Below are 288,358 nucleotides of genomic sequence, written 5' to 3'. Positions count from 1 at the left end.
TGGTTCTGGCAGAAAAATTATTCGTCTTGGAATCGCCTGGTTATACTTCATTCCAGAGGGCAGAGGTAAGTAATCAGGTGGGGCTATGTGCTCCAATTTGCCTGTTAACGCCTGCATTTTTTTTTAATTTGCTGCAGAAGGAGGTGGTAGAGCCAGTTCCAGCAGCAGAGATGATGACGGGGTTTTACCTTTTTAAAGCTCCCTTTTCCAGATGAGCAGCATTTCAATGGTAAACAGTAAGCTGTAGTGGAATCTGATGACCACTAGGGTCGGCTGTACTGTTGACATGGTTGGAGGTGTGTGGAGAGATCGGGAAGAGAATAAAAAAAGTATTTTGAATCCCTAATGGCTGTTGTTGTGTGTTGTGTGAAAATAACTAAAGACTTGAGCTACAACATCGTACATAAGTAAGTAAAGTTAATTGGTAAAGCGCTTTTCTGTGCAAAGGGAAAAGAGGATCGTTTAAAAGCTTCAACAGCCTTGAAGGTTTTCTGAACCATTTCGGAACCATCAGCAGATTCTGATCCACAGACCTAAGAGCCCAAGCTGGGGTGTAGGGCTGGATCAGATCACTGATGTAAAGTGGAGCCTGACCATGAAAAGCTCTGAAGGTAAGAAATAGAATTTCAAAATTCATCCAGAAAGAAACTGGCAGCCAAGAGTTTTACTGGATAAGGGAAATGTGAGTTCTTCTACTAGAGAAGGTCAGAATTCTTGTGGCAGAGAATAGTCTAATATCTAAATGAGAAGACACAAACTCATGGATTAAAAGCTCCAGATCGTATTGTGTGAAAGAAGCTAGAAACAAAAACGAGAAGATAAAAAAATGCCATTACTACAACTCTTGGAATGTTTTGTGTTATATCTATAATGGATATCTATCATTGATATACTGATGGTTCAAGTTATTTTTTGCCGTCTGTTGCTATGGAAAATTAACTTGACTTATTATATTCCATTATGATTGATTTGGTGCAACAACTGCTTATCCATGGGTGTGTGTGACCAATTATGTTACTTCGTATTTGCTTAATTAATACTATTATTATGTAACTGCGCTCATAATGTATTATTTTTGTTGTTGTAGGAAACTGCTGCAATTGCCAACCATAATAGAAACCTAATTATTAGGGATTTTCCTGACTTCCCTTCAAGACCTTTTTTTTTCATTTCACAGTAAATAATGAAAGATAATTTCACCTGAAATATAGAGTACACTTAGATTTAAAAAAACAAAAAAAAATTATATACATCCCTGACTTCACTCTTAATGAAATAAAGTATCTATTGTTAATGTATATAGATCATGTAATAGGATATTTACTTTAATTTATTAATACAATTTTTATTTTTATTTTAATTATTAAAAAAGCACATTATGGCTAGCACAACATGGTTAAACAACTGTCTACTGCATGTCCCAGAATGCAATGTACAATCCCTTAATATATTCATGTGCTCTATTAATATTATTTTCGTTGGCAAGAAAAGTAATAGCATCACATTTTTGAATTTCTAATCTTAATCTTAATCATTGTATGTGATGGATGACAGGATTCTGTGGGTTCATTTTGTGTTATCACATTAAAAAAAAACATTGATGTTCAACAGTTTGAAACATGTTTAATGTTGCCTGAACAAACAGATTGAAGAAATAAGGGATTAAGACCAATGTTTGTTTGTTTTTATATTTTATTTAAAAGTACTTCTTGACAACTTGACAAACTGTTATATACCAGAAAGTAAAAATAACAAAACTCTCCTCTAAAATAATACAAAATAAATCAAATCAACAAAAGAATTTCCCTGAATCACAGTATTTAAGTTTTCTACCTCTGCCAGCATCATTTGTAACTTAGATCTAACTAAGATCGAACATTCCATTTGATGTCATAACTTGTGTCATATAAGTTAGCTAAGTATTTGATTTGCTCTGACTTGCAGAAACTCTATCAATTGTCAAAGGGCAAAACTTATCCTTAGACATGTTTTGCCCTTCTTTATGAAAAAAAATGACAGGATTATATTCTTGAATTCTTAATGAATCAATACAAGATATAAAAAGTAGTCATGGCCAATAATTCACGTTAACTCTTACTATTATGCATTTACATTAGTAATAATAATTTTTATATATATATATATATATATATATAATTGTATTTATTAGATTAAATTGCAGTCTGTGTTAAGTAAAAAAAGAAGAAAGAAAAGTGCTAATTTCTATATGGACTGTAATAGAATTCGTATTGTTAGATAGATTGGACTCACTGATCTACAATATCTTCCATAAACAGCTTTTGAATTACTATTTCATGTCATTTTTAAACCTAGTAAGCTCTAATATCTTGTAAACTGACTCCCAAAGCTTCAATCTGATTAATGTAAAGACAATAAGACTAGTAAGAATTGTTCCTCGATGTGCATTACCTGCATGATGATGGATTTATCTGCATTAAAAACCCTTATAAATCCATATACCATTGTAATTTAGAAACATACAGTATAGGCAGGTGTCAAAACTTGGTGCTCCTCAGCACCTTGGCAGATCGGTTCTCTGTAAAATAGACACATTCTTTTGTGTCCATCGTGGTTGGGACTGGCTCTAGTGAACCAGTATTTTTTATTCTGAAGACATCAAATTTGTTGGGTAACACACCCTTGTGGAAAAGAAAGTGGGTCAAAGATGAGAACAAGACGATGTTACTAAAACCAATGATCATGGAAATGGACTTCACTGGAGCATACTGTACATAGACTCCATCTTCCAGAGCGTATCCTGGGAAGAGCAGGATTGGTGGAATCCCTAGTAAAGTTTCACCACTCAACAGTCTTATCAGTAGTCCTGACGCCAATCCCATTATTGCACCATAACCATTGGTTACTTTAATGAATAGGATGCAGACGAGTTGAGGGACGATTAGAACGTAGGCCATGTCTGCACTCAAGAACCAAAACAATAAAGGGCTGTTTTTAAAGTGGGTTAAGGCAGTTCCAACAACACCCACAACTACTACAGAGATCCGAATCACCCAATGGATCTCTCTGTCTGAGGCCTGAACAGAAGAGCAGAGGAGGATAAACATAAGAATCTCTGTAAGAGCATAAATTATTAATTATCTGGTTAAAAAACGTACCTGTGGCCTTAGGATGTTCTTGTAGATGTTCGTTGAGAAGAGCGATGATGAAGAAAGCAACACAGAGTCCGCTGATGACATCACAGCTGCGGCAATACAAGCCGTACATATGATTGAGACATAGTTTGGAGTGAGGTGGAGCAGAATGATCGGCAGTGCCATAGCTGCTTCCCCACGTTCATAAGGAGACGGTGAGCCATAAGATGTCTGGTTCCAATCTGAAAAAAGGAGCCGGTTAAATTCTCAATTTGGATTACAGAGGCTGTATTCTATTTTTTTTTTTACTGTTTTGTTTAACAAAAAAGTGAAAAAGAAAAAATGGAAACAAGAAGAAAAACATCATCACATACTCACATGGAGGCAATAAAGTGACATCATAAAGAATTGGAAAAAATGTATAAAAGTGTTGTTTTTGTGTGATGTAATGTATTATAACTTGTATCTTCCCAAATGGTGTTCTTAAACTGGTTATTGAGGATGTATTGACTGCCCATAGCTGATGACATTGCTAACAAACTGTGGCAGCACTTGAGTGTGTAATGAAGGATTAATGTGAGAACTGAAGAATTGAGTCTTCAATCATTGTTGGTGGGTTGTCGACTTTTCACAGGCCAAAAAAGGGGAGAGCAAAGTAGATCACTGACCAATATGGTATCTGTGAAAAACCAAGTTGACCTGTCACAGACAACACTGCTAATACGAAGTGTAGTTATGCAATAACAGCAGTAATATGACAGTGAGGGTGATGAGGAGAGGAAGGTTTTTGTTTCAACCAATAGCGCTCTCAGTTAAAAAAAATGACGTTCAAGCTGAAACTAGCAATACCAGTGCGACAGTCAACTGAGTACACTCCTTAGATTCCTAAATGATACCAATTTGTCCTCTTGATCAGTTAGAACACAGACCTGAACTCACTGTGTCCCTTTTTGGAACACTATGCCGACCCCTGATAGATAATGAGTATCCTTTGTGAATGTTTTGAGAATTAATTAGTTTTGAGAATTGAAAGAAGTATTTTTTGTTATTAGGATTATAAAAGACAAAGTCCAATCTAGTGGTCTTCCAAAGTTAAGGCGCCGTATCTACATCTACAATGTTCCCTAATGAATTCCCGTTTATTGATAAAGATTGAACTGTTGCTTACCTGTTGACGCGGCCACAGCTCCAAACAGCATAGAAGGGATAGTAAATATTGGTAAAGTAATGGCTGCAAGCAAGCATAAACGCCTTGCTGAGGAAATGGTTGGGGATGACAGAGTCCTCTGGTGTAAGAACTGATTTCCCAAACTGCCCAGGCTCTGCAACATAATGTAACGTTTGTCAAAGTTCAGAGTTACAATTCTTTAAATCGAAAATAAACTGTTAATGTGTAATACACAAAATATTCTGCATAATTTAAGACATGTTAACAGTACAACAACAGTAAGACAAGGAAAATAAGTTACATTTTAGGGTTACTTCACTGATTTGTATAGTCTAGAAATTTGTGGTCAAACTAAAAAAAAAAGTTTTTTTTTTTTAAATATACACCTACTTCAATTTGTTTGCTATCTAAGTCAAATCAAATTTGATTTCATAAAAACTGTTATCATTTATTTCCTGACTTTCTTTCTGTGAGGAACCTGGAAAGGGTTTGTTATGTGTGGCTTTCTGGAAAACAATACATTTTTACGTTTAGGCACCTCGGCGATCGTCACAATTTTTGTTATAAATTGACCCCCTACCAAAGGACAAATTTACGTGGGAGGTTTGGGGACCTTTGCTGTCTGCTCTTCCACTCTCTAGAGGTTGTTTGTTTCTTTGGCAGATGATAACATGCTCATCATCACATTCAGTTAGACAATAAAATGAGTGTTTCAACGTACCAAGAAAAGGAATTGATCAGTCATCAAACCAATGTTTTTGACTTTCATTTCACCAATCCATGGAGCGTGGAGGGAGTTGTTGAACAAAGTCTCACTGATATCCAAACTATGAGGGGTCATCAGGATGAAAGGCACGCAGAACCACTATAGATTGAAACACAATTATTTTTAATAATTTATCAATGTGTGTAAAAGTGGGGTTCATGGTTTTGTGAAGTTTTAAGTATCAGGATTTTACACAGGTAAGTGAAGGTGTCATGAGACTGATCAGCTGAGTTGAAAGAACTTTTTTAAAACATTTAGCAATTTAGCAAAGGTTCTAAGAAACTCACCAAGCCAAAAAAAACAAGGGAGAGTTGAATAACGTCTGTGTATGCCACAGAGTAGAGTCCACCTAGCAGTGTGTAGGTCACTGCCACAGCTGCAGAGATCCAGACACAAACGTTGTAATCCAAATCCAGAATAACAGCCATGACTCCTCCTGTGTTGTTACATTCACAGTATTTCTTTATACACATGTTTAGAGAGCAAGGAATCAAGGTCAATCAGGGAATGTTCACTTAAAAGGGGAAAATACACTTTACCTAGACTGATCAATGTTGGTGGAATATTCAGCATTTCAAGCAACACTGAGAGCATGCTGATGACTGATGTCAGGACTGGCCCATACCTCAAATGGAAAGGATCCAACATTGTCGTGTAGCGACTTTCTCTCATTCGCTTTGCAAAAATGAGACCAACTTTGAAAGAGAAGTTAAAAGATTAAATCGAGAGCTCTACAAATGATTGTGTCCATGACTGCAACCATGTTTAACCTAATGATACAAAACAAGTGACCATATTAAAAACCACTTACAGGGAATCATGAAAAAGTGAATCTAAAAATAAAAGTAAAATTAACCAATAAATAACATGAGTGCACTTACTATGTAGTAGAAAAATCTCTATACAGGATGTTATATCTCCTAGAACAGTGATTCCCAACCTGTGGGTATTGCAAGTGGGCCGCAAAATCGTTTCCAAAATGGTATCATTTTTTGTGGGAGGGTGGAAGTAATTATATAAAAAATGTCATTCAGGTATTTTACATGTGACAAGGAAATGAGAGATAGGAACTTTTGTTATTATCGGCCGGACCTAATTGCAGTGGACCGCAATGCACTTGACTCGTTTACGCTTGACGTTGATAGCAAAAACTGGAGTAGAAAAAATGGATATCTGGCTATCAACAGGGATAATTAAAAGGACAGATAGACAAGAGACTGATGGTAAATCAACCGGTGATCTCCCTGCTGTCAACAAAAAAGAAGAGGTTGGAATAAGTACAGTGCTGAGTACTTTTCGCTGACAATTGATGTAAGTGTGCGTGTGTGAGTGTGACTTTATGTGTATGCATGCTTCTAATACTGAAGGTGTTGCAACAAGTTACATATGAAATAGAATAGGGTGGGGACCACTGTCCTCGTAGTTTCAAATTCAGAGGGTACATTTTGCATGTATGAACACAAACTTACCTAATGCATACGTTGTCATATAAGCCACCAACATCAATATAGCCGACAACAGTCCCATGGATGGGGTATAGACCATCTCTGTGGTTCCGACTATGAAGCCTCCACCAACCCATGTAGCTAAAACCAAGAGAAGAAAGATTGTATTTGAAGTGAAACAGTAAAAAGAAATAAAAAGCACTTAATTATATATTTTTTTGATTATTTGTCATCGAACCAGTTTTGTTTTACAACCAAATTATTTTCATTACAATCCATCAAGTTGTAGCTTGTCCATCCTCTCACCTGCAGGGGCTCAAATGACAACATGTAGTAAACATGATAATAAAACCTTGGTTATGAAGGTAACCAGGAGATTTTATTTTTGATGACGTGCAAGTTTGTATATACAAATTATCTCAGAAAATTGATATCTGATTTCTATTCTAGTTAGCAAGAAGGAAAATCCATGTCCCTTCAGTTTTTATAAATATTATTATATTTGTTCAAATGTAACTACATGTAAAGAGACAAATAATTTAGCATCCAAGGTATTATTACTCTATGTCATGCCTTAACATCTTTTAAGAATTATGAACTAGTTTAGAATTTGCTCTGTTACCTGTCATACTGAAGACTCCAACCACCCAGTTGATGTTGCGGTTCCCTAGCATTGTCATATTCATGCTAGTGGCTCCACTTTTTTTCTGCTCCCTTCGGGCCTTAAAAGAAGCCCAGATGCCACAGCCAAAGACTAAAAGGTAGAAAATTGCCAAAACCACAACTCCTGGGATGTTGACCGCCATAGTCCTGGATCACAAGTGCTCAAGGGCTCAGAGTGGGAGGGCTGATGCCTTTTTTTTTAATTCTTTAAACCTGCTTTTCCACATTCCCTTGGTTCACTGAGACACAAAAGCAAAAACTTAATTTGTTAACATCAGTGACTGCCTCCAGGACCTCTTTTAATCATTGCTGAAGATGACTGAACTCTTGTTACTGTAAGATATTACGATAACAACTTTAACAGACTAGATAAACTTTCTGCAGACACAGCAAAGTTCAGCCCACCATATACATAGTATCAATGTGGCGTTGGTGAAAGTGTAACTACAGTTGATCAGATTCACAAGTCTGTTCTTCACCAGGCTCTTGTCGACCGATTGCATGCTCGTCACTGAATTTCTCTTTCACATGGAAGGCATTTTGGCATGGTCTTAAAGAGGGATGGCTGTTTTTGATCTATAATAGTTGTGTAAAATGTGTTTATATTCAATGATTTTTGTACATTACTGAGACCAACATTAAAAACTAAGACCCAGCCCGGGTCTTCTGTGCGTAGGGCGTGTTGGCAGATCCATTAACCTGTTCGCGGGCTTTATGTACTCTGACGATGTCTTTTCCCTGAAGAAGGATGATGGGCGCCTGGGAGTAAATGTCAGGGATAAAGTGTGCGATTGACCTTGAAAGAGCATGATGAAGAGAAACTTCTGGTGTTGGTATCACTTCTCTATTGTTTGGGATATCATTGCACCCATCATATCACTCTCATCCTCCAGCACCTTCACTGGCTCCCATTCAATCAACGAATCCCCACAAACTCCTCCACAACTTCACACCACCGGTTTGACCTCATACTCGCATACATTCCGACTCGATATCTCTGCTCCCCCTCTTTCATTCACCTCTCTGCCATCTGCCTGCCTCAGCACAATTGGAGGCAAAGCCATCAGTCGCTGGAACTCTCTACCACCTGAACTCTATACCACTTTTCAAGAGCCGCTTTATTCGTCAGTACATATTGGTATACATGCGTGGAATTTTTCGTGGTCGAGAAAAAATAAAAATACTAATAAACACAGTGCAGAAACTTGAATGAGAATAAACCCCAAAAAATGTGTTCTGCCTTGCATACTCCTTAATTTCATGTTGAACTGTTGATTCAAAGATAAAATATAAATTTCATGTATATTTGAGTTAAAGTACAGAATATATTTCCCTTCAGATGTATAAAAATGTATGTAATCTAACCGTTTTGTGTGGGTCATAGTCGAAAGAAAATTTTTTACATGGATAAAAAATAATTAATTTGCCTTATTAATTAATTATGAAACACAAGTTTAAATCAATCTCTTTAACTTAAGTCACTACTTGTTGTGGTGATTTTCTTTACTGAAAAAGAGGCTCCTAAATTGATTATAAAAAAATCTGAACATTTGTAAAGGCAACTAACTCTCTAGAGGTTCTTTGTTTCTTTGGCAGATGATAAATGCTCATCATCACATTCAGTTAGACAATAAAAATGAGTGTTTCAACGTAACAAGAAAAGGAATTGATCAATCATCAAACCAATGTTTTTGACTTTCATTTCACCAATCCATGGAGCGTGGAGGTAGTTGTTACAGGATTTATTGAAAAGCAACAAAGGGAAAAGGGAGAACAGTTAAGGAAAATGTAATGGAATGATGATGCTTGCTTTGATATCATGTAAGGAACAATATTTATTAATCAGGAAGTAACTGACTATATAGGTTTTGATGATTGTCAACTTCTGGGAAAGCTTTACAACTTATTTTAAGCTTATCTTGCTACCTCTGATTAATTTGAAAAATCCCAAAACATCAGTCAATGCAAAAGTGACAATGTTACAGTTTCTTACGTCGTCCAGAGGAGAGAGGAAGGCTGTTGAGGTGAGGAGGATGATGAAGAGGTGAGCAGCAGCAGGCGCACAAAGCCAAGTCCCTGGATCCAGTGGCGTTGTGGCGTGAATGAGCAGCGACCACGGTGAAGACGGCTTGGTTGCGGAAAACGCAGACGGTCTTCTTGGGTAAAGATCTTTCTCTACCAAGTTGGAGTAACCGACCAGAGACATAGCCTTAGACACATGGATCTTCTCTGGAAGGGCAGTTTGGTTGCTTGGTGGAGCCGGCTCTTTCTAACGATCAGAATGATATCAAACATTACATGTTATGAAAACACAATATTGACACGTATGTTCAAACAGCATATAGACATCAAACACTTTTATGTTTTGTTATATAGTTCATTTGACATTCTTCTTTGGCTTGTCTGTATCTGAAAATATTTTATTGAACAAGAAAATGACATTTAATACTCTGAAAGTCATCTGGTTCTCTGTGGTAATTTTGGCTCACCGGCCACGTGTGGAGGATGGTCGGCCTTTTTGATGCCAGAAGATTGATGGGGGAAGGTCTGCATTTAAAAGTAGTAAAATGAGGGCTTTGGTGTTTTAGTGATAGCTAAAACAAACATGAAGGATTTCACTACATAGTCATCCTTTAAAAAAAAAAAAAACTATTATAATACACTAGGAAAACCGACTTGTCTCAGATTCACAGTGGATAAGGTCGCTGGTGCCTACTTACATCATTGTTTAAGACGATGTGTGGGGTAGAGGCCAACTTAAAAGACAGACCATCTTTTTTTTAACTTTTAGATGTAAATTATGTCTTCATAGTGCAAGGTTTTATTCTGTATTGAATATCTTTCCAAAAAACATTCTAATCTTACTACTAAGACGAATATGTCTGGCTAGCTGTTCTTAAATACATAACTTTCGGTTAACTTATTGTAGGAGCTTCCTTAGCAAGTAGCAAATTCATAACATTACTGACACTAGTGTTGACGATATACCGTCTTTGATAAACATGAACTACAAAAAAACAGCCAAAAATATGCATGCAAGCAGCATGTTATATGTGAAAAAATCATGGAGTGCATATGTAGTTTAGCTGGATCTAAGGGAAGTTGGTTTCGGAATTTATCTAAAATTTCTCAAGTTGAATTTGACAGGTTTACACACTTGCTTTATGTGTTTTTTGATGGACAACTGGGAGTCAACAGTAAATCCTAGATATTTAAAATTTGACACATTCTAGATCTTTTCCCCTTTTACAATGATGTCTGGCTGCCTCCTATTTTTTCTAATATAACAATACATGTAGGCAGTTTTACTAATGTTTTGTGTCAGGCAAGGCTCTGGAAGCAGGGTGGAATTTTTTTCTTATAGATACTGTTAATTTCGATGCGACTTCACATCTATCTTTTCAATGCCCAAGGATAACCCTGTAATCAGCGTAAATTTGGGTTTCTACCTCAGGGCACACCAGTGGAAAATCATTGACGTAAACACTAAATAATAAAGGGCCCAAAATTGACTCTATCCATTTAATTATGTTAACAGAAAAAAAATAAAATGTGATAACTTTGAACGAAGAACATTATGGTTTACTATATTAAATGACTTTTTCAAATCCAAGAAGACTCCCACATCACACCCACTATCTAGTCTTGATTTGATTTTTTCCGATAAAATAACAAGTAGCCATCTCTGATAAGCTGCAGAAACATCTCAAGGCTACACAGTGGAAACAGTATGCACCTTCTGCTCCTGGAGCTGAATTTTAAACCTTATGGTAAAGGCTGTGAATAATTATGTATGTGATTCTCGGTTATGTTATTTTTAATACATTTGCCAAAAGTTCAAATTAACATTGTCATTATGGGGTCTTTTGTGTAGAATTTTGAGGAAAACATACATTTAATCAATTTTGAAACAACGTTGTAACATACAAATCGTGGAAAAGGTGAAGCGCTGTTAATACTTTCCGGGTTTACTGTACTTAGATACATTAGTTAGAACATTTCAGTGAAAATTGCCAAAGTGGGGCTTGGTTCAGAAAAGCCCCCCCAACCAATTTGTATACTCCTGTCACTTGTCATGATGATCACAGACTTGTTAAACAATGACTTGTTAAATGATCACAGTTTACCATGTCAATCATTGTTGGAGAGGAGTGTAGTTTATACCATTATGATAGCAAACTTTACAGACCAGATTTACTGTCTGCAGACGAAGCAAAGTGCACAATAATCCTGAGTTGAATTTTAGTAGTCATTTGTCTGCAGTTCACTTCTATCTAAACAGCAAAATTGCCAGGCACTGATGTGCCAGTGAGATTTTGGTTTCAACCAGGTTGTTAAAATACATTCATACATCATTAGTTTTCTATGGGGCTTCATCAAACTGGGGCAGATGTTAATAGTTCTAATTTTTCAAGAATGTTATGAGGGTTAAATGTGGGTCTTTTAGGAAACTTTTTTTTGGCACACAGTGCCTTAAAAAAAAACTATTCATACACCTTACATTTGTTTGTCACTTTACAACCAAAAACTTGTGAAATAAAAACAGAAAGTAGCACACAATTGTGAAGTGGAATTAAAAAAAGAGGCTTTAAAAAAAACAAGACAAATAAAAAGTCTTGTGTGCGTACATATTCAGCCCCTGTACTCTGCATTCTAAGATCTACAATCAAATGCCTTTAGTAGTCACCTAATTTTTTCCTGTGAATTCATTCTTGTTAAATCCTAACCACACCCATTCTGCTATGATTGGTCAAGCATTAAGGTTCCTCATCAATCCTGGGAGTTTCTGTGGGGCTTGTTTTATAAACAAAGTGGGGCCTGATCACAGCTGGCTGGAGGGGAGTGAAGCCATTTTAGGTCATAATGGACTCGGTTCTCGTAATATCTTCCAAACATTGTCATAATCAAGGTCTTTAGCTATTTGTTGATGAGTCCTTATGAAACAGTGTTGTAATGAAGACAGTGTATCATGATACAGTGTCTAGAAGAAAGAGACAAGCAACATCTCTTCATATGGGGAAGTAGCTCTGGGTCAGATCAAATGGATTCAGGCCCTCACAGCATGCCCCCAGGACTCCAGGACAAACATGTGGCAATAACTTGTTAGTATAATTAAGTGTTTGTTTTAAAAAAAAAAACGTAATTATTCCGTAGAGGTCTTGATGTTATTTCCTCTCTAGCTGTTGTAAAGCATTGAATATAATATATATTTTTTTCATGACTTTTTCAGGACCACTGCACCTCTTGCTCTGGTGCCACATTGTTACCTTTGACCATCACTCTTTTTGTTTTGCAGTCAGCCTTAATTTGCTCTCTCTCTGGTTTGTGGTGCATTTTGAGTTTACAAGTATATTCTGTTCTACGTCATATTGGTGCTCCGCCCTCTAACGGCTTCGCTATTGGTTTACCCCGAGGCACCGCCTCATCTCTGAGAAAGCTTAATGAACTCGCCACCAAGCAGGGGGCAGTCCACTTCCTATAAAGGCGGGAAACACCCGCCGCACTTCCTCCTTTTCAACTCAGCGAGAAAGCTCCTGGATCAGCATGGCAGACGTGAGCAAGAACATTGATGTGGACAGATCATTGTGCCTGACGTGTGACACCCCCCTGGGGAGGGAGGACACACATGTTCTCTGTTTTGTTTGCCTAGGCCCGGATCACGCGTTTGCGGATTGTGGGGCCTGCCGTACGCTTCCTGTGGAGGTCCGAAGGAGACGGGAGGCGTACGCGGCCCATCGACGCACGGCGCGTCCTCCAGCCAAGTCGTGGGCCGACTACGATGAGGAGGACGACCAGCGGTGTTTTGAGGCGGATCTGAGCACCCTGTTTGGTTCCGAGCCGGGGGATGTTGAAGCAGTCGGGGTAACCGGGCTTATTCCTCGCTACCCGCTTGACTTCCTGCCGCGCATATTCACCGCTGCGGCGAACCCGCATGGAGGTCGAGCTCCCCCCCGCACCTCCACTCGTGCCACCCCGGTTAACATGTGGAGTGAAGGTCGGGCGGAATGAGGCACGCAGGGCTACGGTTCCGGGGGTTGTCTGTCCAAAGCTGGACGAAATCTGGGACTACGCGCTGCGGGGGTCTGCCTCTCCCATAGCTTCAGGGCCTCCCGTAGGAGCCTACGGACCCTACTTCCGTGTGGACGGGGTGGAATGTCGGCGCGGTGTCCTGGAGCCCTCGGATGCGGTACGTGCTGCCCTCGACCCGGGAGCTCGGCTCTGGCCAGGCCGCCCTGTAGCTAGCTCTGCCTAGAGCTAAAAACAGGTTGACGGTGATGTTGTTCAACAGAACCTATACGGGGGAGACGCAGGTGGTCTCCCTCGCGAACAACATGGCTCTCCTGTGCGGTGCGCTCGACAGGCTCACCGTGGACCGAGACGACCTTGGACCTTCTGACAGGGAGGAAGTCAAGGACTCTATGGTTGCGCTCCTCAGGATGTCGCAAGCGTACGCAATCTTGGGAGGGAGACTCCGCCACGCTGGACAGCTGGGCCACCGGCATCTGTGGCTAATCTTGGCCACAGCGCTGCCGGAGAGAGACCGGAGGGTACTCCTGGATGGACCCATAACAGAGGATTCTCTGTTTGGTCCGGAGCTCCGGAACATCGTGGCCCGCGAGGAGGCAGCGCAGCAGGAGGCAGCGCAGCAGGAGTCAGCGCAGCTCCGCCAACACCTGCATGGGCGTGAGGACGTGGCGCGACGGGGGTTCGGTGCTCAGAGACCGAGATCCTGTTCGTCGGCCTCATCATCTGGTGCTGGGGGTAAGCGTCACCAGAGCCAGCCACCCCAGCAGCACCAGCAACAATGGCAACAGCAGCGGGAGCCGGGGAGCCAGCAGCCGAGCGGAGCCAGCGGCCGAGAAGGCAGAGGCGGCGAGGCTTCTTCTCGGGGGAGCCCTCCCCCCCCTACTCCTTTAAGGGGATTTATGTAAATAAAACGAAGAAAACGTATGACGTTTCTGTGGTTCGTTCTGAGAGAGATGTTAGTAGTGTGCATGTGTTTCCGCCTGTGAGTGTGACGTATTCACAGGCGTCATTAGAAACCTTCGCCACTAATGCTAAGCTAGCATGCTCTGCCGTTCATAGACGGCGAGAGTTTTCTCTCAGAACACAGTTCGAAGGAGGTGTTAAACACCTTCATCCGGGTCATGCCGAGACTGTAATAACGGAGTATGTCCACACGAATGAGGGGCAGACTCCAACCACATGTGTTTTGTTTACAGACGCGCAGAGGTCCGCGAGACCTGCTGAGTCAGCTGTGTTTACTTCCGCGTCGACCTATTCTGAACTCACATCAGCTCCGGCGGGCCGGAGGACAACCCAAAGTTCCCAAAGAACCCATTATTCGGCTTGGAGTCGCCTGGTTTTACTTCATTTCAGATGGCAGAGGGAAGTAATCAGGCGGGGCTATGCGCTCCAATTTGCCCGTCAGCCCCCGCGTTTTTCAGGGATTCTCTGGACTCGCGTGGCGGAGCAGGAGAAGTTATCCTGTCTGAGAAGCGAGGTGTCTACTCTGCTGCAGAAGGAGGTCGTAGAACTGGTTCCTGCAGCCGAGATGAGGACAGGGTTTTACTCCCGGTACTTCCTTGCGCCAAAGAAGACCAGGTGTAAGTCCAGGAGATTGGATGACATCTATCAACCTGACCGACGCGTACTTTCACATACCGATAGTCAAGAGACATCGAAAGTACTTGCGTTTCACCCTCGAGGATCGTGTGTTTCAATACACTTGACTTCTGTTCGGCTACTCTCTGGCACCTAGGACCTTCACCAAGTGTGTGGAGGTGGCACTGGAGCCATTAAGAGTGAGTGGGGTAAGGATCTTGACCTATCTGGACGACTGGTTGATCCTTGCCAGGTCAGAGGCAGAAAGTTACGCTCACACACAGAAGGTGTTGAGCCATATTGCCACCCTGGGGTTCACGGTGAACCTCAGCAAGAGCGCTCTGACTCCAGTTCAACAGTTAGTTTACCTGGGGGTACTGTTGAACACGGAGGAGGGATACGCGCGCCTCCCGGACGTGCGTATCCAGCCCATTCTCCGACTGACAACACAGTTACTGGAAGCTCGGCGTCATGTGATAACAGCAGGCACTGTTATGTCCCTCCTGGGGCTCATGGCAGCAGCTCACACAGTAGTTTGGCTGGGCTTGCTGCATATGAGGGAGCTTAAGAGATGGTTTGGTCGTCTCAAGCTAGACCTCAAGCGGGAACAAGGTCAAAAAGTGCGCCTTCCCACTCGGGTTTTGCAGGACATCCATTTGTGAAACTCTCTAGCCAACCTCAGACGGAGAGTTCCGTTGGGTTGCGTCCTTCATTACACTCAGGTGTTCACAGACGCTTCTCTGACAGGTTGGGGAGGCACCTCGGGTCAGGCCTATGCCAGCGGGGTCTGGAACAGACCGGTGCACAGACACATAAACTGGCTAGGGCTGAAGGAAATTTACAACGTCCTGCTTCACCTCTCTCCCCAACTGTCACGGTCCAACGTCCTAGTGCTATCCGACAGCTCCAATGCCATGGCGTACGTGAATCGCCAAGGTGGAATCAGGTCCCCAGCCCCTCTGAGTGTGGCAAAGAAGATTTGGGTGTGGGCAGACCGTCACCTGCTTTCGCTCAGAGCTCAGCATGTTCCGGGCGAGCTGAACGCAGTAGCGGACAGACTGTCGAGGGGGGCCGTCCAGGACGAATGGGGTCTGTCCGAGGCAGTGGCAAACAAGATCTGGTCTCGGTTCGGTCACCCGGTTGCAGACCTCTTCGCCAGCAAGGAGAACTTCAAATGTCCTCTCTGGTTCTCCCTCAGGGCATCGGATTGCCCCCCACTAGGCGTGGACGCTTTAGCCCATCCGAGTTGGCCGGTCGGACTGCTGTTTGCCTTCCCTCCTCCGCGTCTCCTCCTCCCCTTAGTTCGGAGGGCGAGGCGGGAGGGGCTGAGGTTGTTACTAGTAGCGCCAGACTCCCCGGGGGCACTCTGGTTCCCAGAGCTGATGCGCATCGTGGTCGGGGACCCGTGGGCCATCCCTTGGACTCTGACAGCGCCCCCTGTGCTGGGCTGGCCTCTCAAAGTGTGGCTCCTGCACGGGGCGAGCTGAGCGGGACTTTGGACGAGTGTGGAGAACGCCCGGGCCCCGTCGACACGCAGGCTTTATGCCTCAAAGTGGGGGATTTTCTCCCGCTGGTGTTTGGACAGGTCCTTGGACCCCAGCTTCTGTTTGGTCTCCGCTGTCCTGTCTTTCCTGCAACATTTGCTGGATAGCGGACGGACTGTGGCGACACTGAGAGTGTTCGCATCAGCCAAAGCGACGAGGCATGTCGGGTTTGAGGGTGCTTTGGCTCGCGCCCACCCTCTGGTGGCACGTTTCTTGCGGGGTGCCTGCAGGCTTCGACCTCCTGCAAGGCCTTCCAGCCCTCAGTGGGATCTCCAGTTGGTCCTGGACTCTCTCACAGGCCCGACCTTCGAGCCTCTTGACCAAGTCCCACTGCATATCTTGTCTTTCAAGGTATCGCTCCTTCTGCCACGAAGATAGCGAGTGAGCTTTGTGCTCTCTCTCTCCATTTGGCGTCGAGGAGTCTTTGGTGTCATTGCGTCCTAACCCAGCGTTCCGCCCGAAGATTCTGAGTTCTTTGTTCTGGGCGACGACCATCACACTGCGGGCCTTTCATCCACCACCCCATTCGGACCTGGGTCAGGAACGTTTTCACCTGTTGTGTCCAGTGAGGGCTTTGGCCTGTTACTTGCGGCTGGTGGCTGTGTTTAGGCGCTCTGATGCCCTATTCGTCTACCACGGTAGATGCCGATGGGGAGAGGCGGTTTTCTCATTGGGTGAGATCGGCCATTATCCGTTCCTACCAAGCAGCGGTCGGATCTGCTCCTAGCGGACTGAGGGCACATTCCACCCGTGGCGTGGCAGCCTCAATGGCCCTTTTGCGGGGTGTGGCAGCAGAGGATATCTGCTCAACTGCTTCTTGGGCGTCCACGTCTACCTTTGCTAGGGCCTATCTCCTCAACGTGACGGCCGGATCAGTTGCTGATACGGTTTTGAGCGCTGCAGTGCCCTAGCAATGCTGCTTCAGGAGTGGCGTCCAGCTGGGGGTACATTTATCCCGTCAGGCTTCGCCTTGGGGTAAACCAATAGGGAAGCCGTTAGAGGGCTTCGCACCAATTCGTAGAACCTGAGGTTGTGATAGATAACTCAGGGGTTTTCCACAGTGTTGAACACAAACATGATATATTATATTTCCACAATGAACATTAATAGATTACCATTATAGAACAAAACAATAAAAAGCCTTTATAAGGTTGCATTCTACATGTTTAGTTTTTAGGCAAAGCAGAAAAGTAAGGATTCCATGCCAACACCATCTCGTTCTTGGGTTTCATCATCTCACCTGACAGGGTCACCATGGATCCAATCACATTTTCTGCTTTAAGGTAGTGGCCCTTAGCCCAAGACCAGTAGCCATTACAATCAGTGCACTAACTCATCCACCAGAACCACACAAAACGATTAACAAGTTAGCAAATTAAACAATGAGCTTTAATCAACACAACTGTAGCTCAGGCTGATAGGAGTGGAAAAAAACTAAACAAAGCCAATAAAATAACTAAGAGATAAATCCAGCTGTGAAGCAGGTAAACTCAGAGGTGAAACTAAACTTGTATTTTCACTGTCTAAATGTTAACATGCATTATAACAGAACAGTGAATCGTTTATTTATTTTGAAAGACAATCTCTGCTTTATACGATTAGGCTCTAATCTATTTATTAAATTAAACATGGTAGAATTTTTCAATCTTGTAGTTCCATCTAGTGGCCTTTCATGAGGTGCATCACTACCTGACACATTACGTGCACATTATATATAAAATGCTCATATCAAGTAAATACATTTGTAGCAGTTACTAGTTTCATGATCAAATGGATTTATTCAATTATTATATGAAACATGATGATAATTTACAAGGGATTTTTAATCTCAATAACTATATTGTCTGATCCGGTAAAAACTTGTTTGATTAGACCAGTAAATCATTTAGCCACAGATGAAACCTGTTAAATAATGTTCATAATTTGGTTGATGTCAGGTGAAAATGCCTGAGTGTAATTAAAAATCCATTGTAAAGTGTATTAATTAAACAAAGTAAAAATGTATGATTGTTTCAAACCACATAGTGTTACTAAAACTGATGTAAAGGTTGAAACAAATCAATAAATATGACAACTGGCTGCCCAAAGACCTGATGGTTGTCAGAGTGCTTGAACAGATCAGGGTTATATGCCAGTTCTTCAAGATTCAGGAGTATTTAATCTTATTTGACAACATTTTTAAAAGTATGGTAACACACTTTCTTTTCGTCCGTGTACCGTTTTAATGTCTAATGTGTTCATTTATACACCCTTGTCGAAAAGAAAGCGAAAGGGAACAACTAGATGTTAATTCTGATTGAGCTTACTAGTTTATAAAACAAATTAAAGCATACGATGGTTTCATTAAATGCTCATGCATTGTTATTCATAGAGGTCACCCCAAATGATTATTAAAGAATTAGATTTAATCTGTCAGCTGGCATAGTAAAGACTCCAACCAATAGGTTGATGTTCCAATTTCCCAGCACCACAACTGTTGCCGGCCATGATGCAGGAATAAGAGGTAACATTATCATCCAAGATTTCAGGTATCAGGTATCCTTTTTTCTGTAAAGGACCAGCTTCAATATTCCAGTATACGCCTGATAGTGGTTTGACTCAACGGCCACTAGATAGCACTTTACGTGTACAAATTGAGCCATAAAACATCACAAGAACAAGAACACAAAACAAACACATAATGACTTAATCCTGCTCTCTGTGGATAGCATGTTTTGACCTAAATGTCAACTGTAACCTCTCAGGTAGCATGTAAACATGGCGTTAATGTATTGCAAGACTTCATCTCAAGTTCAAGTTTAAGTTTTTTTATTTGTCAAATATACATGTATCAAGACATACAGCATAGATGAAATTGTGGTCCTCTCAGACCCACGATGCAATACATGAAGTAGACAATGAAAGGACAATTAAAAAATAAAAAATAAAAATTAATAATCAATAAAATGAAATAATCAACAATACCTAAATAATTAATAAAACCAAACAAAATATCAACAAAAAAAGTTAATGCACAGGTAGTGCAAGGGGAGGTGAGACCAATGATCCTCTCAGCTGCTCTCACGATGCGCTGCAGGGTCTTGCGGCAGGAAACGGTACAGACGCACCACAAGGTGATGCAGCTTGACAGGATGCTCTTGATGGTGCCTCTGTAATAGGTGAGCATCATGGGTGGTGGGGCTCTTGCTCTCCTCAGTCTGCGGAGGAAGTACAGGTGCTGGTCTGATTTTTTATCCAGTGATGCTGTATTGTGGCTCCAGGACAGATCTTCAGAGATCTTAATGGATGCACGCATTAAATCCTGTGACTAGCTGCAAGGTAGTTTCCTGCCGAGACAATCCTCACATCAAAACTTTCATAATCTAAATAAGACATGTGTAGTGATTTATATGCCTTATAAAAAGGTTTATTTCCAGAACATCTAAGTTCTGGTAGATTTCTATTTAAAATTGCCTCTAGGTAAGATTTACCTGAAGAAAGGGGGCACCACCCTTGTTTTATAGTGCAAGGGAAACTATTACATTTACGTGAATAATAATTAATTAATTGGCCTAATTAATTAACTATGAAACACTAGTTTTAATCAATCTCATTTAACTGGAGTTTACTACTTTTTGTCGTGATTATCTGTTCTTTACTGAGTAAGAGACTCTTAAATTGACCGTTAATTACACCAGAATAGAGACACGTACAATGACGTGACGTTTTATAGCTTTATTTAAAAAGGGATGAATAATGAATGACAAAAATGAGTATGTTATGGTTAGTTTCGGAACCGAGAATAAAAACGGAAACGGGAAAGACGGTGATGCACAGAGGATTCTAGTTGGCTTTGAAAAAACATTGCATTACAAAGCCCATGAGATATGTTTTTATCAGGAATTTGTTAATTACAGAAGTTGAATTTATCAATGAAAGTGAAAATGGTTACTCTTACATCCTTACTGTACAATGCTTTACAATCTCATTTAGAAGACTTGTTTCTGACAGGGAAGTCTTAGCAACATAAATAAATAGTGGTGACATTCATTTGAAAATTGACTTAAAAGGTTTCATATAAAATAGATGTAGGTTTTAATTGAATGGTAAAGGAATGATTTCCAAAGTTCAGCACAGGTGAGGTCAGACAACATAACACCCCAGTTTCAATTTTGCAGAAAGAAAAGTTGTATGTTTTTCTTGTATTTAACGAATATGTCTAGTTCTCCTTTTACAGTTGAAGGAGACAAAGGAAGCCTTAAACATGACCTAACAAAGGTCATGAAGGATCCAGGTTTAAATTAGCATTCAGGTGGAGATACCTGGAATGTGACACTGCAGCGGGTGGCACCAACACCAGTGCAGAACAATCACACCACCATTTGAAGAAAACCTGGTAAAATAACATCTTAAGACTCTCACAGGTTCCACAAGAGGGACTACAGCAGAGACGGCGTAATTTAACAGGGGGAGTTGGATCAAGGTGATCTTTGAGATGATCAGACAACAGTAACCCAAAGGACAGGTAACATAAAAAGATGTTATGTGTCCTCTAGGGGAAATTGATGAATGAATGGAATGAGCAATGAATGAACAGTGAACAGTATTGATCAAAGCGAAAAAGAAAAGAAAAATGAAAAAATAAGCAAACAAAAACTAAGAATGAACCTAAAAACTTAAACTACACTAACAATAAAAATTAGCTCATTTAGATTAAAACTAAAACTGATCTAGATTTAAAATAAACTAAAGAAGAAATAAAATATATATTAAAAGTAGAAATAAAAATATATATATATATAAAAAATGTTAATAGGAACCAATATGGAAATAATAAAAATACAAAATAAAACACGAACAACAAAACAAATGGGGTAAAAGAACATGCATTGTGGTCGCTCATACTGCCAGATAACAGGCAGAGGGCAGCGGACGTGTATATTACTCTCTCCAACCAGGGTCAAAATCAGTGGACGCAGGATTTTCTGACCTGGATGAGTAAACGCACTCAGAAGTATCAACCACATTCCCCATCAGAAGAAACAAGCGGATAAGTACATGGGGAAATTACCCAATTCTATTACATTAATAAAAAAAAAAATTTTTGGTCAGAGCTACTCCTGAATGAAGGTTGTTTGTGTGTAGGTTCAAGAAGATGGACTCGGAAAAGATCGAAGAAGACGGATTTCTGGGATCGGTTTTTTCTCTGCACGCCTGGAATCGGAACATGGACGAAGAGGACTAGATGACGAAGAAGAACAGTCACACCGACTATGGAAGATGAAGAACGAACAGACCAACTGCAGAGGATGATGATAACGACAATGCTGATGGACTGGACTGCTGAGAAACATGAAAGAATGATGAAAGACCACTTCTGAATGAGGCCAAACTTTGTGTCACCGTTTAAAAATAATATTAATAGTACAGACAGATGATTATATTTTCGGTTATACATATAGCGTGTGCAGGTACATGATAATAATATGTTGTTGGGAAAATGATAATATTAGATAAAAAACTATAAAATGTTGCTGCGGAACAACCATTGATTTAGAAAATTGATTTGAACTTTTGAAGAAAGAATTGAACTTTTTGTTTATGACGTGACCTGTAAAGGCCACGTCAACAGGGGGAGTTGTTAGATTGAAAATTATTCTACACTATACGTATACGCCATAAGTTAAATTAATGCTAAAAAGATAATAAAAATATAGAGTATAAATTACTAGCCTCATCTAAGAGCTTAAACGTTTAAATACACATTCACAACCAACATTTCACTTTCATACTGATATACACTGTCTCAAGGGTAGCTTGAAACAGACTAGAGATTATTCAGCGACTTAATGAAGGACAGACTGTCTGCTCAGTTCACACCTGTGGGTGTGAAACAAAAGGGCAAAACGGAACACACCCAAAAAAGGGGGGCTGGAAGACAAAGGAACTTGCCCACACAACAGGCAAGGAAGGAAGTTACTCTCCAGACGGCAATATTCAACAGAACCTATATGGGGGGGAGGCAGGTGGTCTCCCTCGCGAACAACATGTTTCTCCTGTGTGGTGCGCTCAACAGGCTCACCTAGATCGAGACGACCTGGGACCTTCAGGTATGGAGTAGGTCAAAGATTCGATGGCTGCTCTCCTTGGCTAAGTCAGCTGTGTTTACTTCTGCGTAGACATGCGCGCGTGCCCGACAGAGCTTGACAGCTGATGTGATAAGTGAAACTAGACTAGACATATCTATGTTGACCGGAGGTTGTTCCTTCCCCTACAGCACTGTCAAGAAAGACCGGTGCCTTTACGCGCAAGTTTTCTCGCCGTTCTGAGAGCAGACGAGGGCACTGAGCTACCGACCCTGCAGGTCGGTTATCTGGAGAGGTGCGTGGCGATCGGATCTCAGGAGAGAGGAGCAGGTCAGGACCGCAAGCGGAGCTTGAGAATGTACTGGACACAGTGAGCGATGCAGTGCCGACGCGTGATCTGCCCTCAACTCACATCAGCTCTGTGTAAATTCTCCAGCACATTCCTCCACATATATTCGGGTTTCGTCAGCTCCGGTGACACTAAGGGGTTCTTGGAGAGGTGGGGAGACTTCCGGGGTGGAAGAGGGTACACACACGACACATCTGAGGTTTCTCCACAGAGCCGGATTATATGTACGGGAGTTTGGGTTCTAGTGAATCCAGCTCGCGTACATGCTCTGTTGGTTCAAGACATGGAGATGGGTCTTTTGTGATGCCCATTCGTCATCGGCCCGACCTGGGACAGTTTCGGGGGCGAGCCGGAAGACAACCCGACATACGTCAGAGCTGTGGTTCTGGCGGAACATTATTCGTCTTGGAATCGCCTGGTTATACTTCATTCCAGAGGGCAGAGGTAAGTAATCAGGTGGGGCTATGTGCTCCAATTTGCCTGTTAACGCCTGCATTTTTTTTAAATTTGCTGCAGAAGGAGGTGGTAGAGCCAGTTCCAGCCGCAGAGATGATGACGGGGTTTTACCTTTTTAAAGCTCCCTTTTCCAGATGAGCAGCATTTCAATGGTAAACAGTAAGCTGTAGTGGATTCTGATGACCACTAGGGTCGACACAAACTCATGGATTAAAAGCTCCAGATCGTATTGTGTGAAAGAAGCTAGAAACAAAAACGAGAAGATAAAAAAATGCCATTACTACAACTCTTGGAATGTTTTGTGTTATATCTATAATGGATATCTATCATTGATATACTGATGGTTCAAGTTATTTTTTGCCGTCTGTTGCTATGGAAAATTAACTTGACTTATTACATTCCATTATGATTGATTTGGTGCAACAACTGCTTATCCATGGGTGTGTGTGACCAATTATGTTACTTCGTATTTGCTTAATTAATATTATTATTATGTAACTGCGCTCATAATGTATTATTTTTGTTGTTGTAGGAAACTGCTGCAATTGCCAACCATAATAGATACCTAATTATTAGGGATTTTCCTGACTTCCCTTCAAGACCTTTTTTTTTCATTTCACAGTAAATAATGAAAGATAATTTCACCTGAAATATAGAGTACACTTAGATTAAAAAAAACAAAAAAAAAATTAAATACATCCCTGACTTCACTCTTAATGAAATAAAGTATCTATTGTTAATGTATATAGATCATGTAATAGGATATTTACTTTAATTTATTAATACAATTTTTATTTTTATTTTAATTATTAAAAAAGCACATTATGGCTAGCACAACATGGTTAAACAACTGTCTACTGCATGTCCCAGAATGCAATGTACAATCCCTTAATATATTCATGTGCTCTATTAATATTATTTTCGTTGGCAAGAAAATGAATAGCATCACATTTTTGAATTTCTATTGGTGGTGTCAAATCAAATTTAATCTTAATCATTGTATGTGATGGATGACAGGATTCTGTGGGTTCATTTTGTGTTATCACATTAAAAAAAAACATTGATGTTCAACAGTTTGAAACATGTTTAATGTTGCCTGAACAAACAGATTGAAGAAATAAGGGATTAAGACCAATGTTTGTTTGTTTTTATATTTTTATTTTTTATTTAAAAGTACTTCTTGACAACTTGACAAACTGTTATACACCAGAAAGTAAAAATAACAAAACTCTCCTCTAAAATAATACAAAATAAATCAAATCAACAAAAGAATTTCCCTGAATCACAGTATTTAAGTTTTCTACCTCTGCCAGCATCATTTGTAACTTAGATCTAACTAAGATCGAACATTCCATTTGATGTCATAACTTGTGTCATATAAGTTAGCTAAGTATTTGATTTGCTCTGACTTGCAGAAACTCTATCAATTGTCAAAGGGCAAAACTTATCCTTAGACATGTTTTGCCCTTCTTTATGAAAAAAAATGACAGGATTATATTCTTGAATTCTTAATGAATCAATACAAGATAACAAAAGGAGTCATGTCCAATAATTCACTTTAACTCTTACTATTATGCATTTACATTAGTAATAAGATTTTTTATATATATATATATATATATATATATATATATATAATTGTATTTATTAGATTAAATTACAGTCTGTGTTAAGTAAAAAAAGAAGAAAGAAAAGTGCTCATTTCTAAATGGACTGTAATAGAATTCGTATTGTTAGATAGATTGGACTCTCTGATCTACAATATCTTCCATAAACAGCTTTTGAATTACTATTTCATGTCATTTTTAAACCTAGTAAGCTCTAATATCTTGTAAACTGACTCCCAAAGCTTCAATCTGATTAATGTAAAGACAATAAGACTAGTAAGAATTGTTCCTCGATGTGCATTACCTGCATGATGATGGATTTATCTGCATTAAAAACCCTTATAAATCCATATACCATTGTAATTTAGAAAATACTTTAAAACATACAGTATAGGCAGGTGTCAAAACTTGGTGCTCCTCAGCACTTTGGCAGATCGGTTCTCTGTAAAATAGACACATTCTTTTGTGTCCATCGTGGTTGGGACTGGCTCTAGTGAACCAGTATTTTTTATTCTGAAGACATCAAATTTGTTGGGTAACACACCCTTGTGGAAAAGAAAGTGGGTCAAGGATGAGAACAAGACGATGTTACTAAAACCAATGATCATGGAAATGGACTTCACTGGAGCATACTGTACATAGACTCCATCTTCCAGAGCGTATCCTGGGAAGAGCAGGATTGGTGGAATCCCTAGTAAAGTTTCACCACTCAACAGTCTTATGAGTAGTCCTGACACCAATCCCATTATACCACCATAACCATTGGTTACTTTAATGAATAGGATGCAGACGAGTTGAGGGACGATTAGAACGTAGGCCATGTCTGCACTCAAGAACCAAAACAATAAAGGGCTGTTTTTGAATTGGGTTAAGGCAGTTCCAACAACACCCACAACGACTACAGAGATCCGAATCACCCAATGGATCTCTTTGTCCGAGGCCTGTATAGGAGAGCAGAGAAGGATGAACATAAGAATCTTTGTAAGAGCATAAATTATCTGGTTAAAAAACGTACCTGTGGCCTTAGGATGTTCTTGTAGACGTTCGTTGAGAAGAGCGATGATGAAGAAAGCAACACAGAGTCCGCTGATGACATCACAGCTGCGGCAATACAAGCCGTACATATGATTGAGACATAGTTCGGAGTGAGGTGGAGCAGAATGATCGGCAGTGCCATAGCTGCTTCCCCACGTTCATAAGGAGACGGTGAGCCATAAGATGTCTGGTTCCAATCTGAAAAAAGGAGCCGGTTAAATTCTCAATTTGGATTACAGAGGCTGTATTTGATTTTTTTATTTGATATCAGACGCTAAAAAAAGGCTAGAAAAAAGGTCTGTTTCGTTTCTCAAACTTTAAAAAATGGCCCAAAATGGAAAAAAAGGTCGGAATACTTAAGTATGATATCAGACGCACCATGTGAGCGCAAAAGATTGTTACGAAAATGCTTAAAATGTGGTTTTTTGAAGTCTCGAAAAAAGGTATATTTCGACCCATTTTTTTTCTCAAACTTTAAAAAATGTCCCGAAATCGACGTGTCCGAAAATGGAAAAAAAGGTCGGAATACTTAAGTATGATATCAGACGCTAAAAAAAGGCTAGAAAAAAGGTCTATTTCAACCCATTTTTTTTCTCAAACTTTAAAAAATGGCCCGAAATCGACGTGTCCGAAAATGGAAAAAAAGGTCGGAATACTTAAGTATGATATCAGACGCACAATGTGAGTGCAAACGATTGTTTCGAAAATGCTTGAAATGTCGTTTTTTGAAGGCTCGAAAAAGGGTCTATTTCGACCGATTTTTTTTTCTCAAACTTTAAAAAATGGCCCAAAATCGACGTGTCCGAAAATGGAAAAAAAGGTCGGAATATTGAGTATGATATCAAACGTACCATGTGAGCGCAAAAGATTGTTACGAAAATGCTTAAAATGTCGTTTTTTGAAGGCTCGAAAAAAGGTCTATTTCGACCGATTATTTTTCTCAAACTTTAAAAAATGGCCCGAAATCGACGTGTCCGAAAATGGAAAAAAAGATCGGAATACTTAAGTATGATATCAGACGCACCATGTGAGCGCAAAAGATTGTTACGAAAATGCTTAAAATGTGTTTTTTTGAAGGCTCGAAAAAAGGTCTATTCTCGACCCATTTTTTTTCTCAAACTTTAAAAAATGGCCCGAAATCGACGTGTCCGAAAATGGAAAAAAAGGTCGGAATACTTAAGTATGATATCAGACACACCATGTGAGCGCAAAAGATTGTTACGAAAATGCTTAAAATGTGGTTTTTTGAAGGCTCGAAAAAACGTCTATTTCGACCCATTTTTTTTTCTCAAACTTTAAAAAATGGCCCAAAATCGACGTGTCCGAAAATGGAAAAAAAAGGTCGGAATACTTAAGTATGATATCAGACGCATCATGTGAGCGCAAAGATTGTTACGAAAATGCTTAAAATGTCGTTTTTTGAAGGCTCGAAAAAAGGTCTATTTCGACCCAGTTTTTTTTCTCAAACTTTAAAAAATGGCCCGAAATCGACGTGTCCGAAAATGGAAAAAAAGGTCGGAATACTTAAGTATGATATCAGACGCACAATGTGAGCGCAAAAGATTGTTACGAAAATGCTTAAAATGTGGTTTTTTGAAGGCTCGAAAAAAGGTCTATTTCGACCGTTTTTTTTCACTCAAACTTTAAAAAATGGCCCAAAATCGACGTGTCCGAAAATGGAAAAAAAAGGTCGGGATACTTAAGTATGATATCAGACGCACCATGTTAGCGCAGAAAATTGTTGCCTAAATGCTTAAAATGTTGTTTTTTGAAGGCTCGAAAAAAGGTATAATTCGACCGATTTGAATCACTCAAACTTTAAAAGATGGGCAAAAATCGACGTGTCCGAAAATGGAAAAAAAATTCGGAATACTTAAGTATGATATCAGACGGACCATGTGAAGGCAAAAAAAATCATACACAGCTGAACTCACTGTGGCCCTTTGTGGAACACTATGCCCACCCCTTATAGGTATAACCGTCCTTTTTGAATGTTTTGAGAATTAATGAAGTTTTCAGACTTGTATAAAGTATTTTTTGTTATTAGGATTATAATAGAAGAAGTCCAATCTAGTGGTCTTTCAAAATGAACACACTGTATCTACATTTACTCTGTTCTCCTTATTTTGAGCAATAGTTCCACATGCTCTTCCTTCTACATACAGGCTGTCGTTCTGGGTTTTGGGAGGTTAGACACATTACTAGAATCAGATTATGACTGAAATTGGGGTGAACAAATCTCCTAAATAAGTCTCAAAGTGTGGTACGTTATAATTTGTTGTAATAATAACTAATTTGATGCAATTCTTTCATCATTTTAATGAATAAACGCTAGCGTAATTTTTGTGCCAATTGTGAAAAATTAAAATAATGCCCAAATACAAAAGAAATCACACACAGTCACAGAGCAGTTCATGGTTGCTATTTTAAGCCCAATAAGAGCTTTGTTGGACCTGGTAAAACCGTTGAGACCTTAACCTAGAACTGAATTAATTGCCCTTTATGATAGAGATTGAACTGTTGCTTACCTGTTGACGCGGCCACAGCTCCAAACAGCATAGAAGGGATAGCAAATATTGGCAAAATAATAGCTGCAACCAAGCATGAACGCCTTGCTGATGAAATGGTTGGGGATGACAGAGTCCTCTGGTGTAGGCACTGAAATCCCAAACAGCCCAGGCCCTGTAACATAATGTAAAGTTTGTCAAAATCTAAGTTACGATTCTTTAAGTTTGAAAATAAACCGTTCATATGTTATACACAAAATATTCTGCAGAATTTAAGACACGTTAACAGCATACCACGGTTTCGAAGACAAGGAAAATAAGTTACATTTTAGGGGTACTTCTTTGATGTGTAATTTTCAAATATGTGGTCAAATAAAAAAAAGACTAAATAAAAACCAAACATATAGTGTGCACCTGTGGTCCCCAAACTACATTTTTTTACCACCCATTTTTAGGGGGTTGATCATTTTTGAAGTAGCTAAATAAGGTTGTTTGTTTTTATAATCTACACTTACTTAAATGTATTAGCTCTCTAAGAAAGTCTGGTTTGAAAGATATCAACATTTTAGGGCCTCATCTATGTATTAACTGACTTTTTTCTATGAAGAACCCAGAGAGGGTCATTTTATTATTGTTAATTTCATAAATAATGCTATTATTTATTTCCTGATTTTTTTTTTCTGTGAGGAACCCGGAAAGGGTTTGTTATTTGTGTTTTTTCTGGAAAACAATACATTCTCACGTTTAGGCACCTCAGCGATCGTCACACTTTTTCTGTTATAAATTGACCCCGGCCCCATATCAAAGTACAAACTAACGTGGAAGGTTTGGGAACCTTTGCTGTCTGCTCTTCCCTTCTCTAGAGGTTGTTTTGTTCTTTGGCATGATGAAAACATGCTCATCACCACATTCAGTTAGACAATAAAATGAGTGTTTTCAACGTACCAAGAAAAGGAATTGATCAATCATCAACCCAATGTTTTTGACTTTCATTTCACCAATCCATGGAGCGTGGAGGGAGTTGTTCAACAAGGTCTCACTGATATCCAAGCTATGAGGGGTCATCAGGATGAAAGGCACGCAGAACCACTGTAGATTGAAACACAATTATTTTTAATAGTTTATCAATGTATGTAAAAGTGGGGTTCATAGTTTTGTGAAGTTGTAAGTATCAGGATTTTACACAGGTAAGTGAAGGTGTCATGAGACTGATCAGCTGAGTTGAAAGAACTGTGTTTTGGTCAAAGGGTAAAAAACGAATATTTTCTTTTTTGTGTTTTAGCTTTGGCTGAGTCCTACAGCAGTGTTCAATAAAATGTATAAAAAGTACAGACACTAGTAGCTTCATTGGTGTTAGATGTCACAACATTATTTAAATATGCAGTGATGTATGGAAAAAAAAAAGGGATAATAAACGCAATGGCAAGGGACCACTGTTTTTACGGTAACATTTTGAGCATATTAAGACTGTTTGACTATAGATCTTGGCTCATGTGCAAGTTTTGCGGGCAATTTTGATGCCATTTCTAAGTATTTCCACATGTCTTTTAAGAAAAGGGCTTGCCAATTTTGTATTGGATGAGGCTCGTTGGAAAAACAACCCTTAGTATCATGTTCCTTTTTGTGTGTTTTAAACACTTGTGTTCAGTAATAATTATAGGTTATAATGTGGAAGGTATCAAATGAGTAGGGGGAAGCTGTCATAAGGTAGATGACGCTGTGATTCACGTTCTCACAAGACACTGACATGAGTGACTAAAACATGGCGGCCCCCTGTCACTAAAAGAAAACAAATTATTCAGCTATATCATTCGAATAAAGTAATCCAGCAGCAACCACGGAATCCCTCAAGCAACTAGAGGAATTCATTGGCAACCTTGACTACTGACAGAATAACATGGGACGTAAAGGAAAGGTTGCATAGGGCGATACAGCTTCTAAACGAGCGACGAGATCACCGGACTCGCCAAAACTTATGGATTCACCGACCCAAAAGGATTTTGCCACTTCACCACCACCGTATTAAAGAGAGGTTAGTCTCGGATCGCCCTCGTTAAATTGCTCCACAAAGACTTTCAATTGATTAAAAATAGTTTGGAGTTCTTTCATGAACGGATCAAAACGCTCACAACAAAACAAAAGAGGTTAAAAGAAAACGTCACCTCTCTCATAAAGGAGATGATGGAAAGACACTGTGTTGGATCTTCAAGCGCGCTCCATGAGGGAAAACATTGTCCTTACTGGAATATCAGAAACAACGGCACAAATCGACCCCAGAAATGACTAAAAGCTTCATGACGGACAGTCTAAAGTTACCCCTGACACCGTGAATAAAGTCACATTCCACCGTGTCCACGGCCTGGGAGCACCACACTACAATAAACACCCTCGTCCTATTATTGAACTGGTAAAGAAACAGGTAGTCCAGCCTTAAAGGAACAAAATATGGGATGAACGATCAATATCCTCGTAAAATCCAGGCCCGACTCAAGATCCTGTTTCCAATAGGTAAGCAGTACCTGGAGAAACAGAAAAGGGCAGTAATAGAGGTGGATTAACTCTATATTGATGGTCAGCTGTTACGCGATACAAATTTGACCCTGTGGTTATTCAGAATTAATACAAACGCTAATGTTAAACCACAACACATAATTACACATATCTTTTCTTTTCTTCACACTATGTTATATATTATAATATTTCACCCACTAACACACTCGCACATATGCACACACATCGGGAAGAGAACCAATTATACCTACTGTTTGATGGACATGATTAGGTTTACTAGCTGGAATGTTTGTGGACATGGAAATCAGGCAAAAGTCTAACAAAAGTCTAAGTAACATTTTTAAATCAACTAACGAAACTAAACAAAGACATCTGTCTTTTACAGGAACCTCACCTGGTTGATTCAAGAAATGCTGTATTGCAATCTCCTAACTTCCTGCACAACTTTGTAGCACATTTAAACTCCAGACAAAGGTACAATGCAATCTTAAAAAATTATAAAATACACACTCAAAACTTTAATCTCAGACCCAGAAGGTAGATATGTCATAATTAATATCTCCCTAGATAACAAAAAATAAATCTGGGTCGTCCTTGTTTGGCCCATACACACTAATTATGGTCAGATCTTTTACATTTATCACTCAAACTACTAAAAATCACCAATGTTTTAAAACTCTGACCATAAATACAACCTTTAAGGCTTGGTGGAGAACCTTAAAAATCCAAAACTCACAAAAGATAGCCCCTTCAATCCGCTCACCCATCTGGCTGAACCCAGATCTCACCATCAACAAAAAAATGATTAACATCAACAGCTGTAAGGAAAAGGGTGTTACACTCCTCCACACTACACTCCGAATTTGCTCTTAATGACCAAATGTCTAATTTTGATCTAATCTGGACCCATGTCATCACAATTTTAACCACGTCAACTGCCTGGCCAGCTGGTGGCAGTGCGTGGACTGTTAGGTGTGGGGCTTGGGGTTTGCTAGTTGTTCTGGATGGCCTCCTGGCCTGGGTTGGCTTCCACCTTGTCCATGATGGGGGGCCGTGGGTGGGTTGCTCTTGGGGTGGATGCCCACTGCAGTTGTGGCTGTGACTCTCTACTACCCAAAATGGTCAGGGACATTGGCGGGGGGGCCGTGATGGACTTTTACTTGGCCGTGCTGCTCCCTGGCTCCTAGGGTGGTACTCGACCCAACTACTGGCTGTGTTATTGCGGGACATGCGTGGACCGTACTTTTGCTGCTGTGGTAACTTTCATTACCTCTGGCCTGTCCTATGGTTCTCTGTTGTGGGTAGGGTGGTGGCCGGGGGGTCTTCTGGGGCACAGGTTTGCCTTGATGCACTGTCCTTTGACTGGTTTGCTGGCTGTCCCTCGCCAGTCTGCCCTCAGTCCCGGCGCCTGCTCTTGGTGCCTCCTTTCTTTACTTCCTTTTTCCATCTCCTCACTGGTCCTTGCCTCTGTGCGCCACCGGGGGCTTTCTGGTTGTGGTCCGCTTTTTCGCAGGTGTTCGAGGTCCTGGCTGCCTCTGGTGGTCATCTTGTCTCCCGGGACCAGGACTCCAGCGGGCTCCGACCCCTACTGGAGAACTCGCCGGACTCCTTCCGGGCTAGGCATAGGACCACTGGCTTGGTTGGGGGCGGCGTGGCTTCTCTGTGTCACTGGGTCCCTCTTGCCCATCCTGCAGATGTGTACAGCTGGCGCTTCTGGGTCTCTGTGCACACTCTCACACACACTCACACATGCACACACACACTCACACCTCACCTTCTCTCCCCCCTGACTCTCTTACCTGTGTATTATATACATTTGCAATCAGCTTGATCAGTTGTGAAAGAGACTGCCTGCCAGGAGCCTGGTCCTTTAAAGGTTTCTGCCTGTTTTTCCTTGCCACAGTGATGTTGTTCATAAGCTCTTGGCAGGGAACTATAGCTGCACTGGTATCATAGAGCAAGTAAAACTTAAAATGTAAATAATAAACCATTATTCCACATTTTAAATCTTTGTAAATAATACAAAGATTACTAACTTATACACATGTAAATGTAGGCTGTGGAGCTCTGGTCCTATCATGTCCAATAATTAATGAACCACAACAACAGCTAAGCTTAAATTATGTGAAATTGTTGTTGGACAAGGGATACCTAACCACAAGATGAACACAATACAATTAAACCCTGTAATTGTTTTTTTGTTTTTTTTTCTTATATCTGTTTTTAACTGGTGAAGGTATGCTTATACAAAAAAATTATAATAATGAAAAATAATGTGGAAAGCATTTGGACACTTGTGACTTGGAAACTGGAAGGGTAAACCTTTCACCATCTATTATATTTCTGAGTCACAGACATCTTGAGAAAATAAGCACATTTACCAGAGCCCAATTCAAAAAACATGATGTGATGTCATTTAGTAAAGGTTCTAAGAAACTCACCAAGCTGAAAAATATAAGAGAGAGTTGAATAACATCAGTGTATGCCACAGAGTAGAGTCCACCTAGCAGAGTGTAGGTCACTGCCACAGCTGCAGAAATCCAGACACAAATGTTGTAATCCAAATCCAGAAGAACAGCCATGACTCCTCCTGTGTTGTTAGATTCACAATATTTCTTTATACACATGTTTAGAGAGCAAGGAATCAAGGTCAATCAGGGAATGTTCACTTAAAAGGGAAAATACACTTTACCTAGACTGATCAATGTTGGTGGAAGATACAGCATTTCAAGCAACACTGAGATCATGCTGATGACTGATGTCAGGACTGGCCCATACCTCAAATGGAAAGGATCCAACATTGTCGTGTAGCAACTTTCTCTCATTCGCTTTGCAAAAACGAGACCAACTTTGAAAGAGAAGTTAAAAGATTAAATATAGAGCTCATCATGATTTCATCTCCCTGACTGCAACCATGTTTAACTTAATGATACAAAACAAGTGATCATATTAAAAACCACGTACAGGGAATCATGAAAAAGTTGATCTAAAGATAAGAGTAAAATTAACCCAAAAATAGAAATGAGTGCACATACTATATGGTAGAATAATCTCTATATAGGATGTAATATTACCTAGATGTTTCAAATTCAGTGGGTACATTTTGCCTCCATGTAGGAACACAAACTTACCTAATGTATACGTTGTCATATAAGCCACCAACATCAATATAGTAGACAATAGTCCCATGGACGGGGTATAGACCATCTCTGTGATCCCGACTATGAAGCCTCCACCAACCCATGTAGCTAAACCAAGAGAAAGAAAGATTATGAACAAAGTTAGTAATCCAGGAGTGGATGGTGGAAGAAAGTCAGATGAGTCAGGCTAATAACATATTCTCTCCTTTTACACAATCAGCCCTGGGATCCGAATATATTCCAAGATTGTGGTAGGCTGTGTTGAGTCAGCCAAAAAACTGAAAGACTATCCAAAGTTTGCTCAAGAGTGCATTGATCTTTCTAAGCAACGAGGGCATTGAGAGTCAGACTATAAACACCTGGCAGCATGTAGTAAACACACTAATAGAACCTTGGTTATGAAGGTAACCTGGGATTTTATTTCTGAAGACGTGCACGTTTGTAAATACATATTATCTCAGAAAATTGATATCTGATTTATATTCTAGTCACCAAGAAGGCAAATCTATGTCCCTTCAGTTCTTATCTTCTTATATTATTATAGTGTTTCAAGTGTAACTACATGTAAAGAGCCAGTAGTCTCTATGTATAATATATATTTTATGTTGTCTTGCATAGACTAATGATTTAGCCTCCAAGGTAATCTTAATCTATGTCATGCCTTAACATCTTTTAAGAATTACGAATAAGTTAAGAATATTGTTACCTGTCATAGTGAAGACTCCAACCACCCAGTTGATGTTGCGGTTCCCTAGCACTGCCATATTCATGCTAGTGGCTCCACTTTTTTTCTGCTCCCTTCGGGCCTTAAAAGAAGCCCAGATGCCACAGCCAAAGACTAAAAGGTAGAAAATTGCCATAACCACAACTCCTGGGATGTTGACCGCCATGGTGCTGGATCACAAATGTTTTCATCCAAGATTTCCGGGTTCAGAGTGGGAGGGCTGATGCTTTTTTTTTATATCTTTGAATCTGCCTTTCCACTTTCCCTTAGTTCACTGAGACACCTCACCGTGAATTCATAAAAAAAAAAAATTGCAGTGTTAACGTTATGGACTGCCTCCAGGTATTCTTTTAATCATTGCTGGATGACTATGTGTTAAGATATTACGATAACAACTTTAACACACCAGATAAACGGTCTGCAGACATAGCAAAGTTAAGCATATATAACCATAAAGATAGTATGAATTTGGCATTAGTGAAAGTGTAAATACAGTTCAGGACATGTGTATGTGTAAAGATACTATTTCCCCAAATAAGTGTTTATGGTTATGGCTATACTACAGCAGCTTTATTTATTTTCCTAAAGCATAGGACAAATGTTGCTGAGAGCACAGCAAAGTTTCTTATCTGGACTGTTATGGTGAACTACATGTAATAAGACAGAATACAATAGATCACATTGTATCCATCCTCAAAAACATTGCTTCTCTTGAGAGGATACTGGCCTGAGGATACTCATGAAGACCCGTCACAACTTGAACCCATTCTTTTTTTTTCACCTCCCTGCTCATTCATTCGGTTAAATCTTTGATGTTATTATAATTTGTGCCAAGGTGGTAGCGTTATCCATATCTAGAAAACTATAGAATAAGCTATGGTCAGTTAGTTATGTGACTACATATTATTGAAGAGACGCAAATGGACAATAATTTCATGTTAAATATATAATGCATTGATTTATTTGGTTTCAACCTTTTTTTTACCACCACAAGTAGGCACGCACTTTTTTTCACCCGCTGATAGAGATTCGGATTCAAAAGCCCAACATAGTCTGTCTCACTCTCCTAAATAGAAAAGCGGATCGGGTACTTGTTCAGACAGGTGAAGTTGGCACGGGGTTTTGGCTGTTGTTCATGTTTTGTCACCGCAGAGGGGCATGTGTGTGAAGCTTATATGAAGTCAAAACGGTTGCATAAGTCCCTCATACCCGTAACATGAGATGTGTACTCATACTATTAAGTTGCAATGACGTAACTACATATTTATACTCATAGACATACAGAAGGCATGCATGCGTTATTGAAGACTTTGTCGTATAAAAACAAAAAACAACCCTTGACAAAGCCAGTGTGAGTCCCAGATTGTTTTGGACCACAATCACTGCTAAAATGGTTGCATATCTTCCACTCTCACTTATAGAATGGGATCTGTAGCCGTACCTCAAATGTGCATACACGTAGCTATATACATGTATTTTTACTCATAAAACTCAAGGCACATGTGTAATTGAGGTCTTGTAGTCCTCAAATACTTAAAATATGTAAAAATTACAAATATGTATTTTGAAGTTTACATATGCTTGAATCTGCTGTTGTTAATCACAGCGAGAAAAAAAGACAAACTGCGAGCATGCAGCTTTGCACCTCTTCGATCGCCACTCCTACTTCTTTCACCACTAACTTTCCTGAAGTGTGGCGTCAAGTGACGTCATCAGAGGCTTTAGACCTTCTTCCCTCCTTTGACTTCATCTCTATACAAACAGCTTCAGAAAAAAAACCTCTGTCACCTGACTGCCTATTTCCACCTATGTAACATAAACAGGTTCCGCACCTAGCTCACTACACACACCACTGACATCCATGTCCACAACCTTGTCACCTCCTGTTTTAAATATTGTCCCTATCTCTCTAAACTCAAACTGGTATACAATTCAGCCGCATAATCACAAAAACCCCCATATCCCATTGTGCTGTCTTACTTCTGGTCGCAGTGACAGCCAGTTTGATTACATTCCCAATACCATGACTCTGAAGGCGTTTTTGGGGTTCCACAGGTTCATTGTGATGGAGAGGTGCAAAACTAAAGAAAATGTTAACGTGTTAACATCAGTTAACGCCACTGGGACTTCAAGAGGTCTGCTCCTTCAGCGTCGCCAGCTAGGGTAACAGGATTTTCGATCTTTTTTGCATAAGGTTTCTTAGTACTTTTTTGACTATTAAAAGTGAAACATTTTCTAATTCGCCAACTCCAAGGGTGGCTTTGCACTCGTGCAGACCTTGGCAAGAACTTTCCCTTCTCTGAGCTGACTTAAATTTCAGTAACTAATGCATCACAGAAGTTCTCTTTTAACAGCTGCTAATGTTGAAATTTGTGTATAGCTTCCGGGAATGGAAATATTAGAGAGCTCAGAGAGTGAGACCCTCCATGTAGTCCAAGTTTCTTTCATGGCTTGTGGTAGAGAAGTGTCCCAGTGTTTCCCAGTTGTGAATTCCAGTAAATAGCCCTGCATTGAATTGTTATTGGTGCGACAAATCCCTGGGGGTCAAAGAGACAGTTAACTGTGAACAACACAACACGTGTGGTAAAGGGCTTTGTCTCATTGGAGATGTTTAAGCTAAAATTTAAGCTAAACTAAATTAATGTTCCAATCAAGCCCTAGACTGCTTTTAAGAGGTGCTGAATCTGCGCCAAGGTCAAGATCCTCGAGGTCACTTCTGTGGTAACTAGATGAAAATGCATCCATAAATTCCTTACTATTTGCAGCACTCTTCTTCAGTCTTTTGATCTGGCTAGAACATTTTGTGTGTTTTCCAACAAATTGATGGCAGCTTCACCGTCGACAAAGAAGTCCTGCATCAAAAAATATTTCACTTCCGGGTCAATGTGAAACCAACTGCTTTGAACAGATTTGTGTAGACCGTAAATGGCTTTTGCTGGCGAACGGCTGTTGCAAAAGAAGTGGACCCTCAAGCAGTTCTCTACAATGTGTTTGGAGATGTCATTTTCTTGAAACCGAAGAAAACTTAAGAAGTTTCTATCTTCTTCTCAGACCAAAAAGGAGTAAAACATCTGTTCAATGTTGGCTGTAAAGTTTTGTTCAGGTTTGGTCCTGTCAGCAGCACATTGTTGAGTAACACCTCACCGCCGAACAGAAAAGTAATTTTATTACGTTTTTTTTTACACACCAAAGGTTGGCAGGTACAATCTTTCTTTATCTTCTCTGAGAAGAGGAGCTGATTCAGCATGTTTGTTTTCCAGCATCTTCTCCAGAAAACCAAGACAGTTTTCTCTCAGTTCTGGCTTCATTTCAAGATTGCGTTTGAGAGGCATGAGACGTTTAAGGAACCTGTTTGGTTGTCGACTTTGGTAAACATTTTTTGAGGTAAAGTATGAAATATATTTCCCTTCAAATATGTATAAAAATGTATGTAATCGGAGTAGTGTGTTGTAGGTTCAGTTGCCACCATGTTCTAAGAGTATAGGGTCTTCTTAATCGCAGTTTGTGACGCCAACCAAATACTGTATATCTGAAGGTTGAAGAGCAGAGAAAATATCCAGCTGACACAGACCAACAGTCTATACGCCATGTTTGAGTAGTTACAGTAGATTGTACTAAATCTGTGTAAGGGTGAGCCACATTTTCGCAAGCTAAAGCAGAAGTTGTGTCGGCATCAAACAGTTTGTATCCATCCACATGCATGTAACACACACATCAACCTATAAATGAGTTTACTATTTCCGTTATGTTTTTTAAAGGTTTTAGGTACTGATGTACTGATGGGCACAAAGTACCTAAAACTTGATTTCTCTAGTATATGCGCCTACAAACATGAGCTGGCAGAGGACTATGGTGGCCCGGCGAGAAAACCTTTCTGGTTTGACATTTTAGAAATATTTAGAAGTATTTAAGGGACATGATGGAAAACTACACTTTACCTACAACCAATCACCGAATGAAAAAACAACAATTAAATAACTATAAATGCGGATCATTTCAATCAGCCAATATTGAATAGAAAATTATTGAAAATAGGGACATTGAGGGAAAAATAAGTTATAAAATATATTTAAATATATATGGATTGGATATCGGCTCCTACCATGACTTGGTGTGAGGGCCCGAATATACTAAATTCCCAGTCATGGGGCAGGTGCAACGTTCCTACTCTGTTACCTCAAATGAGTGGATGAAAATTGGGTAGTCACTAAATTGAGGATCAAACTCTGCCCTGGTCAGCTGACAAACTGACAAACTCTGAAAGTCATCTTTTTTCGGGCGTGGAATTGAGGACTGAGGTAGTACCAACGCCAAAACATAATTTTAATCCATTTTGAAACAAGATTGTAACATAATAAAATGTAGAAATGGTGAAGCGCTGTTAATACTTTTCGGCTTTACTTTACATTGCATAGATACATCAGTTGAAATTGTTAGGGCACATTGCCAAAGTGGGGCTTGGCTCAGAAAAAAAATACCCACCAGTTTGTATACTGACACTTGTCATAGTGAAGACTAACAACCTAGTTAAAAGGATGAACTAACATATTCATGGTACAATCTACGACAGCCAAAGACTAGGATATGCATTTCCAAACTACAACTCTGGGCTATTAACCAGTTTGGTGCTGGATCACTCCCAAGTATTACAGATTCTATGTTTTCCATCTCGAAGCATAAAGGGGATGTACCTCTTTTTGTCTCCAAAGGATGAGCTTATCCTCTTTCCCTGCAAACTTTAAATGGATCACAGTTTACCATGTCAATCATTGTTGGAGAGGAGTGTAGTTTATAATGTTATGATAGCAAACTTTATAAAGCAGATTTACTGTCTGCAGACAGAGCAAAGTGCACAATAATCCTGAGTTGAATTTAAATAGTCATTTGTCAGCAGGTCGCTTCGCAAAAACAGCAAAATTGTCAGGCACTGATGTGACATTGAGATTTTAGTTTCAACCAGGTTGTTAAAATACATAGATGTCTATGTATTTTGTATGGGGCTTCATTAAACTGGGGCAGATGTTAATAGTTCAATTTTTTCAAGAATGAAATGAGAGTTAAAATCTGTGTCTTTTACAAAACTATTTTTTGGCACACAGTGCCTTAAAAACATATTCATACCCCTTACATTTGTTTTGTCACTTTACAATCAAAAACTTGTGATATATCAACAGAAAGTAGCACACAATTGTGAAGTGGAATGAAAATGTGAGGCTTTAAAAAACCAGGACAAATAAAAAGTGTTTTAATTCTAAGATCTACAATCAAATGCCTTTAGTAGTCACCAAAATGGTTTCTGTAGATTAAATCTTGTTAAATCCTAACCACACCCACTCTGCTGTGATTGGTCAATTGGCCGTTAAGGTTCGTCATCAATACTGGGAGTTTCTGTGGGGCTCGTTTTATAAACAAAGCAGGGCGTGATCACAGCTGGCTGGAGGGGGAGTGAAGCCATTTTACGTCATAATGGACTATGTTCTCGGTGAAGTGAAGACAGTGCATCATGATACAGCGACTCTAGAAGAAAGAGACAGGCAACATCTCTTCATATGGGGAAGTAGCTCTGGGTTAGATCCAATGGATTCAGGCCCTCACAGCCTGCCCCCAGGACAAACATGTGGCAATAACTGGTTAGTATAATTAAGTTTTTTTTTTTTTTAAATAATCGTAATTATTTCGGTAGAGGTCTTGATATTATTTCCTCTCTCACTGTTGTAAAGCATTGAATATTATATATTTTTTCAGGACTTTTTCAGGACCACTGCACCTGTTGCTCTCCCTCAGCAGCTGCAACTGATCAACTTAATCTGTGGAGCTTAAAGCCACCTCTTACCTAGCACCTGGTGCCAAATTATTACCTTTTACCATCACTCTTATTGCTTTGCAGTCATCCCTAATCTATTTAATAAATGAAACATGGTAGGATTTTCGATCTTGTAGTTTCATCTATTGGCCTTTCATGAGGCCCATCACTACTTGACATATTATGTGCACATTTTATTCAAGAAAAAAAAAAGTTTTTGTTTAGACCAGTAAATCATTTAGCTACAGATGAAACCTGTTAAATAATGTTCATAATTTGGTTGATGTCAGGTGAAAATTAGAAATTCATTGTAAAGTGTATTAAGTAGTAGTGTAGTAAGTAAACAAAGTAAAAATGTGTGATTGTTTAAAACGACATGGTGTTACTAATACTGAAGGAGATGAGCTTAAAACAAATCAATAATTATGACAACTGGCTGCCCAAAGTCCTGGGGCCTCATGTACTAAGGGGTTTTACGCACAAGAAAAACGTGCTTAGCCACCTTTTTAAGTCAAAGTCCATATGTATCAATACTGAAAAAAGTGGTACAAAGTACATAATTCCTGCAAGGTCTGTATGCCTGGATCAGCTGCTCAGATGCATGTCAGCCTCACTAGTCACGTTGCAGAATGAAAGTAGCTGAAGCTGACCGTGTGATCACATGATCGGAGCGATCTCTTTGAAAAACACACCTATATAAATACACTGTCACATGAATTTTGCATTTGTCATTCTTACACAAAAACGTCCTTCATCACCTTCATCATCAATACTCAGCACTTTAAGTTGCTGATTTACAGTTTTATTCTTGTTACTAATTTTAAGAAGTTTCAAATAAGCCCCTGTTCGCTTTAATAACTGTATATATAATATATAAACATGTCAGAAACATTTAAATGAATGAATATAAACGGTTAATTGATGATGAAGATGATGAGTTTCATATAAATATGTGACGCAACTGCAACACATGCGAGTTCTTATTACATTTATAAAATAAAAACCTTTTGTGTACAAATGACAAATCATGCCGGCCATGATGCAGGAACCAGAGGTAATTTTTTTTCTCAGATTTCAGGTATCAGAGCAGGAGGAGGATGTCCCTTTTTTATCCTGTAAAGGACCAGCTTCTCAATATTCCAGTGAACGCCTAATGGTGGTTTGACTGAACGGCCACTAGATAGCACTGTACGTGTAAAAAATGGAGCCAGGTTTCATTGAATTAGTGGATTAGAGCATACATTTATGAAGAAGAGAGTGCCATCTAGTGGCCTATAAAAACGAAGACAACATATCATGATTCTGAACTGTCACAGACACATCAACAGAAAAAGGTGGTGGTGTTTAAGATGGAGATAACTGATTCACAAGCCTTTGATTTGTATAATCATTTGGATGTAAAGTGAGCAGTTATCTGAACAGAGTGAGAAACAACCACATCAGAATACTTTATGACATTCATTTGACATTTTTTGCGGTTGTACAAGTCTGTGTGATTAAAGACTATTGATGACGCCATGATCTTATATACAACAAATGAGAAAATACTTCTTTTTTGGAAAATGTTTTTATTAGAAATGATCATATTAAAATTATAATAACATTTTCCGAAAACAAAAAGGTTTTTTACATTTACTGTAAGTTAGAACTTGTTTGAATTCATTTTTGTTTAATGCATCTTTATTTAGGTAACAATATTTCTGGGAATTGGTGGCACTTCATTGGTAAATTGGACCTCACAAAAACTGATGAACTCCCAACACAAACATTTTTTTCAAGTCAACTTTATTACATTATATACAAGTAAATAATAAATAAATTACAGGCAACAGTTATAAAATTCTAATTGATCATGTTTACTTTTTTCTCCAAAACAAACTTCCTCTTAAACCATTACACCCTGTCATGATCATCTCACTCAAAGTTCGACCAGATATCAACAGACGATTATGGCTCTTCAAGTGAGAGATTCAATCAACCAAACATTCCATATACATTCTGCTTTCCCCAAGATTCCCATTTCTTTTCATCACACAGTTTCAAAGCCAGGTGGCTTTGAATCTGATGTTTCAAACCCCGTCATTTAACCCAACAAAGAAAATGACTTATTGCTGTGTATTGCTTTGCTATTATTTACTTACAATTTATTATGTTTAAATCCCTTCGATGGGCCAAACCGAAATATAAAAAATAATCTTAACAAAGTATAATTTGTATACACATATTTGTCCTGCTGTATGGAAAATAAAGTATAATGATTATAGATATATATTTATTTGGAAAAAAATAGGAAAACTAATCTAGTCATGAAATATGACAGCATGACAAGCAAACTACTTTGTCATGTTAATCAACAGCAATAAAAGTTTGGCTCTCACTCGACACTAAAAACAGGTAGTGCTAAAATCATGAAACAATAATCTTACAGCTACAAGTGACAGCAGCGGTGAAAGAAAATGAAAAAGGCAAAGCTGCATATATTTGTCTTAAAAGAATAAAATTGGTCGATAAATGTGTTGTCTTCTATGGTAAGACTACATCCCAACACTCAAGAAAAACTTCACCAGTTCAGTCCAGATTGTCCAGCAATACCTGGCAAGGACGTATCTCTGGAGCTATCACGACATTGACATTTACATCCAGTAACTCGGTTGTACTGTATATCAATTAAGAATTTAGTACATGTTGAACCTGGTCAGTTGTCAGCAGGATGTTTGAACTTAAAGAAAAAGTGACCCAGCACTGAAATGCCATTAAAAAGAATGTAAGAACAAGACTTGAGTCTGTTCCACAGACCTTAGAAAATACATTCTCTCTACCGTTTCTCCTTGTTTTCTGGGCAATGAATTTCTAACTGCAAGACTTCTCCTCACTTATGGTAAACAGGAGGCTCTTGGCGCCGTTCTGCCATGAATACAGGGTCTCCATGGGCGTTTTACCATCCTGCAGAAGAAACAAGTGTAATTAGATTTGTTTCATTTGTTTCTGGCACTGATTTCATATAAGGGGAAGCTGAGGGTCACTCACTGAGTTCTTCATGTTAAGACTGGCTCCGTACATCATGAGCAACTTGATCATCTTGAACCGGTTTATCCTCACAGCGTCATGCATGGGAGTGTCTCCATCCTGATATCAATACAATGCATTAGGGGTGACATTTTCACTTCTTACCATCGATTACTTCTCATTGATGAAGTGGTCATAATATTTTAGCCGATTAGTGTGAGACCTTATCAGCGTTGATGATGCTTTAGTAAAATGAACAAGTGTTTAATAATAATGGTGATGATGTTGAAGAGGATTGCGATGACGGTGATTTTCATGTGAATATTTAATGTTGTCATAGTTTGATTCTCACTCTGTCTCTGGCATTGACGTCAGCTCCGCAGTGAATCAGATGCTCTGCACACTCACAGTGACCTGTTCGTACGGCGACGTGCAGGGGCGTGCTGTTAAGCTGTGAAGACGGTGAGATAATGTGAGATAATCTGTTCAAATGAAGAACAATAGGATCAAGGTTTTAAAGCATACCTTGTCCCGGGAGGTGAACTTGGCTCCCTGGTCCAGGAGAAGCTGCAGGGCCGGAAGACTTCCTCCTCTGCAGGCCCAGTGGACTGCTGTGGCCTCGAGCTGAAAGTGGTTCATGGATACATTGAGAATGGGACATTTGCAGTCACCTGCACCAAGATCAAGTCTCAAAAGAAAAACAAGGATCAAAATGTTATTATCTTCATATTCGATTTGTATTTTATCAATAAATCATCGATCAATAATTTTAAAGGATGGGATTTGAAATTTTGTTATCGTCATAGTTTGGGGGAAAAGGTTACAGTGGAAGAGCTGTTTCTGCTGGCCTTGCTCTATTTATGATATACAGTAAGTACAGAGTCGTAGCAGGAAATCTGACTACTGTTCTACTTCATGCATGCTCTGCCCTCTACCTGCTTTCGCTATGTATTACCACTGCGATTTTTAATCTTCAAGGGAGTGATGTTGTGCTGTGTCTGAGTACTTTGGTCTACGCAACATTGTTTTAAGCTTGTCGTTGCCAACAAACTAGTTTGTGGTTTCGGAAACTTTAGCCTTGAAACCTGGACTGTTGATATCTATGTGACACATTCTAATGATAAAGGTATTTTTGATTTTCAATTAAATAACTAAAGCTGAAAAAGATGATAGTAATGTACTACTATGTACTTTTTTGATACCGATGACACTTACTAATGCACTTTATTTTTTATCACACGCTGATGTAGAAGCTGGAAATTCCAAAAACGCTGTGAATAGTTTCTTGCTGCTTAGTTACGCCAAACCTTACCTTGTCTGTCTTCTCAATCTTTGCTCCAAAATCAAGCAACCTCTTCATGATCTCCACATGACCTCTGAACGAAGCTTTGTGCAGAGCTGTTCTCTGGAACTGATCATGGATATGCATCATTACAAGGTTCCTGTAACTATGAAAAAACTTACATTGTCAGCAGCATTTGGATTCCCACCACTAGAGAGGTACTTTTCCACTACTGCCGTCTTGTTCTCCATTGCTGCTGTCAAGAAGGATTCCTCATCCACCAACTCTGGCTACCAAGGGAAATAGAACTTCATTATGCCTCAAAATATATGAAACCTTTAACACATTTGAAATCTCTGTTGGTACGAGTCATGATAACAGTAAGGGATGAAGCGCTGTCCGATTATTTTGAAGCTCAGGAGTTGGTGCCCATATTTTTAGAATTCTTTGAGAGTTTTGGAATAGCTGTTCGAAAACAATATATTAATACAGCAGGGAATGCCATCTAGTGTAGGGGTCCCCAATTTTTTTTGTACCGCGAACCAGTTTACTGTCTGCATCATATTAATTAACCAACCACCTTAATAAATCCAAAATAAATAAGGTAGAGTTTGTGTTTCATATGTTTTCACAGGTTTACACAGGTTATTTTCATAAAATTGACGGAAATTACTTTCTTATCGCGTCAAGAAGATATATTTTTTCCAAAACAAAACAAGAATGGTAACAAAAGCATCACAGATAGGGGGTTGAGGACCAATCATCACTAAAAGCATCCATACTTCTTGAATCATAGGTTACTCACCACTATTTCCATATCTGAATGCTGCTTTTTGTGGACAGGCTTCTTCCTTTGCCTCCTCCTCTTCCTCAGCTGCAGGATGTTGAAGAGGTCGTCTACTGTCTCCAGTCTTAGTCGCCCACTTTTGTCCGTCTGCAGAGACAAAATAGATATGTTGACAGTGTTGACACTATCTTTATTTAGCTTTTAAAGACCAAATAAAAGCTCCATGAAGGCATAGGAAACCTTGTTCTCTGTCTCTAAGCAATTTTAGGTTCAGCTCCTTTGTTAACTAAACCTTAAAACCCTTTTCTTTCCTTTTTTTCCTTTTTAAATATTCTTATTAACATTCCCTTTACATTTCTTATGTATTTCTCATACTGCATTTAATTAAGATGATCAAATCTCCTCCTCCTAAATCAACGTCCTTTCTTACGTTAAGTGCTGTAACGCTGACTTCATCATGATCGCTCCCGCTTTCGCTGTCCTCGGATCCACCTTCCAAGAACTCCACGCGGGAGTAGCGGTCATCCTGCTTTTCCTGGTTGACCGCCGCCTCGTACACGCCACCCGGGAAGTCCTCTGTTTCTTTGCCTTCTGGTCTCTTACCAGTGACCTGAGAAAATGGGAGGTTCAGGATATTCATTACAACTTCGCCGATCTTATTCAAAAAACCTTTGTCTGATAAATGACCTTCTTTAACAACAAATTCAAACAAATTGAATTTCAAGTCTGCAAACTAGTTTAAGACTATAAATGAACGATCAAAAACCACTTCAAAAACGGAGACAATGGCTTTTCACAAAACTGAAAAACTGTCTTCAAGTCTTGCTCAAGAGTGATGGCAAGGATGGAGCTACAGATCACAGAAAGGATCATTATTAGCTTCAGTCGTGTGTGCTGTATTGTCCAAGGTGGCAAACATAAAGAGCCAAGCCAAAAGACAAGGACTAGAAACCAGCTTTGGGTAGTGACCAAATAAAAACAAGATTGTGTGTCTGTCTCTGTGTGTATGTATGTGGTTGTGTTTTTGTCTATGTCTGGTCTCTGTGGTGTGTGTGTGTCTTAGATAAATCATCATGGTGGTTTCTGCTGCGCTTGACATTTTGTGATATGGATTTTGTATTTAGTAGAAGATAATTTCAGCTTACATTACTCTAAATATTCCTTTCATTACATTGAATCTGGATTTATTCGAATTTCCCTTTTTTGTTTTATAAATGGTTGATTTCACTACACTACTACTTCTGAGTTACATTTCCTTATTATCATTCATTATTTATTTAATATCTTTAAAAGTTGGCAGCATTGCTTCACATCAGACACCTTGTTGTGACTGAAAAAAAAAAAATGATGTCACCATCATTGAGTGTCAAAAGAGCAGAGTGATGGCACTCAGCTGCACATTAATAACCCTAAATAATGCCCACAGGGACACATAGACACACAGAAATAGACCCAAACCTGTCCCCTGGGATCTCAACAAAAGTGGCTTTAATTACAATGATCCTCATGTTTGATGTTCGCACTTGGATCAGTCATATCATTTAGGTTAAGTCAAGTATCCAGGATTAAACAGGGCAAGTGACAAAGATTGTCACTTCTTTTAGAGAATAATAGAACTTTAGAAGAGAATAAATCACATCTTATAGACAATAAATCAAGAGCAAAAGATTGTAAAACTCACAAGCTCTTCAACGCTGTGTAGTCCCATGTTCCCTTTGCTTGCAGGTTCTGGAGGTTTAATCCACTAAAGAATTCGTATGAAGCTCTCGCAGTGTTTGTGTCGACAGCCTGACTGCCTGCTTTTATATTCTCCTGCACCCCTTCAGCGGGAAAAGCATCTGTCAGTCAAGGTGATCATATTTCCTTGCTCATGTGCGAGCGACATCACCCTCCCACCAGTCACTGCTGCCCAGTTTAGCCGCTGCTGTTTATTCTGATTCATGATGACCCCGCAGAGGTGCGAGAAGAGGCGTCGCTCGGCAGCACATAAATCCTCCTGCTGACAGTGGTTCGGGTTAGTCCGGCAAACCTTTTTCATCCGATACTTCACTAGCATGACGTGATGTCAATATATTTGGGCTAACACTTTTGTACACTCAGCAATTTGTTTAAAAACTTCAGATTCCACTTTTTTTTTCTGCATCATCCATCTGTTATATATGTAATTGTTGAACAAACATTGACCTGTTTCCATCAGGATGATTTAACAGCAACATATATGAAAGACCTATGATAAAATATTATTATTAATATTGTGAAATCTGTCTTTTTTTCCCCTATTTTTACGTCAACCTAGTACAGTTCACACGATGCTGAAGTCCACACAAAGTCAACAATAATCCTGAAGTTTAAATGTAAGGTTTGTCCTGGAGTAAATCTATTACAATGTCAAGAAAGTGACATACAAGACAGAGAACAATAGTGGTGGGTCGATGATGCTTCATGATGCTTCACCCAGCTGTGTTGTGAAGACACTGTTACGCGATACAGTGTCCTCATTTTGAAAGACCACTAGATGGCATATGTTTGAAAATTATGAATAGTTTCATTGAATTAGTCGATTAAAGCCAAAGATGTAAAGTAGATGGTGCCATCTAGTAGCATTTTACAATGAAGACACTGTATCATGATACAAGAAGTGTTTTTCAGATCAGGACCAAGACTGAGAAAGACGACTGTACACATAATGTAAACACAATATTGCATCTGTTGACATGTCAAAGTTTGTGTCATGCATGTCTTTGAAGGAGCTGAAAAAAAAATCGTAGTCCATATGGCATCCATGGGACTAGACTGAGAGACTAAGAGGCCAAGAGGAGACGAAGACCATAGACAGTTCAAAAGTTTCCAAGGAAAGACTAAAGTCATGGATAAGTATTACTTAATTACTATTAGAGAAAAAAACAGGATGAAAACGCAGGAGAAACAGGCTATATAGGACAGAAGTGGAAGAATTTCTACTTCAATGGACTGCAAGACAAGAATGTTATAGTCAGACACCTCGACCACTGACCTTGAATCCAGGACTAAAGGTGTCTGAAAATGGGCAAAATATAGACAAGACAAATAGATTGTTTTGAACATGAGGTGACTGGTGATCATAATTTGACTCCTTCATTTTGAAAAAGGACACCACAAAAGTAAATTGCTACTTGCATCATTCTATTTTCTAATCTTTACAAATGCTCATCCTTTCAGATTATACAAAATATAAAGGTAATGTTCAGGTTTGTTTGTTTTTTTCACCTCCACTTTCTTTATTTTACTCTCTAATAGATGGATTTAGAAGTGGGTCTATTTCAGTGCTCAGAAGCGACAGACTTAGCGAGGTGTGCTAAAATTATACATGCTGAACACATGTAGAGATGGGAAGGGCTGCATCCTCAGATTGCCTCCTTATCTGTCATGATGTCAAAGGCAAATTAGTCAGAGATAGATCCTTGACCGTCACCCTTCTCTTGTCCAGTTTAGATCCGCAATGGACATGGCTCAGCACAAACAGCCTCATCATATTATTTTCAATTTAATTAAGTATTTATTACTTGAAAGGTGTTGAAAGCTATATTGTATTAAGAGGCCAGATGAATCTTTAAGTAGAAGTTGTTCTCACAGGATCCAGAAGTTGAATCAATTGCATTATGACCGTATGACTTTATTCTTCAGAGTGTGTGCTCCTGTTCGCAACAGCCCATCTTTGGCAGCATTTCATCACTCTGAGCATGGCGCTTCAGAAATGCAATGATATCATCAAGAGACATGTTTGGCCATAAATAGTCCAAACGTCTCGTGCTGCCAATCATCAGCGTTTGTTACGGTCCATTAGATCAGGCCTAATCTTGTCAGGTGGCTCAAAGGCAACTGGAAAATGCAGTCAAATTTCATTACCAACGTATGTTGGGACCAACTCTTCAAAGGATGAGAAATTATATGACTTCACAATGAAATGTCTTGGGGCGGCACTGGTTGGTGAAATTGTTTTGGTTCATCAAGTTATTTTAGCTTCAAGTGATTTAAACTGTGTTGACATCTGGCTTGAAGGACAACAATTTGAAATTAAAATGTCTGCCTGGACAATATGTCCATTCATGTGCACACTTTTTATGTGTTCATACCACTTGAAGAGACAATTATAAGTTCTGGTGATTTCAAGTAATATTCCTAAATGTTTATTTAGAAATAGAAATGTGGTGGCTACGAAGAGCAATACATAATTACAAACTGACTTAAAGAAATTCATAAAATCCTGAAACAAATGAACACGCTCTTCAAATATTTACAAATTCTATAAAACATGTACAATTTCTTGAAACAAATTTAGGAAATCGTGAAACTAAAAAAAATCAAAAGCTAAAGAGATTTAGGGAAAAAACACAATTACACAAAACATATTTCAAATTATGAAAACAGATTTACAAAATTGTGAATTAAATGGAAAGGAAATAACTCTTTGAATCAATCAACTGCAATTGTGATTGTGAGAGGATAACCAATGAGTGCATAGGACCAACGTAAAGCTTGGAAAGGGAAGACAAAACAGGAAGTAGTCAAACTATAAACACAATAATCCCAGAACATGACAGTCTTGTGGACAGTTGAAGTAGGTTATCTTGAATTCTACAAAGTTTCCTTAAATTATTTTGGACAGATAACTAAATATTTCCAACCATAAGATGTACTGCATTTTTGCTTTGTTTCCATTTCTTTAGCTGGACGAGAACGTAAACAAGGTGACATCCAAGCTGCTAAAACTACTAAAGGCAGATGAAGGAAAAACTGTATTTTATTAGTTATCTTTTTTAGAGCTTACATTCCTGTACAATAATACATCAAGATAAACTCTCTTTGTTGCCCATGTTTTCTTCCTTCAAGCACCTACACACCTGTAGGCAAAATAGTTGCCTCTGGTTATAAGGTAAAACAAAAGTCAAAGGAAAGTAATTGCAATAACAATCAGAGCTGATTATAAGTATAATGTACATTTGGTGTGTCATAGTATTAGAGGCTCATAAAGTTTGTAGATTATTCCATTGAGGTTTAACATCAGTCCACCTTACACAATAAGAGGCAGGGATATCAGGTTAGACAAAACAGAGTACCAATTATTTTAAATAATTTGCTCTTTCATCCAGTCCATGAACTGTGTATTTGTTCTATATGTATACACCGTAAGAGGTCAGCCATCTAATGAGATGTGTTGGGAGGGTGTGCATCTTTCCAATGTAGCAATATTCTTCTACGTGGAAGTGGTAAAAGGTATAATGTGATCATGCGATCTCCCGAGACTTGCTCAACAACAGCAAAAAATAGCCACCACTGCACAGGGTTGCAAATCAACCTGTAACGAGTGTGCTGGTGTTTTGAAAACTGTGGTCTAGTAGTAGTGTAAAGCGTAACAGGACCACACAACATTCGGCCCAAGCTGTCAGGGCCATTCCTGCAAGTCACAGGTAAAATGGACATTGTCAAATTTTGGGAGTCTTGATTTATGTGGATGGGAATGATGTACAACCATTAACTTGGCCTATGTTAAGCTTAGCACATGGCACACTTTTGTTGATATTTTAACGTGTAGCATTTCAGATGTTATCCCTTTGAGTGATAGTTTACCCAAAATTTAAATTTCACTCATTTTCTATTCACCCTTAAGAGTTGAGATTATTTTCAGAGTAATCGGTTCCTTATAAGAGTTATAGATGAGAATGTATGTCCTTTTTGAATAAGCGTCCGGAGGTCAATTGTCTTCATCTTCGTCAAAAAAAGACACTTAAAAACATCCAAATACCTCTATACTACTAGTCTGTAATGTCCATCTAGTATTTAAGCCTCGACATGAGGAATTATTAAGAAAAAAATATTAACGTTTATTTAATGCTAGTTTTGTAGCGGCAATGACATTACAACGCTTCAGATACTGCCACTATTGGAAGCATTGTATTGTCAATTATAAAAAGGAAATATTCTACTAAATGAGTGATCGACCTGTGAGATAAAGGAAAACGCCTTGTTGAGAGAAAATAGTGAATGTCACACCACTCCATTTAAATTGAAAGTGATTGTGGCCTTTCTTTAAAGGTTAGACGATTATGGGCTAGCGCAATATAATGCATAATTAATTACACAGTTTGGGTCAAAACAAAGATAATAAATCATTTATTATCCCAGTTAGAGTCATACATGTTTTCTAGAACAACATTTAATGTTTTATATTAACTGTATCAATACAAAAATGTAGTTTCTACTTTTCTTCTTTGACATTGAGGATATTTATAAATCTGCAAGATTCCTCGTCTCAGCTGTTTCACATTCTGCATCTGACTCATTGAAGAGCAGGAACTTGGTGAAAGAACGACAGGGTGGACACATGCAGACTAACTGGACACTTGTTACTGCAACTGGTCTGGTTGAAAGGATTCCTTTGCTTGTCTTGGTGCTATTTGTTTCTCCTAATTTAGATACTTAAACATGTGCAAACTTGATCTCACAGACTCAAAAATGTATGATCCAATTCATCAAGAATGCACACATGGGTTTTCTGGCTATATATGATACATATGGGCTTAGTATAGTACCATCTTAAGTTGGCATTGAAAATGTACAAATTCTGTTTAAATTTGAAATCTAATCAAAATTGGACAAATTTTCCTATTCTGGTCTACATGCTTACTTATAAGAGATATCGGATTTGGTCCGCTTGGGAGTCTATAAGTAAGTGAGTAACTAGTTTCAGCTAAGCTTGCATTGGCTCTTATCAGTATACAGGACATTTTCACGATTTATCCATATTCTTTTTTTCAACACCACATGCTTCCCATTGTCTTGTGTGGTCCGAACTTGGCAATAGCGTCACTGAGTTCTTGCAGCATGAGGTGAGGAATGTCTGGTAGCTTAACCCCATAATACTTATACTATATTAGTATTATAATATAGTAAACTACAGTACTATAATACCCAAGTTTAAATGTCATTAATCACCATTGTTCAACATCACCATCCAATAACCATTAAATAAGTTATGTATGTACAATAATGAAATTAAGCATCTGTCTATACAATAAAATATAAAATGAGTAGATATATAAGGAAATATATCGAACTTCTTATGAAGGTTTCACCAAATCAGCTATACATGACATATACATGAATGGTTTAAGTGCTTAAAAAAATGCATCCAATGTTGTTTTGTAAATGCTGATCCAAGTCTTCTGCTCTTTGTTGTTCCCCTGTGAAGGACACAGCCTATCGGCATGTCTAAACAAGGTGAAAACTAAATACCATTTAAGCTTATTTTGTGTTTTAGCACTCAAGTTTAAGAGCAGGGAATTAGGTCAGATGGGATGGCAATAGCTGACCGAGATGGGAGCCTCTGACCTCCACCCTCTACTGCTCCCACATGCTCCACCGTCCATAAATCCCCAAACCTTGACCAGATCCAAATAAACACTTCCAGTGTGACCACTAATAGAGTCATAAAGGAATAACTCATTAAGACTGTGAAGATGCAGAGATTATCACAAACGTGCTTCCATGTGTGCACGTAGATCATCTTATATGGTCGCAGTTCAAGCTGCTTAATGAAGAGATTCACCACTCAAGGTCGGCATGCTGTGGGTGTGAGTGTGTGGCAGAGCAGGTGCTGTTTTACTGCACTTGACCTTTGCTCCTAGTTTTATGAGCGGGATCACATGTATGTAAGTAAACAGAGCCATGCGACACGTGAGATACTGTCAGCCTTCGCTGCCGAGACCGATTCCACGGACGTTTTATCAAAATGAAACCTATACTACGGTCACTTTTCTTCTAGAATGTTTTTACATACATTTACAAAACCACACCTTCCAGACTTTAAATATATTAAATTCTCCCCCGTGTTCTACTCTCATTGATGATAACAACCTCGTTAATATTTGCAGTATGTTAACGCTGGCGCTTAATATGTTGGTTATGAAGCTCTGACTGGTATTATGGGTATCAGTTAGAAATGTGTGTGAAGCTCTTGCTGGGTGAGAGGGACCTACTGTGATCTGGGAAAGAGTCTTCTTAGCAAAATAAAGTAATTGTGAATTACACAATTGATAGATTTATTTTAAGGTACTTATAAACCAGAGGCACTGACATAACGTTTAATGTTCAACATTAATAAATCAAAATCATAAATAAATCAAGTTAGATGAACAATGAATAAATCTAGCTGACTTTTCTTCTTATTTTTCCTACAACGATTAGCTTTTTAATTGGGAATATGAGTTAGGGGTGTCAACATCTGCACGTGCAAACGATGACCAAATCATATCTGTTTTTTGTTTTTTTTCTCTCCTCCTACACTGTGTTCATATCTCACCATTTTTTACATACCTGCAGAGCGAAGTTGCTGTTGACCAATGAGGCGTGTGTGTTTTGGTCACGTGATATATACCGTTTTAAGACTTTATTGACCCACAAGCTTTTACAAGCTATTGTTAAACGATAGGACAAGTACATACATTGTATTCATATTTAAACATTTATTTTCCTTTAACAGTGTTTAAATTTACAAAATAAATATATATCGGCATTACTACTCTGATACACTGACAATGTAGGCTCGCAGAGAAATACTATGGAGCCCCACGCAGTGATAAAGGAGGCTCGTTGTATCATCTTATAGTTTACCAAAGTGGTACTAAAATGAGATGTTATATATGTTATATCTGTCGTTAAACTGATGGTTATTTAGGTCAGCCCTTACTAATTGAAACACATTGTAAAGTAGCTGACTGACTTATTTTATGTTTATTTTCTTACACACTTGCGATGATATTCTGTGTGATTGATGTATCAAGTTTATATGGTAAAAAAACAGAAACCTGTTCACATAAGTTCAAAAGCACAGAACCATAATGGAAATTTGTTTAGAAAAATAAACGGTGATCAGATCCTCATCAGCGATGATTTGAGGAAACTCTTGCAACATGATAAAGTTAATGTCACACGTTCGTACGTTATCATTGATTGACACACTAAAACAAGATACATGTGCTGGCTGTTATTCATCTTACTCGGGCTGACACCTGTGAGGAGACTCTGCAGTAAATCCATGGACGAGAGTAACAATCCAGGGGCATTTGGAATGAACAGGTGGAAGATTTCAGCAGCAACCGAGCAGCAGCAGCTCCAACAGTGAGAAATGATCTGACACTTCATCGTTACGGACCAAGAGTATAGCATTAAATCACCAACAAAATATGTATTTGATCAGGTAGAAGAAGAAATTCAAATAAAAATGATTAAATATTTCATCTCAATATTTTTTTTTTTAATGTTTCTGTTCTCAAATAGCTTTTTAGATGAATGGATTAGGTATAAATCACTTCAACACTTTCATTGTGCAAATAAATCCATTAATAATGGCTGATTTGTTAATTGCTCCTTTGTAACTGCATTAGCTGAAGTTATTATAGGTGATGCAAACCATTATCTAACGAGGCAGAACACACACCACAGACGATGCTTGATAAAAATGTCAACCTTTCATTGTAACATTGTTATGTTGACGTAAGCTGCATATTACTAGCCTATTATTCTCCCTGATTTACACGGTAAAATCACCCATTAATTAAATGTATAGTCATTTTCTACTCACCCTCATGTCGACTAAGGGTTGGGATTATTTTTAGAGTAATCCGTTTCCGTTTTTAGAGTTATAGGCAAAAATGTATGTTATTTTTAATGTAGTCACTGGAGCTCTGTTGTCTACATCTTTATGTTTGTCCAAAAATACACCTAAAAACATCAAAATATGTCACTTCGTTGTCTGTAAAGTCCCTCTTGTATTGAAGACTCGACATGAGCAATTGTTCTGGAAAAAGTTACGGACATTACGGACGAGCTCCATGAAGGTGTTTGGACTTGCATCATTTTGGACGAAGATGAAAACAAGTGAGGATCAGTGGCTACATTAACATTTCAGCTACAACTCTAAAAAGGAACGGATAAATTAAATTCCCCGAAAGGAGACCTTCAGAGGGATCAATAAAGTTTATCAATCTATCTAAATCTGCAAATAATCCCAACCCTTGGTCGACATGAGGGTGAGAATGTAATATAATGTTGATGTTAGTCAAATATTAAACATTATCAAATGATATTTTATCCCAAGCTCTTAAAATAAACCAGGGACAAATATAAGGGCTCTGTGAACATTAATATTATTCATATAACCCTTGTGTTATCTCTGGGTCAAGGTGAGCCGAAGGCCCAAAAAACAAATATGTTTGTGGTAGCCTTGTGTTGTCTCTGGGTCAAGGTGAACGACCTCCACCACTGCATATGAATTTGTAAAACCAAAGGATTAGGAAAGCATCCAAGCCAACTGCGACCAGTCTTTTTTGAGGTCATAAATCTAATTTTACAGATTCCATTCACTCTTTTCAAGGTCAACCTGCCATTGCCTGTATTGACCGTTAAAGTCTCCCATCACCAGTAAGAGCTTTCCAGTACTTCATCTAGTATTTCTAGAAAAATAGAATATTCTGAAAAGCTATTGTGCGCACGCAGTCAGTCCCAACATTTGTGTGGCAAAAGGCATCCCTTTCTTCTACTTAGAATTACCACAAGTCAACCCTCTAAGTTGAGGGACTATTGGAAAGCATACCCAACTTTACCACCTCTCAATGAATGTGAAAGAGAGTTCAAACCCTTTTTGAGTAGCCCAAATTGTCAAATTGTATTAATTGCTACTTAGACATATACAAACCTTCTATAGAAAGGAGGAATTTAAAACATAGCTGCGAAAACCTAAATTGGAGAAATAAATCTGACTTCAACCCGCAGGAACCAGAAACACAATTTCAATTGAAATAAATTAACATTTAATAAATGTGTTAGTGTTTGAACAAGTGGCTTCAGGACGATGATCAACCAAAAAGATTCCCTAAAGCGCACCAGTGTTTTAGCTATATTTAATGTGTGTAAAACTGTCTGTGTGTCCCCTGCCCAGAAAGCAGCTGGAGTTTTGAGGTGACTCCCTGATGCTGGTGTTAAACACGCCCTGCATATAATCCCAGTTGATGTGATATGGATGACATGGCGCTATAAATACGGCAGGCTTGTTGCAACCCTTGAAAAGTGATAAGATCAGCAGATTTAATGCACACCATGAGTAAAGGAAACGTCATAACTTTAATCGTAGTGTTTGACTGTCTTTTCAGCAAAGACATGGAGACAATAATACACACTTGACTGTTTTAAATGTTACTTATTATTGTTATTATTGTGAGTATTATGTTTGTACTATTATTATCTAATTTGTATGCTAAGTTTTTTTTGGTTTTCAGTTTTTGTTTTTGATGTGGGCTACCCAATTTTTATTTCCCCCAAGAATTTTAATTTCGCTGCATCCTTTATCTGAAAAGACACAATAATCCAATAACCCTTGTAAGGTCTCTGGGTCAAGGTGACCCAGTGGCCCCGAAAACAAACGTGTTTGTGGTATCCCTTGTGTTGTCTCTAAGTCAAGGTGAACAATCTCCTTGGCCTCCAGAAATACATATGCGAAGGTCGTTCACCTTGACCCAGATACAGCACAGGGGTTAAGAATCTTTTTTTTTTATTACTTATTGGAAGGTTTGGACCAAAAGTTGAAAAAAATGATCATCTTATAAATCTTTCGGTGTTCTATTCAAAAGTGGAAAAATCCTATCTCAGGCTATTTTTGAGTTAATTCTTAGACAATATTTACAATGACTGAATCATCTTAAGCACTTTTTTTTCATTGTAAATCAACCAGTTTTTTAATAGGATTTTTTACAACACAATTGGTGTTTGAGTTTTACAGGGGGGAATAGAGACACTTTTTCTTCACATACGCACACATGCACACACACACAAATTGGCTGGGAGAGTGAGGTAAAAATAAAATATATATTTAACCCTTGTTTCTGCGTAGATGTGGTCGCACAATAATATGACGTATGTGATTAAAATACAGAGACAAAAATACATTCTTGTTGTCGTGTTAATGAACACGCACCCTGTTTCCATTTATGTCTATTCTTGTCAACGCAGTTCTGACACTGATTTTATCTCCGTAAGATCCTACTGTCATCTCCTCTGTCTGTGTCAGATGATCCCCAACCTCACACTTTTGTTTTGACCTCTACAAGACATCACATCACATGCTGAATATCTACTTGCTTTATTTAAAGGTTAACATCCTTGTAAACATTATTGCAATAAAGCAGGCTACAATGAATGTGTTAACTTGTTTATTTAAAGACACAAATGTGAACGGGCGATACAGATAGAATGTCTCTTCCTTGCTGAAGCATCAGTAGCAGCTTTAACCCTTACATGCGGTGTCCCCGACAATTGACAACCATTATAAATGGGGTGAAGAGCATGCTTTGGCACAGGCTTCAGTAAGTTACTAAAGAGGTATCCTTTTTTTTCAAACTCAACTAGTTCCTCAAACAATAAGAAAGGTAGTTGTAAAAAAGTTGTAGTTGTAAAATTGGTGCTGATTTAGAATTATTTATACAGGTATTTTAAAATGTCTGCTGTAAGAGTAATATTGTATAGAACAAATACATTACAGGATTTAGGTAAACTATTGGTTTAAAATGCTGCTGCCCAGATAACAATTAAGACCCCCCCCCCTAACTTCAATGGCTCCCAGTAACCCATCATACCAAATACAAAAAAATAGTAAAATCCTCATCTTGACTTCTTAAGTTCTTAACAACCTTGCCCCCACCTAACCTGACAGATCTCCTCCACATTAACCTCTGGAACGTTCTCCCTCTAAACATCCATAACATCCACCCACTGACCATTTTTTAAATCTAACCTACAAAACCTACCTCTTTATATGGCTTATTCGCTGTGATTCATGTTGTATTTTTTAATATATATACAGTATCTGACATAGGTACTTTACAGTTTGAATAACACTTTATAAGAGAAGAGAAAAAACAGATCCAAGTGAATTACATATGGGACAGTGGCTACGAAAAACACCCTTTGAACAAGTTAAACTCCATCACCCTTCCTGGACTCTGTTGCCCAATCTTTACTCTCATCTCTTCTGTCACCTTATCCTTCCTCTTCCCCTTTTCTCCAACCCTATATCTACCCTCTCTCCATCCTAACGGGCAAACACTGCAGGAGGCAGTCAACACTGAGTCTGGTTCTGCTCGAGGTTTCTGCTTTCTAAAAGTTTTTCCTCACCCCTGTCATACTGTGAATTCATATTGTTGATTTCTCCAATAAAGTTAACAGTAAAGTGTGTTGAGATAACTTTTGATGTTATGACACTTAAATACAACTGAATTGAGAAATTGTGAGCAGAACCAGACTCTGTTTGAATGGTCTTTGGCTGGGAGGGAGCAAATGTTCCTAGCAAATCACACTAAAAAGGGAGAACCTCTTTGTACTCTCCCACAAGGGACCTAATAGTTAGTTAGGAAAGTATAACTGCTGTTCAGTAAAGTCCACAATTCGGCTGATGTCCAGAAACAACTTTATATCTTCACCTAAGAGACGTCATGAGGATACCATGAAAAGTAAAACAGATGACTTCCTATCTAACATGTATAAAATAAAACAAAGTTTACTGTGTTTGCCTTTGGACCAACGGTTAGGAATCTCAGGATGAGTGGAATGGGAAAGTTCTCGGTCTTGCATCGTCAAGTCTGTGCTGCTGTATGTAACACAGAAACAAGTTTTTATTAAACTTTATAGACAGAATATCAAACAAAAAGTGAGATTGTCTTACTATTATAATGTCTCTCTAATAGCGTGTCACGTAAATACAAACATATAAGCAACCACATTAAACCATTTAGGGATCAACGTACAGTATGACCTTAACCTGTGTGGTTATGACAAACATTTATGAACCAACATACAGTATGATGGCTAAATGTAAGTTAAGGACACCTTTGGTGCTTCTTTCTACAAGAACAACTAACTTGTGAATAAGTTCCACACTCATTGAGAGGTGGTGAGGTTGAGTAGGCTTTCAAATAGTCCCTCAAGGACGACAGCTGAGTCTTACTGTTGAACAGGGATGGATGAATTATTAATATTTGTGTGGAATTGGTTTCTTAACCATCACTTTGGGACCCAAAATGTAAATGCTGTTTTCGAAAAAGATGGCAGCTAACCAAAGAGCAGCTGCCTTAAAATATAAGTCATAAAAACTAGCTCAGTTTATTTTCTGTCCCAACAAGGAGGAATATTCACCGGCCTCCCAGTTCATCGCTAGTGGACAACTATTGTGGAAACCCAACAAAAACCTGACTTAATCACAGGTTTCAAATGTAGTAGTCTTCTTCTCCAAGATACAGTAAGTTCTTCATCATGACGATGTTATTACTTTATAAAGTTTTCCCCGTTTGAAATCTCGGCGAACGAGTGCATTATGACAATAATGGCCTTCACTCCTCCTCCAGTCATCTGGAATCATGCCCTGCTTTGTTTTTACAACAAGTCCATTGAAGGTGGATACTTCTGGGATTGATGACACGCACTGACAAACATCGATGTTTGACATATCACAGAAGTGTTGGAGTGGTTAAAGTTCAACTAATGTGTTGATTAAAGTGGCTCTTAAATAGATATTGGACTCAATTGTATCATCAGTATGTGTCTGTTTGTACAAAACTCTCTTTTAATTTAAATATTTACGTTAGAAAATGTGCTTAAGCCCCGCCCACTGAAACCGTATCGTTATTATTATTATGTAATAATGGGATCCGTTCTCGTAATTTCCCGTTCTGCAAGACTTTACGCTAGGAAGAACTTTATAAAGTACTAACTTTAAAACGGAGCATCGTCATGATGAGGGACTTACTGCATCTTGGAGAGGAAGACTTCGACATTTGAAACATGTGAGTGAGTCAGGAGAGTTGGGTTTTCACATACTGCCCTTTAAGGTCAACAGGATTTAATCTCCAGAAACAAAAAGTGTGCATGCGTAAGTAGCAGGGCTTAAGCACATTTTCTAATGTAAATATTTTAAGGTAAAGACTCATGCTGATGAGTAGTCATGATGAGGTCCAACATCTATTTAAGACACACTTAGTTGCCCTATAACACAATAGTAGGACGTTTTTACAAGACTGTATTTCATACATGAGGTATGCAATCCATAAAATTACATTAAACTAATATTTTTTTCTGCATCTCTATCAAGAAAGTAAATACTTACATTTGTAGCTCGGAGTTTTCCTTTAGGTGCCATTTCACTTCCTCCCCAGAAAGCGAAGAACATTGATTCAATTGGTAAGTATTGGTTGATGTTCAGCAATAAATGTTGCTTCAATGTTGAATTACTGTTGCCATTTCAACGTTGAAAATCTGTCGTTAATTAATGTATTACTTTACTTTATTTATCTTTATTTTTATTTCTATTCAAATTAGATGATGGGGACATTTTCGACGAGAATAGAGGTGAGACTCAAAGTAATCCATGCAAATGTAGTTGAATAAATGTCGACTCACTGTTAGAATAAGTTGAAAACCAAATTCACTTTCTATGTCAGGGATGGGCAATTAAAATTCTTCAAGGGCCACATTCAATTCTGTGTAAGGGGCCGTCAAGAACAAAGAAAGACGAAAAAATCCCTAAAAAAAAATGGACATGCATCATTAGGCCGTGACTTTTATTAAGCTAAATAAGCTGCAATTTTATTCTTGTATAGATACGTTTTTTTTTCCAAAACATTTCTTCAATTAACTTAAAAAAATGTTTTGAGGGATTAATATGTACTTGAATAAATGACACACGAAAAGGAGGGAAGTGTTATGTTGAAATATAAATGAATAATAAATACAAAATACATTTGTTAATGCATTAAAACCATTTATGATCATACTTTGACATTACGGGGGCTGCATAAATACAGTCAAAGGTCCCCGGGCTACACTTTGCCCAGGGCTTTTCTGTGTTGTTTTTAATATCAGATATCAACAATGACAATCTTTCAATACAGATTTTGTGTTGTTTCGCAATCTGGGTTCGGGACTAAAGGACATTTTGCTTTCTACACCAAACCTTGTAATTATGAAGTAAAGTTATTCCTTCATAACCCAAGCAATATTTTGTCAGCTTCCTTCATTCATGCATTTATTTGTTTATGACGTGTATTATTCTTGATGGTACAGAGTTGAACCCATTTATATATATATATATATATATATATATATATATATATATATATATATATATATATATATATATTGACTGGCATCTGATCAGTTTAAATATATATTTATTCATCTGTATCTGATGAGTTTAATTTATTTGTTTATGACGTGTATTATTCTTGATGGTACAGAGTTGAACCCATTTATATACAGTATATGTATTGACTGGCATCTGATCAGTTTAAATATATATTCATTTATTTGTATCTGATGAGTTTAATTTCTCTCGTGCAGCAAAAGAAATAGACGTGCGTGCGTGAGAGTGTTTCAGTTACACAAGCTATCCTTCAGTTTTGGGAGCCCTGCCCGCTGCTGCTGCTGCTGCCTCTCCGCCCACCGCTGCTCTCTCTGCCGCCGGAGTGTGTGTTGGGCGGACCGGGGCAGGAACTGAACCAGTTCCGTGTTCTCTCGTGGTCCCTCCTCGCTCATGGCGGAGCTGCTTGAGCTGCAGCGTCGACGTCCGCGAGTCCCGCAAACAAAACAGGTGACTTAATGTTTTTTATTTATAATATATATACATATTATTATCTGCGCAAGATTTTTTTGTTGGCGAATTCACCAACGCCAGTTACGCCGGAGTCAAAACTTCAACGCTTCACGCGTCTCACCCCAAGTGCGTGGCCGCGCAGGCGCCGTGCGCGGCTTTCCATCTCACGCGCATGCACCCGATGGTGGATTTTTTTTTTTTTTTTAAACGCAACTTTTGGGGGTTATTGTCGGTGTGCGTGTGGACATCTGCCGCCATTGCTGTTGTTTTGGCGTGCGTGACGTAGTTTGTGACGCGGCGGGGATAAGCAGATCGAAAACGGCGCGCATACTCGAGGCATGCGTGCGCGTCCCCGTGTACACGCACAGGGATAGTGCGCTGTTCAGATGACAGTTTATGTAATACTACGTAATGTCACTTAGAAAGAATTGGTAAGGCCAACACTCTGGTACAAATGCATACAAGCAACTAGAAAAAAAAAAAGTTTATTCTTATTTTTATTTAAAATGATTTAATAGACACGTCTCTGTGCACTCAGTGGCAGTTTTATTTACATATTATGAGCTTAATGCTACAAAAATCCTTTCAATTGATTCAGAATAAATATACATGTCAAAGACTAAATTAAAAACCTATGTTATAAATTCCCAAAATTTACGGTGAACTAAAATATTTGATTATTTTTTTCCCCCAAACTAATTTTTTATCATATTTTCGCTTTCTATTGTTATCTTTAAAGAGCAAAATACTTAATTCAAACCACAAATAAGTCGAATCATGTCAAGATTGTCAGTTAAGAAATCAAATTCAATTCAATTCAATTTTATTTAAAGTGTCTTATCATAAGTTGAAGTAAGACTATAGTTAATTAAGGAAAAATAGATCCCAGCCATTCAACAAAGAAAAATTACATTGTCTGCTTTATCTATGTTGTTCTCTGCAGGTGCAGTGGATTTGAACCCGAAGTTTTGATTTGCTCTGAGGATGAATATCGTGGGATCGTTGACATCGGCCACACTCTGATCCGCGCTGAGCAAAATGGCAGCTTTGCAGCGACAGCAAAGGCAGAAGGCCACACGTGCTTCTGGGGACTCAACAGAAGTGTTGCACCGGAATTCAAGTGGATTTTAGTATCCAATGGTGATGATATGGTGAGATCAGTTTGGAAAATATTGGTCAGCCAGCGATAAAAAAAGGACGGATATATTTGAGAAAAAGATGGAGAAGGACTTTACACAGTAGGAACAATTCTGGCTCACAGCAGCCGGTATCACCGGATTTTTTCTTCATAGATTCAAGGATTCATTTTTTTTTTTTTACTGTTCACCAACTTTTAACTTATTGTGGATCAACTGAGAACAGAATGGCAGTGATGGGACAGAAGTATTTGGTAAAAGACTTCAACCATTTCATCACTTGTTACCTGTGCCGAGGTTACTTGATCAAACCCACCACCGTCACAGAATGCCTGCACACTTGTGAGTCAACCGCACACCACTTTAAATCTTCCATGGGCATCCATGTTTATGTTCATCAGTTAAAAAAATCACATGCTTTACTCCACAGTCTGCAAGAGCTGTATCGTGCAACACTTTGAGGAAAGCAACGACTGTCCCCGGTGTGGAATCCAAGTGCACGAGACTAATCCACTGGAGATGCTCCGGTAAGAACTAAAGATGCTGCTAAGAGTCACGAAGCACATGCATTGTGGGAGATTTGAAACTGTACTGCATCCTTGGTATTACTAGTCTAAAATACTTGACTTCAGGGATGTATGGTGGGACAATTAAAGCACATTTATGTATAAATGAAGAGCATTTGTTTAGTGTAGTTACCATATTCTTTGCTTACAATCATCGAAATTACACTTAATCCACTGTGTACACATACTGCCCATTTATCTCCCTAAGCGTCATCGTCAATCATTAAAATCAATCATCAATCCAGGAATGAGGGTCATTTGGCAATGTCAAGCAGATTCATCATCATACATCGTCCATGACCCGCGTTGGAAAATGGCGTTTTACAACAACAGAACTGGCAAGAATAGAGAATGTTCATTATATTTTCTTGACTGAAGCTGTAGAGATCAGCAGTGATGCTACACTTGGGTGTAAACGGCATTGAAATTCTTTTTTTGAAATGGATAGTTATACTTGATTATAAGCATCTTTGTCTGCGTCCATTTTGTTTTTCTGCCACATTGCAAGCGTTAAGCCGAAGTTCAAGGATATTTTTCGAAGGTCAATTAAAACAGTTCGGAAAAAGGGTCAAACAAAGTAATGCTTTGATAATAAAGTAAAGATTTGGTTGTATATTGACTAGTTTGAGACCAGCGATGAAACCAATATATTGAGATGAAAGTGAAAGTTAAAACATGATTTAACAATAGTCAAATAATGGAATAGAGAGTTCAATATACAGTGTATGGTCGTTTTAATAAGGAGCTCTTTGAGGCCAATTTTAGGTCTGGAATTAATCTATAATAAGTAAGTACAATTTTTCTCCTAGCCAACAAATATCAATGTGCTTGTTTATTTTCATTTACTATACATGACTAGGTTAATTTAAAAAATATATATAATAGTAGCTTTGTCTTGTTCTTATTCATCTGATACACAGGGGAACTATGTTAATAGATAGCCATCTAAAGTTGCTGTATAAAGATGAATTATGGTTTGAAAGAGGAGTTAAAGGAGCCATCGTCACCACGCTGGAGAAACCTTCTCAGCAAATCTACACCTGCGATAATGGTTAAATGTCATATTTTAAAATGTATGTAAAATGAAAATAAGTTATTTAATCATTCAACTTGTTTTTTCCTCTCATATTAAGGTACCTTTAATCCTGCTTTTCGTCCCCAATATACTATCAGGTATACTATTCAGAATTTGCCCAAGATTGTCTTTATATTAAATAAATAATAATATACATATAAAATTGTAATGTTAGAAAAGAACCATCCATTTTAATATTGTGTTGCATTCCATCGAAGAACTGGAATACATTTTATGCATTGTAATAAGCGCTCCTTTCAAGGACGAGAAAAAAAAGAAACAGGAAGTGACAAGACAAACTAAAACCAAAGCAATGGCACTATGTTTTTTTTGTTTTTTTTGTGTGGTTAATGTTGTCTACATCTGGATTCTCCAAAGAACCGTTAGATATTTTAACACATCCTTCCTGGAGTCTGACTGGGTAATTATTAGACAGTTTTAAAAGACTTTTGACAAATGGTTTGCTCAGAGGATGTAATTTGAAACTAACATGGTGATGATATTGTAAAGATGCCCTCCCTCTCTGTATTTCCTACCAGACCAGACAACACACTGGAAGAAATTATCTTCAAGCTGGTGCCTGGACTTCGAGAACGTGAGTACACTTCCCTTATCTTTTGAAGGTCTGTTTTTTCCTTTATTTTTAAGCAATACAGCCAAGTTTACCAAATTTTGCTAAAATCTTATGAACAAATTTACGGATAGATTCATCAAGATCAGAGCAAACCACTTACTACTTTCCTTCTTTTCTGAGGCTGAAAACTGTTATAGAACCAGACTCTGAATGGTAGAATGCTATGTTTAACGTTTCACGAAGAAATGTATAACTGCTGAAATTGAGTCTCACCCTTCGATGACTCTGTGATCGTTGCCTCCCTTATGATCCAGGAGAAGAGCAGCAGGAATTGGAGTTCTGGAGGAGAAACCCGCCATGGGAGAATGAAGAAGGTAAGATTGTTAACCTTTCGACTTAAACAGAGCGGTTAAAATCTTTTTCTTTTTTTCTGGAAGATAACCTGAGGCGCCAGCAGGTGGCCTTGGCTGAAGTCTTTGGTCACGGAGGTGGCGGCAGCGTCAGTGGAGGTGACGATGACAGCGGTGAAGAAGACTACCATCGCAGTGACCCGCAGATAGCCATCTGCCTGGACTGTCTACGGAACTCTGGTCAGTCTGGGGAGACCTCGGTCACGGTGAGTTTGACCTTAAACCTGACCTTCAGAATCAGAATGCCCATTATTGCATCACGCATAGCATTCTCTCAAGTGTCACACTCTAAGGTGTAGGAGTCATAAGGGGAGGGATCTGGGGAGCAGGTCTTGGTGGTTTAAACCTCAGAAACCTCAGAAACCTAGAGGAACACAGACGATATTAGATGCCTTTCCATGTTTAAAGGTCAACTAATGTGTTGATTTAAGTGTCTCTTAAATAGATCTTGGACCTCTATTGTACTCATCAGTATGTGTCTGTTTGTACAAAACTCTTATTTCATTGAAATATTTAAATTAGAAAATGTAATTAAGCCCCGCCCACTGAATCGCCACTATCGTTTTTCTGGAGATTAACTCGTTTACCATAACCACACCCACTCTGCTTTGTATGGTTAAGCGTCAAGGTTTGTCATCAATCCTGGAAGTCTCATGGGTCTTGATGTATAAACAAAGCAGGGTGTCATTACAGCTGGCTGGAGGAGTGAAGCCCATTATTACACCATAATGGACTCCGCTCTTGTAACCTCTCATTCGCTGAGATAACTTATATTTATAAATCATAACAGGATGTTTCAAGTTGGATTATGTTTTAAGGATTCTGTCACATGGACTCAATGTGAATCATTATTTACAATCTCAAAGTGACATAAAATATGAGTCATGCTGTAACATAAAAAGAGATTTGTTATTGCTCACACAACCTTTTACTGGACAATAGTCCGGAATCTTGGTCTCTCTCTGCCCTCAGGACCTGATGAAGAGGTTTATCCGCTGCTCAAGCCGAGTCACTGTGGGAACGATTAAGAAGTTCCTCAGTCTTAAACTCAAGCTGCCCAGTTCATACGAGGTATTGACCTTCACCAGCAGAGACTTCCAATCCGACTTTCCATCTTCCTAACAAACGTTGTTTTTGCTGCAGTTGGACGTGTTATGTAACGGAGAGATCATGGGCAGAGATCACACTCTGGAGTTCATCTACATGACCCGATGGAGGCTCCATGGAGAGAATGTGAGTGTAGGTGTTAGTGAGTGTGAGCTCCATACATTTGTTTAGAATATCACATGTGCGAAACAATATTGATACAACAATGTATGTGTATCCTCATACTTTGACCTCATGTTTAATATAAATATTTAATCGCTTAATATTGATCATCTACAGTATCAACTGTATATGAATTAAAAATGTAAAAATGTTTTCCAGCTTTTTGGATTCCCAAATAAAATAAGGAATCACAAACAATGAGTTGGAAAAAGTAAATGCATTAACACAGATGCAGTAAACTCTAGAATATCGCAATATATTATGGTGAGTTATCACAATACTATTGTATTGTGTTGTGCAACCCCTAGTGTTTATTCGCTGACACATTATTTCGTGAAAGGTGACACGGACAGCTGTCTTGGGGGGCGGGGGGCTTTGATACACCGGGTCAGAGAAAGAGGAGGATGTCCAGGAAAGTGAAAGACGATGCTATGAAGAGACGTGTAGAACCAACACTTCACGGATCAATCCTAATACTGACTTAATCCAATCATTAATAATGTCAGTAATAAAATATTTATTCAACCTTGTTTTAATCTTTTGTGTTTTTTTTCTCAAGGAAAAGTGATTAAATTGGTTACTTTGGTTGAATGTGTACATTTTATCTGTATCTCAATCTGGATTCAAACGTAAAATTGCATATTTGTATCAAATATTTATTTTATTGGAAACTTCAGATGAGCTGATAATGTCACAGTTGATGCTACATATACGCCTGTTAAATGTGTGCCATAAAATGAAATGGAAAAAAAAAACAGTCAGAAATGTATGATCACAAAAACTTGCCTCTCTCTGCTTCTCTCACAGACGTATCCCATGGTCCTGGAGTACAGACCCCGGATCGACTTTGGCTAGAGCTACAGCTTCCCAATGAAGACTACACACAGTGACACGGAATAATGAAGATTTAAATGTATTTTTGTACATCTGATAATTACAAGTTGCTATGGTAAAGAGGTTTTATTCAACGTATATAGGCTAATATATATATATATATCAGAATACTTTATGAAATATTTTTCAAAGTTGTAACTGTTAAAAGGAGACTTCTGTTTACCTGTTTCATGTGTAGATTAAATGTTGATATTGTTTTCTACCGTGAATGGTTGATTTTCTTTTTTCTGATTTTTACCGAATCTGTTTTCTTTACTTTCCTTTTAACTTATTTGATATTAGAATCTACTAGCTTTTTCAAAAACCAATTGGTTGGTACATTTAATAAATGGTATATTCTGCACTGCTTAGTATTTTTACAAAATCATTTTCTGGTTAAGATTTCACCTTTTATTCTTTTTTTCATTAGTAAGCCAAAAAAACAACTACTTTCTAATCTTGCAGGATTGGTTGAATTCCTTAACACTTTAATGTATACGTCTGGTCTTTGCTGATCTTGAAAGATGGACTTTTAACTAGGACATTATCATGAAAGATGGTCATGAAGACACCTTGTTCAGACAGACTGCCGCACTAAAATGCTGAAAAGGTTTACTGTGATCAATTTAATCAGTTTCTGAAAACAAATGATTAACCTTGAAGGCAGCTAAAGAATACACAAATATAGAAATACATTTAGCAAATAGCATGCAGATGCACAGACACTGTCACCTGCAATTTGCAGTCAACCAATAAACTGCTTCACACTAAAGGTGGTAAATCAATGATGTCGTGATGATGTCACGGAGCAGGACTTTCAGCTTTGGGTCAAAGGTCAAGTCTGAGTTCTAAAATAAACTCAGAATGTTTGGGGTCAGACGCCTTGTGAAACAGTAGCAAGTGAATAATGACGTCGAGCAACACGAGGACTGGACCATAAAATACCAACAAACTTACAAAAATGCACACATGCACAATTTGGAAAATCCACTGTGGTGCATTCAAAAATTTTAAAATAATGACAACATGTGTATACCTTTAGAATATTGTATACGTATTACATTATTTAAAACAAGAACCCAACAGAAAACTAAGAAGCAAAGACACTCCTTTTTTTTCTTGTTGTCCGAGTCACAGTTATTCAGGTCAGGGGACCTTTACAGGGCTCCTGTTGGCCTACTTCTGGAACACTAAAATACAGTAAATTCCACAGTTAATAGGTGATAACTTATCTCAGTAAAGTCTGTGTTTGGCACTTGGGTTTGCGGGCACGGACCACCTTTCGAACTGTGAGTGGTTCCGTGTCTCTGCTAAAGGACACTTTGCTCTAGGGTAATTTATGGAGTGTCAAACTCAGTGGTGGTTATTCTAGGACCAAAAATCACCTCTTTACGTGCCGACAAACAGCCCCTGTTTCCCTTTTCTCATGATCGAAATTATAAATGTGACTTCTACACATTCAGTTGAGATCTGACTCAACACATTTCAGCCTAACCACTTCCCGTTTGTGAGGTGAAAGCTAAACACTCCAACTGCACTTGGCTTATCAGAATCAAACACAAAGGCAAGTAGAGCTGCATGAGAAAGGCTTTGCAACTGAGAAAGTCAGCCAATTGATTTCTCTTTAAAGGACTCTGGGCGATGAAGTTAAAAGGTTTCCATGTACTTTAAGAACACACGTTACATCCAGAATAACTAGAAAGTATACAGGTATATTGTACATGCTTTGGCCTCTATTAGATTTCACTGTAGATGTATACTGTGGTTAAAAAAAAATCTTCTTTTACTTTGATCTTGTCAGACCAAATTGGCTCATTTGATAAGGCTTGATAAGGCCTCATGTAGCAGTGGAATGACTTAATAAGGCTGTACATTGCTGTGGAGTGATGGTATCGCATCTAATTCTCCATTTATGGAACTCAATTCCTTGAGACCGCAAGCCAAATTCTTTGCATGCTAACACCAACAACATTTTTATAAGTCTGTATCACTGATACAGGAGAGGACTTCACCCCATTGCTATCCTGTGCTTCCGGTTCCAACAGTTGACACTCACATCCTCCTTTCAGAGGTTGGCTCAAGTTCATATCAGTTCAGTCTATTTTTGTCTTATTACACTTAAAATCAACAGAAAAAGAGACAACTTTCACAATTTGACTGAATAAATTCAATTCAATTCAATTTTATTTATAAAGGCAAAGCCAGAAGCAAAGCTTGTTTATGTCCACCTACTATACTATAATATATAGATACATATACACACATATGTATGCATACATATTTTCCACTTGTTTTAATTTCATATTATAACTTCGTTCACTGGCCTCTTTGAGTTTACACATATAACTGAAGTTTAATTACTGAATCAAATTTTTTTTAATTAAGTATTTTTGGCTGACATTTGAGTATTTACCTATTACTTAACATTTGTATAGGAAAGTGATTATAGTAACATACATTTGGAAAATAAATTTGAAAACCCTCATATTCCGTTTTTTCAAACTTCAAATGACAACTTTTAAGTTCTGTATTTAAAGATTCTAGTCTTCCCAGTATTCTCATCCGTTCTAACCTACAAAAAGGTCCACTATTCTAGAGTTCATTTGAGGTTGTTGTTCTATGCATGGTCATAAAAACAGGAGGGTGGTCATATCGTGTATGAGTTTGTACAGTAGCAGTAGCAAAAACATTTTCACTGGGTGTGGCAGTTTCGTTGGTTATCTTACTGGAATTTATGTAGACCAGAAGCCAAAACTGAACATTGATTTACAGAAACCCTTTGTAACTTGAACCCCTTTCAATTCAACAAGTCAATATTAAAATTATCCCCAAAAAAACATGCTTTGTGTACTTTTCTGATGAAGTAAACTCCTGAAATGAACAATAATGAATAGTGAAACAATAACTTATATTGGTCCAGATCTGTCATCTTACATATGGCAGTCTTTGCTTGCTTTGGTGTCCCATTTATTTTCAACAAAAACTGCCATTTCTTGTCCATGGTCTTCTCCTTTCTAAGTATATGGCTCTGTCTGACAATTTCTCCATTCTTATTTTTAGATTCACATTTAATTAGACTCCAGTGCCCTTCAGCATTTTGCTTATTGTATCGGAAATGTTGGTTTAAATGTATTCTTATTTAAAAGTTTGAGCAGATGTACGATTTTTCTCTATCATGGTCCTCTACTTGAATGCTAACCAACCCTGCTTAAGTCAAAAATATGGCTGACCTAAACCAAGAAGAGAAGCCATGGGAGACAGCTTCTCTCAACGCCTACTGCTCCTTTAGCAAACTGTCGGTCTGTGCATCTGCACTTACCTAAGGAGGGTGCCCTTACCGTCACAACCAGAAGAGACAAGTAGGACTCAGGTCTGTGTGAGACGGCAGGTGCAAAGCTCTGGCTGACAAGGCACTCAAGCTAAAGAGGGGGTAACTAGCTTCATAAAAAGGCAGGTTTTGGATACCTCCTCAATACAAAAAGACAGCATCTGAGCCAGTGGTGAGACACGATAACTCATCCAGCGGTGTTTTAATAACAGCCTTGAGCATTCAGTACAAGGTGAAGTTCCCACTGGTGGTCTGGTCACTTCACAGGGTATCAAAGCTGAAGAGCCACATTGCACGATGTACTGTATATGGCTCCTAGCTTGCCCATAACCTCCCTGAAATACTGCTCTATTTGCAGTTAAGCACCCCCAGAACCCAGTCCAACAGAAAAGGAGGACAGTATGGCTGGGACAGGCCAGAATGTGGGTTATCTGCACAACAAACTGCAGTACTCCTGGAACAAAGTCCTTTGAATGTTCCCCTACAGCAGCCCAACTCTAAAATGGTTCTAATGGACCCAGAAGTAGAGGAGCTGTCAGGGAAAGGGGAATTGGCCACAGGTTTCTTAATGCCATCTTAACTATGGGTGAACGATCAGCACCCTCAAATTCCAGAGCCTTTAGGGTACAAATGAGAGTAAGAGTACAAGGCATATAGCAGACCGGGCTGCCACACAATGTGGGCAAGGTTGTCCACACACATTGATGGGCGCTTGAAGTTCCCCCTGACGATGAACAGGTCTGCGTCCAAATTCTGACCAATTCTAAAATGTAACATGTGTTGACCACCGAAATTACTTCACCTGAACTACTCCTCTGGACAACCAGTAGACATTTACTGTGCCTGCGAAATGACTAGGCTTTAATGATGGGATATTTTGATGAGATTTCTGGATGAACAATCAGCAACCCCTACTGTGGAGCAAAGGGATGGATATCCTGCAACAATGTGGTGGGGAGAATTGTCTGAACTGGTTCTAGCATTATCTCAGAGTTCCAAGAAGGATATCCAGCACATCCATACAGGTTGTCCGAAAGCAAGTGCACTCTCTTCTGACATGTAACCAGTGTGCCTTTGCCAAGCCCTGAGCTTCATCTTCTGACCCGGTGAGGATTAACCAGTTGTCAAAGTAAGAATCCTCATCCCAGTCACCCTAAACAGCAGAGATGCCTCTACACCCACCCTCGGTGAAGGTCGGCTTGAGAATACCAAACAGGCTATTGAAAGGCTACATTCTCAAGATCAAAACTAAGTAACCTCCGGGTATTTAGAACATGGAAATATGTGTCAGCCCGGACTCCTTGAGTCATTCAGTCTCACAACCTTACAATTGTTTTACAGTTAACAGTTTTCAGTGGGGACCTAGCTGATTCAAAAGCACTCTTAAAAAGCTCGGAGTCGGAGGGAAAAGTAAGGAGTGTAGTTAAGTCTGATCGTTCTTATTGCCCATGTTTAGATAGCAGAGGACTCCAAAGTTGCGTAAAAGTTACAAATAAAAAGTGACAGAACAAAGTCAGAGCTTCTAGACTCACAACAGAGCAAATCCCAGAGGTCTGAATCTCATGTGTGAGATCAGATGCTGTCTATAACCAGCTTCACTTTTTCTTTTATCTCTAAATTTAAGTGCAGCTGCCTATAAACAATAAACCGCAATCACACATAAAGTTGGATATGGAGGTGATAAATACTCACAGCGGTAAGATATGTTTTGCTATTTTTATTTTAGAGATTCTGAGCGGTGGTCTCTGTGTTAATGTTGCTCGCAGCCTGTGGTTGGTCTCTAATGTTAAGAAGAGTGGAGGAGCGTAGAAAAAGGACCAGCTCATCTAAACCTTGGATCCCATGTTATTCATGAGAGTCACTATGTGTTTGACACCTGTGAAAACTCTTAAATACTATTGCTGATCTGGCAATGGCCGGTCACCCTCATATTGTCTGAGTTCAGGGGATCATTTTTTGACTTCTGAACCCTACAGTAATTTAGGATATGTTGGTCCCACAGAACACTCAGCCTTGTGGTTCTCGCTCTAAAGATTGTTGGTAAAATCGATAGAGAAATCACCCAGAGAAATGCTACAATGTGCCCAGGCACATTTGTGTAGAGCAGTAGCTAAATAAAATAATGCACATTTTGTGGCTCATCACTATTGATGATCTTTTCATTTTCACCAGTCCTTGAGAGGGACCATTTTCATTTATGGACTTTTGTATATTAAAATATAATTTTTAAAACCAAGAATGATTAATAGAGATCAACACAAACCTTAAATGGCTTATCAATTTTATCAGATATTTGTATGTCTATCTTAAAGATGTCTTCAAACTATGTATCTACAGTAATGTCCATTTTAAACAGTGATATTGGGTTCACTTTCAAGCATTTGTGGATTCAGAATTAAAGGTCAGAATGCAGGAAGATGAGAAGCTGAGATAGTATTGCCCCCCCCCTGGTCATCCATCAAAATCTCCGTCTACCTATACTGCATGTTTGGGACACTGCCAGCTATTTGAAAGACATATGTCAACAGAGGTAATGAATCTATCGTGATGATATCGTTTATGGGACACTTGACATGGATATCAGTGGGTCAGAGTCAGCACGAGACCTGAAGTCAAAACAAACACCAGAACGTGACTTTGAGATCTTTGCCAGTTGCTGTTGCACTTTAGAGAAGGAGCTGAATAAGTTACTTACCATAATCAGTGTTGAAAATATTTGTGAGCTTTCATGCAAGCCTTTTGTTACATGATATTGAAAAAAAAAAAAGACGGTAACATAAATTTCTATCTCGTTGTTTTTCTGCTAGCTTCTCAGAGGGGGAAACACCAAGTGATGTTGCAATATTAAGTGTCTCAATTGGTGTCAGTAGCAGCAGTTGTCACATAGTCATCATATTCCTTAAGTCGTAAAAAATACGGACCTAACTGGAACACTAACAAACATTGTGAAATATAACGAAAACCTATTCACTTACTTATTCACAGTGACCGTCTTTACTCTCCCTGACACCTTTTCCTGTAAATCATAACATTTGCAAGATCAAGTTGTTGTACCAACACTGGCAGCTAGGGAAAGTTTGGAAAGTGATGATCAATCACAGTGTTCAACCGTGAACATATTTCTTAAGATGGTGTGCTGATATGCTAGAGATATCATTCAGATGATCCTTACTGATGATTCCTTTATATTTCAATAAAGCTTTACCTTACCTTACTTACTGGATGGGTATTAGGTATCCTTCTGAATCCTGAATACACCACTTTGTAAACAACATTTGGGATTTGGGAAAGAATTTATAAAAAGTTTAAAGCGATTCTATGTGATTTTGAAGTCAAGCGACGCAAGTGGACTAAAGTGGCAGTGTTTAGCCCGATGGAAGACCACATTTCCCATTAGCACTCGCTAAAAGTCGCCAAAAAGTTGCCATGTCCCGGTTTGCAGCAGTTGGACGAATTTTCTGTTTTCAGACTTCCATTGCCTGAATGAAGGACGGATATCGATGAGGTAATGAATCAGATTGTGGATAATGAAATATGATTTGTGTTATGACGGCTTTGCAAATAACATAATTTAAACTTTGTTTTTGTACTGTAATACCGTATATAGCGGTAGAAGGAAATGCATAGTGTACACAATGACAGAAGATAACTAGACTGTAATGCGGATAGCAGATAGTAGATAACAAGTTTTATTCTGAGATGGAGATTGGTTTGTGTTAGAATGCATGGGTCCAAGGATGTAGGAAGTGGTTCAGAGGTCGAGATGGTTCTTGAGTCTGGGATGAGGCTATTGAGGCAGTGTTGGGAAACCTGGTGAGTAGATCGGCTAGATATGTTGAAAAGCAAGAGTAATTTGACAACAACCAGATGGAGCCTGAAGATCAGATGAGGACTGGAGGATAGCAGGTGGTTCCTTGGACCCTCAGATGATTGCAATAAGATATGGTAGAGATGCTGGCAAGATGGAGGGTGGAGTTGTGGGATCATGGCAGTAGCCCCTATCCTATTGATGCCCCTTATCATTGATCTCAGGGTTCTGCAAATAGAAATACCTACTGCAACTTTATGTTTTCCGCCTAGGGTAGGTGGGATGACTAGGAAAAAAGGTTTGATTAAGTAAGGCAGACTTGAAATTCAAATTCTTGGTCATTTCATTGTTCTTAGAATGAGTTTGAGGGTGGAACTCTGAAGATAGATTAACTTAACTTGATAACTGTCTAAAATATTCCAGATATAAATTGAGGACCACGGTTGGAAACAAGATCACAAGTTTACCCTTGATCCCTATGAACCTGATCACGAGTCTGTCTCCTTACCCAGACAGAAGTTTAGGTATGAACAGGCAGTCGGAAAATGTTAAGCATCTGTCAATGGCAGTTAAAATAAGATGGCTGAAGATGTAGGTAACTCAGTGATGAGGTCCAAAGAGTTAATGGACCAATGAAGTTGGGGGACAGGAAGAGGACATAGCAACCTTTGACAGGCTAACCAAGCTTTTTTTCTTGACACTTATATGAGAGCAAATCAAAGAAAGAAGGAAAATGAGATGATTAAGGTTATAGATTTTTCACTTCTAAGCAACTTTAATTGCAATAAATCTTTAAAAAAAGAAAGTAAGTCATTTTCCATGTCTTGCTCCAATCTTTGAACTTGTCGGAAAAAAAAATGTTTTCTTGTGGCTGACGTATTGCTGAAATGTTGGGTATGTTTTTCTGTGCTTGACATTTCACCTGCAGCCATGCAGTCACCATACATACGTGTCATACTGAGTGCCAACAGCTGTTTCCAGCATGACTCCCATAAAATGGCCACAGGAAAAAGTGGTGAGTCGCAAATCGTGAATAACTAAACCACCCATTTGATATATTTCAAATTAAAACTCCAGTCCTTATTATAGTTTTGAGAAAATGTTTATTATTTGAGTAAACAATATCGATCTGTTATTATTAATTTGGGGTCATTTTCTTTGGTCATATTTGTTTTTCACATTAATATTAAAGTGTCATCATATTCTATCTCAAATTGCTTTTACTGGAACGTTGACGCTCAGTTTCCCGTATGTCTGATGTCATCACCGAGGAGAGGTCCGATGACTCACACAGAAGTGCACCTGTCTGTCACACCGTTTCGCTCCTTAACTTGGCGTGATGATCGTGTCTTTATGTCACTTCTGATGGATGTACAAACGGATTCATGTTCTTTCCTGTAACTGCCGACCTATTCATGTTGCCACTCCTGTACAGGAAAGACTTGTTTAAATAACTTAAGATTAACAATGACAGAGAAAATGCATTGAAAATAAGACAGGCTAAAAGCTCTTTTTATGTTTTTTTAACTAGGTATATTTTTGTTTCCACAATAATCCCTAAATCAAGATCTCATTTATTTTTTATCCTTGAACAATTTTTAACAGTTTATTACCACTGAAGAAGTAAGGATGTGTTGAATTTTAGATAAGAAAAAGTCAGACATTGACTTGCAGAATTTGTCTGGTAGGAACTGATTTATTTATTATTTTTCACTAACTGTATATTTAATTTTCTTTTGATTAATATTGAAAGTATCTCAATGACTCTGTTCAGAATGAAAGAACTGTTCATAAAGACCAAGGCGCTACTGTGTCTGAAATATAAATATAGAACTGTGATATCTTAAATTCCTTTGAGTGACACCAGATGACTAATTGGTCATTCCTACATTTCTCTGATACAGAACCCAGCTAGCTTCACACTTACCATACATACCTACTCATCACTTACCTAAGAATGATCCTTCGTCTCTTAATCCCAGCGGCATACTTCAAACACACATTATTAAAGAGTGAGTTCACCCAAAATTCTAAATTCACTAATTTTCTACTCACCCTCATGTCAACTAAGAGTAATATGTTCCTTTCTGGAGTTATTGGCAAAAGTTTGTTCATTTTAACGTAGTGTCTGGAGCTCAACCAAACACAAACAGGAAGTACACCAGGTAAATATCATAAGCGTTTCCAGTCTACTGTCAACAGTGGAAGTCGGATGTTGACCTAGCAGCTAGCCTAGCATCGTCCTCTAAAAACATTCTTAAAATATAGACTTGTTTAAGTTTTTAACGGAACAATTCCTCTTGTCGAGGCTACAGACTAGTAGCATTGGATGCTTTTAAGTCTCTTTTTGGATGAAGAGGAAGAAAAAGGCAACTGAGCTACAGTTGCTATGTTATAATGGACATACATTTTTGTATACAACTTTAAAAAGGAACAGATGACTCAATCCTTAGTCGACATTAGGGCGAGTTGAAAATGCGTAAAATTTGAATTTTGGTAACTGTATCTCTTAGATCAATTGTCAATTCTGTAAATACTAGTTTCTAATGTGCCTGAAAAATAAAGTTATGAACACCTAACATTCGTGCAAATTGGACTATGGCACTAGTCACTGAATTTTATGTTGTGATTGCGACCTGTCCCTTTAAAGAAGAGAGATGAGACTGGTTTGTATTGAGTTCAGGCCACAGAAACATCGAGCTACTTCAGTTTCATGATTGAAAATCTGATGGAGACAGCAATATAAGACTATATCAATAATGTTCATTAACCCTCTTGAGAATGTATGATACATAAACATCTCTAGTTTTATATATAAATCTAAAGAGCTTGAGGTAAAGAAACTGTTCCTCTGCGTGTTCTTATATAAGTTTTTATTTGATTATTCAAATAAAAGATGGGTTGTGAGGTGCTGGATCATCATCCACGTACCTGATTCATCAGGTCAGTGAGTTATTTCGTAAACACAAACACATACATACTGTGGTGATGGATCTATATTTACTTGGCAAACTGGGCCAAGAGCGTCTCGAGCATGCGACGCCATCACGTGAGTCAGAATCTTGACGACACGAGTCTCGTGTTCAGTTCGCCGTTTCATGTCGCAGCATTCTTCTGTTTCACTCGAGGTCACCTCTGTCAGCATTCACAGAGGGAAATGGAGCAGTGGCGTACTTGAGGAGATTATATACCTCATTGAACCATGCAGGGGTTGAATAAGAAGCTTTCAATGGAACTAAAAACTGCTCCTGATGCTTGGTTGATACGTGCTCGTGCAGCAAAGGAATTAAATACTAACAATGGAGCAGGAGCCTTCAAATGTTACACGCACAGGGTGCATTTAACTAAAAATACTTGATGGGAGCTGCTGTGGCTGTGTTGGAATATGAGGCAAACATCTCCCTCTAGTGGCGAATCGAATACCTTAATGATGGTTATAATTTATTAGTTTTCTCATTTTATTGTGTCTTTGACTTTTCTTTTTTTTTTTTTTTTTTTCCTTTTTCTTAAGAGGTTTTCGATTTTACAGTATGTCTACTTTTGACGTTCAGACTTTTATATGTTTCTCATAAAGTGTTAAATTTAATAATATTTTGTCTGTGCTTATAGGACATTTTTCATCATGGAGCACTAACACATTCGCATTATTATTTTTTAACCTCTTTTTAAGCAGAGGGGTAAAATGGGTTAAGTTTAATAAACTTAAAACAAGGCTGATCCTCAGCTGGTCAAAGGTTTGAGAAGACAGTATTTACAATTCAACATATTAACCAAAATGTGATTTAATTTTCTGAGTAACCAGACAGAAAATTTAAGTAAAACCACACAATCTATATGTAACTATTTACTGTTAAATTAATGCAGAGGTGTCATCTCCCATTTTAATATCAATTTATAAGTTTTCAAACTTCTTTCAAATTTTATTTAACTTTATATAAAAGATGACATTGAAGATAACATTTCGGGTAGCAGGTTTTTTTTCTCATAATTCTACATATCTATTGTTATCCTGAATGTAATTTCCGGTGAAAGGTGGTGAGAATGTTATGTTGAATCATATGTCTTTGAATAAAAACAATAACCTTTTTGCATGGCTAGTTACTGTTTAGTTTTAGCACTATTTTTTTTAACTGATCATTTTCAGGCAGGTTTAGTTTTTAGTTTAGTATACTTCTCATGGACACTGGTTGTCAGCTCTCTTCTATACAAACTTCTCGTAGAGGAGGACTTTTCCAATCCGCAAGTTTGCTTGAGCATCTGGAAAAAAACCCTCCAAAAACAAAAACAAATTAAACAGTAAATGGCAATAGGAACACTATTAACAATACCATCAGGATGTTTCTCAATATTATTTCTTATACCTGTTGCGTAGTATAGGTTTATTAATTCAAAACTTTACTTACATTTTGTAAAGAAGATATTGAGTGACTCCTCTCTCCTCCATCCATGTACGTCCGTCTAGAAGCTGAAGTACAGTACCATTGCGACATCTTGTGGGCATTATTTCAAATTACATATTTCCGCTCCATCAATAAACCATGTGAAACGAAATAATAATAAAAGGTTAAGAATCACAATATAAACAATAATCAAAACAGAGTTTTTGTATATTAAAATAAAAATATATACTGTATATTCAACTGTTTGTACTTGTCGTTGATGTAAGTAGAGACATATTATAATATGTACAATCTACAATACACAATACTGTACATTTTTCAATCCTTAATAGACGTCTTGGTCATAATCACATATTTATCAAAAGCTATTATTTTTATTATTGTAGTGACAAAAACATGTATTTACAAATGTTTTTTTCACACATTGATTGTATATTGGCAATTAAAAGATATGTATTTTGATTCATTTGAACACTCCCATAATTTTTTATTTAATGATCCCCTACTGACTTGTAATTATATTAAAAAATAAAAGATACATTTGCTAGGACTTTTTTTTCTCTGCTTTTATATGGGGTTACTTTAACTCTAGTGTCTTGAGATAACTTGGCACTTGGCACTTAAAATCAATGTCATTTAATATATGTCTATGTAGAGCAGGGGTGTCAAACTGGTTTTCACCAGGGGCCACATCATCATAATGGCTGCCCTCAAAGGGCCGAATGTAACTTATAAATGTAACTAAATGTAAGCTAATGTAAAATAAATGTAACTACTCCTTAATGTTAAATAACTTTGAATTTATTACTTGAGAGGGGGCATAACTACTGTAAAACCAACAATTGTGAGCTGCTAACAACATGTGTGATGCAGCATTTTACAATAAAATAAAAATGGCTGCACACAGCCTTGCATGTGGTGCACTAAATACATTGCTACACATAAAAATAAGTCAAAACTTACAGACTAACAAGTTGCAACTGAAATAAGTCTGACAAGCAACTTTTCCTGTTGATGCACATGTGTCATCACACTTGTCATCTCAAGCAGAAAAAAAAAAAAAAAATTGCAGGAAAATCAGATTGGTGAGTCTTGTCATTATATGTCCCAACAAGAAAGAAAGTCTCACAACCAGTTATTGGTCACGTTTTTAGGTTCCCCAGCTTATATATTGGCTGTGTCAATTCTTGTTGATGAGTAGATGCCTGAACACACCAAGTGGATCCCCTCTCCACCATCCATTGGTCATGTTCTGCCAGTTTGCCTTTTAATTCATCGGCAATTTGTTGTTTTTCTTGATGCGTAAACATGTATTTGCCTTCCCACCTTTCTTGAAATAGCCTTCCCTCTGCATCAACTTTTCTCTTCTTGGACATTTTGCGAGGATGTATTTGTATTTCTCAATTCCACCTGTTCGCATTGATTTGGAGACGCTACAGCCTAGTGGCGGATGCGTCAATCGTGGGAAACATAATACCGTCAGGCATGCATTGTGGGTAAATGTAGGTTTCTTTACAAGCCAGCAGCCAGCAACTTGTGCGACACTTTTTCCTGCTGAAATTGGTCATGTGACAGGGAGCGATTGACAGTCCAGGGACTCTGTGTGTGTGTGTGTGTGTATATATATATATATATATATATATATAATTTATTCACCATCAATGGCATAAAATCAGATCATTGAGGACTTTTTAAAGCCATGTAAACTAGATAATATTAAGCATTTTTTAGCATAACTTTTTTTTCATGTTATGAGAATATTTAATTACATTTTTTAGGATAAAATGAAAGCAGACAAGAAAGCATCAAGAGAAAATGAACTAAAATAAACAATTTTCGTCTTCTATTTATTTGTTTTTGTTTATTTATCTCAGTTATATGATATAACCATGTTATCACAATGTTATATTATTATTTTTAAATAAGAAGCAATTTGAGCCATGTCGTTAATATTATTAATACTATTACGTTTTTATGATCAAGGTAAAACATAGTGTGTAGCTTATTCAAACCCAGAACCTTTGCAAAGAGTTTAAACAATAATAATTCATTGGCATATGAATGATACTGAATTTCTATTTGAGTAACAGAAAATACTCATTAATTAACACAAATATAAATTTAATTTGATTTATATGCCAAAGATGCGAAATAGTTAGCACTAAATTGAACAAATAAAAAAGTAGGAGAAAGTCATAGTGAGGAATATTTTTAATTTTCCATCAATAGTATTATCATGAAGACTATACTTGTAAACTTCTAATTCCCGTGATGGACGTTAAAACCTTCGCTATTATGTTGAAAATTCAAAGGCTTACTATCCCCAAACAAATATACATCCTTAAGGTTCCCTTTGAAGCCGTTTGAAAACAATCCTGATGTCACCACTGATATATTCCTACTCAGCTCAAAACCCCCGAAGTAAACCACGCCGCCATAGTTGAGGGCAACATATCTTCCGAAAGGATCCACGTCTTCAAAAGCCACCGTCTTGTTATCAAGAAGAACTTGGACTGTCGTGCCGTCGATGGCAATGGAGAGATGAAGTCGTCTTCTGCAACAGAGGGTCTCGTTTATGATGGTCAACGGTCGCTGAAGTCTTTCTCCGAGGTTGAGGTGGAGTTTCAAGTTTCCCTTTTCCAAACCCACCGCCAGGTAGTCGTCGTCTTCCTGTTCCCCGCTGCCCATCCACATGATCAACCCGTCAGGGGCGTTTGCTTGTAGATCGAAAGAAACTTGAGTGGACTTCAGATTCCTGACGTTGAACCTGGGGTCCCGATATTTGACGTAAGACCTTCCTTTAAACTCCAGCACGTCGGTGGGTATCTCTGAGTCACAGTACTTGCCTCCCCGGCCTAATGGACACAGGCACTCGTAGGACGTGGCGTCGACAGGGGCACAGATGGAGCCATGAAGGCAGCTGCTTTCAGAACACCCCACTGACCGCTCGCACGCCAGTCCGGTCCAAGATGGAGGACAAAGACATGTGAAGGAGTCGACACCTTGGGGTCGACAGCTGCCTTCGTTCTTGCACACTTTGTAACCACAAGCTGTTCCGTCCCAGTCCCCGACGTTTGCTCCGCCTGTGGCCCCAGTTTCTGTTAGCTCGAACTCATGTCCATTCAGAATCAACTCCCTCACACTGCCGGAAAACCCCACGGCTTCTCCTTCTTTGGCCTCTGAGGTCACAGAGCTGAGAGACGACACGCCCCCAACGAAAACCTCCGGGCCAACGTCAAGAGTCGTCATCCCCTCAGTAGCGTTTAGTCTGACCTCCTTTCCATCCAGACTGAGGAAGCCTTGGTTGCCAATCCGGCCCGCTTTCACAGTGTGCCAGATCCTGCCACGGGTGTCAATCTTATCAGATGACTGTAACATCTGTGTGCCGTCTCCCAAGTTGTACCTCAACTGGACGAACCCAGAGGTCAAGGAGAGACAGAAGTAGTCCCCTGCGAAGACAAAAGATAACGACAATGTTTTTCTCATGAAACATGACTTGCTAACATTAATGGAAACTCCATCTTTCCACAAAAAAAAATATTTAACTAAAATATTATTGAGCTCATTAACATTTTGCTGCTAAACTGCTTAAAATACTTCTTACATATCCAAAGACCCTAGATTCCACTTTGTGTAATGGTGAACAAATCCATTTTTTTTTTTTTTAATTGTTATAAAGAAAAAACTTCTAAATCAAGAAAAAAAATTAGAAACATTATTTATTACTTAGTAATACAAAATATTTTATAATAATAAATACAACATTGAAACAAAAAAAAAGAATCAGATAAGATTCTTTTCTTGAGGTTTTCGATACGTTTTGCTATAGATATATATCAATAATTAATGAATCATAATTTCATACTTTTTTTATTGTTGATTTTATTTATATTTATTTTATTAAGGAAATAAATCGCAAAAAAATGATTTCCAAAACAAAAAGGAAAACTAAAAAAACATTTTCATAATAAATTTCCAAAACCCAACTAAAAATATATTGTCTAATATAATGATTTATATTAAATGTTGTATTTATTAGTTTAATGTTGTTTTTTTTTACTGAGGACTTACCAGCTCTGGCACTGAGATGCTGAGCCGCGTACACAAGGATACCATCTTGTGCCAAAGATTGGAACTGCAGCTGTAAAACCGTCCTGTGTCTGACGCTCATCAGGGGGAAAGACATCCAGGACGACTGGTTTCCACTGAAAAATGGATCACTGATGCTGACGTCTACAGGAGAAAAAAAAAAAGCCGCTGTTAAATAACACAAGTCTTTTCTTATTAAAAAGAAAAGACACATAATGATCCAGATGGGAGTTCAGCTATGTGACCTTTCTCGCAGTAGACCCCTGCGCTCCCCAGGGGGCACTGGCAGGTATATCCTTCCGGAAGAGGGATGCAGGTGGAGGCATGGGCGCAGAGAGGAGGGGGTCTGTGCTCGGAGTCACACACAGATACTGTCTCGGAACAGAGGGCGCCTTTCCATCCAAATGGGCATTGACAACTGCAGGGGGGACACAGTAGGGAGCGGAGAGAAGCTTGTTATTCTTGTAGCATTTCGAACTCTGTGCAAACAATAACAAAAACAGGAAGTAGGTTTGCAGACTTACTACACGGATGAACCGGAGTCCACGCATGTTCCTCCGTTTCTGCAGTGAACATGATCGCAGGGGGTGATTCCACACTGACCCACGCTGCGCCCATAGGCGGGATTTCCTGCAGGCCCTCCAAGTGTTTGGAACTTCCTGTCTCTTCGTGTTCGAAATTGTAAGTCGAAAATGCAGCCTTGAATCAGAGATAAAAACATACAGGAACCTTCAACTGTCGTTATATGTGGCCCACAATAACTTTTCTAAATGCAAGTTGGCTCAAGATTCAATTTTATTGTAATAAAAAGAGCATCAAACATCAATGTCTTGATATCCAACGATTACTCTAGTTAAATTGGCCAATTGACCGTTTCCTAGATATTACTAGATAGTGGAGATTATATATTTACACTGATGTGCCTGGTCCGTCTTAACCCTTGTGTTATCCCTGGGTCAAGTTGAACGACCTCCGCCACTCCGACTCAAACCCATTTGTTTTCGAGCCACCGGGTCACCTTGACCCAGAGATGACACAAGAGTAATAATTATGGCCCCTTGCACCTCTCGGCAAGAAACCTCAATCTATGTCATCATTTTAACCCCTGAATCCAACATTATCAATTGGAACCAATATATTTATCTTTTGAAGTGATTGTCATTGATAGAAAATTGTTTTCCATGTTGCAATTCAACTTCCGTACGCATGAAGTCTGTTTGATTATTATTTTATTCCTACCGTATTTTCAGCACTATAAATGGCACTTAAAAGGCTTTAAATTTCTCAAAAAACGACAGTAAGCATGTAAGTAAGTGCCTTATAATCCAGAGCGTCTTATATACGAACCTTACCTGGTGGGTGACTTGTTTACAAACACTTTCGTGACTGTGCGCTGACTGAGCCGACACGCAGTGGGCGGAATAACGTCATTGAGTCATCACGGGGTAGGATTAACTACGAACGACTTCTATAGAGTACGATTACTGTCACCGTTTTGAGCGAGTGTGTCTTGGTTGTTGAACACTCAAAACTTTTTTTTTGCACAAAATCACTCTGCTGCACCCTCAACCATTCATACACGTGGGTTCAACATGTCATACACGCACGCTCTAGCTGTCATACACTCGCTCAACTTTTCTGCACACAACACCAGTCTCACGTGCTGCTGCTTGAAGCCTTTTAAACATCATTTGAACATCGTTACCATGGGAGTGAACGGAGTTTCCAGAACGCTTAATAAAGTTTGACTTTATCTGATTGTTTTGTTGACATTGCCTATAGCACAGCTTTATCTAGTGGATGCATAAAGCAACCCCAGTCGAATGTTTGACTGTACCTTTTATTTTATGCGCCTTATAATCTGGTGCACCCCATTTATGAAAACAGTTCTAAAATAGGCCATTGAAGCTGCCCCTTATAATCCGGTGCGCCTAATAGTGCGGAAAATAAGGTACTTTGATTTCCTTGTGTAGTAAAATATACAAAAACGGCCACTAGATGGCACTCTAAGTTTGAAATTGATGCCAGGTTTTGTTAGATTAGTTGATTAGAGCCAAATATTATAAAGACGAGAGTGTCATCTAGTGGTATTTAAAAATAAAGAGATGTATCATGATACGTGACTCAACTACACAGCTGTATCATGATGCCCCATCAGTACCTATATCTACACGTCTATATTATGGGTTCATATCAATACTCAGTTAGTGCATATGTCTTTTTTATTAAAAAAAAAAAGTGTTCAAAATTTAATTCGTAAAAATGAAATCTTCAGGTCAAATGAAGGGCGTTATTTCCCTCCGTCTTGCGCTCCTCATCACAATGACAGGTGGCTCTCATGATTCAATTTCTACCAGACAATATTTACTTTGGTCTCTACCTGCTCAACACAAGATCCCCTATAAATAAAAGGCTTTTTTTCACACATGCACGCACTCCATGCTGCATTAGTCACTGGCATAAACAGGATGCAGGGGAAATGTCATGCTCATCCATGAATATTCATGGGGTGATGTCGTCTAGTTGGCAGACTCAAGCAATGGTTGCGAAAGGAGGCAGAGTCTTAAGGCAAATTGCGAGTCACTTCTGTCTTATTTCCACGGAAGACTTCAAAACATATTTGAAAGAAAAGCAAGAAACTGAGCAAAGTCTGGGAAAAGTGCTGAAAATATTGTGATTCATTTTCAGGAATTGGTTTAGTATAATCAAGAGGTGTATGTGTTATGATGGTGCATCACCAGTGTGTGTACCAGCGGATCACTGAAAAAAACCAATAGAGTTTATCTTTCCCCTCCTGCGGTCACGGTTGCTTGCTCTTCTTCCACCTTCTTCCACAGGGGAGTGTGGATTTGTTGATAACTGGGAGTGAAGTGCATTATCAGTGTGTTCAGACGCAGCCATCATGATTAGAGCTCGCACAAGGTCACACAGATCTGATTAGAAGCTCATGAGTTCTTATTACAAACCAGGCAGAGGTTACAGATCCACCAGGTTATACTGACCATCTCTGCAGCGATATGACACATCCTTGTGGAGAGAAAACAGCCAGACATCGCATTTTGACAGTTTAAATATGCCCTGATAAATCTAGTTCAGATGTGCTGGACGGCCAGAACTGAAATAATGGAATAGGAACGTGGGGCTGGGAAATGATTGCTGGGTTATGGACAATCACTGCTGCATTCGAGCGTTTGGCCTTATGGCCTCAACTAACGCTCACAATAAATACTATAAAAGTTCATGCTGGTCCTGAAGGTGAAGAATCAGGTGTGGGAATCCTAGCAGACCCATGAAGCCAGAGGAAGAGTGGCATGGTTCCCCTGGTCACATTTATTTTTACGAAAGAGCAGCATACGATTTTGCAAGACTCTGGAATCTGCTCCCCGATCCTCTCTGCCTGTGTGGTCGCTATTACTTTTAGCAAATGTAAGGTTTATCTACATGTCCTTCTAATGGTAATATACAATCATATTTTTTTTTTACCTTGGGTACCTAGGAAAACAGGTACTGTGGAACGAACCAGACAAAGAGCTAGAACCCAGTTCTCCTCGCTTGGGAGGAGGTCACCAGGTCCTACACATGGAACCAAGCCAGCTTTGAGTAGCTACCCTTTTTAGACCGCTTAAAAGGTGACCCTTGTCCTGCTGGAGGCCTTCAATGCCCAAGCTAGCAACTGCAGTGAGACCAGGGGGTGTGTTTGGAATGAACTCCACTTGATCTGAGACTAAAATGTGCTTCGTTATTGGACTTCTTTGCTCATCACACAAGTCCATAGTAAACACAATGTTCAAGTTTAGGTGTGTGCACGGATGCATTTTGCACCAGGATACCTCAGGCAACAATTTGATGACCAACGTTGTAGATGTATCTCTTTGACACTCTGGGAAAATGGAGCGGAAATGTCCACCAACTTGGTGGTGGAGGATATCTGTCAGACCCGAGAGACCCAAACATGTTGTAATTGTCTGCTGTGAAAGTCTGGCTGAGCATTTCCTGAATTTAACCATTTCCTGGGAGAAGGGTTGGACATTAAGTCTAAACTGGCCATGTTTTGTGCTATAGATGTTGAGGCATCCTTTTGTAGCTGTCGCCATTAGGTGGTCAGTCCCTGTCATGATGGTAGTCTCAGAACCCTCTGGTAGACCCTAGCGATTAAGCATGATGTCAAGCTGAAGAAAGAGTTCTATTGGACCTTTTTACCCTGTGGGACTCTTGAGGCAGCTGATAGGTATTGGCAGACCAGGGGCTCTGTGGCTTTGTTAGCTTTATAGCTAAGCCAAGAACCTGTGTTCGGAAGGATTTTAGTGGGGCAGAGAAGGACCTTCATATGACCTCGTAAAGTTTCTGGACCTCACTGAAAAATAATCCAAAATGACATTTAAAAATAGTTGTTTTTTTGTTTCTATTCAAATTCAGATAAACATAAATACATCGTTTATTCCTGTTACATTAAAATTCTGTGTGCTCCCTCAAACAAATGAATAGGAAGTGAACTCATTTTCTCCAGTCACTGGGAATAAAACCTTGGTTCTCTTGAAATGGATGTGCCATGACATTTCCTAATAGCAAGCTTTAGTGAGACTGCAGAACGTGGTTAAGATATTCATCAGTGTTGTCATCATTACTGTTGTGGCAAATTCGCTCCACAGCTCAGCCTGTTCGCACAATGGATAGACTCATGAACACACACCTGAGAGGAAACACAAACGAGGCTGATGGTGGCGCGGATTATTAGCATGCGCCATCGTTCAAAAGACTTTATCATCAGTCCAATAGATGTGTAAACAAAGCACCTTACTGCTGCACTGTATGATGTGATTAAAGCGTGCAGATATCATCGACCTCAGCGCTGTGTTCTGGCCTCACTAACAGTCCGACTGGCTTTTCATTACATGCCAGACTTCTGCTGACAAACGGGCAGTGATCTGCCGAGGAACTTTGTGCTTCAGAGCTCTTAATGAAGACAGGGGTGGTGAAGGCAATGAAGCCATCTTACCTTGAAAACCTTCACGAAACCTCGAGCCAAGTGGCAGGAGTTCAGGAGTATACTCATTGTATCCTCCCACAAAGACCTGGTTGAAAACATTCAGGCCCAGCAGAGGTCCCGGAGACAATCCTGTTCTGTTGCAGAGCCCATCAACCTTGGAGTCAGAAAATGACAGGAATGAATCAGATCATATTAAAAACATCTGCGTCCCTGAAATCAACCAAAAATCCTTCACCTTGAAAAATACACCATTGGCTCACAGCAGTACCACACAAATGTATTGAAGATTTTAAAAAAGTTAAGGAATCAATATTTTTGATTCATGTTTTGACTGAAAGTAATTCAGCTTTTTAAAGATGCTGCCATGTTTTTTGAAGAGGATCAGAAAGGGATTTTAATTATCACTGTCAGACTTAACATAGGTGTTTTTACCTTGCCTCCACAAGACCCCATAGACTGTCAGTCTATTGATTCATTTATAACTTATTTTAATAATGGGCCTGTCCAGAGTATATCGCAAAAGAGGCACCCAGAAGGGATGCTTAAAATACCACCTCAATGTATTTGTATTCAAACTTTATTCATTTTTATTTCAGTTCAAAATTCGTGGCCATATTTGGTAATACTGTAGTGATGGGGAGATGATGTTTCATGATACAGGGAAGATACTGTATCTTGATACAGTTTTTTTTTTTTTTCAAAGACAACTACATAGAACTCTTTTCTTTATAATCATTCGTTCTAATCTACTAATTTAATGAAATATGGCATCATTTTCAAACTTGGAGTGCCATCTGGTAGCCTTTAAAATTAAGACACCGTATCATGATACAATAGGGAAAACACTGCATTCATGATACAGTTTATTTTAAAAGTACACTAGATAGCGATATTTTCTTTATAATCATTGGTTATAATCTACTAATTCAATGAAACCTGGCATAATTTTTATTTTATATTGAAGATGATACACTGTTTTCACTACACAGCTGCATCATGAGACTGTCAGTATGTGGCACAAACAAAAATCTGAGGTTTCAGTAGAATAGCTGTTAAAAGCAAAACATGATAAGGCAGAGGGTGCCATCTAGTGGGCAAATGAAAATAAGAACACTGCTTCATGAAGCTTTGTCAGCTCATAACTAGTATAGTAACTATATATTAACTATTAGAGTTGGAAGGTACGAATTGTCTCTTGCGTTACTCTTCCCTCTGCTACAAAACACTATACTACGAATCCCATAATGCAACAGTTGCAAACTCTTATCGAAGAGAAAAGCTGTGAAACTCACCACGAGCCAGCCAACTTTCTTCGAGCGACCAAATGTCACAGTGTGGATGTCAACGCTGTGGTTCAGTCGATCACAGATGATTGTAGCAATACCAGATCCTAAATTAAATCGATGTACAATTCTGCCGTTACGTATGCCCAACACCAGAAAGTCATCGCCATCAGAATCTGTGAATGAAAAGAAGCAAAGATAAGTTAATATTAAATCATTCACTTCAGGGTCAAGTTCTATTAAAACCCTTCCTTTGATTATATTTAATCCCTTTTATCTCTGCTCTTTTGCGTTACATGATCGCTGCTAGAAAATAATAAACTGTGCTTGCTCGAGGTGATCAAAGACTGCACTTCGTCACGTCAACCATCATGTGAATTGCGTTTTCCTGCATTTCAACATTTTTCCTTTGAGTTTGTGCCACTGCCTACATCCAAGCTCCTGGAAAGTGTTTCATTATTCATATTCCTGGTCTTGTTTTTTTTTTTTTCTTCCTCTATGTTGATGAGCACTGCTCCCAAGAGAAAACAAGCGCAAAGGATCCACCAGATCCTACATTTTTTATTGTCATTTCAACTCTCCTTCCCGTTGTTGATAAAATACTCGCAGCAGTTACCTGCTCCAGCGACTGACCCCACGGCGAGAGACTCTAATTTAAAGTGATTGATACTGACGGTGATGCCTTGGATCTATTTAATGCAATTAACTGTGATGCTTTTGAGATGATTGGCTCTTATGGTTCATGGGGAAAAAAAACCCAACATGCTCCTTTTGCTAGTCCACGATGACAAATTGTTTGCTGGAAATCAACTAATTGCTGGACTCGTTATTACTGTTGCAGAATCTGCCAAGTATGAAATCTCTCAGGAAATCCCTTTGATTAGAAGATATCAGAGGAAATTGGAAATCTATTAGGAAACATATTAACATACAAAACAAGTTCATTTTCTTTTAAACACTTGGTGAGACTTTCATCTCGCTGTTTGTAATGAGTTTGACAAGGGTGGGCTTTTTAACGGGTAAACCATTTAAATTAAATATTAGAAGCATGTGTTAAACTAAATACTTTGGGGGGGATAAATCGGTCCGCTCAGTACTTTATATGAACACTTTAAATTGTTGACACAAATGTAGTGTGCCAGTGCGTGTTATATTGGGAAGCAAAAAAGATAACTTTTGTTCAGCTTATTGTCAGGAAAAACCCAATAAAAGAGAAAATATGTGGCAGAAGATGGTGCTTTCATGTTACATGTCAAAGTTAGTAGTTAATTATTTTTGATTGAATTGACTCTGCAACAGCAAATAAGCCTGGAATTGTGATGACGCATCATAAATCAGTGTGTCCTTGTCATGAGCTCAGTAGTTGGTGCCCTCTATTAAACAAACAATGCAATATTTAAATCAAATAGCTGTTTAAAGCAATAAACATAGAGCAGAAAAGGGTAGTAAAAGAAGCATCATCAGCACCTTCAGTACCTACTACAGTGGAAAGATGATACTATTGCTAAGCGACAGAAAACTCACAAAATCATACTTAATTATCATTTAAAATTTATTTCAATTCACATATTTGTTTACCTATAAAACTATGAAGAAGTTTTGCTCTCACAGGCTAGAACTCTCCGGAAGTTTCTCTTAATCACAACTTTTTGTCTGTATAAAATACATCTGTCTTATAGAAGACACAGTCCCCAGACTCAATCCATCAGACAACACCGTCTTCATCTTGAGCAAAGCTATTCAATATCTGCTGACATCAAGGACAAAGATTCTAGACTTGAATGGCATACAAGACAACAGCAAGAAACTGGATGTAAAGAAGACAAATGTTGGTGCGATAATTAGAAAATAGAAGTAACACAGCGGTAAAACCCCTGAACTATTCAGAGTGATGTTGTCAGATGAGTTCAAGCAACAATTTGAGTAGCCATGTTATGAACAGGAGGAATTCAGACCATGATCCCAAATACAACATCTTCAATGGGGGAGTTTTTCTGCTGAGGTAAAAGGTCAACATCAAGTGTAGCATGGATGAGGTCTTGTACACAACCCTCTTCTCTCAGAAATAAAAAAAGTTGGTTGTGAATGAGTCTTCTAGCATGACTATGTCCAAGGGGCCACGCGGACAAAGTCACACAAGAAAATGTACTATAAGGTAAAGGATTGCCCCCCTGACCTTATCCTTTTCACTTAAGCTTCGCGTTTACAACCGACTATCTGTGAACCAAAAGTATTCAGAGAGGATCTGCAAAAAATAATGATTTTAAAAGAATATGTGAGAGCACCTGTTTAGTTTGTTTAAGCGCTTTGTGACCCTGGTCTGGAAAAGCGCTATATAAATAAATATTACTTACTTACATTTAAAAAAATGTCCAACCACTGTACCTTCAACCACATTTTCTCCACCAAGTGATGTTTTTATACAGGATCAAATACTTGTTTCACATGGTTAAAGTTGAAATAATTACATCTTTTAGAGTGATGGGTCGATGAGGCCTCATGATACAGCTGTTTAGTGAACTGTATCAGTGGCTGGTATAAACTTTGGCTCGCGATTCGTTTTTCTTTTCAAATGAACACACTCCAAGCCAACCATTTTTCAGTCCACTGTGCCTTCGCTTATCTTATCTTATCACCATCCTTTCTTCTCACACGTACCCTCTTCTTTCCTCAACCACATCCCTGGATCTCATTTGTCATCTTCCCCTTGTGCCCTCTCTCTTGGTACTTCCATTTACAACATTCTTTGTTCATTTCAATCATACAAACTAAGCCAATCTTCTTCAGGAATGTACTTAGTGAATAAGACAACAACTACAGAGTTAAAATATAATTAGCTTACATTGAAAAAGGTTTTTTAAGGCTTAAGATTGCAGAAATGTTTCAAGAATCTTGAAGTGCTAACTAATGTACAGACATACAGCCAAACCAATTATTGTCACTTAATCCAATGATTAAATGCAGATCCAGATCAGAAGAGAAAAACATTGGTCCAGACTTGTGTCATAACTTTTGGAATAACCTGAATCAAAAAACGGTTTAGTTTTTCTTTGCCCATTAAGCCAGTGGACATTCATAACAGAAGGTTATAAATAATTAACAGATTAGTAAAGTCACAACATGTAAAAAAACCTTCTATTGTACTTCTATTTTTATAAAAATGTTCATTCTTACCTTGCCCTTTGTTTCCTGCAAAAATGATCACATTGTCTTTTACTGCAGACACGTCGTTTAAAAGGCTGAACTTCAACTTGAACTCGTAGAAGAGACTCAGGCTCGGCATGGAGGAGTATGCCATGAAGGACGTGTAACCGAACTCGTCATTGCCACTGAATCTGGGCCGAGTTATGTTGATGGCTGCAAAAGCAAGAATGAAATCACAAGTTAGAGGAAAGATTTAAAAAGAAAAAAAAAAAAGAAAAAAAACTGCTCACCAAAAGATGGCACTGTTGCCACACAACACAAATGCAAGGAACGTGACCCCTTCTCACAACCCCATCTTTCTTCAATGCTATTAGATGATGACCTGTTTTCAAATGCTATAACCTCTTCAGTCCCATTCTATTTCCATTAATCGTTTTTTTTTTTTTTTGGTCGACCTTATATTTATTGTGTGATGGTGTAGAAGTTAAAATAACAAGCTAAGGTTTACTCATATCAACATAGATTCCTCAATGTACAATCTTGTGTTAACCCTCTTTATCCACATGATATTAAACCAAATACTCAAAGTACAGTCTACAAATCACTATCCAAAGTACACATTGCACATTGCACTTGCAACTGTCATTTTAATGATACACAACAGTAGTGACTTGAATGACGCAACCACTTCACTGTTTGAAACAACCGTGCATACTCATTTGATGCCCCAGGCATTGGCTAAAAGGGTTTTGAGCTCCCCTCTGCGACTGCCCTCAGCTCTGTTTGGCTGATGAATTATTAATAACGCTGGAAATGTTTCTCCTATCATCTCCGATCTGGTAAAACAGTCGATAGCTGTTTTCTACAGTCTGAACGGTCTAAATGTTGCAGTAGTTTGTATTCATGTTATTTTCCTGTATAAGCATTATCTTAATTTAGGATCCGCTAAGAAATAATCCAAAAAAAACCTTGCTTTTTTGGGTTGATAAGGAATAATTCCATGTATGAGTCCATGTAAAAATCTCTTTTATACTGAACACATTTTCTGTATAATATGAATAAAATATGTGTTTGAATGTACTAAAAGAATAACAAAACAAAAAAAAAGAAATGCGACTTTACTTGCTAAATATGGACCAATCCCAGAAAACTTTACGACCCATCCTGTTAAAATATGCATTAGTTATTCAGCCAATACGCTCAGCTCAGAGAGGGTCAATGAGTCAATCGACTAAGTCACAACTTTTTGCTGTCCTGGCCCTAAACGGTGACATGGCTTCCTGATGACTGCTACAAGAGAAAAAATGCTTTTCACATCTCTCTGCAAACTGCAAAGAAAGCAGTTAGAAACTGAGAGTTCCTTAAGATAAAAGATAAGTTGTATTGAATTTTTCTTAATTTTTTCAATAGAAAATCATTTGTTTTGCCAAATCTCTTGCCAAACCTGTTTGAGGTTTAGCTTTGAGTGTTGAGTCACGTTCAAGAGAAAATGTATGTGGAGGAAGAAAATATGTATTGTTCATTATTTAAATGAATATAGAAACAGTGGAAAAACACCAAAGTGAATATGGAAAAGCACGGTTTGAAAAAACGTGTATTTCAGTTTGTTCAATAAAGATGTAAATAATACCTTCCTTGCATGTGATTTGTTGTCTTGCTCAAAGGTAATCATACAGGTGAACCGTGAACTGGAATGGTCATGGTTCATTGCCACTAATAACATCTTTAGGTCTTCTTTAAGGCACCGAGCATAAGCTTTCCATGTAATGTCAGGTTGGTTTTGTCTCATAGCAACCAACTAAATTCCATGTTTATTTTGGAGTTAAAATTATGCCCAATAAATATTTTAAAAAATTGGAAAAATAAAAGATATTAAAGTCATATTGAGTAAATGATTGATGAGGTCTTGTGAAACAGTGTAGTGAAGACACTGTATCACGATACTGTGTCTTCATTATTAAAGGCCACTAGATGGCACTTTATAATGTTAGACTTTAATCCAATCTTTCATTGAAATATGGAGTCATTGTCAAACTTAGAGTTCCATCCAGTGGCCCCTAAAAAAGAAAAATGTTTCACTTGTAAGTTAAGAACCAAATCTATAAAGCAATTGTATGAAATAAAGTTACATTTTCAAATGTCTTCATTTAATACCAGAGGATAAAACGTGTCGATGACGGCAAATTCAAACTCCGGTGGATCTCTGGTCTCGGTGTCAGAGATTTTTTATTTTGTATTTCCTCTGGAAGGAGCTTATGGATTCTGCCAGTGAGAAATACGTAAAAGCATTCAGCTATGAAATAAAACAGCGCACTCTGTCAAATTATATTACATAACATTTCCACTTTGCTAGGTATTTGGGTAACGTGCTGCAAATGAACAGAAGCAGTCAAAATATGAATAAAAAGTGCCTCAGAGGGTACGACAACCCACACACGTGCACACACACACATTCACACACAAATCACTATATACAAGATGAAGGACTCTGCAACAGAACCTTATCTGTAGATGTGCTGGAATCAGGTCAGTTTAAGGTGAATCAATGGTGGGAAACTTTGACCTGTTTACATTCTGTCTGCAACCCTACAACACTTGCTTCTTCTGTGCTATTCCGATGGCAATGACTGCATTGATGAATTGCAGGATTCATGGTGGTAGCCTAGCAGTGTCAAAGAAGCTTAAAATATAGACTTGTTTAAGTTTCCCAGGAACAATTCCTCTTGTCGAAGACGTTACAGACGAGCAGCAGAAAAGGATTTTGGATGTTTTTTAGTGTGTCATTTAGATGAAGATGAAGGTGAACACCAGTGGCTACCATTAAAATAGGCATGCATTGTTGCCTATAACTCTGAATAAAAACAGATTACTCTGAAGATAATCTCAACACTTAGTCGACATGAGGGTGAGTAGAAAACTAAATATTTGGTTGAACTTACCCTTTAAACTTGTACGCTCTCAGTGGAAGCATCATTAGCTTGGGAATATTAGTCATTTTAGTAAGTGTTCTGTTCCGTAAGTATTACTCTGAGGTCAAATTGTGATGTTGTGAGAGTCTTCCTAAATTTTCAACAATAGAAAACCGGCTAGTTCTGTAGGGTTTTTCTTTAGCAATTTGTCCTGTAGACTTCACTCAACCGCCACTGACATTCACATTACATTATTGTCTTTAACTAAACACACCCCTGAACTTCATTTCCCAAATTGATTTAAAGAGTGACAACCGCAGAATAAAAGCAGTGCACTGGAAGGCATTCCAGGAAATGGGTGACACAAATGAGGTTATTTCAAGGATATGCTGAAAAACAATTATTTTAAAAGGTGTGTTTTTTTCTTTCTTCCAAGTTTAATACTTATTCTTTCCTAAAGTTTAAGACCATCCACTGGTTTTCCCAAAAATATATATAAACTTATTATAAGTTTTCCACTAACCAAACGTGGGCAATCTTTAACAACCACCAAAAGCGCACCTCAATTGTAGTTGACCCGCCCTTTTGTCCTCATTAAACATATGTTTGGGGGAAACATTGTTTAGTACACAGAAGGTAATTATAATTGAAGGTATTTGTTTGATGGAGTTGATGATAAGAGTGTATTCCACAAGCCTCCACATTGAACATGTGGGGTAACTGATAAACTATGAATAGATCCCAGAGCAACACGAGGTAGTGTTGTGTGTGCTATTGCCTCTGTATTATTCACACATGCTGCTTATTTCTGACTCTTCTCCATGTTGATTCTTGACTCCAGCAGGAAGTCAAAGCGTAGCAAAGCACGGGGGAACTCTGTATCTAGGTAGACCATTAATAATTCTCAGTGAAGTAATGTTGGATTTCCATGAAACCATGCAACTGAAACTTAATTATTCAGCGTGTGATTAGATAATATCAAGTTGAATCAAGGTGATATAATCACTTAAACGCTTCCTTATGTCTTCTTTTATGGTCGTGGTCTGAGGGTGGGGAAGAGCACAAAGAGGACCCAGGAGGCGGCGAGAATGAAGGGCTGATCACTTGTGACTTTGATCATATCTGATGTTATCAGGATTCAATTCAAAATGTCAGCCAGAGAGTTGGTGGAAGGTTAGATTGCTCTGTTTCGGTATGTGGGAGCCTGTCAGATGCTGTGGTACAGCTCAGCAACTTCGTATGCCAAGCTCCCTGCTGTTGCTTCAGCCTGGATCGTGAAGTACAACAACGACTTCTTTTTTACCTCCACAGAACTGAGATGCCTGGTGTATATATCGAACCTGAGAGTGCAGAACTTTAGGTAGGACATTAGATAGTACCAAGTATTGTACAGTATATGTTATAATAACAGGCTTTTACACTTCAAACACGGTTACTTATTCACAGTCTAAAAAAGTCCTAATATACTAATGCGTTGTGTTTAAAGGAAACGAATATGTCTCCAATGTCTGCCAATGTCAATATTTCAATTGAAAAAGAGTTTTGAACAGGCACATACTGATGAGTACAGTTCCAAGATCTATTCAAGAGACACCTAGTTAAACGAATATGTCTAACTAGGTGTCTCTTGAATAGATCTTGGAACTGTACTCATCAGTATGTGTCTGTTCAAAACTCTTTTTCAATTGAAATATTGACATTGGTAAATGTGTTTAAGCCCCGCCCAGTAAAAACATTTTTCTGGAGATGCAATCTTGTTTACCATAACCACACCCACTCCCCTATGACTTATCAAGCATCAATGCTTGTCACTGAGTGTCTTCAAACCTGGAAGTCTCCACCACCCAAGGACTCATTGTATAAACAAAGCAAGGCGTGATTAAAGCTGGGTGGAGGAGGAGTGAAGGCATTATGTCGTCATAATGTATGAAATGTGAGTTCTTCTACTAGAGCAGGTCAGAATTCTTGCAGCAGAGTTTTGTATTTACTGCAGGCGAGAAAGCTCCTTCTTTTTTAGATACAAAAATAAACAGTAGTCTAAACGAGAAGACGAGTCGTGGCTATAAAAATATAAATTAATTACTTACTAAACAGGCAAATTATCCTCAAGTTACGTTGAATAACAGCGTGTCTTCCAGTTGAATTCAAATCTAAGATCCTTCCCTTAACCTGCAAAGTTTTACATGGTCTAGAGCCAACATACATCACAGATCAAATCCAAAAACCAGCAGTTAGGATGTAACACTCCTTAAACTATGACCCATTAGTTATACCCATATCTCCAAATATAGATTTTAGTCATCACGCTCATCTGCTGTGAAACAAATTGGGGCCTCAGTCAAACACTGTCTCTAAGTTTAAGTCTCAAATTCACCTTTTTGATGAAGCCTATATTAAGGACCGACTCAGGCTCTGTCTGGACCTGCTTAGTCATGCTGCTATAGGTTCAGATTGCTGGAGGAGTTCTTAACACACCAAGCACTTTCTCTGCTTATCTTTCTTTGCTTCAAGTCTCATCACCTGTTAATTCTAATTCACCCTCTTCCTCTTCATCTCCTCCAGAGCTCTATCTTCTTTCAGTTTTGAGTTCAAGTAACTCCAGAGCATACTATGATACAGTGTGAAACTGTGTCTACTAACTTTATTATGACTTGGAACGTTAAATAAAACTGAATTAAAGGAATCTGGTCCTATTTAAGTCTTAGATCAAATATGTTTTAAAATGTCAAAGCTCTCTCTCTAAACCAAATATGGTTTCTTAGGTTTAGGAAAGGTTTGATTAGTCTTCTATGTATTATGTTATATTTGATTTTTTTTGCTCAATATTGTAGTTCATAGTAGGTTTCTAAAGAAGATTGAAAATGTCATTATGGGTTTATGGTCATTATTTGATAATTGGAACAATGGAAATGGTTCTTTCCAGGCACATGTTTCCTAAAGATCTTTGTAGCTCACCTTGGCCTTTTTGACTTTATACATGTATTAGTTAAATCATGCTAATAAACACTTTTATTTTTATTTTTTTTGTGTGTTTTTTGTAAGTATTCATTGTCTGTCAAAATAAAGCTTTGATAATAATCTTGATATTACATGTTTTGTCCGATGCTTATGTTAATAATCTTTGAAAGAAATGGTTTATAAATTAAATAGCATGGAATCATTATAGATAACATTTTTAATTTTAATCTTATGGTGTAATTACAGCATGTAAGATATTTGTGTGTATTTAATTCTTCAAGTTTAGCCATGATAGTTAAAGAATCTTAACTTTATCTAGGCTTAATAGTCTCTAATAACAGTCACAGTATTGAATTTGGCCCCTGAAGAAATGTAATTTCTCATCCATGTTTATCAGAAAAACACAAATAAAACAAATTGAAATTAAAAAAAGAGAAAATGCCTCTGCTTCAGAAAGCCCAAACTCTGTGACCAGTGATCCAAAACTGTCTAAAACAAAACAAAAAAAGAATGGCTTTCATTATTCAAACACTAGCCCATATTGAAAACCCACCAGTAGAATCTTAGTATAATTTTACATTTTTTTTATACATCCAGTTTTAATGTAAATCGGTGTGCATTGTTATGTGCAATGATTTCTTATGAATCTAAACTAATAATATAATACCAGGTAGAATATTATTAGTGTGAAAACCTCTCCTAGATTTCAGATTTAGTCATTTCAGCTACTTGCTAACTAAATGCTGTCATTTGGTTGCCAGTTTCTCTTTTCTTATACGTTTTGTTTTATCACAAACTAAAGCTTTCCTCAAGTCAGGATCTTTCATTGATGGCAAAGAGCCTTGATCTTGATTTGCCTGCGCAGCATACGTGTTTTGCATCACAGTTAAGTTTGGCCATGAAAATGCGATGCGGGAGAATCACTAGTGGAATCTACTAGTTCCCCTTTAGCCTCCATACAAATTGTTTTTGTGCAGCTCATGTTCCTAGTATTGGTCTTCAGTCCTTTTAGAGATAGCACTTTTGTAGCATTTCTTTGGGAGAGTGCAAATAGTTCATGTCTCCACTTGAGGCTGGTTGCAGAATGACTAAAAGCCGACACATTAACAGCCTGTTTTCAAATGACGGCTTGGATGTGAATTTGTTTTCTAATCTTTTCCTGTTTTATAATTTCCATTAATTTGCCTAATAAGGAGTTTGCTTCACTTGATTGACAATAAACACCTTTTAGCTGGTGTAGCCTGATCTATATGGGCGAGGTTTCATCCATCCATCCAACCCTTCAAACTTACCATACATCCAACAATACAATTACTCTTCCGTCCAACCATACATCCAACCATACATCTATCCCATCATACATCTACCCTTCGATAAATCTACCCATTCCTACATCAATCTCTACATCCATCCACCTACTCTTCCATCCAACCAAGCATCCACACACCCCTCTATCCACCCTTCAAACTTACCATACATCCAACCATACATCCACCCTTCCATCTATCGCACCAGCCATCAACCATTCCATCTATCGCACCATCCATCCATCCATCCACCTTTCTATCTATCCACCCTTCAAACTTACCATACATCCAACAATACAGCTTCCCTTCCATCCAACCATACATCCAACCATCCATCTATCCAACCATACATCCACCCTTCCGTACATCCACCTATCCCTCCATCAATCTCTACATCCATACACCTACTCTTCCATCCAACCAAGCATCCACACATCCATCTATCCATCCATCCACCCTTCAAACTTACCATACATCCAACAATACAACTTCCCTTCCATCCAACCATACATCCACCCATCCCTCCATCAATCTCTACATCCATCCGCCTACTCTTCCATCCAACCAAGCATCCACACATCCATCTATCCACACTTCAAACTTACCATACATCCACCCTTCCATCTAACGCACCATCCATCCTTCTATCCACCCTTCTATCTATCCAACCATCTATCCACCCTTCAAACTTACCATACATCCAACAATACAACTACCCTTCCATCCAACCATACATCCAACCATCCATCTATTCAGCTATACATCCACCCTTCCATACATCCACCCTTCCACCTATCGCAACATACATCCACTCATCCCTCCATCAATCTCTCCATCCATCCACCTACTCTTCCATCTAACCAAGCATCCACACATCCATCCATCCACCCTTCAAACTTACAATACCTTCAACCATACAACTACCATTCCATCCAACCATACATCCACCCTTCCATCAATCTCACCATCCACCCATCTATCTACTCTTCCATCCATCATCCTGTCCGACCTCCCTCCCATCCGTTAAAACCATACTCTTTGTCCAGCCAGCCATCTATCTATCCACTAACCCATCCATCCATCCATCCATCCATCCATCCACCCAACAAAGGCACTTATTTCTGCAAATGTAGCACACTTTAATAAACCAATACAGTACCAAAGTGAGTCATCATGAATATGAATGTTTTGTGTGTTTCAAGTTGTGACAAGTGTACAACGAGTTCTTACTCTGGTCACACAGTAGACCTTGTCTTCCATAAGGACAGAGACACACGGCTTCCAGGGGAGACTTTGGCATGCACGTAGCTCCATGACCGCAGGGGTTGTGCTCGCATGAGCTGAACTGGCAGAGGCGGCCTGTGTGGAGCGGGGGGCACTCACAGAACCAGTCCTCATCATCGCTAGTGTGGAGACACAGAGAAAGACACTTTTAGGTCAGAGGTGAAAACAGAGCGTGACACTGATGTGATATGTTTGCTGTGTAAATATGTGCTGAAACGCAAGTCACAGTGTGATAGACTCACTGTGTCAGAACAAAACAACTTTCTTCTTATTTAATGAAACAACACTTTCTTTCAGAGTGAGATCTTATTTTAGGATTATGACACAAGCTATTATATAATACAAACAGAACATAATCATTTTGAACTTGTCGCTGTTGCTTTAAAGTTCAAAATGCTGTGTGTACGCTTTAAACAATCATTACAAAACAGCTCTGTTATCGTTCTCATTCATCCATTTTTCTTCATTCTGTGATTTTCACCTTGCAAACATGTGAGAGAACATGACATTTTGCATCATTACATCACATACATCTGCATATTCTCGAAAACAGAAGATAGACCCAGACTCGTTCTTATTCTATACAATTTAAATTATACTTTTATAATAACCGTTTTCATTTTTGAATACCGAGTATTTAAAAAAAAGATATACCAACACTCATTAAAAAAAACCCTCTTGTTCATCAAAATGAATAAACATTTTTTTTAATAACTGCTTGGATTTTATTTTAATTAAGCAATTGATCTGAGGCAATCATACATTTCCTTCTCTCATAGTTGCTAAAAATAAGTTCATAGCATAGTCAGAAATGTGCATAAAGTCAAGAGTACAAAAAAGGGATTAGATATCCTCTTCTTGGCAGTCATTAGGAGTGACTTCATTTGTAAATGACAACAAAAAAACCAAGTAGCAAAATATTTTTCCTTAAATACATTCGGTTGAAGAGCAAGTCTGAAAACACTTGACTTGTAATTTGCCTCATCAGAATGTTGATGTTTGGGGTAAAAAAAAAGGTCATTTTCATTTACTTGCAGCAAGCATTTTAATTCCGCATCTGCAGAAATGTTTGCAAACTAATTTGAGTATTTATTCCAAATGCTGCTATTGTAGATCGACACGCCATTCAAAGTAAGAAACCAGTGTGTAAATTATTAAGGGGGGGAATACATTTTTAATACAATGACTGCAAGATAAGGTGTTTAATAATTGACCAGCCTGCTTACGATATCACTGTCAGCCGGAACAATAAGGTGTGTGGCCACTGGCGTTTCTCAAATTGTGTAACTTGTAAATAATGTACACAACATTTTTTTGCGACTGTTTGTTTTATGCACGCATACAGTGGATGATGAGCCACTGCTTTCACCAGAGAGGAAAGTATTTAGGTCACGTTGTCCTCTGTTTAGCATAATAATCCAAGAACAATAAAAAGTCTCTCTGACTAGAACACCAGGCTTTTAATGGCAAAATCACTTTGCCTGAAAGAATGATCTCAAGAAGATCCAGAGTCAGTGTAGAGATTAGATAATCCTGGTGGTCTTCTCCGAATCGTTTTTTCCTGGATATTAATATTGATTTTGGCATCTACTCATTCATTGTGTTCTGGTTATCTGAGGGTCCAGTCATGGGGGAAGGATAGGGGCCCTTGCTTCCCTCTCCTTGGAAACCTCAATACTGAGGATTTTCCAGGCACTTGATTGGATCTAATCTGGTGAACTGTGTCTTGGGTGTGCACTGTGACCTTGTTTTGGATGGCAGTCATGGACACACTTCCAAGGTCTTGGAGGCCTCTGAGAAAAATCCGAGATCCACTTTCAAATTCCTCCATTTGAGGTATTGGGCCTGACACCCATCTCTCACTCTAATCATAACCCAAATTGAATTTTAGCTTGTACTATCGCAAAAGCTTATTTAACTGGTAAACACATATTTATTAAAAAAAGGAAAAAACTAAGAAAATACTGTTTGCTTTAATGTACACAAAACCATTTAGAACCTTCTCTTGTAAAACGTGGACATGGAATGCGGTTGATGGATGTTCTGTGAGAGGCTTTGATATTTATTTTCTCAACTTTAGTAATAAAGATGTTTGTCTGATCTTGGGTAAAGTTAAAATATAAAGCTTTTGCAATATACATTTGGCATGAAGTTTGAAGGCCATTTTCTCTAGTAATCAAAAATCTATTTCACCAGTTTGACGGCAAGGACCCTGGAAAAGGCAAGGACACACAACTCATGTGCTGAGGCATTTCTTGAATGTGCAATCTTGACTTTGAGGCCATTTAATAATGAACATTTACAGTTATTTTTTGATATAGGACAACTTAATGTTCAGCTATAGGTAGTTAAAATGACTACTGACTAGTGATGGGATGATGAGGTATTTTGATACAGCTGTGTAGTGGAGATATTGGATCATGACACAGGGTCTTCATTTTGAAAGGCTACCAGAAGACAACCTAATATTGAAAAGGATGCAAGGTTTCAATGAAATTAGTAGATTTCGAGCCAAAGATTATAATGAAGAAAGTGCAATCAAGTGTTTTTTCAAAATAAAGACACTGTATCATTAGTTACTAGTTAGTAGTAATTCAACTGGTCATCAGAAAACTTTAGGAAGGATGTATAGGCATATAACTATGTTGGGTTACCCAAGTGACAGAGTTAAAGTAAGAGTTTTTTTTTTTTTTTTAATGAGGTGAAAGGAATGCATTTGTTTAGAATTTATTAGGAAATTATTAGTTATTCTAATAAATATATTAAAATCATATTTTGCATGATTATGAATCAAAGCGCTACATTTTAATGTAGCGACTGGAGCTCTGTAGTCTTTGTCTTCATCTGCGTACAAAAAAAATATTTAAAAAACATCCAAATATCTCCCTACTCAATATGTCCATTTTGTATTGAAGCCTTGACATGAAGAATTGTCAAGAAAAAAATGAATTATTTATTACTTGTTCTATGCTCGTTTGTAGCAAGTCTCTCAACTCCTGCTTGATGTCTTTCCTCATAGAAACACATTGCAAGTGCGGATGCGGATGATTTACTCTGATGTTGTGGGAGCTTTTGCTATACATTTTATTTAAAGATAGACTTGTTTAATTTTTTTCGATATCATTCCTACTTTCTTCAATACAAGATGGACACTAAAGACGGATGTTTAAGATGTTTTTAAGTGTGTCTTGGAAGAAGACAAAGACAATTGAGCTCCAGTCGCTACATTAAGATGAACATACATTTTTGCCTAAAACTTTTACAAGTGGATCTGCCAAAAATGCAAAAGCCTAAAACAACTAGCCAATTTAGTTGTTAAAGCTGTCCTCTAATTCTCAAAGGTATAATGCAGTAAACTCAGTAATGAGTTTGTTTTCTCATGGAATATTCTTCAGGGAGCACAATCTCACGCACGGGTTGATGGCTTATTTGTGGTGAAGCAAAATAATTGTTTGTTGGACCTTGAGGTTTTTTTTTTTTTTGTTAGCTACCCCACCGAAAAACATCAGAAAATCGGAAAATAGTAAAACACAAATGGAAAGGACGTCATTTGAAATGGAACACCGAGAGATCTACTTTTAGATCAGGAAGGTTTACGTGCCAGGGAACTTCACTCCTACAGCCAATTAGCAAGACATAATTCTGTCTTCATGTATAATTCTTTCTGTGTGTGTGAGTTTAGAAAATCACTTAAGGCAGTGGGACTATGAAATACTTCTATGAAGTTGTCTATCGCCACGACGAGGAGGCCACACTGTGATGAAAACTTTAGCAGCCTCTTTAATTGTTTTGTTTTTTTCTGTCATTACCGGATCGGAACCTTTTCTGAAAAGAGCAAGTTACAGTAATGAACCTGCAGGTAATTGCCATCCAGCTCTGCAGTTGTCCTCGCCGCCACTGAGCTGTTTGCTGTCTCCCAGGTCATCATTTTTTAGTTTAAAAACCAGAGTACCGTTGCTCCTCTACTATGTAGCGTTTTCAGAGTCTTTGACTCAAGGATGGTAAATGATTCCTCAGAATAAAATGAGGAAGGATAAGGTTGGTTAAATAAAAGCTCTCATTTAAGTGGTTAACTTATTTAACTTGGCTTTCAAAGCAGTTCCTTCCAAACAGCATCATTTCATCATCGCCTGTCATTCAAAATCCCTTCCACCACTTCCACTGTATGGACTGTAATGCACTGCAACAGTTGATGTTTTTGCAACATTAACGAGTTCTACTTGTAAATGTGTGTTCAGGAACTTCCTAAAAGCTCTCCTGTTACATATCCATCTTGCACAACAAAACCAACTTGGCATGTCATTGTCTACAATTCCTTTGCTTCCAATTGAAGCAACAAAAGTCGTGCATAAAAAAAGACATTCATTTTACACAAGCGAGGTAAATTGATCTAACTACAGCTCTTGCCTTTTGAACTGTTAACCTTCCACGATTGAAGCGTAAATCAAAGCCTTCTTGCATCAGGGAAGTAATAGCTGCTTTCGCGCTGTTAAGAACGTTCAACACGAAATTAGATTTGGCAACGGGAGTAGTTTTTGCAAGGCAGCAGACAGAATGAATGCAGATCAATCCAAGCACACGCACCAAGTCCATGTCTTGTTTTTTTCCAGAACCACACTGCTGCGTCACATCACTCAAATAGGATTAAGAGTTTTTTCTTTTTTTTTTTATCCAGAACACAGGTGCCAATCAAGTTGACAGGTTTTTCAAAAGAAAACATATCATATTTTTTCACCCTATCGTGAAACGTATTCAATACTCGCTACAGGATTTAGTGTAAATCTGGCCAGGTTTATCTACAATTTGCACCCAAGTGCTTGTTGGTCTGTCCTACAAAAGTCACACCTAACAAATAAAAAAATATTATTATTCTCAGGGTATCTGAATTGTTACCCTTCATTGAATGCAAAGTTATTGAAAATAAAATAAAATAAAAAAAATATTCAGATCCTGGATAAACGTGATAGCTTGGTGAGTTTTATTTCGCTTATTTTTCTTGATAAATTTTGCCTCTCTGCTAATCCTGAAGGCTTGGCTCCGACTGGTTAATGCACCATGACTTGCTTCCAAAGATCAGATTATTTTCTTTTACTAAGAAAATCTACTGCAGTTGTCACCAGAAACATGATTCGAGAAAGACATTAATGTAATAGCATCTCTGCATGGACTTTACATGTAAATCAGTTGCTTTTTTTCGCGCATAAATCCAATCTCGTGTGAACACAGTCAGTACTAGAACCTTTTTAGAAAGTAATAATTTTAATGTACACTTAGATTGAAACATAATACATTGAAAATCAAAAATAGAGCAAACTGTTTGTTATTATTCTGAAACAAATATTTACCGCAAATGTATTCCGTCTTAATTGAGAAGATAGATATCAGCAATGCAGCGGGCATAGACGCTGTTGCCTCTTCACTCTTTAAAATTGTTTGTGTCTTGATGATTTATTAATTCAATGATGACGCCACCAACCCCCCACTCCCGCCTGTGTAAACTTGACCTCAAAACGTTCCTCTAGAGAGCACAGTTCTAAGATTTAAAATAGTACCTACCGGAAAATTGTTCTGCTAATCATTAGTGAAGGTTCGTCAAACCAAGTCACATAAGGGGCCAGAATTTACAAGAAAATTTAAATCTACATCTATTTTAACGATTTTCACCAAACAAATAAGAGCCATACAATTGTTTTTCTTGCGCCATTTGTTATACCTTTTCAAATATTAACTTAGTATCTGCGCTTGTGCAGGTGTGAAAATGTAACAATGTTCCTCCTTAAAGCCATATTCCCTAATCTTGAATTAAAGATATTAATTAGCGGTAATTTGTTTAGTCTTCACATTAAAGTTTCAAATGTCATAATTTCCTACTCACCCAGATGTAAGACTAAGGGTTGAGGTTATGTTAAGAGTAATCAGTTCCTTCTTAGAGTTAAGGTATGTCCATTTTATTGTAGCAACTGGAGCTCAATTGTCTTGTAATCGATTCATGTGACTTCTCGTTAAGACTATTGTAACAATACAGTATATGTTCATGTCTAAATTAGAAAGAGCTATCTCACCTGCAGTTAATACAAAACTCTGCAGCGAGAATTCTGACCTGCTCTAGTAGAAGAACTCAATTTTCCCCAATCTTTCAGGATCAATTTTAAAATTCTGATTCCTACTCTCAGAGCTATTCATGGTCAGGCTCCTCCTTACATCAGTGATCTGATCTAGCCTTACACCCCAGCTCGGGCTCTTAGGTCTGTGGATGAGAATCTACTGATGGTTACTGAACACGCCTCCGAACCACAGGAGAGAAATCCTTCCAGGCTGTTGCTCCTAAGCTTTTGAACAATCTTCCTCTCCCTCTGCATTCGATGAATCTACTGACTCCTTCAAGAAACATCTTAAGACAGACTTATTTGTGCAGGCTTTTCCCTGATTTTCCGGGACTCCTGTGCTTGTCTTATCTGTCTTGGCCTTTTAAAGTATATATTTTAATTGTGTATTGTTTTTGATAGCACTTGACTTACCCTGGTGACCCTGGTCTAAAAAGGGGCTTTACAAATAACTATTACTTACTTACTTACAAACTGTTCGTCTGCAACGTTCTTCTCGTTGTAAACCTCGTTAGTAGAATTGTGATGAAATAAGAAAAAAGTCTATATTTTTAGCTTGTTGGTAGCAGAAGCTAAAAGGCTTATATGCTACACGCACAGTACATTTGGCGAGTGGTTCCAGTTTAGAGAGTAGACTGGAAGCAATAGGGGTATTTACCCAGAGTACTTCCTGGAGTACTAGGAACAGATTACTCTGAAAATAAGTAAGTAAGTAAGTAATATTTATTTATATAGCGCTTTTCGAGACCAGGGTCACAAAGCGCTTAAACAATCAAAACAATACTCAAAAAAGTACACACTTCAAAGATCAAGATAACACTGAGAACAACACAGGAGTTCCAGAAAATCAAGGAAAAGCCTGAACAAATAGAAACGTCTTAAGATGTTTCTTAAAGGAGTCAGTAGACTCCATCAAGCGCAAAGAGAGAGGAAGATCGTTCCAAAGCTTAGGAGCAACAGCCTGAAAAGATTTCTCTCCTCTGCTCCTGAGCCGTGTGCGTGGAACCATAAGTAGATTCTGATCCACAGACCTCAGAGCCCGAGCTGGGGTGTAAGGCTTGATCAGATCACTGATGTAAGGAGGAGCCTGACCATGAATAGCTCTGAATCCCAACCCTGAGTCGACATGAGGGTGGGTAGAAAATGAGAACATTTCGATACATCTCCATTTGTTAGTAAATCATCCAACTACTACAAACTGTGGCTTGTGGTGGGACAAATTAATGGTCAGAAAAGTCTATTATGTGTGTTACAGAAAACCTGCAGAAATAATTACCATCTAAAGACAAGGCACCTTAAACGGCAAGAGATATGAGCTTCACTTTAACATTAGTTTTGAATCTTAAACCATCTGAAACACAGACAAAGGAGGATATTTCTCAATAGTCTTGGATGGAAACAGACAATTGTAAAAGAAGCAATTTAGACAGGCTGCCAAGCTCCAACAGTCGCCCACACAGAACAGCATTAATTGCAGGCACTAGAAAGTCAAACCTTTTTGAGCTGTGTCTTTGTGGAACCAATTTTTAGGCTGCAGACTTCTTCAAGTCTAACTATGATAGGTGAAAATCACATTCAAACATCAGTTCAGTTAAAAGAATATATCATCAAGAAGAACAGTTATTTGAATAAACTCAACACAGAGTAAGATAATAATGACTTGCTTTTTAATCCCGGTGTTAATAACTGTTGTTGCCACTGCTGGCCAGACACCGCTCCACTAGGTATTCCAGCCATAGCTCTGTCTGGTTGCCAAGCAACCAGCAGATAAGTTGTCAATGATTACATATTTACCATGTAATTAACACATTATTACTTTAATGGCATGCTAAACACACCCTTAGCAATCGTGGTTGATATTTGTGTACATGTCATTTTAGCGGAATTTTTTTGGGGGCTTGAACTCACTGACAGAATAATTTAATCGGCAATGCTCTGTGTTTCGTTACGTATTGCTCCAGATCTCCATCCATCATCCCTCACCAGAGACACCCTGCAGAGTGTTGCCACCTGCTCCCACAAAAGCTCCCTGCTCCCGAAGACAAAAGCACAAAAGGCAAACCCATCAAGAGCGACAACACAGCGGGTCTTACACCAACAGGAAACTGGGGATGTTGGAATGGGTTTTCGCCCACCCTTACCCTTTTTTTTGTTGGTAGTCAAATAGCAGAACGTAATTACAAGGGAGGAGCTTTACGTTCTCGCCGAATGTGTGTAAATTAATATTATGGTATTCAGTCAAGGAGAGAGATAACTGACTCTGTGCATTCGGCTGCTTCTGTGTTTACATATTTTGTAATTGATGCTGCCATATGCGCTCTGCCTAATGTACAAAACACAGCTGAGGTTTATGAATGAGGTCACGGCTCACATATTTGATGCTGGGGAATATAAAAAAAAAGGGATAATATCAGGTCTGGTGTGGAGACAGTTCCTGGTCTCATCTCTATATCCACTGCCACAACTTGTATCACAGTTGCAGATAGGAGCCATATTCACATCTAATATGGTTGTGTTGAATAAGTAAATTACTTGATTATAGTGGGGTCAATAAATAGATAAATAAATACATGTATAAATAAATAACTAAATGTATAAATAAATGTGTGAATAAATATTAAATCTGATTTTATTATTGTCATAAAATCATGCTTTTATATACATAAATATATACATTTGTAATGTTTTGTATCTATAAAACAATTATTTATTACATTGTATTATATTGTTGTGTGCCATTAATACATTTAAATAACAAAAATGAAATTATATATATGTGACTGTGTGCGTGTGCATCTGTCCAGACTTGATTGTTACAATCACTCAGCACAGATTATAGAATAAACCAACAATTGTAAAGATATTGTTTTCAATTGAGCAAATCCTTTTTGTATACCCAGACCTCTCACAAATATATGATCCACCGCATTATCTGTATTGTTTTTCTTTTTATCAACAACCAACACAACCCTGCGCAGTAAAGAGCAGTCTCAGCGAACAGAAGCAACCAAATGGAAGAACTGAATGAATATGCAATCAACATCCCTATTCATCCCTTTAAATGAAGGCGGTTCAATCCGGGGTGACTAAACTGAGGACGGTGAACTCCCGATGACCCGGGGAAGCAGCAGAGGTTCAAGAAGCTCCAATATTAACGTGTATTCATCACGCAGATAATTGCACATTTTGCACATGACAAGCCAATATGACCATGATGCCGGTGGAAGTTAATTGGGATTCCTTGAGGGATTCGTGGTCCAACACTCCTGGTGCCCTTTTTCATTTTGCATTTAATACATGCAAGTGTTAATTGATAGTGTCATAACAAACTGTAGAAGACATTTGGAGTAGCCACTATGTGGATTACTCGGGGTGAAAGAGCATCACATGTAGTTAATGCATTCCTACATCGACGGAGGAAAACGGCTGGTAAGTGGGGTGTGATGGCGGACTGATGATCTGTGCAGGATGAGGATGACGAGAGACTGGAACAACCGTTTGAACAGGCAGAAAACATTTCATTTCAACCTTGAAAGGTACAGTTTCAGGATTCTCTTCTTTTTTTTTTTTTCCTCGAACGAGTGACTTATTCATTCAGTGTGCTGAGAGGATGTATTATAATATTCCAGCAGAGAGGACTCTGAGTGCAAAAACCTCTGCCAAGATCCCTATTACTTCCTTTCTCATGTCAGGCATGTGATATATTTCAACCATTTCTTCAAAAAGTTCACATCCAAAGATGCCAAAAGTTGTTGCTTGGTCAATGACCCACTCCTCCATCTCACAAAAATCTTTGAATCCAAACACAGCTCAACAATATATTGTACAACGTGCAAACAAATATATTTAAATCTTTGACCTTTTATGTTTTTAGTCTCAGCTTTGAATACACAAACATATAGCTGATGGTTGTTTTTGGAATCAGAAATTAGTATTTCATGGGCAAACAAGTGAAATTATTATCCTACAAACTCGGTTTCTAAATATTTATGTAAGGGTTGTCCAACTCATTTTTGCATGGGGTCTAGATGTTAAAACGTCATGCTGTTATTTTGTTAAAGGGCAATTAATGTGTTGATTTAAGTGTCTCTTAAATTGATCCTGGAACTTTATTGTACTCATCAGTATGTTTATGCTTACAAAAATTGTATTTTATTCAAATATTTACATTAGAAAATGGGCTTAAGCCCCGCCCACTGAAAACTCTTCTGATGATTAAATCTTGTTTACCATAACCACACCCACTCTGCTCAGATTGGTCAAGAACCGAGGTTTGTCACGTCACGTCACTTCACGTCACGTCATCTATCCTGGAAGTCTCCACCTCAAAGGGACTCATTGTATAGACAAAGTGGGTCGTGATTACAGCTGGCTGGAGGAGAAGTGAAGCCATTACAATATCATAATGGAGTCTGCTCTCTGAACCTCTCATTCGCCGAGATTTCAGACGGGGGAGAGCTTTATAAGCTAATAACATCAAGACATGGTTACTGCATCTTGTAGAGGAAGACTTCAACATTTGAAACATGCAAGTAATTTGGGAAAGTTTGGTTTTCACATTAGTTGCACTTTTAGAAGATAAGACATGAGCTGGGAAAATATATTAATATATATTAAATTAAAGTCTCTACTGCCACTGTGGTTAAACGTTTTCTTAGGGTCCACATTTTATTTATAAGTTGCTGTGAATAAATAAGGGACAGTTATTAAATCAAGCTAGGTATGCTAAAATTATGACCTACATTTAAAAAAATCTATTTTTTTTTTTAAAAAGAAAATCTGATACAAAAGCACTTTTTTTTTCCAAATACATTAATCTTTTTGAGGGGCATTAAATACTCCAAAAGCTGAGGGAAAAGGTCCATAAAAAATTGCTATAGACATATTTAGAGACTTGTATTAAATAATTGAAATAAAGACACAATAAAACAGTTAGTTTCTATATGATATTTGACCTCATGAGATCCACATCAATATAGTAAAAGTTACCACATTTATATATATATGGTGTCTGTTGCATGAGCCTCAGCAGAAAGCCGGATCAGGCATTGATTTTCATAACCCTGTACACATTTCTAATCTTAAGCAAGCAGAGGGAGAGAGACAAACCTGACACAGGTTCCTCCATTACGACAGGGATGGTGCTGACAAACAGGTGGATCACAGTTCTTGATATTCCTTCCTCTCACTGCCGCCCCCGGCAGGTAAATCTGCTTGGAGTTGACCTGAAGTTCTTTGATGCAGCCAATAAATCTCCTCACTCCCTTGGAAACCCCGTCATCCCAGCGGGATGAAACATCTCCAAGAAAAATAGGTCCTAAGGGTCGCTGTAGAAACAGTGTGAGAAATAATCTGTGATTATGATTTGTGCTTTATCCGACTGACTTACACATCCTTAGAATTTAAATGCCATACGATCCTAACAATTTACCCTTTTGTCATATTTCAGTGAATTGACATCTTTACAATAAGATCAAACTCAGTTGTTTCTGCTTAATGTAAATAAAACTGCTAGAATAAATATAATTACCTCCTCCAAGGAGGTTTGTGATTGTCGCCATATATCTGTTTGTCTGTCTGTTGACAAAATAACTTTAGAGATTCAAAGACAAAGACAAAATAAACCACTTTTTTAGCAACATATAAATACATTTTGGTAGTTTTCAGCATTTTATTATTTGGAGAGACAAATCAGAAGTAGATTTATCACTTTCTGTAGTGCTGCAAAAGCATACTCAACTATATTTAGCTATATATATACACATATATATATATATATATATATATATATATATATATATATATATATATTTTGATTCACTTAACCAGAGTTTGGATGAATGTGGCTCAATTATATTGAGTTGAAAAAACAGGGAAACAAATCAACATATGTTTTAACGTTTTACAATTGCCATTCAGATTTGTTAACTTGTTTTCTATAATTACTTAAAAACTATACAATGTAGCAAGAGATGTTTATTGTCAGTACTTACACAGTATAATACGTATATTAAGTAATAATTGCCTTAGCTGAATTGTGCAGGTTTTAAAATGCTTTGTATAAATGCACCTGCAAATCTAATCAGTCTAATGGATTGTATATAATGATAAAATGATTGAATTACATGAATTGAATTACATGAACTGACCGTAGATTTGATAAAACTAGATTCGTTAATGCAGTTGAATGTTCTTTTTTAATAATAAAATATATACTTAGAATGAAAATGGAACAGCAGAGAGTGACTAGAAACCAAACAAAGAAAGTCAGTTTCCACCTGCCTGTCTTCCATTACCCACAAAGCAAACCACTGTTGACACCAAGAAGTTCTTGAGAAAGTGATAAATGGGTAAACAAACAAGTGAGAACATTGCAAGGCCAAACAATACCTTTTAAATTTAACATGACCAAATACCAAAAACCACTTAAGCTAAAACGTAAAAAATACATCCGACGTATTCAAACATTGCTGAGAGACCTATTAAACATATTCAATAATATCAAGTAGTCCTACAGTTAAAACTATACAAACCTTTTTTTTTAGATTTTTTATCATTTAACAATTCAATTAGCTGTCACACCAGACATTCCACAGCTATAAAAAAAGAAAAACCCCAAACAATTACGAAAAAGATGGGAAGAAGAAAATAGTATAAATTCAGGCAAATTATCGTAATATCATAATGCTCTCATAACCTCTCATGCGCTGAGATTTCAGACGGTGAAGAACTTTATAAAGTAATAAGTTCAAAACATGGTCATGATGAGGGACTTACTGCATCTTGGAGAGGAAGACTTCAACATTTGAAACATGTGAGCGAGTCAGTTGGATTTTCACATTAGCTACCCTTAAAAAAGGATCTGAAACTTTATTATGTATACATGAGTGTAAATTTCACCAAAATTTGACATATTTTAATTTTAATAGGTGTCTTTTGCCCTCAAAAAAAAAACCTGCCATTAAAACTATACCCATTTAAAATTTCCGTCATTATAAAAATTATTTACTTTTGCTTAAAATGCGGTATAAATATATCTTTACATTCCAATTACTTAGTCTCATTGGCTCAACAGAACATATGTGCTTCGTTATGAAGAACAAAACAAACAACCTCTTGGTGGCCTCAAATTAGAAAGGCATAAATCAAAGTGAGGGAGATGGAGCATGTTGAGCCTCTGGGAAGGTTGAGCTCCTTTTTCCACATCTTTGAAAAGCGAAAAGCAAAATTATTAATTTGGGAAAGTGGCCATTGTTAATCAAGCTAATGAGCCAGAATAGCCTGATTTACAAGTGAAACCACCACAGCGCTACATTTGTGCTCGAGTGTCTTCACCTCAGTTAATAATGTGAAATTAGTTGATGACCAATTGATCAAACACAAATTATAAGGGTTTGAAAAAAACAATTTTCTTCATTCTCCTCTTGCAAATTCGTATTAAGACATTAAAATCGACATTTTGCTATTTTGTTTAAACAACTCATGGGAGAAGTTTCAAGAATTACTTTGGAAGGTCAAAACAAGTGTCGCATGAGCCATAGTTGGAAAGATGTTGGAGGTACCAGGATTAGGAGTAGAAAGGGAGAAAGACAACCTATGATGTTGAAGAGGATAAGTGGGATTATGGAGGGTTGGAAGGATAGGTTAGGATAGAGGAAGCTGACCTGCTGTGACAACCCCTGGCGCGGAAAAAGCCAAAAGGCAAACGGTAAAACCACTATTGTGTTTTCTGCTTGTGTGAACATTACATCCTGTTATGAACCTACAGAGTCGATGGATGCATCAGCGTCAGGGAGTTGCTGTCAGGGAAGGAAGGCTGGGCAGAGCCTCAGTAATAACTACAATGATCATTATGATGAACATAAAGGTTATATCACTATTTTCCACTGATATTTATGTCGGTCATTACGCAAACTGTTCTATTGTTATAGTTTTGCTCCATCGCTAAATCTTTAGAATACTTTTCTCCTTGGTAATCTTCCCCATTGAGGTGCAGATAACGTTTAAGGAAAATAGGGAGGACATTTACAACAAAGTATCTTGTTAAAAAGAAGATAAGACTAAGAAATAATAGCATTTTAAAATACTTCTATATCACTTAGGTCAAAATGGAAATAGTTGTTTGTACACCTCTCTATACTCTTTTGCAGCGTAGAATTTGGAGAGGAAATTTCCTTTATCGCCTTTTTCTTGTTTCTTTAACTGTAAAAAAAAAGAGTTCTTATTTTTTCGTACATTTAATATGCAATTCTTGGTCTGTGTATGTTATGAGATAAGACTTAACCATGATCCTAATTGCATGTCACTGCTGCTACCTAATCGTGATCAATGGAAGGCAACATTAAAACGAAAATTCGTGCGTAAGTGCCTTCACCAATTGTGTCAAGAGTGTTGACTACGAACTTTATAGGATTTAATAAATGATCTTGGAAGCAGATGATCTTTTTTCCTTTTTTTAAGAGATGAATGAGAAACATTTTAACTGCAGGCAGGATCCCAACCATCATAGACAATTTGAGGCATCATGATACAGCTGTGTAGCGAAGGTACTTTATGACTTAGACATATATACGTAGACACCACATTGACTGCTGCCGCCCACTAGAGTGGTGTGTAAACAGGGCAGCCATCTTGGTACAGTGCCACTCGGTCCTACAGTGCATTATGTCTATAGAGGAATGATGCGTTTACACTATAAAGTGATCATAAATCGCTCATTTGTCAAGCTTTTTTAAGACCTAAGACCAGATAGACAGACATTATTAGAATGAATATTATACTATATTTTTTTAAATATCCAAGCACCCTGTATCATAGCTACATGCATGATGATTTAAATGGACCAAACTGTTCGGTCAAATCGGTCAAGAATTCAGCGAATAATTGTACCATCTGATTGAGAAGTACCTCTTTCCCTGTAGTTCTTAATGCAGCGCTATTTACACATCCGTCTACAGTCGATGCGCAGCTATGTATATATGTCCGTTCATCACAATACAGTGTCTTCATTTTTAAAGACTAGTAGATGGCTCTCTTTTCTTTATAATCTCTGGCTCTATTCCACTAACTCAATGAAACCTGGCATCTTTTTCAGACTGAGAGTGCCATCTAGTGGCCTTTCAAAAATAAATACATTGTTTCATGATACAGTGTCTTCATTACACAGCAGTTTCATGGTGCAGTGAGTTTTTAACACAACTGTATCATGAGGCCTCATCAACACATCTCTAGTAAACATTGTGTGAATTAGGTCGAATATCTCAATACAGTATTAAACAATACAAATTGTAAGTTCTAAGATCTACAGGTTAATTTGAAGGTACTTTAGACCTTCAGGGGTAAAACACTCATGCATGCGGGTTGTAGACTGAGGAACGAACGCCAAGCATTACAATCACACGTCTCCATCTATTTGGGACCCAAAGACAACAATCAAGCTAAATTGAGCTTCAGGACAGAAGATTATACGTGAGGTTGATTTGACTGCAAGCAGGTCAGCTTACCTCTGACACTGGTAGCGACATAAACAGCTCCTGACGCTGCCTTGTGCCATTATCCTTCGCGATCTCAATCATACATGACCCGCCTTGTTTGCCAAAAGGCAGATTGTATCTGTGGAGAGAGGAAGCAGTGCTTGTTAGATAATATCTGCTCAATATCCCACAATAAGTCCAGTGGAGCATGAAAACTAAGAAGGCGAAAGCTGTGACAGTAATGCTAATGTGAAAGTGCTAATGTGACCATCGAGACTGCATTATAAACTACCCATGTATGACCATGTATACATTACACACAATGCTTTATGGGAGCGGTATTGCAGTGGGAGATTGGGTAGGAAGCAATGGTGCGTTCCTTGCCCAAGTGACTGATGAATTCCCATTAGATATAGAGAAAGAGGAAACGCCTCTCAGAGCTGAATTGAAAACTATTTTGGTTTTGATAAACTACACCAACAAAACACATCTTGAGTCCATGAAACTACAACAAAAACACAATTTGAATTCAAAACTAATGCGACTGACTATTAGCATACGCCTTGGTGCCCATTATGTCACCCAAGATTAATTAATTGCAAAACAAGGGCACAATCTATACATTATAAACATAATGAGTAGGAAGAGAATGTTATCATTTGACCCTCTTGGGCTCTCTGGGGAAATTTGGATGGTACCAGTCATTAATGTTACAGCCGTAATGTTAAGTAGCTGGTCTACTTGTGTCGTAATCCAGCTTTGGTGAAGTCAAGTGATTCTCTCTCCAATCCATCATTGACTTTATAACTGCAATATATAATCACAACCTCTTTACCGGGCAGGACATTATGCATGAGGCTGTCCGTGCCATCCCACACACATGGGGCTGGCTTTAATGAGTAATTCCCATAATGTCGCCGCACCATAGGTCTTTTTTCTTCAGCGCCATACAAATGAAGCTTTTTCAAAATCTGCTGAATCTATTTATACTGTCATTTAGGTGGCAAAAAAAAAGAAGAAAAATGTAAATACGACTCCCTCACATGTCTGCTTTAATGACCAGATGGAAACAATCAGGGCAATTGCCCTCCTGCTAATTTGAAACAGCCTTCCAGGACGCCTCCCTCAGGCAATCTCACGGAACAACTTCAGGTACGACTAATTACAGTGCGGGAATCTTGAGAGCTGATGTGTCTTCTCGCGATCATCAACTGTTAAAGATTCAGGAGGTGTTGTCACTTGTTCAACTTCGAGTTCTTTTATTGTCAAATATACATGTATGCAAGACATACATGTGTATATATAGATTAAATTCTAGTCCAAGACCGTTCAAAGGACATTAAATAAGACATTCCGAAAAATAAATAAATAATCAACAAAATGAAACAAATTATCAACAATACTTAAATAATTAACTAATAAACAGAATATAAACAACATTAACAATTTAACAAATAATTGTTTATCCAAGACAGAAAGAAAATAAATAAATAACTCTCACAATTAATTATCTATAAAATGTATTAAAATTTTATATTTAAACAAAGTCTGAATGCATTTTAAGTACTTTTCAGAAAGTGGTGTGCAATTGTCACTCACTAGTATGGCCTCTAACTGCTGCTGCTCGGTTAAATACAACAAAACATTTTTAAGACAGCAACGTAATTGAACTTGTCTTATTACCTTTTTTTTTAAAGAGCAAAATTGAATTTCTTATTGGTTTACATCTACATGTGATGATCCTACAAGCAAAGCTATTCTACAGTATATTGAATCCATCAATAACCTATTTTCTTGGCAATTTAAATTCCAAGAAACTTCTTTAAAACAAATACACATTAAATTGTGGTTACATGAAAGCAAATAATTCACATTAGAGCGCAAGTGAGCGCTCACTTTATGTTTACACAAAACAAGTAGGTGACATTTTGAGGAAAGCAACTAACCTTAATCTTAGTTTTAACCTTCGATATCATGATTAAGATGGAAAATGAATTAAGTTGGGAATGATAATTTTCACTTATGGCCAGAATTCCTGTGTAAATTTGATCTAATTGAAACATACAGAGGAAAACCCAATTGTATATTTTGATCAACATAGTTTTTTTTTATTTGTCTTTATTTAGTATTTTGACCAACAAACCAAAGCCTTTTACAGATGCCAAATAATTCCACTAAAGAGATTTGTTTCTCAATATTAATCAACATTTGCCTCATGCAGAGGTAAAAAAAAGGCAAATGTTTGTTTAAGTCATGATGATCTGATGCATAACTGTGTTCTGGGTTTATAAACTGAATCTCTGAAGCCCTGGTTTTGAATTAATAACTGCTTGAGTCACTATTAAAAAGCCATTTAGGGTTTTTAGAAGGATTTGGTAAACACATAAAGATGATGATACAGAGATCTCATTTTACCATCAGTGATTTTGTACATTTGGGCGACACATTACACATCGGGTTATCACTACAAATCTCGCTCTAGCTGAGGGCATTTAAAGCAATTTTGGTGCTTATTACAGTTGCTTTTTATTTGGTCTGTTAATGCTGCAAAAGCCCATCCCTACGAGACATGAGAGCGCACTCACTAAGCAAACAGGATGATATTACTTGATGAGCTCTCACGAGCACATTGAATGCTCCACTAGGCTGATTTACATTGGTCTAGCTCTGAGGCAAAGATGACTATTAATGAAGATGACTATGACTTCTTTACATAGTCTAGTAGCCGTGTGCCCCACAGGCTCACGCCATCATCGCACACATACAGACGGGGAAAACAAAATTGATCCGCAAAGCAGATCGTAGGACAAATAAACACATGAGGAAAGGGGTCAGGATTAGCCTGATGTCATATTCCATCGTCTTCCCAGGGCTACATATGTAAACTCTCATAGGATACACAATCAGAACGCGAGGTAACCCCCCCTTCCCCCCCTGAACATATACAGTATAAATATTTAATCTTCTTCAAATAAACAAAAAAGTATGGCTGATAATGTTTGGCTGACTCAATCATCATTTATGCATTTCTTCATCTGGCTAATGCTCTAATCACAAGTGATTTGTCATTTCAAAGATCCCTATTAGGAGCTTCTGCAGCGTGACTAATTCAGTGCAACTATTCCAGTGGCACTTTTCAAAAAAAATAAAAAAATCACCTCTGAAAAATGACTAGATACGTTAGGGGACCAAGTAAATATTTTCAGCCTGGTGCTATTACACAAAGGTATTTGTTAAATCGGATGGTGGAAGTTTGTCACACTCGAATGCGCATCCATGACAGTCCCTTGGAGAAAATTAATGATGAGAGAAAGAGTTATTATTAAAATATTACCACTGGTGAAAGGGGCGAGGGTATTGGCAACAGATGGCGGCAAAACATCATACATGGCACTTTTGCACTTGGCTTGGTTGCAGCAAAACTAAGCTATTTTAAAAACTTCTGCATATTTAAAGAAATCTGCATATACACATTGAATTCATAACATCTGCTCCCTTCCAGAGTAAACATCTTATACTTCAAGATCAGAAAATCAGTGTGAAATAAATACAAGGGAGAATAAGTGGGTCATGCACTTACGGAATACAAATAACTTTTTTCAGCAAATGAAAACCCAAAACATATTCCAAATGTTGAAGTCTTCCTCGCCAAGATGCACTAGTCGTCGACATCGTGACCATGTTTTGAACTGATTACTTTAGTTCTCCCCCGTCTGAAATCTCAGCGAAGGAGAGGTTATGAGAGCAACGTCCACTATAACGTAATAATAGCTTCACTCCTCCTCCAGCCAGCTCTAATCACGGCCACTTTGTTTACACAATGAGTCCGTTGGCGGTGGAGACTTCCGGGATTGATGATGCGCGTCGGCAAACCTTGATGTTTGACCAATCACAGCAGAGTGGGTGTGGTTTTGTTAAACAAGATTTAGTCACCAGAAAAATTGTGTGTTTTTAGTGGGTGGGGCTTAACCACATTATTTTATAGAAATATTTCAATAAAAACAAAAAAAAAGTTTTATACAAAAATACATATGCTTATCAGGTCCAAGATCTATTTAAGATACACTTAAATCGACACATTAGTTGCACTTTAAAAATGTAGAAGACTTATTTAAAAAGGTAATAACAGGATCAAAAAGCTTGTGGTTGAAACAGAAATATTTATCTTTTCAGCAATTAATTAATTTTTTGTATTATTTTTCAAAAGGTGACATTAAAAGAGCATCGCAAGGACATGCCATTTAAAAAATATTAATAGATAAAAGCCCCACCAAAAAGCAACCATTTGAAATATAAACATTAGTTATAATATAATATAATTGATGAAGCTTCATGAAGCAGTGTCCTTATTTTCAGTGCCCACTAGATGGCACTCTCTGCTTTGTAAAGAAAATTAGAATTTGAAGTGGAAAACATTGTCACTATTACTCCTCTGAACATGGCATCTTGTAAAGCTCTGTCGGATCAGTGGGAAAATATTTCTGCCCCCCTCTATGGCGCATTGAACATCTCGCATACAGCACTGCAGCATTTGCTGCATAATTTCTGCTCAGACCGGTGAGCCTCAATTAATTTGGTAAGCTCTTGTTCTAGCATTACATTTCCAGGAATACAATTAGACAGCGAATAGCAACGCTCCCCTGCAGTGGGGCTCATGAAAGAATCTTCATGCGAGCAGGTTGGGGAAGCATGCCTGCTTCCTGCATGAATCTTTTATGGGAGGACTTGTCAATACAGCACACAATAGTTTGCCATGGTTGAGCTGCCACAGAGTTTTGCAGTTTGTCAATAACAAGTAATGCATGAAAGCTTGTTCAATCTTTGCCTACTGCTGTCAATAATTACACTATAGTTACAACATAAGACAACTTTCAACATTGAGTCATATAAAATAAATATTGGAAAACTTGCTGTTTGTTCTGTTTTTAGAATAAGCTCCTCTCTTGGCAATGAAAGTATTATTAAGTATATAAACCAAATGTTTTTTCCACACTTCTAAAATTAAATAATACTTTTTTTCCCCTTTTTGATTTTCCTTTATTGCAAAACATTGCACACATTTTTTACTAATGGCATTAGTAGAAGCTGTCTCGCCTGCAATTAATACAACAAACTCCTTTACGAAACATCTTAAGCCCTTTTCATTTGTGTAGGCTTTTTCCAATTTTCTGGGACTCCTGTGTTCATCTTTTGTTTTGGCCTTTTGGAGTTTATAAATGTGTAGGTATTTTTTAACTGTGTAATGCCTTTGATTGTTTAAGCCCTTTGTGAACCTAGTCTAGAAAGGCGCTTTAAAAGGTAAAACTTTATTACTTTATTACTAAACTGTTACTTACTTACTTACAAGGTTCATATAGTAATACATTTCTACAACCCTTTTTTTTATTTGATAGTTATCCATAGTGATGGGTTGATGAAGCTTCATGATACAGCCGTGTAGTTAAGACACTGTATCATAATATGCATTTACTTCTACTGCTAACGATACAGCTGCTATTGTTACTACTATAACTGCCGCTACCAATAAAACTTGAAACTTATACTTATAATATTTTTCCAATTACTACTTCAACTGCTGTAAATACTACTTCTAGTTATACTACTGTTACCATTCAAGCCTCTGTAACTGCTACTACTTCTACTATTAAAGATACAAATGCTGCTGTTGTTTCTGCTACAACTTTGATTGCAGTTGTAAAATTGCTGCTACTGCAACTGTTTTTAATACCCCTCTAACTGTAGTACTGTTATTACTTACTTGCTTCTACTATTCGTTCTACTACTGCTACTAAATAATATTACTACAACTACTACTACTACTACTACTACTGCTTCTACTATTACTCTGTATACCCAGAAATGTAATAATCATTGTTGAATGTTCTCTTAAAATCAGGTTTTATTTTTGAGATTTGAAAGATACAGTTTATCTTTTTTAACAAATTAATTGTTTATCCGAGACGAAAAATTAGATCAAATAAACTCTCACAAATGTTATCTTTTTAATCTCTTAATGGTAAATGGCTGTTCATTGATGGATTTGCTCTGGGAATAAATTGTTGTTTGAGCCTGTAAGGTTAATGTAATGTGTAGGTTAAACTTAAGTATAACGTCACTGCTGACCTATTGCTTATGTGCACGACCTGCCACTGATTATTTCTACTAGTGTGATGACAATGACTGCAGTACTACAGATAATTATAACCATACCAAATGAACCCTGACATCCACATAAAGGATCTCCATCTCTATTATCCTCGAAAAAGTCGTCTAAAAATGTTTACCTATTTTGCAGCAGCATTGTGCAGACGCTCACAAATGACAGACGGTGTTTGGATTCTGACACTCTCAAATTTAATCATAGCAGAATTGCCCAAAACATCCCCAGAGGAAAACACAGCGACATCAAATACCTCGCCAACAACAAACATGTCCTCCCCAAATGAAAAATGACATTGCTTCCCCTCAGCGCGCGCCCCGCTGTGAAATAATACGGCAGCACGGAACAACCACCGGTGGCCTTTTGTCTTTTTCGCCGCCTCTCTTGCCATTCTTAGAACTAATTGTGTCGTGAGTGTAAAATCAATAGGGAAGATGACCATATTTGTTTGTCTTGAAGGAACACTGTGTAATCCAAAAACTCCTAACCACATCTGGTAAGACAATAATAACGAGCCTTAGTATTTGTCAGGTTTAAACTTAAGGCTGTGAATTTAGACAAAGATGAGACATCAGATTTGGTTTAAAATCACAAGGATTTTACTCATACTGAGAAGCTTCTCTTTAGAATTTCCGATTTCACTCTAAAGCAAGAACTGTTTCAGTCATAACGTATACTCCATCGTACGTTTTTGATTATCCAAAAAGGCGAGAACAAAGTTAAAACAGGAAAAACACAGACTGGAATACATTTAGAGTTGTTTTTTGTCCCCTTAATGTCTTCTTTGAGTGAAGAAGGTACGTGTCACACATTTCATTTTCAACTGAGACTAAGCATTGTTTTAAAACATAAGAGATTATTAAATGTTATAACATGTGGTTAGGCAAATTTGATAACACAATCAACACACTGGTTAAGTAATTTTCCATCAGCATAAGTAATACCTACATATAAAGGGAATCACACTGTTAATCTTAACAGCAGTTACGATAATATATCATAATATTCCCCGAATACTCCCTGACAATTTCCTCACATTTACTGACTGCTTCCAGCTTCACGTCTTGCTTAATTTCTTTCATAGAGGCCACTCAGGGACACTCATTCACATTCTGGAGGAGAACAGGAGAATAAATCATTCTTTACAACACCGAGCACAACTGAAATGCTGGGTTTTGTTTTTGGGAAAGTTTATTTGATTGAATAGTCAACACGCAATTGGATCAGTGCTAAAAGAAAACAAGCTTTGATTAAGTTATACATGTTGCTTTTTTCCAAAGAAATAAAATACTAAACTAATTTCACGTTCACAAATGCTTATAGCATCAGAAGTATATTGGTTTTCATCCGCGTTCATTGTATATTCAGTTTTCCTTTTTAAGGTTTATATCTTTGCTATTAATTTAGCCTAACTGAGTAGTTTTTTGCAATCTTCTGGTATGGGTTTATCACGTCATAAAATGACTGTGCCCCGAAGATACTCATCAAGGGTTTTAATGCTCAATTTACGAACATACAAACTGTGTACATTGTCAGCACATTACCTGGCTCACAGTGGCAGGGCAAGAACTGGCGAGGCAGCTGCCGCAGCTGCGCCGACCACCCACTGGAGGGTTTTTAATGTCATTTAAATAGACTCTCCATGTTGTTGTAATGTGTTGTTTCACACTCATCCATCCAACTACTTGTGGCAGCAATTATGTCATTGTTAAAAAAAATGCAGCACAAACAGCCAAGTGGGGAGAATCAACAAAGTGAAGAGGCATTTTTCCCAAAATATGGCAGAATTAAATATTTTTCTCATTGGAGAATAGTCGGCGAAAGAGGGAATAGGGAGGAAATCAAACAATCTTTGTTCTCAAAACAAGAAAAACTGATGAATTAATTGTTTCATTTTTGACTACATACCTGAAAAATATTGTTCAATTTTGGATACAAAACCATCTTCCAGCTATATATACTGTTCATTCTGGCTGTAGATGGATATATACGGATGACGTAATCTGCATCTACATTAATTCACACATACAGTAGCAAAATATGCTTTTAAGTGAGGTGATATAAAGCATGAATATAAATACTGTATTGAAAATGATCCAATGTCTACTGGTTCACCTACAGTGTTCCCAATAGCACCCCAATGTGTTGTCCCACTTAAATTATGGAAGGTTTCAGACTGTACAAAAGAAAATATTATTATTCACTACGTCCATTAACCTCATTGAATTCCTAATTTTTCTTTTACTTGCTACAACTTTTCTTTTCATCCAATGACGACTCTCCTCTTCAAATCAGATCATCTGGGCTCCCTAACTTTGTGTTCAAACTAAGCTCTCCGTCTGATTTATGAACTTGTCCTTTCAAATCACAACCAATGAAAAACGTCAAATATGCTTCCAATCTCTCTGAGTTATGCACAATGGCAGGTGTCTCTGGTGTCCAATAATGCATTCCTTTCAAGCTCCTTAAACTCTCACAAGCTAGTCTGTGAAGCTGAATATTAACCAGGATAACTCGGTTGATGCACTGGGCTTTTTCAAATGTTTTGTGAAGGGCAATGAATTATTTTTGCTGGAAAGTCTTCAGAGAAGTTACGGTAAATTCATGTGGAGTTAAACGTCATGATGTGTTTCTACAAACTGCCACCTTGAGGCCAGAGATCAAATCCACAATTTGCTAAACAGAAGTTTGTTTCTGACTCTTTGTGAAGTTCATTAACTCTTATTAGAAGTCCAGAGTGAGACAGACATGAGAAAGTCATGTTTTGTTGGTGTCTTGAGGGGGTAGCTCTCTTAGAGTATCGATGGTTTGATGAAGTGCCAACATGTCCCTTCCTACCCATCTGTCTACAAATTGCCTTGCTACGCATGAAGGGAATTTTCGTTCTAGGGGAGGACCCCTTCATGCATTAAAAAACATACCAACTGACTAACCAGCCTACCTACCTGCCAACCTTCCTACCGACAGACCGTTCGAACATACCTACTGACCTGCCGGCCTGCCTACTGAGCGACCAAACTGCCTACCTACCTGCCTGCCTGCCTACCTGCCTACCTACCTACCTACTTAACCACCCACCCACCAACCACCTACCTACCCACCCACCCACGCAACCACCTACCTACCTACCTACCAAATTAACTGGTGCTGGAGGAGCATTGCATTTCAGACTTCAGAGGTTTATTCGATATATCTAAATGTTCCAACAAAAATATGCAAAAGTGTTGGAATTTCATACCGTATTTTCAGAGGCGTCCATCTGTTATTATTTATGCTTTGGATCGAAGCTACAGTCAAAACCAGAGAGCTGTTACACCCAAGCTGAGCAACCAAGCTGCCGTCTTGAAGGAACACATGAAGGAAGTTACTGCCAAAGTTCTGCTCCTGAGCTGAAAAAGAAAAACACAGAAAACATGTTAATAGTCAAATGGAGGGTTTCTAAATAAAGCTAAGAAACATTTGTGTGCATCAGAAGTGACAGAAGTGTTTGTAAAATGCTTCCACAAACAGTAGCAGGAGATAATTGTCAGGGTGGTGGATGGACAAAAACATTTGTCCTCACAGGCATGTAGATGATGACTTTTCATAATGATATGTAAATTGCAATCCATCTCTTCAACAAGCAAGCAGAGGTGGCGTGCTTAAAAATGTAATCAGGGACTCAGAGGAACTAAGACACATCCAGCAACACAACCTAATTAAACGTGTTGATTACAATGCTGCACCCGAGCTCATGAAAACTAGATGAATTCCAGTCTGCCAACTGTGGTCCCACGCAGCTGATGGCCACACCTTTGGACATTTGGAGGTTTATCAAGCTCTCATCACGAACAGCCAAAACCTCTGGAGAATAGACGTGTATTTCTGCAGAAAGATTGCCGTCATAAACTTGTAGAAGAGTTTCAGCCTTTCCATAATGGAGTTCATTTGAACCAGTTTCTTACATTTTTTCCTAGAGTTGGCTCTCATTTCTGTTCTGGAACAAAACAACTAATATTCAGGATTGGTAAGAATTGGTCTGACTTATAAGTGAGGAGATTTTAGTTTGGGGGAATGGCTTTTCATGCAAAAAACAGATAACTGTGATGACAAAGATTTCTTATTCGTCATTCCACAAAAAAAAATTCTATTCATTTTTTTGAATTATATTAAATATTATTTAACACATCATTGTTTGCTATGTTTTTATGAAAGGGTGATATTTATTTTGCATGTAAGTATTTTTCTTATTTTCTTATTTTTTTCTGCCAATATAAAAATATGTCATCTATAATTGTGTTCTCATCTAATCTGCACAATATTAATTCGTCTCCTCCAAAATTGAATCCTTACTATCCTACTAATCCTTGATACTGAAATTGTCCATTGAACTTATTTGCCTCTTCGACTGAATAATGAACTTCACTCTGATTCTATGAGCCGGCTTTGGTTTCCACTCTCTTCAACTCTGGGTTTTCAAGTGGCTCTGGGGCAAATTTATTCCACCCTACCCCCCGCATGAGGTGGAACATGTTAGTAAGCTGAAAATGCACAGCCAGGGAGAAATAAACTTTCAGGAGCGTAATTGAAATGAGGCTGTTTACATACATAAGTGAATAAAAATCAAATGTCCCAGATGAACACTCTCTGATTGCACACTGATGGTGATAATTGTCTGACACTAGGCCTGCTGGAATTGGCTAGATTTGGACAGTTTTGGAGGCACGTTAACAAGCCTCTGTGAGTTGATTGAAGCAAACTGGCGAGCTTGCTGTGCTGTTTGCTGGAGTTATGTATGAAATCTGCAAAGTGTTATTTCGAGGCTGCATTATGGGCATCAATAAATATAAATGTGTTGCAGACTGGCCATGGTTAGCTCATATCAAATCTGAGACTAGAGTGACCGCACCGCATGAGAAAACATGGTTTAATCTAAATCAAACGAAAGACAGAAGGAGAACTCTGACAGTGAGTCAAAATGGGAATTATTGAACGAAACGCTGATGGCGATGAAAGAAGAGATGAAGGCAATGAAAAACATACTCAAAGAACTGCCTCTACAAAAGGCGATGGCTGAAATCAACGTAAAGAAAGATCTGCTCATAAAAACTTGGGGAAAAGAGTCGAGGAGTTGGACCAGCAGGGAAAAATCAACAAAGTAATTGTGACTGGACTAAAAATCCGGCCTCTAAGTTATGCCAGAGCTGAGGTCGCATCCTCTGAGCCTGATGACTCTGAGATCAAATCTGTGGATATGCAGGTGTCCGAGTTCATAAATGGCAGAGACATCAATCTGGATTTCAACAATGTTGAAGTACGTTTCCTCTTACCCATAAAGAGAGAGTCTGGTACCTGAGCAGTTGTGCTGAGATTCACCAACAGAAAATAGAAGTCAGCACTGCTTAAGCAGGGCAGAAAGCTCAAAGGATCTGATGTTTATATCAATGAGAACCTGACCAAAAAAAACGCAGACATCTCCAGGAAAGCTGGTGAACTGCAGAAACTACATCAAAACGAATGGAGCATCAGCAGAAGAAGTCAAAAGAATCTAGACCAGGAATGAGGAATATTTGGATAAATACAACTACTAAGGTATGGCGTATAAACGCTTCATAACTACAGCACAGCAAAGTACAATGGTTTTAACACTGATTTAAAATATGATAGGTCTGAGCAGAATAGTATGGAGCTTATTATAAATCAATATGTGAAACATACCTTATCTGACCGGAATGAAGGAATTGACCCAGATAATCACTTTTATTTTAACATGACTACTACACTGAAGAACAATTCAACGGCAGCATTGACATGGATGGCAAACTATCCTTAATTCACTTCAATAGCAGGAGTCTATACACCGACTTCGGCCACCAAGGAATACCATTCAGTATAATTGAGGTGTCGGAAACATGGATTAAAGAAGTTAAAGGGGCAGAATTTTTCCTGGATGGATATAATCTTGTATGTGTTAACAGGAAAAACAAAGGTGAAGAAGGAGTCACCTTAGGAGGAGTGGCCCTACAATGCCATCAAGTATGAGACTTTACAAAACAATGGAATGTACTAGATGGCTGATAAAGGTCAGAGAAGCTAAGCAGACATGGTGTTGAGACGGCATGGGAGGATAATAAAAGAACATTCTCTAACTAAACAATGAGTTGTTGCCTGAGAGACCCATGACAGTTGTACATAGCGGAATGTTACATAATGTGTATCACGAAAGTCAAGATAAACTGGGTTCTAATAGACTGTGACACTACTGTGTGAGAAGTGACCGTCTCAGAGTCTTGTAAATCCTCACACTAAGGACCATCTATTGGTTCACGATGGAGTTACTCAATTGGTGACTTTGTGACATCTACTGTTGTAACATGTGTTCTTATGTGTCAAAAGTAACAAGAATCTGTTATGCCAACGTTAAATCAGCGCAAGTATAAGACATGATTATGATATCATTCTGAGGGTTATGGTGGCGGGACTGGATAAGCTTCTGCTTCTCCCGCTTTTCCCTTTCGGGACATGCATGTAATATGTGATCTACAAGTGTGATGTTTAAGATTTAAACTGACATGCCCGAAGTAAACAATATTAATTCATTCATTCATTTACTTATGAATTCATATATTCATATCACCACAGTTAATAATAATTTTGAAAGTTGAGAAGAAAAAACAAATTGCAGTTTAGAAATGAAAAGAATCAGTCTTTGGCACATTAAAAAAAAAGTAAGACATCTTCATGAAACCTACCCGGTCCATCAAAAAGCATTTATTCTAACTAACCAAAACCAAGAGCCCTCTGTTGAAGGTTGGGAACGAACATCCTAACGGTTCTAAAATAGTTTAAGCCTCTTACTACATTGTATCGCTATGAATCTGCAGCAATAAAAATAGTGCTCGCCATTTTTTATCCATCGCTCCGTTGCCATTTCCTTCATAATCCACAGCGAAACCAAAGTGGCTGCACATAACAGACCTTGAAGTAACTGAAGAATCTATTATTTCTGGTCAGTTGACAGCTTTATTGGCCGTCGTGCAATATGAGCGCGAGAACAAGGGAATATAAGGCTGGCTTTCCTCGATCGCGAGAAATCCTGAGATTACATGACACATAAACTGATACATAATCTCATGATACAGGCATAAAGTAGTGACCATGAAAGCAAAGACCCTTTAAAATGAATGCAGTATATGAGGTGCTGCTACAACAGCAAAACAGCACGCAGATTTTACTATATTTTCTTCTTTTTCCTTGATGTACTTAAAATTGATCTGCACAAAAACTAAAAGTAAGTAAGTAAGTAAGTAATTTTTATTTATATAGCGCTTTTCCAGACCAGGGTCACAAAGCGCTTAAACAAACAAAACTCAAATAAAGTATATACTTTAAAGGTCAAGATAATACTGAGAACAACACAGGAATTCCAGAAAATCAAGGAAAAGCCTGAACAAATAAAAACAATAATTCAATTATAAGGAATGTTTTTAAATAAAACCCATAGGAATATAGGCTAATAATAGGATAATAATAAGAAAATATGTAAACAATCATCTGGTATATTTCCTGACAAAGAGATTTAATGAATATAGTGAGATCACTCAAGTCTTTCTTTAGGGTGTTTATTTAATCTCAAACTCTTATTTTTCATCTGTTATAAGTTTTTATGATCTACAGAAGCGCAATTAACGGACCAAGTTAAAGTTTGTTTTTCTCTCTTTTTGTTAGTGTCTGACAATTGGACAGGATCATCTTCACCTCCTTATATGGTCATTCGTGGGTGGAGATTTATGAAAATGACTGGTTACCATAACCTTCTCTCACTTTTAGATTCATCAAATACTTCCATGTATAATATCAGAACGGTTGTGCGTACTTCATAAATACAGAGTAGTTTTCTCTTAAAGGGGACCTTTATGTGAAAATCTTTGCGTATATTTACTCGCGCTACATGAATTAGACCCAGTCTGCAAAGTCAAATGTTGTAGCCTCTTTTGTAGCATGCTGTGTGGCCCGATAGTTCTGTGACGACTTTGTTTCAACGGCCTGTGCATGTTGTCAGCCATCCACAGGCAGTCTTTAAGAACCCTGTTGAACCTTTTACCACCACCATTAGCTCTTGAATAGTACAAGCTAGAGAGCAATGTTTTTATTTCTCTCTCCCTCCAAAAAATTTGCAAATGCTTGGGAGGTGAATTGAAATTTATAGTCTGAAACCAGGAAGGAAGGATTTCCTTCCCGGCTAAACACAATGGTTAGAAACTGAAAACCACTTCAGTAGTAACAGTCTGTGCAAATGCCATTTCAGGCCATTTACTTTAATAGTTAACAAGTGTTGGTATAGCAGCAGACCCATTAAGCACAAACCAAAGAACCATGATGTCAATTTAAATTATTTCCCAAGTACTATTTTGCGGCTCCAAAGGCATAAGTTGTGTCGCTGCAGTCTTTTTGGCTTTATCAGAGTACGGCAATGGTACATATGAAACTATAAAATTGTCATCCATCCTTGTACCAGTCCTTGGTGTCCCTCAAATGAGAGACCTACCAAATTGGATCTATGTAAAATAGAAACAACCAAGCAATTCAGACCCCTCATAATAACAAGACAGGTTCCACAGACTGCTCTGAATTCTAAGAGAAGATTCATGTATGACAGCTAAAGAGATATCTGGTACCTTATCAGTAACTCCTGTATTTGGACGTGGAAGCCTTGACAGATGATCGGCTGTTACATTCAGGGTGGCACGTGACATTGTATGTAAAGCAAAGCAATCTAGCAGACCATATTTTCCTACTGCAATTCTTAAACCTGACCCTTTTGGCGTGAGAAGAAACTGCTCAGTAATCAGTACGGAATGTTGACGAAGACCCCACAAGTAAGTTCTCCACCTCCCTCCTGTCCAAATAAATCCTAGAGTTTCATATTCAATAGTCAAGTACTTCCTTTCAGGGTTAACTTAAAAGTGAAAGGAAGTCCTTTGTGATATTCTGCAATCAAGTTGCCTTCGAAAATAAAACGTCTTTTAAACGCTTTGTAACAATTGCAAGGCCACAGGTGGGCATGTACCTACAGAATGCCTCACCAGTTGAGAGGCACCGTCTTAAGTATCCGGACCCATTGTTTTTATTCTAAGCTTTCAACTGAAGTGAATTTCTTTTTGGAGTGGTGCTCTAAACAGTGAACCCGTGTAATTTTGACAGACATTTATGTCTTCAATGTTCGTATCTCATCCCCCAAAAGAATCGTAACAGCTTACAAAGCCCAGAAATAAGTTTCACAAGTTCTGAATATGGCAAAGGAGAAAACATTCTCTGAACCTCACTTCCAAGTGCATGAAGAAGAACGGCATGTTTCCAAGCAAGCTATCCCCTGTAGCATTACTTACAAGCATGTAGTTATCAAACATCTTCAGCCACGTTGTGAAACCAATAGCAGGTTCACCTAGGAAAGGCATGAATTGTGCATACAAAGAAAAACAGCAATCCCTGATGAAAATTCAAGTTCAAATGTCCTTGCTCCATCAGTAGTAGTAGTGAAACCTTTCCCACAATTTAGCTGACAAACAAGCATGTTCACAAAGAGAAACACTCTTTTAGATTTGTGATTTGACGATCACCGCTATGATGGAGTCCACTGAAAAGCTAAAACATGGAGTTTGGCCTCTGTCATCGAAACAACAACAAACACTGAATGTCTTACGCACACTTTTACAAACGTATGTTGTTTATGTGACTCAACTTTTACTCATTCCGCATTTATAGCTGAGAGCATTCTCATTTCCATGTCTGTTCTTTTGAATAAATCAGCAGATGCTGGAAAACACAGACTCATCATTTCCATCTTCTGAGTCACTTCTTTTTTTTTTTAAGATCATTCTAATGCTATGAACACTCATGTTTGTCTTATCAGTAGACATGTAGACAAAATCTGCATGCACGTTATACTATTAATCTTTCACAAAGTGCCTGAAAAAAGAAAACACTAAAAAGGCAATGCTGGTTCAAAATACTGGAATTTTAATTATTGTTTTTAGCTTTAAAGTGATCATGGCTATAGAATTGAACACATTTTTTGATGCTGGTGGAAATAAAATTAAATCAGATTTTTACTTAAAAATTCATTAAAATTAGTTTGGCAAACATGTTGTGCTTGGTGGGTGTATGCATCAACAAAAAAGTGAAATCTGTTATATTTTCCTCTTATTTTGGTCGGTCACTTCCTGTTTTCTCCCTTGTGGCCTGACACAGCTGGAGCTGATCAAATAACAAGTGTTCCAAACCAAAAAAGTTTCCACACGTTGGTAATTGGCTGCGATTCTTCCTCTTGTGTTTTTGCTGCTTCTATTGGATTTTGTGTTTGTGCAATTTTTTTCCTCGGTTCCTGAGTAATTTAGATGATTGTTAGAGATTGTTTTGACCTCTGTATTTTTTCTCTTTTCAAAATCCCTGTTCTGTTTTTCCTCTCCTATTTATTTTCAGAGTTGTTGGACATTTTTGTTTTTGGACATTTTCATGAGATTCTGGACTCCTTTTTCTGTGAGATTTTGGATTCCTATTTATGATTTTGGACTTTAATTGTGTCATGAAATATGGACTCTTTTTTATTTTTTTGTATTTGGACTTTTTTCCGTTTTACAACTACTGTGACTCTTACTCCAATTAGGTTGTGCTCCATATAGTTTTTCGATAAAATCTAAAGAACTACATTTTTTTTTCTTCTTAAAATGAACTAGAGAAGCACAGTATTGTGCTACAACACCTAGTTACAAATTTGGCCTCTACACTACTAGCTGATCCAAATTGAAAGTGATGCAAATTCCATCAGCATTGTAAAGTTCTGGCTCAACCAATTAAAAGAAAACAACAAAGCCAACAATGAAAGACAATCATAAACATGTTTAAGCAGGTCTTCTTTAATAATACCACTGTCTGTGTTTTCTCTAGCCTTTGGTCTAACTCTAGTTTTTCACTTCTATCAGACTTCTCTCAAGCAAAAGAGCAGGCTCTGCTCTACTAAGATACTTGATCTTTTAGCCACCACAAAAAGGTGTCCAGAGAAGTCAAAATTAAGCAGTAAAGACAGATACAGTGCCCTCCATTGTGTACTGGACCACATGAAGAGCTCAGGCTCCATTATTTGCCTCACTGACTGTTGCTTCACAGCTGAATGTGTCAGATTGATGGAGATAATGGAACCACATCATCAGCAAATAGCAGAGTTGAGCTAAATAAAAAAACTATATCCAGTGATATTGCCCAAATCAGTGGTTTATTTCATTTATTTTCAAATTGAATGCATTTTCAAGGGTGTCTATTGATAGTACAAAATAGGCTCTTTCTCATTTATTTTTGCTAACCTTTTGTTTTATTTAACTTAGCCAAAGGTATTGCCCTACATTTATTTAAATCTATATATTCCATCACTTACTTGCATTCATGTGGAAGAAATGGAGTGATTCAACTCTCTCTTGGCCACACAGTAACAAATACTTATACAGTCTTTGGATCCAGACGATCATCTGGAACACCATGAAAATAAAGTAAAGTGTTCTTGGTCCCATTTTTGGAAATTTTAATCCAAATATATATAAATCATTTTCTAACAGGTGGTCACCTAACCTTATTGATAAGGGGATATCTTCTACTTATTTATCAACTGGTATATTTTAGCATTGATGATAAATCCTAATATTTCTTTCAAAATTCTGAAGGAATTTACAATTTTCACTCACACACTTAAGATTCCACTATTCAACTGATTTTCCCTGAATTGTCTCTGATGCAATTTTCTCAGTAGTGGAACTGTGCAGACATCATTTCCTTCTGAGACACAGAGGCTTTGTTTTGTCTCAGAGCAGTTTTTGTTCCTCTCTAGGCCATTACTCAGTTGTTGACAAATATTATTTACTCTGCTTGTCAATGGTGCCCCATCTTTTATTTTTCTATTTTTCTCCAGTAAGGATATTGTTTCCTGCCGTCCCCATGGTGCTGTTATTCTGCACTGAGCCTAACGAAGCGTATGTCCTTTTGTCAGTACCTGTCACCTATTCTTTCTCTTTCTCACTCTCACCCTTTATCTACCCTACCTTTCCTACTGGTATTTCTCTTCTCAGGATTGACAATTGAAGTCCAGGGGGAGATGCCCGTGTTTGCTTCTGGGAGGGGTGTGAAAAGAAAGATAGAATGAGGAGCAGGTTTGTCGGATCGGAATGCATGTCTTTTTGTCTCTCTTCTGATTAACTTTGTCCGTTTGATCTCCAGAGTTTTCGTCTCAGCTCCTGTCTACTGATGTGAAAATGATGGTGTGCCATAAGACAGGAAGTATTAGGAGATAAAAGGCACGGTTCCTTCTATATGCTTTCTGAACATTCATCTCGGCTCATAATGAGCCCTACAAACCCAGCTCTCTGCCTTCTGCTGAAATATTGTTAACAGGATCATGAATATTAAACAGAATAGATTCTGATTAAATACAACACAGAATTGTGTATGAAATAATTTACATTTGGAGAAAATATGGCATATCTATCCTAACATTTCTTTCCCAAATTACCTACAGGGCTACTGAGAGCCTGGACTCTTTTAAAAAAGGCCTGTAAACATTTGTATTCAAAAGCTCTTATAATTGTTGATTTTGAAAGTCACATTTAACTTTTATCATTTACCTGTTTTAACTGCGCTGTAGCACTTTTGGTCATGTATCACGAAAAGTGCAATATGAATAAAACTTTTTGTTATTCTTATTACAGAGAAAATTTTAAGAGGTAAACGTAGAATACATCAACATACATAGACCGTCAGCCTGTCCATCCATCCATCTGTTCACCCATCCAAAAGTCTGTCTATCTATCCATCCATCTATCCATCCATTCATTCATGCATCTACCTATTCATCTGTTCACCCATCCATCCATCCATGCATTTATCCATACATCCAGCCATCCACTCATCTACCCATGCATCTATCTGTCCACCAATACATCCATTTATCCATCCATCAATGCATCCATCCAAACTCCCAGCCATCCATCCAACTACCCATGCATCTATCTGTCCGTCCATCCATCCATACGTCCATCGATCAATCCATCCATCCACTCATTCATCCAGCCACCCATGCATCTGTCCACCCATCCACACATGCATCCTTCATCCATTCCTCCATGCATCCGTCCATCCATTCATTCAATTTCAGCCTTTTTTCGCCGATTAAACGCCCATATTCTGCCTCAAGTGACTCTCCTCTTGCTGCTCCATCTCTATTCTAATCTTTTGGTTATTTTATTTTCAAAATTCTGTTTATAAACGCTAGCAATACTAGGTATTCCAGCTTTTTGATATTTTAAATGCAAAAACAGTTGAGTGCTATATAAACTTTTAATTAAATTCCTCAGACGACAAATTTCATTTCACTGCCACTGAATGTCCAAACAAAGAAAAAAATAATCAAGCCAACATTATTTTAAATTTAAGTCAATGCCCTACATGAGATTATAATTAATACTGTTATTTTTGGGCTGCCCGCAAAACCGTTAAACAACCGTTATGTAGTAATCTGATAAATTATGTTCCATGATTTTGTTCCTCTGTAGCTAATAAGTTAAAAAAAAAATTAAAACCACTATCCTACAATTATTAAGTTAATGTTCATGAAAAACTTTTGTTTGAAACCTCTAAGTATTTACATGTGTGGGATGTGTGTCCTTGTTGCCGCTGAGCATGTTTTATAATATACTCAAAGATGCAAATAAATCATAATAAGCGTTGGTGTGTTGGTTTTGTTTGAAGGGTTTACTTATGAGAGTGTGAAGCAACTGATGTCTCATTACCACATTCAAGTGCATGTGCCCTTGCTGAAGATCATCTTATTAACCGCATCCACGCATATTGATGAAATTATGAGAAACGGAGATTAAAAAGAAAAAACCTCAAAAGCAGCAATATCCAGTAGAAAAAACCCAAACGCAAAATATATTAAATTCAAATAAAGTCAGAGAGGGTATGAGATGACTCTATGTAATCACTTGTAAAAAAGCTAATTTTCAAGCAATTTCGTATTCGTTAAGATTGTAAGTGTTTGGATTTTCATGGGCGTCCACCTTTCCCTCGCCCTAAAACTGTTATTGAGGGGCCAGATGATGATTAAATAATTTGGCCTTCATCCTACTTTGACATATTTGAAATTTCATGGGGGTTTTCTGCTGTCGTTACCATTTACTTACAATGCACAAAAGAAGCTGAAATCATGGAAATCTCTATTGTGACGCCTTTTCTCTTGACCCCATGAAGTTGCTCTACCTTTTAAACTGGGAGTTCAGATATTAATATCAAATCATTTGTTCACATTGTACTTGGATATATTTATCTTAGAATAAGAAAAGAAGTTGAAATCATGCAAGTCTTTCTTACTTATTATGTACTACATTACATTTAACTTAATTGGACTGATGTGAAGTCTTTTCTTGGCCTGATCAAGTTTCCCAACCCTCTAGAAACCTTAACCACTAGGTCAGTAGTCAACATGCTAATGTACAATCATCAAAATGGGACGTAAAGTATTAGAATTTTCTTGAGGGTTTTCTGCCCTCCTTACAATTACTTAATAATGTAATATGAAGTATGTTAAATGTACTGTATAGATAATCGCAATTGGACATATAAGACAGACAGAATATTTATGTATACATATATATTTTAAAAATGTGGATTACATAATTAAGTGCTGTGTATTTTCACATTAAACTAGTAACACACACACAAAAAACCCTCTAGATAACCTCTTCCAATTTCTAATTTAGGGTCTGATGACAGGCCTTTTTAAGCACATTTCTCTTTGTGAAAGTTATTTTCCTTTGAGGGTTTAGTGAGCGTCTGCTAATTAATAGCTTCTTAAAGTTTTACTTCTGTAGTGGTTCACTGAGGCACTGGGCAGCAATCATGATTTCCCTTAAGGGGTGAAAAAAAGCAATGCAAATGATTTTCCAAATCTAAGCGGGTATCACTGTTGGATACAATAAATGATGGAAGATCATCTACAAATTATAGTATTTTCAGAGAAATAAAATGAATAGTAAAGCCAATCAGCATGTGCATTTGAAAGTACTTTAGTGATATCTTAGTTAATTTAGAACAAATTATGATCAGTATATTTACAAATTCATAATCTAAATTAATCATGAAATTCAAACTGACGAAGTGGGAATATTAACAAGTCTTACTTTAAATCGTGGGAAGCTTTATTATGACCACCATTTTTCTCAGCTGAAGGAAACTGTTTTTTGGTCAGTTTTCTGCAGTGTTTAACTAGAGACATGTCTTTGTCAAATACAACACCCAGATTTCCCAGTTTGACAGACTGACCTAAGTCACCAAAGTATTGACACAACCCTGGAACCTTATCATCAGGAGCAATAACCAAAGTTTCAGTTTTGTCCACATTTATCTGCTAAGTGTTTTGACTCAGCCTTTGTTTAATTTCTAGCAAACAATTGTCTAAGCTGCTCAGCCTCTGGGGCTCAGTTGGTCAGTCACTACATTCCATTATTGATAAGCCAAGGTGTATAAATGAGAATGCTCATCCTGTTTAAGAGAAATGAAACATACTTCCCTCTTACTCACCACTGAGTTGCATTTTGGAGCAGGTTAAATCAAATTGTGTGGACCAAGATGCAATCTCTTCACACGTAATGGCCCCGAGGCAAATATAAAAGATTACAAACCTACTATAAACCCCATAACACTTGTGTGTAAACTAAATTGTACATTCATTTTACCAAACAAACTACATTATTCTTCTTCCCCTTTCACAGAGACTTTGTTTTAACTGTGAGCAAAGATGTATAGACACACAAAAGTGGCACTAATCTTAAGATAGTCCTGGTTCTTATGGATTAAATGTCTTGAATGTAAAGGGACAAATAATAGATATTTAGGAAATTGGAAACTTACAATTATTATGATATTAAGAATACTGGGTCTCATTCATGAAGTGTGAGCACAACCAATTTGTGTGTAAAACGTGAACAGCAGGAAAATTTACAGGATTTTTACATTTATCAATATTTGTGTAGCAACTATCTATTCCCTTGATACTCAGGAAACTTACACCTGCTCAGATAAAACATGTGGAAAAGAATGATTTGAAAAATGAAATAGAATGCATTTAGTTAAATTAATTGACATTAGCAGGTTTAAAATCCAGATTATGTACATGATTGTGATTTATCTTCTTACATTTAATCAAAATAGATTAGACATCCTTTCTACATGATAAATGTACAACATAAACATAAGAATATAAACTAACAATAGGCTAAAAAAGGAAAATATGTAAACAATCTTCAGGTTAATTGCCTGACAAAGATATTTCCTGAATAATGCAAGCGATAATATTTGCATCTAGATTAATCTCAAACATATACTTTTCATCTATGATATGTTCTCTGTTACATATTGAATGTTTGCTCTGGAACCAGCTGAGTCATGCCCAAAGTTTTTCAGTGATCACAATTTTTCAAAAGCCAGTTTAACTACAGCGGTTTGTCTGTTAGGGATCATATAAGATTGTCAATATAGTTATTGTTTGATATGTCCTTATTCACTACTAACAAAAGAACTTTTTTTTTTTTTTCTGAAAACCCAAAATTATTCTGATCTCCGGTTCAGAAAATGTATTTATTATTATTAGTAGAAGTAGTATTATAATAAGTGGTTTAGTTGTATAACTAGCATGAATGGATTTACTTTTTTTTGCTGTGTATTTTTTCACAAAAACAAAGTTGCAGTAAACACTACAGACTAATGACATAATGAAATGTTTGTTTTTTGGTTAAAGAATATACAAAATGCAGCAACATAAATAGTTCATGAAACACATTTTTTTTAAATAAAAATACAGCAATGATGCTCTGTCAGCTACTATGTGATGTAGGTCATCGGAGTTAAAGCAAAAAGATGAATGTTGTGATGTCTGTGCCTGTCTGGAGCCAAATCAATCACCTGTAATCACAAAGCAACCCATGCAGGATCGGACTCTGCAACTGCAGTGTCACGCAAGGGCAAGTACAGAGTGCAGTTTTTTTGGAGTGAGTAGGTGAGACCATGCTTTTATTATCATTACATTTCTACGCTGCGGTATTTTAGGACCTGTAGAGCCGCTACAGCATCCTTAAAATAAAACCAAATGCTGGAGTGTTCAGTCGCAGATGCAGAGACTGGAGCGTTATATTCTTGCCTTTAACCATGAGGTCACAAATATTGTGACATCACATATTTCCAACCCTTAGGATGAGACGAATTTTAATTTAATGTGTTTAACTAATGGAAGGATTATGTGAGACAACTGCAACACACATTAAAGTACACAAATGACATTCCATTCGGGTAAGAATGCAGCGGAAATTGTCACTGAGGTGATGAAATATTCTTTCTCCTGAGCTAACAATACTTGAACCACCACATCTATAAAAGCGACTAGGATAGTATTAGAAAAGAACATCCTTCAGAAAAGAACCAGAGCAGCATTAAGTGATTATTAATGTGCCTCACTGATCAGTTCTCTGACACCTGTGAAAAAAAGCTTCTCTTTAACATTGTGTTCTGGATGCAAATTTCTGAGTGAGAATACAATTTCTACAATAGTCAATATTTCAGCACAACCACAAGCTTAAGAGGATAAGGCACTAACTCACGGAGGCTTTTTGGAATAAAAAAAATGTGCACAACCAGGAGAATGTAAGTATATCATCCTAAAATGCTCACAGATAATGTAATAATTTATTCACTCATTTTTTTCTTCTATTTTCTTTCCTTGTTTTACTTTTTGTGCGTCATTCTTCGTTTGGTTGATTTATTATCATTATTTTTTTTCCTTTTCCTATTTCTTAAATACCAGTACTTGGTTATTTTGTTTGATATATTTTCAGGAACAACTACTCGTGTCGAGGCTTCAATACAAGATGGACTTTACAGACGAGCAGTATGGAGGTATTTGAATTTTTTTAAGTGAGTCATGATGGACAAGGGTGAAGACCTAAGCAGTCGCTACATTACAACGTACTTACATTGTTGCCTTTAACTCTAAAAAGGAACAGATTACTCAACCATTAGTCGACATGAGGGAGAGTAGAAAAATTAGTGAAGTTTGCACCACATGCAGCTGAACACCACAGAGACCAAGGAGCTGGTTTTGGACTTTGGGAGGTCTAGGACAAAGTCATGTTCAGTGTCCATCAGAGGCGACGAGGAGGAGATAGTTGACACTTATAAGTACCTCGGTGTGTGGCTGGACAGTAAACTGGACTGGTCCTGCAACACAGACCATGTATATAAGAAATTTCAGAGTAGACTGTACTTTCTGAGGAGGCTTCGATCATTTAACATCTGCAAGAAACTCCTCTGCATGTTCTACCAGTCTGTGCTGGCCAGTGTCCTGTTCTATGCTGTGGTGTTTTGGGGTTGGAATGTGACAAAGAGGAGAGTCAACAGGTTGGACAGGTTGATCAGAAAGGCTGGCTCTGTGGTTGGCATGAAGCTGGACTCACTGATGACAGTTGCTGGGGGGAGATCACTGGACAAACTACTTTCAATCATGGATGATGACAGTCATCCTCTCAACACTGTCATTCGTAAGCAGAGAAGCAGATGGAGCATAAATGCTCCTCCCAGATGCAACACTAATAGACTCAGGCACTCATTCGTTCCTCGTGCTATTAGATTGTACAATTCTGAGTTGGGGGCAGGAGTGCAGTGAAAAGATGATTCTATTCCAATTAAATTTTTGTATCTTTTTCTTTGTGTTATCTTTCTTTGATCCATGTTCTTTATACTTACTGATTTCTGTCATTTGTCTTTTAGTTCTTTTATTGCACTTTGTTGTTGTTCTTGTTTTATGAATCTATCGTCTGTGTTGCTGTATGCTGGAAAACTATTTCCCAAAGGAGACCTCCAGAGGGATCCATCCATCCATCCATAAGTTTTAATTTTGTGTGAACTAATCCTTTAACCTTATATTATCATACATGAATGAGATAAGGTTGTATTTAACTTAACAGCAAACATTTATATTGGTAAAAGACAAACCTTACGGATGTGATCCATCTCCACCATGAAAGTGTTTAATGAAAATACTGTATCATGATAAGCTAATATTTCGTCTCATTCCAGGGTAATTTTAAACTAAATTACAGCACAAATATGAAGCACGTCGCAGCCATTTAAAGGTCACAAGTCCTCCAATTTTTTTGGCCTTCTTTTAATCCCTTAGTACCTTCTGCATAATATTTCAGAATATGTAGCGAACAGCAAAAAAATTATGCTTGCACACTTTTACGTCAATGCAAGCATGTAAACGGGACAATAACATATCTAAAAATTAAATTACAAAGCTTTTGAATTTTTCATTTAAAATATTTGTTCATGCTTTTGTATCTTATGTTAATATCTATATATAAAAATACCCAGGCAACGCTGGGTACTTATATTGTCTCAATTATGATTTTATAAATTCTTTATTGAGGGAAGCAGGGTCGAGCAGTGTTTGCCACCTACACCAAAGAGCAAGAAGGTTGCTAGTTTTCGTTTCCGGGTCGGGAGGGAGCAAAGACACTAGGCTAGGCTCCTTTTTCTAGTTTTTAATAATGTCATCATTTGGGTATGTGGGGTTTTATCTCACTATGCTATCTTGATGCATTCTGGTTTCTTTTTGTTGGTGGCAGACAAAAGCCCTTTGCAGAAATTGTACATTTTCAAGGGTCTTCCTAATCCTCGTTTCTGTGGCAAACCTGTTTTCCAGGATTCCTTTATTCTCTTTTGGGTTAAAGCTCGGATCAACAACAGTGAGACAACAAAACAGAAGAGCCGAGTTCCTCTCACGGCTTGCCACGGACAAAAAGACACAATTCCCATGAGACTGTATGTTTCCCTGCTTTGATCTAATCACCTCTGAGGATAGATTTCTTTTTTTGGATTCCGAATTCATTCAGGTAGATGAACTGGTCTCATTACTTTTGCGCATTTGCCATGTGTCCTTAGAAACACGGTCAGTGTACTCAATAATGTCCTGCTCACAGACATGAGTCACAGTGCTCGTGTCCTGATGCGACTTCTTCACTGATGATTCACCTGCAAATGGCTTTGGACGATAATCATTTTTTCCAATAATATTAAATTCCTTACAGCTTTTTTTGTGAATGTTTTGTGCTTGTATGCATTCAAAATGTATGCATGCATCAAATAGTCTGACTAAGACTATGATATTAAGCTTACTAGCAACTCACAATTATTCTAAAGTTAGTAGGACTAATCCCTTTGTGTACATGCATGTATATGAATTCTTTATTGTTTTGTGTGAATACCTTGTTTTAAAGCACAATTTTAAAAAGATTTTTCACTATCACTGATTTCTCTAAAGACAATTTTATCTACAAAAAACACGAAAATTAATGTGCCTGAGCTGTAGGTTGCGACGCATGTTAAAAAAAATGTATAAATAAATAAGCTAACAGGTGGAATGAGCTTTTCAACAATTCCTTAAAATATAAAAAATATATATATTATAGTTTCATTATTGAGTAATTTTCCACTTGCTTTTTTGAAAAGCATCTCATCACTTTGCCTCAGTCTTTCTCTAAATACACATTTCCTCATACATATATGTATTAACAACAAATGAAAAGACTGGTTTACTAAACTTTTAATGGTAACCACTCCTTTAATAATGCAGCATTTATAAGGATAAGCGGAAGGTATTCCAGTATTAATGGCTCTATTTGTCAGTGAGAAAGAACTGGAACAATAACTGGTCAATGATCATAATCAGCCATCAGAGTGTAATAATTAGTTAAATGATTATTCTCCCCTCCACAGATGCATCCTGGGATTCATATTTTAACTTGCCAAAAACACGGTGAAATGATTACGACCACTGCATGAACAAACTATCTTTTTAACGATCATGATCGTTGATCATTTCAGACCGGTTGAAGTTTTTGATGAACATTTATTTGTTGGACAAATTCTGTTATTCAGATTTGTCGTCTGTTTGACAGGCTTGATGAATAGTTTGCTGAGGAAATACACAGATTGCAGGGAGGATTGTGAAAGAACACAAAGATTTAGCAACAACACGGCGATTGTCAAACAGAAGCCAATTTTCTCGACAACTTGTTCAACTCAACATGTTGAACGCTATTTTTTTTTTTCAGATCTTAATTATCTTTCACCATTAAAATAATAACGTTTCACTCTCAAAGCTAGCTATTTGTTAATAAACTGACCTTTCGAATATAATGTGAACTAATGATTTTCTTTAAGATGTTTTTTTTTTTTATTTCATCACATGTAATTGTTAAATATCGATTAATGGAGCTCAGAGCATCATATCGTTCCCTCATCGGCAAGGGTGTTGTTTTTTTTAGAGGCCACATCTAGATACATCCCTGCAGCTATATATGAGATTTCAGAGCCAACATATCAGCAAAGTAGTACAAAATCATATAAATAATCTACTGTTTTAGTTGCATCTGTGACCGGTTTGAAGGTCATAGGTAATACGATAGCTCATTAAAATAAAATGCAATTAAATGATGAGATGAATGAAAGAATGTTTACACATTATGTAATTCATTTAATGATTTTTCTATACATTTTTACATTTTATCTTGTTCTTGGTTGGCCACTCGCTGCCTTGAATAGTTGCTTAGCTTCTTGAAACTTGTTTTAAAGTCAAGGCTCTAATCTGGAGCATGACCATAATGTTCAATCTTTCTAGAGGAAATAAGGCTTAGAGAGTACATTTAAAAAAACATATTTGTTAATTCTTTCTCTGAAGGCTAATCTACAATGCACTACAAACAAATAAAAAAACATGTAAAAAGCTTCATAGAAGGCCTTATCGTGGTTTATAAACATGTTTATAACAAGGTATAGTATTTTGAAGACGCTAACGGCTTTAAACTTTAGATTTTAATCTGAGCAAGTGTTATTTTAATTGTATCACACAGCTTTGATACTTTACGTAAATATCTGTATAAGTGCAGATTAAGTGGTGAAAACAACTTTTAACCAAATCATTTTGTGAAGTATTTCCACCAGGTGTATTTCTTTTAACTGCAATCATCCTCAATCATTCGTAATAACCCATAAAACACTGGTGTAATCAGTTGCCATGAATTATTGATGTTAAATTATTAACAGTCAAAACTTAACTCTAAATAAAGAAATTGTAATTTCTGAAATGGTCATTGTCTTTTTACTTTATTATCTAGATTCATGAATATTTTTGAAGTATATGTCTTAAATTATGAAAGAACAAAGTCTGTTTTACTTTGTTAGTTATGCAAGTTCAACCAAGTTATTGACATTTGCATGTTTGTATTGGATAATCACTGATATACATGCAATTGAAAAAGATAAAAAGATGATATTACAATTGAAGAATGATTCTTTATGCACCACCCCTTTTACAGTATAATAAACCGTCAAACATTTTTCATATTTCAGGCAGAAGACAAACTTTGTTTTCAGTTCAGAATGGTGTACTTCTAACAGGAATGTCCATTTGAGGGCATCAGTTTGAAAATGAAACCTTTTTTTTTATATATATATTGTGCATTGGAACCAAATTAATATTTTGTGAATAGCAATACATTATTATTGGAAGCATTTTAAGCTATTGAGTGAGGTAACAATAATAAAAATTGCAAGTTTCAGTGTTTTCTAATTTGTTTTGCAGAAATTGTTACAGATTTCTGGTTTGAGGTTTGGGCCAAGATTTGTTTCTATTCAACAGATTGGAAATTGTACAATCAAGGCTTGGATCAGGCTGATGGGAATCCATTTAGCTGGTTTAATGCAGCCTGCAATCTCTGTTGTCAAATTTATCAATCATCCTGAAACCCCCCACACATTTTTAAAAAAGAAAATCATATGAACACCCGAATGTTATGCCTATTGTATGTCGGTAATAGTTTTTTAAAAATTGTGTTTACCACCACTGATGCCTTGCTAAATGACATACTCTGCAGTCATGTATTTCATTTGTACCTCAATTACTTGAACACAGAAAGCCAGAACAAAACAACATTACAAACATTGTTTACCAACAATTACATTAACAAGAGAAATGACTATATTATGTGTCTCTAATGTACATAATACAGGTGATAAAAGTGCCTGTACTCACTGTAGAGGATGGTTCCCTGTGTGGCTTTTGTTTTTATTGTCAAATGGACATCAACACTGCTGTCTTTGACCGGTTGATCAAAGCTGGAATCAGTGGACTGGAGGAAAGATGTGAAAGGCTGCAGCTCCAAGAACGATGTGCCATCGAAGAATGGGATGTAAACAGTCGACTCTAGGAAGCAAACAGATGGAGAGAACATGAAAAAAACATATTGCAGTTAATATGAACATGTCCCTTTACCATTAAAATCAATGAGATTTAATGCTTGTGTTTATAATAGTTCTCCTCATTCGCAAAGTCAGAGAGACAATCCTGAGTTCCAGTGGGAACTACAATTGTGTATTTTCACCAAAAATGAGGTGAAGGTGGTACTCGCTCTGATATCAACTTGACAAGCCTTTGATGATGATGTGTTAACAGTACCTCCAACAAATGCTGAGAGCTTGTCCAGGTGGATGACGGGCGATCCCATAAGGGCCCTTACTAACCTCAGCGGAGGCGCTGGCATTCAACATATTCAGTAGAGGGTGTACTGCATACACAGTCACACATTTAACATTGAAGATGTTGAAGGATGGAGGGCATTTAAAGTTATATTGAAAGTTAGGGAAAGTCTGCATATATTAGAAATGTTTTGTCTGAGTACAACACTTATTTTTAGATAATTTCTTTTTAGTAAGTTATTCCATTTTATTCCAAGCCATGTTTAAACTACTATTTATTCTAGAAAAGCACATAGGTTACTAGATGAATTCAAACCAAGTGTTTCTATAAAATAGACCAGTGTTAATTTTGTTGATAAACATTAGAAAGGCGCTTTGCAAATAAAACTTATTTTAGTTACTTACTTAGAAGTCAAGACCTCTACAGCCTCGAACCAACACTTGCCTCTAAAAAGTTTGCAAAAGTTTTTCAATTGATTACAAATGGACAAAGAAGTATTAGGATTTTGGTGGTGACCTGTAATTGAGGATTTAGGGAGGTTCCTAGGTTACCTTTTTTACCATTATAGATTCTCGCCGCTGATGCTAACAGTGCTAACTCTGTTAGGAAATACCAACAATTTGTCAGGTTAAAGTACCTTAATAGATACATTATAGTTAATATATATATTTTCACTGGTGATGGGTTGATGAGGCCTCATGATACAGCTTATGATTCATTTTAAAAAGTCACTAGATGGTTCTCTCTTCTTTATCATCTTTGGCTCTAATTCACTATTTCAATGAAACCTGGCATTATTGTGAAAATTAGAGTGACATCTGGTGACACTGTATCATGACACAGTTATATGTTTGGTTTTTTTGTGCAACATCTGCTTATAGTAATTATTATTATTATTATTATTATACAAAATGTACATGTGATCACGTGAAAATCCAATATTCTTCTGGTTCTAGTTTTGCCCCAGAAAACACTTTAATGCTCACTTTTTGGCTTCAAGTTGCTGGAGCTGAAGTTTTATGCAGTGAATGTAGGTTCCTTTCAAGAGACGTTTCTGCTGAATAGAATATTAAGTTACTTAAGGTTAAGACCTTGAAACATTGCAGGTAGCCTATTTGGGTCATGGATGTGTTCCGCCTGTACTTGCAGTAACATTTTACTGTACAATTAATCAGCCATTAAGAGAAATCTAACATTCTTATATCCGATTATATTTTTTTTTTTATATAATCCAGGACCAAATTAATCTGAGCATTTTATACAGAAAAAGTAACAGTGACACATTATGAATGGTTGACATAAATAAAACCATCATTTGAAATAAAAATAGACTGTTTTCATAGATGATTAATACATTCATTGTTATTTACTTATTTACTTATTATTTACTAGTGAAGATAACAGACATCAGTTGTTGAAATGACGTAAATGGAACAAAGCCGTTTTCATTTTCTTCCTCCCCTGCGGTCCTTGTGAAAACTCTCCATAGAAAGTGAAGACATAAGGCTAGCAGGAATAGAAAGAGGTCGTGATCAATGCAGACTAAGTTTGAATAATTTCGTGCTTCGTTGATCTCGTCCTTTTTTTTCGCCAGCATCCTCGCTTTAAGGCAGCGACTCCCTATCTGATTTTTTGTAATCACTTAGCTTTCAATTGAATGATTCCTCAGACTTTGTCAAAGTTTACGACCTACTGAGTCTTCTTTGAAGGGATCATTTATCATCTCTAAATCTCTGACATGCCCAGATGAACCGGCTCTATCTTGACAAAACCTGTCTCATGGTTGACTACCTGATATCAAATACCCAGCCAAGCACAAGAAATTGTCCTGCTGCCTACAACGGTGGAGCGTTTTGTTTAAGACGAAGGACAGTGACACTAAGAGATGGTGGATGTCAGGTTTATGTAAAGCCCAAAAACAATCTGATTGAAGTCCATGGAATGTGACAGCTCACGAGTAAATAAGATTAAACGCATCGATGTTGCACTTCATCTGATTCTGATGAGGTCACTTTTATATTTGAGGGATTAAGATTACACTTAATCAGAGTATTATTTAGTAAACCTTTTTTTTTCATTAACGTGAGCAAATACAGGTTTGAAATATAGACAAAAAACAACACATGTGCTTTGAATCAATCTTTAAGATGGTTTGCTGCCCTTGAGTTTATTAAAATGTAATAAACAAATGAATCCAAGAAAGACCCAATAATGACATGTATTGAATGAAAATTTATGGCCTTACCCACCAAGTCATTTAATGAGGCCTGCAAGAGCTTTGAATAGATAAAGCTTGCTCAGAATCAATAACTCATTGAAAGTGCAAACTAAATATAATGACTATGAGCTAATCGATGTAGGGAACTGATCTTGAAAGTTGATGCTGATTAAAGGGGAGTTTCATGACATAAACGAAAACATATCTATGGTTGTGATTAAAAAAAAATCACACTTGGGGGGGTTCCATTGGATAGATGTACATAAAACAAGGCTTCCTGGAATTCATAAAGCTGAGATATCAAGCTTTATTTTTATGGCACACAAAAGTGGCCATGCAATGAACTGTACAAATAAGTCTAACAAAATTAGGTCAGAAAGCACTTGCTGTGCCCACATCTGAAAGCTATCTCTGTCAGTGCTGGACCAATGTTGTTACTACTGTATTATTTAATAATTTCCTTTAACAACGGTGCAAAATGTGATTTACCTAAATATATATATATATATAAAAGTCTATATAATGGTAAGGAAACTCACTTAGAGCTGGAACTCAAACAGATCAGATTTGGTTTAAGTTTACAATTTATTTTACTTGCACAATAAGAGAGTACAGAACATTGACAAAGTATGTCAGATTTCTCTTTGCATCAATGACTGCTGAATATGATCTTAACATGTTATTATGTGTGGTTGTGATAATAGGCGTTCAGAAAGATAATTTAAAATAGTAACATAGTTACAGGAACTTCTTTCAAAAGTAACCCACTTCATTTAAGTTATGCGTTACTTTCAAAGTGACAAGTCATTTTTTGTAAGAGAGGGTCGTGTAAGGTTGGATGGTTTGATTAAAACAATTCAGGAAAAGGTAGTTATGAAGGAAAAATAACCAAATAAAAATAAAATATACAAGCGGTGCACTCATCATCATTTTTGTGGCCAATACAGATCGCCAATTCTTTGAGAGTCTGAACAAGCCGATAAAAAGTCAGTATTTTTGTTTCAGTATTGATCACATAAACCTTTAAAATAGCAACAATCAAAACAAGCCAAAAGTGTCAAATGAAATAAATAACTTGAAAACTAAAATAAGTAAGTATAGACAACAGTGAACTAATCAAATCATCAATGTAAACTTCACGCGACATTTATAGCCTGACGGAGAGCTTCTCCATCCTTAGGCAACTTTTGCAAATAGCAATTTATAGAAAGTCCATTTGTGTGTTCAAATTCCATTGAAGTGAATTTCATTACTGAACACACCATAGCAGTCCGATCTTCATTGAATACATAATTTGAGTGTGATAGAGAAGAGCAGTGAAAGATCGTGTTTCTTCCAGTCTACCTCAGCCACATAGCTATTGTTAAGTTCTAACCATCTATCATTGTGTATGAAATAAAAGCCTTTTGTAAAAATATATAAATAATGCAGTTATGATTAATGCGTTATGTTTTTTTGACAAAGTAACTTGTAACAGCATTTATAAAAGTATTTGGTTACAGCCCTTCTTACACAAAAACTAACACACTCTAGCATTGTTCTATACATCATAATAAACTTTAAAAATCTGATGCTATTTTAATAAAATAGGGTATTGAGTCTCAGTTTGCACGGGCTTGATCTAGACTTTGCTCCAGATGCAGTGATCACCCACTGTGGGTCTGGTTCTCTTGTGGTTTCTGCATTTTAAATGCATTTTTTCCTCATCACCGCTCAATAACAAGCTTCTAAAGCTGCATTAATACTTTAAATCATTTATTTTAACCCAAAGAATACTGTACAGAAAAGTTCCTGTTAAATAATTATATCCAAAAAAAAAAAAAGGTCAGTCAATTTACTTCGATAGAGAAAATGCAGCTACAACAGGGCTGAAAAAGATTGGGGTTTGTTGTCATCAAATATGCAGTACTGCCTTTGTTAAGTGCCTCAAAACCAGTTTGCCCACAGGGAGCCTCCCAGACAGAATTGTGTTTGTCGCAAAGAATAAACCAAATCACAATCTACTACAACAAAGCTAGCAGACAACCTATGACAGCCACACAACCCGACACGTGTATTGAAATAAAAATAAAAGACTTCAAATGAATTCATGTGCATAGATAAATAGTGAGAGGGATAGAGCTTTAATATGGTATCTGAAAGCAAATCAGTGCTGACAAAAGTTCCTGCCTACATTGATGGACAAAAAAAGATTTGAGTCAGCGGTTCATTTAGGACACAAACAAGTCTGTGTCATTAGTCAGAACGGGATGACATGTCTGTAAACAAGTAAGAGCAGAGGTGACTCGATTTATTCTCCTCATGTGCCCATTACCTAATTCAACAAGATGTGCGAGCGAGGAGTGCCTCCGATGCAACACACACCAGCGTGTTTCGAAGACTTTGTCAGCATGTAAACAGCCTCTGGACTTCTGCAGAGGGCTATCCGAACCAGAGCTGCAGAGCACATCAATGGATGAGTGCTTGTATGAGATTGCACTGCCTGCCACCTGAGAGACTTAAAATGCTTTTTGAGGGAGCAGCAGTTTCTCAGACTCAGCAGAAAATGACTCTGGAAAGGCCACCTCAGGTATTTAAATGAAAATGAGTATGGAAAGTTGATGGTTAAGCAGGAAACTTTTGGGTCACAGAAAAAAAAAAACAACATCCATGACATATCAGGACAATTAACATGCATTACTTGAGCATTTTAAATGTGTTTATTGATTATGTTGTTATTAAGGTTAGGTTAGGTAGAACTTTATTAATAAAAATAGTTTTTTTTCCAAATAGCCACAGCAATACAGCAATTATTCAGAAAAATAAAAAAAATAAAAAAATAAGAACAAGAACAAAGAGAAATAAAGAGAAAGAACATGATGATACAATCTAAGTCTAAAAATAAAGAACTTGGATCAAAGAAAGATAACAAAGACAAAGGATACAAAGATTAACATAGAACAGAACATACTGATACTTTAACACCGCTCCTGCCCCCAAACTCAGAATTGTAAGTAAGTAAGTAAGTAAGTAATATTTATTTATATAGCGCTTTTCGAGACCAGGGTCACAAAGCGCTTAAACAATCAAAACAATACTCAATAAAATATATACTTTAAAGATCAAGATAATACTGAGAACACAACAGGAGTTCGAGAAATTCAAGGAAAAGCCAGAACAAATAGAAACGTCTTAAGATGTTTCTTAGAGGAGTCAGTAGACTCCATCAAGCGCAAAGAGAGAGGAAGATCGTTCCAAAGCTTAGGAGCAACAGCCTGAAAAGATTTCTCTCCTCTGGTCCTGAGCCGTGTGCGTGGAACCATAAGTAGATTTTGATCCACAGACCTCAGAGCCCGAGCTGGGGTGTAAGGCTGGATCAGATCAGTGATGTAAGGAGGAGCTTGACCATGAATAGCTCTGAAAGTAAGAACCAGAATTTTAAAGTTGATCCTGAAAGAAACTGGAAGCCAGTGAAGAGTTTTAAGGACCGGAGAGATGTGAGTTCTTCTACTTGAGCGGGTCAGAATTCTCGCTGCAGAGTTCTGAATCAACTGCAGACGAGACAGCTCCTTCTTATTAAGACATGAAAATAAACTGTTGCAATAGTCCAGACGAGAAGAAACAAACGCATGGATTACAAGCTCCAGATCATGTTCCGACAACATTTTCCTAAATTTAGAGATTTTTCTCAGTTGAAGGAAACTGTTTCTGGTCAGTTTTCTGCAATGTCGAACAAGAGACATGTCTTTATCAAATACAACACCCAGGTTTCTCAGGCTCAGTTTGACAGACTGACCTAAGTCACCCAAGTACTGACTCAACCCTGGAATCTTATCATCAGGAGCAATCACAAGTGTTTCAGTTTTGTCCACATTTAGCTTTAGAGTGTTTTCACTCAGCCATTGTTTGATTTCTAGCAAACAATTGACTAAGCTGTTCAGCCTCTGGGGCTCAGTTGGATCAAAAGAGCAGTAGAGCTGGATGTCATCAGCAAAAATGTGATAAGAAACATCTGGAAATCTCTGAATGATTTTACCTTTTACCGAGGGGAATCAAGTACAGCAAAAACAATAAAGGACCCAGAACAGAACCTTGAGGGACTCCACACAACAGATCTGCCGATTCAGACCTCATTTGATTGGCAGATACACTAAAACTGCGCCCAGAAAGGTAAGATGAGAACCATTCTAACACAGACCCAGGCAGTCCCACTTCATCCCTCAGTCTTCTCAGCAGGATCTGGTGATCAACTGTGTCAAAGGCTGAGGACAGATCCAAGAGAACCAGAACAGTGAATTTACCAGAGTCAGCCGACATCATGATGTCACTGGACACTTTCAATAAAGCTGTCTCCGTAGAGTGATGTTTACGGAAGCCAGACTGAAACTTCTCATGGATGTCGCTCTGATCCAGGAACAAAGCCAGCTGCTCAGACACCACCTTCTCCAAGATCTTGGACAAGAAAGGGAGCTTAGAAATAGGCCTGAAATTACTGAGGTCAGTTGGGTCTAAGCCTGGTTTTTTGAGCAGAGGCTCCACAATGGCATGTTTAAATGCATTGGGAAAAACCCCTGTGGAAAGGGAGAGGTTCACCATATTGGTAACCCAAGGGCCAATTACATCAAATACTTTGATAAAAAGCCTACAAGGAAGGACGTCATCTGAGCAAGAGGAGGGTTTCATCTTGTTCACTAGTGCCGAAATATCACCCAAAGATACAGCAGTGAAGGAGGACCAAGAGGAGGAGAGGGGTTCAGAGACAGTAGGGGTTCCAAACAAAGGGGGAGAGATTTTCTCTTTGATCAATTTAATTTTTTCAATGAAAAATCTCAACAATGCATTGCTGTCAGCTTCACAGAAGACAGGCGTGATTTGAGGAGCAGGAGACACGAGAGAATTAATCGTGTCAAACAAAACTTTGGGATTTTTCCTATTTGCTGCTACCAGTTTTCTGATGTAATCAGATCTAGCAGTTTCTACCATCTCATTGTAAGAAGTCATCAGATCCCTGAGGTGAAGTCTATGCACCTCAAGTTTAGTGGACTTCCAGAGACGCTCAGTCTTTCGACAAAGTCTCTTCAGACAGGAGATCTTCATTTGTCCAAGGGCACCGTTTTTTCTGAATTTTCAAGTTCGATTTAACAGGTGCCACTTGATCCAGTATTTCAACACAATGATCAGTGAAACAGTGAATCAAACTGTCCACGTCTGGGCAGTCATCAAAGGAAAGACGGTCAAACATAGCAGAAAAACTGTCTGCAAGGCTTAGGTTCAGGGATGAAGTCCAGGTTAAACAATACAAGAGAATGATCAATCAGATGGACATCATGTACAGATACATTAGAAATGTCCAGGCCAAGAGTAACATCATGTACAGATACATTAGAAATGTCCAGGCCAAGAGTAAAAACTGTCTAAAAAGTCTAAAATGTGGCCTTTTTGATGAGTGGGTTCAGAAACATGTTGCTCAAAAATAAAGGCTTCTGTTAAAGTTAAAAGTTCTTGAGCAGAACAAGATGTGACATCATCAACATGAAGATTAAAGTCTCCAAGAATAAGGACAGATTCCATTTGAATAATGGAAGATAAGAAGTCACTAAAGTCTTTCAAGAACATCGCCGCAGGACCAGGCGGACGGTAGATTGACACACAATAGAAGGTCTTGTAGAACCAACCAAGATCATCTGAGATTCAAAAGAAGTGAATTCCTGTGTCTGAATCACTTTGCAAGAACAACTCTCCCTAAAAACAGTAGCAAGACCTCCTCCACGACCAGAGAGGCGAGGCTTCCCCAGGACAGCGCTCCCTACTGGACAGAGTTCGTTCAGATGAATAAACTCTTCCTCTCTCTGCCAAGTCTCAGAAAGACATAATAAATCCAAATTAACTCTTGTGAAAAGATCATTAAGAATAAAGGATTTATTAGTAATGGAGCGAACATTAAGAAGTCCCACATTCAGCACCGATGACGTCACTGAGGACGCCGCGTCACTGACAGGCGTGCAGAGCGGGATCTTTTGAAGCGAACAGCGGTCACGTGGGTACCAGCTGTCACTGAAGTTCAACTCGGTAGTAAAAGCCGAATTAAAGAGAGGAAATGAAAAAATCTTACCACCTTTTGTTGAGGTCTGGACAGACAGCAGCGCTGATGTGTCGTCATACTCTGCCGCGAGAGGAATGTCAATCAAACATCGACTCGATCGCTTGTGGAAATCGCCCGGTACCCGAGAGATCAAACGATATTCCACAGAGTCCGAGTCGATGAGAAGCGGAGCCGGAAACATATTCACCGGACGTTGGTAACGGTCGCGGTTATAATCTTCCATCGACTCTCTGATGTTGAAAAGAGCATCACGATCATAGATCCGAGATGCTTGAGACATATCTTTAGTGATATGAGCATAATATCCGGACAAATAGTCGTTAAAACGACTGTTTTTGGCAATTATTGCAGGAGCTTACGTTCAAGCAGCCGATCAAAGGCTCACCGGAAGCGGAAGTGAGAATTGTATTAATGAACTAAACATAACCTTTAGACCACAGATGAAGCTAGAATTCTGAGTGCACAAATGATACCTGCAACTTTTAATTTCCTTGGAAATACTGTGTATTGCAAACTATACCCTGACATATTCTTTTGATAGAATAACAAGGTAATATGATCTCTGGAGACATTCATTATTTCTATGTTACCAACAGAGTTGGCTATAACGAAGGTCGTGACAAGAATAGTTTTTGTCTTGAAAAGCGATGTTTTTCGATGTCATCTCTTATTCAAAAAGAGTCATACCCTCACCTCTATAATAGACACTGAGGTTTTGTCTGGTGTAATAATAAACTCTTCCTTCATCTCTTATCAACGGCACGGATGGAGATTAACTAAATATCAGATGATGTTAACTGAAGAGCAGCTTTGATGGAAATACAAAGATAATGGTAACATGAATTAGTATTTGACTCCAATGCAACTTAAGTGGATTCATGAATGTTATATCTGTCAGAACAATATCCACAAAACAAATGATGGCGTGTTTGTGGTATCCCTTGTGTTGTCTTTGGATCAAAGTGAATGACCCGCCTCGCTTCCATAAATACATACGCAGTGGTGGAGGTCGTTCATTTTGACCCAGAGATAAAATAAGGAATAAGAGTTTTAAAAAAAAAACAACTGCTAACTATCAATGGCAAAAAAAAGACTAAAGAGAATGGGTTTTAAAAACAGATAATAATCATAATAATAATAATAATAATAATAATAAATAAACCATGAGCTTTCACGGAATCAGAGAAAGTACTTTAAGGTGAGTAAAAGGAGCAAGTGTGGATGAAGGTTGGAAAAAAAAAAGATATGAAGCCAGAACTTTTATGTTTAGAAGTGATGTATGGTCCTATTTGTAGAGCTCTGGTGATGATGTTTAATTTTAATAAAACTGTAAACAAGGACCCTGCTTCATGAAACTTCATCAGCCCATCCTTAACATCAAGGTCAAAAAGTCTCACTGAGAAAACTCAAAAAGGATGATGTAAATTGAATTATTATTGATTTAAAAAAAGAAGAAACAAAGTTAAAGGGATAACTAATGTGTTGATTTAAGTTTCTCTTAAGTAGATGTTGGACCTCTATTGTACTTATCAGTATGTGTCTGTTTGTACATAACTCTCTTTACATTGAAATATTTCTATTAGAAAATGTGCTTTAGCTGCGCCCCCTGAAAACTCTTTTTTTTCTGGAGATTAAATCTTTTACCTATTACCATAATCGCACCCACTTTGACGTGATTGGTTAGTTTTGAAGGTTTGTCACCGCCCATCATCTATCCCAGAAGTCTCCACCTCCAAGGGACTCGTTGTATAAACGTTCGCTGAGATTTCAGATGGGGTAGACCTTTATGAAGTAATAACTTCAAAACATGGTCATGATGAAGGCCTTACTGTATCTTGGCAAATTATTCCAATTCTGTTTTTCAAAAATGTGAATGACAACACATCAAATGAACAAAGTAAAAACTTTAAAAATGGGTTCAAATTTCAGCCATTTGTTTGATTGAGATTAACGGCATTTTTTTTTATTTGTTAGAAAACGTCAATAGATCATTGAGTTGAACATAAAAGGTGAAAACCTTTTGTTATGGAGGCTTACAGGAACTGCATCTTTTGGGGGTACACTGCTTCATCTGAATATGAACAAGCGCGGCAAGGACATGTTCTTGTCCTCAATGAGTTTTGGAGGTGAACATGGAAGCAGAGCAATGGTTCAAGCTGCTTATATGGATCTTTCATTTCATTAATCATGTCCTGAATAATTCACATCACTCACAAATCCTAAAGCAGGGACTCTATTCTGCGGCATAGTAAAACCTATTAGCCTGAGAGGCTCAGCATATATTAAGCAATATCATTTGTTGGCGTTCTCTAGATGATACCACTGTGGAGGTCAGAGTGTTGAAGCGTTTTGAGCTCGGAATTAAAAGCGGAAATCACCGTGAAGGGAAACACAAACTTTACCTTTCTCACAAAATGTGCCGGTGAAGTGAAGTGGGCAGTGGCAACGTGAAAGCGTCTCCCCGGCCGTCCACGTTGAATGACACCTGCCCCCATTACGACAGAGACCATCATGGCAGGTTCCTCGCGGGGAAGATGTGGGTTTTTGTGGGGGAGTCGCCATTGTTGTGTTGACGGTGTCAGGGGAGAGTGAGAGGCCTGTCAAACCTGACGAATTTGAAATGGAGATTTGTGCAGACGCCTGAGTGTACCTGTAAGATTTAGGAAAAAGTTAGAGTTCTTCCGAAACAGTTGACAGTTACACGCATTTCATTTCTCTATGAGCTGTGATGATTTTGTCAGAAATGAAAGATGAATACACGTTTGCATGAGTATTTTCTCTTTGTCTGAGCATGCTCACAGGAAAAAAAGCGTCATATTGTTGTTGTTATTTGTACATATTTCTCTTCAATTGATAACTATTTTTTCAATAATGTGTGGATTAGATGTGCAGCTTTCCAGAGCTGGGTTGAGACAAATACTGACAAGCCCGGCAAATATTATGGAGATTTGCTTATTTTAATTTTACTATTGCAGTGAAAAAACAGTTTCCAGGGAGATGGATGATGGATGGATGGATGGATGGATAAACTTTATTAATCCCTCTGGAGATCTCTTTCGGGAAATTATTTTTTCGAGCACACAACAACACAGACGACAGATTCATTAAAAAAATAAACAATGAGGCCTCACAATTCATCTGTGTAGAGAAGACACTTAGAACTTAGAAGGTAATGTACTTCAAACATTTTTCCTTGATTTTCTGAGAATTTTGTGTTTGTCTCTGTGTTGTCTTGTAGTTGATACAGAACTCTGCAGCTAGAATTCTGACCTGCTCAAGTAGAAGAACTCACATTTCTCCGATCCTTAAAACTCTTCACTGGCTGCCAGTTTCTTTCAGGATCAATTTTAAAATTCTGGTTCTTACTTTCAGAGCTATGTGAAATAAAGCATTTGTTATAGCAAAAAGCAATGTGGGGGGACTTTAACACGTTTAAGAGCCAAATGATTTTCAAATCAAAGTTTCATTGAGCAAACTGTCTAAATTGATTAGATTTTACCTGCAGCGGTCAACATTTCTGCTGGTGATGGCGTTTGATATGTCGAACGTTTTCTCTTCATTTATTTCAATGACTTGAATACAGCCAGTGAAGTTGTTGAAGGGTTCCGCTTTCTGAAAAAGACGGTAAGAAAATGTCACATGGTACTGTTGAAGATAATTACACATTCATTGCAAATAATGTATCAAAAGTCTCACCTGATTGGTCAGATAGTGTTGGGGAACGCCACCGATGAAGATGTGTTTGGTAGTTTGTACTATATTTTCCAGCCAGTAATTACTAGTTGCACTTTTGATTTTTCCATGATTTGAAAGAACCATTTCTGCCTCACATGGTGTAAAGTTGTGTCTGCAAATGATTGAAAGTATATTTATTATTAAAATCAACACTTTTTTAAATCACAGAAACACAAATAATGTTTATTGTGTAAATATTAGTAGATCGTTTTGTCTCTAAAGCTTTCTATTAGTGTGTTCTGGGAATTAAAAAACCCAAATTGGCCACTGTTGGAAACAGATTAAAGTGGAATTGTTTCAATCCAGAGTGAGTCTATGCTGCATTTTTGGAACCAAACTAGATTAAATACCAAAGAAACAACAAGTAAGAAGAGAACTAGAGATAATTTTCTACAAACATTTAACGAAGTGAAGAGCACCACAAGATTATTCGTTTTCTTGGGCTACTGGGAAAATTATCTTACAGCTATGCACTTCCCGTAAATGAATACACTTGAATTTATCTGGCAGGTAAATAGCTATTATTGTTCAAATGTTTTATATTATGTATTGAATCTTCCAAAGTTATTTACATTATAATTTATAATGCATTATCTTCTTTGCAATATGTACAGTATATTTTGTGACCAGTCATCTTTACCATTTTGGCCATTCAGTTCACTTAATCAATAATTAATTATTCATGTTTGCCTTTTAGGATAAAATAGGTTAATATTAATGTGTGTAAAAACGTTAACAGATGCTATGGAAATATCTAAATTTTGTATACTAAGTATGAAGTGATGTAATAAGAAATAGTATGGAATAAAAAATAAGATTAAAATATGTTTCATTATGAATCAAAAAATTGGTGGTGAATGTGTGTAATAAGGGGACAATTAGAACCAGGTAACTAGCAAGACATCACCCGGTTGGATTTTGATGCTTCGTTCAAAAGCACAAGTTTCTCAATGGAAGGTTAATTACTGAAGGTCCTATCTCTGTGGCTAATGAAACCTATTATTGATTCTTAAACATGAGTGGCTTCAGTAGAACAATATGGTTGTCTTAGTCACCAAAGATGACCGTGACCTTGTCACACAAAGAAACATTGTTTTTTTGACAAGTAACAAATAGGAAAACACTAATGGAGGGTCAACCGGGCATTCATCCTGACTCGGCTTCTTCTGGTGACCTTGATCACGACTAAACAGAAAAGCTTAGGTTTCATAAATCAGATTGTTCGTAACGGAACAGTTACCAGACCAGAAGCAAGTGCGGGATATGTAACATCACAAGTTACGGATTTTTAGTATTTTAAACTTGATCTAGGATGTCCTTTCATTACAAGTGATCGATTGATGCGGTCTCATGAAACAGTTGTGTAGTGGAGACACTGTATCATGATTCATTTTTTGAGGCCACTAGATGGCACTCTAAGTTTAAAAATGACTCCACATTTCATTGAAAGCCTGGATTCAAGCCTAACATTATAGAGTGCAATCTAGTGGCAAAAGTAAGACACTGTATCATGATACAGTATCATGATACAGTGTCAAAGTCAGACCAACGGTTATTTGGTTTTGGTAGCGTTAAGTAGTTTCATCTGGATAAAGAAAGGTTTTAAAGGTTTTCCTTCACTCGTATGGCTGCACCCAAAATAAATACATTTTTGTGTGACTGATCATAAACATTGTTAACTTAGCTAAACTGGAGACTAAAGGACTGTAGAATGCAGACCCTGGTGGCCTAGTGGTTACCACTTTCCTCCTCAAGATGCATTAGTAGGATTCCTAATAACCTTTGCTATGAGGTAACCCCACTTTTTAATCTGGAAGCCATATCATTTCCTTTCTTATAAAGTCATGTGAAACAAGCTCCTTGGCTAATGCACTCTCCCAGTACTTTTTTAGTCTTGACCAAACAGAGAGGCTTTTCATGGGCCCCATATCTCACCGATGTATTTGCACAGTGACGTTATGTCCGAACCGGCCCAGCAGCCATTCATAGATTTCAGAAACCAATTCTGCTCTTGAAAAAACAACAGGGGAGAGCAGATAATTACCTAAGTGGAGATACTGGACTAATCACGCGGAGCTCCAGGGCACGCCAGTCGGCGATGCACCCTCTGCTCTCTTGATACCTCTCTTTCTTCCCTACATGGCACTCCAGCGATTCACGAAGCAATCAGGTCTGATTTGTTAAGCCTGTGCTTTTGGTTGCATACCCCGTCTAAACACTCGGGGCACTAACTCCAAGCTGCGCGAGTCCTTCCTAGAGAGCCAGTGTTCAGGAGCAGTTAATTTAGAAGCAGTCTGCCAGAGCGGCCTGGCCGGCAGCCAGAGGGCACCACACTCACTGTCCTTGAGAAGTGGGCCCCACCGGGGCTTCTCCTCTACATATTGAAAAGCATCTTTGACTGGAAGATGTATTAAAAGTCCATAATAACTCGGGCAATGACGTGGTGGATATCCGGCGTGCCATAGCTTTGGGTCAAATAAGACAAAGATAAACGGAGTCTGCCATGAGACAATTACAAAGAATTTGCTTTGTGACACCTGATACCATTTTTCTTTGCACCCAACCCCCGAGTTATGACAGCTCTCTTTCTGGCAACGTCTCTAAGGGGCTGCTTCGGAACATTATGATTGATTCTAACGGCTGTTGTATTTTTCTTGCAGAAAATAGAGGGTGAAGCTTTACAGTCCTTTAACCTAATATGCCTTTGTAGATGCACTTGGCTATTTGGGGCAGTACTACCTCCAGTAGAGAACTCACTCCACTCACTACAGTCTGGTCAATTTCTATTCCCTGTCCTCTTTAATTTTAATTATTTGTTTTAAATAGATTCAGACTGCTTTATTGGTCTTCCTGTCAATAAATAACAAATAAATTGACATGATTTGATTAGATACATTACATACAATGGTACTGTTAGTATTATTAAATGTAGGTTGAATTAAAAAAAAAATCAGAAATGTATGTGTTTTAAAAAAAGTTTTTTTTTGTACCATGGACCTTTAGATAAAAACAGTGACAATAAATCATGTATATTATTAGTTTCACTTATTTTCACTAGTTTGCGTGTCTTTTTTTTGAATAACCTTCGCTGAAAAGGTTTAATCGACGCTAATGTTTCTACCAGAAAACAAACACCTTTAAGACAGTCATAATCAATAGAACATAAAGTTGTTCTTTTTCTTTTCGTATGGCCCAGTATACAATTTTAATATCCAACAAACAATGTCTAACCTATTTTTCTCAAGGTTAAAAGAAAGGAGAAAATCTGTTTAGAATAATAGATAAAAACAAAGAATTAAATACTGAACCCTCACCTTTTTACTTTTAATGTGGTTTCAATTTCAATCAATGGAATGCAGTTTACCTATTTAAACATCATTTTCATATTAATAATAATATTATTAATTAGAAGACTTTTGTTTCCGAAATGACTCAAGTGAAGCAATTCTTTATATTTAAACTTAATTAAGTTAAGTTGTTTCACATGATTTACTGTCTAATTTATGAATTATACTGTTCTTTAATTGTGTCACGTCTCAGGTATGTCGCACAATTTTTGGAACAGCTTTGAGGAGATAATGAGAACTGATTAACTGCTCCTGCTGAGCTGTTGGTTGGATGAATGCTTATTTGTCAAATTGATTTTCTGTTGTTTTAAATTGAATTGACAAGTGCAATACATTTCTTAGCTGCTTATTTAACACTTAACTGTAAATGCAGTCCTTTTCCTTAACCCTTGTTTTATCTCAGGGTCAATGTTTTATCCCTCGTGTTGCTTCTGAGTCAAGGTTAATGACCTCCAGTGCTGCCCTTTTGTTTTCAGGGCTAATAAAGCTAATAGCTAATAAAACACTCAATCCCTGACATTTACTTTACAGCTCCTTTTATAGTGATATGTTTTAATCTCGTTTTATCAGAAATGGTCTGTCACTTTGATTTGTCCAACGAATGTTGATTAAAAAATAAATTGCACGGTCAAAGTACGATCAATGAGATACGCCAGATAGACGACAAATGTTTCACCCTCTGTGTTATTATTTGACTAATGGAAATGTAATTGCAAACATCAGCCTCGTAAAGAGAATAAATGCTGACAAAAGTCTCTGAATTTCCTCTTTGACTCCACAGATGAGTGGCTATGAACGAGAGCAACAATATTCATCTCGACTCATAAATAATGAACTTTATGTCTTCTTGCTAAACCACAAGACCCCTCATGTCGGGATGTGTGACGGGCGGAGAGCTTGGGCTTGGGAACCATTTTACTAAAGAGGCTGCAGCCTCTCCTTAAATCATTTACACATTGATTTTCTGTTGTCTTGCTTATGAATCTTTTTGTAAGGAAAAGTGCAAATGAAGACTTTGAAACGGCCAATGAAAACATGACCATTGATCTCTAAAGTATTTTAATTACCACGATCTAATATCAATTATTATTTATTTAAAAACATCACAATTAAAAAGTCCAATGACTCAGTCATGAATAACCACATTAGTTAAATCTCAATAAAGATGCAGGAAAGAGGCTTTAATGAGATGTTAGGGATCAAGTCCTGGTGGTTTTGAATGGCCAGTATTTATTAACCTGGCAGTTAATTATTACTTGTCAATCTGCTTTTCTATCCCCGTTGTGTCGCTGCTGGAGAACATTGATTGTTGTAGTTGCAGTGATGATGGCGGAGAATATATTAATGGTTTGATGACGTCAAGGTTCCCATGTCAAGGCCATAAATATAATCTTGTTATGTCTAATAAGGCTTTAATAAAGCATTATGAGTATTTATGTCGTAAATTCTACCAAGTACTTTTTTTTTTTTTACATGTTAACAAATGCTTCAATTAGTTAATATGGAACATTTCTATATAAGCATTTCATTTATTTAATAAGGATGATAAAAAGTACCATACCTAATAAACACAGTGTGAACTTTGCCATCATCCACACGAACTGAAGTCTGAATCTCTGCGACGTCATCCTCCTTGTTGCAACAAAATGTGTACTGAAAGAGAAGGTTTTTCGCTTTCATACGACGTGAAGTCACAGTCAACCGATTTGGATCTCACCCGCAGAACCCCGTCCAAGATGAAGAGCTTTATGAAAAAGAAGCCGTGGTTGGCGGCTGTCCCTTGGTCCACATAGATCAATGTTCCGTCTGCTGTGAGTGTTTGAAAACTCACAGTGATGTTGTTGAGAGCGGTGAGCACCGCAGTGCCTTCAAATTCCAGGTATGAATCCCCAAAGTAGTGCACATAGCTGGAATCTAAGAAAGTAGACACAGGGCACTTATATAACAGCACTGAACATTATATAAATAATTTCTTTTACATTCCTGTAATACTCCAATTTCTCATGTTGACCTGTAAAAAAAATAAAAAATATATTTTGGATATAACATTGACTTCTAATAGTTTTATACTGTCCAGTTAAGTTTTTTTCTAAGCTAATTTGTTAGAAACCGAACCCTTGTTGGGTTCAGTTCTGGTTTCACTTCAATCTTCTGGTATATGTTTACTGAAAAAAATACATTAAACAAAGATTGTAATTTCTAGGTCATTCTACGAAATAGCAGCCTTTTGAGTCCATTTAATGAGCCTGGAAGTGTGAAAATGTGTCAAAATGTATTTAAAAAGAGCAAAAATCTTAAAGAAAATGGTGTATTAGATAATGCATCTGCTTATCATTGTGAGTTTATATCCTACCTTTTGTACTGTAAACTAAAAAGTAATATTAAAAATGTTTCTTTAAAATGTATTCACACTAAGTTTTTAATTAAAATCCAATTAAAGTTTCTACCTTAAAACATTTATAATAAGGTCTATCCTGCAGTGTTACCAAACAATACTGTTCTGATTAAAGACACTTTTAATTTCAAGTGAAATGAGCAGGTAATTCATTTTTTTTTTTTTCAGTTTCTCTGTAGTTATTTAGCACATCTAAAGCTTAACCTTGCAACTTTGAATCACATAAAAGACAAGGAAATTAATACATTTTTCCATCAGTTTTGTAAAGTGAAGGTTTTTTAAAAATCTAATGTAGAAATCTTGACATATAAATAGTATTATTAAATCAAAAGTTTCTTTCAATCAACCAAAAGATGAGATTTTAAAAAACAAATTATCTCTGACAAGGATGTGTGATCGTTTCTGTCTGCAAGCAAAATAAATCCAAAATTGAATAACGGGATTTCAGGGAAAGAATTATACGAAATACCAATAAGTGGCACAAATGATAAGAGTTTTCTTGTGTTGTAAATTCTCTCTGGATACATGAATCACCTGTAAATACATAATAATTTGAAGTTAAGATGGAACTCTAGCACAAGCTATCTTTCTTGCTTGTGTTTACTAGTGCTAAAGCCTCATGATACAACTGTGAGGTCAACATACTGTATCATGATTGTGTCTACACTACACAGTTGTATCACGATACAATGTCTTGATCTTGAAAGGCCACTAGATGGCTCTCTTTTTAACCCACTAATTCAATAAAACTTGGCATAATTTTCAAACTAAGAGTGCCATCTAGTGGTTTTTAAAATGACGATACTGTGACATGATAAACGTCTTCACTACAAAGATGTATCATGAGGCCTCATCAACCCATCACTAGTATTGAGTGTGATGTGTGAGTGAGTTACAGAACATGGCAACAACCTGGTGAGCTATTTATTAAGCACATATAGGTAAAAATCGAATCACAGTATGGGCTTATATGATTGCCGTGGCAGAGTGATTCTTGGAAGTGTCTTTTATAACCTTTGAAAAATATATATTATTGCGGTTCGAGTATCAGGAAATCTGTCTTACGGACTTGACCATCTGGTCCGCCTGAAGCCTTTGTATTCTAGGTCGTGGTGCATTTGATTGATGGGTCCTCGGGGCATTCAGAGTTGGTCTTAAAATTCCTTTTGTTTTTCGACCAACAACCAGAGAAAAGGCGATACACGGACAAAAATATAAAAGTATGCCTAACAGCTAAGTAACAATGCAGTGCTTTTCCCCACTCCTGACAATGGGGTTTGCCAAGGCTGATGATGGAAAATTACCCCTCAGAGACAAAGCTATTCATTAATTTTAAAACCTTGTTTAGTCTGATGTAGACTTTGATGCAGTCTGAGGCTGTTGCCAGGAGGCAGTAACATGCCTCATTAGCAGTTAGCTTCTCTCGCGCCTTCAAAGGTTTCCTGTTTTTTAGCGCCGACTTACAGTCTCAGCCTATTTTATCTTAAGCGCATTTACATTAGCCGGTCGGTCAGAATCTCCAATGTAAATGTGCAAAATTCAAAACTGCTGAGAAGAATGTTTCATGATGAGCTCTATGCAGAGTATGTATTCTACACATGGATTGATGAATTCAATTTATATTCATCATGAAGATAATGATGAGGAGTTGCTGAGGATCATTGTTTCACTCAAGGACATCCGGCCCACGGAACAGAAATGAAAAACAGGAAAGGGAATATTTCAAGATCGACTGCAGATATTTTATTAAAAGATGATGTTTATACGTGTCACATTGATGTTGCCATGACCATTGGAAGTCCGGAAGCTGATTCAGCCATTCAAGGCCATGTCAAAGTTTAAATGGTCCATCAATCTGTTAGGTATGTTGATTGACATTTATCAACGATTACATGTACATCTTCTTTTTCATTATTGATGCTCTGTTTTGACATACATTCTCTTCTGAATCTGATTACATCTGGGTCAATCATCTGTTAGTGCCCGACTCTAGTGGTCTCTAACCTTCCTGAACCCCTCGATAAATAAAAAAAATAGTTATACAAAACATTGTAAATAATTGGTAAAATTGCCTATTTGTATTGCAGATTTACTTTTTTTTTTGTTTTTATCTTATTCATTATTATTTCTTGCATTTAGACAAAATGACACTTTGGGCAAATGAGGACAGAACATTGAGCTGCTAGCTAAAGCTCTTTGGGCGCTGCCAAAAATAAATGAATGAATAAATAATGCTGACAAAGAACATTAACTGCTTGCCAAAATCATATCTTGTTTATTCATGACTTTGGTGTCACACCCCACTAACCGTTCTTTTATATAGCCCAGTCCACTGTATAAAACACGACTTTTAACTAATTATGATATTGGATGTTACTTTTAGTGAAGTGCAGTAAAATTTTGTGTTGGGAACTACACAAATTTGCAAAGTTTTCAAATAAAAATATGTAACTTTCTAGCTTTAAAGTAAAATAAGCAATATCAGGGTAAGTGACTAGTCGTATAAATCTTTTAAAGCCAAGGTAATTATAGCCTTCCTTAATACACGTCCATAAAATAGGTGAAATAATTGATCTGAGTCACATTTAATGTAACTTGTGAAAAAGGAGAACCACGTTGAAGTGACAAGCGAAAGCCTCAGCACCAGATCCGCGGAAAAAAAGAAAGATGTATTTCAAGAAATGTGGGCGTCAGATCAATGAATACGAGGACGGACGTTGGCTGACGACATTTAATTGATTGAGACTTTATGTCACATTTATTAAAAGAAAAAAAAAATCCAGGATGTAAGCCATGTTCCCTCTCTGATTTATTGGGTAAAGTAATAGACTGACTGATTGAACTTGTCACAGGACAGAGATAAAATACTGCTGAGCACCATTCTTAGACCTTCGCAATTCCACAGCCACGTAGGAAGGCAAAAGGTCATTCCTCATCCACGGATCCTCCCCCTTAAAATGTCTCTCCTAGAGATATGAGATTAGCATAAATGTGTCACAAAGTTATGTTTTGGTTCTAGTGTTGTTTTATTTTTTTTATTTAATGCAGATTGTACTGTATATAATTACTGTGTAGGGGTTTAAAGAAGTATTAGTATGACACTTATTCTGTGTTTCCTGACAGGCATTGAGGATTGACGTTGTTAGCTTTTTGAAGTAGTGTCAGTTCACCAATTTTAAAAATTAACTAGTTCCGTTCATAATTCAAAAATGTCAAAAGTTAATCGCTCCAAGGATAAACTAGAATAATAGGTCGCCACAAGCTATCTTTTTCAAAATGATTGCCACAGCACAGCCCATATATTAACACCGGAAGCAATTATTTCATATTTTTTAACTTTAACTATATGCGTCCGATTTAATTGTCATATCAGAAACAATTCAACATGTCTTGCCAGTATTGTAAAAAAAAAACAAGAGTTGCATGTGGAATAAATTAAAAAATACAAGACAATAGAATAAGAATGAATGAATAACACATGCAATGAAATAAGTGACTTTTACATTTAAGTGGGCGTATAAAAGTTAAAAACTAAAGTGTTCATGATCTGGACATTTCTGACAACATTTCTGTCCATTTAGTCCACATAAGCAGTGGGTCCGAATTTTTAAATTTTTTAATTTGGCGAGTAAGTCATAACCGAAATGTACGTTTTTTTCATCATTGTCAACTTGCTATGAAACTTTTTTAAATTATAATAGTATGAAGTATGAATGATACATTGTCAAGTATTGTTAACTTCATGCTGCTGTAGGCTTTTCATGCTGTTCTAGAGGAAAGCGCTTGAGCAAACAGAGTGTGTGATGTTCAGAGACAACAAAAAGAAGCATCAACTAAAATACACTGTTTAAGTGTTGCTGGAATTGAGTTTGGGTTGTAAGTGACCATCGTTTTTACCAACTCAGGCACAAGAAGACCAATATGATTTTTATTTTCTTTTGTGAAAAGATACATTTCTAACAGATTTTTTTTTTAAATTTAAAATTATATGATCAGAAAAATACTATCAATATGCTTATACAGAATTAATCACGATGAATTAATTCTCTTATAATTGGACTTTCCTATAAGAGTATATACGATGTCTCTCTACGATCTAGAAAAATCGTATTCACGTATAGAGAATGTTAGTGATGGGTTGATGAGGCATCATGATACAGCTGTGTAAGAAGACACTGTATCATGATACACTATCAATTTTTAGAGAGTGCAATCTAGTGTTTTTTTTTTTAAATAAACATTCAGTATCATGATACACTGTCTTTACTACACAGGTGTATCATGATGCTTCATCAACCCATTACGTGAGAATAGTGGATTAAGCCATCCTTATTGTAGGACAATTTCAAAATAAAATAAAAATGAAAAATCTAAAATAAAAAAATTGCTGTGCAGAGGAGGTAGTGATATTGGGACACAGTCCAGAGAGCAGCGACCTCAGATGTGTGAAGCGGCACAGTGGAGTGTGAAATGGACTTGGGCCTTTTAGGCCTTGGACCCCAAATGTGAAAGTGGTTTTAAGCGCCTCACCAAAATGTATAAAGAAGGTACCCCCCTGGAAATTGGTTATTTCACAGGGCATAAAAAATTGATTGACAGATAGAGGAAAAACCCCTGGTTAAGCAAAATTGAGTCATTCTTATCAGCTTTGGATTTGCTTGAGAAGAACATTTTTGATGTCCTCCTTGCTCACCGCTTACCTATCAAGTAGACTTTCAAAGTGCATGTGTCATTTTATGTCCGCCACTCTCTGTGCCAAGATAACAGCTTGACCCTGCGCTTGGTGAGAAAGGAAAAGTCAACCAAACCTGGTGGCTGCCTATTAAGCAGCTGTAATCGTTCGCCACAGCTGCTGAATCCCTAAATAGATACAATCAACTTTCACCCCCTCTAACTTGTGGGCAGTGATGTGAACAAGAGCGGACCTTTGCTGGAGAGCCTTTTTCTATCGTAAATATTTGTATTAAAATAGCGTTAAAAAACGAAAAAACGAATTGCAACTCAACACTCCCATATATAAGATTAAATTATTAACTGGCTTGGTGGATTTCAAAGGTTCTAGTGTTTCAAAAATACCAGTTTAGATTCATTTCAAACAGGACCGATGGCAACACATGCTTTTAAAAACAAACTGACCTACTTATAGACTCTAACGTTTCTCATTTTAAAATGAATTCTCTGTGATTAAACAAGAAGAAATATGTCTTTTTAGGTGTCATGGTTGGGAGATTTGACCGCGTGTGGTTTGTGCATTTGACTCTCTCTGGCCAGTGGCTCAGGTGCTTTGCCGAGAAGTCCATTATGTGCGGGCCCAGAGTGATTTTCAGAGTGTCGCAGCGAATTGGTTCAAGCATGTCTGTGTTCAATCGGGTCTGTTTTACACCTCTATGAACAGTTTCAAAGGTAGATAGACCTCATCTGTCAACATGAAAAAACCCCTCCGAATTCTCCTTCACTCAGAAACCAGAGGATTCGTAATAACCACGTCTAACACAAAGCAATCTCTGTTTTTCCTGAGAGTCATATAAATTGTCATCATTTTTAAGAAAGCTCTTGATGCAGTAATCGTGGGGTTTTTTTGGCCCGGCTGGTGCCCCCCTTTTCTCTTGACCTGCTTGACTGGCCCTCCCTCCTACAACCCTCACTGAAAAGTCAGTAATATACAAGTTAACGTTTAAGATATTTGTGGAGCAATCTGGCAATTTATGACGTTCAGATCAGACACAAACACATACCCTCATTATTTCATATACAATAGATTTCACTGATACACGATGTTCTAAACCATCTTCACGCTTAAAACCCTTCTCTCCTCTATTTTAACCCTTGTGTTATCTCAAGGTCAAGGTGACCTGAAAACAAATTAATTTGTGGTATCCCTTGTGTTGCCTCTGAGTAAAGGTGAACGATCTCCACCACTGCATATGTATTTATTGAAGCCAGGGAGGTTGTTCACCTTGATCCAGGGATACCTCAAACACATTTGTTTTTGGGCCTCTGAGTCACCTCCAACCCTAGATAACACAACGCTTAATATAGAAGCTCTTAATTATATCAATATTATATATTTTGAAATAATAAAAGTACTAAAATAATAATTCAACCATTAAAAACCAAAGTGAATATTACTTTTTAACATTAAGTTAGGTTTAAATGTATATAATTGTTTAGTTTTTTGGGGATTTGTGGTTTTATTCCCTTTAAATGCTTGAAAAATAATTTGTTTGAAGTCAGTTGTTTCCACCAGCATCTGAGAGATAAGATTAGAAGCAACATATGAGCATATAAGGGCAAGCTTAGTAAATATATAATGATATTTTCTTGCTGCACATCAACACAGTGCTTTGGCACCATTGACAGCCACCGTTGCCCAAAACTTGTGGTAATTGGTTACAGTACGAGAACATTTTCAACTCAGCCTCGACATGAGGATGGAATTAAAAAGCGAGTCGACAGAGTCGAGTCATTACAGTATTAAAAACATGTCTATTTTCAACGTGATTGTCACTTGTTTCTCAATTAGTTCAAAGAACTTCGGATGTGCTGTAATGTCACATTAATTCATTGCGCCATCAACGTCCCTGAAACGAACGACTTCACAGTCTGTCTGGCGTGTACCTGTGGATCGCTCAGCTGTTTGTGCCGTGCTGAGTGTTGGCTCAGACGCAGCATGCGTCGAGCTGTGAGTGATGTTCTTGGCTCCCATCACCAAGGGAACCAGGTTTGAAGCAGGAGGAATGCAGGTAACCTTGTTGATGCCATCCACGCAGGTATATGCTTCTGGACACGGATTCAAGAGGCAATCATCGTAGTTGTGCTCACAATTCCTCCCCTGTGTATAAGACACAAATTAGTCACGCCGCAATGAACCATTTCATGATACATGCACATCACTAGCAATCCTTCCCGCTTGATCAAGGGTGACAAATACAAGTACTCCTTGAAGAACAAACACCTTCATACTCTCCATCTAATTCTTGCTTCTCTGCCATATGTGCATTTTTCCTAAGATTTTCTTGAAACCTAACATTTTGTTTCAAGAAAGGTGTTTATTGATTTTCAACATACATCAATCAAAACAGTTGAACAGCGTCTGGAGCTGGTGAGATAGATACACAGAGAAAAAAACAAAATCAGAAAGGAGAACATGTCCATTAGAAAAAGGGCAATGTATATATAATGCAAACATAAACATTATAGTATATAATTATGAGACAAATAGAGTAAAACACAACAACAAAAATCTGGTCAAACTCTCAATCAAAACAGGCATTAAAGATGAACAAAAATTAAACTAAAACACATTTTTAAAAGTTCTTATTGTGGGACCGTAAAGTGCATTTTTCTCACATAGGCCAGGAAAAGGTCCTCACATCCTTTTAAATGAAGTGCTGGACCCTCTTAAAGTGTACCATATTTTTGGTGATTTCAAGTTACTGAGCATCTCATTCAACCGTGACTCAACTCAACTTTATTTCTAAAGCAATTTAAAAACAACAGCAGTTGAGACAAAGTGCTTTACAAGAACATAAAAAATATCATTAAAATAAGGACAGTTAAAACACAGGTACCGAGTCTCATACCATGTTGAAATCCAAGGAATAATTTAATTTCCATTAAATTCCTGAAAGCTTTTACATTTTTTTTTTGAGTTTGGTAAGAAGCAGAACAAAAAAATACCAAATAAAGCGGTCCGATATCGCTCCTTCTCACCTCTGGCAGTGTCCTGGGGATCTACTCCCAATAACTGGTTGGAGATGCACATGGCCATAACACGTATATATGACTTGCTGTTTCATTATGGCACCTCTCACAAACTGCATCAACTTGGTAATATATTTTTGAGAGTTTCAGTCTAGTCATGTGTGAGCAGTGAACAATCATGCATCAGATCAGTCCGATCTGTCTGGCACTAAAACTTCATAATTCTGTCCCATTGATTCCGTCCAGAGATGTTGAAGTTAGATTTTGGATTCTATTATAATTATGTGTAATTAAGCTCTTCATCACTGGGGTTTGCAAGAGAAAGATAGCTAAGGGAGGTTTAGAAATGAATAATGTGTTTTATGGACAAAAGTACAGATTTGTAAATATCTGAAAAAAGTGTTGTCTAGGAAGAGAGCATGATTCTTTTTTCAAAGTTTGCAAATTCCAAATTCTAATTATAAAATACTGACCTAAGTGTATTGAGTGTTTTATCAAATGTTCTTGACCACAGGTATAGACATGTTAATCATGTTTTCGGACAATCAATGACTCACGATGGACTATAACATCCGAGTGAAAATTACATTCCATAAGAAGGTTCTTTATTAAACTCTCCTTGCAAGTAAAATTGTTGCGACTTAATCCAATTCTGATCTCTGATGCCTCTTTCTTTGTCTAAGTTAACAGCTTTAAGGCAGATTCCCAACCTGATAGTCCTTTAAAAGGTCTTGAAATGTTTTAATTCCACATCTAGACTAGGTCAAGAATGCGTCATCCACTAATGAGGAGCGTAAAAAAAACCTGACATTTTCATGGGTGACTGTATAAAGATGAGCATTACTCTACTACATCACTCTTTCTTTTTGTGTCTATTTCACAGGCTGTATAAAATGACCTAGGATGCCATATTTGGCCCAGGGGCATGCTTTCATTACTGTGACTTATTCCTCTTCAATTCCTATTTCCATCTGCCTCACACTGATTCATGGTTTGACTTATAATTCTGACCTTCCAATCTTTTCGATTCATCCCCTGGAATCGGTCAATCCTTGCTTGTATTTATTCTGTCCATCTTTGTTTCATCCACAAATCTTTTTTCCACCCGTCACCTATTCATCTCTAAATCCGTATAAAGGTTTCCCTAGTTATCGGACAGTTTATTCTACCAATCAATCCATCAACTGGAAACACTTAAAACAGACTCAGACCTTGTGACAAATGTAGTCACCTTGTTATTCTTTGGGACCCCGGAGTACCAGGGGGAAACTCTAGCACGGGATGGGGAGGGTGGGTATAATTGTCACAAACAAATGTTTTTATTGCCACATCATATAGTTTGTATATTTAAAAACAAAAGTATATTTAAAACACTTTATTCAGCTGAAAAATAGTGCAGGAGTTGCCAGAGGTTATAGGTTGAAGTAAAAAAAGAAGAGAAGCAGGAAGAACAAAATAGGTGTGCAGCCTCACCACAAATCCAGGACGACAGAAACAGGTGTAGCCATAGCCCGCATCGTTCTGAATGCATATCCCCTGGTTGCAGGGCTGTGGAAGGCACTCATTAATGTCATCCTCACAGTGAAGGCCTGTCCAACCTGCCAGGAACAAAAGCCCACAGAGTGCAGTGGTGAGCCCAGGCTCTCCCACTTCCACTCTCTGAAGTGAATATCAATCAGATTCGCCTACATTGATTTGGCTCTTTTTGGGTTCACATGCACATGCACAGACAAGAAAAGGCTTTCACTAAAGTGCCAGGCCCACATACATTTTAATGAGCCAAGGCAGTCGTCTTTTCATGACACTTTTTTTTTTCTACTACTGTATGGCTACAAATGTTTCCCAGGAGAGCTGTGTATGAGTTTTGAATGGCTCTTAAGCAAATATGCACAGCATGTTTTATGTTAACCTCACGTGACACTGCATATGGTCCTTTCAGTCATTATTTGCTCCTTGGAAGATGCTTTACATACGGCTACAGTACTCGATCATATCTGGGCCACGGTTAAAAAATAATGTTTATTCATAAGAAGCCATGTTACAAGAGGTGTTCAAGAAGAAGGTAGAAAGAGTAGTCAGACTCACCTGACCTACAGAGGCAGACATAGCTATCTATAAGATCCTGGCAAAAGGCGCCATTGTGGCACGGAGACGAGCAACATTCGTTTACATCCACTTCACAGAAATCCCCAGTAAAACCTGGAGGACACCTGAAGAAAGAAGGAATTACAGAAATGACTTACATGACATATGAAACATTTCCTGAGACTTGTTTGCTTTCTATAGTAAGGGATGCTAATTGGATTTGTGCATGAGCAAGACTATGTTCCATTACCCTTAGAAATGTGAAAAATCTATACAGCGCCATAGAAATTGTTACGGGAAACTATTAACTTTTCGAAAGTATCACAAATAAAGCACCATAAAAACCAATAGTACATGAAACATGTCTAGTAGCATAAACAACTTGCTCAATGAACAAGTTTAAATGTGTAGATAGAAGACTTTGCTTGTATCTATTTCTCTCATATTTGTCAGTAACAACACAATTCCGAGCCTACAGATTCATTTGTAAATGCTTTTAATTTAGGAAAATGTATTAACAGGGCTGAATATCGAACTGCTGGTCCTTTTTGGCACTCGCCGAGTATGGGAACAAGTTACAGTAATCACAACATGATCATTTGATACTGTACACCGGAGATTATTTGTTATTTATGTTTCTCTGTAAGACAACAGTTTGAAGTGGAAATTTAACAAAGGCGAACATTTAAAAATAAAGATTAGTTCTATGTGTAATGTCATTTTATGTTAGAACTGATCTTAGACAATCTTAAGCGCACCAGATTATAAGGCGCACCTTCAATGAATGGCCTATTTTAGAACTGTTTTCATAAAATGGGCACACCGGATTATAAGGCTCATAGAATAAAAAACAGTCAAAAGTTTGACTGGGGTTGCGTTATGCATCCACTAGATAAGCTGTGCTAAAGGGAATTTCAACAAAACAGTCAGATAAAGTCAAACTTTATCAAGCGTTCTAAAAACTCTGTTCACTCCCATGGAAACGATGTTCAAATTATGTTTAAAAGGCTTCAAGCATCAGCGTGTGAGACTGGTGTTGTGAGCAGACAAATGTTGAGTGCGCAGCAATGAAGTTGAGCACGTATGATAGCTAGAGCGCGCGTGTATGACATGTTGAACGTACCTGTATGACTGGTTGAGCACGCATCAGAGTTATTTTGAGTGTACAATAACCAAGACACACTCGCTCAATCCAGTGGCAGTAATATCAATCCATAGCCGTCCGCCATGATGTGACGTGCGTCTTAAATCCCACCCTGTGATGACGCAACGACGTAATCCCACCCACGGCGTGTCGAGTCAGTCGGCGCAGAGTCATGAAAGTGTTTGTGAACAAGTCACCCACCAGGTAATGTTCATATATAAGGCGCTCCGACCTAACTGCCTGAAAGTGTAGTACTTAGGGCTCTCTGCTTTAGGAATGAGCAATTGTTGCTAATTGTGAAATACTAATTTCTGAAAATTAAATGTTTTATTTCATATTTGGTAGCTGTTGTGTTCCACTGTGTTTGTCATAGTAAAGTTAACTAATACATAATCATATAATTCAATTAATTAGCTCAAAATCTGCTGCAACAATACGACATTCTTCTCCACATTAATGTACTACATAAATTATGCACACACTTCAAACTGCAGCCAGACAAACAGAGACACTTTACTATGCAAATATGATGTGCCACAAGAGCATCAACGTTTAGAGAGTCGCAGTTTTTCAGGATGCATTAAACCGCAACACTGGGTATAATAGCACATCCAAAACCAGATCACACGATTAATTGCGTGAGACGTTCATAGGAGCTATCCCGTCACTTCTGCCCATTTTAATGTCATACATCTTGTAGTTTGAAGTACTCCATTGATGATGAGAGAGCGTGTCTCCAATTAAAAAGTAATGATTCACCAAGAGGAAAAGTGAAGGACTTCAACCGGACATGACCTCGATGATCACCCTGCTTGTGAGTCTGCATGTACGTTTAATTAGAAACAAGCGCAATTTTAGGGAGATAAACAGAGAAAAGCAAAGTTCTAATGAACGTCTCAAACAGGGATTGAATACTCCTCCTGAGAACCAAATAAGTGTAGAAAGGACGTAATGTGTTTTATAAATGTGGCATCGCATAGCAGTGCCAAATGGTTATTTACCATTATATGCCCCCTTATATCCCTATATGTTTGCTATTTATCTCTTTTACTATTGACTTATATTTGAGTCTACAAAAGGGCCACACCACTAAAGGTATTTCCCCAACCTTTCAAGATATACAAAGGAAAAATAATGCTGAAAAAGCTGTAATAGCTTTGACCTTTAAGATGCCTCTGTGAAACTGCAAATGTTATCAGTAACATTTTGCTAATGAATAAAGATAAAGGAAGGAACTGGATGCAAACAAAATAGCAGCATTTCGTTTCTAAAGCTTTTTTGCCTCAACACTATAAAGCAGGCAATTTATTTCCATGTAAGTGGCTTCTGCTAACGAATGTGATTCAAAGCCTACTGAAAGAAACCAACATTTAAAATAGATTCAAAGTCTGTACAACATGCTGTGTTGACACAAGCTGTCGACATGGAGATTGATTTAAACCTGGTGAGACATGCATGTATGGAAAAACAAATCCAATGCCTTTCTTTTTCTTATCCAAGTTTGGGTCATGAGGTAAAGAGGTCCAGATTTTCTTTCTTTTTTTCCCCCAGAAACCTTTCATCGCTCTTCTGGGGGTCAATCAAAACTTCAGCAAAGTCACTCAGGGATAAAATCCCAGGGACTTCCTGGGAGTTGATCGTCCCTCGAGCGCCTCACTAGGGAGATTTCTGGCATCTTCAGATATACTATTGCGGGGAGAAGCAATTCTACTTTGAGTTAGCAACAGATGGCTGAGCTTCTCAACCTGTCCAACCTATTTGAATCAAGTCATGTATCGATGTTTGTGCAAAGGCCATTTGAAACAGTGTGTCAGCCTTATAAAGCAGAGAGTACCATCTACTGGACTTTTAAAATGTAAATACTCTATAATGTTGTTTCATTTTTTGTTTGATTCGCATTTGCTTTGAGATGGGCTGTGTTGCGCTGCGTTGCATTAGTGTTACTGTTTGCGTTACTGTTTGTGTTACTGTTTGCGTTACTGTTTGCGTTACTGTTTGCGTTACTGTTTGCGTTACTGTTTGCGTTACTGTTTGTATAAGCGGTAACATTAGCATTAACGTTAACATTTGCGTTAGCGGTAACACCAGCGTTGATATTAGCATTAACGTTAACATTTGCATAAGCGGTAACATTAGCGTCGACATTAGCATTAACGTTAACATTTGCTTTAGCGGTAACATAAGTGTTAACATCTGCGTTAAAGTTAACATTCGCTTCGCGTTTGCTTTCGACTGGGCCGTGTTGTGCTGTGTTGCATTTTAGTCACTGTTTGTGCTACTGTATGCGTTACAGTTTGCATTATTTTTTAGCATAAGTGGTAACATTACCGTTAACATTAGCATTTGCTCTGCCTTTGCTTTGCCTGTACATCCATGCCTGTGCTGTGTCTCAAATCGCATACTACTCTTAGTATGCTAGAAGTTAGTATGCATCAGTTAGTTAACTAGTACGCAAATTCTCCACAGATAGTATGTCTCAAATCAAACACTGCTGCTACACACTAACCGGAGATCACATGACAGCTTCTTCTTCTACTTCTATTTAACGATGTTTCAACCAGCTGTTTGAACGCTATCGCCGACACCTGCTGGCAGCACGTTTTGCAACTTTGGAAAAAGAAATAAAGAAAAAATATGAGAATCTAAATAATCGCGAGATATTTAAGATGGTATCAGCACCGAAGACGTAACTTCCGTTTAAAACGTCACAACGAACTAAAAATACTAACTTTTAGTACGCTAGTATGCGATTTGAGACACAGCATTAGTCTACAGGCTAATTTGAATGTTTAATTGTTAGGTGCCATCATGAAAAGGTGTGACGTACATGCATTAGATAAATCTATCTCTAATTCCCACAATGAATCAAAGTAAAGAGTAATCCCAAAATCACGAATAATTTGAAATTGAAGCATTGATGACTATGGTCTCTTTTGTGCGTTACATGAATCTCTTGGAACATAAGGGAGCCGCCACTAAACACATTTTCACCATCATTACTTCTTGATCTTGTTTCTTTCGGTCTGTGCGTGTGTTGTAACATAGTTCAAATCTATTTTAAATTAATTTCACTTATTGTTCATGATAGTTTTTTGGGATAGAACACCACAGGTAAATCACAAAATTCTGATGAATCTACAAGAAAAGGACTTACAGCAATGAACCACATATATTATGTCACAGTAAAAAAGGATTAGAGTATGTCACATTTAATGTTTTGGGACAGGTTGAGTTAATGGATAATTGCTTAATCAATTGCCTCGGCTAGGCACCGTGTCAGTCAACTCTTCCATGCAGCCAGCACTTTAAAAGATGGATTGCTGAATCAGGTGATTTTTACCACAACTCTACAGAAGGGCACTCGGGCCAGTAGCAGTTCAACATACCTGCACGTGAACTTTGAACCTTTGCCATCGATGCAAGTCCCTCCATTGAAACATAGGGAGCCATTAATGGTCTGGTCTGCGCAGACGTCAATGTTGGTTTCACAGGTCTTACCAGTGTAACCATCCGGGCAGACACACACATATCGGTCGTTCAGGTCCACACACGAGCCTCCGTTTGAACAAGGATGTGAAACACAATCCTGAGAACATAAAATGTCAGGCTTCAAGACCAAAAATAGTTGTATTAAAATCCAACTATAACAAATGAGATAAAGATAAGTATTTCCTGATCATAATTAGACCATGGATGCAGGTCAACAATTATATAAAATCAACACAGATTTTCTTTTTCTTTTGCACAAATTTGTATCTAGTTTTATTGTCTTCAAGATGTCATTGTGCTTAGCCTTTCGATTTCAAACTTGCTGGATGCATTCAATTCAGCCAAAAAAAACACAAAAAATGGGCTTTGGCAATTTTATAATTTATCTTTGTTCCGTTTCTTTACAAGATGAAAGATCAAAAGTTCGCTTGGCCTTTCAACAGCATTGATTACTAGTAACTATTTTCACTTACGGAAGTTCCTTTTTGATCGTTTCATGACATAGTGATGCAATTATGTGCTTGTCAGCAATTTACATGAGAAAAAAAGGTAAGTATGTAAAGGTTATTTGTAAAGCGCCTTTCTAGACCAGGGTCACAAAGCGCTTTAACAATCAAAAACAATGCACAGTTAAAATATAAACTTTATAATGACCTTGTAATCCATGCGTGTGTGTCTTCTCGCCTGGACTATTGCAACAGTTTGTTTTCATGTCTTAAAAAGAAGGAGCTGTCTCCCCTGCAGTTTATTCAGAACTCTACAGCGAGAATTCTGACCTACTCTAGTAGAAGAACTCACATTTCTCCGATCCTTAAAACTCTTCACTGGCTTCCAGTTTCTTTCATGATCAAGTTTAAAATTCTGGTTCTTACTTTCAGAGCTATTCATGGTCAAGCTCCTCCTTACATCACTGATCTGATCCAGCCTTACACCCCAGCTCGGGCTCTGAGGTCTGTGGATCAGAATATACTGATGGTTCCTCGCACACGGTTCAGGACCAGAGGAGAGAAATCCTTCCAGGCTGTTGCTCCTAAGCTTTGGAACAATCTTCCTTTCTCTTTTTGCTACTGACTCCTTCAAGAAACATCTCAATACATTTTTATTTGTGCAGGCTTTTCCTTGATTTTCTGGAACTCCTGTGTTGTTCTTAGTATTATCTTCACCTTTAAGGTATATATTTTTATTGACTATTGTTTTGATTGTTTAAGCGTTTTGTGACCATGGTCTGTAAAAGCGCTTCATAAATACGAATTACTTTCTTAATACAAAAGAAAGGTAATAACGACAAACTTATTAAAAACAACTCACATCAATATTTGTTTCACATCTGCGGCCAGTCCATCCAGAAAAACAGAAACAAAGGTACGAGTTCACCCCATCACTACAGCTGAAAGAAGGTAAAACTATTAGACATAGTCCACAGAAAGATTCAAATACTTCCACTTTAAAATGTTTCTCATTAAAACTTAACTGACCCTGAAGTCCATCACAAACTTGTTGAATAGGTAGGAGTGAATGTTCAAATTCTACCACTTGAATACCTGATCAGTCGAGGAAGGCAAAAGTTGGACTGAAAAAATGCACCTTTTTAACACTATTCCCCAAACATATTTCTTGCACCAATAGACTGTAATTACAGGGAATGGGAGGCTAACACATTAATTTCAAACAGCAGCACTAAATGTCTTTCCTCACTTAGCCGTCCAGGAGGGTAATTAAGATTCATTCCTCCCCCTCAGCGCTAAAGTTAACTGTACTAAATGAGAGAAAATTGTCCTTACCTCCCATGAAGACAAGGCGCTGACGAGCATTCGTCAATGTTTGTCTCACAGTCGAGGCCAACAAAGCCGTCAGGACACAAGCAGTGGTATCGATTAGTTGCGTCGATACATCTCCCATTATTTTGGCATGGGCTTGAAATACATTCATCAACATTGACCTCACACCGAGCTCCTAGGAAATGAGAGATATTTTAGAAATAATTAACCACTGAACATCAGTTTTCAAACCTTGTTCCTGAATGAATGGACATTTTAAACATGAATTATTCTGACACCTTTAGGACCCTGCAGAACACCCAGACATGACATGGTGAAAAAAAGAAAACCCCAATTTGTTGCCACATCTTAAATCCTGTAATTTATATCTTACAATCTTGTCACTAGTCCAGATAACTCAATTGGTAGCAACACCTCACTGGACACCTAAGTAGCAGTTTCAATCCCTGCAATTTTCAAAGCAATGTTTAAGCATTTATTGTAGAATCCTTCTAAAAAATACATATATCTTTCTGAATTTTGAGGCATTATTTATATAGTTTTGCAGAAGCCATAAAAATATACATTATTTTGAGATGATTTTTAGGCATGTTTTATATTCTTCTACATTCCACACCAGAGGTTATTTTGAAGAATGTACTTTCTCAGTATTTGTTGGACTTAAAGTGAGATTTTAGATTGTATTAAGTTAAAAATCTGAAAATATATATAATGTTATAGTTAATAATATTGGTATACAATTATATGGATACATTATTTATACAGAAAATAATCAAGTAAAAATGACAATGCCGAGTGCAGGGATTGAACCTGAGACTTAGGGGTCCAGAGTTTTTTTCTTTTACTAGTAATGGGTTGATGAGGCCTCATGACACAGTTGCACGGTAAAGATATGTGTATCATGATACAGTGAATTCATTTTAAAGGGACAATAATTAAACTAATTAATAAATGGATTAGAGCCAAAGATTATAGTTGTTGTTTTTTTTTCTATTTCAAGTTTTGCAATTTTCTCTAAAAATAATTTGTCCATTAAAACAAGTTATCTAAAATGTCAAAAACAAACTGTATAGGATCAAAAATGATCTGTTGTTGAGTCTCATCATTTGTACCGATAACATGGTCAATTGAAACATGAAGGTACAAAATAATTCAAAATCCACACCTTTTTCAACCAAAGTACTACTTAATTAATTAATACAAATATTCCCTTAAAATATATTCATTTTTTTAGTTATTGAAAGTAAAATTACAGTTATTGCCAACTACATAACAGTGATGAGGTGTTATGAGGCGTCATAAAAAAAGCCAATGAAGTATCATGATACAGTGTCTTCATTTTTAAAGGCCACTAGATGGCACTAGTTTAAAAATGATGCTAGTTTTTATTGAATTAGTAGATTCAAGCCACATATTATAAAGAAGAGAGTGCCATCTAGCGTTTTTTTTTTAAAGAGACTGTATCATGATACAGTGTCTTCACTACACATCTGTATCATGATACAGTGTCTTCACTACACGTCTGTATCATTAAAAAGTGTCTTCACTACACATCTATATCATGATACAGTGTCTTCACTACACATCTGTATCATGATACAGTGTCTTCACTACACATCTGTATCATGATACAGTGTCTTCACTACACATATGTATCATGATACAGTGTCTTCACTACACATATGTATCATGATACAGTGTCTTCACTACACATCTGTATCATGATACAGTGTCTAAACTACACATCTGTATCATGAGGCCTTATCAAGCCAACAGTTAATGGGATGCTAGCATCCTATACATTCGAAATATATGTCACATGTGGTGATTATTGTAACTGCCAACACATGATAGGAGGATGAAAGAGTTTGGGCTTCAATTGCATTTCCCTGCATCACGGTAGTGCTTACTAAAAACAATAAACGAAATGAAGTGTCGGATGAGTGTCCTGGAAAAAAGATTTGAAGAGCTCCCTGCGTTATCTTCCTCAATGCAAGAGTGGTGACGCATGTCTTATCTTCCACTTGAGGACATTGAGTTGACTATTAATCTTACAGCAACAACTGCTGTAATCATGCGCTGATGAGTGTCGTGTCGCTGTCTGTGCCGCATTCTCTGATGAAATATGTCTGCGGAAGCGTAACCAGCGCTTCCACCGCAGACCCGAGTCTCTGTAGGCCTCGGCAAACGACGCGGTGAGGACGAGACCATCAACATCATCAGTGAACAATGTGCTGACTGAAGCATAGAGAAAACAATGCGCTGATTGCAGCCCGCTATCACTCAGGGGAACGTGACCCTTAATGGTGTGCGAGGAGGAGAAAACAGAAGGTAACAAACCGCATGCTGCTGCTATGATTTATATAAACATGATCACCAATTTATCATGTCACTGGCAGGCCCTTTGACCTCAGTATTGAACAGCCACAGTCCAACGCGGCAGCCGTGACTGCCTTGAATTCCTAATATACTGAATTAAATTGCAGTAATCGAAACATTTATAAATAAAAAAAAGACATATTTGATATGTCATATCCTAAAAAAAAAACCTTCTGATTCAGTAGAAAGTTGGTGTTTGACTCACAAACTTTGGTGCGACAGTGCACAGTGTGCCCGGTCAAAGACTTACATTAACAAAGTTGTATGACCCACCATGGCTAAATTCTGTCTAAATTTAGAATAATTAATCATAGAGCACGTAATTAATTAGATTTTTAGAGCCTCTGACACGGCTATACATCACCTGAAATAGCAAACCATGCTCTTTATGCAGGAACTACATGGATCTACATGGATCCGTCGCTAATTCGAAGCGAAAGCTAAATAAATAAATAATTATTGCCATGGAACAGATGTTTAATCATCGCTTGACAACTTATAAAAGGTAGTTTAATTGAATATTGATGAATAGGAGTCACATACTTTAGCAAACAACCCTGCTGCGTTTAATTGAATTAGAAAGAGGGGAAGTATCTTTAAGAGGATGAGGCTGTCAGTCTTGTTTGATAAAACACAAATTAAAAGCTAACTCTAAAAACAGCGGTGAGGGAGAAAATAGAATATAGACAGTGATGCATTAAGAAATGAAGTAGCCTTGACACTTAATCACATCTTTTAAGTTTGCAGACAACAAGAGTTGTTCTGTTTTTCAACTTAAAATGAAATTTTCTCAGAATAAAATGGGGTCCATTAAATAGGTTCTCTAAAATGTCAAATACAAACTTTAGAAGATAAAAAAAATGCAAGTGTCTTGTCATTTTACCCGAGAATGAGGCGATTTACACATTAAGGTACAACATAAATCAAAACTTAAATATACTTATGTTTTACTTATTTGAAGTTTAGTTAATTTAATAAGGTATTCCCTTGATTTTTTATTACATTTTCTAGTTATTGGAAGAACATTTTCTTGTTGGAAAATTATGATTATTAATATATAATTATATAGTTTAGACCCCAATATTACAAAGTATAGAGTGCCATCTAGCGGCCTTTCAAAATAAAGACTGTATCATGATACCTAATCAACAGTAGTCTCATCAACCCATCAGTAGTACAAACCGTAAAGCTTACATTTTCTGTCACGGTTTATTTAATCAACACATTGAAATTCAATCAATTCCAGTTAAAAATATGCTGCGTGAAGAGAGATATTTGACTCTTTGAATGTTTTATTTTTTGGTCTAAAAAATGGCACCAGATTCATGGAACGGTAATGCAACTGCTTGGCGAAATTAAATATAACATATATTTAAGTCATGCACAATTTAAGCAAGTCTTCAACTACCAATTGAGATTAAAAATATCTTCAAGAAAAATAGGTAGAAAGGGTTTATGAGAACTAAAAGTCAGGCTTCTTTTCAATGTTCAATCAAACCTTTCTTGTAATAGACAGTTCAGTATTTCTATGCATTTATATTCTATATGTTCTGCGACTTCAACTGTGATCTATAATTTTCACTCGCTCGGTTCTGCAGCTAATGTAGCCTGGAGGGACACATTAATGATAACTTTCATGTTCAGCGATCATATGGTGCAAAAAAAAAAAAAAAAAAAAATTTACACTTTTAGATCATTTCAGTAAAGACTACTGAAAATCAGATGGCTCATTGGCTCCCTCAAGACTAGTAAGAGAGAAAAAGTGCAAGACAAAAAAGATCTTCTACGTGAAAAGTTGTTACTGGAGCAAATATTTTGTGTGAGCCGCTTGGACCGATCCAAACTGTATCCCTCTGCCATGTCCTCTCTGGGGGCAAAATGTTTCCTCAGATGAGCTTGGAGCAACAGAAAAAGTAATGACTTGTACTATGCTGCGAGTCAGCCTTATAATAAAAGCTCCCTCTATGGGAATTGGGCCATGCGTGTCAGGTTTGCTCTCCAGAGTCGCAATCCCTCTGAGGTTTCCTCCCTTTCTCAATTGGGGAAGGATAAATTGATGATACAGTGTGGAAGACAAAAGAAATTAATCTTACCCGGACCTGACAGGAATTGGCCTTAGAAAGCTCGAATGTGCACACTCACGTGCACACAAACACACATATAGATTCACTCTTAAATAGTTCAATATCTGTCTGGGTGATGAAAAAAAAAAAAAGAAGAAAAACGACAAACGGATTTCAGTTAAACAACAACAGAGTGAGACAAGGAAACGGCATTAAATAACACGGTGATAGGTTTCATGCAGATAAAAACAGCGACAAGAATGTGTTTGGTGCGTTCAATTGAAAAGCAGGAGCAATATCTCGCCAGATGCAGGCGAGCTAATTAAAAGACACCATTGTTAAACCGTTTTTTATACCGATCTAGATCCGACTCGATGGTGCGCTGCCTCAAAAGTCACGATAAGCTTCTCAGACACTAGCATTGATCTTCACGTCACCCGGGGGCATAGAAGTTACCTGAGTATCCAGGGCGACAGACACACTTGAAGCCCCCCGGCTCGTTGATACAGACGCCCTCGTGTAGGCAAGGTGACACTTCACACTCGTTCACATCCAGGTCGCAACGCCTTCCAAAATAACCCTGAGGGCAAACGCAGTGGAAACTAAAAAAGATTAAACCCAATTATTAGAGATAAACTGAAATCCAACACAGAGACTTGAAGTGAGATTAAAGCTTTTCCGCCTTATTGATTTACCCTCATTTATTTACAATAAACACGTTTATAATGGTTAACTATACAAGTTCTGTACTAAAATATTTCAGTGTTAGTTGTGTATCTTCCTGTACAAAAGAGGGAAGTCATTTAAAACTCACTGTTTTTAATCTTCATAACGTGATACATGACTGCAGTTCAATGAAGGATGTGAGTCTTTGTTTACCAACTATTACATTTCCGTGCCGTGCTTCATCTTTATTTACTTAATCTGTTTTATTGTACCCACATCAACACACCACAGTGAAGGAATTACATTATTGAGATTTACTTGCAAGTACATCATTTCTGATATGTGCATTATTCATATTGAAGTGACTTGTTCCACATAAAAAAAACACAGGAGCTATTTTCAGGATACCTTCTTTTTAAAGATCTGCACGGACAGATTTGCATGAGTGTGTTTGTGTATTTTTATCTTAAAAGCCTGTAAATATTGGGTTGGTACCACATGGAACACTCATCGCTGACATAAATTGCATACTTTATATAAAAGAGGACAGTGAATCTTCTAAAGTGGATCCTTATTATCTGAAAACAAACAACAAAAGCCCGTAGAATTCATACCTGCTAAAAGTGTAAATTATCTTTATCACACAGAAAGTGACAGTGGCATTAAAAAACTTGCTTGCACAACACACAGTAGGCGAAGAGAATTCATTTTTTTTACACTTTTCCCGGCAATCACATGGATATTGATTTATTTTAGATATTGGATGCTGTTTAAAAGAAGCAAGTTATTTTTTGTTCTTCCTGGTTAAGTGAATGTATGGAGCAGCAGCAGTTAGAGGCCATACAAGTGAATGAAGAAACCCTCCTTTAAGGGCAGTTAATGTGAAAAAGCTCATGATTTACTTACACTTATCAAATGGTCATCAAGTCACTCATCTTGATAATGCTCCATTTGGAAGTTACTTACTTAATTACTTTATAAAGTTATCCCCAGTCTGAAATCTTGGTGAAAAAAAGGTTTCAAGAGTCATTATAATGTATAATGGCTTCACTACCTCCTCCAGCCAGCTTTAATCATGCCCTGCTTTGTTAATAAAACAAGTCCATTGGAGGTGGAGACTTCCTCGGGTTAATGACATGCGGTGACAAAACCCAATGCTTTACCAATCATAGTAGAGTTGGTATGGTTATGGTATATGAGATTTAATATCCAGAATAACAACGTTTTTTCAGTGGGCGGAGCTTAAACTCATTTTCTAATGTAAATATTTAAATGAAAAGAGAGTTTTTTACAAACATACTGATGAGTACAATAGAGTCCAAGATCAATTTAAGAGACACTTGCATCAACAAATTAGTTGCCATTTTGTTTTGTTTTTATATTGAGAACTTATTACAACCACAAATGAATCATCTGTCCCTTGTACTCACTTAAACTAGTTTTAGTTTTTTTTTCTGAAAGAGAAACTGACAGTGCCATAAGCACTTTTGGTGGCGATAATAAAACGCTTCTACACCACCGGCTGGTATGGAATCATAGTTTTGAAATGTAGTCAGAGGATAATTAATAATTCAATTTTCATTAAGCAGACTGCAATACTGTTTTCAGCAATACTGTATTTTTGCACCCTGCAATATCTGCCTTGAAACATATGTTAAATAAAGACTGGCATCTTCATGAATTATTTAATAATAAGGCAGCAAATTAGTCTCCCTCTGAGCAACTTAATGGAAATCACATTTGATAACTTGTGACTGAAACCAGGAGCCTAATCTGTTGGATAATGTGGTTAAGTCTATTGGATTCCCCCTCCCCAGCTGCCTCAGAGTATAATTTATCTAAAGCACACACCCTAGAGAAGGTCCTTATCCGGTTTGTTGATGGCCAAACTATATTTAGACATCTGTGTTTGGAAATTGAAAGATGAATGTGGCGTTAATTTAAAGCTTCTGCTACAGTTTTCATTTCACGACAACCTGTTGTTTAGAGCTTAACTCTCTGAACAGTTGTACACCCTATCAATAGCACTTGTTTTCCACTATCTTGCAGAATCTAAGAAGGAACACATCCATCCGTAAACGGAAATGTTAAATGACAATCCAACAGAGTCATGTTTTCTCCATGCCGTTGAAAAGACTGCACGCTTTCTGGTGGAGTGGACGCGGCTACTTGTGGTATCAACATGTTCAGCTTGTTAGGCCTTGGAGTTGGAGACAATGGTGCTGGTGTTTGGCAACAAGGTTAAAACACCTGATATGAACTCCCTGGACTGTGCAATTAAGTGAGCACTCTGAGCAAAGCCAGGTCACATGGGAGCGAAATCATGATGGGAGACCAACTCGAGACAAACCATTTAGGACTCAAATTGGCCCAGGGATTACTCAACCCATCTGTCCAACTAAACCCCTAAAGCCCCGCGGCTCCCATTAAGCACAGCAGAAAAAAGCAGCAGTGGAGAAGAAGCCAATCGAGATACATGATGTTCCTGCTGAATTGGCTTTGTCTATACCAGCTTAAGTGTGTCATGGAGAACGACAGGCTGCTTAAGTGGAGCAGAAACTGAAGGTGTTTTATCACAATCTTGGTTCATTTCTACCCCCACCCACTTATGGGATTCAAAAATGATTGCAGATGTTTCTGGTTCGAGAAGTGATGGATGACTTAAGGTTTAGTGGATAACCATGTTGATCTAAAATCTATTCTTTGTATGCTTAATTTAAGACGATCTGTAATATATTCCAGTTTGTGTTTTTCCAGTTGTGAACTTGCCTCTTGAATAATCAATAACCCACGATGGGGTTGTGACCGAAACGGTGGGAAAATGACATTCGATGAGAAGGTTCTGTATTACACTCTCCTTGCAAGTATAATTGTCGTGACTTTAAATCAATACTGATTTCACAAGTTCACAGCCTTAAGTCAGATTATGAACCTGACACACTTGAACATTTCACAATTAAAGCTGCAGATCTTTATATTTTGCTCCACTGTGTCTTCTGCAAAAGTGAGTTTCGGAACACTACTGCCACTCACTTTTCCACTAAGATCATTAGTATTGATAATACTCCAAACAATACTGTATTGAATTAATTAAACAAAAGAAATGTTAAGTAGTAGAATCCCAATCCGGGTGTATGCGAGTCGACCAAGATATTTTTTGCTCATCATGTTTAATAGATGCTTACTCGTTCGCCTTGTCTTGACATGTGCCGGCATTGAGGCAGGGGTTTGGAGCGCACTCGTCAATGTCTTCTTCGCAATGTTGGCCCAGAAATCCCTGCCTGCATTCACAGCTGAAGAAGAAAGGTTGAGTTTTATTCAGTTTTATACATTTCAGTGTAATTTACAAATATTTTGGAGACTATATTTTATCTTATTTACTTTATCTTAATTTTTTTCATTTGCACAAAACTACTTTTTTTTCATGTTCTCTCTTTAGAATATTTACGTGTATTTCATGGATGATGCTTGAATGTGATATTGAGTAAAGAGTTTTGAAAATAGTTTCCATTTTCACTCAGTATTGTATTTTGTAACGGAAAAAAAAAAATCAATAATAATTTTCTCTTATTATTCTCTTCTTTATTTATAGACTCGAGGATACTGTGTTTCCATTTCAGCTAAAGGAAAAACACAAAGATCTTCTTAATTTTATTTGCCATCTAGTTTTGAATGCCCCATAGCTGGTCATACAATATTGAACACACTAAACTTGTCTGTTTATTTATAGTGTTTTTAAACTAAATTAAAACAATGTCTCGTCTAGTCTTTGTTTTAATTGGTCACCACCATCTTCTATGTTAAGCCTTTTCTCAAATTTTCCATGGAAATATTTAGTTAACTGCTAGGGTGTGTGGAAACTATAGTGAGGGAATGTAGAATATGGCCGCTACAGTCTCATCAATGTATGGGAAACACACTCAAACCTCATTATATATTTGTAATCAATTAAACATTAAATAAAACACCAATCAATGCTAACTTTTAATCCAAATGTTAGAACTTTTGTTTCCTTGAATGATGAAAATGTACTCTGAATCTACTCGATGGTGTGACCTTGACTAAATCCGTCAAAAACAGGTCTTGGAGCTGGACACGATCTCCGAACAAATCTGTTATTTTTCGGCTAATCGATTATCCGATGGCAAAATGGGTAATGCACAAAAACCTGGATAACGTTCATTACCTGTAACTATTGACCCGGTCCGCACAGTTGCCGTGGTTTCGGCAAGGATTCGAGACGCATTCATCGGTGTCAATTTCACACCAACTTCCCTCAAATCCTGAAAAATAGATAAGATGGTCACGGATCAGCAGGCCTCAGTACATCTGAAAATGCTTCGTCAGATAATAACAAAGGATCCAGTGCACAGCATTTTAATGGAACCAGTCGCCCCTATAGCACATCTCATTCTCCTGCTCTCGGCACTCACTGTTTCCCCTTCGAGAATGTGTAAGTCTAATAATACTTGAGTGCCACAGACAGATTGGTCTGAGGGTTGGTGGTTTGGGGTTTGGGAAGTGTGTGAGAGAATAATGGTGTGTGCGTGGCTCAGTGGGGGACATCTTGTTAAGTTGGGGTAAGAGGAAGACAAGAACCCAAGAGCTCTCTTGTCCTCAGCCATTAGAGAGTTCAGGGCAGGGTGGCTAAGCAGATCAGTGCGGATGCTTTGTTGTACTTTTGGGGGTAGCTGGAACTTGAAGTGACCCTCTTGTCATAAATTCTCTGGTGCCTGGTGGTGATGATGTGTAAGACAGTATTCTGCAGAGAAAGTCTAGCCATGGGATTTTGTAATGCGAAAAGGGAATAAATCACAGTAAAATGAGGAGAACAATTATGAGTGGTGACGGTTCATAATAAGATGAATAAAAGGTAAAGATTAACTTATAAAAGTAATTCTCTTTGTATTACCTTTTTAGAGAATTGGAATGGATAGAGTATCGTGGAAGCAAAAGGAGTTAATATTGTTAAATTTTTATCAGAATGTGATGAAAAGTAAACAAAGTATCAAGTGCAACACTTAAAACACTTTGCAGCTACATGTAGGAAAAAAAAAAACTTTGGTTGTGGTGCCTGATGATAAAATTCCAGGGTTGAGTGAATACTTGGGTGACTTAGGTCAGTCTTTCAAATTGAGCCTCAGAAACCTGGGAGTTGTATTTGACAAAGATACGTCTCTAGTGCAACACTGCAAAAAAACTGCCAAATGTCTGTCCTTCAACTAAGAAAAATCTAAAAACTTAGAAAAATGGTGTTACAACACAATCTTGAGCTCCTCTAAGATGCATTAAGTCCCTCATCATGACCCTGTTTTGAAGTTATTACTTTTGAGTTTCACCCCCGCCTGAATCTCAGCGAACGAGAGGTTACGAGGAGTCCATTATGACTTAATAATGGTCTTCCCTCCTCCGAGTCCCTTGGAGGTATAGACTTCTGAGATTTATGACCTGTGGTGACAAACCTAGATGCTAGACCAATCATAGCAGAGTGGGCGTGGTTATAGTTAACGTGAAAAGTGTTTTTAGGGGGTGGTGCTGAAGCACATTTTCTATTGTAAATATTTCAATGAAGAGGGTTTTGTACAGACAGACACATAGTGATGAGTACAATAGAGGTCCAAGATCTATTTAGGAGACACTTAGTTTCCCTTTAAGATGTTTTTTACTCAATCAATCTGTCATTTGTTTGGAAAAATAAGACGAAATTGTTTTATTCAAGATATCTTAAGATGTTCCATCTGTTTCTTAACACTCATGTTATGAAATCAATGGAATTTAAAGTCAATAAATGTCTCTAAAGCTGAACTATTTCAAAATTACAGTATCTGACGCTGACACCGCTGTAGATATCTCTTATAAAAGACGAGTAGTTCCCTTTAAATCAGCATACACAAATTGACAGCAATGTCAGTGTAAAAAAATCGAGGTGAAAGTGATTTAATAATACTCATGAAAGAAGATCATTTGTATCTATGTCGACAAAGTCTAGAGTTCAAAGTGTCTTCCGTCTTGCGGAGAAAACCGACTTACTGACTTACACGGTAATGATATAAACTAGACAATATGGTGTCATCTCGACACATGGATGTTTCGCTGCAAGATGTAGCACACGTTTATGCACGGAAGATGCTGGAGTATAATAGAATCCATAAGTAGCACCATTCATAATCAGTTAAGACAGTGACACTGGTGCATCATGGGACTTGAGCATGCAGGGGAATCCGTGAGACCAGAGAGAGCTCAGAGCACCTGGTGAATTATAGGGGAGCACAGATTTTCCAATCTGGCCTGTCAGTCAAGACAATGGCGCGGCACCTGGGGGACTATTTCGAATGTCACTGCGACGTAATGCATCTTCTGCAACTAAGCAGTGACTGGAGGCATCTCTTTGACAGTGTACAGAGAGAGAGATACCCAGGGCACGTGCTCGCCACTCGCACAGTCATTCCATCATCCAGGCCCGATAGTGTGATCACTGCACCTGCTACAGTAAACGTCTCGGAGGAGAAGAATGTGTAAGTCATCGCTAAGTGTCCCGTGTAGTAGTCGTGATGGACGTTTTTGAGTTGAAAAATGACGCCTAGACGACGAGGAGGAATGAAAATGAAATTTGTATTTTGAGAGTGAATTTGTTTTAAAATATCAAAGCTTTTTATTACTTTAAACTTTAAAAAATAAAATAAAAAATGAAAAAGGTTTGAAATCTAGAAATATTAGTATGCAACAAACATATAATTTTTTATTTTTGTTTTTGGGTTATCGTTCTAAATCCAGTGTAGTGAAATCCTTCATGTTGTTTTTGCTGTTAACTAAATTACCAAAGTTCTGGTTTACGACGTCTTTGGAAGGCCGACCTTTCCCCCCCATCTCTCTCTGGCATCCAAAGGCCGGCCATTTTACACATGGTCAGAAGACCAGCATGGCCAGAAGAGCAGAATGACCAGATGACTTTTTAGAATATTAAATGTCTTTTTGTTGTTCAATAAAATATTTTCAGGTAAAGAGACGCCAAAGAAGGAAGTCACATGAAATATATTTCCAAATATGAAAGTGTTTTGATGTTAATATGCTATTAGAACATACGTCATCATTCTGATCCTTAAAAGAGCTGGGAAAGTTATGATAAGATAGCATTTTATGTAAGCCTCAAATCATTCTATAACCTCAAATTAAATAAGTTTCAAAGTCAATTCGAAGGAGGAGAGAAATCCAAAGGACAAAGGGGTGGACCATCTCCAGCCAATGAGGGGGTGAGGAATCAGATCAGTCACCCACCAATCAGGAGCATGAGTGGATGGCTTTAAAAAGATCTGCGCGAAATGGCTCACACTCTTGAGTCTTCCTCTTGTCCCTTGACTCTCTGGATACTTCACACTGGACTCTTGGGGTCTCATCCCCTTCCCTCTTCACCCCCGTTCCTGACTCCTGCCCCCCTCCCTTTGTGCAACAAGGTGCAGTACTTTCTCAAGACAAAAGCAAGCTGCACGCAACCCAGCAGCCAGCCAAGCAAGCCTGAACCTCTGGCTCCTACGAGCAACCAAACTGCTCTTCCAGAAAAGACTTGTGACCCTTGCACAGAGTAAAGATACGTCTCTGGTTGGTTACAGAACCAGGACCGGACCCAAGAAGACCGTCAGTGCTGTCGAGCCGCCAAGCCTTCTTCATTGTGGTCCCTGCGAAGTCACGCCTGACATCGCTGGATCCAGCCTTCATTCATTCTCCTCCTGCTGCTGCTCATCCTCCTCACCTCAACCTCCTCGTCATCATCACTCCTTCCTCTCTCCTCTCGACGACGTAAGAAACTAACATTGTCACTCTTGCATTGATTAATGTGTTGGGATTTTTAAATTGATCAGAGGTAGCAAGATTAGCTTAAGATAAATTGTAAAGCTTTCCCAGAAGTTGACAATTATCAAAAAGCCGTCAAGTGTGTTACTTTCTGAGTAATTAATATTGTTCCTTCCATGATATCAAAGCAAGCATCATCATTCCATTACATTGTTCTTAACTGTTCTCCCTTTTTCTCTTTGTTTCTTCTTCTTTTTCATATTTTTGTATAATCAATTTAAGAGCCTCTTACTCAGTAAAGAACAGATAATCACGACAAAAAGTAGTAACTTCAGTAAATGAGATTGATTCAAACTAGTGTTTCATAATTAATTAATAAGGCCAATTAATGAATTATCATCCACGTAAATGTAATAGTTTCCTTTAGACTAGAATACAAGGGTGGTGCTCAAACTTCAGGTAATTTTACCTAGAGGCAATTTTAAAGTTAAATCGACCAAACTTAGATGTTCGGAAAATAAACCTTTTTATAAGGCATAATACATTACTACACCAGGATTCTGTTGAAATATTGATAGCTTAAACGATTGTTCCAACAACTACATCTTTGCTCCGACTATGATTCTCTTTTTGTAAATAAATGGTGATTTAAATCTGTATTATGCTACAAGAAAAAAAGAAAGATTATAATATTGTCTTTGGGTTATCTTTCAAGATTTAGGTTTCCTTTGAAGTATAGAAAGCTGAAATGATCATTCCAACAACTCCTTCTTTGCTCATACTGTATGATTTATTTAGCAAATAAATGGTGATTAAATTACTATAATGCTACAAGATAAAAATGCGCATGTTCATGTTGGTTTGGTTTACCTTTCTAGATACAGGATTCCTTTGAAGTATAGAAAGCTGTAACACATGCTTCAACAACTCCATATTTGCTCCTAATTTATCCTAATTTTGCAAAGAAATGGTGATTTACCTTAAGTTTATTCTTTTTTCAGTATTTTCCAAAAGTCTTATGTGTATATTATTCTGATTTTTGATAGTTTTGTGGCTTAAAAATCAGAATTAAAAGCTTGTTAGACAGATAAAACAGCCCCTTAAATAATTTTACTTTAAAATGCTAACGGTTTGATTTAGAACTTTCAGGTAAAACAATTGTTTACTCCTTAAAACGACTAAAGTTATAATGAGCTCCTGAGTGGCCTCTATCACACAGAACAATGGACATTTAGTGTAAATATTCACATCCCTCTTTCCAGTGTAGTTGTTTAATTGCAACATAAAAAAGTCTGTGTGGGCATTGTTTCGCCAAGTGGGCACATGAAGTGAGTGGGCAACGAAACACACCTGCTCTTTGAGTGAGGCTTGAGTGTGTTTGTGAATGTGTGTTGGAAAGTACAGCGAGCCGAAGTGGAATTTAGATCAGACAGTGTTGGTTAATGAAGCATAAAGTATGAGCCAGTAATTTAAATGAAGTTTTTGATGTGTCCCACAAATGTGTATTTCTCCTTAATGAATTCATATTAATGCTTAGAAAGTGCAGGCCTGCATTCTAAATCCGGGAGAGGTTAAAGAGGAATGTTAGTGTTTATTTAGTCATGTTTAAATACAGTATGTGACGTAATTTCTTTAATTTGACATAATGTTGATCAAATTCAAGCAGCTACATTTGGATTGTTGTGTTTCCAAAGTATATGGGCAAATAATGTAAAATATATACATTTATATTTTACTGTTGCTTTGATGCTCATGTTTTGAATTTTTATTTTGATATCCAATCGTAATTAATAGATGTTTAGACAAAGATTCGTAAACATCACTGGCAGTATTTTTGTTTTGTTTTCTAAGAGCATCAGTCATGCTTTTCTTCATACATTTTTGTTCCCTTATTGTATTTTTGAATGCCTCAAAGCTATTAAAAAGTTGTGTTTACATCAATATTATTCAGTTAACATGAAAATAAATTACATGATTATTACACTTATTATTATGAGTAGTATAAAAAACAAAAACTGTATTTTATATATTTAAATACTCATTGTTCTTTTTTCCCATATTTTTTCATATTCAACATACAAAAAAGGCTTCATAATAATAACATATTTTTTAGGATATCTTGTTTAAATAAACCTTTTCTCAATAGACATAATTTACACCTATTAACAGCATTACATATGAATTTTTTTATTGGTTTTTATTTATTTTTTTCTTATCTCCATTTTTTATTAATATATCATCATGTCAAATAAAAACAAACAATCGTCACAATGCCAGCTCAATTGTGTTTTCTTTCTTTGTCTCTCTCACACTAAGGACTCTTAAGGTTACTCCTGCATGCACAAAGTGTGCCTTTGTATTCTCAAAGATGAGGTTGTTAAACAGCATACGGAGTGTGAATGCAGTTTTTTTTTCATCTGATAAGCACTTCCAAGTGTCGGTTTCTGCCAGAAATAGAGACGGTTCTTAGACATCCAGCTCAAGTCTGTGACCTAATTTCAACCCGGAGACCAACAACTAGCTCGCCTGCCTCCCACCGCTTTATGCCTTTCCTTCCACCTCCGCACTACTACACCGGGAGCTAGACTTGAAAACAACCTGAAGGGCAAATCTCAAGGAAAAAGCTCTGCACTGACGCTTAAGTTCAATGATTTCACTTTTATTTATCGCGGTCCATTTAGAAAATAAATGGCCACAAAAGCAGGCAATTTTTCAACTGGTGCTACAGTCACTCAAACACACTTCTGTAGCCTAAATATCATGCGTACCATCTAGAAATGTATGTTGATCTCTTTTTAGACTCTCTTACATACATGCTTAAACACTTAGTTAAGAGATTTACTGGGATCAAATTGCTCATTTGGAAAATATATTTTTGATCAATCTAAAAAAGGATTACATCTCCATTTCAGGACTTGATTTTTAAAGGGCACCTATTGTGCTGATGTAAGTGTCTCTTAAATTGTTCTAGGACCTCGATTATACTCATCAGTATGTTTCTTTTTATACAAAACTCTCATTTAATAAAGATATTTACATTACAAAATACGCTTAAGCCCCGCCCACTTAAAATGCACTGTTTTGGATGAGAAGAAGTCTCGTCCAAGCAACCACGCCCGCTCTGCTCTGATTGGTCACAAAAACACGATTTGCATTCAAGGACTCATGTCAATTTCACCACTAAAACTCCCGTTTTGTAAATTAAAAACGAAGGAGTAAAAAAACAAGCTTTGGTTGCTTAATGTACACACACCTAAAGGCAGAAGTAACTCTCACCATGTTTAAATAAATATTTATTTTGGTTCACCGATTAACCAGAGTGACATCAGAATGTATAATTTAAACCGTAATCTAGTTTGGTGAGATTTCAGATGGGAGAGAATTTTATTAAGTAATAACTTAAAAAGGAAGCAACGTCATGATGAATGACCTACTGGATTTTGAAGAGGGCGACCTCAACATTTACAACCTGTGAATAAGTAAGGAGAGTTGGGTTTTCACATTAGGTGCCCTTTAAGTGCATTTAAAAACTGTGTGTCATTTTTTCTGACGGCTGCTTCCAAGAATTCACTTGTAAGTGCTTACGCTGAAGAAATAAGATCAAGGACATTTCTTTGACGAGAGTTTTTTTGTGAGACAAGAGAAAGAGTTGGCCTTGCACTTCGGAAATCAGTGCTTCCGTGCGTTTCCCGTTTCATCTGTTGTAGTCGTTCGGCCAGGAAACCTCAACCTCAACCTCTAGCCCCCCCATTTCCAGGTTGCTCTTCTATCACTCTCTGCCAAGGTTCCCTCATTAAGGCCACACGGAAACATCTGTGCCCCGTAGACAAGATGACTTAGGCTTCCTGGCAAGAGCCGCCGCCGACATTGCTCCAACGGACGGAAGAAAAAAAAAAAAGTTACGGCCACAATAAATTGAGATGAACTTCTTTTTACTCAATGCAGCGTTGGGATAAATCACTGGTAGGGCCAGTTTTTTATTTGAGCCGTCTCGGTTTACAGCTTAAAACTATTTGCTTTGTGGGTGTGTTTTAGCAAATCCTCAGGAACAAAGTCCCTGTTGGTCCTTTTTTAATGGCTGTTGTTATTTATTTATTTACTTAAGTGATCACATCATGGTTTTTCATCTTGGGAAAATGGTGAAAGTGGGTTTTTTTTTGCAGCGAATCTAATGGATAAAACACCTAATATATAATCTTCAGAAAATGTCATTTCACTTCCTCTTCAACCCTTCCTAGTCCGAAAAGGTCACTAAATATAGAAATCCAACAACCAAGCCTGTGTATATCGATGCGGTGTGTTCATTTTCAATGGCCACTAGATGGCACTCCTTATTTAATGATGCCTGGAATTGAATTGGATTAGTTCATTATGGCCAAAAACTCTAAACATGAGAGTGCCATCTAGTGGCCTTTCAAAATGAAGACATTGTATCATGAGGCCTCATCAAACCATCACAAGGGTTTGACTTCAAAACTTGACTTCACACTTTTTTAAAATTGAATGTATTTTATCTATCGATTGATCTGCTCTCAAAATTGAAACAAGAGGAAAAACAGGAATCTATAGTATATGTTTATGAAGCTACAAGAAAGATGGGATGACAGGGTTTCATTGTATACCTGATATTTCTTTGTGATTTAAAAATTTAGGAGTAAGGCTTTGAGTATTTGCAGGATATTTGCACAGTTCCAGTGTTAGGTGCCCACCACATGATGGAGAAAGAGTGTTTTAAAATCTTATTTGTTTGGAAAAAAAATTTTCCTTGACCTTTTTTCTTACTCCCTCAGCAGTAGACCTCACATTGACTTTCTTGTAACTTTAAATTAATTATGATGCAGAATTTAAGAGGGCAGTCCAGATGGAGAATAACTTATTTTTAGCTAAAAGTGAACTTTTCACATTTAGCACCCCTCTGTTGATAACTATTACTGTTTTTTCTTTTTTACATATTAATTAAAAAAAAGTTTAAATTTCAATTTTAATCTTGGTTTTAATTTTAATTTTAAATGTATTTTTTGTCATGTTGGTCACAGCCTCAGATTGTGCTTGCTGTATATAGTTTGTATATATATTCATATATGTAAACAAACAACATTGTATCATTATAGACGTAGAGTTGCTTGTTGTTGTTTTAAAGCGCAACTAATGTGATGATTTAAGTGTATCTTAAACTGATCTCAATCCTTTATTGTATCATCAGTATTTGTCTGTTTGTACAAAACTCTTATTTCATTGAAATATTCACGTTAGAAAATGTGCTTAAGCCCCGCCCACTAAGAACAATTTTCTGGTGATTGGATCTTACTAACCATAACCACACCCACTCTGTGATTGGTCAAGCTTTAAGGTTTGTCTCTATGTGCCTTCAATCACAAAGTCTCCAGCTCCAAGGGACTTGTTGTATAAATAAGGCGAGGCGTGATTACAGCTGGCTGGAGGAGGAGGGAAGTCATTATTATGTCATAATGGACTCCACTTTCGTAAGCTCTTGTTTTACGGTATTTCAGACGGGGGAGATCTCAGGTTGGTCATATTTGATGATTCTAGATTATGTCATATCCATCCTTTTCTGTCGTTTTTTCCTCTTGACTCTTAGTGGTTTTTGACATTCTTCGTCCAACATGTCCAATACATTTTCATTCCTCATCTTCTAACTTTGTCTTCAATCTTATCCACTGGAGTTTCCTTTCATATACTCCCGTTTCAAATCTTAACCTTGCTGGTCACTCACAATGACAACTCACTCAGACTATCTGCCACTTCTAACTGTGCTCCCTGTCTAGTTTCTGGAGTGACTGTCTCAAGTAGTGTCCATTTTTAAAATGTATTTTTTTTCACAAGGTTAGTTACCTTTCAACAGACACACTCGAGTGACAATACAATGCTGTCATCCTGTTGTCGAGCCCAAGTGACTTTTATGACTTTAAAATGTCCTCCCCCTTATGAAATCTTGGCGAACTAGAGGTTACGAGAGGGAAGTCTATCGCAACGAAATAATGACTTCACTCCTCCTCCAGCCTGTAATCATGCCCTGCTTTGTTTATACAATGAGTCCCTTGGAGACGGAGACTTTCCGGATTGGTGATCCACGGTGACAAACATCGAGGCTTGACCAATCACAGCAGAGTGGGCGTGGCTATGGTAAACAAGATTTTAAGCTTCAGAACAAACAAAAAAAAGCGTCTTCAGTGGGCGGAGCTTAAGCACATTTTCTAATGTAAATATTTCAATGAAAAGACAGTTTTGTACAAACAGACACATACTGATCATACAATAGAGGTCCAATATCTATTTAAGTTTATTTTGTATGTGAAAAAATAAAATACTTCAAATCCTCTTGTGCCCATTTATCTCTTATTTCACAGGTTTTTCAAAAACAACGGCTGACTTGTGAGGTTTAGACCACAAAGCTAGAGGGTATCATCATGATCTAGAAGCCAGATGAGCTTTACTTAAATAAGACCGTGGATAAAAGATTACTTCTTCAAGTTAAACGTAATAAATCCATTTGTGTCAATTCAACGTGTTCACACCAGGCGGCATCACAAAAGACACAGCTTTAAACTAATCGGTGTTAATGAGAATGAAATTAAAACAAAAACTTCCCTGGCAGTGAAGCTGGCAAACTAATGCAGGAAGATCCTAATTAAATTACCGTGGATAATGTAATGTCGACCTGAGACTTGCAAATAACCAACAGTGAATGGAAAGGAAGGAGTTTTTTTTTTTCTTTTTCTGAAGGATCGAGTGAGTGTGTGTTTAACAAATGAAAGTGCGTCATGGCTGTTCAAAGCAGCTGAGTCGGTACATTTCTCCCAGGTACACAGAAAAGGCACAATTATATATTTTATAAGCCTCATTGTTTTCAATTTAGTGTAAAGCTACAGTAAGTATGGAGGCCAATAATGTTCCATTCACTGCTAAACGTTTTGTTTGAAAGGTCACTGCCAACAAATATTCTATAAAACTACATCAGAAAAAAGAAACAGAGTTCAAAATGTACTCTAAAACTTACATACGCATCAATGTCTGTAATAACAGATTTAAAAAATGGTAATAAAACAAATTAATAACACAACAATTCATTTTAACTTGGTATTTAACATGGTGTGCAAATTCCTATGTACAGTATATTAATCTTTTACTTTCATTTTAAGAATAATGGAAATGTACTTGGAATCTGTGCATTATAAGGTATGAAAAAGTATCTTTAAGTTTTGTAATATAGAGACAAATAAAAATGAAGCCATTCCATTTAACACTAGTACTTTACTTTGATTTTCTGTCACATCATAATAAGTGTACACTTTAAATGGCAATAATATCTGTGTACTTAATATAGTGGTTGAGTGTTTATTTCATAACAAAAAGAGCCTTTATATATATCTATATTGTTGTATATAGTTCTTAAAATCCTAAACAATACCTTCATTTTTAAGTTTCTTTTATAATTATTAGTAATATTTATTATAAAATCAAATTGAAATTTAATCTAAGTACATCTATAGTATATAAGTGTTTCTGCAGACTTTGTTTGATACAATTTTCTTTTTAGAACAGTTTAAATATTCTTGACAGCATTTTCCTATAAATTCTAAAATAGGATTTAAATAGGATAGGATAAAATGGAATGTTTTATTCCTCTATTCAGTGAGCTAAGCGACACCAAGGATTATGTGAGGGTGTATAGGTGTGTGTTCACTCACCAGCTGGGCAACTGCAAGAGGCCGTACCATCGGAGCGTGTCAGGCAGGTGGAGTTGTGCATGCAGGGATTGTGGAGAGGGTCGCAGGGGTCGTACGGCTGGTTGCACAGGGGACCATTGAAGAGCGGCGGACAGGTGCAGAAGAACTCCCCAGGTACATCTGACTCCTGACACTGAGCTCCATTCAGACAGGGCCCAGATTCACACTCGTTCACATCCTCAGAGCAGTTCTCGCCGGTCCAGCCTCGTGAGCACAAACACCTGAGGTGGAGGGATACGTGTGAAACCAGAGTTCCGAGACGCTCTTTAAATGCCTTTTTTTTTTATAAATGTTCAAGAAATTAAGAGGAAGGAAGGAAATAAATCGCTCTTTTGTGTTTGTTTAATTATTTTATTTGGGATTTTTAAAGAAATAATTAAATTAAATAATTCTGCACTTTTCTTTTTTAACTAATCCTAAAACCACTTTTACTCTTTTGTTTTTAATCAAGCTCACAGCTGATTGATTCTACTAATTGTATCCATTATTATTCAACTTATTTATGTCTAATTGTATCCTATTATTGCTTGTGTGTTTCATTGTTTATTTTTTCTATTTTAGTCGAGCACTAAGTGGCCAACATGTGTTGCATTTAAGTGCTTCATAAATAAAATGGTATGGTAAAACAAAGAATGTATTTTCTGTGATTATACAGTATTTGATCAATTTTCAAACGTGTCTTTAAAAAGGGTTGAGAAAACATTTAACGGTTTGTAATGTCAACACTGTCGTGATTGACATTGACGTTACATACAGTCACTTATCACTTAAACTTGCATGCTTTCTTGATTTAAAAATAATATGTTGTATCAATTTGCATGTTCTTATTTGACAAGGAAATGGGTTTCCATTCACTGAAAGCCACATTTGATTAAGGACGGATGAATTGTAGGACCGAAGTGGTGGAATTAAATGAAGACGTGGTGAGAGAGTCATCATGGGAATTGAAGCGCGTGTGATCCTGAAGCGCTCTCAACGCAGGTGAACACTCCACTTGGTGGCAGTGAGTACCTAAACACCACCGAAACCACTCCACCTTACGTTCCTTCCCAGCCGCTGGATTTTTCCACCTAAAGCGGTTTTACATCTCCCCAGCGAGAAGGGCATTAGCACAAGCAGATACACCAGCTTTTTCCTCCAATGACTCACACATCCCCTGGAACCTTTTCATGCTGTGAGCCACTGATTGACTCATTTGTTTTACCTGCCATCTGCAATTCATTATCTCAGCTGCCAGTGGAAGGACATATTGCTATCTCTGAACAGTTTTTTTTCAACCCATGCATTTATTAAACGGCCTGTGAGGACGGAGCCCCGGAGCCAGAACCTACTTGTAGCTGTTGTGGAGGTCTGTGCAGGTGCCGTTGTTTTCGCAAGGATGAGACGAACATTCATCAATTTCTTGTTGGCAGTGCTCCCCCTCCCAGCCAGAGTGACACAAACACTCATAACTCTGGTATGTGAAAAAAAAAAAAAAAAAAATTGCAGATCATCAGCCTATAAATACTGAAACACGGTGACAGAGTGCAGACGACTTAAACACGCCGCTATAATTCAGGAAGCACCTCATTAAAATCTCATCATTTTCAGTTAAAGCTGTAATTTACTGCATACAGGTGAAAGCTCTCAAATCTGAACCGTCTGACTGTTTGTGTATTTATTTATGAGTGTTGCATGCCGTGACGCTCGCAGCACTCGATTCACTTCGCCTTTAAAAAAAAAAAAATGTACAGCAAAATTGAAACTCCTACTCGTTTGGAAAGAGAGACGTTCTTGTGTAGTAGACAAGGATGTGCTTGTGTGAAGTGTTCACGTTACTGCATGTGCGTATCTCCAACCACCCACACCTTCTGGATCGCATGCAGTCATCTATTCTTGAAGACATTAAAGGAGTATGGCGGCTTTATTATCAAAGCTCAGAATGCCATCAGTGCTTGTGCTGTGCTGATAAGAGGTTTGGTACATTAACATTAAGTCCTTGAATGTCTTTTATTTTTTATAAACAATTTAAATTCAATTCAACCTTATTTCAAGTGTCAAATCATAACAGCGGTATCTTGTGACTTTACAGTATGCACAACACTATTTGATGCGTTGATGAGGCCTCATGATACAGGCATGGAGTGAAGACACTGTATCATGAGACAATAGACCACGGAATTACAGTCTCAGTTTGGAAATGATACCAGGTTTCATTGAATTTATAAATGTACCATTTAATGGTTTTCCAAAATGCAAACACTGTATCATGATACAGTGTCTTCGATACACAGCTGTATCATGATACAGTGTCTTCGATACACATCTGTATCATGATACAGTGTCTTCGATACACAGCTGTATCATGATACAGTGCCTTCAATACACTGCTGTATCATGATACAGTGTCTTCAATACACTGCTGTATCATGATGTAGTGTCTTCAATACACAGCTGTATCATGATACATTGTCTACGATACAAAGCTGTATCATGATATAGTGTCTTCGATACTCATCTGTATCATGATACAGTGTCTTTGATACACAGCTGTATCATGATACAGTGTCTTCGACACACGGCTGTATCATGATGTAGTGTCTTTAGACACAGCTGTATCATGAGGCTTCATCAACCCAAAACTAAATACCACTATAAAAAAGAAGAGAAAAACAGGTTCCTGCGGAAGTTAATTTCAACATACAGGAACCTCAAGTCAACCAGACTAGGTGTGAAAAGTCCCGGAGGTAGAAATTAGACGGTAGGAGTGAGAGGAAGAAAAGAAAGAAGAAGAGAAGAAGAAAAGAAAGAATAGATCAAATCCCAATAAATCTTTTTAATCCCTATGCTTTAGATTATTCAACAACTCAATCAAAAAGTTATTGACCATTTGATGGCTTTCCCAGATTGTCTAAGAAGCTCTGAAGTGCTACGATCTTCTTTGGAGCATTCTTAAGAATACTATGAAATAGTTTTCCCAGAGTCACTCATGGCTTAAAAAGACCTTTCCTTAAGATTTTTGACCACACCATTGACAAGACTATCTTCATTTCCCCCGAAATATCCACTTTTTGGATAATCATTCATTTACTTTCTACCATTTTGTTTCCTTATCTGGGTCACAGAGGGGCTGGAGCCTATCTCAGGATTAGAGGTAGGGAACACACTGAACCGGTCATCAGTCTATCGCTGAGGCAAACAATCAGGTGTCTGGCTGACACTCGACCAGTCAGTAATCTAGAGTTAAACGTTTCAATAAAATAGTTCAGAAATGATAGATAGAGCTTTAATAACACTATAACATCTTAAATTAATCCATTACACTACAAGAATAACAACAGAATTATAAAAAGTTGGTCAATGCCAAGGGTCTATTCACCGTATAATCTCATAACCACTGCTAAAATTAAGACAAAATGTAATTTTCAGATGGTTTGTCCTGTTGTAACAAGTCCAATTTAATTGAATACTGCTAATGATTTAACTAATCAATAAATTAAAACACGTGAATAGGAAAAACATATTCTACCAAACTGGAGAAAAGGTCCAAGACTGTAGTCTACAAGTCCTATAACAATACATTATTAAACACATCTTAGGCATGAATGTAGTTTTTTGAACTACATTCTGAAACTGAATTGCCCTTCATTAAGCCATGACAATAGCTAAAAGATTTGATAATTTTGACATGTACAATATATTATGATTTAAAACCGATTATCATGAAAAGAAAATTCTATGCTTATCTCATGTTCACGAAATTGATTAGGTTTCATTGAAGAGCTTTGCAAATGTTTTTCAAACATTCCGGGGGGCTTCGTAAAAAATCAAGCTAATCTGGATTTTATTCTCTAGAGGGGAGCCCTTAAACTTTGTGTGACGGAATTTGTACACTGGAGTGTTCGGTGTTAGAGGGTACCAGCAGTCATCTGGTGATGAATTAGTTACCTCCAGGAGGATCATATTCCATACCCCTGGCAATAGACCATAATCTCGTCTTTGCTGCTAAGTCACCTTCAGGGACGTCAGCGCCGTAAAATCAGCTAATGTGCTGTGGAACAAAGTGTTTCTAAAAAATACAGAATATTCCTAATAGGTTTACTCGAGAGAGTTTGAACTATAAATTACATTTTCTTTGCTAGATAGTTATGTGAAATAAATTACAAATAACTATACAACGTGGGGTGAAAATGTCTGAAGACTAATATCATCTATCCATCTATAAACAATGTGTCGGTTAATTTTCCAACTCTCTAAATGTCATCTTCACTCCTCGAGCTGCTTTTCTCAAAGCTTTTAGTGTCGAGACGAGAAGCTGTGCTAAATTGCGCTAAATTGAAACCCATCATTTTTATCTAAATGCAAGTCCATTTAGATGTTTATCTGTTTTGGCGCAATTCTTTATATTATGCAAACTGTTGTACGTACCAGATGGAGGTCTTTACATATAGAGTTGCTACTGCATGAATTGTTGATGCAGTCGTCAATGTCCTTTTCACACCTCAGGCCCGTGAAACCAGGATCGCAGAGACAGTTAAAGGCGTTGATCACTGCAATAGAAAGTATCGGTGAATCAGCTAAATTAAACAACTTTGTTTCAATGAATGTATCACATCATGTACTATTTTATTTTATCGTTAAAATACCCTATTAAAAAATATTTTATTTTGGTATTGAATGAAAAGGGAATTTAAAGAACAAATATACAATTTTATATTTTATATTATATATTTTATATACAATAAATTAAATAGGATAGTATTAGATTATTAAAAACATAAAAACAATGCACTTGGATATCACTAAACAAGCAGACAAGACCCACAATAAGTACATATGACACAAATGAGACATGTGTGATTGTTGTGCAACGAAAGTTGTGTATGAATGCAAAGACAATAACTGTATAAAAACTTTAAAATACACTGCACCTGACTCAAAGTCAAAGATGAGATTCATTTATATTAATTAAAAATAAATACTGAAAGAACTGATGCATTCTGCATTTCACCTTTTTAAGTTGTTATACTTCATTATTATGACATTTTTTAATCTACTGTTTTAATGAAACTTTTTTTGTTTGCCTGTATTCATCAATTATTCCTATTGTTATGTATTTGTACAATGTATACAAGGCAATAATAATAAAGTAGGACAAAAGCAAGATTTTTACCTCTGTGTTCAATGTAAAAATGACTACAAAATATATTTAATATATTTTCTTCACATTTTTTCATATTAATATTCCATTCTTAAAATATTTTTAAATAAAACTATTTTATTAAATATTTAACTTTGCATTTATTCATCAATTATTTCAATGTTAATGTATTTTTCCAATTTTTAAAAGGCAATTATAATATAATTTGATGGAAGCACTATTTTTACCTCTTGTGTTCCATGTAAAAATAACTAAAAACATATATTTTATATTAAAATGAGAGCGTTAAATTTGGGATCAATCCTCTTGGGTACTCACAAAGGCTAGGCTTATAATGAAATGTATGTTTTTCTCCAATCCCACAGCAGAGAAAATGTGCGTTGATCAATTATGAGTCATTCTGCACCAAACACAAATGCCTTATTCAGCTAATATTATGCCTGTTCACCTTTTCTCAATGGTATCCTATAAAGTAGGGATGAGGATAATTAACGTCCTCATCATTCGTTTTAACTTTCATCCTGATTGCAATGAAGCCAAGGAAATAACAAGTGGGACAGAGGGTGGGGGATTTCTTTGTTGAGATATGAAAAACACACACAGTAATTGCTTCATTTAAATTTGAGAATATTCTGAAACTAATAACCAATTCGTAGCCTTCTTTAACAATTAATGACAAGAGATATATCATGTAGTTTCCGCAACACAACACTGGTGTACAGGCGGCCGCTGACAGAGGTAATTGCAGTTCTTACAGGAGTGAATTTATTACTTCCCCAGTCTGGGTCCCAGGATTCTTCATTATCCCAAAGATTTACCACGTAATCTATGCTGTCACTCTGTCTTGGTACGTGTAGCTTCTATTACTCTCATTAAATGCTTTAGGTCCTTGGTGGCAGCAGCATTACTCATCGAAGTCACTACATTGTTCTCTGCTTGGGTTGGCTGAGGCTTCATGTTGACCATCGACCATGAGTCTAGATAAGTCTGAACCAGGGGTTGGCAACATGCGGACCTTCACCACTCTGATGCGGCTCAGTGAGGTTTATCTTAATAACTATTGGTATAAATAAGCGTATTCAAATCAAAAGAGTATTTTTTCAATGATGCATTAAAAGTGATCAGTTCTCTTTCAGTTATCCTTTTATTTAAGAAAAACTGTTACTACTCTATGCATTCACTACATGCTCTTCCCACACCCTAACCTGTCTGAGACTGACCCTCTTAAAGGAACAGTAACACGCACAACACAAAACTTTATATTTTACTTAAAGGGCAATGGATGTGAAAACTTAACTCTCCTGACTTACTCACATGTTACAAAAGACTTCCTCTCAAGATGCAGTAAGTCCCTCATCATGACCATTATTCATTTTTAAGGTTCTCCCCAATCTGAAATCTCAGCGAACGAAAGGTTACATGAGCGGAGTCCATTATAACATAATAATGGCTTCACTCCTCATCCACCCAGCTGTAATCACGCCCCTCTTTGTGTACACAACGAGTCCCTTGCTTGACCAATCACGGCAGCTGGTTATGGTAAACAAGATTTAATCTCCAGAAAAAATTAAGCGTTTTCAATGGGTAGGGCTTAAAAACATTTTCTGATGTAAATATTTAAATGAAAAGAGAGTTTTATAGAAAGAGACAAATACTGATAAGTATATTAAACACATTATTTGCCCTTTAAGTATGTATTTCATTTCATAAACAGTAAAAAATGTAACCCCCTTGGACACCATTAAGAACCTAAAATAAATGTATATATAAGTTTCCTAATATCCATACTACATTTAAGAAAATCATTGCTGTTGTTGATGTGAATCTCTCTGCAAGATACGAACTGTTCGGCTGCCCAAGATCAATTTAAGACACACTTAAATCAAACATTATTTGACTTTTATGTTTGTTAAAAAATGTTTCGATGACTCTTGGTGAACTATTATATTTTAAGACTATATAAAACATATTGTTACATTATTATAAATCAGAAATACTGTAATTAATTTTTGATAACAAACCATTTTGTATTTTTCATTGTTGAATTGAAAGTAATAATAATGATGATGATATGATTAAAATGATATTTAAATCTTATTTTTTATATCATACTTCAGAGTCACACAGCTCTTTACATAAGAGCAAAGTTAAAACAGTCAGTTTAACTGGACACAGTGCATGAAAACTACAGAACAAAACATTGTCATGATTAATATGTATGCTTTATTTATAGTTTGTTTATAGCTAAATAAACATTACATAGACTGATACAGTATTTCATTTTAACCCTTGTGTTGTCTCTGGGTCAAAGTGAACAACCTCCCTGGCTTCCATAGATACATATGCAGTGGTGGAGGTCGTTCATCTTGACCCAGACACAACACAAGGGTTAAAAGCCAAAAGAGTGTGTTTTCCTTTCGTAGGAAACAGTTTGGAATGGCTCTCAGAGTGGTAAAGGCTGCCGACCCCAGGTCTAGACAAACAGCTTCTTCGCTTAACTAGACCACCAGGAGAGAGAGAGGGTTGCCTCAAATATTTATACCACATCATCACACATGCCACATATTACAGTGTCATCTAGTCGGATAAGATAATCATTATGTATCTCTCGCCTGGTAAAAAAGAAAAAATGTAAATATTTAATATAATCATGGAAAATCATTTGCAACTAAAACTAGATACTTAAAGAACTAAATTACTAAATCTTTCAGAGATTATTTTAAAAACAATATTATTTTGTTGAAGCATTTCTAAGTGTTTAGTGTCTAAGTTTTTTTTATAAATATCTTCAAAACATCACAAAATTAAATAACATTAAGCTTGACACTTAACACCTGAGGTAAGCAATATTCAAGTTAATACATACAAAATACGTAATTGCAAGATTTAAGGGTACAATTGTGACTGTGTTATTGTATCGCAGTTCAGTTCATTTTCCTGATAAGAGGAGAAAACCATTTTCTGTTCAGTACCGTCAAAGCAGGAGCCGTGAACGCACGGGTTGGAGCTGCACTCGTCGACGTCCACGTCACAGTGCGGGCCGGCGAAGCCCCTGTGACACTGACAGCGGAAGCCTGAAGGGTATCGGATGTGATCCAGTTCCTCCACACACAGACCTCCATTCTTGCAAGGATTACTGGCATTGCAAGGTAGAAAGTCACAATTATGACCTGGTGAGACAGAAAACAGAGAAAAGCAAAACAATTATTAGAGGCTAGAATGACAAGCTCAAAGTGACAATAATGAACAAAAATATAGTTATCTATGAACAGAGAATTTAGATCTTGATTTACTTTATTTAATGTTCATTTTATATGGTGGTAAGTTAAGCAGCTGCAAAACAGCAGTTAGTCAAAGAATGCTTCAGGAATATTTGTTTATTGAATGGTTGAACTTGAACCTTAAAAGGGACAGTGTGTCCAAAATTATTTATTCTCTCATTTTCAACTCACCCTCACGAAGGTTTGGGATTATTTTCAGAGTAATCTGTTCCTTTTTAGAGTTACAGACAAAATGTATGTACATTTTAATGTAGCGACTGGAGCTTTGTTGGCTTCGTTGTGTTCTTCGTCCAAAAAGACACATTTAAAAAGATCCAAATACCTCCATACTGCTCGTCCACCTTGAACTTAAGCCTCGACATAACAAATTGTTCAGAAAAAAAACTTGGTTTGTAGTTGAAGCTTCTAGTTTCACAACTGCTGCATGGAGTCTTTTTTTCTCAAATTCATTGCAAGTGTGCAAGATTTATGCTGGTATCTTCCGCTGATTAAACATCTTAAAATATTGACTTCATTTTTGGAACGATACCTAGTGTCGAGGCTTCAATAAAAAATAAACATAACAGACAAGCAATATGGTGGTAATTGGTAAGTTTAAACGGAGCTCCAGTCGCTACGTTCCAAAAAGGAGAGGATGTGAATAAATACTCCAAATCCTTAGTGGAATATGAGGATGAATTACTTATTCTGAGTAAACTATAACTTTAAATTTGATCGACATAATTTCACTACTTGCACAGTAGCAGATAACCAAGAAAAAAGTGTAGGATATAAATAACATGACCACATACTCTACTGCTTGATGGCTAAAGAGGCTGACTTCACTCCACGACTACCGAGCTATACTGTACAGATCAACCAACTGCTGAGACATGTGAACCACACGGGATGTATGACTAAAGGCTTGTCGACAAAGCGGTCGCTCGAGAAACTAGACAGACAAACCGATGCACTGCCTGGATTGATTGTCAGAAAGCTTCTGACTCAATGCCACACTTGTGAATCCTGGAATGTCTGAAGCTGTACGAGGTCAACAAGACTCGAAGGGCATTCGTTTCAAACTCAACCAAACAATGGAACATCAACCTTGAGGTAACTTCGAATGAGGTATATCTCAAGGAGAGTCTCCACTTAGGTCTTGAATAGAAATGAAACCCTGTTCAGCCAAATAATCAATAGGACTAGCTATTGATACCACCTCCGAAATGGGACTAACATCAGTTACCCCTGTACAGATGAAATAAAGCTCTACACTATCAGCAAGTCAAATAAAGACACGCTGATCCACATTATCAGGAACTACAGCAGTGACATTGGAATGCCGCTGGGATTAGGAAAGTGTGGCGGAAATGTGACAAAAATAAAGAAGTCCAAACAGAGGGTGTAACAATCCCAGAAGGATACCATAGCCACACCACAACCAAATACTGTACCTCAAGGTTTCACACAGGGCCACATAGGGTTGGATTTTATTTCCTCCGATAATGTTTAAACCTCTATTTAAAACATTGACATTTATAAGTAAGTAAGTTTCTTTTTTTTATATAGCGCTTTTCCAGACCATAACTGGATGATTTGGGGGAAATACATTATTACTATTACCTATTATTTTGCTTTGTCATTCCTTCTATGGACAAATCCGTCATTTCCATTGTGTTACTACATTTTTCAACTGAGAGGTCATTGCAGTAAACTCAATTGATTTCCATGTTTCTACCCACGCAGACCTTGTAGAACTATTCAAAAGTTTTTTCTTAAATAGCTAGTAAATCACTGAGATTGGTTTGGACATCAATATAACTTACATTTGCTGATGATTAGAAGTAAAAGAATACATATAATAATCAATTTCACGTTGTAATTAACACTAACCAACAACCTCCCTGGCACAAGGGATACCTCAACCACATTTGTTTTCCAGCCTATGGGTCCCAGAGATAACACAAGGGTTAAAAGATTTATTCCAATTTAACCTTAATGTAATATTCATTGTTTTAATTGCGGCTTTCTGGCCCAGTTGCAGAGCATGGTTATACTGCTTCAGTAAAAAAATGTTTTGTACAGTTGACCTTGGACTTTGCAGCCGTCGACCACATTAAAGAGCTCCATATTTGCTTCTGGCCAGATAAAGTGTAGATATTTCAAGGCGCAAATACCCTAATTCTAGTACAAAACAAGCAAAAGCTTTTCTTAAAGTAATACAAGCCATATGGGTAAAGATAGATGGATAGATAAAGCATGGAATTAATTATATTTGAAGTCACAAAGTTCTTACATCTAGTACGAAACAAGCAACAACTAGTGTCAAAGCAATACAAGCCATGTGGATATGAAATTAATGATCATGCCGGCTGAACGTGTTCCAACTGACATGGTGTTTCGTTATTGAATGTCAGACACCACTAATAGCGTCCCGGCAGAGACCTATTCGTGGCTACATGCAGCGTTATTCTCGCTCAAGTGGAAATCGCACCGAACTCTCACAGGATGTGCGAATGTGACAACAGTGTAAACACGAGTGTGAGTTTAAGAGCGCCATCTGGGGATGAGTGGGAACTCGGTGTATGTTTACCATTAAGGGTAATCACATCGCAGCACTTGGCATGCCTCCAGGAGTGACCTTTGGATGACGGTGACATGCTTGAAACTATGGATTGATGGTATAAGATTCTTAACAAGGTTTATACATAGGCATTAAGAAAAGAGTTCAGACATGGAATTAACATAGTTTATTTAAGAAAATGTGTTAATATTTATTAAGCTGACCTAAAAAAAATAGTTTTGTTGTAACTGCCAGAATCTTGTATGGAAACTAGAAAGAGTTTAAAAGTGTGAGTGTAAAAAGAGTGAATAAAATGCAATGTGAATGCTCACCCTGCTGTGCTGTGGAAGTTGTAGTCGAATTTTTATTAAAAGTAGAAGAAGCGGAATTAGTAGTAAAAAAAGAAGTAGTAGAAGAATAAAAGTAGTAGTAGAATAAGTAGTAAAAGTAGAAGAAGTAGTAGAAGTAGAAGTGGAATTAGTAGTTAAAGTAGAAGAATTGGAATTAGTAGTAAAAGTAAAAGTTGTAGAAAATTAAAAGTAGTAGTAGAATTAGTAATAATTTAGATGTAGTAGTAGGAATAGTAGTAGAATTAGTAGTAAAAGTAGAAGTAGTAGTAGGAATAGTAGTAGAAGTAGTAGAGGAATTAGTAGTAAAAGCAGAAGTAGTAGGTCAAAGTGGAAGGAGTTGAAACATGAGTTGAACAGTTCAAACTTGTTTGAAGTAAAACTAAAATTCTTGTTTGGTTGTACATCTACTAATATTTGTGTTATTAAGAAGGAAACGTTGAAAAAAAAAAGTTGTTTCAAAATCTGCAGTTTTCTTTTATCTCCACATAACCTGTTCCTTCCTCACAAAAAACATAAAATGTGTGACATATACCTGTAAGCATGATGGAGGTGGCAGGCAATGACAGACGATTTTTTCTTTTAACCCATTGACTTAACAGTTGTTGTTTTTTTCTCGGGGTTGTGAAAAATTATAAGCAGATACGTTTGAAACCATACTAGCTAGAAAAACAATCAAAAAAAAAAATATCGCTAATGTATCTGCAATTTAAATTTGTAGTCGTAACAGATGTTGCACCTGGATAACCGGCTCATCATTTTATCCAGTTATTTTTTTACTCTATCTGTAGCTAGTTAATGAGGGTAATTAAGCTTTTGTCTGCCATTTAAACAGACAGTTTGGGTTCATTTTATATTTTCCAAAAGGGATAAAATATAATTTAAGATTAATTTACACCATTTCTCATTGGTACAAGTCATTGTAGAAATTAGTAAATCAGAGGTAAACCATCAAAAATGGTTTGGACATGTAGTGCTGATAGTTTGGAAATGGAATCATCACAAAAAAACAAAAATAGAAGGAGAAATATTGATGTTTATAGATGTTTAAAGATGACGTGACGTGGTAAGACGTAGTGATGGGTTGATGAGGCCTCATGATAGAGCTGCGTAGTTAAGCAACTGTATCATGATTCAGTGACTTCAATTTTTAAAGGCCACTAGTAAAATGGAAAATGATTCCAGGTTTCATTGAATTACTGGATCAGAGAAATATTATAAAGGAGAGAGTGACGTATCAAAATGAAGACACTGTGTCTTCACTACACAGCAGTATCACAAGGCCTTACCAAACCAGGTGAACTTCTTGATGGAAATGGCCAAAAGACAAAGAAGAAGAAGAGTACCATTCATTTTTGTTGTAATTATGTCATTATCGTGACACCTTTTTCCATTTCTAACCGGAAAATCTCATACCACGACATCCCTTTTACAGGAATACTATGTGGATACATGAATGGCGGGACAGACAAAGAGATAGATGAAGAGATGGATGATATATTCAGAATTGATTGGAAAAGTTTACAGGTAAAAGAAGGATGGAGGGTCAAAGGAGAATGGGATGCATAGTAAAACGCCAGTTAAGAAGTGTTGAGGATACACACTTAGACAGATGATAGAATGGCATGTTGGGTTGATAGATTATTTAACTGACGGATAGATATATTGATCGGTTAAAGGGTGCAATGAGGGATGGACCAATATGCTGATTGACAGATGAAGTCATATCCAGGCTAATCAATGGATGGATGACGACATGATGAATTGATGGCTGGATTGGATTATAGATGGACTGATAAAATGACACATACAAACAAGACGAAGTGCAAAATGCAATTGATTATCTGCATTTGTCAGTGAGAAATATTCATTTGGTTAAGTGAGATCAGACCAGTGAAAATAATCACATGTGAAGTTAATTAACTTTTTGCGGCGGTTCCCAGTGGTCTTGTTACCTTTAAATGGAGCCACACATTGGCAGAGGTAATTACCATCTTGGTCAATGCAAGTAGCTCCATTCTTGCAGGGAGATGAAGCACACTCATCAATTTGAAGTTCACACTTGGTGCCTGGGACAGAAGAGGACAGAGATTAATGAGTTTTACAGAAGAGTCGCGAATCAATCAAAGTCTTGTTCAAAGGAGGCACAAATCGATGGGAGACATCAACTTGCATCACTCTCGCCCTGTTGTGGTTGAAAAAATGTTCTGAAAATAAAGTACAATATTCCATCAGGTGCGGACGCAAGCGTGAAGCCACCATCGGAAAGTGTTGTTCAAAGAAACTTGTGACGAAATACACCCAGGAACAGTAGAAGAGATGATGATTGTGATGATGATGATGATGGTGATGATGATAATACAGTAGAGTACCATTACAATGCCAAGACATGAAAGGATGAACAACAGTCCAGATGCAGTAATGGCACATTGTATCTTTCTTGGCAGTGATGCATGAATGGAATCATTTCAATGCCAGAAGACGTCTTTTAAAAGTACATCTATGAGTAAAAAAAAAGAAATACGCTAAACTTAAAAAAAAAGTCCTACTAATGGAGTAATATATTTAAAAAAAATACAAATATGAAAATAAAGCCTATATAAGTTGATTGATGAAGAGGCGGATCTGACTGCACTTGTAGAATGAGTGTGAGGAGCTTGGGTTAAACAAGACCAAAACAGACATTGCAATAATTATTTGTTCACCCACCAGTAAACCCACGCACACAGGAGCACTCGTAGCCAAGAACGAGGTCAATGCATGTTGCGTTGTGCAGGCAGGGCGAGGATTGGCACTCATCGATGTCGACTTCACAGAAGTTGCCTAAGAGCACATTTGGGAAATTAAAATGCAAAATACAAATACAATGTAAGAGGTATGACTTTAACAAACAGCAAGAAGAATTTCTCTGGATCGGTTTACTGTGTAATTTCAGCTGTTTTTTTTCATCACAATTTTAATAGTCAAGTAGAGGTAAATTTATTTGTCTTTCTAACTTAATCTTTTCCCCAAAGGACTGTACACACACACACACACACACACACACACACACACACACACACACACACACACACACACACACACACACACACACACACACACACACACACACACACACACACACACACACACACACACACAAACATGTTTATTTTTATTTTATTATTTATAACTTTTTTCTCCTTTTTAACCCCTGTGTTTTCTCAGGGTCAAGGTGACCCGAAGGCCTGAAAACAAATGTGTTTGTGGCATCCCTTGTGTTGTCTCTGGGTCAAGACAAACAACCTCCACCACTGCATAAGTATTTCTGGAAGCCAGAGAGGCCGTTCACCTTGACCACAAGGGAACACAAAGGGATACCACAAACACATTTGTTTTGGGGGCTACGGGTCATCTTGACCCAGTGATAACACAGTTACTGTTTATAAAGGAATAAAAAAAACATTTGTCTATAACAAAGAATCATACAAGCACTACGCTTTCATGAAAACACGAGACCTGCAGGCCAAAACTAGTATAAATAATGTTTAAAAGGCAGATTCACACTTAAACAATCCAAGAGGGAAAAAATAAAGATGAAAGGATAAAATAAATATTACGTGAAATGTTAAACAGTACAATATGTCTTGTTATTTTTTACACCAAACTTAATACATTTGCATCTAAGAAAAAATGTGGTATTTAAAATTCAGACTGATATTTTGGTATGTGGACTTTAATATTTATTATTTTATTTTAACTGGTTAAACAAAAAAAGCCTATTTTATGTGGTATCATGCTGATAACAAAAAAGAACACTGGAAAAAAGGAATAATACATAAGGAAATATAATGTATACAGTATAATATATTAAGTGACATATAAGTGAGAAAAATATTGTAGTAAAGGCGATTATATATACTGCAGTCAAACTTGTGAAAATCCTGGCACTTTAATGAACCATGTTGTGTTTGTTCCAGAAGCTGCACGGCCTTCTTTTTTATTCATTGGCCTCTTGTCGGAATTTCCTTTGACACTCAACGTAATATGAGAGAGACTTTACGTGTGCAAATGTGTGCTTATATACAGTCTCCTCGGACTCCACGGGGATTTATAATGGTTCTTGCTTATTAAAGTGTCAGAAGGGGCGTATAAATATAACACAGTGGTTTGAGGGCATATATCAAACAGATAAATGTTACCAAATAGGCAAGCGTTCTTCTGCTCCGTATACATTACAAACATTACTGGTCTGCGAAGGATGCGACCTACCTGAGAATCCTGGATTACAACGGCAGCTGAAGGAGTTGAGCTCGTCAAAACAGGTGCCTCCATTTTCACAAGGTTGGCTTAGACACTCATCCACTTCAATCCCACAATTATTTCCTAAGAAAGCATGAAAGTGGAAATATAGACACGGTGCTTCATGGCGTTGTAACCACCTAATTTGGTGCCTTTACTTACCAATAAACCCTGAAGCACAGAAGCATTTGTAACCACTGACGGTGCTCTCACAGATGCTTAAGGGGCCGCATGGATTTCCTTCACATGCATCGATGCTTGCCTCACAAAACCGGCCGGTAAATCCTGCAGGGACAGAGTCAGGTATTCCTGTTTATCAGTGGACGTGACACCTAAAACAGGAATAAATTACAATAAAACAGGAATAATGTGAATTGGTAAACCGGTATATCCCATCAGGGGTTTTTCCACTGCAAGTGAGTGTCCTTGATATTAGCCTTTCTGTACTCATCGATTAACCTCATTGATTTGCTTACTTTTGTATTTTTTTCCAACATTTTTTGTCCAACACTATATCTCATCCAATTGGGTTCAAACCATCTGGCTTTTCACTTGTTTCTCCACATCAGTCAATTGGCAACTGTTTTATTTTCATGTCTAAAAAAGAAGGAGCTGTCTCGCCTTCTGTTAATACAAAACTCTGCAGCGAGAATTGGAGAATTGTGACCTGCTCTAGTAGAAGAACTCACATTTCCCCGATCCTTAAACCTCTGCATTGGCTGCCAGTTTCTTTCAGGATCAATTTTAAAATTCTGGTTCTTACTTTCAGAGCTATTCATGGTCAGGCTCCTCCTTACATCATTGATCTGATCCAGCCTTACACCCCAGCTCGGGCTCTGAGGTCTGTGGATCAGAATTTACTGATGATTCCTCGCACACAGTTCAGGACCAGAGGCGAGAAATCCTTCCAGGCTGTTGCTCCTTAGCTTTAGAACAATCTTCCTCTCACTCTTCGTTTGATGGATTTATGGTGTTTGTCTTATATATGGCATTAATCAAAATTTTACAATCTGCGAACTTGAGATGCTCACAAAATATACACCTGCTCCTGAGCATGTAAACTTTCACCTTTGGTATGTTCTCTATTCACTAAACAAAGGAAAAATTAACAGACCGAGATTAAAGTTAGCTTGATATTGAACATTTTTTTCTAAAACCAGCCAAGTCTTCTTCCACTGAGCCTGAACTTAAGTCACAGATCACGTCCGGTCAAAACTTCCAAAAACCTTTTTAGCTACAGCGGATGGTGTGTGAGGATCTGATAAGTTCGTCTATATGTTTGACAGGTATGTTCGCATGATTAATGGCATCTGTCACATCGCTGCATTTTGACTGTCCTGTCACAACTCCACTACTAACAGAAATAAATAAAATATATATATTTTTACTCCAGAATAGAATAAAATAAAATGTATACTTTTAATTCCACTACTTACAACAGTGCTGTTAAAATAAATATTTTTTATTTTCTTCTAAGAAAATAACATGTTTTTCTGAACTCCACTTCACCCAAAATTATTTGGATCTCTGTTTAAGAAAAGTTTGTTTCTCTCCTTTGGTGTGTCTGACAGGTGGATGATGTTGGACTCCTTGGCTTTAAAACAAAGTTTAAAGTTAAAATTAAACACTGATAGTTACTGGATATTGCACGTTGCTCCAGGTTGTCTAAGACTGTTAATGCACTTCTTAAATTTACTGTTGATATTGAGAAGCACTTTTCTATAATCACTTTCACAGTTGATTAGATAAAGCATTTGCTCATTTATTTGTAAAAGCCAGAAAAAGTCTTTAAAATAAACAGTATATCGTTGTTCCTACATTATCACAATATATCACTATATATTGTATCGTCGCACAAGTATTGAGAAACGTACTATATCGCCAGATTCTTGCCAATACACAGCCCTAATTTGAGTAACTTCAGTTTAGTTTTTAAAGCAATTGTATGTGTTCAGCAACCGTTATATCCTGAACTTATGTTATGATTATGTTATAATTATTCTAACCACATTCAATATAATTTGACTTGTGTGACTTGTTTGTTTGTTAATTTAAGAGTGGCAAAATTTAAGAAAAGGCTGAAAAGCTTGTGTTATTGAACGCATCCTGCATTGTTTTTGTTATTGTTGTACTTCACCTGCTTTGCTAATGTTAGCGATGATAGCGGTGGTCCAACCTGCAATATCCCTTAACGTAATGAATGTTCTGTTAAATTTACAGAAAATACCAGGCAAGAAAACTGTTGCCAATAAAGTGCTGTAAAACTACTGTCAATTTGAGAAAATCAAAGTACTGTAAGTTGCATATAAAATAACCATACTTTGTTTACAATTTAGTCTAGAACTTGTTATAACAGCTCTCCATTGTCAACTTTTGTCTCGTATTTTTGGAAAACTTTACAGGAAATTTCTTAAAGTGTAGTTTTTAGTGGTGATCTCAAACACTATCTGGATAAATTTTTAGATTGAGATGACCTGACACCAGTGGTCACACAGATGGCTCCATTCAAAATGAGCAAGAAAAAAAGGATGAAACAGAGACAATATAACAACTTAATGAAATAAATGTACTTCCATGTGACTATAGCAACAACATATATAGTTGTCATACTTACTGCAAGTTTGTTCTTTTTTTAATCATTGAAGTTTTGTTAAAATAATAGTAACTGTTTTAATTGTATACTGTGGTTTATGAAGTCATGTGAAATGAGCTCCTTGGCAGTGGTATGCACCGTCTTGGTAGGTTAGCTGAAATGCATTGCCCTCAAGAATAGACGTGACCAAAGGGAATTGTTGTTCATAGTCAATAATAGGAGAGCACAAGAACTTCAGAGTTTTGAAGTCAGGTCACAAAGATGATTAGGGTTTTACAAATCTGTAAGTTGGTTTCGTGCGGCTGCCTGTGGACACCGAGATTAGTCTCCCACAGCAGACTGAGCTGGAAAAATGAAATCATCAAACAAGAGTTTGCTTTTCAATGAGCTTTGAATCATATATAGGACGTTGAAAACAAGTGATCCCCCCTGGGAAACATTAAGAACCTGAGGAGACAGTAAAACACTCAGACCTTACGCGCAGCAGTCCATCAGTCCCATGAAACAACTGGACGAACACACCATGAAGTATTTGTTAGCTCTTCACATAAAAAAAGAACGTCCACGAGAATCGAAGACACATTTGTTCACAATACTTGAGCAGTCATCGTGAGCTTTGAAATAAAGTTTTTGAAAGCAGGGCTGTTATCTAAATTGTTTTTTTCTAGATTCTGGCACAGATTCTAAATTGTTGCCTGTAATTTCTTCCCTGCTACGATCCTGCATCGTAAGACGAAGCAACAAGAACACAGACCAGTACTTTAGAAAACGTATGAATAAATACATGACAAAGCTTTGTGTCTCCTATTATGTAAGAAACCATTTGTGACATGTTTTAAGACACCGAAAACGGTTCATCATTATATTCAATGTAAAAAATGTGCATTTGATATCTGTAATCTTTCCCAAAACTTTTTGTGATAATCATTTTATACTGGTATAAAGAAATAATTAAATCGATTTATTAAATACACTACTTGTAAATCAAGAAATAATTCACAATTTTTTCGATGTTTATATGTAGGTTATATTTACAATTTTGACGTGCATCATAGCATTTATATCTACCATCTGTAACTATTTGTACATTAACTTATATATATATATTTTTTAACTTCTCAGATGACTGATTGTATTACTTGCTGTAAAAATGCTGAACTATTTAGTCTTGTTTGATAGTATGTCCCTAACTAGCTGGGTCAGTCCAAGTTGATCAATCAACTAATATTACAGTATTGATAGCAAAACAATCAATGCAAAACTAACCTGGTTGGCAAATGCATTTCAACTCTCCGGCAAAGTCTGAGTAGCACGAGCCTCCATTCCTGCAGAACTCAACATCAGACGCACAGGCTGAGGCAGCAGTCGAGCAGTTCTTATCTGGCAGAGAGATTCACATCAACAACAGCAATCACTTTCTTAAGTGTAGTATGGATATTAAGATTTTTTTCAGATTCTTTAATGTGATGAAGGCAGAAGCCGTTAAATGTTTTACCGTTTATGAGATGAAATAAGTTCTTAAAGGGCAACTAATGTGTTGATTTAAATGCCTTTTAAATAGATCTTGGACCTCTATTGTACACATCGGCAAGTGTCTGTTTGTACAAAACTGTCTTTTAATTAAGATATTTACATTAGAAAATGTCCTTAAGCACGGCCCACTGTAAACATTTTAATTTCTTTATCTGTGATTAGTCAAGCCTCAGGGTTTGCTTTCACCTCCAAGTGACTCATTGTTTAAACAAAGTTGGACGTGATTACACCTTACTACGTCATGATAATTGACACGATAAAATATACCATAACAGGTGGGATATCAATTTTTCTTTTTTTTGTAGCATACTAGCTGGAGGTTAATTAAAATGTTTTTCGCCAATTTCATATATCATCATTGGAATATTTACCTATGCATTTCAATTTTATTTTTAGTGTAAACACTGTATACTAATTATCTGAGGCCATCACTAGTAATGTCCTATCTCCATGAAAACTCATGCGGGGTGGATATACTGTATAACTCAGTATGAAGATGCAATGGATCAAAGTTCTAAATTATTTCTCTTTCTGATACTTTGCAACCCTTCTCCCTCATTGGTTTTCTTTATTGATGGGTTGATGAGGCCTTATGATACAGCCACTGTATCATAATACATTATCTTCATTTTAAAGGCCCCTAGATGGCACTCTCTTCTTTTTAATGTTGTCTATATTTTAGTAATTCAATAAAACCTGGCATTATTTTCAAACTTGGAGCGCCATCTAGTGGTCTTTACAAATTAAGTCACTGTATCATGATACAGTCTTACCTTTTTTTCCTCTTAGTATCTTAATTTTATTTTTTTTAAAAGCAACTTTTTTCAATATTTTCTCTTGAAATGTCCCAACAATATTAGTGCATAACTATGTCCCTTCCATTAAATCCTACTTATGAACTATTTTCTACTTCCTGTGTTTGTTTCAGATAATTGATCCAAACACAAATCATTAAGATGATCTTTGCATCATGTATACAAGAATATTTTGCAATTGGCATCTTCAAATCTTTTGTTTATTCTACATAACCCACATAAGTCCCTATTCTAAAATTGTTTCCTTAGGTTTGGAACATACCAAATTCAGAGAAACCTAGAAGGCTTGTGTCTAAGTATTATAGGCTAACAGATGTTGTGATTGGAACTTCCCAAGATGTTGATGTTAGTGTGCCTCTGAAGTTGACCGTATTGGAAACAAACATCTAAGATAAAAATGATGGATTTTACTCACCAACAAAGCCTAAAGGGCAGATGCACTGATAGTCTGCAAGCAGATCTATACATGTGGAATTATTGACACAGTATCCGTCATCACATTCATCGTAGTTGATTTCACAGTCGAAGCCGACAAACCCTTTAGGGGGGAGACAGAAAAAGATTCCAGGTAAACCACAACAACCTTTCGAAATTCATAACAAATTCCTATCAACAGATACAAATTAAAAAAAATAAATATTTCAACGAGAAAACTGTGTCTGGACCCATTTTCTGACATTTTAGTGCGGCATAAATATCATCAGCACCATGGACACGCTCCAAAATGACTATCATTAGCACTTTCACACACAGTGGCATGAGGGGACCGTGACTAACGCCGGACTATCATGGCATCATCGCGGGTCAAATACCCATAATTTCTCAAACTGACCATGGAGCCAATTTTCTCTTCTCCATCTCTATCCATGTCATAAATTTCGAGACTCATCCTGACTTCATTAAAAATGCATAACAGGTCTCACATGCGATTAAGGTTTCGTATCCCAGAGGTACAATCCCAGCTGGACCAAAACAAATGCTAAAATATATAATTGTGATTAAATGTCCACGTGTGATATTTAAATTCACATTATAACCCACAATTTTTTTTACCTGGTTCTTCTTATCAGCAAAATATGTTTTAATAAGCTAATTGAAATATATATATATATATATATATATATATATATATATATATATATATATATATATATATATTCTTACACTATGACTGAGTTTGGCAGAGGAGTAGTTCAATGAATGAAATCATAGACATGAAAAGGGTTGAGGCTCTTTTTTTATTTATGTTGTGCTCTGCATGGCATCAGCAGAATTTCAAAGACAAAAGTTAGTTTTTCACGAGACGCCTCTAAACAGTGTCTGGAACAAATGGAAAACAATTGGTAAAAACCCTTATATTTTCAAGCATAATCCCAAGCAAGCCCTTTACATAATTAGAAAAGAAACCTTTCATTTAATTACCATATTTTGTGCATACTTTAAAATCAACGTTTATTTATATATTTGATACATTTTTGGTTGTTAAGTAGAAATACATGTTCAGGAATTCATTCTTATTAGTCCCTGAAGAGTAACTTTATTCAAAGCATGTCTTTATAACTGAGTCATTTTTTGAAGTTTAACATATTTTAACTTCAGGCTTTATCTGTCGTGAGGGTTTTCAAGCATTACAAACAATGTCCGCGTCAAAATAATTGGATCAAACAATGGGTGAAAACAAAAGCTTATTTTTTTCTAGTTCCGTGTACACAAGTTAAAAAAAATAACTGGACAAGAAAAGTGGCTCACACTCGTTCTTTTCCAAAGAAATTACAAAACCCCTCACAATACACAAAACACTTTAAATGGTTATTAGGACACATCTTTCATCCTGGATCATTATAATCATTATTTTCCCAAACTGATACGATGCTTGTCTGTGAAGCAACACTAGCTTTTGTAGTGACAACTACCTTCTTAACAACATGTGAAGAAAATATATAATAGTGTCTGCCATCAATATCTTTTCAGAAAGATAGACCACATGCATTGTTACGTGTACAGACTGTGGGTGGAGGACTTGGTTTCTTTGAATACGTCTGAGCAAAAAACAAAATTGTCATAGTATTACAAAACTTCAAACTAACAAACAAGAACCAACAGGAGTGTTCTAGAAATAGTCATGATAACCAGGTGTCCTGTGGGGGTATTGGGTGTGTGGATAAAGCACAAGTACAGCTGTTCAATTCTAAATAAGCTGTGGAGTTTTGATGGCGAAAGCAGGTAAACCAGCCAGGAAGGAGTTAATATGATCATTTATGTGGTTAATTTATAACATTTAATTTGATTGTGACCAATATAATTTACTTTTATGAGGGACTCCATGCGAAAAATAATTGATTTCAAATCAGGCTTAAATATGTTCTCAATTTTTATTATAGACTGGTTGTATTATTGGAAATGATTCTAATCATCAAAATATAAAAAAAGACAACAGGTGTTAGGATTACCATATTTGGAATAACAGCAACTAGCAGTGCAAACACTAGCTTCATTTTAAAAATAAATAACATATTTTGGGTTTTAATTATACATTTTTCATTTGTTAGACTTAGAATTCTTTTATTGTCATTTAAGTATTCACATGGTGTATACAGAGCCACTTTTTGGTCGCATTTAGCTCAGATAAAGTTATAAAGTCTGGAGATATTCAAAGTATATGTGCATAATTGCAGACATATGTAACAGTAAAGATCTGGAATCCTACTAGAGCATATTGTAATTCCAATGAACTGGGATCTTAATATTGATTAGTTAGTGACTCGGTATAAAAAAGCTAATTTCCCCCTCCCAAGCCAGTTCCAAAGTTGATGTCAAAGTGAGAGCATAAAGTAGTTTAATCAAGTGATGGCGGTGGATAAGCAGCAGCAGAAAGCAGAATTCTAAAGAATGCTTGAAGAGAAGATCAGCAGCCTTGGGCAGAGAAAGACGGAAAGCCACTGCATCACACAAAAAATATATGTTAAGGCTCTACAAGCATTACAACTAGTGCCAAGTGCCAACATGGGAGCAAATTCAAGTTGTGGGTTACCCACGGTTCAAGCTTCAAGGAGATCTGGAATCCTACTAGTGCATATTGGAATTCCAATTCCTACATGATTCCAATATATACTGTGACATATATATATATATATATATGTACGACTAATAAAAACAAGTGAAGAAGAAGCAGTTTAAAAAGAATATTGTGACAAACCGCTGTTTAAAATTTAACCTAACATTCACCAGAATAAAAGCAGAATAGGTACAAATAAAAAAGTTTAGATTATGACTGGAATAGAAAAATACAAGGATTTCTTATAAAAAGGTTTATACAACCAATGTAGCTGTAGCTGGACCATGCTTCTATCAAGCTGTCAAACCGAAAAAAAAGTGCGAAGAGCAATCTGTAAGGTGCAGTGAAATAAGGCACTTGGACACTGACTCTGCATGTCCATGTCGTTTCATTGCAATATATGTCGATGATTCAGTAGTTAATGTTTACGTTTTTTTTAATTATTTTTTCAAGACTTTATTTGAAGCAATGGAACAGCCTTGAAATGAAAGGAAATTTCCTTTTGGACAATGAAGTTTACCCTGACCTAAACTTTGCCTGAGCCTCCTGTAGTGGTTTGAGAAATGTTTTTTTTTAAGGTCTATTGGAAAAAATCTAAATCTTTTTTTTGTTTGTTATACCAATTTGCTCTATGTTCTTTATTTCTATCTATCTATGATAAAATATGTATATATACAGTATAATGCATTGATAATAATGAAATTAATTGCTCTAAAAATCAATAAAAAAAATAGTTTCTTACTTCATGTGTGATTTTACACATTTGTGGACATTGTCCATGTCCTGGGTAAAAAACGAGTATAATTCATACTAGTGATGGGTTGATGAGGCATCACGATACAGTTGTGTAGTAAAGACACTGTACAGTGTATACAGTGTATTCATTTTACAAACCACTAGATGACACTCTCTTTTATATAATTTTAGGCTCCATACCAATAATTCAAAGAAACCTGGCATATTTTTTTTATCTGAAAGCGCCATCTAGTCTAATGAAGACAATGTATCATGATACAGTGGCTTCCCAACACAGCTGTATTACGAAGCCTCATCACTGATTTATACAGGCTGACCTTGTATTCAAGTATGATAATAATCACACATTTTACTACATATTGAATTTTGTTAATGTCATCATTTATTACAAAAAATGAGTAAAGGAGTGTTCCAGAACCCATTTCACTGTCCAAGGTGAGTTCAAGGGTACGCGGAAGTGAAAAACCGAAGAGTGTTTCGGTCAACGCTTGGACCGCACGAGGTCCTGGGAGTGGCGAGGGAGTGCATGAGTAACATGCTTTGCAACACATTAGGTTGGCAAGCATTAGATAATATAAAAGCCAAGTGCATTGACCTGAAACACAAGACAAGACGGTGTGAAGGTAGTTTGCCCTTGAAGAGTGATCGGGCGGGAGCGGCTCACTGCAGGTTGCTTTCATTTACATAAGAAATCACTCACAATCCGTCACTCTGACATCTGCCCAGCATAAGTGCAACGGCAGTAATGAAGTTATGGTTATTGATTTGGTTACATGAACTTCTGTAATAGACATTCATTATAAGAAGGATAGCAGAGCTGGCGCGGGATGGAGTATGAAATCTTTGCCAGGAAATATTCTCATTTTGGGTTCACTAATTGCATTCAGGAAGCGACTGCATGAATTACTGAACATGCTTGTGCTCTTACCGCACATAAACTGCAACCTTGTCTTGTAAAATTTGACTTTCTGACGGCGAGTTGCTAACAGGGTCAGGGTTTTCGTTGCGTTTTCATCTGCAAGCATCGGAGGCGATCACTCAGTTTTTCCTCTTCCAGTTTAACCGACACAACAAGGTGAATTAGATCAATTTAATTCATCAAAATAGAGTGTAAAGTAGTCCCTAGGTGAGTTCACGGCGACTGTGAAAAAAATCAAGCAACTGCAAAAGCAGTGCAATTAAATTGGTTTATTAATACAATATCTTTATTTGGTTACAAACTAAATTATACATAAGGCGTAATCATCTTCCATATTTTCTATTTTTAATCATTCAAGGTTTTTTATTTATTAATGCATCTACCAAATTGTGTCAAATAAATATTGTATATAAAGTCTCATTAGGTTAAAATAAAACTATAAAAAAAAACTAGTTAAATATCAGCCAATATTAACCCTAGAATTTTAGACAAAAGAAAACTGAATAATCATCATCTGAAAACAACCGACCAAAACTGCGTAGGACACAAAATAAATGAATAACAGTTATCAATATTAGTCCTTCTTTAACTACTGAATCTAACTAGCATCTCACCTTACCACTCATTTTTTGTTTTCCCTTCTATCTTCTTCATTTGATCTTGCTGAACTATTTGATTTTTTCATGTATTTTTGAGCTGTGTTTAACTGTGTTTCTCAAAACAAGAATTGAAAGTTATTGCATCGATTTTTTGTTTTGCTGTGAAAAAGGAAGAATTTATTCATTTCAAAACCACTAGAGCAAATGTCTTCAGTATTCACAATTTAAATAAAATTGTTTAAACATTAAATTCTAAACAACATGTTTAAAATGGATTATTGGTGCCTCATCCAGTGATTTGAAAAAACTTGGGTTACGTAGAATATATTAAAAGATAATCAAGTAAAACTATCATCATACATGGTATTATCTTACAAGGTGTACTTGCTCATATGTTGCATTATGCGATGTTTAAGGGTGACTGAAAACCAAAATAGATCAGAAAAAAAACAAAGAAACCTCCTTGACTCACATAATATATTTATTAGGTTGCATGTTTTATTAGCTTAGGACACCCTTTCTCTTGTAGATTAATGCCGTTATTGATTCTTCAGCCTGCAATCTACCTGTGATGCACTATGTTAATTGAATGGATCATTGACAGAAGCCAAGCCTACACGCCTGATCTAAATCACATTTATCTGCCGCACCAAACACACAACCACCATTACTGATGGATAAGAATGTCAATACCTATCGCTGGAAATAAAACCCAGTCAGGTTATGTGAGCGTTAATCAGTACAAGTTTGTTCGATGTAGTTTACATTGATGGGAGGGCTCTGGGATATATTTACCTCTCATTTATCATCGTATATGTTTCTAAGCTAACGGAATATCATTTACTGTTTAAACTTGTACTATAATAGCTAGAAGGATGTTTTCCAAATGTTTAATATCCTACTTGGAATATTTCATCTATTTATTTCAATAGCTTCTCAATATATTTGGAGTTTAACCTGTTATCTCAGGGTCAACGTGACCCGGAAGCACAACTGCTTATGTATTTCTGCAAGGGATACCAACAACACATTTGTTTTTGGGGCTCCGGGTCGGTCGCCTTGACCCTGAGATAAAACTAATAAAATATGATTGACTGCAATGAGTTTAACTGGATATAAAATTAAAGTAGCATAACGGAACTCGCATGCACAGGTGTACGGACAGTAAGTTGCACTGGGTCACCTTCTGCACCACGTAGAGTTATTACATTTATTTAATTCTAGCAGCGATTATATGGCCCTTGTCCAATTATCCATCACTTAAACAACTTGGCGACAGTAATACAAGGTTTACAATGATCATAACCAGATATTTAAGATTTGAATCTGATCTCCCTAAAAAGTACATTCATGGGACATCCACAGAGAGTACTTTTTTTTGGTCTATGTGTGAAACCCTGCTGGGTGAAGTCAGCATGTACTTGGCAGAGAAACCATATCTAACATCACAAGGCTAGTAAATCTTTGAAACTGTAACGTCAGATTATGTTCTTATCTATAAAACTTTCATTGTAGTAGCCATGGATATCCATGTTCTCTCCATCAAAAGTCCAATCTCTCCGTCTGATGACCTTCCAACTACCTTTTTCCTCCACATATTACGTATCGGCTGTTTAACGGCCAACTATTGCATCCAACAGAGTGTTTCAGGAGTGTTTAATAACCAATTGTGCATGCGATTCACTCGGAGGTTAATGTTGCATGAAGGAATGTCACATTTACAGTGTCACTAGCACCAAGTGGGACACACTATTTCTGTCTGGCGGCGGAGTCAACTCCTCTCTTGAAGGTGGGATGTGAACCGCAGCTCGGTAAACAACTATAAATAGAAACAGCAGGAGATTTTTAACGTATCATAAATATATTCCTTTCCCAGAGGCAAAGCTGGTTGACCAAAAATGAATAGTGAGAAAAACCCATCCAAACCAGAATTGACAGGTTGTAGAAGCAAACGCAGGATTTTTATTAAATGAAAAAGGCATGAGAGGAGCCAAAAGCTAAAGGATTAATATCTGAATGATATTTAGAAAAATACTAGTCTTACCTCTACTTATTAAAATTTAACTAGAATCTCAAGTTTCCAATTGTTATTCCCATGTATCTGTGTCAAATGAGCAATCTCGACCTAAATGAATCTTGTTGAACTTTTTTACCTTAAAAAAAAAAAAAATGCGTTTAACAAGAGTCAAGATAAGCAAAAATATTAAAGTGTCTTCTTGCAAACACACTAGATTGATTTGATTATTCTGAATTGGGAACAAGAATCGTAAGCAATGATACGATTTTGTTTTGTTATAATGTATTTGTATGTAATGTATGTACTTTAAAACAACTTTGAAAATTCTTCAGTATTCAGTAATATTTAAAAAAAACAAAAAAAACAATGGGTTTTGAACTGATTGATGCTGCCTCATCCTGTATTTATTTAGAGTTTAACGTGATGTATATTAAAAGATAACATATGAAGTAAATCCATCATTAACCTTGTGGCATATTTTTGCAAGAGATACATGTTTATATCTTTCATTTTGACCGTGCTATTATGCAATGTTAAAGGGTTAAACCATCTCATTGTAGGTTTCTTAAAGTGATAGTGAAAATACAAACTTCACTCATGTTTACTGAGGGTTGGGATTATTTTCAAGGTAATCTTTTCCTTTTTATGAGTTATATGCAATAAATCTTTAACACTAAAAAGGAAAAGAAAATATGCCCAACCCTTAGTCGTCATGCAAAAGTAGAATAGGCACAAGAAGTAAAAGTGCTCGTTTTGGTTACACAAAAATGAATGACAATGACGTGTCTTAACAAGAGCCTGATTAATCAATTTAAAGAATCATTCACTTTCAACAGCCATGAACAAACCCCCACAAGAAAAGGATGCAAACTGAGTAACCGAAAACATCAAATGACAAAAAAACAACTATAAATCTGTCAATGAAAAAAGGGGTAATGGAAGCTTTACTGACACATCAGTGGTCTGTTTCTGGCCAAATCTAATTAGGGCAAAAGGCGGAAGAAAAGTAATGACATAATTTTTACAATGATGGCTTTTTTTCCCATTGTAATTTAATAAAAGACACTGTGTAACAGGTATGTCATCTTTTATGTAGCGGCCAAGGTTAAACTAAAATTTCATAAAAATGTTTTACCACCATCCAGAGCCACAGATGAACAAACAGCAAAAAAACTTTTGAAAATACTGAGTAGATTAGGAAGGACGAATGACTAAATCAAGGATACTAAAATCTCTTCCTGACGTTAGGTAGTTTTTAACTATTCAAATATGACATTAAGTGGTTCTTTTGTTAGTTCGCTTAGCAGCAACAAGCAGGATTCTTTTGTAATCCAATTACGATTAAGTGTATTCATGTCCCAAATACTTTTTAAATCACTTATGACAAAAACGTTATGATGATTTTAAATGAACGAAAGCTTGAAAATCAATGGCTAAAAATATATGTTAGATTAAAAAAAAAAAGGTAAAATGTATGCGTCCAAACGACCTCAACTGGCTCCTCTTACGACGATAAGAAAACTGTGATCACATAAGAGCAAAGATAATTAAATATGACATTCAGTCATAACTTGGCCCAGGTCGTGATTGTAGGCCTAAAACGAATCCTGAAATTAAAATATGGAAATATCAGAAATTCACGTGAAGCTGTTTATGGCCCATGACAAAATGGATGACATCATATTCTTGTAAATAGGCAAACATAACGAGTTGGCACTTACCAAGAGGACAATGACAAATGTACCCATTTATCTGATCCGTGCACGATCCACCATTTTGACATGGCTGTGACCAACATTCATTAGCATGCTCTGCGCAAGTCCTTCCTATAGGACAATAGAAGTGGAAGACAAAAAATTTAATGTGACCGTCAAGACAAAAAAAAACATAAATCATTAATGTAAAGAATGCATCTCTGTCAAGTATGATCCATGCCTAAGAACCCTTTGTTTCCTCTGAAACAGGGAATCCTAATGTTAAACAGTTTTATTTAAATAAATAAAAACTGCTGTTTTTTTGTGGGTTTAACATTTAAACTGGAGATTATGTGTCTGGTAAGCATCAGCGAAAATGTTTGCATTAATGTTGTTATCCTGATTCCAGTTTCCTCTGGGCATGAATTTAAAAAACAATCAATCCTTGATCCTGTATTTAAACCAACATTTGCCTCTGGGTGTTGTTATGAATCGAGCATTATATGAATGTGTCGAGCTAAAAGCCACGATGACATAGATTGCATGTTTATTCAGTTTATTCAGATTATATGTAAACCGGTGTTAGAAAGAATAAGACACTGATTTTTTTCTAAAATACGTATCAAGTTGTCTCTTACCCTCGAAACCCTGCAGACAGTGACATCGATAATCACTGATTAAATCCTCGCAGGAAGCCCCGTTAACACAGGGGGAGCTATTGCACTCATTTGTTTCCAGTTGACAGAGCGAACCTTCATACCCAGGCATGCAGCGACAAGTGAAGTTATGCTGCTGATCCAAACAAACACCATGTTCCGAGCAGCGCTGCCCAAGACAGTAATCAATGTCCTCCTCGCAGTAGTCGCCTGTGTATCCTCTGGGACACAGGCATCTAGCAGCAGATTAAAGAGAATCTGTGAGTCGTCATATTGTCTGAGGAGTCCCTTTGGAGTGTGAAGGTTAGCGCTATACACTCTGACATTCCCGACAGCCGTCAATATGTGGACACGCACCTGTAACCGTCGATCTCGTCCACACAAGTGGCTCCATTCTGACACCAGTGTTGAACACAGTCGTTGACATTTGTCCGGCAGTTTTGACCGGACCAACCAGGGGAGCAGATGCAGGTGAAGCTGCTGGCGCTGTTTAACACGCAGCGTCCTCCATTTGCACATGGCTGTTGGCAGAGAATAAACACACATTTTGTGATTTAAAATCGTCAAAAAATGAAATACAGTCAAAATAAACTATTGCATGTGTTGCATGTTCTTCTTTTCCTTTTAAAATGAAGACCAACAATCCATTATTATCCTTTCTTAATTGACTAAGATGAAATAATTACTTTTTATATTTAAAGCAAAAATAGGCAACATCATTATTGTTATCATTACTAATATGTTATTATTTTATATTCAACTTAAAGTTCAGACATGACTAATGTATTATAACTCCAGCTATTATTTCAAAGGTGCTGTAAACTATACAACTTTGCATGGAAGACCTGTCCGGAGTTTGGTTCTGCTTGAGGTTTCTGCCTGTTAAAAGGTAGTGCTCATTGTTATGTGCTGGTACCTGTTTTTTTTTTCTACTTTTAGTTTACTTAATGCTAAAATACAATAATATAAATAATGCTAAACTGTACAGGTATATTGTGTTGAGATACCTCTGCTATATATTGGCTCTTTATATTAAGTGAAACAGAAAATTTAATTGACTTGGGTGTGATGACCAAACTGTATTACAGCAATGGGTCAGCCAGTGATTTCTAATGGACAAAGTATTGAGAGATTTTTTGAAGTTGCCAGGATGATAAAACAAGAAACCGACTCAGCGAGGCAGCTTTTTAAATGCAGTTACACTGTCCCATCACTTGAGGTAGCAAGAAAATATATTTTTAATTTTACGTTTTGTCACTATAGGTCAATTTAAGCTCATTCACAGAACAAAATCGCCAATGATAACAAGAGAAGATATACAATAAATAGGACAGAGAAAAAGTGATGAACAAGAGTGAGGTATCAAAACAAAACAATCTCAAACAACGGTAATTGATATGTAACTTGGGAAACGTTTGTTCTGGAAAATAATTTCATATTTTTGCCACCTGTAATAATTGTGAAGAATAACTGGACATTTGGAATGTTGCTAGGTTTTTCTGTTGTGCAGATACTTCATAATCTTTTTTGTGTTTTTTTGGTTTCGTTATTTTTATGACCGAAACAATGTCCAATAATCAAAAGTCACTTGGTTTTGTTTATTATATCCACACAGCCTCTCAATTTGATACCTGTCAAAGTTTTACACACTAAATTATAATTCAATTACAGGTTCTGTGAAAATGAAGATAAATAAAAAGTAGAAAAGTCTGTGTTGATTAAATGAATAAAAACAGCTGAAAATGTTCATGTAAAGTTGAAAAATAAATGAAAATGAGTTTTTGAAAAACAGATTGTTTTTTTCTTACATAACTTTAGTTATAGGCTTGCTCTGTGGAACAATAAATACTCTGAGTTGTGTAATCGGGTCACAATATCAATCTACTACTGCACTGTCCAGTGAAATTCAATTTGACCATTAATACCATCAATAAGAATTTATCTTCATTGATATGATACATGTTGGAGAGTGAACATGTATTTAATGTAAATGTTTGCCTTTCCAGGTTTTTAAAATGTGAAGAAATATAGATTTTAATCCAACTTTCTTACACTACAAATCAATTCAACACATTTTAAATTCCAAATAAAAGAAGCATCACGATTCTTGAGGGAAAAAAAACCCATCTTCTAATCATGCTTGTCCTTCTGCCGAAATAAACGGAAGGCATGAATATTGATTCACGCCGGATCTCCTCTGCATCCCTCGTAGCATTAAAACCATGTTACACGGGATCAAGGCAAACGGAGTGCTAAACCTCCCAGGACTTATCTGCTCATAGAATAAAGTCAAGCCTGCTCGCTTGTCGATGGAGATATGGTGGTGAAAAAGAGGAAAGGTGTGGGTGTTGTATAATGTAGCCATCATTGCATTTCTGTACGCTAGCCATCTCCAGCCTCGCACCACAGCGACTGATCATCTCCATCTGTCGCTGAAGACGCTCCTCAGAGCAGGTTTGGTGTCTGTTTGTAAATGCACGGAGTCCATTCATCCATTTATAATGAAGCCCGCACATTCAGAAATACACACAGCAAATCTTCAGTCGCACTCATCCATGTCAGGAGGGAAGGGCTCTTTCAATCCTGTAAATGTGTTTTCCAGGCGCTTGCCAAAAGCAAAATCGGCTGGCACGCACAACTGCGTCCTCCTGCATGACTTTGGAACATTGCAAATACAACAATCTAAAATATCAATCAGGTTTAAGCCATCTTGGATTGTACCTGTAGTCAGGACAAAGGTTTGGGAGTCCGTCTTAACAAACCACTGCTTGTCATGTTATTCACATTTTAATTAAAAAAAACTGTGCACTCAAATCTGCACTTTAATTTCTGTGAAGTCGCACTGGGTATACACTCCTTCTGATTGACAGCAGGACTATGTTCTTACTCCCCATAAGTAGCAAGTAGAATATGTATGCTTTCATTAAAACACATTAATAGTTCTGTTGGCATTGTATTCTGTTCTATTCCACCAATTTCCGCATGACATCGTAATTATTATTTGCCATGTATGCTTCGTACAACTGCAGTTCAGAGGAAGACATAATAATAAGCACATGTATTGACTGAGTCGTCAGTACAATGTGTGCGCTTTGTACACATGACTACCACACAATCATCATTATAGAAAAATATATTGAGCAAAGAAAAATGAAAAAACATCCGCCCAAGTCCCCTGACTGTGTCATTAAAAAAAAACTACAAAGTAAAAACTACAAAAACAAACCAGAACTATTATAAATTGCTACTGAAAATTGTATGTTGGTTCACGGAAAATTACGTTGGACAAATATATAAACATTTAATGTCTATATATTGATTGAGCCAACTTGTGACCGTTCTGTGTGGAGTTTGTTTGTTCTCCCTGTGCTCTGTTGGTTTACTCCGGTTTCCTACCACAGTCCAAAAACATACATAGGTTGATTGGAAAATTGGTCACAGTTATGAGTGTGTGGGTGAATGGTTGTCTGTCTTTGTGTGCCCTGCGATAGACTGGCATCCTGTCCAGGGTGTCTCCCGCCTCACGCCCAAAGAAACTGGGATAGTCTCCAGCCCCCCATGCAACCACCATAAGGTATAAGAAATGAGAAAATGAACGAATGTGTATAAACTCCAGTCTATAACGACATGTGAAGCCCTAATGCATGATTTAAAGGAAACTCATTTTTTCATGTAGCTTGGGTCTAGATTGAGGACATAAATAATTCATTTAAATCAGTTCTAAAATTGACCAGAAACCAAAGAAGTCAAACTTGAATTACTGGATGTTCAGACCATGTAATCTGAAAAGCCTCAACTCAAACTAAATTTTCAGTCCCTTTCCTCATCCAATACATGAACGTTCAAATAGTGTTTCTACTTCCTTTCCTCTTGACATCAATGAAATCATATTCTAGATTGTTCTCATCTTTGTAGTTTAGATGAAATGACTCATTTTCTGTTTTAAGAGGAGCAACAGTGGTGTCCTACTGAGAACTATTACTGCACATTTAGAGTGGATGATTTCCCCCCTACTGTTACTCACTTAGACATGAAAGGATTAGTCCGTTGAATTTCCGCCGTTGAAGACAAGATCAATCATGTGTGCAATGTTGTACCACAAAATGATCTTCCTCTTACAGTATCAATGTAATTGTGTAGTGACCTCCAACTCCAAGAAACGGCTGCATTCGTCAAATAATAAATCCTCAAATATATAAATTTGTCTGCAGCAACATTAAAACAAACACGTTATAGAACAGTATATATAGAGTATAAGACGAGTTTTGAAATACATGACATTTTCTTAGTTATAAAGCACAATTACTAATTTATAAAAAATGTATGGCCAAGGTTATTGAGATTAGTATTGGGTTATTGATACAAATGTGTAGTCGATGCACCATATCATGATACAGTGTCTTCATTTTAAAAGGCCACTAGATGGCACACTCATTTTCAAAATGATGCCAGGTTTCTTTGTTTTATCAGATATAAAGAAGGGAGTGCCATCTAGTGGTATTTCAAGATTTAGAAACAGTATCATGATACAGTGTTTTCAATACACTAATGAATCATAAGACCTCATAAACACATCACTAGTGAAACTGACAACTGTATATAGAGTATTTTATTGGCTGATATTGTTGTGAGGGGCCATCATAACAAAAGGAAGCTGATATAAAATCCCTTTTTCCCCCAAAATAAGGTATCAGTATTTGCTTAATTAATTTAAAGGACAAATAAATTAACTGAACAAGTTCTAAACTAAGAACGTAAGAAGGTTTATTCAGATTTTATACAATAACTCCATAGGGCCACTTAACAAACATGTGGCCCCTTCCCTAATACATGTCTGAGCTAGAGGAAAATGATTATGGAGTGATTAATGAAGATGATATAGAACTGTTGTGAGGGTCAGTAAACACCATTTTTTCAAACTATATAAGAAACGTATGGTAAAGTAAAAACAGAAGACTGAGATAAAGTCTGAAAAAATGATGAAAAGACATGATATCATAAAGAAACCATATAAATACAATCAATTCATTTCAATGATGGACATAAAAAGACATATTCGGTTCCAAAAATGTGCATAAAATCTTGCACTTAAATAACTAGTATGTAAGTAAAGGATATATCTTAATATTCTGACAAAACATAAACTAGATGGAAGGAAAAAAAAAGGAAAATTATAGTTTGACTAGCAAGAGTGTAATGATTTAAATGCATATACAGATGCATGAAAGGTATTATGAAATATGAAATTAAATTTAAATAAAATCTCCAGTTAATTGTGTTTTTTTTTTTGAGAGACAACACTGAGAAACTTGAGTTTCAGTGGACTGTCACACAGATAAACAAGCGAGAATAGAAACACTAGACAAAAGTCACACCAATTAGGAAGGATTATGAAGAAAAGAGAACATGGAAAAGACTGAATCCAATCCATACCCATTATACATTGACTGCAATTATCCATTGCACAGGTCTTTCTTCGCAAGTGTAAAGAAACACACATGAGGTAATCTTGCTGTACCTCAACACACTGGATGGGTTACAGAAACATAGTATTTAATATAGTGATAATATTAATAATATGAACAATACTACTGCCACTTCTTCCTCTACTACTAATGATAATAATAGTAATATTTATTTTTAATTCCTTGTGCTTTATTTTATGGTGATCCTGTTTTGGTGTGTACTTTATTCACTTAAGTTAAAATAATGACTTGTGGATAGTGAAGACGAATGAAGCAGGTGATGCCCTAAGTTAAAACAAAAAAAAAAAAAAAAAAATTATATTAAGCAATAGATTATAAAGCACAGAGTAAGTAAGTAAGTAAGTAGGTAAGTAAAGGTTATTTGTGAAGCACCTTTCTAGACCAGGGTCACAAAGCGCTTTTACATTAAAAATAACAATACACAGTTAAAACTATGTACTCTTAAAGGCCAAGACACATAAGACAAACACAGAAGTTCCAGAAAATCAGGGAAAAGCCTGCAAAAATAAGAATGTTTTAGATGTTTCTTGAAGGAGTCAGTAGATCCATCAAACGCAGAGAGAGAGGAAGATTGTTCCAAAGCTTGGGAGCAAGTGCCTGGAAGGATTTCTCTCCTCTGGTTCAGAAGCGTGTGCAAGGAACCATCAGTAGATCCACAGACCTAAGAGCCCGAGCTGGGGTGTAAGAGTGGACCAGATCACTGATGTAAGGAGGAGCTTGACCATGAATAGATCTGAAAGTAAGAACCAGAATTTGGATCCTGAAAGAAACTGGCAGCCAGTGAAGAGTGAGACCTCATTTGATTGGCAGATACACTGAAACTGCGCCCAGAAAGGTATGACGAGAACCACTGTAACACAGACCCAGACAGTCCCACTTCATCCCTCAGTCTTCTCAGCAGGATCTGGTGATCAACTGTGTCAAAGGCTGACGACATATCCAAGAGAACGAGAACAGTGTATTTTCCCGAGTCAGCCGACATCATGATGTCTCCGTAGAGTGATGTTTGCGGAAGCCAGACTGAAACTTCTCATGGATGACGCTCTGATCCAGGAACAAAGACAGCTGCTCGGACACCACCTTCTCTAAGATCTTGGACAAGAAAGGGAGCTTAGAAATAGGCCTGAAATTAATGAGGTCAGTCGGGTCTAAGCCTGGCTTTTTGGGCAAAGGCTCCACAATGGCATGTTTAAATGCATTAAGAAAAACCCCTGTGGAAAGGGAGAGGTTTACCATTTTAGTAACCCCGGGGCCAATTAAATCAAACACTTTGATAAAGAGCCTAAAAGGAAGGGCGTTTGATGAGCAAGAGGAGGGTTTCATCTTGCTTACCAGGGCCTGAATATCAGCCAGAGTAACAATGTTGAGGGAGGACCACAACGTGGAGATGGGCTCAGTGACAGCAGGGGTTCCACACAGAAGGGGAGCAATTTTTTCTTTAATCAACGTAATGTTGTAAGTGTCAAATCTCAACAATACATGCTGTCAGCTTTGCAGAAGACAGGGGTGATTGGAGCAGCAGGACACACGAGATAATTTATCGTGTCAAACAACACTTTGGGTTTTTCTTATTTGTTGTTAACAGTTTCCGAATGTAATCAGATCTGGCAGTTTCCACCATCTTATTGAATGAGGACATCAGATCCCTGAGGTGAAGTCAGTGCACCTTAAGTTTAGTGGACTTCCAGAGACGCTCAAGTCTCTTTAGACTCAGGAGATCTTCATTTGTCCAAGGGCACCGTTTATTAAGATTTTTAAAGTTTCGATTGAACATGTAAGTAAGTAAGTAAGTAATTTTTATTTGTATAGCGCTTTTCTAGACCAGGGTCACAAAGCACTTAAAAAATCAAAACAATATTCAATAAAGTATATATTTTAAAGATCAAGATAAAACTGATAACACAACAGGAGTTCCAGAAAATCAAGGAAAAGCCTGAACAAATAGAAACGTCTGAAGATGTTTCTTAAAGGAGTCAGTAGACTCCATCAAGCGCAAAGAGAGAGGGAGATTGTTCCAAAGCTTAGGAGCAACAGCCTGAAAAGATGTCTCTCCTCTGGTCCTGAACCGTGTGCTAGGAACCATGAGTAGATTCTGATCCACAGACCTCAGAGCCCAAGCTGGGGTGTAAGGCTGGATCAGATCAGTGATGTAAGGAGGAGCCTGACCATGAATAGCTCTGAAAGTAAGAAGCAGAATTTTAAAGTTGATCCTGAAAGAAACTGGCAGAGAGTTTTAAGGATCGGAGAAATGTGAGTTCTTCTACTTGAGCGGGTTAGAATTCTCGCTGCAGAGTTCTGAATCAACTGCAGGCGAGACAGGTCCTTCTTGTTAAGACATGAAAACAAACAATAGTCCAGACGAGAAGAAACAAACGCATGGATTACAAGCTCCAGATCATGTTGTGACAACATTTTCCTAAATTTAGAGATTTTTCTCAGTTGAAGGAAACAGTTTCTGGTCAGTTTTCTGCAGTGTCGAACAAGAGACATGTCTTTATCAAATACAACACGATTTTCTCTTTCATCAGTTTAATTTTGTCATTGAAAAATCTCAACAATGCATTGCTGTCAGCTTCACAGAAGACAGGCGTGATTTGAGGAGCAGGAGACACGAGAGAATTAATCATGTCAATCAAAACTTTGGGTTTTTTCTTATTTGCTGCTACCAGTTTTCTGATTTAATCAGATCTAGCAGTTTCTACCATCATATTGTATGAAGACATCAGATCCCTGAGGTGAAGTCTGTGAACCTCAAGTTTAGTGGACTTCCAGAGACGCTCAGTCTTTTGACAAAGTCTCTTCAGACTCTTCATTCATTTGTCCAAGGGCACCGTTTTTTCTGAATTTTCAAGTTCGATTTAACAGGTGCCACTTGATCCAGTAGTTCAACACAATGATCAGTGTAACAGTGAACCAAACTGTCCACGTCTAGGCAGTCATCAAAGGAAAGAGCGTCAAACATAGAAGAAAAACTGTCTGCAGTATCGGCTGAGATGACAAGCCTCTGAGACCTAATTTTCAAAGGCTTAGGTTCAGGGATGAAGTCCAGGTTAAACAAGACAAGAGAATGATCACTCAGATGGACATCATGGACGGATACATTACAAATGTCCAGGCCAAGAGTAAAAACCAAGTCTAAAATGTGGCCTTTTTGATGAGTGGGTTCAGAAACATGTTGCTCAAAATTAAAGGCTTCTGTTAAAGTTAAAAGTTTTTTAGCAAAACAAGATGTGACGTCATCAACATGAAGATTAAAGTCTCCAAGAATAAGAACAGATTCCATTTGAATAATGGAAGATAAGAAGTCACTGAAGTCTTTCAAGAACACTGCCGCAGGACCAGGCGGACGGTAGATTGACACACAATAGAAAGGTCTTGTAGAACCAACCAAGATCATCTGAGACTCAAAAGAAGTGAATTCCTGTGTCTGAATCACTTTGCAAGAACAACTCTCCCTAAAAACAGTAGCAAGACCTCCTCCACGACCAGGACCTGTCCCCAGGACAGCGCTCCCTACTGGACAGAGTTCGTTCAGATGAATAAACTCTTCTTCTCTGCCATGTCTCTGAAAGACACAATAAATCCAACTTTTCTCTTGTGATCATTCAGAGAAAAGGATTTATTTGGAATGTAGTGAGCATTCAACAGGCCGATATTCAGCTCTGATGACATCACTGAGGCTGTGACAGCGGAGCACAGCGGGACATTTTGAAAGCTACTCCAGCGGTCACGTTGGTTACAGCTAGTTACGGGTAGCTCTGGTGTAAACACGGAATTAAAAGAAGGGGGCAGAGTGCCCTCTTGTGGTACTGAAAGTAAGGACACTGGTCCTGAAGCTTCATAAACCCACCGTACTGTAGTGACTATGGTATAAATTACATAATTGTGTTCCAATATTCTAGTTTAAACAATGGCAGCAGGTAAGAGTCCATGAACTTATTTGACACTTTAACTCTGAACCCCTGATTTATGTAGTATGAAGTATGAATGATTTACAATATATCAATGATATTCCAATCATAATTAAGGTCCTTTTTCTGTGTTAGATCAACAGCCCCTCAACAGTAGTACTTGCATAGAGTTGGCTTTTGGCAAATAACATATTTTACTCTGGTCATCTATGTCCAGGTCTTATATTGAATCAATCCTTTTTTTCTTAACCTTCTTCTGTTTAAGAGGCAAGTTAGGGACTGAAAACAGCTTCACTCACTTGCAGATCTGAAGGGCAGGGTGTCCGGCAGGTATACTTCAGCCCGTCCGAAAGATCCAAACACTGAGTGTTTGGCGGACACGTGTTGTTGGGTAAAGCACACGCATCAACGTCGACCTCGCAATTCTTACCAAGGAAACCTGTGAAACGCAATTAGATTTTGTTATTTGAATCATTCTAATATCTTCTTTAAAACATGATGAATTCTCTGATCAATAAAGCAAAAGATGATGAAAACGTAGAGACATTTCTCTCATGTTTTGTTGAATCAATAACACCCTCTATAAAAATCGTTGTTTTTTTGAAAACCGTGTGCTACTGAGTGAAGTAAATTCATGTTACTCACGCTATTCAGGGTTTACTTTTATTGATAAACTGTTAGATAAGGAGCCCCCCGCCAGACACAACTTAAGCAAAAAGAAAGAAAATAAAAGTGATGAAGCGAATAGGGTCAATTTGATCTCTTAAAAAACTGAAATACTATGATAAAGCGCAAACCCAGAAATATACATTTATAATTGCTTCTTAATAATTTACTTGAAATACAATGAAATACATTCATTTTAAGCAAACTGAGCACAAAAATTGAGTGCTCAGAAACAAAGCTGGAAATCCAGGTTTAATCTTCGAGAATTACAAGTCAAAGGGACTAGTACTTCACTGAGATCTGAGATATAGATTAAGTTTAGCTGCAGGGATGAAGAAAAGGATCTCTGACGCTGGAAATAGTCTCCAGTGGTGACAGTTGGGTTTTTATGAAAGTATATCATTGACATCAGAACTGTTGAATTAAATATTTTACATGTTGTAACGTTGAATTTGTTTTTGAATCATTGAATTTGGTTTTTACTTTTGTGTTACTGAATTTTAAAAGTTTCATTTTTTTTTCTTTAATAATCGATTTTTTTTTTCTCAGATAGAGTTCTAATTCCAATAATTAAAAAAAAAATTCTCTTTTTGTCTGGTGGCACTGTTATACCAGAATTCACATTACATTTTAAAATATTGAATCTAGAAATTTTTTTGGGGAATTATTTTAATAAGAATATCAAACTCTATGTGTAATTTTTCTAATTATTCAATGTTGCAATAAAAAACTAATTTAACCTTTAAATATTCAAATAATTTAAAAACATTATTAAATATAAACAAATTCAACATTTTAATATTTAATTATTGAATTCAATTATTTAATTGAATTTAATAAATTATATATGAAGACAAGAGGTTTAATTCAACCAATGAATATTCTGATGGCACTGATATCCTCCCCAAGGTTTTTAATTTAAGTTTATAATATAAACTGAGAAGAAGTGTATAGATGCCTCGATGATATCAACCTACTCTTATTGTTGATCTAGTCCCACTAACCTTTAAGGTCCAGAAGACAACAGCGGGAAACAAAAGCAGGAATCATTAAAATCCATATCACTCTGGGTGACCGTTTATATAGCAGTCAATATAAGTTAAGGCTCATATTCAATTATCTTAGCAGCAGGTTATATGTTATGTGTAGGGTTTTGCTCCACAGGAGATGTTGCTATCCCTCCTTGTGAATGGTATGGTGTCTCTGCTACATTATGTTATTGACTGGTTTGGTTCAATGTGGATTCAAAGTTAAACACATTGAGGGGAAAGTCGTTCAGTAATAACCCCATTATTACTGAACGACGTTTCATTGAGCAGCAGTGGTACATTCTTGGTACTGCTCAAAAGTTGTGGTGGTATTTAATCTGAACCTATTATCTATCTTTAATGCCATTGATTCAAATCCCATTTTGGATTAGCCTTAACCCAAATATGGGATGGCTTTGTGTTTTGGAGGTGGTTTAATTTTTGAACGGAAGGGGTTGGACTTCTAGATTTAAGTAATGAATTCTTCACAACCCCTTTCTTCAGACTCTCCCCGGAAGACACACCTCTAGATTACACTGCATTTATTAGCTAGCCTTTTCTCGTGACTCATTCACTGGTGGAAAAGAACACCACAGCATCATAATAAGGTAGTTTTGAGTAGTTTTCTATCATTATATTATATTTGAAGTAGTGCAATTCATTTATATGTATCTGTTTTATTCAGACATCTCTACTAATTGAGAAATGGTAGTTCATTTTGGTTAACATTTGTTACTTTTCCCCATTCTTTCCAATAAATATATGATTATATTTATTGTTAAATATTAATAATTATTAAAAATGATATATTTTTTCAACCCTTGTTTTATCTCAGGGTCAAGGTGACACAAAGGTCCGAAAACAAATGTGTTTGTGGTATCCCTTGATTCCACAAATACATATGAAGTGGTGGAGGTTGTTCATAGAAAACCGTGTCCTTAAAGGGATACCACAAACACATTTGTTTTTGGGCCTTTGGGTCACCTTGGGTTAAGGGTTATGAACATTTCATTGATTAGTTTAAATTGCTAAGATAATATTATTTAAAAGAATAACTGCTACAGAAAAAAACCAAAAAAATCGAAAATCATCTTTGTACTTTAGGAAAGCATGACATCAGCCCAAAGGCAAGTCCTATATTTTTAGATCAATTTTCTCACCTTCACTCACTTTCAACTGTGATCTCTGGGTCATGACTGAAGGATGAGTGTTTGACAGGCCACGTGTGCTTAACTGGATTGTGAAAACGTAATCATCAAGTGGAGGAAGGCGCCAGCTGAGGTAGTCTCAAAAGAGTTTCATCTAGCTCATTTTAGGGTTTTTCGCTGGATCTTTCATGTGGAAAGGAGACTTCAGGTCAACTCCTGGAGCACATATGGAAAGATGCCATCTATCTTTAGCAACATCTGTCCTCTTAGCAGATCTTATCCCGTTGACCTGGTGTCATCTGTGAGTGAAGTAAGAGAATAAACCTCAACTAGCCGATGGATACTATTTACATGGCATCCAAAAACAAAATAAAAGAAAATGACTTTTTGATTTTGACTTCAACAAACATGGTCTGCTGCAGGCAAACACTAATCACCTCTGGTTTGTATTCAAATGGCCAGAGGAGTCCTGGCACAAATGAAAACTCGAAATTCCAACCAAAAATTTTGCAGAAACCTAAACTACAAAAGAGAAACAAAACAATTGGGGGGGGGGGGGGGGGTTTGGCAGCAATTAGAGATACTGTACCCGTAGGACACTGGCATTCGTAGCGTCCGACCAAGTCTTTGCATGTGCTGTTATGCCAGCAGGGGTTGGAGTCACATTCGTTGATTTCGGTTTCGCAGTGTGTCCCTGAGAAAAGGCAAATGTGTGACATTTGATTAGAGTTATTGCATCAAAAATCCCTGTCCTGGCTTGGTGAATACATGTTTTACAACTGGGATAAAAGTATAAAGGTGCAAGGTTGAGTTAATAGATGTATACCCCTTTTACACATGAATTGAAAGGGTTTCTATTGGGTAACTTTTCTTTCCAGTTAGACCAATTATAAGACCAAAATAAATAATGATCATAATATTCAATATACGTAGTCAGTCTATGAATTAACATCAACCATTTGAATTTAACTTAAGCTTTAGACTTTATTAATGGATAAAAAAAGAGTAGTTAAGGGACAACTTTCAGGATAATTGGCTATACAAAACTATAAATAAATCCTTGAAATAATATAGAGTTTGAGTTAATCTTCAACATATGTTTTGATCAAACGATAATGCTGCTAAATCAAATGAAATGATTGACAGAAACTTTGTTAATTTTAAAAACTGCATCCGCATTGGATCACATCACACCGTTAACACTGCATAAACAGACTAATAATAGGAAAACAAAATGGTGCGACGTGAATCACGTTTAATGTGTGTTTGTATTTATCACATTGCATACAGTGATGACAGGTGGTGTTGATAGGTACAACTGTCATAATAGTTCCATAAGTGAAGATCCTGACTTAATGGCTTATTTTGAATCAGATATAATAAACAACAGCTGTGCAATGTAGACACTGTATCATGATACAGTTTGCACATTTGGAAAGAACACTAGATGGCACTCTCTTCTTTATAATCATTGCCTAAATGAAATTTAACATCATTTTCAATCCTGTGCCACTTAAAAAAGTCGACACAACATGCTACAATGAAGACATTGTATTATGATACAGTGACTTAATTTTGAAAATTCACTGGAAGTTTGAAATAATTTTTTTTCCAGGATTGATTTAATTAATTAATTAGAGGATTATAATCAGGTATAATCAGGACGAGAGTGCCATCTAGTGGCCTTCCAAAATGAAGACACTGGTTCATGATACCACACCGCTGTATCATGAAGTCTCATCAACATTCATAGATGAATACTCTGTAATTTACATTTACATACTTTTTTCAAGTGCGTTTCCTGGAACTGTGCAAAGTAAAAACAGAACGACAAATAGCTATTGGCCTGAAAATTCGAGTGGCACCAATCAAAAGATTATATGTATCAATGGACATGATAGTTGTCACTTATATCCTAATTATTATCTTATTATGTTGCAAATAATTGGTTGTTTCTCAGTAAACTTCATACTTTATTTTTCTAAAAACATGTTATTTAACAATCTTGTCAAATCACACAACGCGGAAATCTGTTCGATACAAATCAACTAAACCATTGACCGACGCCGCAGGACACTAAAAGGATATTGAACCATTCACAGCAGAAGGCATGTTTGAGTCAGTGGCTGTCTGGGCTTTGTTAAAAAAGTCGCTATATCAAGAGGTTCTGTCTCACTGCGGTACAGAGGAGGGGCTCTGCTAAAGGGAAAAAAAAAAAATAGGATGTGGAATCGTAGGTTGCTCAGCTGCCACAGCAGCTGCTGGGTCTTCCTCTAAGAAAGTGGGGGCTGGATGTCTTACTGGGCAGGTTATTAATTCAGAATGTCCCATCATCAATAACAGAGAAGCAATAGCATGTCATGAAAGTCCCTTCATGACAGCGGCAACCTTGTGTTACTGCACAAATGTGGTGATTGATGTCATCCGGCCATGAGCTGCTACAGGTCGTTATGCGAATAAAAAAAATAAAAAAAATGCATAAGTCGTAGCAAATAAAAATGTGAGCCATGTCTCTGCACTTACTGTGGATACAGCATTTTTATTCATAAAGTGTAACGACTTGGTGCACGTCGTTTGACGATCATATCCAAAACAAAAAAAAAGTTTGGAAATGCTGAAGGTCAATATAAATGGTTGTTTGTTTTTTTTCCCCGCAGTTGGTTATGTTTGTACTGAATTCATAGAAGGTAGGCTTCTTTCTCCTGCACTCATTTATTATTTACTGACAGTTTCTTTAATGCAACTTCTTATCTGGCTCCCAACTTTGAAATGTTATACTTTCCAAACATTCATTTAAGCAACTGCAAAAAAGAAAATAGTATCGGCAGTATTTTTCTTTTTTATCGATTTACAGAAGAGTGCAATTGTTTTTTGGGGAAACAATCATTGTTATCAGTGATGGGTTGATGAGGCCTCGTGAAACAGCTGTGTAGTGAAGAAAGTGTATCATAATACAGTGTTTTCATTTTAAAGTCAAATATAAGTAAAAAATGATGCCAGTTTTCATTGAATAAGTACATAAGAGCCAAATATTATTAAGAAGAGAGTGCAATCTAGTGGCCTTTAAAAATGAACACACTGTATCATGATACAATGAACACACTGTATCGTGATACAATGAAAACACTGTATCGTGATACAATGAAAACACTGTATCGTGATACAATGAAAACACTGTATCGTGATACACAATCTTTTTTATGCCAGTTTTCATTGATTTAGTGGATTAGAGCCAAAGACTATTAGAAAGAGAGTGCCATTTAGTGGCCTTTAAATATGAAGACACTATATCATGATACAATGAAAACACTGTATCATGATAAACGGTCGTGGTTTTTAAAAAAGCCACTAGAAGTTTGAAAATTACGCCAGTTTTTATTGAATTAGCGGATTAGAGCAAAATATTATTAGGAAGAGAGTGCCATCTAGTGGCCTTTAAAAGCTAAGACATTGTCTCATGATGCAATACAGAGACCGTATCATGATACAATGAAGACGCTGTATAATGAGTCATGGTCGTAGTTTTTAAAAAAGCCACGAGCACTGAAAATTATTCCAGTTTTCATTGATTTAGTGGATTAGAGCCAAAGATTTTTAAGAAGAGAGTGCCATCTAGAGGCCTTTAAAAAATGAAAACACTGTATAATGATACACAGTGGTCATTTAAAAAAAAAGCCACTACACGTTTGAAAATGATGCCAATTAGGGGATTAGTGTCAAATCTAAAGAAGAGAGTGCCATCTAGTGGCCTTGAAAAATGAAGAATCTGTATCCTGATACACTGAACACACTGTATCATGATACAATGAAAATACTTTACCATGATACACAGTCGTGGTTTGTAAAAAAGCCACTAGAAGATTTAAAATGATGCCAGTTTTAATTAAATTAGTGGATTAGAGCCAACTATTATTAGGAAGAGAGTGCCATCTAGTGGCCTTTAAAAAGGAAGACACTGTATTATGATAAAGGGACTTAACTATGCAGCTATTTTCATGAGTCCAAATGAACCAATCACTAATTGTTACATACTGCACAATATAATAAGCATTTCAATATAATGCATACAAGCATTACTTCAAAACAATAATACATTAAAATGCTACTGTCCTTTTTCTTTTCCAAATACAGTATAATTCACAGTAAAAAAAAAATGCATAGAACTTATCAACTGTCTCCAAGAATAGAGGTCTAACAGTTTTTTTACCCCGGATGGAGCTTTGAATCAAATTTGACTTACTGGTGCACAAGGATTCGGAATTCTATTGCATCCAGAGAAGAAATCCCGGGATAAAGTGAAAAAGCAAATTCTATCAGTCACAAAGACCCGCCACGGTCGGAGAGACAGTTTTCCATTACTGGAGTGGCAACAGATTTTTACCTAAGAACAGAGACTGGAGATTGTGTGCGTGCAGACTGAAGTCTTATCTGGCCGACAGCCCGAGTGCGTCATGGCTGAAGACAACATAGAAAAACATGTGGAAAAGACAAAAGGGGAGAAAAAAAATGCAAAGTATATTCTGTTTATATGTGGTACAATGTTTTTCTCTAATGCAAAATTGTCAAAATGCATGTCATGATTGCTCTTGTGTGCCCAAAAAAGTAAGTAAATGGTCACAGTGGGTTGTGATGTGAAATAAATCAAATGTTCCCACATGATACTATGTAATTATAATGGCCGTGAAGTCCTGCAGTAGTTGTAACGGTTATGAATAAATGTGTATAAAACTCAAGATTATCTGTTTGCATCCTAGTAATTAAATGCGGAAGCCACTTTTGATTAAGTCCATGTTAATTGTTTCGCCTTTTCCAGCGGCGGTTATTGATGGCTCAACAGGTCTGTGCCATGTTCCGCTCTGGCAGCTAATTACGAAGTTTGCCAGAGTGTTCACATTTAAAGCAATCGTGAAGCAGAAACCGATAAATGTCAGGTAGACTCGGACAGTTCAAGCAGACATGCTGGTACCTCGCTCGTATTAAATGTGTCTGTCAAGAGCATTTTATATCACAATTAAACTTGGGGTTTGTTTTTCTAATAGATTTTTTTAATTTGTTATTCAATAAGTTGAATCGTTTGATTTATCAATGGCAGTTCACCAACATTAATTTAGGTTGACCTGTAATGAATGTATCGTTTAATTTATTTTAAATCTCACCTAGGAAGTACTGAGGTAGAATCCATTTTTTTAAATTTGAATTTATTATTTTTGCGAGTGAAAATATTCACATCACAAAAAAGTGTCTTTTAGACTATTAGAGATACAGTCATTTGCACCAGCAGGGGTGAATATGTTTGTGTTCTTTTGTCAAAACTATTAGTAAAAATAAAAATAAAACATCAGGTCCATACAAATGGTTGTAAGTTATTACATAAAAATACAATAATGAAATGATTCAACGGACCAATTAATGTCCACTTCAGTGTGACCATTGTTTCACCTCAACAACTCAAAAGAAGACATTTTTTTCACAAGAAGGCAACTTAAAAACTCAAATTACTTGAATGCCTTATTTAAAAGGAATGCAATGACATGTTCTGCCATCACTAACATTTAATTGTTGTTTTTTAATATATATTTATCCAGGTAACAGTTATTTGAGGCCCTTAAAGTAGTTTTCCTAACTCTACTGCTTTTGAACCTGTTGATTTTTAAAATATTATTCCCATACATTTGACATATTTCATCTATTCCTTCCAGAGATAAACTTCCTTGAAAGGTTACAAGTCAGTTATGGATTTAAAGGATTCTCTTTAGCGAACCATAAGACGTCGGAAAACATGTTGATGTAAACACAAACCTGGCTGATGCTTGAATTTAATACAGGGATCATTCATTAGCCGCGGTACTTGAACATCCAATGATTACATTTCGTGTGTCCAAGTGCCTCGTGACTGACAGGAAATGAGTGTTTCCATAGATCCTCGACAAGTGTCTGCTGTGACAGGTCATTAAATACATTAAACAATAAATGATCACCTTTAATAAAATAACTTTTATATAAAAAACGAAATATAGAATATGTTTCCCAAAAGGTGTTATATATGTGTTATTACTAGTAAAGTTGTATGTCAATGCAATTCAAAATATGACGTGGTCAACCAAAAATAATATAAATCATTTTTATTGATTTATTTATTTTACATTTTGACTTACGATTGTTTGGCTTGAATTTAACATTTGGATCAATTTTTTTAAATGCTACTTTATGTAGAAGTTACTAATAGTGGTTAAATGGGAAACGTTCAAGAAAACTAGAAGTATATTTATTTTTTTATACTTGTTGTAACATTGAAACCATTACAAAAAAAAAGGAAACATGTAGGTTTTATCCTGGACTGACATTTTCGTTATTTAAACAAATTTAATTTCCTCTTAGGTGATCAAGATCAAAAAGATCAAAATATTTGTATTTTTAAATGAGAATCAAGCCTGATTTTGCCACCATAGGTAAAGAAGAACTGTCAAAGTGTCTCGGCAGCAGACATTTAAAAAGCATTTAGCTATAAGAGTCTGGTCAACGTCCACTCTCAGAACTCTCGTCTCTGTTACACGCTCTTTAAATGTCAAAAGTAAACACCCATGTTAACACCTACACACCACACCCAGTTAGGAAGAAAGATAGTGCACTAAAGAGAGAGCTTGAGTAGGTTGACCTTTACTTCACCACCATCAAAAGACTGTCCTTATCCAAATTTGTGGTGTAAAATAATTGTGAGTTTTCCACTATTGTCACCTTTTAAAACATCCATTATTGGTTTTAAACAAACTAAAATTAAAAATACATATATTTAACTATCTCTCTGAAAAAGAGCAACTGGATTTACCTGAATGATGGAAGACATTAATACTGATAAAATGGGACAAGATGAATACATGATGAAGGATGAATTGAATGCATAAACATTTTGAAGAATTATTCACTTTGTTGCAGTTCCTTGAAATTTGTTAAATCCTTAAAAGGGTTTTACGATATTAGTGTAAATGTTAGCACCAATAATGCTTTCCTATTGTTGGTGCTAATATGAATACTTCTTACTTTCATCATCAGTTGATCAAAAATCAACACTTAGAATTTTAAGTGCACAAGTGCATCCCAATAAGCAGTTTGCGAAAAAAATAAATGGCGTAAATGTCTTGAGAAAACACTAATCTTACCACACAAAAAAAGAACAACAATAACACAATGATACACAACTTAACAAATTGTTTCAATTGGTGAAAAGTGCTGTCAAGTGTTGACGATAGTGTTCCGGTTGCAATCAGTATTAAAATAAAGTTGGAGAAGTTGTCGAGTTATTTCAGGCAAGTGTTTAGCGGCAGTGTGCGCACTGGCCAAGTACGTGCACTATCCTAATGTGTACTATAAACCAGTGCACTCGGAGAAGTGCGTGATTTGGGACACAGCCACGGTTTTCATCTTGAAAAGCAAACAAGCAAGTTTCAAAATGATCCGTTTTTTCATCATGAATGTTCAAAATGAAACCAATTATTACAATAACATGGGCAAATTATAATTTTTTCTATATAGTTAATAACCACAGAGCCTCAAATGCCACGTTTATTTTTTAAACTCTTTTGATGTCAATTATGTGATAATATAAATAATGTCTAAACAAACAAAAAAAAAACAAGGTTAGCCTTTTCTTCATAGTTATCCTTTTATTGCGGCTAATGAGGAAATATATAAATAGCCGCAATATAAGATTTCAAACATAATCTGGTAATTATGAAAATAATTAGTCAGGGATGGAACCTATGGGTCCACAGCCTTGTGCGTATTACTTATTTAAATATTAATACGTATTGAATAAAAAAGTTGTGGCCAGAAATGATATATTTTTTTTACAAAAACCTAGTTTAATGCATATATTTGACATTTTTTATTAAATACCTCTTTCTTTTGGGTGCTCATTCAACCTCTGTATCACCAGAATATCTCAGATTATAGGTCGAAGATTGTAAAGTACTTTTCTTTTGAACACCATTATTTGACATTGTCAGCCCATTTTTTAATAACACGACATATCTGTGTATTAAACAGTACTCACCTGTGTAGCCAGGAGGACATTTGCACCTGAACTGGGGAGGAGATGATGGCGGACTCGTCGTCAAACACGTCGCTCCGTTCGAGCAGCTGTGTGGGTTCATCTTACAGGCATCGCCCACATACTGACAGAACTCCCCGACCCAACCTGGAGCACAGATGCACTGCAACGACACATCATTAACTCCGGTCACATTAAAAGTCATTCAGCATCTCCGTGGCAATTTTTCGAACCATTTAATAAAACAATTTAGGGCATGGCGTCATAAACATTTCAACTCAAGATTTGCTCTGGTATTTCTTCTCACATCATTTTAAATCTGCAAATCAAAGCCAATTTTTTTTTTTCTAAAGCTGTAATACAAAATGTATAATTGGAGCATCATTGCTTTGCAGATCTTCAAACACGCTTTCACAAGAAGAACAATAAATATTTTCTTGGCACCCGAGTATTTACCTGCGAAGCTCTGAATGACTTACCTGATATCGGCCAATTACGTTCAAGCACAATCCCTTATTCAGACAGTTGATATTGAGCAGCGCACAGTAGTCCATCATTTCTGCACAACTCTTCCCGGAGAACCCCCGCGGACATCTGTAGAGGGGAAATGTATCGACAACCAATTCATCCATAGTAACGGTAAAACACACGCCTTTGAAAGCAGAATTCCTTCAAGCAAACACAAGATGAATATAGAGATTTGTATCAAACAATCGTCAGATATTCGTGCGCTCAAGAAGACTGAAGTGATCGATCAACAATCTGAGGTGTCAACGGGTCAAATTTCATTCATTTAATTTGATTGTAAATCAATTTAAACGATCTAAATGGCCCCAATGTACAGTAGTATGCTGCCGTTTTTTATTTATTTACTTTTTGTTGTTGAAATAGAGAGAAAATGTGGGAAAATAATAAAGAAAATTGCCGCCTTTCTGTGTGGAGTTTGTATCCTCTTCCTGTGATTGAATAGTTCTACTCCGGGTACTCTCCCAATTACCCATTACTACTCTAAATGTCCACATACACCAGTCCATTTAAACAGAAATAGGCTATCTTCTTAGTACTTTTTATTTACTTCATTGCTGTCTAAATTGCACTGTGCTCTTCTTTTTTAAACTTCGATAATGTTCAAGTTTTTTTAATCGAATATATTTGATTTCTTTAGGTTTAGAATGCCTTAATACTTCAGTTTTCCCTCCTATTTATTGTTTATTGACTATTGGCCGTTTATATAGCACTGTTGGCCCATTGACATGTTACACAATTATTGGTTGATTGTTTTCAATGTTTTGTATTTTATTGTTTTTAATAAGAACATATAAACCTAATAGTACTTTCAGGATTATTTCTAGTTTTAAGATTAATTACGTTTTTTTTGTCGTAAAATCGAACATTATTGTTGATTTATGTTTTCTCAATACAAAGAATCTGCTAGAACCAATATATTTTTTGTAGTTTTTATTAAAGCTGTGCTTGACAAAAGAGTTGAGAGGGTGTGGGGGGCTTGATTTCTCCACCACAGTACTAATATGAGCTCAAGCAATTATTCATTTACAAAAATGTTTTTAAACTAATAGGAGCATCGATTATGAGACACATGCGCATACAACCACAATATCTTCTTGTAAACTAAACAGCGTATGGAACTAAAGTCCTGGTTCTTCAGTTAAACTTTAATTGACTCCAGAAGAACGTTTAAGACGTTAAGAAGTGAAAAAGCTCAGAACAGCTTTGTTTCTAAATTCTAATAATTTTTCCCTTTAATGAAAATGGTTTATTGTTGTTATTAATGGGTTGATGAGGCCTCATGATGCATCTGTGTTGTATCACGATACCGTGTCTTCATTTTAAAAGACCACTAGATGGCACTCTCTTCTATTTAATTGTTGGCTCCAATCCATTTCATCAATACAACCTGGCATAGTTTTTAAAGTTAGAGAGCCATCTAGCGGCCTTTAAACTGTGTCGTCACCACACATCTGTATCATGACGCCTCTTCAACCCATCACTACTGTCTTCTGTCTTTTTGTCATCCATCCAAATCATTGTATGTTCTTTTATCAGTCGAGGTCTTCTAGAGCTGATCCGTCACATACATGGGGATTAATTAAGTTTGATCATACATTTCGCAACCAGAATGAAAATAAATCCACTTTGAGGATCATTTCCTGTTTGTTGATACAACATTAAATAGAGATGTAAATGGCTCTCACGACAGATGGCAATGACATTCCACAACCCTGGCATGCTAGCAACAGTAGCTGGCGGGGCATGGATAATGGTTTCATTAGAAATATGATCTAGGCTTTAACTGTTTGACTGCTTAGGTTGAAAAATAGTCATGCATTTGCAAAACAGTCTCTCGATAGTTTTTCTTTTCTCGTATGTGTACCCAAATTGGCAGTAAATTGTAAGCCTTTATTGCTCCTAATTGAATCTATCCTGTCTGACAAATGATGCGCCTATTGCATTTTTATTGTCTACTGAATAGAAAAATTGTGTTCAGCCTCAAAGGTAAAAAAGACGTGACGGAGAGATCTGCAGCACAGATCTCATCTGCGTCAGATCTGAGACGGGGCACAGGCGATGACTGAGCTCAGGTGGAGTGCGCTTGGATGCCTTACACAGAGACTCCACTCTTGCTGCATCACAAGCTTTCAGAGCCAGCGGAATAGATGCTGTTTCAAAAGTGCCAGTCGCTGTGAGCACCTGTGCAACAAAAAAAACTAAAAAAAAATGGAAAAATATCTTATTTGCCACAAAGCCAGAACTGTGAGCTGACACGTGTTGAGTGGCAGACAAATAAAAGCAGCTTGATTGGAAGTGACGGAAAGTTTGAAAGGAAAAATAACACGGTAATAAATCAATGTCCTGATCTCTAAAGTGGGGAAAAAAAGGATGTCATGTGGAGGCTGAACTCTAGCTTCGGAATTTAAATTAGAATTATTTTTACATTTCCAATTTGTGTTTCAGGAATAAGAATTAAGATTAATGGAGAAAAAAAAAATCGCAAAGAGCACAAAAAAGAGATTTGTTGCTCAAAAATGATGACACTTGAAATAGAAAAATGTGATTATATGTATTTTTGAATAGAAAGCGTTTATTATTTTACAGTTAGCAGCGATTTGTGAAAGCTATCTCACAAGCTTTGTTCAAAACCTCTCCACCATTTTTGGACCAAATAAAAAAAAAATGATGAAGAGGCGAAAGATTTTCTCAAGACACATTTTTTTTTTAAGACGGATTTACAATATCTCTTAAGACAGGAGACCCCCTGGGGTGCAAAGCTAAATCCCAGCCAAAGAGCACACTCTGTACCCAAGTCAAGTGACCCACGTTTTTAAATCCCTTTACACAATACTTTATATTTTTGTAGCTATTTTTTTTCCATTTGTCATGGTTAGAATTACACTTTTGGAATCAAAGTTTTGTAAAACAATGTGTTTAATTAGATATAATGAGGACTTTTAACACGGATCAGAATACTTGCTTTGGACCGTCACAGTATATTTATACATATATTTCCTCTCATCTTTGTTTTGAAGAGTCAACACTGATTTTTTTGCACGGATTAATGTGAGTGCTGTGAATTTGTGGGGGATTACAGAGAATCGAGAGGCTGCACATGAAGGATCGGTTTAATATGCATGAATCAACGCAATCTTGACATTGAAAAACCCCCGGAAGGGAATGATAAGAGGGAGATAAACTTGTGGGGAGAAAAGTGATTGACAAGAAACCCAATATGAATAATTCCAAAATATACAAATTCCATCGTAATGACTCGCTAACTTCAAAATGTTCAACAGTTATCACAGTAAACTGTCAAAGTAGGTCACAGTCAATTACGGTTGAAATGGTCTGGTGGTCTCAAGCTGTGTGTCACTGATGTCTCCCATAGTCCTGCCGACAATACAACTAATAATACGATAGCTGCCGACCTTTCAAATTCTCATTTTTCATTTTGTTTATTAGGTTTAACTCAACTTACCTGACATTTAAATGTCCCGTAACATACAGTTTTCGAATTAATTATGTTTTTTGTCGCAACATAGTATTTTGATTTATGTTTTCTCCATACAAAGAATCTGTTAGGGCTTGATTTCTCCACCACAGTACTAGTTAATTTACAAAATGTTCTTAAACTAATGTCCACTTTAAGAGCATCGATTATAAGACGTGTACGCATTCCACCACAATATCTTCTTGTAATAATTGTTGGCTCTAATCCTTTTAATCAATAAAACCTGGCATAGTTTTTAAAGTCAGAGCGCCATCTAGTTGCCTTTAAAAAGGATACCATTAAACTGTGTCGTCACCACACATCTGTATCATGATGCCTCGTCAACCTGTCACTACTGTATTCTGTCTTTTTGTATTCCATCCAAATCATTGTATTTTCTTTCATCTTATTATTTCAACTATAATATCAAATTTTAAGACGGTGTTTATCCGTCACTTATACGGGGATTAATAAAGTTTAATCATACATTTTACAACCAAAATAAAAATAAATCCATAAGCACTAATAAACCGACATCCTCGGTGTATCCTGAGACTGCCCCTGACTTTATCTACAGTGTCAGCCCTGTAGAAGGAAAAAGAAAAGAGAGAAACTTTCACACAAGCAGCTGTTTGTTTGCATGTTTGATGTATGCACGGGTTTGTGAAGCTGTTTTGTTTGTATTCACTCTGAAATGTCTGTTTATCGCTATAGACTCTTTCAGCACTTGCATCATTGTGAAGTGCCCAAGGCAGTTCATGTGAAGGAGGCTCTTTCTATTCACTCGACAACAACCCACACATGTGAGAACACTGTCTCGCAGGAAAACCCTGATGACGGGCCATCAGCAGATTCCATGCTAAGTGAAAAAGGATGGGGGACGAGGATGCCTGGTTCGTCTAAACCAGAAATGTGTGTCATTATTGTCGGACTTGAGGCTTCGAAGAAAACTAAGTTGATCACTTCCAGACGAACATGGCAGTTTGACGTTTATCTATACAGCAGCTTGAGATCATTTAAAGGTTGAACACGTTTGAGAAATTTCTGTACACAACCGGCGGTGGTGAAGATACATCAAGATGATACATTATCATGACATTAGAGAACAAAAAAAAAAAAAGAGGTGCAACCCAATCATCATCATCATGTCCATGTCACTGTCGGCACAAACACACAAAGGTCTGGCTCCAGTGCTTTGAGAAATCGACTGCTTCACTGCACTGATGTAGCTCGCTATACACCTTCCATATCCAGCAGCTTCCACACAGACAAACGTATATTTTTGATTGACAAGTGGATAAAAAGCAAAATCAAAAGTATAAAATATGTTAAAATTATATATTATGGTCCATCAACATCATTTTACTGAGCTAAAATAGATTTTTTTTTCCTGGTCGGAACAGTTTGCCTGCCGGAGCTCCTTTGTGACGCACATGCAATATTATCGCATGTAAATTTATGGATATCATCCCTATTTAATATGTATCAATTATGGTATGAATGCCAGCTAAATTAAAAATATTTAAATTTTGATAGGGCTCTTCTTCTCCCCCTTTTCCGCCGCCTTACAATTAACAAAAGGGCCTGAAATCCTTTTAATATTACTTATATATTGCAATATATGGAGGTTGAATTAAATCCAAATTTGACATATTTTTACTTCAGAACTCAACTCGGATCAACAGGCAGGCAGACAAACCTACTTCTTTTAAAATTGTATAAATCTCCCAGAGAAAAAAGTATCACTCAAGAGTTCAAGAAGAGAATAAACATGCTTCTCAAGTGAGAGGTGAATTCACTCCGACATCTAGATAGATTGCCATGACAATGACCTCAATAGAAGCCAAGCTGTGTGTGTGTGTAAGTGTGTTTTTGTGTGAGTATGTGTGTGTCTTCACCTGCAGATATAATCATTTCCTCTGGACAGACAGGTAGAATTGTTGAGACAAGGGGAAGAGCTGCAGACATCCTGTTGCTTCTTACATTCTGAAGTTTCAGTTCCATCTTCACAGAGGCAATCCTGCATGGAATGGAAAAAAAAAATACAGTAAGTCCTAGATCGACTGTTAGTGATGGGTTGATGAGGCTTCATTAAACAGTTGTATACTGAAGACACTGTATCATGATACAGTGTCTTGACTACACAAGTGTTTCATCGACCCATCACTACTGACTATTAATGCTAATTAGTGAATCAAAGAATGACAATTAGTACATCCCCGCACCTTCATATGCCAATACAAATGTCCGAACACTGTCTTGTTTAATATCTTGACTTATTTCTACTTATTCCTTTTCATCTTACCGTATTTTTTAAAATGTATCCAATTCAGGCTTAACCCTTGTTCTGCCTCTGGGTCGAGGTGATCCGGAGGCATGAAAACTCTTGGAATATCTATTTGTGGTATCCCTTGTGTTGCCTCGAGATTTACGCAATGGTCAAAATGTCTTTTGGCATGATAATATGAAGTTAAATTTAAGATGTTTGTTTTGTGGGTTGATCTTTGGTCTTTCAGATGACCAAAAATAAAAGAAATGTAGGTTAGATACCCTATGTATTAATACAAATATTTTAAAGAATATATATTTAAATTACTCTGAAACCAAGCAGGTTTTTTCGAACCATCAAATAGAAAAAAAACAGTTTGAATGAATTTCCAGCTGCTCCTGCAGATGTCGAAATAAATAAAATGTTTATTGAGATCCATTTCAAACTGCACTTAAAAAAACATAGTTCCATTTAATTAAATTGGTTGAGGAAGCAAACTCTTCCCTGAACTCATATTTCGGAGGAAATATTAATTGCAGCTTTGGAAAGGAGCCAGGTGTGTAAAAAAAAAACAAAAAAACAAAAAGTATATTCATTTTTAATTAGAATTTCAAAAATGCCATTTCTTGTTTATCCCCGACTGGGGATAAATACAATAATTTAATGAAGAGAAAGTCCTTACTTGCTCTCCTATTGGGCAAGTCGTTGCGCCTCGACATGACGTTGACGTGCAATCAATCCCGGTTCTGGATTCGCAGTAGTGACCCTCAAATCTTTCAGGACAAAGACAAACAAAGCCGTCGGTTTTCTGTAGACAAGTGGCTCCATTTTGGCAAGGGTCCTGATCACAATTGCTTTTTCTTTCACAAGGAGGACCTGCAAAATAGAAACCGCCATTTACACACTGTGCTCTGATGTGGAGTCGACTCGGAAGGTTAAAAATAACAGTCTTTGATGATGACAGTTCATTTACCCTTGAAAAAACAAGACATTTTTCCTTTGCAGGTCCTTTTTTTCATTGGCTGCATCGTTTTGACATGAGTTGAGCTTGTTTGTTTTCACATTAATTATTGATATTGATGAACAAACACATAATTATGTTATATTAAACAGGTTTTGTCAAGTCAAAATCAATACATTCCACTTTAAATTGAAAAGAAAAACACTTGTTGTATAGCTGAAAGTTAGCAAACAGAAACTAGATTTAGTTTTAAGTCCCAATTATTGAACTTTTAATTTCTATTTTTTTACTAATAAGTGAGAAAGTAAAACAGTTTACATGTCTGACTGAATCCTTTATGAAGGACAGAGCTGTTAGTTCGCTGTTATATCAGTGTTGCAAATCCACAAGACATTAATAATCTTACACCAAAGGTTTCCCCCAAAAACTAACTTGTATAGAGGTGGCGTTAACATCTTTAGAGACACAGATTCCTTTTACACACCAGCAGTGATACAATTAGATTAATATTATATGTGCTCAAGTAATTGTGATACTTTCCCATCCATAGCTCACTGGGATACAGTGAGGAGTGTACATTTAAGATGAACTAACCACTCATTATATCAAATATAGGTTTACGAACTGGCTGATTCCAATAGAAAATGTGTGTCTCTGGATGGTTTATGAGGGGAGTTTGTTTCGCGCTCCTGGTGTTTGCTTTGCTCGGTTAGTCTTTGTGATGGACGACTGCATCTATGTTTGGTTGTTGCTGCTGTTTCTCATGCTGACTTTGTGTGTGCTGGCATGTGTACTTGTTTCGGTGAAAAAGTATATGTGTTGTCCATGTCGAGTTTTCAGGTCAGGCGAGTCTTGGCAACAAAATTAAGGGTTGCACTCCTGGTCAGATTGAAGTATATGTATTTAATTATATTAATATTGTTTTAATCATCTCCATTCTTCTTGTTCTCCCTCATTCAAATTTTTCTTCTTCTCTCTTTGTGTATGTTGTTAGGAATATTCACGAACAATACCATGTACGTCTTGCACAATGATGTGACTCGTATTTTAATAACGCTTCTATTCCGATATAACAACGTGAAGCTGGAATCCTTCTGTTTCCCTGTAATTCACTTCAAGGAGGTTTTTTTTGCTAAGGATAGCCCAATAACACTTGTTTTTACGTTGCATGTAACAAACACAAAAACAACAACATACCGGACGGAAATAACTCATTTGGTGCATGTCTTCACTCTTGTGGTTCTTTTCTACTCAATATAAATGAGGATTTATAAAGCTTGTCCTTTTTTTCCTTAAGCTCGGTAGGTGAGGTTTGTTTAAAAATAATGTGTAGATTTATTAAAATGGTTTCTTAAAACCAATAATTATACGGACGAGAATGATCTGAAAGTAAGGTCAATTCTTAATGAATGTTCATCAGCTACTTTATATATTGGATCTGAGATTGGAGATCATTTCAATATTTATTTATTTATGTTTTATGAATGAAACAGGCCTTTTTTTTAAGCAAAACTGATTTTTAGATGGAAACTACCTTCTAGAGGACTACCTACTAGTAGTGATGGGTTGATGAGGCCTCATGATACAGCTTTGAAGTAAAGACGTTGTATCATGATACAGTATCGTCATGTTGAAAGAGCACTAAATCGAACTCTTTTCTTTAAAATATTTACTTATACAGTGAAAGGTCTTTAGATGACGCTCTCTTCTTCAAGATGTTTTCATCTAATCCAGTAATTAGTATGCGATCTAATGGCCTTTCAAAATCAAGACACTGTATCGTGATACACAGCTGTATCATGAGGCCTTACCGACCCATCACTACGCACTAGTACTGTGCTACCCGGGACAAAACACTTCATTAACAAAAAAAGGTTTGTTTCTATTTAGGACATTCAATGACTCATTGTTTTCTGAGATGAGCCACCATGTTTATTTTAAGTTCTGCAGTTGCACAAGTTGGGATAAACCACAGTGACATTGTATGCAGAAGATAAAATTAGAAGAATGCATTCACCTGCGAGTTCAAGGTGAATAATATTTGATGTTATTCCCCAGTGAGAGTTTTCATTTTTTTGTGTTCTTCACAAGGTGCACGCACATTTATCTTGCCAGTGACTCTTTCCATGCATATTTTCTTTAATCCCCTTGCTGATACAAGAGCTGCTGTCCCTGAGGCGGCTCACTGACAATTCTGTGGGGATCAATCTCACCATGTACAACTTCAGGACTTTATTCAGCTCATCTTATGACACCAAATCAACTTTGCACCACTTATAAGTTCCCCTCAAAAACCATCCTGACTCATTTCCTTTACCCAAATCCATATATTAAGCGATGTGGGGTCAGCTTTCAATGTATGTGGTACAAAGTTTGGAATTTGATTTCATCAACATGATGAATACAATATTATTGTAGGTTCAATTAAGACATTAAAAGTAATAACAATGTTCATTAAACACATTTTAGGTTATGAACGTGTGAATTTATTTGTTACAATCCAAATGATAAAATCAGTTGTTTGACCTATTAAACCGCTAATACTTCTTATTTACAATTCAATAATTCTGCTTTGTTCATACAACAAGTCCCTTTGAGGTAGATACTTCCAGGATTGATGACGCGCAGTGACAAACCTTGTTGCTTGACAAATCCGAGTAGGTGTGGTTATGGTTAACATAATTTATTAGACAAATATACGAAGCGTTTTACGTGGACAGGTCTAAAGCCCATTTTTTTTAACAATAATATTTCAATGAAAAGAGAGTTTACTGATGAATACAATTTAAGAGACACTTAAATCTACACATTAGTTGCCCTTGAAAGAAGAAGTGTCCTATTTCAAAGAGATCAGTTTGTGGTGTCCTTGTTTATAAAAGTGAGGTTTCAATAGAATAGCTGTTCTTTGTGATGGATTATAAAACCATCTAGTAAACAAAAACCCTTTACATTAAGCAACATGAACCCATCACTAGGTAGTGCCCCAGATTAAAATCGAGTTTTAAAAACGATGGAAACAGTGGTTGAGGTATCATGAAACAATGTCTTCAAGACCACTAGATGCCAGGTTTCAATGAATTAGTAGATTAGAGAAAAATATTACAAAGAAGAGAGTGCCATCTAGTGGTATTTCAAAATAAAGACACTGTATCTTGATACCCATCACTAGTACATGCAGTCAATCAGACACAAAGATCTGATTCACAGATACGACTAGCAAACACAGTTCTTAGTAAATATGCCCTTTTGTGTGAGTCTTTTACACAAATACTCACGTAGCTGTGGGTATTTAATTTATACTCAATTAACCTTTAATGGTAAAAACACTAACAGGATTAAAAACAATCGGAGCCTCTTGCCAATTGGAAATGACCCTATAAAGATTGTAATACCTCTGAACCAATGCCCTCGAGGAAGAGGAGAGAAGAGTCAAAGTGGGGGAAAATCTCATTTGAAGCATCCCACGAGTTCGGCTCATTATTCTGTGCGCATAGACTTTGGCCTGTGAGGGCAGCCGGCGCTGGTGCAGCCACTAACTTTCACTTGATTAATGAGGCCGCTGCAGCAGGAAGGAAGAGGTAGCGGGAGCTCCACAAGAACTCCCAAGAAGCTGATGGGACAGCGGGAGACCATAACAGAGGCGAAGCACTCAGAAGGGCCTGCTTACATGAGAGAGCAGCTGCAATTAAAAGCTATTTAGACAAAAATCTGAAAAGCTAAGGATGCGTGTTTCCCATCAATTTACTTCAAATATAATGCAAGAGAATTATTCATTTTAATTTAGAAAAAGCTTAAAAAATTCACCGCAGCACTGGATTTGTGTGGCCACATTAGGGATTCAATTTACTGCATAAATTCAGCCTCGGCACGGTTTAAATGTTTTTGCAATTTGAGAAAATAGCCACATTAAAAGATGAAAAAACAGCACTTTAAACCACAGGGCGAGTCGTTTAAACATACACACCATGTTAAAAGGATAGATCTAAGGTTGGTCTGGTGTGGATAAGTCTGTCAATAAATCTGTAAGACAGTGTGGGTAGATCTCATGAAAATAGACATCATCAATCCTGTGACTTGGATGATGTACTCTGAATCCTGAACGTCAGAAGTGGTTGTGTTTTGTGGCAATTGCAACTGGCACAAAAAGTTGAATTATTTCCAAAGATTGCAGAGAACTGTGCACGTCATCAATTCACTCACTTTATTCTTTCATTTGTTGTACTTTTGGCTTTGATTTTACTATTTTATTATGTTAACAAAAATAGCACCTACAGCTTTATTGAAACGACATTGTCCCAGGAAACGATGTTTGTCTTCTAGTAAGAAAACGAATGAAAAGACCCGTTGAGTCAGAGCACTTAAAGATTTCATTGAAACAGCTGATTTCGTGTTTTGCTGGATTCAAACTAATAAAAATGTTATTTTTGCCTCGACACAAAAGACCCAAATGATTCCATTCAGTGCAAGTCATCACAGTAAACTCATGACGACAAAAGTATATGGTTAAATGTGAATTGTTTGGTACAATATTGGCTTGTACAGTTATGTAAGGTACAACAACATACATTGTAAATATATATATTATCATTACTTAATAAGTGAATGAACATTTCACATTTTTATTGGTGTACATACACACATACATACACAGATCTTTCCTTTAACTTCAATATATTAGTGGTACATTGTGGAGGTTTTTGTTAATAGTTTGGGTGTTTCTCTCCTTTTTTCTCAGTTTGCATTTTTTTTTTTTTAGAAAGTTACTTTAAATTTGTTTTAAACATATAAAACATATTGCCTTCCTGAAATCCCAGGTAGCAGTTTCTTTTTCTGAGGCCGAAAAGAAGCTTTGAGCAGAACTCACTGTTCTTTTTTTCCCAGTGTTATGTCTCCATTTCACACTCAGAGGATTACACTTGCACTCTGAAATGAGAAACTACAGATTTGCTGGCTAAGAAAAAAAGGAAAATATATATCGATCACATATTTAACCATTATATTTTATTCTATTTATTCTATTACATTTTAATCAACCAGTACGACCTTAATGTTTTTTTTATGAATTTGCTCATGAGTTCATGCTATCCTTTGTGAGTAAGTTGTTAATGGTATTTATTAAAAATAATCTGTAACTATAAATATTTATCTTTTTAACATATTCTACTCCAACAGAATGCAGATCAGAAATGGAGGTATGTGGTTTTGCCTTTTTGAGACCAACATGTTGAAACTCAAAATACAAAATCATTTACCAGATACTACAGATGTCACTGAATCCATGCATGTGTTTTTAAATAATATATATTTTCTATATAAAAGCCACTTTGACCGCAATACTGAGGATTTAAATTGCTTGGACACCAGTTTGATTAATACGTGTGTGTTTCACTTCAATATGTCACTTAAACATTTTTTTTTTCTAGCATAAATCCCTTCAACACGTATTTCTTAGTATTCAAAAACATTATACTGCAAGTTAATTGAAGCCATACAAATGTTTTCCTACTTTATTTATCATCATATTTATATGTTAGAGTACGTATAACACCAATTTAAAAACAGGACAACAAACAAAAAAGAAAAGTATTTGATCCAAATGTTCAATATTCAACTAACTTTACAATGTGAACTTAGCTGAAAAAAACTGAAAAAGTCATCTTTAATATAAAAATAAAAATAAGTCCACACAGAACTCTCCTTCAGTTTTGATACACTAGTTCTAAAACATACATTAGACCTGTATGTAGTTTGAAACTGGGTGTAGAGTAAAAAAGCGGAGCAGGGACAGAATGCAGAGCTCCTCCTGGACAAATTACAGTACAAAGAAAACAATAAATCAACATGAAAACCCACCTGGACTTTTTTTTCTTTTTCTGCTTTAAAGTTCACTGCATGCTGCCTTTTTTTCAGCCGACACTACCGACCAAGGTTTATCCAGGTCCTTCTGTTTCCTCAACAGCACATTATATTGTCTTGAAAATAGCTAATAATAGCTGGTAATGCTTTACATGCACTGCTCCGTGTTCACCAGTGCCATTTTTTAACAGTTGGAATCAGCCAAAATAAACAGCAAGAATATTATTGGCTGTGTACATAGCAAACTGTTGGACCATCGCTGATGGAGTTTGTTCAAAGTGTATCAAAACAGTAATCAATGGAACTTAGTTTAACAATAAAAAATAGAACGATAAAAGAAATCTAAACTACCAGATGAGATCTTTAACTCGCATTAATGAATGGAAGTATTTTAAGTCTATGTCAAGTTTAATAGACTACATGTGACGGACGGTGTCAGGACTACTTTTGTAGTTGACCTTTTAAAACCATTTACCACGAGTTAATTGCATGTTTTTGCTACATACGCATGGTCTTCGAGCAAATATGATTATGTGATTGCGCTCGAGGCGCCTGACAGCGAGCTAATATCAGCAATTATATTCAAATAATTGCTTTAAACTGTCACAGTAAGTAGATGCCTACCTGAGAATCCATTGTCACAGACGCAAACGATGGAGGCTGGTGACACGTGGACGCACGTTCCATTTGTACAGATTCTGTCACAATGTTCCTTCACGGTGACTTCTGAGCAGTTGACTCCTGAAACAAATGGAAGAAATTGCACATCAGTAATCCGTGCAAGTAATTGCAAAGTGATGGAGATAAGCAGGGTTGTTTACATACTTATCAAATATAAATATTTGGAATCTAAATTGACTACTAATTGTATATATGCAGTTCAGATGGTTTTGTGTGAAATTCCATATTTATTCAGGGAGGTAGAGAGGGGCCCAAACAAAAACCTTTTTCCAATCATTTTCACATTTCTACATGATTTTAGAAAGGAAAAAAAAGAAAATTTTTTAAAGATAATTGAAAATGTTAATTTAAGGAAGAGAAATTAATATATTTTGGTTTCAGAATTTACAAAATAAAATATGTTTTAGCCATTTGCCCTAAAAAATACAACAAGGAAATGCCTCATCGTGACAATGTTTTGAAATTATTTAGTTATAAAGTTTGCCCTCGTCTTCAATCGCGGTGAATGAGAGGTTACAATAGTGGAGCCCATTATGACGGAATACAGGGCTCCACTCCTCCTCCGACCAGGTGTAAACGCACCTGCTTTGTTTATACAATGAGTCCCTTGGAAGGTGGAGAATTCCGGGATCGATGACCCTTGATACTTGACCAATTATTTTATTTTAAGGAAGACAGGCCAACAAACATCAAGTATGGCTTTACATACATACAGAAAGATGGCCCAGGATTGTTTTATAAATAATAGAAAATACAATGTAAAAGTTGATGTTTTATATATAAAAGCATTTGCTGTGTTTTGCAAAGGGGGTTATATGATGGGTTGATGAGGCCTGATGATATAGCTGATACAATAGAGAACAAACAAATATTTTAAACAAAACAGTGCCATCTAGTGATCTTTTATAATTAAGACACTGCATTATGATAACTTGTCTTCACTACATTGCTGTATTATGAGGTTTTTTGGGGGGCCTTGGGAAGTCTGGGAACCCCCTGGTCTCAGAGAGCCTTTAAATCATGCTCAAAAATATGCATTCTTTCAATACCAATGTCTATGTATCTAATCCTGTTAGTACCTGCAAAATCAGATAACGAAAACCAACATTGTGGCCAAAAATGGATTTGTGTTTGTAAATATATATAAACACATTTTAAGCAAAACAATTAATTATTCAGGGACAATTGAGAGATGTTGCTTTGGATTCACCAATTTTTTTGAAGGATTTGTCGAGAGCTGTAGCATGAATTTTCACGTCACAGAACTTAATTGCTCACTTTTAATTTGTAATTATTTATTATTAAACATATAGAAAAATGTCCATATATTATATATATATATATATATATATATATATATATAAATATATATATATATATATATATATATATATATAGATAGATAATACTGACTTATATAAACAATTGGTGGAAGTGTGTTTCGTAGTATTCTACTCAATTCTAGTCAAACTATATGAAACAAAAGGGGAGGTCGTTATCAACATAATTCAGGATATCACTCACCTGTAAATTGTGCAGGACAGAGGCATGTATACGGCCTGTTGTTTGAATCAGTGGCTTTATTACTGACACAGACACCTTGGTTTTCACAGGGGTCCTCCGAACAAGCGTCAACATATTCACAAAACTTTCCAGTGTAGTGTTGCTGGCATTGACACTGATATACAGTCTCCCAACGGTGTGTTTGACAAATGCCTCGCCCAGAACAAAGTGGTGCCCCGAAAGAAGCCTGGCAGGTCTGAGTTTTTATCTGCACCTGCAGTCTCAGGCCCAGTTTGCACAGTTGCGTGTCTCTCTCATGCAGGGCGACGAGGTAGAGGTGACCCGGGACCAGCCATTTGGCGTCAACCTGCTTGGCTTCCTTAATATTATGAGTTAAAATAAATTGATCGGTTCGGTCGTGAGCGGAGCAGCTGTCAAAGTCGTGTCCCGACACGTTGAGTAATCGGATCCCGTACGACTTCAGCGTCTCATCGGCCGACATCAGCAGTTTGTCCCCGTGCTGGAGCTCAAGTGGACACATTTGAGGAAAGTTGAAAGGTGTCATGCTCTCTTCTTTTGGAAAATCCCAGCACTCCGAGGGGCCACTACAGAAACGTCCAATGAGTGTCCAATTAATTTGAATAGCGCGCTCTCTCGGGTGCCATTCAAGTGAAGCCGGTCTTTTACAAATTGTCTGGCAGTGTATCAAGGTCAGGATGAAGGACACGAGCACGACTATGAAGTAGAATTTTACTGGTTCCATGTTCTTATTCTACGATAGATTTAGCTGGAGAGTTGCAGGAGTTGATGATTTTGGGCCTTTTTTTGCAGATATCTGTGGAAAAGAAAATAAATATCATTAATCAATAAGACTGATTTCTACCGCCAGTCCAGCTATACATCATAAACAAGTCATTTTTGACAATATCATATGGGCAACATGGGTAAAATATATAGCTAATTTCGCTAAAGTCGGAGTCAGTCATTGATATTTATTTGGGATTATTTTTTTTATTTAAAGCATAATAAAACTTGTCATCTTTGACAACGTCATACTGGCAAACATGGCTAAAATATGAAGATTGCATTTTCAATTTATCATCAAATATTTTCTGGGATAGTAGCCACATCCGCTAGAACATATTGTTGGCAGTCAATAAGTGTTAATCATGGAAAGTATTGATTTATCACATCCAAGCCATTTTAAATGATCTGAAACATGAACTGGTTGAATCTGATTGAACAATAAATAGAGAAATAAAATGATAAATAATAATAATGAATGAATAAAAAACTTGTATTTTAAACAGTAGCAAGTATAACAGAGATAACAAAAAACCTACAGAGCTTGATCGCCGTACGATGTCGGTGCTATTGTGAGTTAAGTTACGATGACTTGATCACATACTGTGTGTGTTATAAAAAAATAGAGACACCAAGACCCGACCTTACATTGCTACTGGTTGGTAAATATTGTGTGTTCACTTCCACGGTTGGCTAGATTTATGCAAAAGTACGACATTTTATTTTCGTGAAAAATTGAAATATAGAGCATGATGAGGCAAATATAAGCATATAAGAAATGTCAAGGGTGGCGTGAGAATGTCACAACCAGAGCGTGACTTGGCAGGTCTGGTTAAACACTTTGCTGCAAGTCTTCCTGATCAATAACATTGATGACTAAAAAATGCCTTTCACCCCTTTTGATCAACATGAAGTAAAAATTAAACTGACGCTTTTATTAAAGTAACAAAGGCAATGAATCGGTGGATGGAAAAATAGAAGACTACGATGTTTCATAGTGATGGATGAGATGTTTACCTTTGAATTTTAAGAATGAAAAGTATTTCATGTTCAGACTGATCACCTACCTCTACATAAAATGCCCTTGGTGTTGACGATCTCCATAATGTTCCACAACATCTACATGTTATGCAAAAGTTCAGTAGCTGTGTACAACCTTAATGCAAAACCTAAATATTGGTCTCATCATAACTCTACAATTATTTGTTAAGAATACATTAATTCAGGTGTATTATCCTCAGGACAAGATAATACAATACATACAGTCTTATGTCAGATTCCAAGTGCTATTTTTTTTCCTCACAACACTGAGAACTACTTATATCTGCGGAACACATCCAACACTGTTTGTCTTCTTCTTGCCTCCCCACCCTCCTGCTCATTCATCCAGCTCTGCACCTCATGAATTCTTCTGCTTACGTTCTCATCCATCCATCAACTGCAGCCGCGGCTATCTTCCTCATCATCGCTCTTGCTATCCATCCCCTCGAACTTCAACTCTTGCTCTTCACATTCTGCACAGCCAACATCTATCGTACATTTGTCTACCCTGGTAGAGGCATCCCTCCTCTATAATATTGGTTTCATTTTTCGCAGTTAAAGGTCGTTTTTGGGGGAGTGTTTTTTTTCTGCCTTGAATTAATGGTTCCTCATTCTCTTGTGTTATCAATCATAACGCTGTCAAAAGGTTTCAATTTGAAAACATAGGCTGACAATATAAATCTTGTGACTTGATACATATGCTTCTTATTTTTTTTATGTAAACCTCCTAATCAATCTTTTTTTTTTTTAAAGATTTAAAAAAAAAGTTTGTTTGCAACATTTAACTGTGCAAAGTTTTAAATAACTACATCAAAAGAAAAAGAGGGACTAACATTAATGGTTACATTTTACTTTTAGTGAGCAGTTCTTAAGCGGCATCCTGATACATATTCCATCGACATATATGCATTTTTTATTATGAATAAAAGTTAGATTTTTATATCAACTTCAATCTGTTGAGTTGCGATGGCTTGATGATGCCTAATGACACGGCTGATGAGGTATCATGATACTGTAAGTAAGTAATTTATATTTATAAAACAGTTTCTGGTCAGTTTTCTGCAGTATTGAACTAGAGCCTTGTCTTCGTCAAATACAACACCCAGGTTTCTCAGGCTCAGTTTGACAGACTGACCTACGCCTCCCAAGTACTGACTCAACTCAGTCTTCCTTTGTAAAGGCCACAAGATATCACTCTGAGTTTGAAAAATGGTGCCAGGTTTTTATAAAATTAGTATATTAAAGCCAAAGATTGTAAAGGAGAGAGTGCAATCTATCGGCCTTTCAAAATAAAGACACTGTATCATGATACGTCATCCGCTGTTTCATGAGGCATCATCAACCCATCACTAATGTTTGCCATGTTGTTCGAATATTTTGCTGTATCCATTGCTTCTTATCAAAGCACAGGAGTGGCTGAATGTTTGGTGTGATATCAACGTCTCAACATGCTGCTGCTGAACGAAATTCTGCTGTTGTTTTGGGGGAATTGACTTTCGTGAAGAGGGACTAAAGGGACAAAAATACAATATTGTTTTCAAAACACTGCCGCCTGGACCTACAGATGCCAAACCAATGTTGTCAAATATTCCACTTTCAAGAAACGTTCTGTTCCAGTGACTGATGGCACAGCTTTTGTTTGTATGAAAGCCTTACAACAACATGTATTTATATATGATGTGTGGCAACTGTCTCATATTGTAGGGGGGGGTAAAAATAAGGTTTCTAAATGAATATTTTGTTAATCTTTATTTATTCTTTATGAATATGTGAATATTTTGTGTAAGCTTTTCATCTAATGTTATAGTCATGCAGTCATAGTGAAGGAGGAGAGGGATTTGAAGAGAAAAGTCTGGACAAAAACTTAATTATGAAAGTGTTAGCTCCTTATTAGCTTTACTTTGTCTGAGAAATTGTTAATTATTTTATGAACGACATGTACAGTATTTCATAGAGGTATATATTTTGTTCGAGTTTTATTGTTGGAGGAAAAATTAAAATAACATTTCTGCTGTAAAATTTGACTATCAATGATATGAATGACATTTTTCAGATGCTTAAAAGGAAGACATTAAAATTAAGTTACAGTATGCCTTAAAATAAGTGGCCAGGTAAGGGTCTGCGCACTCTCAGGGCTTTAATGAAGTATTTTGTGATCCATCTTGTTCTAAAATGTTCCAAACATCTCTCAAATTCCAAGTGGACATAATGAGCTTATGCTTAAAAGCTTAGTTTAAATTATTGAGATTATGAGACCGTATCCTGCCTGAGTCATCAAAAAAAGTTCCTGTTCCATCCCATTCATATCCATAATAAGTAAAGTAGCGTGAATAAATGTATTCATTAGTTGTCCCTTGAGGTGCCGAGTCTTCTGTTCAACGCTCCAACTTGCAGAAAAGTCTGCCATCAGAAGCATTAATATCATCTAACAACAGCTATTCCATCCAGGCTGTCCTACTCTTACACCATGCTGCTGACCACCAAGTGTGTCACAGCATCCTCTGCCTCCCTGAGGTTCCTACAGAATGTGACAATGTCAGATAAAATATTCTCTCTCGCTCGTGCTGCGGCGGCTGCTTGATACCTCACTGTCAGTGGCAGTGGGATGATTTAAAGAAGCACACATTGTCTTCTTTCCCCCCCTCAGGTCCGTTTCACATGATAAAACCACATCACCAGAAATGATGTGGAAGCTTCGGCGCTTCAATGGAAGAAAGCTCCTTGATCTATGATTGGTGGTGGACTGGTTGGAATTACACAACTGATAGTAGCTGAAGCGGTGTTGAGCTAGAGATGTTCGTATTAAAAGGAGAAGCAAAATTAGAATTCCATGAGAATGCTGGAGAAGTGATATTTTATTTATCCCCTGTTTGAGTCAAGCTTTGTAAGTGTTTGTGTGCAGGAGTGAAAAAAGGCTAACAAAAGGAATACAAACAGGGAATATATGAAATAAAAATGAGTTAAAGAAGTCATTGATAGCTGGGAACGATTGCTTGAGAGGAAAACTTAGCCAATTACTTTTTGCGATTGTGTATTCTCAAGTAGTCTTGGAGTTCTACTTTGAGGTAGTGGTGGGTTGATGAGGCTTCACGATACAACTGTGTATCTGTTTCATGATACAGTGTCTTGATTATAAGGCGGCCTGATTGTACTATTTTCTTTATAATCTTTGACACCAATACAAACTTGGAGTGCCATCTAGTGGCCTTTTACAAATGAGTTCACTGCATCATGATACAGTGACTTCACTACAAAGCTGTATCATGTAGCCTCATCAATCCATCACTTTTATTCTTGGGCTAATTCAACCAAACTGTTCATTTTTCAAATAATTTGCGGTGAAATTTTTTTTTTTTAAAATTGATATTAAAAAGCGTGAAGAGATCCTGGCGAAAGATTAATTTGCAAATGATTGGAATACACCATTTTTCAATCGTCTCTTTTTAATTGAACTGGGTATGAATGCGCATTTAACATATTTTGGTTTCCGAAAACCAAGAAGAGGAAAATGAAGTAAAAGCAAAAAGATGATGTAATGAGAAAAATGCAAATTATGTACAAAATTAAGACTCATGCAAAGCCAAGACAGCTTAAATGAAAATTGCAATAAATAAAGAAATCAATATTTTCATTACATCTGAAGTTGATATTATCTTTAACAAATGATTATAATCAATTGTATTTGTTATTGTAGTTTAAAGTTCAGGTTTGGAAAAAGAGGATGAGGCTTCATGATACAGCTGTGTATCTCTGTATCATGATACAGTGTGTTCATTTTAAAAAGGCCACTAGATGGCAGTCGCTTCTTTATATTCTTTGACTCCTAGCCAAACATGACAAATGAGTTTACTGCATCACGATACAGTGTCTTCACTACACAGCTGTATCATGAGGCCTCATTAATCCATCACTATTATTTTTGGGCTAGTTCAACGTTCCTTTTCTTTTCTCAAATAAATTTAGTGTTTTGGTTGAAAAACACAACTATTTGAATAGTAATTAAAAACCAAGAAGAAGAAATATAAGGAAAACAAAACAATGTCATAATGAGGAAAATAAGGTAAAAAAAAAGGAAAAACAAAAAAATAATGAAAGCAAAACAATGACATAAGATTATGAGAAAAATTACAGATGCCAATTCTGCCCCCATGGCTTGTAATGGAAATTAAATTGCATTAAAAAAAGAAATATATATTTTAATTACAGCTGATGAGAGGTTGAGATTATTAAAAAATAAGGATATAATCAATTATATTTGTTATCGTAGTTGAAAAAGTCGAATGTTATACAAATACCGAATAAATTAACTTCATGGTAATTGAAGTGACAATCCAGGATTTGGTTCCAACAATATGCTCTTTAAAAGACTTAGCTAAACTAGATTTTTTTTTTACGTTTCCAGCTGTGTTTGAGGAGGTGGGAGGAGAGCAGCAGATGATTAGGAAGTTTCGCACCATGTTGGATCTTTTCCCTGTAGCTGATTAAACACCTGTAGTTCTGAAGCAAGAAGCAAGTGCGAGAGAGACATTTGCTGTTCTTCATTTTACGGCCCAATGACACGGCTGTGTTTACACCGACTGTATAAATCTTCTCCCACAGCCTGTAAAGCTAATGTGATTTTTTTTTTGTCGGTCGTTCAAAAGGACATTTACATTATTAATTATATAGGGAAAAAAAAGTCTGATGTATATAAATTAATGGAGCATATTCATTGTACTGGTGTGTCTGACTCTAGACAACCATTCAACATCTCAAAAGGGATATAAATGCCAGGTCAAAACTGTCTGCAGTGAGAACAAGGCACTGTTGATGTCAACAAGGGACATTTTTGAAAGGTCGAAGGGATATTTAGAGGACCTCCTAAATCCACTGAAGAAGCACAGTTAGAGGACTTTGCCATCAGTTGCATATAGCCTTTCCGAACTCCCTTGGTGTCATCCAAATCCACCCATCACAAGCACCTGGGCGTTGTAGGGCAGTCCAACTTAAAGCTATTGTGCGACATCACATGGACCAATTCCCATTTGTCACCCTCCCTAGTAAAGTCCAATAAGCGGAACTGCAGAGGAGGATTTATTATAAAGGAATTATCAAACCTCAGTTTCAAGAGCAGTAGTATTGTACTAGTCATGGCACGGTGGGCACGTTCTCCACACTCAGAGGATTCTTTGAATGCGAGTTTGCTCGAACCTGACCACTTGTGGACTTACTAAAGGTATTAATCCATTTTTCTCTGGGGAACGTGGCGGATGCTTCCTGAATAGCGCTACCAAATGGTTAGAAGAGGCTATTTGGTACCTGTATGATCAGTGTCAGACTCTGGTCCACAATTATGGTAAAATTCCTTTTCAGTGAGGGGTGGGTCTCAGCCAGAACAGGCGGTTATGTTCACATTTTTTATGGACATAAATTCTCTGCAGTGCTAGTACAGAGAGGGTGTTCTCTTCTTACCTTGAGTACTTCAAATTGCAAACAAATGTTAAGCAACCAGGATGAAAATCATGTACTCTTAATCTGAATTTAGAAAAGGATGGGATATATTTTTACAGGAAGAACCACAGAGAAGTTGGTGCCCAGTTTTTTGAGGCTTCATTTGGGCAACATTTATTTGCATTCACATGATCCGCCAGATAATAAACTTTTGTTTCTAAGTAATTATTTCCCAATTTCGTAGACGTTGATTTTTCAACATTTTTTCAACTTTAATATGTCAGATTTTTGTTATTCATTCATTTTTTGTAAAAAAAATCTCTATGGCAACTGCAATCATGTTGTTTAATTCATTCATTTCTTATTATATTTTTAAAAATACTTTTGGTTCGTTAAAACGGTGTCAGGTTCACTTCTGATTTTCATAACATTTTCACCACAAAAGGTCAGAGCTCCCTCGACGGCTAAAACCAATTTCCTCCTCCTTTTCTTCGGCTAGGTTGGGAGGTCAGAAAGGAAATTGGAAGACATTGATACATCTCAATATAGTTGCTGTCGGCGCCACCTGGTCGCTAAAGAAGTCTGATACAGCTCACATCCTAACATTCCCAAATTCCACCTCCATAGAACCGCAACAACTCTTGAAAAAATCTTTGAGGATGTCAAGCTGAACTGAACATTGTTGAGGTCGTGAAAGCTACTGAAAAGGCAAGAATTCACACATAGTTCCTGCTTTCATTTACGCTGGATCCGTGGAATGGCATAAAGCATATATTTCCAGAGCTCAGCTTCATCTGGCACGTCAGAGGCTTTCTTTGTCTTTCTTGACGCCTTCGTTTTTTATCCAGTTGCCTACGTTGGTCTTTTTTTTTTAGTCTTCAAATCAGCAGATGACTAGTGGTATTCCACTTTTCAAGCAGACAGGGCTTACATAAAACAACATTGATCCCTGACCAGTATAGTTTCAACCATATCTAGCTGTCACCGTTAAACCATCAATCAAACCGATGCTTTTTACATCAACATTTATATAAACATGCATCGCGACCAGACAGAACATCGCATAACCAACGACATCAGGAAGTCTTTAATCCGACAATCCGGTGGAGAGACGCACAACGGAGATGTATAGAATATTTGTTGCCATCACGCAGGTGACAGTAAATAGACTGTCAGAGAAAATACCTTATTTTATCGATTATTTGGTGAACTCAAAAGTATATAGTTTTCTAAAATAAACCTTGCTCAAGGATTCATTTGGGCTGTACTTTCTGACCTAGAAGCGTTTTTGTGTGGTACACAGTGCTCAATATGCGCCGTCAAGATGTTTTAGTACGACTTTTGTAAACAACGCAATTGTGATATATATATACGCTAATGTCCGCCATTGTTGTCTGAAGAACTCAAGAAGTAGACAGAGTTCTTATCAGTGTTCTTGACTTTATTCAAGGAATCCCGCGGTTCCTACTTTGCAGATCACAATAAAAAACACACGACACAACACATCGGATCTGCTTAACTTTGCTATTATTGCGATACGAACCGTTACCATAGCAACCTGAACACGATTGCCATCATTCCGGGTGAATTAACTAAAGAACTCCAGCTGCTAAATGTTGGTGTCAACGGGGCGTTCAAAGTTAAACTGCGAGTTGTGTAGGAGCAGTGGATGACAGAAGGTAAACACACATTTAAGACATACGCCACTCTCCAGCTTTTAAACTCTGAAGATGAAGATAAAGTGTTATAACTGAAACTATTTCAAGAGTTATTTTGAATAAGCAATTTTCTGTACGTTAGCTGTAACAAACTTTTTTTTTGGTGTGTCCCAAATTGCACTTACACTTAATATTTTGAGTACAAAAGTGCGAGAAAATGTAGTGCGTTATGCACACTCAATTGGCGCACATAAATGGCCAGAAAATTGAGTGTGGATCGATGGAGCCTTTCCACCCTCGATGGCCGCCATCTTAGTTACATATATGACGCTACGTCTTGAGCTATGTCGCTAAATGGAAGATATGTCTCTTCTTCGGAGCAGATACCAGCATAACTGTCTCGAGAAAACAGGAATATTACCCCAAAACAAAAAAAATAAAAATAAAAAAAGAAACAACTTACTAAATTTTTTATTGACTGCAAAACGTGCCAATAATATGGTTTCAACAGCTGGTTGCAATCAGCGTCAAAAAGTATTGGAGGTAGAAGCTGTCGAGTCAATTCTGGATAGTGTGTAGTACAGTGTTTGATTTAAGGAAAGTACTACCCTGTTGAAATTTGCACACTCAGAAGTAAGTGCACTCAGAGAAGTGTGTAATTTGAGACACAGCACGTTTCACAACTGAACAAGGTTGAAAGTTATTTGTTTAATAAAGTTCGACTGTCTGACTTATCTGACTTTTATCTTTTGCTTAATGCTCCTGACTGTGTGGAGTTTGTTTGTTGTCCCTGTGTTACGTGGGTTTACTCCTGGTACTACGGTTTCCTCCCACATTCCAAAAACATGCAAAGATTGGTTGGGAATTTGGGGAAATTATTCATAGGTATGAGTGAGAGTGGATGGTGGTATTTCTTTGTGTGCACTGCGACAGACCTTGCGTCCTTTCCAGGGTGTCCCCTGCCTCTCGCCCGAGGAAGCTGGAATAGGCAACAGCCCCCCATGCTACCACCATTAGGGAACAAGCTGCCCAGAAAATGAATGAATAATCCAGTGCAGAATATTCCATTAATGGAAATGAAAAAAAAGGGTATAATTATTATTACGTAAATATTTACTCTCTAATATTTGTTTTGTGTTACTCATACTACTGCACATAACTATAGACTTACCCTCCATTCCCATAAGCAATCTTAACAACATATTCTTCTCTATCTTCGTGGTATTGATCGCGAGTGATTAAAGTGCGGTCCATAGCGAGCCATGGTTCAAATAATAAAGCCATGGGGTCAGGAGGGAGGTTACATATATGAGGGTCAGCTAATTGTCTTCCAGAGCCTTCCCGTTTCATCAAAGTTTCGTTCAACCAGCGTTTTCCGATGCCGGTCACGCACGTGTGCAGAGGGCAATGGATCGCGGGAGGTAAGTAAATCCTCACTTGACTGATGACTGTGGGATGCTGGCATGACACGACAAATTATCATATCACAGTGGCGCGCTCATTACTTTTGTCTGTCACGGAACAAAATACACTCGGTGAATCAGATTACAGAGAATCTAATCTCCCGGAACATCCAGAGGATGTTTGGAAAACAGTATATTTGACAAGATAAATCGGAGCTCAAAGCATTCCAAATATTGTTAATATGATGTCAGTTAATAGAAACAAAAAGGTGTTCAAGCTATTAATAGAATGAGTTACATGTGTCATAAATGTATGTCAAACTGAAAAAACATTTGTTTTTATTTGGGATAGTAAATGAGCAGTCAGCATAAAGGATGCTAAAAAGCATATTCAGATTTTCAACTCAAAAATCGACTGAAATTGTGTCAAGGTAAACAAAAAATAACTACAGTTTTGAACAAATTAAACTAATTGCTGAATGTTTTGTTCCTTCAAATATTAGTTTTGATTAGTTCTTTATTTTCATGGATGTTATTTTGCTTTCAAAAATCTTTTTTTTTTTAATTTGGCTGCATACAAACTTGTCCTTGAACAAATGAGTCTAGTTGTAAACAACTGAAACTATAAGAACCTTTTACTCTTTAAAACAGTTTTAGCTGCAGCAGAAGTGGTGAAAGATGCTTCTGTTTGTTTTTTTATATTGACATAAGCTGACAAAGATTCCCAAAGTTTAATGCTTTGCTGGCAAATTCACAGTCGAAGTTACAAATTGAAGTTGATAAGCAAGAGAAATCGAAAAAAAAGTAATTGGTAAGAGAATGAAAAAGTAACAAAAAAGCTAAATAGATCTAATTCATTAAAGTGCAGCAGAAGTTTCTTCACTTGAACTCATAAAAGGTGAAACTGTTTACGCATCCTGTGACTGTCCTTTATTCCTCTTCCTGTCTTACGCACCTTTATCTGCATGACATAAGGCTTAACCAGAGTTTGAACATAACCTCTCGATTTAGTTTACTGATCTCCAAATAATAATAAAAAAAAGAAAAATGATTATAATCTTTAGGTTGATTGTCAAAGATTATTGTCTGGAGAGATACTCGACACAAAAAGCTTTGATGTGAAATGTCATCAGGGAAGGTAGAAAAAGTCTATACTTTGTATTGTCTTAACATATTTTTTATTGTGAAAAAATCATATTGTGACTCCTCAACAAAGCCTAGCAATGTTCTCATATCAGCATGTGTCATTTTCTAACAACCTTGTCACAGGCTTTGACTAGGATTAGATTATTGATCTGTTAGACTGTTATTAGCCAGCTGGATTTAATTATCATCAGGAATGTACATGCAACTCAGTCAATAGACAAACACTGTTAGATCAACCGGATATAGACTAGTCGAGCCCAGGGGCCAAACGTGGCCCATCAGAAGATCTCTGTTAGAAGTATAGAATTGAATCAATAATTGTAAAACACAAACAAAACGGACATATTACAATCAAAACATCAAAGATGTCCAATAAAAACTCAAATTAAAGAGTGTCAAGGCTAATCCATAAATCACGCCACAAGGCGCCGACGAGAACGGCAGCCTTTCCAGTAGCTCCGCAGCAAAAATCAGTGACTCTCTATTTTGTGTTATACCTGTGCTTTATATTTTGAAGTTCTCAATCAAAGCGGTTCCTTTGGAAAAAGTCTGGATGCCCCTTGTCCAGGCAAATACAAAATGTAAGCATCGAAAAAATTAACTTTTGCGGTTTTATTATTTAAATAATACATTTAACGTGTTATTTTACGTGTGTCTTGAATAGATCCACCTCCATTAGTATGTGTCTGTTTGTACAAAACTGTCTTTTCATCGAAATATTTACATTACAAAATGCACTTAAGCCCCGCCCACGGAAAACGCTTCGATTGTCTGGAGATTAACTCTTGTATTACCATAGACACACCCACACTCTGCTGTGATTGGTCAAGTATCAGAGTTTGTCACAGCGTGCCATCAATCCGGAAGTGTCTACCTCCAAGCGACTCGTTTTATAAACAAAGAAGGGCTTGATGACAGCAGACTAGAGGAGAAGTGAAGCCTTTGTCATAATGAACTCGGCTCTTGTAACCCCTTGTTTGCCAAGCTTTCAGACAGGGAACTTTATAAAGTAATACATTCAAAACATTGTCAAGATGAGGGACTTATTCCCTGTTGGAGAGGAAGACTTCAACATTTGAAACATAGGAGTGAGTCAGGAAAGTTGGGTTTTTACATTAGTTGACCTTTAAGTAAGAGTTTTAATTCACAATTTCAATTATCATGTATATATCTGTACTTATGTTCACTTTTTAAATTTGAGAAATACACTAGATCATAACTAGATTATACTACATTTGAAGTCCTTTTAGATCCTCATTACCTCAGGTCATAATTACAGAACACTTGCCTTGCTTGGAAAAACCTTCAGGATACACAGATTTCAACTAGATTTTAGTTCATGCTGCATAGTAAAGCTACCAATGCTACTTTGCATGTCCCTTAGCAGTGGTCCCCAACCCCTGGCCCTGCAACTGGTACCAGTATGTGAGGTTAAGAAAATATATAAATATATATATCATTTGTCTTTTATTGATTATGAATGGTGTTTTATTTTAAAAAAGTGGAAATTTTGTCTGAAGCCTTTCAAGTTGTCTCAAAAAAAAACCTGTAAACTAGCCAAACATGGAAAAGAAACTATAACATAAAAGCAACTCCTCTAAGAACACTGATGTCAAACAAAAGATTACCTCACGACTCAGTCAACAAATTCATTCAGCCTGATTCTGAGTAGGCCCAGATTAAGAATGGGCGGATAATCTGACTAGTAGGGTGCACACACAGAACCATCTGCTGCCGAGAACAGAGCCTCATCTCAGCTGACAATTACGGTGTAAAGTAACATAGTGTGTGCTGCCAGGAATCATGCTCACCAATAAGTGGAGATGGTGCTCAACCGTGGAACGGAGACTTGCAAGATCATTTTTTTTTTGGAGAGTTTTTCTCATTCAGAGCAGAGATGTTACTCCCGAGAGGGGGATATGACAGCCGAGCCGGTCAAGCGCATGCGGGAGTAAAAACGTGTTGCTTTGGAAACGTGAACAGACGCCAAGGGATGAAGGCGTTCCTATTGGCAGGAGAGGTGTCGTCAGGGGCGAAACAGGGCGGAGAAATCGCCAACCTGATTGATTATATTATTAGCGCCAGCTAAATATTCATTAGCCACGGTGTGTCATTGCCCAGGAAAATACAAGCCAGTGCACTCAGTAAATTAAAATAACTTTGGGATGGCGAACACACATACAAATACTTGAATTGAATTAAAAATAAATAAAGCTAATAAAATAATTGGTACAAATATGTTTTAGAAAAATATGAAATATGATACAATCTAATACAACTAAGCTTTGGAACGATCTTCCTCTCTCATTACGCTTGATGGAGTCTACTGACTCCTTTAATAAACATCTTGAGACGTTTTTATTTGATTTTCTGGAACTCCTGTTGTGTTATCAGTTTAACTTGCCCTTTAAAGTACATACTTTATTGAATATTGTTTTGATTTAAGCGCTTTGTGACCCTGGTCTGGAAAAGCGCTATATAAATAAAAATGACTTACTTACTTACAATTGTGTCATCGGCAAATTGATTATTAGAGGACAATCCATTTATTTTTATGTATATGAATATAAATAGTATATAAAAAAAAATTGTAAACATCATATAAATGTTTTATTTGTGAACCTTGTTGCTATTTGTGAGAAGGTATTTGGTATTGACTCATATTTGTTTAAGTCAATAAAATAAAATAAGTAAATGCAGTTAGTGATCGCAGTTCTCTGTCAAGCAGCTAATTTCTATCCATATTACCATTATGACCCTGTATTACTGTCAATAAATCTTAGTAAATAAATGCCATTTTTATCTTTTAAAATGTCAAAAAGAAAATGAGAATTATGTTAGAATTTGTCCGCAGAACCCAGACAGAGCGAGATGGCAGTGGCCATGTGGAGTCGCTCCAGATGGTAATCGTGCTCCTAACATTTCCTGAAAATCTAAATCCCTTCTTAACTTGTCATTTGACGGACAGACTGACCGAAAAACCCCCGTGACCACACAACCTCTTGGCTGAGTTAATTCCTTCGCAAAAAAAGGAATTAAGCGCCAAAAATGAAGACTATTGAACTGTTAATCATCTTAAGATTTAATTTGTGAAAACAAACGTGTTCAAAGTAAAAAGGGATTGACAACAGTTAATGAATAGATATAAATCTTAGCGATAATTACCTTCCTTCTTTGTATAATAAGCTGCAAGTTTGCCATCACTGTCAGAAACATTTTCCATTCATTTTCCGCCCTTCATCGATAACGTGTTCACTAATTACTATCTTCAAGCCACAAAGACCCTTTAAAGCCTCGAGGGGCGGGTGGTGTCATTTTTTTTTTTTTTGACTTTTTTTTTAAGCTCTGTAACGCACTAATTAATGAGCTTTCGTGACTGTCGCCTCAGCCACAATGTGGACATAATCCCTGAGAAAAGCTTATTGTTGCGGTTGTTTTCAGTCGCGCTGAGCAGTTTAACGAGCAGGCACTTGTCATACTAACAAATTAGAACATGGAGCCGTTTTAAGATGAAGTTTCAACAACTTATTGTAACATTTATTAATGCTACATTGAGGATTCGGAAGTTGAAGTTAAATTACACTTGTTTTTAGTTTTCCTTGATGAGTTTGGAGGCCATTTTCCACAGTTATATTAAAATAATATTTTTTTTTTTTACTTTTACTAAAGTGTCGCTGCATTTTAGAAAATGCCTGAGGATAAAGAATAAGCTAACTGTTGCATTGTTTTTATTAATATTATTTCGCTTTCGGTTTCATGAACACAATTTTAAACCGGTAATTAATAGTTGTAAGTTTTGTGGATGGATGGATGGATGGATGGACGGACGGACGGACGGACGGACGGACGGGTGAACTTTATTGATCCCTATGGTGGTCTCCTTTCGGGAAATTGTTTTTCGAGCATACATCAACACAGACGATAGATTAATAAACAAGAACAAAGTGCAATAAAAAGAAAGTGCAAGATGATACAATCTAAATCTAAAGAACAAAGAAAAAGGATACAAAGATGTACATGGAATATCATCTTTTCACTCCACTCCTGCCCCCAAACTCAGAATTATACGATCTAATAGCACGAGGAAGGAATGAGTCCCTGAGTCTATTAGTGTTCCATCTGGGGAGGAGCATTTGTACACTGCTAATGGCAAGTAGAGAATTTCACACAGACATTACACTTTTTGATTTGAACTAACTAACTGCAAAAATATGAATTAATGTTAATTTAATAAAAAATGTCAAATGGCATAAACAAATTGAGAGACATCTAAGACATCTTTAATCTAAGATTGCTTCCAAGTGTATCACACGACAGAACAGTTGGTTCTCGGAGGCTTTGACAGCTTGATGGTGTTTTCGTAGTGACCTACATCTCATTCACAATACAGCTACATTCACACCTGGGAGCTCTACTGCAATCAGTCTTGAACTGATGGTTGCTGAGCAACAGAATAAGTGAGAGGTTAAGTGCCTTGCTCGAGGGCATTCAGCTGATAGCTGCATACACATAGGTGGTGGGGAGACGACTGTCTGCCTTCACTACTCACGAATATGTCGCACTATTCTTCATTCAGGGAGCAGTCTGTCAAGGTCCAGCGGAAACATCGACAGAATATATTTTATTTATTTATACTTCATCATACATCTCTAGGATCAACACTTGGTTGTAGATCGTGACCATTTTTAAAAAGGTGATAAAATAAAAATGTGAACGCTGCTATATTCTCGTGAAATAAGAAGTTACTATGAAGGTTAAATAACTTGTTATTCAAAAAGACAACCTTTATATTAGTTAAATTTACTACGTTTTTAAAAGTAACTGTTGCATCCCTGCACCTAACTTCTCTTTTTTTTTTAATTGTTAAAGTGTTCACACAGGTGTGACTCTAGAGATATTCATGGGGTGGCAATAGGGGTGCAGGAACTTTTAAGGGTTGGCAATATGACAGACGCATATTCTGAATTTAATCAGTTTGGAAATCAGATTAGGGTGGCAGCAGGGGTTCAAAACAAAATGTAGCAGTGTCCCTTATGTCTTTTTTTTTGTTCATTTTTATTTTTTTGTTTGATGATATCAAGGGTCTTGATGTCTTGGTCTCATCTCAGTCTCGACCTCTGAATGTATTTATCCGCCTCGGTCTAGACCTCCAAATGTATTGGTCTTGTCTAAGGTCTCCACCTAAGAATATCTTGGTCTTGTCTCTGTCTCCACTTCCAAATGTCTTGGTATTGTCTCGGTCTTGTCTCGGTCTAGACCTCCAAATGTCTTGGTCTTGTCTTAGGTCTCCACCTCAGAATGTCTTGGTCTTGTCTCGGTCTTCTCTTGGTCTAGACTTCCAAATGTATTGGTCTTGTCTCGGTCTCCACTTCAGAATGTCTTGGTCTTGTCTCGGTCTAGAGCTCCGAATGTCTTGGTCTTGTCTGAGGTCTCCACCTCAGAATGTCTTGGTCTTGTCTCGGTCTTGTCTCGGTCTTGTCTCGGTCTAGACTTCCAAATGTATTGGTCTTGTCTTGGTCTCCACTTCAGAATGTCTTGGTCTTGTCTCGGTCTAGACTTCCAAATGTATTGGTCTTGTCTTGGTCTCCACTTCAGAATGTCTTGGTCTTGTATCGGTCTCCACCTTAAAATATCTTGGTCTTGTCTCGGTCTAGACCTCCAAATGTATTGGTATTGTTTCATTCTCGGCCTCCACCTCCAAATGTCTTGGTCTTGTCCTGGTCTAGACCACCAAATTTATTGTTCTTGTCTTGGTCTCCAACTCCAAATGTCTTGGTCTTGTCTTGGTCTCGACCTCCTAATGTCTTGGTCTTGTATCGGTCTCCACCTCAGAATGTCTTGGTTTCTTCTTGGTCTAGACCTCAAAATGTATTGGCCTTTTCTCGGTCTCCGACTCAACATGTCTTGGTCTTGTCTCGGCCTCCACCTCCAAATGTCTTGGTCTTGTCTCAGTCTCCACCTCAACATGTCTTGGTCTTGTCTCGGTCTCCACCTCCAAATGTCTTGGTCTTGTCTCAGTCTCCACCTCCAAATGTCTTATGCTGTGTCTCAAATTGCATACTACTCTTAGTGTGCAAGAAGTTAGTATGCATCAGTTTAGTGTACGTACTAACTAGTACGCAAATTCTCCACAGATAGTATGTCTCAAATCAAACACTGCTGCTACACACTAACCGGAAATCACATGACAGCTTCTTCTCTACTTCTATTTAACGATCTTTCAACCAGCTGTTTGAACGCTATCGCCGACACCTGCTGGCAGCATGTTTTGCAAGTTTGGAAAAAGAAATAAAGAAAAAATATGAGAATCAAAATATTCGCGAGATATTTACGCTGGTATCAGCAGTGAAGACGTGTCATCCTTCTACTGCTGCTGAAAATGCACCTGTAAGTATATGAATATATATGCATTTATATATGACGTAACTTCCGTTTAAAACGTCATTAAGATGTCGGCTGTTTAGGGTGGTTAGTGTCCGAGAACCATGCTCAGTTTTGTGGGCGTGTTAGTACGCCAATTTAGTGTGCATGGCGCACTAAATTTCGCATACTAAGAATTGAGACGCACTAACGCATCTTTGAGTATGCTAATATGCGATTTGAGGCACAGCATTGGTCTTGTCTCGGTCTCCACCTCTAAATGTCTTGGTCTTGTCTCAGTCTCCACTTGCAAATGTCTTGGTCTTGTCTCGGTCTCCAACTCAACATGTCTTGGTCTTGTCTCGGTCTCCACCTCAACATGTCTTGGTTTTGTCTCGGTCTAGCCCTCCAAATGTATTGGTCTTTTCTCGGTCTACACCTCAGAATGTCTTTGTATTGTCTCGTTCTCGACCTCCTAATATCTTGGTCTTGTCTCGGTCTCCACCTCAGAATGTCTTGGTTTCTTCTTGGTCTAGACCTCAAAATGTATTGGCCTTTTCTCGGTCTCCACCTCAACATGTCTTGGTCTTGTCTCAGTCCCCACCTCCAAATGTCTTGGTCTTGTCTCGGTCTCCACCTCAACATGTCTTGGTCTTGTCTCAGTCCCCACCTCCAAATGTCTTGGTCTTGTCTCGGTCTACACCTCAGAAGGTCTTGGTCTTGTCTCGATCTGACTCTCCAGTGTCAATAATGTCTTGGTCTCGGATTGTATGGCCTTGAATACAACACTACTGTCATCACAACTAAATAAGGAACATCGGATATAAACATGCTGAGTTATATGGCGATTTAATAACAATTTCCAAGTCATAATTGTAACCACAGGAAACTTCTGTTGACTCACAAAATGTTATAGCATCACTTGAGTTACTGTTAATGATTGACGTTCATGAGAGACAATAATACATCAGCAGCAGAGGGAGAGTTTCAAGAGTTTAAAAAATAAATCAGCGCTTTTTAACGATTCAGTGTCAGCAGCTATTGAGGACATCACACGCTTTAACAGATGTAGAAAGTCAGTGACATTAATTTAATAAACCTTATCAGTAATTATTATTTTTTTGTTAAACTTTAAATGAGCAACAACATATCAGACTGAAATCACTGACGAGTCCTCTGACCTACTTAACCATTTCCCCACAGTTGCGATGCAGATCTTGTCATAAAAGGTCACCGGCTCCGTGAGACTTTATGTCCCATAATTGTTTGCAGCGGGATGCTTTTTCCTGCCGCACCACCTCTATCATCCACAAGTTCTTGTCTCCTCGCTAATCGGCTGGAAGAAGAGAGACCCAGGAATCTGAATTTTTGATGGAGTTCTAGTATCTACCTGCGCCGTATGAAGCACGTGTTTGACCTTAAGAGTTGACAGATTTGATCGGCCAGGGTTATCCCACTGAAAGACATGTTACCGCTCAAATTTAGTTTGCTTCCACAATGTGACGAGATTAACGAGCTGCCCTTTTGCTCGTAGCGTCGGCCATATTTCCTGCAGCTTTTGGTTTCATCATTAGATATCGGAATATTGACCTTCTGTGCTTTTATGAGGACGTATAGCAGGGCAAAGCATGCATTTATCTATATGCTTTTTGTAAACTTGTACCATCTTTCTCTTCTTGTTCTCTCTGTTGCGGAGCCTTTAAAAATCTGTCATCTCCCACTTATCCTTCTCATCAATAAATATTTTTTTCTGTACTTAATTTTTCTCTCGGAGGTGCCCATCATTAATGGGAACGTTTTAATCCTTTGGTTATCTTTTTAATACCCCGGGATTATGCAAAGACTTTTGTGATCATTAAGGATCAAATGTGAAAAAAATAAGTGATTAACTATAATAGAAAAAAAAGCCTTGAGCGTTGTCTACAGTGATAGAGCGGGATTCATGCTAACTGGAGATCTTAGTGAAACATATTGGAGTATGATCAGCAATAATTCACGATCCTTTGTCGCAGCTTACTGCATGTTAGAACGTCTGTGGGATTTAAGCACTTCGCTATAGTATGTGCTGACTCAACAACTTGTTAATCAAGCCCGCGGTTATGCACACAAAGTCAGCTGCGTCGGCCCACAGAGAAATACTCAGATCCCTCTTGAATATAGATATAATTAGATTGTTGCACAAGCAACCCTGGCTGAATAATGAACTCGGGCACTTGTGTTCACTAAACAGAATGCTTTGAGTGATGCTGCAATTTGCAAACAACCCATCTCTGGTGGATATGAAGTTGAAATTACATAGTGAGCTCAGTTTACATTTCTCCCGCACTGACAAAATCCACACTGGCAAAAGTTATTTTCGGAATTAATTTTGGTCAAACAATATCCATGCATCAAATTTAATAACTCGGGAATGGTTTGTACTTGTGGTGAAGTTCATGAGATTGGTTTTGGCCCCTTTTTTTTTGTAGTCTCTGGTGTATTCTGGGTTCTCCTCATCTCGCCTGTAATAGTGGTCTTGAGGCATAACAGACTGTGATTACTTTTCAGCTCCATTAATGGGCAACTAATTAATTGATTTAAGTGCGTCTTAAATAGATCTTGGACCTCAATTGTACTCATCAGTATATGCCTGTTTGTACAAAAGCCCCGCCCACTGAAAACACGTAAATTTAATCTTGTTTACCATAACCACACTCACTCTTCTGTGATTGGTCAAGCATCAGGGTTTGTCAAGATCTACTCCAACGCTAATATTTTTTTTACTCTGCCAACCTATTTTGTACATTATTTGTGTACTATTTATTCATTTATATATAAGGTGGTCTTAGTCTAGGTCCCAAACTGGTCTCGGTCTTGGTTTTCCGGACTTCTTATCTGGCCTTGGTAGGGTCTTGGTCTCTGCTTAGGTGGTCTTGGTTACAAGTCTAGTTTGTGACTCCTGATGCTAGTGCTAAAAACTGCAAATTGAGGCATCAAGAAATCCTGCAATAGTGAACAAGCACACGCCCCAGTTAGTTACCCAATTTAGCTGTTTTTTTGCGACGTGCCATTTGACTTGTGATACTTTTGTTTGTAGAAACTGCATCGTTATTATCAACTTATAAAGTTTTAAAAT

At 37.2% G+C, this 288,358-nt stretch overlaps 5 protein-coding genes across 7 annotated transcripts; 1 reads left to right on the top strand and 4 right to left on the bottom strand.

The window, feature by feature from the left end:
* Positions 1-2,215: 2,215 nt before the first annotated feature.
* LOC148069423 (high affinity choline transporter 1-like) lies at positions 2,216-7,341 on the bottom strand. The gene is made up of 8 exons (XM_087802285.1): positions 7,115-7,341; positions 6,517-6,633; positions 5,587-5,742; positions 5,335-5,483; positions 5,003-5,146; positions 4,282-4,435; positions 3,138-3,355; positions 2,216-3,056 (listed from the first exon to the last, which is right to left on the bottom strand). The coding sequence occupies exons 1-8, from the start codon at positions 7,296-7,298 to the stop codon at positions 2,517-2,519; spliced, it is 1,662 nt and encodes a 553-aa protein (XP_087658411.1). The 5' UTR covers positions 7,299-7,341; the 3' UTR covers positions 2,216-2,516.
* A 17,489-nt stretch (positions 7,342-24,830) lies between these two features.
* On the bottom strand, positions 24,831-34,865 carry LOC148069422 (high affinity choline transporter 1-like). 2 transcript variants are annotated; one of them, XM_087802283.1, is made up of 8 exons: positions 34,681-34,865; positions 33,966-34,082; positions 33,527-33,682; positions 33,276-33,424; positions 29,269-29,412; positions 28,345-28,498; positions 25,797-26,014; positions 24,831-25,722 (listed from the first exon to the last, which is right to left on the bottom strand). In XM_087802283.1, exons 1-8 carry the CDS (start codon positions 34,862-34,864, stop codon positions 25,183-25,185), a joined length of 1,662 nt encoding a protein of 553 aa, XP_087658409.1. In that variant the 5' UTR covers position 34,865; the 3' UTR covers positions 24,831-25,182. The 2 variants fall into 2 exon arrangements, with proteins under 2 accessions (XP_087658409.1, XP_087658410.1); XM_087802284.1 differs by having other exon boundaries at positions 33,276-33,364.
* Positions 34,866-42,337: 7,472 nt separating this feature from the next.
* Positions 42,338-47,331, bottom strand: ankrd1a (ankyrin repeat domain 1a (cardiac muscle)). The gene is made up of 9 exons (XM_087803383.1): positions 47,258-47,331; positions 46,007-46,186; positions 45,595-45,723; positions 44,972-45,079; positions 44,820-44,918; positions 44,033-44,131; positions 43,860-43,958; positions 43,529-43,627; positions 42,338-43,444 (listed from the first exon to the last, which is right to left on the bottom strand). The coding sequence occupies exons 1-9, from the start codon at positions 47,282-47,284 to the stop codon at positions 43,352-43,354; spliced, it is 933 nt and encodes a 310-aa protein (XP_087659509.1). The 5' UTR covers positions 47,285-47,331; the 3' UTR covers positions 42,338-43,351.
* A 14,778-nt stretch (positions 47,332-62,109) lies between these two features.
* LOC148069420 (polycomb group RING finger protein 5-A-like) lies at positions 62,110-68,515 on the top strand. 2 transcript variants are annotated; one of them, XM_087802935.1, is made up of 9 exons: positions 62,110-62,245; positions 63,192-63,726; positions 63,815-63,911; positions 65,565-65,620; positions 65,914-65,973; positions 66,037-66,215; positions 66,982-67,080; positions 67,153-67,242; positions 68,086-68,515. In XM_087802935.1, the coding sequence occupies exons 2-9, from the start codon at positions 63,612-63,614 to the stop codon at positions 68,131-68,133; spliced, it is 744 nt and encodes a 247-aa protein (XP_087659061.1). In that variant the 5' UTR covers positions 62,110-62,245; positions 63,192-63,611; the 3' UTR covers positions 68,134-68,515. The 2 variants fall into 2 exon arrangements, with proteins under 2 accessions (XP_087659061.1, XP_087659060.1); XM_087802934.1 differs by having other exon boundaries at positions 66,952-67,080.
* A 13,431-nt stretch (positions 68,516-81,946) lies between these two features.
* On the bottom strand, positions 81,947-268,164 carry eys (EGF-like photoreceptor maintenance factor). Its single transcript, XM_087803281.1, has 47 exons — positions 267,423-268,164; positions 265,842-265,958; positions 259,194-259,276; positions 258,030-258,151; positions 252,608-252,722; positions 252,132-252,291; positions 244,671-244,775; positions 241,539-241,678; positions 232,200-232,363; positions 231,825-232,078; positions 231,214-231,318; positions 222,562-222,729; positions 221,065-221,178; positions 217,368-217,514; positions 217,176-217,289; positions 215,634-215,747; positions 214,880-214,993; positions 209,727-209,924; positions 206,022-206,143; positions 202,946-203,067; positions 201,576-201,835; positions 190,265-190,361; positions 189,264-189,371; positions 185,869-186,014; positions 180,974-181,145; positions 180,501-180,579; positions 179,090-179,289; positions 174,560-174,684; positions 173,948-174,072; positions 171,389-171,602; positions 164,093-164,289; positions 163,937-164,028; positions 158,990-159,140; positions 158,793-158,905; positions 157,696-157,943; positions 146,550-146,720; positions 126,624-126,774; positions 117,256-117,364; positions 112,862-113,079; positions 101,595-101,767; positions 93,221-93,403; positions 90,056-90,222; positions 88,773-88,917; positions 84,301-84,475; positions 84,022-84,194; positions 83,759-83,920; positions 81,947-83,136 (listed from the first exon to the last, which is right to left on the bottom strand). The coding sequence occupies exons 1-47, from the start codon at positions 268,162-268,164 to the stop codon at positions 81,947-81,949; spliced, it is 8,664 nt and encodes a 2,887-aa protein (XP_087659407.1).
* Positions 268,165-288,358: the final 20,194 nt, after the last annotated feature.

Source organism: Callionymus lyra, chromosome 11 (genome assembly GCF_982586985.1).
Source record: "Callionymus lyra chromosome 11, fCalLyr1.hap1.1, whole genome shotgun sequence".
In the NCBI taxonomy this organism is placed as follows: domain Eukaryota; kingdom Metazoa; phylum Chordata; class Actinopteri; order Syngnathiformes; family Callionymidae; genus Callionymus; species Callionymus lyra.
The sequence above is the reverse complement of the archived record's forward strand: the minus strand, read 5'-3'. Positions and strand labels throughout refer to the sequence as shown.

What these genes read in the sequence shown, in the direction of transcription:
- ankrd1a (XM_087803383.1), bottom strand. Translation starts at nt 47,284, where the DNA reads ATGGGACTACACAGCGTTGAAGAGCTT. An exon ending in ATTCAGATATGGAAATAGTG is followed by an intron (nt 45,080 to 45,594) that starts GTGAGTAACCTA and finishes TTCCCTTGGTAG; the next exon opens with CCAGAGTTGGTGGATGAGGA. An exon ending in AGTTCACCTCCCGGGACAAG is followed by an intron (nt 43,959 to 44,032) that starts GTATGCTTTAAA and finishes CCGTCTTCACAG; the next exon opens with CTTAACAGCACGCCCCTGCA.
- LOC148069420 (XM_087802934.1), top strand. Translation starts at nt 63,612, where the DNA reads ATGGCAGTGATGGGACAGAAGTATTTGGTAAAAGACTTCAACCATTTC. An exon ending in AATCCACTGGAGATGCTCCG is followed by an intron (nt 63,912 to 65,564) that starts GTAAGAACTAAA and finishes ATTTCCTACCAG; the next exon opens with ACCAGACAACACACTGGAAG. An exon ending in GGTGCCTGGACTTCGAGAAC is followed by an intron (nt 65,621 to 65,913) that starts GTGAGTACACTT and finishes CTTATGATCCAG; the next exon opens with GAGAAGAGCAGCAGGAATTG.
- LOC148069423 (XM_087802285.1), bottom strand. Translation starts at nt 7,298, where the DNA reads ATGGCGGTCAACATCCCAGGAGTTGTGGTTTTGGCAATTTTCTACCTT. An exon ending in CCCTTGTTTTTTTTGGCTTG is followed by an intron (nt 5,147 to 5,334) that starts GTGAGTTTCTTA and finishes TTCAATCTATAG; the next exon opens with TGGTTCTGCGTGCCTTTCAT. An exon ending in AGAACATCCTAAGGCCACAG is followed by an intron (nt 3,057 to 3,137) that starts GTACGTTTTTTA and finishes TCTTCTGTTCAG; the next exon opens with GCCTCAGACAGAGAGATCCA.
- eys (XM_087803281.1), bottom strand. Translation starts at nt 268,164, where the DNA reads ATGGAACCAGTAAAATTCTACTTCATAGTCGTGCTCGTGTCCTTCATC. An exon ending in GACCGGGTCAATAGTTACAG is followed by an intron (nt 189,372 to 190,264) that starts GTAATGAACGTT and finishes TTTCTTCTTCAG; the next exon opens with CTGTGAATGCAGGCAGGGAT. An exon ending in GTTCACACTGTGTTTATTAG is followed by an intron (nt 159,141 to 163,936) that starts GTATGGTACTTT and finishes AATCATTTGCAG; the next exon opens with ACACAACTTTACACCATGTG.
- LOC148069422 (XM_087802283.1), bottom strand. Translation starts at nt 34,864, where the DNA reads ATGGCGGTCAACATCCCAGGAGTTGTGGTTATGGCAATTTTCTACCTT. An exon ending in CTCTTATATTTTTCAGCTTG is followed by an intron (nt 29,413 to 33,275) that starts GTGAGTTTCTTA and finishes TTCAATCTACAG; the next exon opens with TGGTTCTGCGTGCCTTTCAT. An exon ending in AGAACATCCTAAGGCCACAG is followed by an intron (nt 25,723 to 25,796) that starts GTACGTTTTTTA and finishes TCTCCTATACAG; the next exon opens with GCCTCGGACAAAGAGATCCA.